The 277,742-nt window shown below is 41.5% G+C and overlaps 5 protein-coding genes and 1 long non-coding RNA gene across 6 annotated transcripts in view; 4 read left to right on the top strand and 2 right to left on the bottom strand.

Annotated features, from left to right (window-relative positions):
- The window catches only part of LOC134285575 (uncharacterized), a 22,038-nt gene extending 3,569 nt beyond the window's left edge, over positions 1–18,469 (top strand). Inside the window, exon 2 of the long non-coding RNA XR_009996479.1 lies at positions 18,274–18,469. This is a non-coding gene — a long non-coding RNA (uncharacterized LOC134285575). The remainder of the gene's footprint in view (positions 1–18,273) is intronic.
- A 17,387-nt stretch (positions 18,470–35,856) lies between these two features.
- Positions 35,857–142,571, top strand: LOC109402212 (obg-like ATPase 1). Its single transcript, XM_019674844.3, has 6 exons — positions 35,857–36,012; positions 36,460–36,650; positions 49,707–49,763; positions 92,668–92,795; positions 113,194–113,369; positions 141,634–142,571. Exons 2-6 carry the CDS (start codon positions 36,466–36,468, stop codon positions 142,282–142,284), a joined length of 1,197 nt encoding a protein of 398 aa, XP_019530389.1. The 5' UTR covers positions 35,857–36,012; positions 36,460–36,465; the 3' UTR covers positions 142,285–142,571.
- A 14,062-nt stretch (positions 142,572–156,633) lies between these two features.
- Positions 156,634–177,493, top strand: LOC115267213 (ras-related protein Rab-10). Its single transcript, XM_029874092.2, has 4 exons — positions 156,634–157,219; positions 175,559–175,758; positions 176,267–176,356; positions 176,463–177,493. Exons 1-4 carry the CDS (start codon positions 157,093–157,095, stop codon positions 176,658–176,660), a joined length of 615 nt encoding a protein of 204 aa, XP_029729952.1. The 5' UTR covers positions 156,634–157,092; the 3' UTR covers positions 176,661–177,493.
- Positions 177,494–188,382: 10,889 nt separating this feature from the next.
- LOC115267191 (zinc finger BED domain-containing protein 5-like) lies at positions 188,383–189,312 on the bottom strand. Its single transcript, XM_029874062.2, has one exon. The coding sequence runs from the start codon at positions 189,218–189,220 to the stop codon at positions 188,579–188,581; it is 642 nt and encodes a 213-aa protein (XP_029729922.2). The 5' UTR covers positions 189,221–189,312; the 3' UTR covers positions 188,383–188,578.
- A 638-nt stretch (positions 189,313–189,950) lies between these two features.
- LOC115267212 (dolichyl-diphosphooligosaccharide--protein glycosyltransferase 48 kDa subunit) lies at positions 189,951–191,649 on the bottom strand. Its single transcript, XM_029874091.2, has 2 exons — positions 191,366–191,649; positions 189,951–191,300 (listed from the first exon to the last, which is right to left on the bottom strand). The coding sequence occupies exons 1-2, from the start codon at positions 191,514–191,516 to the stop codon at positions 190,105–190,107; spliced, it is 1,347 nt and encodes a 448-aa protein (XP_029729951.1). The 5' UTR covers positions 191,517–191,649; the 3' UTR covers positions 189,951–190,104.
- A 7,378-nt stretch (positions 191,650–199,027) lies between these two features.
- The window catches only part of LOC109402218 (leucine-rich repeat flightless-interacting protein 2), a 445,842-nt gene continuing 367,127 nt past the window's right edge, over positions 199,028–277,742 (top strand). Inside the window, exons 1-2 of the mRNA XM_062845229.1 lie at positions 199,028–200,111; positions 251,208–251,940. The gene's annotated coding sequence lies outside the window, so the exon portion shown is untranslated. The remainder of the gene's footprint in view (positions 200,112–251,207; positions 251,941–277,742) is intronic.

The raw sequence follows: 277,742 nt of genomic DNA, 5'->3' as shown, positions 1-277,742 counted from the left end.
TATATAATAACATTTTTACAGTGAAACATTATGAATGCAAAAGCGTACTTGTTACAACTTCGGCTCCCCAAACTAACATAGCATTAAGGCAGTAAATATTGTAAAATGTAAAATATGTTGTAAAAAAAACAACAAATGATTTCGGCTCAGTTATGCCCATAAGGCGCCCGAGCATTCCAAATAAACGAATAAGTAAAAAAAGCCCTTATCAGGCATTTTGGTGCCGAGTTGCACTCGCTGGGGAAGTGGCCTTCTGCTTCGCACTTCCTACAGAAATTGCTCCTGTCGGGGCTTGTCGACTTGTGTCCTTATTCGGAGCAATTGAAGCACGCTTCTGGCGGCTCGTAAGGGCACACTGATAAGCCAACTTTGATTTTGCCGACTGCAGTTGCCTTGTTCACCTCCCTTACCGGGATCTTGATTATGGCGATCTGCGTGCCTGCCGGCCACTTCCGCAGACTCATCGATGCATTTGGTGCATCTACCTCGTGTAGGGTCTGACTCTAAGCATAAGTGTTGGGTTCGGGAGAACATAGTAAGCGTTGAGTTTGATAGGCAGATGTGCTCGGAGAGTGACAGCGAAAAGAGCGATAATAAACATGTGTGTCAAAGATTGGATATTAATCTAAACTGTAAGAACTTGGTATCCCTAAATATTCCGAATACCTCGTATTTTACACCTCGCACTGCTGCTTGAGTGAGGCTGCAAGCTCCTCTACGTCGGTGATCATGCCTCCTCCGTTAGGACTCCCACCTGCACTTTTTTGCACAGTACCTTTTGAGCTAGTGCCTTGTAGGATGTGCCCTTCTTGGTCGCCACCTTCTGCAGCACTAGCATCATCTCTCCAGTCCTGATGAGCCGGATGCATTTTACATCCGCGCCCAGCGGCGAGAGAGGATTTTCACCTCGCATGGCCCTCAGCACCTCGGCGTACGTATCTGCCCCAGTTTTGAAGACCAGCGCGTCGCGTCGGCCTCTTAGGGCCTGGTTTCCCTGCTCGCGCTGACCGTCCCCTTCTTCCGCTGCTTGTCCCCGGGAGACGCGTCTCCTCGGCTGGTTTCGGCCATGCAGCTCGAGTCGTAGAACGGTTTGACCTCTCCGCTACGCCTCTCGTGAGCTGCATGGATTCGTGCGCCATCGTCGCTCTGCCGGCAAAGAAGAAGTTGTTTGTTTGAGTGGACCACTCTTCCCTGCTCGCATTAGCCACACTCCGCTCTTCGACCAGGAGATCGTACTCCTTCTTGGCCAGAGTCAGGAATTTGCGAAGCTTCAGCAGGCACTGTTGTAGGTCCTTGCTGATGTTAGTCCGCTCGCTTGTGAAGCTGATCACTCCTGTTGCAGTTCAGCGCCCACATGAGGTCCGCGCTAGTCATCTGCGCTTCCTCGGCCGGCGCTGCGTCGCCTCGTGCTCCACCTGTTGATCCTCCTGCAGCTTGCTCGCTTATGAGTACATCAGCCCCTCGTATTGGCGATCTCGCCAATCTTCCTCGCACGAACGGATTCACCGTCACTTCCTCTGTCGCTCCGTTTTCGATCACTTGTTTGGTTTGGATTTTGGTACTCATTGCTGTTGGGTCCCCCTTAGAGCCACTATCCCTCACTGACAATGAAGTAGTCGCCAATCCACTTATCCGCGAGCGGTAATGGCGGCGGCGGGCACTACTAGCCGAATCGAAATTTGACGTTTCTTGGGGATCGCAATCGGTTGGCGCCAACCCACTGACAGGCGTTGTTGTCAACATCTCTTTTGTTAAAACGGCCCCAAAATGTGCTGATCAAACGAAATTGGGCCCCTAATGTCACTACTGTCACTCCATGCTATAGGTATGGGCGTGTCAATGGCGTGGTTGGCGCCACTGATCGGTGGGTGAAGGGGTGAGGAGGAGAATGAAATTGTTTTGACTTTCCCCCAAGAAACGTCAAAATCCAAACCAGTTGGTTATGCCCGCCGCCGCCATTACCGCTCGCGGATAAGTGGATAATCCTGGTGGTTATCTATGCAAGCAGGGAGACCACCATAGGATGGCCGTTAAGGGAACTGTACTAGGACCTTCTGCGTACGAACTACAAGCGGTAGCCACTAGACCCCAAGCCAGAAAAATGCAGTAATGAAAACTAAAAAAAAATGCGTCATCATTCCCAGCCTTTTGATACGGGTTAACCGGCCTCAGCGGTGGTGGTGCCTGCCAACATGCGTAATTTAACTGCAGAGCTCTGACATTCCCTCACTCCGTGGGGACATCCATCTCGAAATTGAAAAGTAACAATCGGTTTGTGTAGAGTTATGAACGGCCAGGGCTGCTGTTGCTACTGCTGCTGTAACTTCAACAATGGGAACGGCAAATATCATAATTACAATTTAATTATGACTAGCTTCTCGTTTCGCTATCAACCGGTAATTTTCCGCTGCTGGGTCTCGATCGGGACATGTCAGGTTCTCCGTTTGTCCGCCCGCCCGCCGACTGTCATCTTGTGGATTGTTGGCGTGGTTGACTGTGCCACAGAGAGAGCATCTGGGCGTTTTCGAAAAGTGATGGAAGGGTTAATTTAATTTATATTTACAATGCGACCAACAATATGTTGGAGGTATTTGTCAAATGTGAGGAAACCTGTAATCTCACGACGGACGTTCGGACGGACGGACAGACGGTGAACCGGCGAGGATGTGGTTTGGTTCGGCTTGAGCAGTTCGTTCCGATGGGATTCAGCTACTTAAGTATAGCTGCCGTGTCTATGCACGGGTCGTTTGATCTGGAGCGAAACAATTGCACAACAGTTGGGAGGGATACGGTTGACCGTAAGTTGATGACATTCGTGGCGATGGTGAAATGATAGCATTTGAGGAAACTGATCACCATTATGAGAACCATCAAAATGACAACTGACATTCATTTGTATGGGAGACTGTAGTTAACCTTTTCAAAGAATAGAAAAAGACTATGAGTGATTCAGTAGACCACTGTGTAAGTTATCTAGAACAGTCAGAATTCAGCTATAAGATCTTGTTCAGCATAATCAAATTTCAGTCAGGAAAATTAAAATGCTCTAGGCTAACTTTTCCGGGACCATCTTGTTCAGTTCAGTTACAATACCATCCTTACCAGCTACTGCCTAATTATTATTGTCTGTTGAATGGCATCCTTTTCTTCACTGAGTGCATGGATGTCAAAGCATTTAAACGTTGCAATTTCCACGTGGTTTGATTATTTACCTTACCGGTCAGACTTAGGCCTGAGTGTACTCTGCTATACGTAAGAGTCGTCTCCATTCGACTCGGCTCATGGATGTGCGTCTCCAGTAACAAACTCTGCGGATCGTTCTCCACTTGATCGATCCATCTCGCTTGTTGCGCACCACGTCGTCTTGTACCGGTCGGATTGCCCTCGAAAACTATTTTAATCGAGTAGCGATCCGACATTCTGGTGGCAAGTACCGCCCACCGTAGCCTCCCGATTTTCGCGGTGTGAACGATGGTTGGTTCTCTCAGTATCTGATACAGTTCGTGGTTCATTCGCCTTCTCCACGTTCCTTCTTCCATCTGCACTCCGCCGTTGATGGTACGCAAGTGCAACACCTTCCGTGCGAAAAATTCAAGGGTGCGTTGATCCTCTGCGCGCATAGTCCATGCTTCGTGCCCATAGAGGACTACCGGTTTAATCAGCATTTTGTAGATAGTTAACTTCGTGTGACGGCGAACTTTGTCGGATCGTAGAGTTCTGCGGAGTCCAAAGTAAGCTCGATTTCCTGTCATAATGCGTCTCTGAATTACTCTGCTGATGTCGTTGTCGGCGGTCACCTATGAGCCCAAGTACACGAATTCTTCAACCACCTCGATTTCATCACCATCGATAGATATTCGGGGTGCTGGGAGCGTTAAGTCCTCCCTAGAGCCCTTTGCCATAATGTACTTTGTCTTTAACACATTAATGACTAACCCGATTCGCCTGGCTTCACTCTTTAGTCGGATGTACCTTTCCGCCATCGTCTCAAATTTTGTGACCTGTACTATCAATATCATCGGCGAAACCAAGTAGCTGAACGAATTTCGTGAAAATTGTATCACTGGTATTATTGCCCACTCTCCTTATTACACCTTCTAAGGCCATGTTAAACAGCAAGCACGAAAGACCATCACCTTGCCGTAACCCTCTGCGAGATACGAAGGGACTTGAGAGTGTCCCTGATACTCGATCTACGCACATCACTCGACCCATCGTAGCCTTGGTCAATTGTGTCAGTATATCCGGGAATTCGTATTTGTGCACAATCTGCAATAGCTGTTCTTGATCTATTGTATCACACGCCGATTTGAAATCGATGAACAGGTGATGTGTGGGCACGTTGTATTCGCGGCATTTCTGCAACATCTGACAGATGGCGAACATCTGGTCCGTTGTAGCGCGTTCACCCATGATTCCAGCCTGATATTGCTCCACGAAATCTCTTGAAATTTTTGATAGACGGCGGCATAACATTTGAGAGAGTATCTTGTAGGCAACTTGTCGCCTTTTTGTAGATGGGACATTCCATCCATTCCTCCGATAATACTTCGGAAGAGGCTCTCAAATCTTGATAATGACCCAGTGTAGTGCTCTCACCAGTGCTTCTCCACCGTATTTTAGAAGCTCGCTCGGTAGTTGCAACGCCGCCATTGAGGTGTTCATCGTAATGCTGCCGCGCCATCTCTCGACCACCTCATGCTCGCTCGTGAGAAGATTCCCGTGCTTGTCTCTGCACATGTCGGCTTGTGGCACAAAGCCTCTGCCCGAGCGGTTCAACTTCTCGTGGAACTTTCATCCCAAGCAGCACCTGCAACATCATCCAAAATGTGGTTTTCTATGCTTTGGTCTAAAAGAGTTGCAATAAAAGCGCACGCAACTTTCATCTTGTCAGTTGAGTTGCATTTAAACTCCGAATATCGTTAAGTTGCAGCTTTGTTTCATAGGAATTACAAATAACATCGTATTTAACATCGATTTATGGAGGCGGAGCTTACATATTCCTCACAAGTAGCAATACAGTCAGCTTGCATTAAATGTATTATGTAACACACATGAAACATCTTACTCTGGTTTGTTTGTTCAGATTAGGTTCCAAATGTGTTGCGGAAAACTTGCGCGTCTTTTCATTTTGACAGCTTTCTAAGTTGTGACAAAGACGGTACAATGAAGTAACGCGTAACTTCAGTAGCTTTTATGGTGCATTGAGCAGCAAATCTTTCACAGAGCTTCTGGTGTAGTATGTAAGGTGAGTGGTTAATACTCCTGGTGTCCATGGTTCGAGTCTGAATATATTTTTTTCATTTTGTTTTATCATTCTTCCTGGCTCATGTTGCATAACGTTTTAAAATTTGCGCTTTTTACGTTCCAAAGAAGAAGCAATTGTGTTGTGTTGTCCCTCATTAGAACAGTGAATAAATTGCACTGATGTTGCTGGTACTGGCTTTGAAACAAGTCGTGTTGCTTGGGATGTGTCCTTAGTGCGGTATAGGTCTTCCATCGCTTCGCAATCTCGTTCTTCCTGCTGGTGCTTCATCCTCCGGAAGACTAAGTTCTGCTCGTTTCGCGCCTGCCAGTAACGTGCCTCATTCGCCCTCGTACGGTGTTGCAACATTCTCACCAATGCTGCATTCTTCTTGTTTTTCAACTGTTCACATTCACCGTCGTATTAATCGTTTCTGTGATTCAGAGTCGCGAAGCCTAGTGTTGCGGCCGAGTTACTACAAATGTGATCCGAATCTATTTTCGCACTGCGGTATGTGTGGGTGGACATTGATTATATCCGAGAAGAATTTTCTGTCGATTAGCACGTGGTCGATTTGGTTTTCTATTTGATGGTTGGTTGATCTCCAGGTGGCTTTATACATATCTTTGCGGGGGAAGAAAGTGTTACGGACAACCATACCACCGGAGGCCCACCTCAGCCTGTCATGTTTTATTCGCTTCTGTAAAGGGCTGTGCTTAAACTACGTAGATTTTTGGGACCAAAGTCTACGCTCCATACAAATTTCCAAAGTTTTGCATGGACAAAAGTCTACGGAGGGAGAGGCAACCGATATACTTGATTACGATCCGTCAAGCGTCGCACGAATCAGTCTAATTAGCTTCGCCGGAAAACCATGTTCGATCATTATCGAACTCCAAATTAACTGAAAAGGAACAATTCAAAAGTATCTACAATGTCTCAAAAATACATCAACTTTTATTGCTCTTCGTTATTCATGGTGAATTCATAGTAAGATTACCTTCTGCCAAGTCCAGGACAGTTTAAACGATTCTGAAGGTCCCAAAGGTTCATAATAATATCTAGTAGTCTTCAGGATGTTGCAGTAACCGTGGTTGACTCAGCATAGCAAATGTGGTTTCTATTACGAGTGTAGACCTCAAGTTCTTAACTCCAAAGTAGTTTGACTGCCCTGGAATAACCTTATAATGTCTCTAAATGGCATTTGAGCTGTCAAGAGCTACAGCTGGCATAACAGCTGGCGTCACTGTGATTTGTTCACTGCAGCTTTCTCGAACGCCGGGCACCTTGGACCACCCGTTGGAAGCCTGTTGTTCACGGATTTCCCGGTACAAATCAGACCAATGGGTAGACTCGTGCAGTCTTGTGCCTTTATGGCCTTCAGCGCCGCATCTCTTGCACAGTTTGATCCAGTCAGGGCCTTCGCAGTTCCACGACTTGTGTTGCCAATGCAACTATAGGGTAGGAATCAAAACATCTCTTTTTAGCGTAATTAAGTAGCTTTAAGCTGTACATTTTTATTCATTAGTTTAGTTGCATGTAAATATTAAATTTAGGTACTCACATTTAGTGTTTAAGAAAATTCCAATAGCTTTTTGAAGATACAATTCAATCAATTATGATAATTATTTAATATTATCGAAACACGTTTATAAAAGCTATCAACAACTCTTTTGTTCTTCGATTGACACTTCTCCTGCTTCACTCTTGCTGTTGTGTTGTGATGATAGGGTTATCAGATTATCTCTCGTCTACCCGTTACGAGGTCAAGGGGACTGCGAACAGTCGAGTGCAGTACCAACATCCCCCGACCCGTAAGGTTGAGTCTGTTCTCCTGGTTGGTAGGCTGCTATAGCTTACCGTTTTCAGCTACCTCGATAACGGTGAGCTTCACAGCTTTGTTATTCCGTCCTTTACCCTGATGACTTCAACGACCTGACCTCTAACCCAGGTGTTCCGCTTCTGTTCGTTGGAAATGAGAACCAGATCACCAACCTAAATTGGTTTTGTACCTCTCAACCATTTCGTACGCCTTGTAATTGTTGGCAAATACCCGCGTAGCCACCTCGTCCAGAATCCGTCCAAGAGATGTCTTATCAAGTTCCAGCTGCTGCGTAGACATTCGGATGGCATCGTCGGCTCTGCTGGCGGTTGCTTAACTCCATTCGTACTGCCTAATAAGAAGTGGTTGGGAGTTACACCTTACACATATGGCACCTTGAAGCTACCTTGCGGACCAGACGTCGAAGGCCTGGAACATAGACGACCTGTCGAAGTTCGTTGACAATCGTCTCCTGATTTCAATGATTGAATCGGCGGTGATAAACATCTACGAAAAGAAAGGTTTTGGGATGGTTCTGAGCCAGTATCACAGGATAATTAGCTTCGTTCGGCAGGTTGGGAGCGAGCGGTGCCAATACGACCATCCATACGAACCAATCCTTCCTCATCCACGAATGCAGATAATTTGTGTAACTTGCTCGATACCGGCACCGCTCCCGAAGGCTTTATTGAATTTTGGTTCTGCAACGCTGCTTTCTCTCCAGGAAACGCTTCTGTTTGGATAATCTTCCACAGCTTCACTTCTGCTCTGCGCAGAAGATCCGTATTGACCAATAACTTCGACGACGTCATGTTTTCCGTTGTATGGCATGGTACGCAGCAAACGGTCCCACTTTGAAAAACGGGCCACATCAATCACTGCTTCGTTGACCACACGGTGGTTGACCAGAACGGTATGTAGTTCCTCTGCTGCTTCTTTTCCCCTTCAATTTTATGCAGGCCAGCATTCCTCTGGGTCCCACAAGAACTTCGAACCTCGGAACCAAGGATCTTCAGCATCAAAACATGGGCTGTTGCCCCACTTCGTCGCCTTGTCTGCCACATTCTCCGCCGATGGTACTTTCATCCATTCCACTGGATTTGTAGCCGTCACAATTTCCCCAATTCAGCATGCGACGTACGGCCGATATTTCTGAGAATCAGAGTTAGACACGGACACGTTTAGTACTTCCAGTGAGCTATTCGCTCTTTGAAGAAAGCGCGACACTAGACAACGGACTAGCATGCAACGCCCAGTGGCACAGCCGAAAACATTTCCTGACAGCTGCGGCGGGAATCGAACCCGCGCTCCTAGCACGATGCGACTAAATGCTTGGTGACACTAGCCACACGACCCCGAAGCCACACAAGAGGATCGATAGTGTTTTAATGGGCGCTACCGTAGCTTTCGCTTCCACTAATGCGCACCACGGTTGACCAGCGTGAATTGGCTGGCATTGTTCTGGTATAGCCGATCCGAAATATGCCCTCGGAACTCTAATGCCGTTGAGCCTGGGCAGAAGCGTCACCCATCGCTTCCAGTCATTGAAAGCTTGATCATCTACCTATTCATCCCAGCCACAACTGATTCGCCAAAGTTACTTCCGGGCAATTGGATAGAAAGTTCCTTATTTCAAACCCACCCTGTAGGTGGACGTATCTCACTTCCTCTGCCAGCTGTATATGAAGTATAGCATTTATAGCGAAACCAGATAAAATTATTCTTATAGATTTGAAGACCTTCAGTATAGGTCAGTTTCGAATACCTAGAACATCACAGAATATAGAACACTTTAACATATTCTTGACGTAGGTTATACAGATACCATTGTACGTTACCCATATCTAAGATCAGCATTTAAGACAACTGGTATGTCTATTATTTCGATTGTTCATACTTCATGATGTTCAAGATGTTCTAGATTGTCTAGTCTAGTCTAGTTTACACATAGGGAATCGCGCTACTTGGGCGAAGGCTTCTATATTCGTCTGTTTTCCACTATAACTCAGCCAAATTTGAACCAATTGACACAATTTGGAATGTGGTGAGATAGGTATAGTATCTACCCGTGTACAACATTTCAAGTCAATTTGTTCAAAATTAACTGAGTTATAGTGGAAAACAGACGAATATAGAAGCCACCGCCCAAGTGGCGCGATACCCTACATAGCCATTCGATGAAAATATCCTAGAAAATAATAAAATCGACTACTTCTATCATTTTTATTGTCATTATTGATGATTGCATTACATCGGAGATGCATTAAAGCGGCCAGGCCTATTGTGCAGCGTTTTTAATTTTACAATAAAGATAATGAATGGGGACATCTCATACTAACCACTCTGTTTATGAAAAAGCGAAATACGGAGAAAATCGCGGGGGGTGACGATGCTAAGAAGGTTATTGTCACCCCTTGGCTTGCCTCTTGGACCTTGGTCCTTCCTGGGATGTTCAAGATGTTCTAGATTGTAAAAAAAATCTCAAAAACAATTACTCATATTTTTCGCTATTAACGTTGAACAATTCATCATTAACATCATCGTCATCATCAAACATTTAAAAGCAGTTTTTTAGTTCAAAACAAAAGATTTTCTAATGAAAATGTATTCACTGAATTCCACATTATGAATGGAATACAGTGAATATATTTTCGTGGGCATTGTTTTGGTCTACAGCGAAAAAACTGCTTTTCATTTTTCGAAAAAGTGATGACGGATGCTTGAGCCTTAAAGGACACAATTTGCAATTTGTTGGGATCAGTCAAGTGGACTATATATCTTGAAAATGTTGTATGTCTTGACAGATTATCCTGCAACATGTCTTGCCCATGCCGGCCGGTCAAGGCTAGTTTGTCGTGTGCAGCATAGTTGTCCCATGTTCGATAGGAAACCATATTGACATGAGACAACTATGCTGCACACTGCAGTAGAGGTGCCCGTTTTGCTACGGTTGTGGCGTATCTTGGAAGGATTCCTTTCGATTTTTTTTGCGAAACAAGGAATAAAGTAAAAATGTTGCATTCTACATCCCAAACTATCTCTAACATGCGCACAATGTTGCATGTCCGCACCATATCGTAAAAAGTCGTTAACCGTCACGAAACAATCTGTTAACGGTCATTTCCGTTCCACGCAGATTTTGCCGCTACTCGCTGCATGTGTTTGCAGTTCATCATGTTTTTAGCTGTTAGTCGAAAAAATACCATATAATTAACCCGGGGTAATTTAATTTTCCGCCATTCATCTGCAAAGAACGTCCCCACGGGAAAATGGTTCCCTAGATGGTTCCCTTGTGTGGTACGTGCCACCGCGCGCACCGTGAAAATGACGAGAGGGTGCTCACTGCGCAGCACTAAGCCGCACTCTTTTGCCGTTTGAAACAACAAATAAAATCTCACTCAACACGACAACAGTATATGGCGATTCTAGTCGACGAACATTGTAGCACACGTGCGCTCGTAAATGCGCAACAGGATTGCAAGCTGTTACTCTTGGTACCTAGTTGCCCATGGAGTCACTTGGCCAGCCTCGACGGATTTTTGCGTTGGTAATTTGATTACCGATTTCCTGTTGCGCCTTTGCTAGGCTAGGGGTGGCGTAGTTCGTTCAGCGACTGACTTGAAGCGGCTTGTTTGTCGAGTTGCGTATCATGATAATTTTCGCCGCAGGAATGTTGGCAGCCCTGCTGTGGCGCCCGGGAAGTGTAACCAGCGAGCAAAGGGTGCCCCTCCATTTGCAGCTCAGAGTTTGATCGAAGATTAGAGAGTTGAACGTGATTGAACGGCAGTTTTAAAATGATTAGCATAGATTGAATAAGGATTTTGATATTTAAAGTCTTTGAAAGAATAGTAAGGAATCAAAGCTTGATTTTCTCAGAGATGGCGCCACCACATTAAAAGTAAAATCATTTTTCTTGTATGGACAAATCGCTGGCTTGCACTTGTTTCGCATCGCAGCGATTTGTGCCTTGGGGCAAAAAGTTGCAAATTAGAAACAAAATCATTATCCTTACGCGTTTCTTCTGGATTCATTGCAGTAAAAGAGAATAGGAAGTAAGCAGCTGCGCTTATGCTAAAGTGCCGGTAGTGGCGCTTTTCTGATAAATGCGGTAAACGTGATAACAGTGTAAACAAGCAGAAAAGTTTGCGCTACGGAATCATAGATGGCGCTCGTGTTCCATGTGTTTTTCACATATACAGCGGCGCCGCCTGGCACCTATCCACTCGAAACATCATGCGCGACACGGGTGGAAAATGCCAGTCAGAAAAAAAGAAGTAAACAACTTGAAATTTGTATGGTGATGTAATCAATTCTCTGTTACTGCAATGAATCCAGAAGAAACGCGTAGGGATAATGATTTTGTTTCTAATTTGCAACTTTTTGCCCCAAGGCACAAATCGCTGCGATGCGGAACGAGTGCAAGCCAACGATTTGTCCATACAAGAAAAATGATTTTACTTTTAATGTGGTGGCGCCATCTCTGAGAAAAACAAGCTTTGATTTCTTACTACACGGTCAGAAAATTCACACAAAACTGAGCTAAAGTGGGACAACTCAAAATTGAGTAAATTTTTTGTCCAGCGCTAGCGCTGGCCCAAGTGCGAAAATCTCATCAGTTTAAGCCGTATAATATTCTTGATGATGTGAAGAATATTATACGGCTTACACCAGTTGGATTTTTGCACTTGGTCCAGCGCTATCGCTGGAAATGCAATTTACTCATTTTTTGAGCTGTCCCAGTTTAGCTCAGTTTTGTGTGAATCTTACTCATTTTAGAGTAACATTTTCTTAGCGTGTATTGATTACATCACCATACAAATTTCAAGTTGTTTACTTCTTTTTTTCTGACTGGCATTTTGCACCCGTGTTGCGCATGATGTTTCGAGTGGATAGGTGCCAGGCGGCGCCGCTGTATATGTGAAAAACACATGGAACACGAGCGCCGTCTATGATTCCGTAGCGCAAGCTTCTCTGCTTGTTTACACTGTTATCACGTTTACCGCATTTATCAGAAAAGCGCCACTATCGGCACTTTAGCAAAACCGCAGCTGCTTGCTTCCTATTGCTAAGGAAATCAATGAATAATGTTTTCGAATTTCAGTGCCCCCTATACCGGTACGGTTTCCATGGAACATATTAAGATTTTTTTTCGGGAAAACTCTCCCTGAATTATTTTTTTACGATTTATTTCTGTAATAGGAAGTAAGCAGCTGCGCCTATGCTAAAGTGCCGGTAGTGGCGCTTTTCTGATAAATGCGGTAAACGTGATAACAGTGTAAACAAGCAGAAAAGTTTGCGCTACGGAATCATAGACGGCGCTCGTGTTTTATGTGTTTTTCACATATACAGCGGCGCCGCCTGGCACCTATCCACTCGAAACATCATGCGCAACACGGGTGAAAAATGCCAGTCAGAAAAAAAGAAGTAAACAACTTTAAATTTGTATGGTGATGTAATCAATTCTCTGTTACTGCAATGAATCCAGAAGAAACGCGTAGGGATAACGATTTTGTTTCTAATTTGCAACTTTTTGCCCCAAGGCACAAATCACTGCGATGCGGAACGAGTGCAAGCCAATGATTTGTCCATACAAGAAAAATGATTTTACTTTTAATGTGGTGGCGCCATCTCTGAGAAAAACAAGCTTTGATTTCTTACTATTATCCTGTAATTCTTACAGGAATTCCTTTTATGAGCACTGCATGATTATGAGTTCTTCCTAATAGTCTCCGAGAATTCATTTAGAATGTATTCATTTCCATGTGCTTCTTAAGAATTTTCTGTACGATTACCTCCAGGAACATCGTCAAAAAATAGTTAGGAGATTCTTTCGGGAATTACCAAAAATGTCTGGAATTGCAAAATTTCTTATAATGGTTTTGGCAGGAGTACTAATGATTCCACCACACATGTTCCTTTAGAATGCATTCATGTTCATGTATATCTTTGCTAATTATTCCAGGGATTTTTTAAGATACTTTTTCAGGAATCCATCCAGAAATTTTCTTTCAACCTTCTTCAGGAGTTTCTCAATATTTTTTTAAAAGATTCATCTTGAAGCTAGTCCACAGGTTTGTTCAGAAATTCCTTTCAGGATTCCCTAAGAGATTCATTACAAAATTCCCACAAAGATTCATGCATTCTGAAGTTCATGCATTGTATTCCTTCATGTATTTCTTCAAACATTTCGAAAAGCAATCTTCCAGGAGTTTTTTTTATGTTTCCAGGAATTCTTCTAGAAATTTCTCATGAAAGAATTCTAGGAATTTCTCCAGGTGTTTTTTCTACGAGTTCCCCCAAAGAATTCCCCAAGTAACCACGGTGCTGAAGCCTTATTGCATGCAGATATACGGTGTACTTAGAGCAATCATTACTTTACATGCAAACTTAAAGTTGATTTAAAGTGGAAATGGGCAATTATGCGACTGCTTCAAGATTATACCAGTATAATCTTAATTTGATTCTATAATTGCCCACTTCCACTTTAAATCAACCTTAAGTTTGCATGTAAAGCAATGATTGCACTAAATACACCGTATATCTGCATGCAATAAGGCTTCAGCACTGTGGTTACTTGGGTCATCAAAAGATGCAATTCCAGGAGAATTTTTTCACAGAGATTCTGATATTCTTTCAGAGTTTTTTTAAGAAGTGACTCTAGTGTTTTCCCTTAAACATTCTGAAACTTTTATAGGATTTTTTTTCAGAAATTATTGTTGGAATCGATTTTTTTCCAGAGTTCGAACAAGTATTACTCTATACTTCCAGGAATTCTCATTAATTTACAAATTATAATAGAAAATCTTCAAGAGATTCTTCTGGAAGTTTCTTCAGGAACCTCTCCAGATGTTCTTCCAGGAATTCCTCCAGGGATTGTTTAAAAATTATTCAGACCTTTCTTCTCTGATTCTTTCAGAAATGACACTTGTGGTTCTGCGGAAATTTCTCCAAAGATTCTCTCAGCAATTCCTGCAGAAATAACTCCAGAGTCTATTCCATGTAATTTTTAAATGTTTTTTTTGTTTTTAAGAAATTCTTTTATAAACACCAGGTCTAAGATTCTTTCTGGTATTCTTTCAAAGATACCAGTGAATTTTTTTCACGAATTTCTTTAGTGGTTCTTTAAAGAATTTCGCCAGATCTTTTTATGTTTCTATTGTGCATTATCGCTTTAGAAGAAAAAAAAGTAGAAAAATGTTCTTTAAAATGCTCCAGCGGAATCTGATGGAGTTCTTCCAAGGATTCCCTCAGAAAATCCTCTCAATATCCCTCAGATATTTATTAGGGGTTTCTTCAAGAACTCTACCTGTATCAGAAGCTGCAGACATTTCTGTGGATTTTTTTCAAGACATTGCTCCAGAAATTCCTCTACTGATTTCTCCAGTAATCCTTCCGGAAATTTCTCAAGCAATTTTTTCATAGACCTACTCCCAGAGTTCCTTCAGAAGATTCTCATGATTTTTTTTTTCTAGGAGTCTTCAAGAGTTGCTTCAAGTTTTCTCCCAAGCAATCATCCAAGAATTCCTTCAGCTTATGCAATTTCTGTCCAGGAATCCCTCGAGAAAAATTTTAGGAATTTCTTCTTGGAATCTCTGAACACCAAAAGTTTATTAAGGCATTCCATCAGACAATCCTGCAGCGATTTCTTTAGAAACTCCAACAGGGATGCTTTTAAGGATTATTCCATCAATTCTGAAGAAAAAACTCTGAAGGAATATCTGGAACTGAAACAATTCCTGCAGAAATCTCTGAATTGGATTGGATTTTAAAAGAACTTTTTTAAAAAACCTGAAAACTTCTTGGAAGAAGTTTTGAAGAATTCCCTTACTGAAATTCTTGAATATAACCCTACAATTCTAAAGAAGTTCCTCGAGATATTTTTGAAGAAATTTCAGAAGGAATTTCAAAGAAATATCTAGTAGTATCCCTGTGGAAATGTCAGAAAGTGTGCTTAAATTAATCTCTAGGGAAATATCTCGAGTAATCTCAAGTAAATCCCAGGAGGAACCTTTGGAGAACTTGCCAGAGGAATACCTGGAGAAACTCATCGGGAATTCCTGTGAAATTCTTGGAGGGTTTTCAGAAAGTATTCTTGGAATAATGGGACAAACTCTTGAGATATTTCTGAAGAAATTTCTAGGAAAATATATGAAAAAATATCTGGTGGGCTTCGTGACCGTGTGACTAGAGGCGTCAGTCATCTAATCGTTTCGAAAGCCTCGGAGCGTGGGTTTGATTCCTGCTTCAGTCGGGGAAAACTTTTCGTCAAACGGGAAATTCTCCACTGGGCCACTGGGTGTGGTTCGTGTGATGTCCGTTGTCTAATGTTAGTGCTTGTTCAGACTGTACAACCTCTGGTTGAAGACGGTGTAGTGTCTTTTAAAATCTTGAAGGAATCTCTGTATGAACTCCTGCAGTAAATCTGAAAGAAATCCCGCCTGAATCCCTGAAAGTAATAATGCAAGAATCACCGGAGAAATTCCTGCAGGATTTTCTGGATCAATCCCAAAAGAAAATCTTGGACATATTTCTGTAGGAATTTTCAATAAAATCCTTGGAGCAAATACAGACCAAAGCTCTGGTGAACTTCTACACATTTCTAAAGGAATCACAGAAACATTTTCTGAAGAAAACACTGGAAGAATGTATGAAAGAATCTTTGTAAGAATTTCTGAAGGAATCCCTGTAGAAAGCACTTAGGGGAATTTCTAATGTAATTCCTGGTAAAATCTTAGAAGGAATCCATGGAAATCTACCTAAAACAATTATTGGAAAAATTTCTGGAAAAAGGCTCAAGGGAATAACTGCAGGGAATCCTGGAAAAATTTCTTAAAGAATCCCTAAAAGACCTTCTGGAGAAGTTTCTGAAAAAAAAATCGCTAGATTCTGAGACCATATTCCTGGAGTAATTTCTGAAGGAACCCATATAGCAATTTTCTAAGGAATCCACAGAAGATGTCTTAAAGGAATCCTTCGCCAAATGTGTGGAGAAATCTCATTAAGAATTTCCGAAATAATCTCCAGGAAATCTTCTAAAAAAAATCCCTGGAATAACTTCTGAAGAATACTTTGGAAGAAATTCAAAAGAAATCTATGGCAAACTTTCCAAAAAAAATCCTTGGAGAAATTTCTTAAGGAATTTTGTAATTGTGATTTTCTAAAGGTATCTATGGAGGTGAGGTCTACGAGGAAACCCATGGATGATTTCCCTGAGGAAATTCTCATAGAATTTCGGAAAGAATCACTAAAGGATTCATGAAAAACTTCATGGAGAAATGCCTAAAGCAATCCATGCAAGATTTTCTTAAATATTTGTTTTATTTTGAAATTTTAGAGGAATTCCTAGTGAAATAATTGAATTTGTATCAAACTAAAGATATACACTCCCGTTCAAAAGTTTGGGGTCACCCCCTCAAAAACATGTCATTTTTTTAGGCCCATATCTCCGCCAATTTGCGTCCGATTTCAAAACCCTAGGTTTCATTCAAAAGATAATAAGTCAAAGAAACTTTGAACATGATTTAAAAGAAACTTTTTCAAAAAAAATTGTGTGTAAACTTAACCCAAAGTTGCCAAATTTTCTAAAAAATGAATATAAACTTACGGCAGTGTCGCTGGAAGTTGGGTCGACCAAATTTTAAGATGAGAGCGGTAATATGACCCATTTTCTATTAGCTTTCAACTGATTTTTACAGAAGTTAGCTAAAAAATCTAGAAAAAAAAGTTATTAAGTAAATTAATCCTTGATGTCATCGACCAAAAGCTTGGGGTCACCCCTCAGAATGCTGTATCGGCCAAAAGTTTGGGGTCACTATCGTAAAACATGGAAAAGTGATTTGTTGATATCTTTGTCATCTTTCATTCAATTTTAATTATTCTTGGCTTATTTGAAAGAAAATGAATGATACTTACTGCATAGACATTGAACCACACATATTTGTTGAAATTTACATACTAAAACTTAACGTAAAGTTGCCTCATTTTTTGAAGCGTGGTAAAATGTGCTAACTTTACATAACATTTTTATATACAAAAATCGTTAAATACGTTAAGTTGAAGACATCAAACGTAAATTTAGTTAATTATCTTTGAAATGAGCCAAAAATAATTTAAATTGAACTATAGATGACGAAGATATCACCAAATCACTTTTCCATGTTTTACGAAAGTGACCCCAAACTTTTGACCGATACATCATATTGAGGGGTGACCCCAAACTTTTGGTCGATGACATCATGGATTAATTTACTTAATAACTTTTTTTCTAGATTTTTTAGCTAAGTTCTGTAAAAAGCAGTTGAAAGCTAATAGAAAATGGGTCATATTACCGCTCTCATCTTAAAATTTGGTCGACCCAACTTTCAGCGACACTGCCGTAAGTTTATATTCATTTTTTAGGAAATTTGGCAACTTTGGGTTAAGTTTACACACAAAATTTTTTGAAAAAGTTTCTTTTAAATCATGTTCAAAGTTTCTTTGACTTATTATCTTTTGAATGAAACCTAGGGTTTTGAAATCGGACGCAAATTGGCGGAGATATGGGCCTAAAAAAATGACATGTTTTTGAGGGGGTGACCCCAAACTTTTGAACGGGAGTGTACCTGGAGAAAATTTCACAATGAATCTTGGATAGATTTTTTTTAAAGAACCCACTTCTCACACCTCACAGATTAGCACTCATCGCAACTGACCATTACAATTCTTTTATTTATTGCTCATTTCTCATTCTTTACTTCATCACACTTCTCACTTATCACTCCTCGCTACTTAATTCTCACTGCTGCACACTTTTCATTAGTGAACCCTCACTTCTCAATTTTCTCTCTTCACTGCTCACTCCTCACTCCACACTCCACACTTCTTACTTCCTGCATCTCTCTTGTCACCCCTCATTCTTTCACTGCCTATTACAGTTCACTTTTCATTCTTCAGTTCTCATTTATAACTTCTCACTCTTCACCACTCACTCCTTACTCTTTACTGCTCACTTCTCACTGATCCACACTCCTTACTGTTCATTGCCCACTGCTTACTTTTTATTCCTCACTTTTCACGGCTCATTCCTGTTTACTCACTTCTCATTGCTCACATCTCACTCCCCACTATTCATTGCTCAATACTTAGTAATCATTGCTCACTCCCGTTTATCCCGTAAACTCGATTTGATGACACGATGACAGTGTTCATCGTTAAAACACACTATCAGGTATCAGGTATCAGTAGGTCGGCTCAAGAGGCACGTTCTCCTCCATTTGGGAAATTTGTGCCATCGCCATGAATACGAGCCTATTCATCATTTACCTGAGGGAGAGCGAAGGGAGGAATAAGGGATGGGATAGGGAAAGGGAAGGTAAGGGAATAGGGTCGACATAATCGCATAAGCGTACCACAACGGGTTCAAACAGCGCCCTAAAAAGGGCACTGTAAAAAACGCATAAAGCGTAATGTAAGCCTATAGCTACTTGCCACAACGGGTTCAAAACAACAGAACAACCTGAAGATTCACTGCCGTTCTATGCCCAATTGTCCCATGTTATATGGGAATCCCATATAACATGGGACAATTCTGCGTATAACGGCAGTTCAGGCTTCTTAGGTCAGTTTCACTTAATCAAGTGTTTACCGAGTATTCGGAAACGCAGTTGCGTAAAAACTGGGTAGTTACATATCAAATGATTCAAAGTTCCACAGTCGGATTCTCAGCTAAGATATACAAATGAAGCAGCCTGTTGAGGCTTGTGATGGACAAAATCATAAGTAGGAAAACCACATTTAGTTATCTCAATTGCGTTTCTGCTACGAGATTCCTCAAAAATCATCGGGAGTCTGCATGGGGGCATCCGCAAACACTCACTTTCCTAATCGCTGCTTGACGTAATGCCGAGAAGAGATGTTGGTTTTTGAGCATTTGTAAATCCAATTGAAAATCATTGAAAGATAAATAGGACAATTCATGCGGCTTCCAATATGGAATCGAAAGGTACGTGTTCAAAAGTATCCTGGAAATCCGAGAAAACACCCAAACAAAATTATTTTTGAATGAATGCGTTTCCGATATCGTATACAACATTGTGTCAACAAATCACAGTGGACTTTCCATTTTGGTAAGCATGTTGGTGCCCATGGAGAGGCATGTTTGCTAGAAAAACATTACGGGTGTGATGCTCGACAAAGCGTGCTAATCATTTCAAAAGAAAGAGGTCAAATTGATAGGTTTGATCTTCATACAAAGACATTATCCACTTACGGAATAAACTTGACAGTATAATCCCACCAAGATTTGGGAATGGCAAGGCTGCAAACAAGTAGTTTTATCTAAACATTTTGGGGCTCGAGGCATGACACGCAAGATTGTCATTTCAATTTTACTAGAAGTAGCAAACATCGGGTCAAACGCAAAATGCGGAACCATATTGGGTTAATAGGAAGCAAGCAGCTGCGGTTTTGCTAAAGTGCCGATAGTGGCGCTTTTCTGATAAATGCGGTAAACGTGATAACAGTGTAAACAAGCAGAAAAGCTTGCGCTACGGAATCATAGACGGCGCTCGTGTTCCATGTGTTTTTCACATATACAGCGGCGCCGCCTGGCACCTATCCACTCGAAACATCATGCGTAACACGGGTGCAAAATGCCAGTCAGAAAAAAATAAGTAAACAACTTGAAATTTGTATGGTGATGTAATCAATTCTCTGTTACTGCAATGAATCCAGAAGAAACGCGTAGGGATAATGATTTTGTTTCTAATTTGCAACTTTTCGCCCCAAGGCACAAATCGCTGCGATGCGGAACAAGTGCAAGCCAGCGATTTGTCCATACAAGAAAAAAGATTTTACTTTTAATGTGGTGGCGCCATCTCTGAGAGAAACAAGCTTTGATTCCTTACTATTAAAACATTACATCTATATAGAAATCCTCCCTACGAAAGTAAGGTTCTTGGACCAAAGCTGTTCTTTTATGCTGAAGATTGATCTGAGCTGTCTTAACCATAGCCACTACCCAAACTAGGTACGATCAAACTCTTACAATCACAACACAAGATAAAAGAGCAGCGATAAAAACCAATTCGGTATCGATTGAAGAGCGCCAGAGACGAACATACACAGAGGATACTGTGAAGAACGCATAATGCGAAGAGCCATATAGGTTATAAATAAAGCTAATAAACAACATACTAATAACCCCACCCTTATTGAGCCTCGCAGTTGAGGCTTAAGAAGGATAGCAGATTATCTCGGAGAAACACAAGGTCAACTGCACCATTGCTCCGGTTAGCGCAGTAAGGGCAGAATACTGTGGAGGGCGCCCTAATACTCCACAGGCTCCGTTTGTAGTTAGGTTTTTATTAGACCCCCTAACCATTCATTCTTTGGCACGGTAAGCATAAAGCCGCATAACACCATGAATTAGGGGTCACCTGTTTAGTGGACTCTTACCACTGGATCAGGCGATCCGTAGTGTTATTCTTAGCCAATTGAGACAACCGCTACCGACACTACACAGCTATCTAGGCTGATCGGGAAAAGAAGTTAACATTGATGGTAAACTTCCAAACGAGCCCGAACAGCCTTCTCTTCACTGCTCACTCCTCACTCCACACTCCACACTTCTTACTTCCTGCATCTCTCTTGTCACCCCTCATTCTTTCACTGCCTATTACAGTTCACTTTTCATTCTTCAGTTCTTCACTTCTCACTGATCCACACTCCTTACTGTTCATTTCCCACTGCTTACTTTTTATTCCTCACTTTTCACGGCTCATTCCTGTTTACTCACTTCTCATTGCTCACATCTCACTCCCCACTATTCATTGCTCAATACTTAGTAATCATTGCTCACTCCCGTTTATCCCGTAAACTCGATTTGATGACACGATGACAGTGTTCATCGTTAAAACACACTAGCCCACAAAACGACACGAGCGCTCAAATGCCAAAAACGGCGAACACTGGAAACAAAAATGACAACACGACAGTGTAAGTGATGGGATGCTAGTGCCACGCAGCGGGACAATAACTACATACTTTGTACTTATGACCGTTACAAAGTTTTACACGAGGCAGAGTGCAAAGATAGACGTCTGTTCTCTGTGCTCATACCGAGGCTCATACCAAGATGTGCTTCTGAAGGAATTCCAATATTGGAATAATGAACTTTCGGAGAAGTGTCTGAAGATATTGACCATGAGAAATTCCCGAAAGAATTTGGATAAATTTGTATTAAAAAAAAACTCAGATAAGTCTCTAAAGGAATTTCTGGTACAAGGAGGAACACTCGGTTGAATCACAGAAAAACGTCCAGTAGGCATTCCCTATGGAATCCTGGAAAAAAAATCCTGACAGACTTTCAGGTTCATTTTTTTATGGAATGCCAGGAAGAATTTCTTGTGGAACTCCAGGGTGGATTCCCGATGGAGTTCAAGGATTAATTCTCGGTACATCCCTGGAAGAATTTTCAATTGAATACCAAGATGAATGCAAACTTAAACCCCAGGAAGATTTTCAGGCAAATTCCCAGGTATTCCAGATAGTATTCCAAAAGGAGTTTCCTGGAATTCCAGGAGGTATTTCAAGCGAAATCCAGAGGAAGCTAACGAAGAAGCCAGAGAGAGAATTACCAAAAGAATCCCGGGAGATATTCCTAATTATTGATTGATTTGTCTTTATTAAACAGACTTTCAGCCCTTGGTTGATTCGTCTCTAAGACATTCCTAAATGCATTCCCGAAAAGGCAATTTTGTAAGGAATCTATAGAGGATGTCTTTCGAAAAAAAATGTGGAGAAGCCTCATGAAGAATTGCTGAAGGAATCTCCAGGAAAATGTCTAAATTAATTTCTGGAATAATTTCTGAAGGAAACATTGGAAGAAATTCTAAAGGAGTTTCTGAAAGATTTTCTAAACAAATCCCAGTAAGAATTAAGAAAGTTTCAAGAATTCCAGGAGGAATTTCAAGTGAAAACCAGAGCGAGTTAACGAAGGAGCCCCAGAGAGAACTACCAAGAGAATCCTAGGAGACATTCGTAATTGAATTCCCGAAAAAGAACAATTTTGTAAGGAATCTATAGAAGACGCATTTCGAAAAAAAATGTGTAGAAGCCTCACGAAGAATTGCTGAGAGAATCTCCAGGAAAATGTCTAAAATAATCTCTGGAATAATTTCTGAAGGAAACATTTGAAGAAATTCTAAAGGAGTTTCTGGAAGATTTTCAAAGGAAATCCTTGGAGAAATTTCTGGAGTACGAATTTCTGAAGAAATCTGAACGAATAGACCAGAAGCAATTTTGAGAAATTCTGGCATGATTTTCTAAAAGCATTTTCGGTCGGATTTCTGAAATAATCTATGGAGGTGAGATCTACGAGGAAACCTAAAGGAAGATTTTCCTGAGGAATCTCTCAAAGAATTTCTGAAGGGATCTCTAAAGGCTTCCTGAAGAAATTCATGAAGAAATTTCTAAAGCAAACCATGCAAGATTTTCTTAAATATATTTTTGAGAAATTTTGGAGGAATTCCCCTAAATACCAGGAGGATGCCCAGGTAAAGTTTCCAGTAAGAATTAAGAAAGTTTCAGGAATTCCAGGAGGAATTTCAAGTGAGGGGGTTAGATGCAAAGGGATGTAAGTGACAAAAGCCCACTTTTGAGTAAATTACCAAATTTTCATCCCATACAAAATGTATGGAGCTTCAAAATCAACCTAATTTTCTCTGATTTGTTGTAATTTTTCCAATCACCGTAGAAACAATCTTAAAAAAGTTCCTGAAAGCTTGGAACCTGAAGAATTTGATGATACGCTCAGCTCAAAATCGACAAAATGGTCACTTACACCCCTTTGATTCTGGGCCCCTCAAGTGAAATCCAGAGGGAGTTAACGAAGGAGCCCCAGAGATAATTATCAAAAGAATCCCAGGAGATATTCCTAAATGAATTCCCAATAGAATCGTAGTAGGAATTCCCGAAAAAAACAAAAGGAGCAAATCCTGAAGAGTTTTCGAAAGATTTTTTCAGGATTCCTACTAAGATTTTTTCGGGAGCTACTCCGGGAATATTTTCGGGAATTATTTTATTATAAGCTATCTTTCCCTGATTGGCGAGTCCGACATGCTCCTATTTGAAAAACCGAAATTCGTTAAAGGCGTTTAAGCTCGTCACCTGCTGGTGATATCGAAGCGTAAACTATCTTGTAACAGACAAAAGACCCAAACTAGAAGTCCAAGGCCAGTTGTAGAGCAACCAGCCGATAGATACCTAGAACTAGACAAATAAATCATAAAACCCAAAAACCGAAGAGGAAACAATAGCCATAAAGCGTGGAAGGCACACAAAAAACCGGCAGTAATTTATGGAAAATACAGGAAAAGAAACCGATGCGATGATCGTTCATCACACATGGACCGGGAAAAGGGCCGCTGCATGTGCTAGCTAGGTCCGGACTGTGTGTAGTTGCGACGTCGCCCCTTTCGGACGGTCACCCGATGATGGGACTCGGCCGGGACCGGTCGATTATTCGGTTCCGGTCAATTAAAATTAAGGCTCAATTTCCAATTGTTTTCGTTCCGCGGTGGCGACGGCGGCGGTCGGCGATGGTGTTCTTTTCTTCGCTTTTTTGCCTAGTTCGATTGATACAATATTTGAGATGGCGCCACTTTCTTGTCTCAGCGTAGACTGATTTATTAGGTTCGAGGATGGGCATTGAGGGTAGGTGAATCCCTTTTGAAGTGCGGTTCCTGACCAGGGCATGTGTATGAACTAGTTTTCAGTTTGGGTGAAGTGTGCAAAAGGACACCACTTTTATGTTACGTAGGCTGCACGTGGTGACGCCTTTTTCATTTCCATTACAAAAAAGATTAATCCAAGACACACTTGTGAAGGCGTAGGTATTCAGCATGATCATGTTGGGGATAACTGGTTCGATTCCCGGGAGGTCCAGGAACTTTTCGTAATGAAAATTGTGCGCTTTCGATTTACTGCGAGCAAACGGGAGCTGTGGATTGTTCTCTGGCTTTGCACTTTGACGTTACTCGACGAGTGTCGACGACGCGGGTGACTATGATTCGCCATGGCTACTGGGATCACAAGGTGTGCCGTGCGTCTTTGCCAACTGCTCAATATCCGTGATCTATCACACAAAAAAATCCTTGACTTCCTTGAGCATATAGCAGCTTTCAGTTGTTAATAACTGTGAAAGTACTCATAGAGGATGAGAATTGGGTTTTGTCCCAGTGATAACGCTATGCCAAAAAGAGGAGAGTTTCATCGTCCGACGCTCGTATGGATCCTCACTGATGGCCCAAAAGTCCAGAAGTACCGATCATAATCCATTCCTCGTGCTGTGTGCTTCCGACAAACAAGGCTCGCCCTAATAACAGTGTTTTAGCAGTAGGAGAAGCTGGTCCATCAGCCGTACCCTCCGCCTCGGCTGCAACTCCGGTGCTGAGAATAAAATCTATAAATTAGTTAATCTTTTTGACAACAGTAATGATCGTAAATAATTAGTGCCAGCGTGCGCGCGCAAAAGGCTCGTGTTGGACGACGATGGGAATTCTCTTTTTTTTTTCTCCTGCAGATACATGAACTGCTATGAAAACCCAAGCTGGATCTTTGTATGCAGTTGTGGTGGGCTGACCTTTCTGCCACTCCCCGGAATCGCATTTTTTGTTCGTCGCTCTCGGCATCAATGCATTCATTGACACCGCCGCCGGTTCGTCCATCAGGACGACCGAAACCTATTGGCACCCTCTCGGAAGGACAGTTCCACACGAATTCTCTGTAGTGTTTGCATTCATACACATTTTTCTGTAACACATCATAGAGGTATATTAATGCATCTGTCGCTTAATTATATGGTTTCACGGTTTCAGGCTGTTGTGATGTTTTTCGACCTTGCGCTAGCTGGCGGCGGGCTCTTTTCCCTCTGATCTAGTTTTTCAGCTGACTCTCTGCTGCTGCCAAAGCTGCATGTATCAATATGGGACTGGTGTGGGATGAGGCGTGTGCTTTCTGATGGCGTACCTACCATTATCAACCGCGTGGCATGCGTCTTAATATCACTGACAAATGGTGATGAATCAATGGAGGGACCATGCTCCAGAATAAAAGTTTTGTAGCAATTTTTCTGCTCTGCTCTGCTCTGCTCTGCTCTGCTCTGCTCTGCTCTGCTCTGCTCTGCTCTGCTCTGCTCTGCTCTGCTCTGCTCTGCTCTGCTCTGCTCTGCTCTGCTCTGCTCTGCTCTGCTCTGCTCTGCTCTGCTCTGCTCTGCTCTGCTCTGCTCTGCTCTGCTCTGCTCTGCTCTGCTCTGCTCTGCTCTGCTCTGCTCTGCTCTGCTCTGCTCTGCTCTGCTCTGCTCTGCTCTGCTCTGCTCTGCTCTGCTCTGCTCTGCTCTGCTCTGCTCTGCTCTGCTCTGCTCTGCTCTGCTCTGCTCTGCTCTGCTCTGCTCTGCTCTGCTCTGCTCTGCTCTGCTCTGCTCTGCTCTGCTCTGCTCTGCTCTGCTCTGCTCTGCTCTGCTCTGCTCTGCTCTGCTCTGCTCTGCTCTGCTCTGCTCTGCTCTGCTCTGCTCTGCTCTGCTCTGCTCTGCTCTGCTCTGCTCTGCTCTGCTCTGCTCTGCTCTGCTCTGCTCTGCTCTGCTCTGCTCTGCTCTGCTCTGCTCTGCTCTGCTCTGCTCTGCTCTGCTCTGCTCTGCTCTGCTCTGCTCTGCTCTGCTCTGCTCTGCTCTGCTCTGCTCTGCTCTGCTCTGCTCTGCTCTGCTCTGCTCTGCTCTGCTCTGCTCTGCTCTGCTCTGCTCTGCTCTGCTCTGCTCTGCTCTGCTCTGCTCTGCTCTGCTCTGCTCTGCTCTGCTCTGCTCTGCTCTGCTCTGCTCTGCTCTGCTCTGCTCTGCTCTGCTCTGCTCTGCTCTGCTCTGCTCTGCTCTGCTCTGCTCTGCTCTGCTCTGCTCTGCTCTGCTCTGCTCTGCTCTGCTCTGCTCTGCTCTGCTCTGCTCTGCTCTGCTCTGCTCTGCTCTGCTCTGCTCTGCTCTGCTCTGCTCTGCTCTGCTCTGCTCTGCTCTGCTCTGCTCTGCTCTGCTCTGCTCTGCTCTGCTCTGCTCTGCTCTGCTCTGCTCTGCTCTGCTCTGCTCTGCTCTGCTCTGCTCTGCTCTGCTCTGCTCTGCTCTGCTCTGCTCTGCTCTGCTCTGCTCTGCTCTGCTCTGCTCTGCTCTGCTCTGCTCTGCTCTGCTCTGCTCTGCTCTGCTCTGCTCTGCTCTGCTCTGCTCTGCTCTGCTCTGCTCTGCTCTGCTCTGCTCTGCTCTGCTCTGCTCTGCTCTGCTCTGCTCTGCTCTGCTCTGCTCTGCTCTGCTCTGCTCTGCTCTGCTCTGCTCTGCTCTGCTCTGCTCTGCTCTGCTCTGCTCTGCTCTGCTCTGCTCTGCTCTGCTCTGCTCTGCTCTGCTCTGCTCTGCTCTGCTCTGCTCTGCTCTGCTCTGCTCTGCTCTGCTCTGCTCTGCTCTGCTCTGCTCTGCTCTGCTCTGCTCTGCTCTGCTCTGCTCTGCTCTGCTCTGCTCTGCTCTGCTCTGCTCTGCTCTGCTCTGCTCTGCTCTGCTCTGCTCTGCTCTGCTCTGCTCTGCTCTGCTCTGCTCTGCTCTGCTCTGCTCTGCTCTGCTCTGCTCTGCTCTGCTCTGCTCTGCTCTGCTCTGCTCTGCTCTGCTCTGCTCTGCTCTGCTCTGCTCTGCTCTGCTCTGCTCTGCTCTGCTCTGCTCTGCTCTGCTCTGCTCTGCTCTGCTCTGCTCTGCTCTGCTCTGCTCTGCTCTGCTCTGCTCTGCTCTGCTCTGCTCTGCTCTGCTCTGCTCTGCTCTGCTCTGCTCTGCTCTGCTCTGCTCTGCTCTGCTCTGCTCTGCTCTGCTCTGCTCTGCTCTGCTCTGCTCTGCTCTGCTCTGCTCTGCTCTGCTCTGCTCTGCTCTGCTCTGCTCTGCTCTGCTCTGCTCTGCTCTGCTCTGCTCTGCTCTGCTCTGCTCTGCTCTGCTCTGCTCTGCTCTGCTCTGCTCTGCTCTGCTCTGCTCTGCTCTGCTCTGCTCTGCTCTGCTCTGCTCTGCTCTGCTCTGCTCTACATAATTTGGCGTAGATTTGAAGACAAACTGGTCAACATGAAATCAATGCGGATGCCACTGCAACTCCTGTTAGGCATTACCTTTCATAAAATTGCACATTTCCGCAATCAAATGATCATTACTACACCGACAGAAACATGGAGTAACAGTTCGTGATTCATCGATTGTTAAAAATTCAAAATATCCTCCCGGTTAACTATCATTCCGTATTGCAATCAGTAACTGCTTATCATCTGGTGATTATCGCCACGATCTCGATCTCTCTGTAGGTAGTAGGTACCTCTCTAAACCTTCACGGAACGCCCGGTCAGAACGACTCCCATTAGAAAAATAAAAATAATCACTCCCTTCCAATATACCTAGCAGCCTCGCAGTGTATACCAAATGAGCCCGGTGGGCACGATCCAGCCGTAGGCCTCATTAGGCATTCATGGCCGGCCAGTCGGCAGCAGTAGCTCCGTTGCACACCGAGAGAAAACATTATTTTTAATGAGCCTTCGAGCAAATCCAATCGCGCGTGCGATTTCAGTAGGCACGCATGCAACTCCCTCCCTCCTACACGCGAACGGCAACTACCTACCGGGGACCGATCGGCTGCTACTGCCATCGTTACCAGTTGCATGCATGCATTGTATGCCGCCTTGTAGGCATTCGTTTCTCGATTTTTATTTCGAAAGTGCAACTCCCACCGGAACCGCCCATCATTCTATGGCATGTAGCACGGTTCCAAAATGGGATAAAGGACACGGGCGAAATGGGAGTGTGTATAGTTCGTTTGCAAGAATAGGTAATTTAACACCTATTATAATGTATTCATTGGATTGTTTAGGCTCAAGGTGCTGTTTTCGGATATAACGGTTAACATATTCTATTTCAGGAAATTTATAGTGATAAGATATTCCATTATATTCCAAAATTAAAGGTTTGGTAAAAAATGCAGAAAAAAACGTTAAGCGAAAAGCAGAACAGTTTTGTTTGATCTTTGTTTGATCTTCTCCTAAGGTATACAAGTGATAGTTTCATCTTAGACAAACAAACTTCTCACTCTACTCATTTCTCATAGTTCCACTTTTTAACCGTTGGTTACTCAGTTACTCCGTTATTACTCTGTAGTTAGGAAATCGTCATCAGCGTGCGCTTGCTTCGTTTTTGCTGCTGTTGGACGTTTGCTCACTACCGCCATCTACTTGGCAGTTTGCGAGACATTACGCGATTAGTATTGGGCGATTGTGTATAGTGACGATGGTTTTAATAGTAGTTGCACAGACAAGCAGACATAATACTATAATCGTTCTCATCGTACACTGATTTAACGGCCTATTTAAAAATTTCATAGTTGGCCGACGGGCCACCCGTGGCGCTAACATCGGTTTTGTTGGAGTTGACGTTTGCTCACTACCACCACCTACACGGAAAAATATTAAAACCCAAAGAATAAGTTTTAAAAACTCAAATTTGGCTAAATTGCTTTTAGTTTTAACTCAAAGTTGGGTTGTTTTCTCCCTCGTCCCACCGCAATGTTGTCGAAAACAAAGAGAGAAGCACCGACGCATCCGCTGCTCTTCCGTGGAAGAAGCCAAATTTGGGTTTTCTTGAGTTAACCCAAATTTGTGTCATTTGAGGCATCCGTTGGGTGAAAATAACTTACCAGTGGGTTAATTTTTTTTGCCGCTCTCAAACGAGAACTACTCACTAACCACTTTCGCTGTTTGACGCAAATTTGAGTTATTCCACGGAAGACCGGGATTGCGTCAAAACAACTTAAATTTGGGTTGATTTGTAGTTCCGTGTAGTTAATGGTTGGCCAAACTAAGCCTTTTTAGCATTGGGCGATCGCGTATCCGTGACTACACGTTAAGATCAGTTTACCTTTTTTCCAAAAAGTGCACAACCGCAAATATGCGTAAATGATACTCAAATATAGGTGAACAAAACTCAAGTATGGGTAATGTGTACCCAAATATGAGTACAGTCGACTCTCCACATGTCGATGTTCTACATCTCGATATCTCTCCCTATCTCGATGGTTTGGTCGGTCCCTTCAATCTGCATACACTTTACCTTTCTACATATCGATATTTCTCTATCTCGATGCGATCTCGTTCGTTTTTGTTCGAGATTTTCTCTCCATATGTGCCCCTTTTTACAGGTTGCTAGATCGCGTTTCTTAGGTGCAAAACATTCTCTGAAGGCGAAGTGACTGACATCTGTTTTTTGACGGTTTTTCCTAGTTACGAACGATTTTTCAATCTAGTGAGCATTACAAATTGCTACTTGAATCCAATCTCTCCCTATCTCGATGGTCCCTTCAACATCGAGATGTAGAGAGTCAACTGTAATTGTAACCCAAATATGGGTAACTATTACCAATAAATGCGAATGTGCACTTTTACACAATATGAGTGTTATTTACCCATATTTGCGTGAAGTTTACGCAAATTTGAGTAAAATTTACCCATATTTCAGTAAAATAGGTAAACTGATCTAAGCGTGTATGTTTTGAATCGAAAAGTGTTTGAAGTGTTACGTCTGTTTGTCTGTGGTAGTTGCACAGACAAACAGACTGACACTTGCGAAATTTCTATCGACCACGCTTTTAACGATCATTTTACATCTTCATAGTTATGGCACAGACAAGCAGACGTCTCACTCTACCCATTTCCCATCGTTTCCCTTTTTAACGGACTATTCAAATATTATGTAGTTCGCAAATCTTTCGCTTATGGCGCTCGCATAATTTCTTCTCCTGTTTGACGTTTGGTGATATTATTCGCACTTTGTTCCAAGTGATGCATCTGTTTGTCTGGGGTTATGGCTTTCACAACTAGAGGCGCGCGCATCGTTTTTCTTTGCGTTTGACGTTTATCACTAGCGCCTTCTGTTGACGATATTGCACAACGCAGATACGTCCGTGGATACCAGTGGGGTGACACAACTGTCAAACTCGGTACATCGCCGCTCTACCCATCATCGGCGCGTTTGGTACCCACTTTCTGGTCGGTTTACCCTAACTTGCTCCTGATTTTCGGGTGTGTGGTTCGTGTGTTGCTAGTGCTCATTACGGAAATTACACATTTCAAACGAAATCGCTGTTTTTGATGATTGTTTCTCTTTCTTTATCACTTTGCACGATATTATATGTAGCAGTGAAGCAGTGAATATTCGTTGGTCAGTCGGTTTCCACGGTAGGGCGATGGAAGTGCGAGTGAAAAATCCGGGTTCAGAATCGCGCTACAATATTCGTTGGTCAGTCGGTTTTCTCGGTAGAGCCATGCAAGCGATAGTGTGGAATGCGGAATCAGATTAGCTTGAGAATTTTCGAATGGCTGACAATTTTCAGGTAAGAGTGATGGGGGTGCGAGTGAAAAATCCGGGATCAGAATCGCGCTACAATATTCGTTGGTCAGTCGGTTTCCACGGTAGGGCGATGGAAACGCGAGCACGAAATCCGGGATCAGTGGTCATCGTGATCAAATAAATCATAATCGTGATGAAGACCGTGACGTGTATTTCCATTTAACTAGTAGATCATATCACCTAACAGAGGTGGCTCCTAGATCCACACCTTACCCTACCCTACTAACCACCTCCTTCCCGTGACAACTGTGGGGATGCTGTGGATTCCACGGATTCTAGTATCAACGGTTGTCGAACTAACATTCCTTCCCTTTCCTGATGACCGTAAGGACGTGGCCAGCGCCGTTATTGACTTTAAATAGCTGAACTATCGAATTGTGCACATTGAGAATGGTTAGCTAGTCCCAAGCTTTCACATTCATTGGCTCTCTGTGCAACTTCGATTGTTCTGGTCAATCACGGAGTAGCAACTACGATGTGTACGGTTATCTTTGCTTTGCTTTGCTATTATATGTAGCAGTGAAGCAGTGTCGATGTTTCCAGCGCATTTTTTCCATGAATTAAGCAATCAAAACAAATACATTGGACGCCATGTTGAATCGAATGTTGGGTTGATGATTCTGGCCCTTCGTCATCCCCCTGGTGGATACGTCTGTTTGTCTGTGGTAGAGATTTCAACACACGAACACTAGCTTGAATTTTTCCATACACAAAAGTGCACGCTAATTCAAACGCTATTCAGATTGCATATGCAAATATTACCTAATTGATTTGGGTACAACGGCTAAATAATGATAAAACTAATAACCGGGGTAAGAGTGCACATATTTCCCCCAAGTTTCACAACTACATCTACAAAAGATACACCCACACATTTGAACGTGATTACCACTAGTGACATCCTTTCGTTCTGGTAGTGGACGTTCTGACATCACGAACGCTAATGCAGATCCACTGGTTGAAAATATGCCCATTTGATTTTGCCGGGAGCAGCTGATTTTTGTTTACTATTTTCCATCAGTAACTCAGGTAGTGTTCGTGTAATAAGCAATTTTACGAAGTGACAACAATGTTGATGATGATACCGTCTACACCTCATGCAAACCAACGGGGTTCATTTTTTAATTTGAACTTCTAGTAACCCTGTGGGCATTAAAAAACACACTGATGGTAACCCTTGTTGCTGTTTTGTTTTGATTCTGCGTTCCGTTTCACCCCGTTCCATGAGCAGAATGACGTTTGAACAATTTTTAGTTTGAACGGGGGTCAAATTAAAAAGTGTTCAGATTAGATGCGGTCAAACCAACGGGGGTAGACGGTATTGATTTTCACGGGTTATTGGACGCTACCTCCTGTCAAAATTCATTCATAAAATCGGCTCGTAAAATGGACTATGCGACGTGTACGTACACGCAACACCTCTAAAAGCAGAAATCACTATGAAAAGATTCCGGTACCGTCTACCCCCGTTGGTTTGAACGACACCTCATGCAAACCAACGGGGTTAATTTTTTAATTTGAACTTCTTGTAACCCTGTGGGCATCAAAAACACGCTGATGGTAACCTTTTTTTGCTGTTTTGTTTTGATTCTGCGTTCCGTTTCACCCCGTTCCATGAGTAGAATGACATTTGAACCATTTTTGGTTTGAACGATGTGCAGATTAGAGGGGGTCAAATTAAAAAGTGTTCATATTAGATGAGGTCAAACCAACGGGGGTAGACGGTATTCACAAATGCGGTAGATGTGTGAATCAACAGGGTTTCCTGGATTAATTCCGTAGACCAGGGATTCTCACACTTGTTGCCGTTGTGATATAAAATTCTATGTTTACTGTGTACTTGTTGTTCAAAATAACACAATGTATAAAACTAATTAAAAAATTAAATAGATTATATGAATATCCTATAAATGAAAAGTTATTTAAAAGCATGCAAATTAAAAAATAGTACTAAATTAACCCGGGAGCGATCGCGTCGTGTACTGAGTACACGCACCATGAAAAATACACGCTTGTGGTACACAGCGTGAGCGTGGCGCCGTTGCAGGTAGTCAAAGGTCCTCACCACGTGGCGCTAGTGTACATAGTGACTTCCGGTACGACTTTGGTGGGATATAGCACGAGATTGAAGCCAGATATTAAAGTACGATCTTCGGCAAACTTGTTCAGAACTATAAGTACTTCTAGGTGATGAAGAGAATAGTTCGAAATATCAGCACCACATGGCGCTAGTGTACATAGTGACTTCCGGTACGACTTTAGTGAGATATATCACGAAGTTGAAGCCAGATAGAAAGGTACGATCTTCGGCAAAATTGTTCAGGACTACGAGTACTACTAGGCTATGAAGAGCACCAGTTCCGAATTTCACCACCACGTGACACTAGTGTAAATAGTGTATTCCGGTATGACTTTGGTGGGATATAGCACACGAGATTGAAGCCAGATAGGAAGGTACGATCTTCGGCACAGTTGTTCACAACTATGAGTACTTCTAGGTGACGAAGAACATAGTTCGGTATTTAACCACCACGTGGCGCTAGTGTACATAGCTACTTCCGGTGCGACTTTAGTGTGTAATAGCACGAGATTGAAGCCAGATAGGAAGGTACGATCTCTGGCCAAGTTGTTCCTCTAGGTCATGGAGAGCATAGTTCCAAATTTCATCACCATGTGGCGTTAGTGTACATAGTTACTTCATGTACGACTTTGGTGGGATATAGCACGAAATTGAAGCCAGACAGTAAGGTGCGATCTGCGGCAGTCATTTAACACTATGAGTACTTCCAGGTCATGAAGAGCATAGTTCCGAATTCCACCACCACGTGACGCTAGTGTACGTTTTTAGTGAGATATTTTTTAGTGAGATATATCACGAGATTGAAGCCAGATAGAAAGGTACGAGTCTAGCTCCAACGTTCAAGGCTCAAGGATCATTTCAGGAACACTAGAGAGTATTCCCCAAGAACACAGATAACAGACGTTTATGCTTATATTGGCAATGTGTGTAAAAATGCTCAACAGTCATTTTGTATGTAACGAGCAGCTGAAACTCATGTGGCAATCATTTAGAGATGGCGCAGTGATCGATAGTCAGTGATCGCTTTCAAGATTGCATGCACTACGCAATTTTACATTCAAGATTGTATTCGATCTTGAATGAAAGTGGAACTTTGAACTATTTTTGCATTCAAGTTAGATGTAATGTCGCAATCAGTTGAGTAGATGGCGGTAGTGAGCCAACGTATATCGTTTTGAACATTTACACAGGATTCTGCGAAAAATTTGTACTAGCATAAACATCTGTTATCTGTGCCAAGAATATCTACAGAAATACTTTCCGCGGATATCCAAAGGGTTTCTCTAAGAGATTCAATTCTAGTAGAATGAATGTTTCAGCGTAATTATTGCAAAAGCTTAAGCTTAAAAATTTGATCTCATGGCAGATTTCTGTTTTCGTGGAAAATGTAAACTTCAGAAAGATATTCTCATAAGGCGATGTCCATAAACTACGTAGACTTTTTTTCGGCCATCTCAGACCACCACCCCCCTCCCCCCTCGTAGACTTTTGTTCATACAAAATTTTCGAAATTTGTATGGAGCGTAGACTTTGGTCGAACCCCTCGTCCCCCCCCCCCTAAGAGTCTACGTAGTTTATGGACAGGCCCTAATGATGATTCACACAAGTTTTTAGCAAAGATGTTCAAAGAAATGTCTGGCTCCAACTTCATATTTATTATCAGGAATAATAAATCCGAGCAAAACATATTCCGGAAGCATCACTCAAAAACTTTCTTAAATAATCAATGGAAGAGTTTCATAATGAATCTCTGAAAGAATCAATGAAATTAATCGTAAATGAATCGCAGAAAGAGGCTCTGGGGTGATTTGAAATTACGTAATTCGCTGAAATTTTCCAGCTCCGGAGGAATTTCTGAAAAAATCCTTGGGAAAAGAAAACGCTAGAGGATGGGTCCATGAAGGAAAATACAAAGGGGCATCTGGAGGAGCTCCAGAATCCCTGTTAAAAATTACCTGTAGAAAATATTGAAGGTTTGCCTGGATGAATTTTTGAAGAGATCCCTGGAAAATCTCCTGAATTCCGGGTAAGATTTGCAAAAAACTTCTTAAGTGTCCCAAATGGAATCACCCAGATAATTTCCCGAAAGGTATCTTGGAAAAAATCCAAAATGGGCTGCTAAAGGAATTCCCAAAAATCACTAGAGGAATTCCCGATAGAATCCCTGAAAGAACTTGGCAAAGAAATAGCTGGAGAATGGATATTCGAAGGAATCTTTGGAGACATTTCCGAAGCAATCTCTAAAAAAATCCCAAAGAATTCTCGGTGGAATTTTGAAGAACTTTTCGAATATGTGGGAAAATCTTTGTATGAATTCTTTAACTATTTCTTGAAGAATTCCTGGAAGAATATTTCAAAACATCTCCCGAGGAAATTCCCGAATAGATAACTAGAGAAAATTCCAAAAAAAATGCCTGAAGAAGTAAGCGAAGGATACCCTGGAGAATTTCCAAAAGCAATTCCCTCACTGGAAGAGATTCATCTGGAACCTCTGGGGAGATCCCTGAAGGGTGTCCGTGAGGAATTATAGTAATAACGACTGCATAAATTCCTTTGAAAATTCCACTAATGAATATTCAAAGGAATCCTTGGAGGAGGAATTTCTTGAACAATATTTTGAGGAAATCCTGGAGTTGGTAAGATGCAGCACCCAAAGCAAATCATAATCTTCCCATGACTTAATGATGATCACTCCTGAACTTGTGTTCAGCAGTGGTAAATTAGCACAGCACATGGTAATCAACTGAACAACGCCTACTTCAACAGTTATTCAGCCCAAAACATTATCAATCCAGTTGAAAATCGGAGTTTTCCACTATCGATGTTGGATTTTTCTTCAAATCCGTGCGTCGGACCTAATTTCGGAAGTGGTGCACTGTATAGTGTATAGTACACCAGCTCCGCTATACAACGCACCACTTCCAAAGTTAGGTCCGACGCATGGATTTGGAGAAAATCCAATTTCGGTAGTCGAAAATACCGGGTTCCAACTGGATTGATAATAAAAAATAAGCTTATTTCAGACCTCGTAGATTTAAATAGTATTTAAGTTAATGATGAGCATTTTCGATTTCAATTTTCTCCGATCGCATGAAATGTCATTTAGGACTACATATTTGAAATGTTCGGCCTGGACTTTATTTCCTTTTTTATTCCACTCGGTTGCGAACGGTGCGGTTAGACTTTTTCCGCATGTTATGCTAGAATCAACATCGATGCGCCCCTTGCGGCACTGTGAACGCGCTCGCGTCCGCGAACGAAACGAACGAAGCAAGAGAGAAACGTCAAACACGCAACCAAAACAACCGACCGCCGTCGTTCGCTCCACGTTTGTTTCGATTCCTTCTTTGCGGCTACGCAAGTTTCGCGAATTATACCGAACGCGTAAAAGTTTTGCTTTTTCGAGTGATTTTTCTGGTGAAATCTAGCATTTTTATCAGGTAATTTGGGTGGACTTGAAGGAGGTGCACTAATGCTGCAAGTGTATTGTGAAAAAGTGGACGAAATCGAGGAAATTACGGGGTAATTTTGGATTGTTTTGTTTGCGCTCGATGTAAGGTTAGACGTGTTTATTGCAGCCATCCGGGCTGTTCCGGCACCGGTAGAATGGCAATTCCATTTATGGTATCAATAGACACCGTGGGCGCAATGTGACTTTGACCGTGGAATTTTTCAGTGTATTGAATGAAAAACGTAGAAATTAAACACTGTTGATTGACCTGTACCTATAGGTATACATTAAAATTCCGTGTAGCAACTATTCTGTAATACCTACATAATTTGATTGACAAATGCGAGAAAAGGCCTCCCAAAAATTACTATACATATAAATTCGTCAAAAATGCATGACTGACACTAATCTACATTTCTCCTCTCCCCATCCGCAGCCAATCATGCCTCCCAAGAAGATCCTGGAACCGGAAGTGAAACCCCTGATTGGCCGTATCGGTACCAATCTGCGCATCGGTATCGTGGGTGTACCGAACGTGGGAAAGTCAACCTTTTTCAACGTGTTGACCAAGAGTGCTGCCCCGGCGGAAAATTTCCCCTTCTGCACGATCGACCCCAACGAGAACCGGTACGTATTTGGTTCATCATTCTCTTTCTGTGATTAGCTTATTGATTGGCACCACGGTGGTGCTGGTTGGACGACCTCAATTAAACCACCAACTACAATCCCATTGAAAGTACATACCTTTTGAAAATTTGGCGCGAAATGGTTCATTTGCATATCAAAGGAGTAACGTATTAGTTAGTTTCGGGTCCTTTTACCTTCAAATGACGATTGATTGCAGGTTGCGTTCTTTGAAGGTTGATTGGAACAGAGTTTCGATGATTTTGTTTGATTTAACGGCAACCGAAAAACGGCAATAATTAAGCGCTGCTCTATCTGTAATTAGTGGACGCACTGGGGCACACATAAAATGCCAAAGGCTGCCTGGTGATGGCATTCGTTCTATTTGTGGAGTATTGCAATGTTTCCAGTTGATATGTAAATGCAAATCCTATTTAACCATTAACCTGGGTCTCAAAATGTTGTATTTTAGGAAGGAGATTGTCCATGTTTCTAAATGGGGTTTTAGGAATCCTTTCAGGGATACCTTCGGCAGTTCTTTCAGGGATTGCTTTTGCTTCAGAGCTTTACTAGGGGTACTTCGGAGGATTTAATCCTTCCCACATTTAATTTGAATTCTTTGTGAATCTATCAATCAAATCTCAAAATTATTCAGCCTGAATCTCCAAAAAATGTCTATCACAAATCCTGAACAATTCACGTAAAATTTGAAAAAAAAACCTTTTGAAAAATCTATAGCAGGAAGTTTCCATAGTAGTGTAAAGGGTTGTTTGTTGTTAAGAAGGAGTTTCTTGTTGCCAGATTCCCTCAAGAAATCATTTTGTCGCAGTACGCATATGCGAAGAAATAAAAATTCAAATGGCAGTCACTGTGAAAAGCTCCTGTCCGGAATCAGTCAAGAAATAGCTTGAGCTATTCCGTTCAAAACTGAATTTAAGGAGAAATTTGCAGAAAAATTCTAGATGAATTTCCAAATGAATCCTTGGGGATACGCTAAATGTTTTCCGAAAGAATCCCAGACAGGATGCATGAAGAAATAATTCTCGAAGGAATATATGGAGAAATCCTCAGAAGAAGTTTCTAATGAATTTCTGTAGAAAATCTACTCAAATTATTATCCAGTCTCAATTATTCTCAAATAAATTCATGATAAAATATCCGGTGAATTTACCGAAGGAATCGCAGGAAGAAGTGACAATGATTCCCTGAAGGGATTCTCCAAGTAACTACATGCGAAATTCGGTAGATATTCCCCATAGAATTTATGAAAAAAATCGTGTTCAAAATACCTGTTCCCAAATGGAGCCATGGATGAATTTTTGGTAGGAACTCATGAGAAATTCCCCACGAATCATTGATTTAATTCTCAATGAAATTCCTGTTGGAATTTCCCAAAGAATCACTAAAAAAAATTTCGTTGGAATAGGTACATTGAAAAGGTGCCGATAGAATCCGTGGATGAATATCTGAAAGTAACTCTGGAAGAATCCCTTGAGAAATTGCTCAATGAATCTAAAACTTATTTCTGGATGGAATCTATGCAAGAATTCTGCTAGACATTCTTGAGAAATTTATCAAGGAACCCCTGCAGAAATTCCCAAAAGATACGCCGAAGAAATTCTCACAGAAATAACTGAGCAATTTTCCGACTGATGATTTCCCGAAGATAACTTAAAAAACCCTTGACGAATGACTCAACAATACCGGGAAAATGACTTAATGAATAGCTTAAGGTCTGAGGTCAAGCTCGTCCGTTAAAAATTTGAAATTACCACGTGTTGCCGTTGGAAAAGCACGTTTTAGCTCTCTCGGAGAGGCAATTTGTCCCGCCCGTTCGAGGTTGGCAGTGTGGCCAGGAAGTTTTTTTTTTGGAATGAGTTTATGGTTAGTTTTGTGTAATATTCTTAACATTTCAATGTTTTACCATAACATTTTTACAAGCTTTATACTCATGAAGAATCAAATTAGAAAGAATATTATTAGAATAAATATACTATTGAAAGATGCAACCTAACTAAATCGGTAAAAGCACGAGTATTCATCAAGACCATGCTGAGGTTTGGAATGAGTGTATGGTCCAATCCCACATTCCCACCTTCCCCAATCTCACCTGAGCTGTGGATTTTTTCCTAATTTAACCAATAATTTACCCATCTGTACATACACTGTGGTGCATAATTGATCGGACAAACGCCGATTTTCATACAAAATGGCCAAGTTTAAGTTGCTGTAACTATGGTTTGCTTTGTTGGATTGAGCTCAATTTTTGACACGGAACTACAAATATGCTGAATTTTGTGTATATTAATTAATTAATATATATTAATTAATTAATACAAAGTATAAAATGTTTTCGTTCACAGGTCTGGGCGTGGCAAGGCGTTGAAAATATTGCAAAAGTGATCGGACAGCGGTACCCCTTTGATTTACACGCGTGCCGCTGTCCGATCACTTTTGCAATTTTTTCAACGCCTTGCCACGCCCAGACCTGTGAACGAAAACATTTTATACTTTGTATACACAAAATTCAGCATATTTGTAGTTCCGTGTCAAAAATTGAGCTCAATCCATCAAAGCAAACCATAGTTACAGCATCTCAAATTTGGCCATTTTGTATGAAAATCGGTGTTTGTCCGATCAATTATGCACCACAGTGTATGTACGTTGAGTTATTTGAAATTCATAATTGATCACACGGAAGGGCTCATATAGCCGAGGCGGTAAACGCACGGGTATTCAGCATGACCATGCTGAGGGTGACGGGTTCGATTCCCGGTCGGTCCAGGATCTTTTCGTAAAGGAAATTTCATTGACTTCCTTGGGCATAGAGTATCTTCGTGCCTGCCACACGATTTACGCATGCAAAATGGTCATTGGCAGAGGAAGCTCTCAGTTAATAACTGTGGAAGTGCTCATAGAACACTAAGCCGAGAAGCAGGCTTTGTCCCAATGAGGACGTTACGCCAAGAAGAGAGAGAGAATTGATCACACGGAACTTTACCATAAAGTAACAAATAATCAATTTTCTTGCGCCAATTAGAAGCTTAGAATCTTGCATTATCGAGAAAAATATCATACATAGGCGTAGCCAGTGATATGGGCTCGCAAGGGGCAGAGAAAATGAGTTCTCAAATCAGTACACATAATCAATATTCTATACTAAATTCTCAGTCATCAAATCTAAATTAATTCTTTCTTTTTTATTACTGTAAGCCACCAGAACCCACTTTGAAAGGATTAGGCATAGTCGTAGTTAGGAAATAATAAAGGGGGGAGGGAGAAAGGTGACTTTAAATATTAAGTTGCCGCTTTGCAGGTAAATAATGTCTTTCTTCCACGATAAGCGTCTTGAGACGATGAACTTTATAAGAAAAATAATACAATACATAGGCGGAGCTAGGGAAATAGTAATGAGGGGCAGCCTCTAGAAAAATATACACAAATTTGAGAAAGCAATAGCTCAACAAATTCTCATTTTCCTTCACAAATAAAATGTTGGGAATCTTTCTTTATTGGAAAAAAAATATCACACATAGTCGTAGCCAGTAGGATGGGTTTATATGGAACATTTAATTTCAAAATCAGTTTACTAAAATGCACTATTTATTTTTCTATTACCAAATGATCTTCTAAAAATTGGATGGGAAGCTAGTTTTAGGTGTTCCCCAAACCTTCTCATTTCTCTCACAAATCCTTATGCCCATTTTCGTGTTCAACTGCGTACTGCGATCCAAGAAAAACGGTTTCTTGGAAAATACAGGAAATGAATTTCCTATGCATCAAGATAGGCCCATATATTCCTACTGAACTGCAAATAGCCTTTTGGTAAAAAAGCATTAAAATAACACAAAAAATAGACGAAGTTTAGAAACTAGTAATAAGGGGCATTTACTCCTACGGAAGACATAAATGAAATGAATGAAAAAAAAAAGTTCAAAATTTAAAAAAAGAACTCTTAAAAAAATCTTTAAAACTCTTCCAGCATTTCCTACTACGATTTCTCTAGAAACACCTTCTATGAAATCTCCTGAAGTTCTAGGAATTCCTCCAGAAATTTATTCAAGAACTTTTTGTGGGATAATTCAATGCAATATTCCATGGATTATTCCAGAAGTTCCTCCAGTGATTTCTCCAGGGACATCTTCAGAGATTTTGTCCAGAAATTTCAGCTGTGATCCGTCAAGCAATAGGACAGATCGGTGAAGTACTAGATTTGTAGTAATGAGCTGAATTTTAGTATGGTGAGAAGGTCAATTCTCCGTTTTTGCAGTGAAATGGTGCAAAAAGCGTGGGTATTATGATTCCTTGCCTAATTTGATGCTGTTTGAGCAAAACTTTGGAAAACAGTGTTGTTGTTTTCTCCATTTCTTGCAACATAAACAACATAGTTATCCAAAGTTTTGCTCAAACAGCATCAAATTAGACAAGGAATCATAATACCCACGCTTTTTGCACCATTTCATTGCAGAAACGGAGAATTGACCTTCTCACCATACTAAAATACAGCTCATTACTACAATTCTAGTACTACACCGAACGTGCCCCATTGTTTGCAACTGTGATTCTACCAGCAATTCCTTCTAGGACTCCTCCAGAAATTCTTTCTGTAATACCTCCAGGAGTTCTCCAAGAGTTTTCTCGTGGGTTTCTTCAGGATTTTTTTTCTAGGATTAAGCATGACAATATTCCGGACATTCTTATAGAAGTTCCTTCGGTGAATTGTCTAGAAATTTCTTTAAATCTCTGAAGGAATTTCTAGATAATTCACCAGAGGAACTTCTATAAGAACGTCCGGAATATTGCCATGCTTAATCCTAGAAAAAAATCCTGAAGAAACCCACGAGAAAACTCTTGGAGAACTCCTGGAGGTATTACAGTAAGAATTTCTGGAGGAGTCCTAGAAGGAATTGCTGGTAGAATCACAGTTGCAAGCAATTGCTTGACGGATCACAGCTGAAATTTCTGGACATCCAGGGATTCCTCCAGTTATTTATCATGGTATTTCGCCCGGAGCTCCCCGTGGCCTTCCTCCAGAAATTCCAGCATGGATTCCTCACGTACTATTCCTGTGGTTCTTCCAACTATTCTAGCTTAGACTCCTCCAGAAATTCTAACTGTGGTTCTTCAGAAATTCTGCTAGGGGTTTTTCTAGAGCTTTCTTGTTGTGATTCTTCCGGGCAATCTTCCTGGAATTCTTCTAAAAATTGCTTCGGTTGTTCTGCCAGGGATTTCTTTAAGGACTCATCCAGGAAATCGTCCAGAGATTTTATGAAAGAATAGGAGGCAATCAGTGAAGTACTAGATTGAAAGTAGTGAGCTGAATTTTTGTATGGTGAGATGTTCAATTCTCCATTTTTGCAATGAATTGGTGCAAACAGCGTGGGTTATATGATTTCTTGACTAATTTGATGCTGTTTGAGCAAAAGTTTGGGTAACTGTGTTGTTGAACTTGCATTAAATAAATAATACAACAACAAAGTTACCCAAACTTTTGCTCAAACAGCATCAAATTAGCCAAGAAATCATATAACCCACGCTGTTTGCATCAATTCATTGCAAAAATGGAGATTTGAACATCTCACCATACAAAAATCCAGCTCACTACTTTCAATCTAGTACTTCACTGATTGCCTCCTATTCCTTCAGTTATTCTAACTACCGTACCTCTAAGAATGATTTTAGTGATTGCTTCAGGCATTTATCCTGGCATTCTTGCTGGAATTTTTCCGGAAAATCTTCCTGAGATTTTTTTAGAAACTTCTCCTGTGATTCCATCAGGGCCTTGAGTCTGCTCTGTGGATTCCTTCAGAATACCTCTACCAGTTCTTTCAGGGACTTCTCGAGATATTTCTGCAGGTATTTCTTCAAGAAATTTTTCTTTCGATTTTCCAGACATTCCTGATCTTCAGAAATTTCAGAATGGTTTCCTCCAGTAATCTCTAGGATTTCGGTTGAAATTTCTACAATGGCACATTCCAGAATCCTTCTAAGATTTCCTACAGTGATTTCTCAAAAGATTCTTCCAGAAGTTCATCCGGTGATTCATCCAGAAATTTTTTCCAAGAGATTTTATCCAAAGATTTTCCCATAAATTTATCATGGTATTCCTCCAGGAACTCCTCTTGGCCTTTCTCAAGCAGTTCCAGCTGGATTTCATAAGCAATTTCTGCTGTGGTTCTTCCAGCAATTCTTCCCATGACTCATCCAGAAATTCTTACTTTAATACCTCGCGGCATTATTCTAGGGATTCTCCTAAGAATTTCTCCTGGGATTTATCCCAAAAATCTCTTGCTGGGATGATTTAATGCATTACACAATCATTATAGGATTCAGAAATCTCTAAAAGAAGCATTTCGGGAGATAATAAGCCTCTGAAATCCCATCCGAAGTGGCTGGTGGAATGCTAAAAGAAGTTCCTTGAATATATGCCAAGAGGATTGTCCTACTGGAGGAATCGGTGGAGGTGTTCTGGAGAAATCCATGGAGGAGTCCCTGAAGGAATCGTTGAAGAATTTTTTGGAGGAATTGTAGGAAGATTGCTCGAAATAATCCAGCAAGAATCCTCGCATTCTATTCCAGGATGGGAATTCCATAAACCAGTATAGTGTAAATCGAAAGCCGATGTATGAAGTGTCGCATGACAGCATTGAATCATTTTCAAAACATGGCCCTGGAAACATGATTCCGGAAAATCGGTAAACGGATTCCAAAGTACCCAAATATATTCATATGCTACAAGTTTCAAAATCATGAAGCTTGATATGTGTTTATTCATCTTCGAAAAATAGACCGCGGAACCACCGGCACCGATTTCCGTGAAATCCGCAAATTGATTCCAAAATGGACAAATTATTTCGAATATCACAAAAATAGCTCGAAATGATATATCATAAAAAATCAAGAAATTTGAGGTGTCGTATGAGGTACTGAATTATATTCAAAAATTGACCCCGGAAGCGGTTCCTCGAAACATCCGTAAACCTTGTTCCAAGGCACTTAAGTGACCGGGATGAAATTTCAGACATATTTTTCTATCATTCTAGTTCAATTACGTCTGAAAACTAAACTTTTCTCATATCGAAATTCACTTTTCCCAACATGGACAATTCCAATGACCCATTTTTATTCCGGAATAACTCCGGAACCAAGTGTTCAATCCAAAAATCCATATCAAATCCCTAAATTTGAAGGATATGCACTTGTTGTGTTAAAATTTGGATGAAAAATATTGAAAAACAAAAGGCTATCGCGAAAAGAGTGTTTTTACGAACTCTTCTTAGGGGGTTTTTAATAAAATCGAACGATAATTTGACAATCCATTTCAGAGATTTCATAAGAATTTTTCCAGGGATGTTTAATGGAAATCCATTCCGTCGGAAATTATTGTAAGCAATCCTGTGAGAATTCCTCAAACGACTCAATCAGGTCTTCCATCCAGGTTTCCTTATGAAATTCCTCCATGCATTCCTTTTGTGGGCTTCGTGGCCGAGCGGTTAGCGGCGTCAGTCGTTTAGGTGTCTCGTAAGCCTCGGAGTGTGGGTTCGATTCCCGCTCCAGTCGGGGAAAAACTTTTCGTCAAACGGAAAATTCTCCACCGGGCCACTGGGTGTTATATGTGTTGTCCGTTGTCGAATGTTTGTGCTGTTCAGTCTGTAGAGGCCGCAAGGTCGAAGACGGTGTAATTGTGTAAAAAGAAATACTAAACATTATTCCTGGAATTCCTGCAGAATTATTGAGATTTTCTTCAGAACGATTATTTAAGGTATTCTTTGGGGAAATTTTACAACTTTGTTTTGGGGAATTGCTATCAGGATTCTTTATTTTTTTTAAGGGATTCATTAAAATTATTTTTCCGAAGTTGCTTAAGGACTTCGTCACATAATTTCTTTCGGAAATTTCCCAAGGTAGGGTCTTGTACCATTTGAATAGGACTTTTTTTTATGAATTCGTTCACGAATTTCTTTGATGAATTCTTTCAGGAATCCTTGTAAAACTATTGCAGGAATTTATAATAGAATTCTTGTAGACGTTATTTCAGGAGCTCATCTTGGTTTCTCAAACTACCCACTGAAATTTCTCCAAAGACTTTATTTAGGGATTTTTGATTTTTTTTTGCAGGGAATCTAAAAAAATCTCCAGATATTCTCATGGGAATTCTTCTAAGGATTCTTACGGGAGTTTCCTCCAAGCATTGTTTTGTAAATCCTTTCAGAAAATCATACACGCTAACGCCGCTCAGCACTAAAGTGCATAATTTCCAGACTACACCAAATATGTGTAATCCTTGCACATTCACAAAATCAGCTCCTGTTTTCGCAAAATCGTTAAATTCGCAAATATTTTTGTACAGCAATCTAGCTAGGTTTACAAGTGACCTTGGAAAACAAAAAAATATCGACATTTCGCGAGTGTACGAGATGTTTTTGAGAATGTGTAACTGTAACACATTGTTGTGTGGTCTGGGAATTATGCACTTATGAGTAGGGCTTACTCATTTTAGTGCTGAACGGTTTTACTGTGTAGTAAAATTCTCCAGGGATTTCATTGGAAGTTTCTCAACAAGTTGCTCAAACAAGTGGGATTCCATAGTGATTTCGGCTCTGTTGTGCCCATACAGTGAAGAGAATTGTCAGACAAAAGATGCACAAAACAAGCAACAAGCAAAGCGTGGGGATTACCCTTTATCCCAACTGGTTACAGATAATGACATGACTTTATTTTTTTGTTGCAGACAAAACGGAAAATGTATTTGTTGCGTACTTTTCAACTTGTGAATAATAAATTATTACTAATCCAAAATCGAAACTGTTTAACCCTTCAGCGCGCGCGCTGTTGTAAAAAGTACAACAGCACCAGAAAACCTCGCTCGTTGTATACAACGTGCGCACGGTGCAGTTTCGGTTGCTTGATGGCGCGCGTCCTGGAAGGTTAATGGTAGATCTTCAACAGCGTTGCAGTGTTTATCGACTCGTAGTTACCACCCGAAAAATCGCAATGCAAGGCTTAAAATCTCTAAACTCGTGATGCACGATCTTTATCTATTCTGTCCAAGTTGGGATAAACTTATGTCGCATTCATGGGCGTAGCCAATGATTCTATCATATTCCGAACATATTCCGAAGAATAAGCATCAGTTAAAATTTACGAACAAAAAGAAATAAAAAAATAAAATTTTCTAGAAATTATTTTGGTATTTTTGAATTCTACCTCCAGGAAATTCTAGAAGAATTTCTCAAGGGTGTCAGTATGAATTCTTACAGAATTTCTATAGGTAGTTTTTTTTCAAAGCTTTACAACAACAAGTTCTGCAGGGATTTGTTGAAGCATTTTTAGATAATCTTTCCTGGAACTTGAGGAATCTTAGGAGAATTTCCTCTGAGATTCAACGGGTTCGTTGCAGAATTGCAGCAGATTCCTTGATGATCTTTTTTTATGAAGTCTATCGGGAGTTCCCCGAGTAATTTCATCGTGAATTTCTTCAGAGATTTTTCAATGAATTTCTCCATACGTCCTTAGGAATTGTACAAAGGATTTTTTCCTTTGGAATGCACCTTCAGAAATGCACCTGATAATTGAATCGGTTACATATCTATTTATCTCATTGCATGTTTCTGTAGGCATTGCATAGGCCATTTCCCCTGGAATACCTCAGTGACTTTCTCCCAGGCAGTATTTGGGAAATCTCTCCATTAAGTCATGGGACATTTCTCAAAAAAGTCCATCTTAAATTGTTCGAGAGGTTCTTGAGAGATTCTTCTTACCGAATTTCTCCGAAAATTCTTTTAAGATTATTTGAGCCATTTCTCCAGGGATTCCTAGTGGAATTTTGTAAGGGATTTCTTGGAGAAATCTTTTAGTGATTCCTTCAGGATTTCATCCACGGATTTCATTAGCATTTTATTCCTGCAAGAGTTTCTTTAAGAGTTTCTCTGAGAACACCATTCAAGAATAGTTTTGGGAATGCTTCGAGGATTCCATTAGAATTTTATTCTGAAATTCTCTCAAAGGATGAATTTAAATAATAAATTCATTCAATTGTGTATTATCTTAACCTCGAAAGGAAAAAAAAACTAATTCATTTTTTTCAGGTATCGTGGCTACAATAACTATTATTCCTAGCTCCGCCTATGTATTGTATTATATTTCTTTTAAAGTTCTTCGTCTTAAGATGCTTATCGTGGAAGAAAGACATTATTTACCTTCAAAGCGGTAACTTTTGAAAAATATTTAAATTCACTTTTCTCTCTCCCCCTTTTATTATTTTCTTACTACGACTATGCCTAATCCTTTGGCGCTGTCCTTAAACTACGTAGACTTTTTTTCGGCCATCTCAGACCCCCCTTCCCCCCTCGTAGACTTTTTTTCATACAAAATTTTCGAAATTTGTATGGAGCGTAGACTTTGGCCAGACCCCCCCGTCCCCCCCTAAGAGTCTACGTAGTTTATGGACAGACCCTTTCAAAGGGGTTCTGGTGGCTTACAGTAATAAAAAAGAAAGAATTAATTTAGATTTGATGACTGAGAATTTAGTATAGAATATTGATTATGTGTACTGATATGAGAACTCATTTTCTCTACCCCTTGCGAGCCCATATCACTGGCTACGCCTATGTGTGATATTTTTCTCGATAATGCAAGATTCTAAGCTTCTAATTGGCGCAAGAAAATTGATTATTTGTTACTTTATGGTCAAGTTATGATTTTTTGAAATCTTTAGACGATTTTGAAAGAATTGCCCCTTATTACTGTTTTTCCTAGCTCCGTCCATGATTTGCATTTTTTCTTGGAAGTACCTCACCTGAAGATTCTGACCGTGAAAGAAAATCATGATTTGCTTGCAAAACGGGGCTGATATAATTTTTTATATGTTTGGCGAACACATAAATGGGGTGCCCCCCCCATTTGCCCTTATCCTTGCTACGACTATGTTCGATATTTTTTCTAGCAAGGTGAGTGTTGGCGGTTTCCAATGATGGAAGAAAATTGTAATTACATGGATGAACAGCAAAGATATAAGCATTTGAATTAGTGTGGTCAGGAAAATATGCACAAATGAGTGATCATTACACATTTCTGAGTGGACCGATTTGAGCGTGTGTGCGCCTATCTTTTCTGATCCAACAGAGATAGAAGTGAAACAATCGACAGTGAATATAGTCCAATCGGAATGCGCAATAAAAAAAGTCCTCGTCGTCGTCAGTGTTGAATGCAACGCTGTTTGTAGATGTGTTGTTTTCGACCCCGGTGGAGCTGCTTTGTAAAGAGCACCACACCGATTACAGTGCACAGTGGCACAGAATGTCTTTTTTATAATGTGATCTTCGCCCTAAGCGAGTACTGCTCTGAAGAAATGCCTCGAAACATGCGTGAAAATGTAATCTTCTTCGTCTTCTTTATGGCTCTACACTACATCCTCACTGGGACTTGGTCTGCCTCACTTCAACTTAGTGTTCTTTGAGCACTTCCACAGTTATTAATTGAAGGGCTTTCTTAGCCTGCCATTGCATGAATTTGTATATTGTGATGCAAGTACAATTATACACTATGTCTAGGGAGTCGAGAAATTTTTCCCGACTAGAACGGGAATCGAACCCGCCGTCTCCGGATTGGCGATGCATAGCCTTAACCACTAGGCTAACAGGAGACCCCATAATGTCATAATCCTCAAGGGGGCTTTTCCCTCATTAAAAATTTTTAGTTAAATAAATAAATGTCAGAAAAAAGCAAAAAATTGTCGGACACATAACGGTTAATAAGAGAACCAATACCCTAATATTTTAGTGTCTAAACGTCTGACCACGTAAATCATAGATAGTTCCTTTGTAGTTACATATAACTAAACTGTGAAACATTCAAAGACCAACCATGACAAATGGATGCAAGTAATGTCAGCCTCTAAAATCCATTGCTTTCAACACACGTATTCCTAAAACTCATAAAAAAACACTGACGCATTGACCAATGGCGACCATGACGTGCTAAAAGATAATAAAATGCGAGACGATGCAGAAAGTATACACCGAAAATTACCTTGCGTTCCACCGTACTGCCTCGCGTCCCATCGCCGTCGTCATCCCTATGGCTACCGGGTATCGACTGCCGCCATTAGCGAACGGCCCCTTAAAACAAAATAAGGCCCCATTTTTTTCGCTATCCCATGCCCTTGCATATCTGTGGTGGGCAAGCGGCCCGGAATGGCCGACACGTAATGATGTCTCAAGGAAATGCATGCGCGCCGCATATAAGTATTTATGCATATGTTAACATATGGAGCGAGAAGGGACTCCTGCATGTATCTACAACACCAATTGTCACCCGGCAGCTTTCCGCATGCTTGCATATGTCGTCCGGCCCCAGAGGCCCTGTATGCAGGGCTGGTAAACGAGTCACTCTGGCCACTATTTTCTAGAAAGTGCATCCTCTTCAAGACATGATAAATAAAGTTACCTCTATTGAATTATATTCTATTTTCGAACAAAAATCGGTCACAAAATGTAATGTAATGTACTTAAAAAATCATTACCATCGACTGAGTGTTGACGGAGCTGTTATTCGCTACCAGCCCTGCCTGTGACCCGAGTCAGTGCTACTGGAATACGCAAATTACTACCCTTTCGCCAAAATACCGATGAACCGTTTCGGCCGGACAATGTGCAAGGATGCACTTTTAGCCAAAAATTAAACCTCAATTAGGGAAGACATTTTCCAGCGATGCATCCCCGCAGTGAAACTTTGATGAAAGTGATGAGTCCGTCGTCGCCGTGGTCTCCGATAAAAAAGAAAATCGACGGAACTCCGTATTTAATAGATTGGAACGATGGTCAACCCTGGAGCAATCTAGTAGTGGGCCTCCGGCGTTTAATATTGTCCCGCGTTCAATGATCTTTCCCCTGCGCACCAGGGAGAACCAGTTTCAGGTGCAAGTGCGGTTGTCTTTCTTTATTTTTTTCTTTTCTTCTGGTGCCAACTTAATGATACTTAATTTGAATTTCAGATATGGATAAATTATTTTTAATTTTTTAAACATTGTTCTCCTGTTTGCTTCGTCTTTACTTTCAGGGTTCCAGTGCCCGATGCCAGGTTCGATTACCTGTGCGAGTACCACAAACCGGCAAGGTAAGTACACACAAGTTAATATCTGTTTGATGAGAAAAGAATCAGGAGAAAGCATAACAAAGTTGAAATCAGTTCTTGATCATTTGAAATACAATGTCGTGCCTGGTGTGCTTGGAAAATAAGTTTCGATTGAAGTATATTATATATTACCTCTCGGCAGAGTTTAAAATTTTCATTTTCAATGAGTGAAATTCAACATGAATTTTGAAAATTCTCAACTGAGGAATCAAAATATGTAAAATTCATGTTGGTGAATGAATTAGGTATGTATTTCACTTATTCATTCATTTTTCTGTCACTAACAATTTTCACTGAGGAATATAACTAGACCGTAACTCCCGATTACACTTCCAATCACCTCAAAATTTGTGTATAGTAGTTAATTAGAATACTATTTATCTACTATATTTGTCCGTTAAGTCGGATTTTGCGTCTGTTAACAGAAATTGGACATTATATGACGTGCGAAAAAATATTCGTGACAGAGAATTGAATGAAAAAAGAGAGGCGTTCAGCTGACAATGAACGAAGCCAAAAACGAATGAAAAAATGAGAGTGTCAATCTTCACTTTCAATCTTCGAATTTTTTACTCTCTGCCTCTCGGTATATGTAGTTCTTCCACAGCTTTTGGATAAGAAGGTCACGTGGAAGACACAAAAAGACTTTGTCACCGCAGCTCAAGAAAATTTCCATTACGAAACAACCTTTTGAACCGGGCTGAAGCTCGTTATACCCCACTTTCCCACAAAAGAGAATTTCTTGTTGATTCAATTTTGAAATCAGAAATAGAAGATAAGAACTATTCAGATGCATGTAAAGTTGTTTTATGCTAGAATGGACAAGAGGGACGCCAATCGTTTTTAATTCGTGCTCCAAATAATAGGTAGCTCATTTTCGTCATATATGATATATCAGAAGGATAATAATCACGGATATTTCAACTTATCTTCGTCATTGAAACAATAGATGGAAGCAAGTATTTCTCAGGAATTCCTCAAAGGATCCCTTCGAGAATTTTTCGTGGATTCATCTAAAAATTTCTTCAATTATTTGCTGAAAAAAACCTTAAAATAATAACTTTGAACTTTGCTTCATACATTCCTTTAAAAATTTCTACAAAGATTCCATCAGAGATTCCTCCAGGGATTCGTCCAATGATTTGGAAATTCCTCCAAGGACTCTCTTAGGAATTTCGTGTGTCGTCGGCAATTGCTCTAGCATTTCTTCCAGAATTTCTGCGAAAATGTCTCCATGATTTTTTCAAGGATTCCTTTTGTAACACTTCTAAAAATCCTCTTGCGATTTATCCAAAGTTTCTTACAACATGTTTTCTGGAAGCTTTGTACAAATTACTCCAAGGATTACATTGAGTATTTCTGTAGCTATTATTTTAACCATTCTACAGTCGATTTATTTTCAGTTTACTTTCCAGGAAGTTCCTGATAGAAGTTATTCTAAAATTCCATCAAGGTTTCCTATAGGAATTTCGTTTAAGATTTTCCAAGAAACCAATTCGAGATTGCCATCATGAAATACTAAAGAATGTTTTTAAAAACTTCTCCAAGATCACTGTACAAAATTTCTTCAAAAAGCCCTGCAAGGGTTTCTACAGATACTCTTTCAATGAATTCGATGGAAATTTCTTCACTTATTGCTTTAGAAATTCTTCCCAAAAACCCTTTTTCGATTTCTGGGAGGATATCTGTATCCTTCCAGAATCCTTTTAGCTTTTCTCAATTATTTTTCCAAATTTTCCATACCACACTGTTCATGGTTCTTTCGGCAATTTCTTCAAGAAATCCTTTAAGAGTTTCTCCAAGAACTATCTGCAGACATTTGTTCGATATAGTCCACAAGAAAGTCCTTTTAAAAGCTTCTTCAAAAATGTCCACAATGATTCAGCAACTTCTGTATTCCTTTGCAATTTCAAGTATTCCTTTGCGGTTTTTTGATAATATTTATCTAGGTGTTCCTTAAAAATATCTTAAGAAAAATTTTCAAGAATTCATCCTAAATTTCTTCAAGGATTTGTTTTAGATTCCTTCAATGATTCTTCCATGATCTTTTCCAAGCAATGCTTTCCTTGCTAAATATCTTTATGTGTTCATTTGGGAATTCTTCCTAGAATTACTTCTATAATTTAATCGAAATCCCTATAGGCAAAGATTGCTTACGAATTTCTTCTGTGGCATTCAAAATATCCATCAAATTTTTATTAAAGAAATTTCTTAAAGTTTTTTTTTTTCAATTCCTGTCAAGAATTCTCTAGAACTTTCATTAAATATTCCATTCGGCATTGCTACAAGGTTTCCTTCTGGAATTTCTCCAAGTAAAAGTTATTCCTCTAATTTTTTTTATAGAAATTCCTCTAGTGATTGCCCAAATTTCAGGCAACATGGCCCACCAAAACCCCCCATGACGAAGAGAACAAACCCGCCTATAATACTCTTTGTCACACTGCTATACATTGTGAACTTTACTGAAATATTTTTTTAGCTTATAGCTTACACGCACCTGAAAATAGAGTTTGCGGTTTGCTCGAAGAGTTCAAACATAAGCCTGTTGTTCACGTGTAGCACGGATGTTACTAAAAACTGGATGTTGGATTTCTCGGCTATGGAGTCATCAAACTCCTTGGAACGACAACAGTCCCTACGTTTCGACAATGTTTATTGCCATCTTCAGGGGAACCTGGGGGATTTTATTATAAATTGTAAGCTCTTAATTTTTGTTTTTCGTCATTGTGTAAACTTTGCAATCATTTGGTTCGTTCTGCTTCTGTAGTCTTTGCTGTGGGCGCACATTGTGATAAAACGGAACATAGTTAATTCTTTGAAATTGGATGAAAACTTAAGTATCTGTTTATAAGTTATTCCTCCCAAGACTTTAAGTCATGACCTCCGAACATTTAAGAATTCATTCGAGGATTTCCTTAATTTTTCCAAGAATTTCTTTAATTATTCCAGCACGGAATTCAGCCAAGCCGATTTTGACAGCCTTTTTTGAAGTAGAAAAATAAAAGTGTTTTTAACTCATCATTGCCATTTTATAATCAATATTAATTCAGTTGATGTCTTTTGGCGTCATATAAAAATTACACAATGAACAAATCTCGTGTAACTTTTGAAAACGGCCAAACTTTTTTGCAAACTAACACATTTATCCCGTTTTAACGTCCAACCCTAGCCAATGTTTTAATCCAATGTCGTTTTAAATTGCGGAAAGATTCTCGCTCTCTCTCCTTGGCGTAATGTTCCATCTGATTCACAGCCTGCTTCATGGTTGTTGTGATTGTTTTCTCTAAGGATTTCTCCAGTAATGCCTCCTAGAATTGCTGCGTTGATTTATCCAGGGATTTTCCTAGGGATACTTTCAAGACATCCTGCTGGGATTTCTCCACATATAGGGGTACTTACGTATTCTCGGCAGTTTAGTTCTCTTCGTCATGGGTTTTTTTTTTTGAAACCTGTTAATCTCAGAGTTGGCCTCATATCCTTCCCAACCAAGCTGAGTTATATGCCCAAATTTCAGGCAATTCGGCCCACAAAAACTCCCATGACGAATCTGCTCCCTATCTGCAGGGGCTGACAAAATCTGGTCCTTACTGTATATCCTGGTACAAAGGCTCCTTCTTAACGTAGTGCTCTATGAGCTCTTCCATAGTTATTATAACCTTCGCTGCCAATGACCAGGCTCGAAGATGCTCTATGCCCAAGTTAGTAACGGAAATTTTTATTACGTTCTATTAATTTCTGGACCGATCGGGAATCGAACCTGTCACCCTTAGCATGTTTTTTCTGAATATTGGCTCGTTTACTGCATCGGCTATATGATAGATTTCCTCTAAGGTATTTCTGTAAGAAGCTTGAGCTTGATGGACTGCCCGATGCTACTCCAGTATCGCCAGAACCAATGAGACTTCTATCGGAACTAAGCAGGCATCTTCAGTGTGTGAGTATTGGTGATCTTCTATTTTTAGCCGACAATGACGTCTGCCACGCCAGGTTGCTGGTCAATGTGGGGAAGGGGAAGGAAGTGATGACTGCAATCGTTTGTATCCACAGCAGACAGAATATACCTCTGCGTATGCACACATTCATGCGAATGTCAGAATGTTGGTGGGATATGGTTGGCAGTTAGCAATGGGTTCACACATTGGTGCGTGGATGCCAGGCGTATAAGTTATAAGGCTTATAAGGTGATAGATTAGTGTATTTATTACTCTAAAGATAATCCGGCACAGCTCGCTTGATTGCATTACTCGTACGTAGGCGTTATGTGATACATTGATACAGTGCTGTGAAAGTTGGAAGGAAGGGAAACGGCTTTTTCAACCCGTTTCTGTTATAGCGATGGCTATGAACATGTGAATATACATGAGTTGTAGAGAGGAGGGAGAAAGTATATAGAAAGATACAATGTAGGAGGAAAGGGACGGGCCAGGAATTGAACCCAGGACCTTCTGCATAGGAATCAAAAGCGGAAGCCAATAGACCACGAAACCCGTCTTTTTTCCCCAAAGGAATTTCTGTAAAAAAAATGATTAATTCCCAAATTTTAACCCTAGTAAGATGTTGAGGTTCATATGACCCAGACAAGCATACTGAACGTGCATTACGCCATCGTGGTGCGTCAATCCTAACATCCTAGGAGGGTTAAAGGAATTTCTGAAGGAATCCCTGAAAAAAAGTTTTAAAGTAATTCTTAGAGATTTTTTCAGGAAACTACTGAAGAAAAAATCCTTAACCCTCTGAAACCCAAGTTTTTCATTGTCATCTAAATATTATTTTTCGTCGTCTAAAATCGATTTAAACTTGTTTTGGAAGATGATTCTTTTTAATTCTCGAATTTGTGAATTTTGGTTTTGATGTTTCTAATTTTTATTTTTGAACATCCCTACACTATTATATTTTTCCTGGAAGCCTATTTGGTATAGGCTACCGGTACATTTTTGAATTTTATGATTATTGTTAAAATATTTTTATTTCAATTAATTTTATTTTCCGTGTAACTTTTAGAAAAATTTTTTTAGTGCGTATTCAACTCCCTTAAATTCTTTTACTATAATAGAATGATTGAGGAAAAAAAAATAAATATGCGTTAATGGTTGCGATTCAATACAAACAAAAAAAAACAATGACATCTAAACGGTGACAAGAATATCAACTTTTTAATGATTAAAAAAATGTTAATACGCTTCAAAACAGTCCTAAGTATCAGCTAAAAATATATAAGTTTTGATTGCCTAGGCAAAAAAAATACAAAAATGCTCAAACTATACAACGTCTAAAGGCGGGGTTGGGTATTAGAGGGTTAATGCTTGATACTTAAATACTTGTTAAATTTCTGAATGAATTATTATACAAATATTTGAAACAAAAAATCTGTAAGACACCTTGAAAATCCCAATAAATAAGTAAATGGATGGATGCTTTAAAGCCTAATTAAACCAAATTCTTGAAAGAGCTTTAAATTCTCTAAAAATGCTTTCTCGACAGAATTCTAGAAGAATTCTGAGTGCAATCACAAGAGGATTTTTTAGGCATCCCAATTTATGAAAGAATTATTGGAGGAATTTCTAAGACATCCCTCGGAGGAACTCCTTGAAGAATTCTTGAAGAAGTTTTCTTTCTGCAGTTTTTGACCCTTAAAGAAATTCAACAGAATCTTTAGACAAATTTCTACAGGTAATAAGAGTAGAGGACGAGTTAATTTTTTATCAATTTTGCTTAAATTTGCCAATTTCTCACTCACGTCATTATTTGTTAAGTTTAGGCACGAGGAAATAGATTTCTACCCTACTATGTAAAAGAAGGAAAAGTAACACGACCAGCGACTCCAATAACACAGCGAGCACATTGTAAAGGGCCCATTATTTTGCAACATTGTAGTTCGCAACGATAGGACAAACGGGCTCGTCCACTATGATTGGATGTAACCTAGAACATCCACTACCTCGCCGTACGTTCTTTAACAGTCCAATCAATCGTATGAACCAAGACGATCGACGTCCGATTCATATCACGTGGCCATGGTACACCTTGCAGCGTGTCATTATTGCTCATTATGGTACATCAACGCTGCTGAAACTTCCTTGCCTTATAAAATCGTCATTTTCGTCCATCCTCGTCGCCGCAGTCTGGGTCTCGACGGAACAAGCGCGAATACGGCGAATACAAATATCAGACTGCACAATAAGTTCCTTCAAAGTGAGTACCTTTTGAAAAGGGCTTTCCTTAACTCAGTTGGTAAGGGCGCAGTTTAGGTTCGAACCCCGATAAAATGCAAGACCTTCTTGGCTCTCTTGAACGTAGCGTATAAAAGGCTGCAAAATCTTCACAAGATTATCTAATGCATGGTAATTGTGATATATTTTAGCAGACTATATATATATATATATAAATCTGACACTCTTAAACAGATATACCATTGCCAGCCGCGGAGGTTCTTTAACCCTCCTAAGATATTAGGCTAAATGGGTGCACCACGATAGCGTAATGTACGTTCATCGAGCCTGTCTGGGTCATACTGACCCCAACATCCTACTAGGGTTAAATTTTTCAAAAAACAGGCTTGATCGCAGATGGTATGAAAATCCTAAGAGAAGCAGCAAAGGAGTATACTTCCTGTAAGGTGAGAGATAAACAGCACCACCCGAGATCGTATAATGACGATCATTTGCATAGGATTGGAATGCGTTCCGGAAGGGATCGTTCTACCGATGATCTTATCGTAGTGGACAGCTGGAACTGAAATCGCGTTGATCTTTTAGCCATTGCCTATCGTTGCTGTCACTGTGGAGGACCAAGGACGACCTCGTGAACTTTCCTCGCATAAGCCCAGCCCAGCTGTTGTTGCGGTGAAAGAGTCAAGTGTGGCTGGCAAGTTGCTCCGCAAGTCGCAAATTTATTATTATCATTATCGTGGTAAGGAAAACCGTAATTCTATATAATATGGATTCAATTATGGTTGGCTTTCGCTTCTTTCGGGTAGCTGCGGTTGCAGCAGCGACTCAAACGTGGTCGCTGTTTTTTTTTTCTTTTTGTAAGAAGGTGGAGGGGTTGGAACTTGTTTTTCGCAAGGATTCCTGCAGTCTTTTGAAGATGATTCAGGCGGGGGATGGGACATCGCGAAAATGATTGTCGTGGTGGCGTAATTGCGGGGCGTGAAAATTTCTGCAGCTTCTGGACTTGTTTGGTGCTTCGTCCGGGGTAGCAATTTTCCAGTTCTGTGATGAATACTCGCTTGATTTGGTGGTTTACATACGTTGTCGTTAGAATGGTGGGAAAGTTTGTTGAAACATAAGGAATGTCGGTAATTACGGCAGATATTTTCTTGAGACGCAAAATCAGGGATTCATCATCTAAGTTTATCATGTATCCGAAGGTAGGCTCCAGCGGAACGTTGTCCTGTATTTGGGACTTGGACGTTTGTGCCATCACAATGAAATCATCTTCTATCTGCACAAGAAGAAAGCAAATCGGGGATTAGATATGGATAAGGACAGTAACGAAAAGTTACCCTCGAAGTAGGGAACTAACGCATCTTGGAGAGGGCCTAGTATCGTAAAACGGGGTATCATTGATCAGCGGGATAACATTGATCGACTTGACCCACCTCATGGATTGTTCAAACAAACAATTTTCATTGCATCTGTTTTTTCGTGAATGGCATTTCATAATCTACTATTGTTTAGCTACCGAATGATATGAAATTCATGAAAATTGAGTTTCATAAACTTTAGGTATCAGAAAGCCGGCTCCAGAGACACCTTCTCCTCTATTATGGACACCGCCATAATAAAGGCCTATTTCATCACCTACTTGAGGGAAAGGGAAAAAAATAAGGATTAGGAAGGGGTAGGGACAGCTAGCAAAATAGGAAAAAATACCCTGGAAGAGGGTACTAACGCATAAGCGTACCAAAATGGGTTCAAACAGCGCCCTGAATGGGGCACTGTAATAATGCATAAAACGTAAAGAGAGCCTATAGCTCTTTACCACAGCCGGTTAAGAACAACAATACATCCAGAAGATTCAGGTTCAGAAGTCAATTTTACTTAATAAGTATATATCTATTTTATTGATATTTATCGGTGAACGAGTAAGGACTACTCTACTCGTTCACCGATAAATATCAATAAAATAGATATATACTAGTTAACGGTGATTAAACCCAACAAGTTACTTAATAAGTGTTTACCAAATACTCGGAAACGCAGTTACGCAAAAACTGGACAGTTACATATCAAATGATACAAAGGTCCATAACACAAGTTTACAAAATAAAACGAAAGTCGTGAACTTCTGTCAACGACCAAAATTTTTGAAGCACAATTTAGTGCTGATTTCGAAACCGACCTTCAAAAAAATTAAAGTAGAACAGTTTTTGAGTTTTACCTCAATATCGAGTTTTGTAACTTTTCAAAATATGTAATTTACTAAAATTCATATATATTGCGTTTTGTTCAACCAATTTTAAATCTTTTTCCAAAAATTAAAAGCTGAATACAATACCATTCGATCATCTGAATACAGGTTTTGCGTCAGATTGATGAAATTCAAGACATTGGTGAGTTTTGGGGACGATCTTCTTAAATTTTAGCAAAATTCCCAAAATTTTTTGAAGAAATGTATTTTTTTCAATAAGAAAAAACCAACTTTAAAAATCTTTCTCGACGTTTATTTGACATATCATATGTAGGCGAGTTACAGTAAAAATTTCAACTCAATCGGAGCATTGATTACGAAGAATGAGATGTTTGAAGTGAGCGACTTTGCTTAAAAATAGAACAAAAATCGATTTCAAATCATCAACGTTGTATGGGAAGTCGAAAAATTTTTCGCTCTACTGTAATTTTTTTCCTTCGCGTTTTCGAATTCAGGGCATGATTCTACACCAAAATTGATCATCAGCTTACCGAGTTCAAAAATGCTGTAAACTAGTGTAGTGTAGTAGTAAAATTATAATCGGATTCACAGCTATCACATCACATAAATGAATCAGCTTGCTGAATATTCGCCATGTGATAGCTGAGTCGGCAGTGGCCAGTCAATGCTTCGACCAGAATGCTGCAATTCTGCTTTGACAGATTTGTAAGATACTTCACCACCCTTGGAGATGGCTCAGTACAATACAATTTGGTTTGACGACATGATTCCAAACTATTCCAGTATTGTCTGTGTTGAGTAGCAGCCCAGGTGTGAATCTGAAGCTTTGCCCAACACTTCGATATCGGAATAGCTGGCTCAGCCTGCTCAGGGCCAATGAAGTCATGTGATGCTCCAGTGCGAGCCAACTCATCATGGAATAATGGCCAGACACCCATACAAGGTGAACAGCGTTTGCTGAATTCAGCTCCTTGAGCGATTTGAGTTTGTGCTTTAATAGCAGCCTGGCTATCTGAACAGAAGTATATTACTTTGCCCATTACGTGCTGCTGAAGTGCTGATTGCACTCCGCACATAAGAGCAAAGCTTTCGGCCTGAAAACGGTGCAGTGTCTACCAAGTGAGTAAGACTGATACTGCCTTAGCTCACGAGAATAAATACCAGCACCTGCTCGACCTTCGAGAAGGGAGCCATCAGTGTAACATACGATGCCGTTTGAAATGCTTCTTTCCAGATATCCAGATGTCCACTCTTCCCGATAAGGGAAGGGAAGAAGAACGCTCCAGACATCGCCTAAGCACATCCTTTGGAGATGGCCTAACTTTGATTGGACCGTTCTCATTTCGCCCTTTTGCCACCACATCCATAGGCCAATATTGGCCGAACAACAGTTGTGTAGATCCATTTGATATACTTGGGTTTTAGACCCCAAGTTGTACCAAAGGTTCGCCGGCATTGCCCGAAGGCCATACAAGCTTTCTTGATTCTGAACTCAATGTGAGGTGTCCAGGAAAGCTTGGAATCAAGAATGACTCCAACGTACTTTACCTGTTCAGTGACATCGATTTCAGAATCAAAGAGATGCAAAGGTCGAACGCCATTACGGTTTCGCCTTTCCGTAAAAAGAACAATAGATGTTTTACTCGGATTAACCGAAAGGCCATATTGGCGACACCAACCCTCAACTACCTGAAGGGCGCTTTGCATCAGGTCGAAAAGGGTGGTGATACACATACCAACTAAAATGCTAGGTAGTCGTCGGCAAAACCATAAGTAGGAAAACCGCTATTATTGAGTTGCCTCAATAGCGTATCTGCTACGAGATTTCACATAAGCGGTGATAAGACTCCCCCTTGGGGGCATCCACAAACACTCAATTTCCTAATCGCCGCTTGACGTAATGTCGAGAAGAGATGTCGGTTTTTGAGCCTTTGGTGAATCCAACTGGAAATCATTGGAGATATACCATGACTCCGTGCGGCTTCCAACATGACATCGAAAGGCACATTGTCAAAGGCACCTCCGATATCTAAGAAAACACCTAAACAAGATTGCTTTTGAGTAAATGCTTTCTCGATATCGTAAACAACCTTTTGTAAAAGAGTCACAGTGGACTTACCAGATTGGCAGGCATGTAGGTTCACATGAAGAGGCACGTTGGCCAGATGAACATCACGGATGCGTTCTAAGCATTTCAGAAGAAAAGAGGTCAAACTGATAAGTCTGAAACTCTTTGCTTCTTCATACGACGCACGACCTACTTTCGGAATAAACTTGACAGTAATATCCCGCCAGGATTCGGGAATATACCCTGTAGCAAAACTGCAAACAAGTATTTTTTTTTTTTCAAAACATGTTTGAAATGATCAAATCCCTTCTGAAGCAAAATAGGATAAATCTCATCTGCCCCAGGAGATTTGAAAGGAGCAAAGTTATTAAGTGCCCTCTCAATCGATTCTATAGTTACAATACTCCGAGCCGAAGCTAGGCAATCGTAACTACAAGAAAAGACATCAGGTTCATCCAAAGATGTAATATCCACACATCCGGGGAAGTGTGTGCTGAATAAGCATTCCAAAACTTCCTCATCAGAGGAAGTGAAATCGCCATTTGGCAACCGAAATTCGTTCACTTGGAAATCCTCAAATTTCGCAAGGATTTTGTTTAACCGACTGACTTCACACAAACTGGAAGCTTTTGTACAATAGTTTTTCCAGCCGGATCGTTCAGCAGAGCTTCCCTGTGTAGACCTTGTGAGACAACCTGAAAGCATCCGAACCAGCTGAACGTCGTCTGTTCCAACTCTTTCTACATTGCTTCCTGAGCTTGGCCAGATCAGAGTTCTACCCACGGTTCTTCACAAACCGTAGAGGGCAAACTTCCAGGTCGTTGTAGTATCAATGCCATCATCTACATAAATCACTTGGAGTGTCAATGGATGGTAAGTATACATGAAACTTGGCAGCAACCAAATCAAAAAAAGAGATCCTAGTTGGTTGACAGGAATTCCTGAAACGCAAAGCTTGCGTAGTTACATTTCAGTGTTCAAAAGAGATGAATCGATTCTTCATCTGACATCGGCCAACTGCTCAGTTCGTAACAAATTCTACTAGAGCAATGCGTTATGTCTAACACTTTCTCTCTAGCAGACACCATGAAGGTTTGGCGGTAGGCTATGTTAACGTTAAGTAATCCATGATCTGTACTACTCAAGTACTCTTTCAAACTTTCTAGTTATTGTCTGAGCTGCCCCAGATGTTATGGTGAGCATTAGCATCACTGCCAACAGTAAGCGGAAGGTCTTTTGAAGCACAGTATAGGGGCTTACATCAAAAACATAACCTCATCGAATTCTCATACGATTTGTAAACATTGCCCTCAAATTTTTTTTGAGGGCAAGGACGGCTTTATGGACCGACGCCGAAGGAAAGAAAGAGAAGGAGACAGTGATGACGTCAGCGTGCAAGCGCTCATGCGATAACTTGTTTGAAAGCATCCGTTAGGGAATGATTCATCATGCGGTCAATAAACCGAACAATAGACGCATTTCCTGCTGAAGTTTCAAACAGATACATCAATATACAGCACAAACATCTCTGGTGGTTAATTCAGAGACGAGTGTAGCAACCAGGGGCCTACATCGTCGAAACCAAAACATGACGCTGAAAGCGAGCGTCCATCAGCATCGGACGGACGCCGACGACGGGAACATTCAAAACAACATGCATGCGCTTCGCTTCATCCGCCCTTCTTGTCACTTTCTTCGACGCAACGACGGGTGGCGGCTCATTTTCACACCGACTGGGATTCAATTGAAATTTTCAAATTGTCTAAAATGTATGTTTGCTTAATATTCTTATGGGTAATAAACTATTTCAGTAAAATATGCATAGTATACATTAACATTACACAGATTTGGCGGTTGTTACACTCATTAATTGAGTTATAACAGAGAAATTCATTCGAAGTCGAACGAGTGTGCGTGAGCTTGTGAGTGCGAAACAAAGTGGCATCTGCGACGACGCAGCAGCGTCGGTTCATCGGTGACGATGACAGTCGGGCTGAGCGACGACGACGGCGCCTTGTTTCCATTGACGATTGAAAACATTGTTTACAAACTTCGCCTGAAAATTTCAATTGAAATTGAAAATGTAGGGCCCTGGTAGCAACGATTGCGTTCTTGACCAGCACACAAGCTCGAGACATGGCACGCAAGTTTGCCATTTCATTTTAACTGAAAGTAGCAAACACAGTGTTCACAAGGTTTCCTAGATAGAAATTTCTCTTACGAAAGTAAGGTTCTTGGACTAGGCCACTTGGGCTGTACCATTTTCTATTGATCTGCAAAGATTGATTGTTGCTGTTCTTTCATGCTTAAGAACGGTAGGCACTTCCCAAACTGGGCAAGACTAAACTCTTTACAATCAAAGCACAATAAAGACCAGCAGCAATAAAACCAGATCGGTATCCATTGGAAAACGCCAAAGGTGAGGATACACAGAATACATTGCGCGAATCGCATAATGCGAAATCATATAAGTGAAAATTTAAACTATTCAACAAAATCTTCATAATCCCGCCCTTATTTAGCCTCAGGTTTGAAACTAAAGAAGGGCAGCTGATTATCTTGGACAAACACAAGGTCCACTGTACCATTTGCTCCGGCTAGCGCTGAAAGGACAAAATTCTGCGGAGTGTGCCCTAGTACGTACCTAGTACGTACCTGCTATTAAGGGTTTAACGTTACGATAGCAAGAGTACTGTCAACTCACTAGCCGTTCCATTCCAAGTTGAAACAAGCGGCACAGACTCACTTCGACATAAGCTTTCGGATCCTTTTCGGATCCGTAGCTTTTTAATAGAAGTTCGGCAGAGCTCGCTGGCAAACCCCAGCACTTCCAAGTGGTCCGGAGATAAAGAGGGGTGGGTGTTAAGTCCCTGGACTCCTGATCTTGATAGCCGCAATATTATGTAACGACACTGCGCTAACAATCCAAACGTGCTTAATAAATCCATTGTACAGATCCTCAGACTCATAAACTGCACCGAATGCAAATCCAACCACAAAACTCACCATGTTCAGGCTGCAAACGGCGCTCCAGTCAAAAGGCCAACAATTAATGTCGATTCCGGCTACCGTGTTTGGTGCGCACATCAAGCCCAGATCACCGGTTAATGACTCGGTCGGTCAATCGTCGTCGTCGGTCAGTTGCAGGCTTTTGAGCTCGGAATCATGATCATCACGTTCCACAGATTGCGACCATGGGTTGTTATTCCCGTGTGGTGGTGGCTGGCTGCCGTTGATCCCGCCAAAGTGTATACTTTAAAGGTAGCCCCTCGTCAGTACGCGCCCTACAATTGCGCACTTGATCCGCGCACTTTCTTCTTCTGCTCTATGCATGCGAGGAGGAAGCAAGAATCCAACTCGCGCTGCCTCCAGTCAGTGGAAGACGCTCTCCGTAATAATGATCATTACCGGGACGGATCACGCAGAATGTATTAAAACGTTAAGTGGTCTCCGGCTCATCGGGCAAACTGAAACTGTGGCTGGCCCGTACGCATCTCGAAGAAGGTGGATAATGCTGCGCCATCCATTCTGAGTGGCGGCGGTGATCCTTGCGGTAACAATCCCTGCTGGCAGTGCAGACTATCATTATCATTATTGGGAATTATTACGATATAATCAAAGTTATTAAGTATTTAAATTCGCCATTAATATCTGGTCTATAAACGCGGTGAGTCGTAGCACTGCCACCAGCCGCAAGCAGCATCGATTTGCAAATCCGTTCTGCATTTCGACGTTATAGGGTAACGGTCGAATTTTGGACCCCTAGAGGACATTAGTTTGAATTTAAGTCAAAATCAAATAGATTCAGAAGCTGTTACACATAATGATGATGTTAGTGTGATCCTTAAAGCCTCAACTGCCCGTTAAAAATACTCACAAGGTCATTTCTGGATGAAAATTTGATGAAAATAACTGATTTTTGAAGCATCAGTTTTCACTGTTTTGAACACCCCAATGTATTTTGGACCCTTTTAAGTATATATTTTGGACACCCGGTGTTTAAACCCGTTTGAAACTATTTTCGGAGCATCTGCCACTTGAATATGCTGGATCACATCCTTATTACTTGATTGACAAAGGCTGATTAGACGAACTTTGCGAATTCAGTGCACTAGAATGATAAACGTTTTTGTTTACATCTGCAAGTTTCCTCGGCACCAGATTCTCTTTTCGTAAACATGATGCGACACTCGCACGGATGACGAAATTGCCAAAAAATAATTTCATGGCAAATAATGATATTTCCAGTGAGGAAATGATTGTTGCTCGTGCAGAGCAATCTAATTTAGCGAATGATTCTAAAAAATTTCATCATCTCTCCATTAAATCTGTAAAAATTGTGATAATACGACCCAGGGGGTCCAAAATATATAGGGGTCCAAATTATATTGGTTACCCTACTGCACTCCTTAACCCTTTGCGATCTTGTGCTTAAAAATGTCGATATAGGGCACTGCATGAAATTCTCTCCTTCTCTTTCACTCTTACAGAAACTTTGTAAACAACAAGGCCAAGAAACGTCAAAATCCCATGCAAAATCAAAACAGTGCAGTGCCCTATGGGACAGTTAGATAAACTTTGGGGATGCTTACATTAAGGCTGAAACTCGAAAGTCTGAATGCACCAAAGCTTCAACACTGAAGGCTTAACCTAATAGAACTGGTTTTATCGCTTCGAACTCCGATCCAGCTATAGTGATTACCAAGCTGCAAGCAGCCCAAAACGCAATCGAAAGGTATCAAAAGAAATGGAAGATTAAATCAAATGCTGACAAGTCTCAAGCAATCTTCTTTACCCGGAAACGAAGTCCTCGAAAACTCCCGAGAAACGAGATTATAGTTTGGGGTTGCCAAGTTCCTTGGTTAGACGACGTAGGATATCTGGGCTTAACCCTAGACCGGAAACTAACTTTTGCCACACACATAAAAAATGTTTTAAGCAAGTGTGACAAACTTATTAGGATGCTCTACCCGCTGATAAATCGCCGTTCGCACCTGGACATAAACTCTAAGCTGTTGCTGTATAAGACGGTGTTCAAACCAGCGATGACCTACGGTTTTCCAGCATGGCATAATTGTGCAGCTACTCACAAGAAGAAGCTTCAGATAAAGCAGAATAGAATTTTAAAAATGATGCTGAACTTGAATGCGTTCCACTCAACTGATGACGTTCATAGGGCTGCCAAAATAGAACGAATCGACGATTGGTTCCGGCGTGTGCTCCCAAGGTTTTGGATGGGATGCGCCTCTTCAGCAAATCCGCTGCTACAACAGCTAGCTACATAAACAAACTGTGATATTAGGTTAAGAATAATACTTTCCTCCAACTATACCAACACTTTTTGCTACTTCAAAGGATTTTTTGTATTTTTTCCTTTATTTGATAATATTTTTGAAGTTGTTTGTTAAGCGCTAGATTGCAGAAATTGAATTATATAGCTGTTGAAAGGTAGTCCATATCTCAGCTCGGGAACATTATTTGCACTTATGTACTACGGAATAAATACTGCATAAATAAATTAAAAAAAAAATAATATAAGGCTGACATTTAAAAACATATTCATTCAAAAAAAAATCTGAAACCAGTTTTAGTTGAGCTTGCTTCTGGATTGCAATAGGTTAACGACTTTAGGGGTTAGTATGTTTCTCGCTACCTCACGAGAAGGATGCATCCATCCATCCTTCTGCTGCAAATCGTTGCGGTGTTGGAAAACGGTCTTCGTCGAATTCGAAGGAAACAAACCCTTCACCATTATTATGGCTGGTGGAGCTCCGTTTGAAACACGGCCGGTAGTGGTGCGGTGGTATGCAAATTTGCCAACCACTTTGGGTGAAGACGCCAATAGCTTCCCGAAATGACTCTTTCATTACCGATGAGTTTGGTGCAGGGTCTGTGCGCAAAATTATCACTACATCGAAACCTCTATTACAGGGGTTCCAGGGGGTCAAGGGGAGTTCTAGAAGGTTTTCAGAACGAGGGGAAGTTGAATAAAAAGGGCGAGGGCAAAGAAGAAACTACAGTCTTCAAATGTTTTTAGGAGAACTTCAAGGAGAGTAGGGAAAAGTGAAGTTCAAGAGAAGGCCATGTGGGATTTCAGGAGGGCCAGATAAGGTTTCTGAAGGGCTTAAAGAGGACCATGAAGTATAGCATTAATGCGTACCAGAGGGTTCCACGAGAGATTCGGGGATTTGTATCGGAAATTTAAGGAGTGTGTTATGTTGCTTTCAGTGGGTTTCAGAATCTCAGAGTACTCAACAGGGAGGGCGAGGGATTGGTTTGAGGTAAGGACTGTATCGGAAATTAACTATAAACGTTCAAAATGCTCTCTCTCGAAGCATGGTTGGTCTTTTTATTTCGGTTCTTCTATGAAATCTTCACAATAAAGTTAAGTTTAGAACAGCTTGAAGAAATTTGGAAAATGTTTAGTATTATTGAAAATATGGTTCTATGAGTTCACCACTCAAAATAACAATCTGTACAAAAGGCAATTTTCTAAAATCTTTTTAACGTTTCAATAATTTGTAGCAAAAAAATTTGTCCGCGGAAAAATCTGGAAAATAATGATTATTACTAGCAGTTATGTACACATAACATATCACTCAATACCGACTTTAAAAATTCTTATTTTGGATAGAAAACCCTCCATCATGTAGAAAATGGTCTAACCCAAAAAACACCTACTTTTTGATCGAACTTTGACGCTCTGTTTTAAATATGTTCAGAGGTTATAAAATTCCATTCTCTGGTAAAACTACCTCTTCAATAAATTAAAATACATGCACAATCGAAAAAAAAAGAAATTTTCAATTTTATGTATTTTTTATTTGCGTAATTGTTTTTTTAAAGTCGCATAAAAAAGAGTTCCTCGAAAAATGGCCATTTTTTATTTTTAAGAATTGCGCTAAACCACGGAGGAAATTTTTCTTGATAAAAATAATTTTCCTATATCATGAGCATTTTGGAAAAGAATATATTTGCGAAAAAATAAGAGAAAAAAATGAATATTTTTCCACGGTTTTCGAAATTTTAAAATTTTTAGGGGGTGTCCAAAATTTTAAAAACATGTGTGCAATCTTTAAGATAAAAGTCCAAGTTAAACGATTATTTTTTGAAAATCAGAACTGCCTTCCTTTTTTTTAAAGATTCATGTAGTATCTCCAAAAATAAAATTATGTTTATTTCGAATAGATTATTTTTTAGGCAGTGATGAACGTTTATAGTTAATTTCCGATACAGTCCTTATTCTAAAGAGTCGTAGGGTAGCCACATCTATCCAAAGCGGTAAGCGTGCGGATATTCCGAAAGACCATGCGAGTATGGCGGATTCAATTCCTGGTCCGTCCAGTAAATTATACACGATACACACATGTCAAAGGTTCATTGGCAGAGGAAGCTCTCAAATAATAACTGTGGAAGTGCTCATAAATAGAACACTTGAACATCAGGCTTTCTCTCACTTGGGACGTTACGCCAAAAAGAATGTTTCCTGACGTTTTGGAAGTGTATAGTGAGAATTACAAGAAGGCTTCAGCGGGTTTCAGAGGAGTGTCACGGGAGCTCCAGAAGTGGGATCTATAGGAGAGTTTTGGGAGGTTTCAACTTGCCGGAGAACGTTGATTGGACATTATGATCTAACGGTACATCGATGTCGTAAGGGCTACTCTTTTGTCGTAAACCACAATGTCAAGCCCATTAATGAATGAGGAGGTCCGTAATCATCTCGCGATCCAGTACAGCTTTATGCAACTTTTTTCCTGAATCGGGTCTGGCTGGTGTGTGATAGTGGATTTATGTTAACATATTGAGCAGTCACCAATGACGTATGGCTCTTCAAGTGATGCAGTAGGCATGTCGAATCTCAGTCACCCACGTCGTTGTCACTTATCTAGCAATGTCACAGTGTGCTATAAGATTGCATTCTGGCAGCTCCCGCTTGTTCGCAATAAATCTTAAGCGCACAGCTGACACTTGTAGTAAAGCGCAGTTTCGTGTTCAAAAGGAATTGCTCAAGAAACTTCTTGAGTGATTCCTGGCAGAAACTTTCTACGGTGACTGCCATTTGAACTGTCATTTCTTCGCAACTGCGTACTGCAATCGAAGAAAAAGCGGTTTCTTGAGAAATTCAGGCAAGGATCTAGCGAACTTAAAATATAACGCCTTGATGCTAAAAGTTCTGGACCGCATCACCGCTGTTCCGTCGGTAATTTTTAGGGATGTGCTCCAAATCGCCATCACGTGTTGAATTAGCCTTATGACGTTCACGTCTACCTTGTTCAACTGCAGTATCTTATAAAAAGATACGAATGCGGTAGAAAGTCGTACGCCTTCTTGTAGTCGATGTACGCCATGCACATGGTTTCTCTGCTTTTCGGTGCTTAGACTCACAATGAATGCATCTATCAGGACCTGACTTTGCAGCCTTGCGTGTTTTGTAACACTCTTTTAGCTCTTCGTTGATCACGTTTTTGGCATCGCAGCGCGTTTGTTTCCTACTCGGTATTAGGCCGGAACAAATCTCATTTTCTTCTTATGTCACAATACTCGTTGGCTCGCTAAGGGGGAGGACAATAAATAATAAATGTATGTGACGAAGAAATACCCAAACAATTTGGCAAAATCTATAAACTCATCGGATTTGTTAAGAAATTTTCTGTGCAACTCTAATTTCACCTTGAAATTTTAGAATTTCTTGAATAATTTATTGTTGTCCCCCCTCAAAATGTTGAATATCGACCAAAATTTTCCGAGGGGGCGGTGACATAAGAGAAAATCGAAATTTGTGTCAGCCTTACTGATGACAACACCTTGTACAAACTCGAAAGGCACGTTATTGGTCTGTTCTTTACTGGATCAACTGTGTTTTGGTCCTTCGGCAGGATAATGAGCTCTGGTAGCTGCGTGGGGTCTACTAGCACCATGTTGAAGCATTCCGCCATCCGTCATCGTTATGAGTTGTTTACAGGGTGCGGCAGGAAAAAATGCGAAAAGTTCAAGGCACTATTACACGCTAAATATGGGATATATATGACTATTTTTTCTTGACAGTGTATCAGTCAATGTCTATATTCTAGCACTGAAAAATAAAAATGAACATATTTGATGTTTAACATGTGATAATGTAGGCCTAATAAGCGGATATCAATAAACTGCGCGCCCAATGGTCATTAAACAAAAGGACTATAACAGTAACAAAATTAGCTCAAATTCGATGAACAACCAGACCACACTGATCCAGAGCCATGTAGTTTCACATACCAGATGGAATAAGTACATATATTTGATGATATTGTAGAGAAAATCAAAAGTTTTGTTTTATCAGATGCGAAATTTAGCGACCTGTGTGATTTTCTGCGGTTTGAAAATTCTGGTTGTCTTCATCTTCAGGCGCCGCCCTGTAAAGGTTAGTGACCAAAATGGGAAATTTTTTAATTTACTTTTCAGAAAACTAGCCTATTATAGACCATGGAACGTTGAAACATAGATTGGTTAATGTCAAATGGACGAAAATGAGGTTTGAAGTTGAAAAACACTTTCGCATTTTTTCCTGCCGCATACTGTATACCAAAAATTTCTCACACTATATCGGGGCCTGCCCAGATTCTGGTATGCCGGGTAGCATTATGTGAATCTTGAGCGGTTAATACGGCCCCGGTTATGGTCTCGAACTCCATTACACTGTCGCTCTTCTTTTGCCAACCACAGCGCATGGTCGCTGTTCCAGACATGGTTTTCCCATAGATTTGTCCAAAACTGTGTGACGTCGCCAATCTCCGGAAGGTCATCTTCATAATCAAGCTTGTCGTTTCGGATGCAGTTGTAGAACTCCCTTTCGTTAATGTTTGGTGTCGATCTTAGTAAGGTTGACTTCTGTGAGATCTCGAAGTTCTGCTTGGTACACAATTTCAGCAGCCAACGAGCAACCTCGTTGCTCGCTTCCTCTTTTTATACTCGACCAATCTTGAGCCGCAATGTAGCGTTCCGGATCTCCGAACGTCGCATCCACGCGGGTTTATGTATGCTGGAGAGTGTGCGTCCTTCATCGTCTCCTTGCGTGTGCGTCTGCAATCATAGCATCTTGACACCAGACCCTGTTCGTTAATCAAAGGCCAGCTTTGAATAAGCATATGCAGCGTCTCGGAGCAGCAACAGAGGCAGTGGCAACATGATCAGCAGAAACACCTAGAGCAGCCCGAGGAACAGTAAGAAATGCTTGAGCGGCGGCAAGAACAATCACTGCAGCAGCAAAAACAGAAGCAGTTATATCAGTTGCACACAGGGCGACTGCAATTGCAACATGAGAGTAAGCAGTTGGAGGCAGCTACATTCGCATTCAACGTGCCACGGCAATCGTCTGTCGGTTTCCTTTGTCAAAATAAGAAATTAGGGATCGCAGAAGGTGTCGTTAAGGAAGGATAAGCAATAAATGGAGCGATCAATTACAATCGCTTGGAGAGTTTCACCGCTAATTATGTTAGATTATCCAGTAGAAGCAACAAGACGTTTTCGACGTCATAAAGGCGTTCTGAAAAACTCTGAGAACTGTGAACGAAGGCTTTGGAAGCAAGACAGGTGCTGCAGAAGAAGCAGTTGGAACAGCGATTACTGTTCGAGCGCGAAATGTTGAAGGTGAGTGATTCCGAGGAGGAATGAGTTACGAGTCAAGGAGAACATTAACAGGTGGCTGGAGAAATCTGAGTACGCAGGAAAAGATTCGATGGGCTCATCACCTCTGCCTATCTCAATCGTGTCTCCCTCAAGTGTACCGATTATGTCAGCAAGTGTCCAGCAGCATACTGCGTACTCTGATTTGTTTTTTTTTACAGCGTGCGAGCGCATCTCTCGCATGTGTGGCTTCAGGAACGATAAACTACTTGATCATCTGGAGAGAAGCCTCTACGATAAGCTCTTAACGCTATTAAAAATCTGCTGCTATACACGAACAATGTTCCGGTGATCGTGAATCAGTTTGGGAACCCGGAGTTCAGGTTAGATACAATGATTCGAAAGATACGTATGATGCCACTTCCGAAAGCATGAAACGAAGGTTGACTTAGGCGTCGCAGTACAGAATCTGCGATGATTCAAGCCAGTCAAATAGACGGACCACAGATGGAGAAATGCTCGGAATGTTGTTAGGATCGATAATGAAGCTGTTCCAGAAGTAAAGATTGCTCGGTTTTTGGGAGTGTCAATGGGTCAGAAAAGAAATTTTATTATTTTTTTTTGTTTGTATTTATGTGTATTTTAACTTATGCTAATTCTACACTTGAAATTTTATTGTACACGGAGCAAAAACCAAAAAAAAAAAAATCAATCAGCAGTCACATCAACTACTTAAAAGCATTGTCCTCCAGAGCTGTCCGAAACACCCTATGGAAAATAGTCAATGCTGTGTGTATCTCCAAGCTTACTTCCGGAATCGACCATTCGGTCTCGAACTCACCAGTACTTTCCAAACAATCTACAACGAAATATTAAGAATATCATCTGGAGTCCTAATATCATTACCTACAATCAGCTTGGCTATCGATGCCGGACAGCTTCCACTGGATCTAAGATTGGTCCAATCTTTCACCCGAAGCTATGTCAGACTTGCTGAGAAACCCAATCGTGACCATCAACACCTCCGCAATAAAGTAACAGAACTATTCAACGATGAAACCGGTCTTCAAATCCCAGCTATCGCCAAACTCCTATGGGCAGGTAAAGCTCCATGGGATTTACATCCAGTCAAAATCGATTGGTCTATCAAATCGGCCTTTAAAAAAGTTCACAACAAGAATATTGCTAGAGCCATTACAAAAGACCTCCAATGTCAAAAGTATAACGAATACAGTCAAATATTCACTGACGGTTCGAAATCCGGCTACGCGTTAAACTCGCTGTGATCAGTTAAGATTTTCTAATAGGAGGGAGTATACCATCTCAATGCAGCGTTTATTCCGCAGAAGCAACAGCCAGTCGAGCAGTCGAAAGCGCTGACGGTAATCGCACCGTGATTTTCAGCAACTCAGCTACCTGTATATCCGCTATAGAAAAAGAGACACAGAGCACCCGTTCATACAATCTGTACTAGTATCTGCAAGCCACAAGAACATTACCATCTGCTGGGTTCCAGGGCACTCAGGGATACTCGGGAACGAAGCAGCAGATCAAGCCGCTGAAAGGGGCCGAACTGCCCCATTTACTAAACAAATATGTACCGACCGACGATGTCATCAAGTGGATCTCCCAACGAGTGTACGAGAAATTCTAACAAATTTGGAACGACCACCGAGCGACATTTCTTCAGAAAATAAAGCAAGCGATTGATCAGTGGAAAGATCGTCGAGACCGTCAAGCATAGCATAGCATGAATACTTGCACAAATCTTGGATGGAGTTGCAAAGTTGAATATATACATTGACATTGCTGATGTCGCTACTATCTTCAATGTCATAGGCCCACTCAGCTCCACACACCTGGCCAAGTCCTTGCAGGCATTTATAAAACCTTTCATCAACTTAGAAAGAGCCCAGAACTGAAGCAGCTTCCAATAGATGAAAGGATGTTGAAAATAGCGAATTTTCAACTTATAACAAACTTATAACAAATATTGGAAAGATCTCATCAATTGTTGTGTGGTTTTTGTGGTCCAATACCGATCATCTTGGAAGCAATATTTTCTGATTTAAAAAAGAGAGACACGGACACGTTTAGTACTTCCAGTGAGCTATCCGCTCTTTGAAGGAAGCACGACACTAGACAACGGACTAGCATGCAACGCCCAGTGGCACAGCCGAAAACTTTTCCTGACAGCTGCGGCGGGAATCGAACCCGCGCTCCGAGTGAGAAACAATCCATTTGACACATGAACAGCAACACACATAATGTTCACTGATTTTCTTCATTCGAGCATGAAACGAATTCACCAAAGGCGGTGCAAATAATAATTATTATTATTATTGGCTCTTTATTATGGGGATTTTCAGCCCGAGGCTGGTTAAGAGCAGAAAGTGCTAACACGATGCAGGATCGGACATACCAAACACACCAAGCAGTACCTATTTGATCGACATCAATCCAAAACGTGTGAAGTTTGTCAAGTCGAACTATCTATTGAACACTTAATCACTAGTTGTAAGAAATACGATGACCTTCGTAACAAAATCGGCATCAACACTTAGCAATTTAAAATCTGAGGAAACCAAACTGTTAAAGTTCTTAAGGAAAAGTAGTTTATTTGAACTATTGTAATAGCTGTAATATTTATTTACTAAGAGGCGAATGAACCCTTCTGGTTTAGAACCTCTATAATAAACGCAAAAAAAGACGAACGTTAGTTGGGCTATTTCTTAAGTCTGAGTTCATTGTCGTAGATGTTTTACATTACCTAGTATTGTTTTACCCAGTACATTTAGAAATGTAGGAAGAACACACATTTTGTGAATATGACCGGACTGGGATTCGATCCCAGGTCCCCGGCGTGATAGTCACTGACTTTGACCACTATAGCACCACAATTCTGCTTCCCGCAAAATCGTCATTGAGTTATCTTACAGATTTTCTGATTACAAATTTAACAAAATTGTTATTCTACATCATCCTGAACCAACTTTTTGAAAACCATCAACAAAAAATCGTATTTCTTGAGCATCATTCTGCCAAGAACATTTTTTCCCATCGCCACACACCATTTTGCATATCAAATTTTGGACACTCATTAAATCGAATTATGATTCCCGTCGACCGAGGAGAAAAGTCCTCGCAAAAACCAACCTCGCCGTATCCCATTCCAGGTTGTTTACGTTGTTCGTTGGAACTTTTACTCATTGTTTCAACAGCAGACTATACTCTGTCGACTGATTTGCGCACCTCGCTGACGACGATGGGAAAGATCTCCCATCGTATCACGTAGCAGGTCTTTTCCGCACTTGCAGCAGCCATGCAACTGCTGGCTGGCTGTGTTTTGGTTCTGTTGTCCTTTTTTCCACCCTTCAGAACGCGGCGGACTTGGTCTCTCAGAAAAATTTGAAGCAATTTGACGTAATTTTGACCAATTTTCTATAATTATGCTTCCCCGTTTTCCACCCGAAGGGAGCTCACAAGAGGTGGAGGTCGCACATCACGTATAGCCGAAAAATGGCATGGCGGGTTCCTTCGCGTAGCTCCTCCAGCTCCCAACCTGGGTTTTGCTGATTTCGACTTTTGACGCAACACAGAGGGCAGAAATGCGCTATTGCTGATTGTAGGTTACAATCACCCGCTTTTTGCGGTGGTATGTTATACATTTTTCAATGTACGCCCGAAAAAAAACACGAGACCAGAACCACAAGAACGCTCTCCTCTAACTACACAATCGGGCAGCAATTTTCTTAGAATTTTTGCGATTTGAATAAAAATGCCATTGAATATGCCGCGAGCTGTGTGTCAGGAATACGAAACAGGGTTGCACGACTGCTGCAAGTATAGAGATGGTTGGTGTGACGATGAAGTCATATTGCTCCCTGCATTGTCGAGTAGGTACTGCCAACATGCAAAGATTGTTATCTTGAGTCGTGCAGAAACATGTTACTTCAACGTCCGTGGATGCATACAATAAAAGTCTTTGGGTTTTTTTTTTCTCTTGGTTGGCAGCAAAATTTCTAATTTACTAAACAAAAGAAAATAATAAAATAATCTAGAATAATAACTGTAATGGCACCACTGCAGAGGGACAAGTAAAATCGAAATGCTTGACATTATGAAAACATCTGTCACATCCCATTTGATGAGATGACAAAATGTTGAAAATTAATCCAGGGTTGAAGTGATTAATGTTATCTTACATTTTTTAATATCGTCATTTAAAAAGTTATAATTAAGGCTAAATTTTCCTTAAAAGTAGTTGAAGAAGAAAATAAAACTACGGAGACTACAAAAACTTAAACTGATATCTGTGACGTGCAGAAAACATTATATCATAAACTACTAAACTCTGTATCTAGCGGTTTGGAAAATGTTCATTGAAAAAAAGAGCACCCAAATTTGAGTATTTTCATATTCACTTTTGAGTTCATTTTACAGTCTCTTTCATTCGCTCTCTTTATTGTTGCCAAAGAGTGAATTGCAAAACAACCCAACTTTGAGGATTCGATGCGGGAAGCCAAAATTGAGTAAGTGACATATTGCCCATAACCGCATAACAGTAACATTCGACAAAAGTAGGCATTGGAGAAAATGAAACCCAAAGTTGGAACTTTACATAGTATAGGAATGAATCGAAATTTTAAAAATGTCCTATAAATTTGTTATCAGTCGTACAGGAATATTTTTTTACAGCACTTCCTGTATGCTGGGGGAATTGTCAAAAAATAAATCGGACCTCAGTATGATTGATGTCACGCTTCAAATCCAGTCTATTTTCCTTGTGTGACTGTTATGCGGTCACATTGGTCAATGAGACAAAATGACTTGGTATTTTTTTCATGAATCGTAGAACAAACTTGATTTTTTTATTCAGGTGGTCGAAAGCACTTGTGATTTGATGATGATCCCCAATATTAACTCAATACCAGCAAAATATGCAAATGTTACAAATATGCAGTTATGGGCAGCATAGTACTGAAAGTTAAGCAATTTTAACTGACGGTTGAGTAAAAAGAACTTTGACTCTAGGTACTTTGGTCGTATACGCCTAAACGCAAACTACATACCTTAACATCGACTCCATCAACTCAAAATTGGCTTCCGCACACAACCTCGAAGATGGGTAGAATGAACTCACTTTTGGGTACTTTTGTTTCTCCGTGTGGCTCTTTTTCGTGCAGCATCTGCTCTTCCCCCGAGAGCGCCTGTCATCAGCGAACAGAAACTCAAAATCGACTCGTTAACCGGACTGGAGAATAGAATAACAGCCACACATCAACATTGTTGTACACGTATTCTATAGTGCCCTCGGCTACGTTGCTGATTAATGCTTTACTACTTTGCTCCAGCAATCCTCTAGAGGGGTCACTTCAAGTTCAGCCTCGTTCGGAAAAGCTACCTCTAGATTCGGTGCCTATGCAGTGGCGACATCCTGATGCTTCTATCACTAAAGATCGCATCGAGGCAGTCGTCGGTACCGTACATTGCTGATGACGGATAATTTTGGGTGCAGTTTGACCATCACCAGGTAGCTTACGGTAGGAGACGTGTGTCCAACAATTAGAATTTGGTCGAATGCCAGTTCTGTCTGATGTGGTGATCTTAAGAAAGCAGCTACGAATGGAATTGTTCTTAGAAGCAGCGAAATCAAACGAAAAACATGTAGCAAACTAATTATAAATCTTGTTGATTCTTCATTCAATAACTCTTAAGTTAGATGGTGGTAATTTTCCACATCTTATTTTAAGTAATAACCCAGGTAACAATTTGATGCTGAATAATCGTTTTTCCAACCATTTTAAAGCAGCCTTCATTTGAACGAAAGCTGAGCACAAGATGTAAAATACTTTATTCAGCCCCTAAACATCTAATTTTGGCGATTTTATCCAACCTTAAGCTGGTTTGAGGTTCATAGAAAGGCTGTTTTTAGGCTTAATATGTACTTAGTCAGCAATCAATTGAATTTATTAAAATTGATTAAAAATTTAAAAAAACACATTTTTTAAACTTATGTTCACCATTTACGGCTTTCCATTTCCAGAAGAGATGCTTCGGAATGTATAAATTAATCAATGGGAAACTGGGAATTGAACTCGGAACTCCTGATTTATTGTCACTCACCATATCACCTACACCACACACAAATGTATACATATCCTCGAAAACGAGAGCAATGCTTGTTGTATCTGAATAATTAAGAATTTAAGTTGAGCTAAATCTGTATTGAGGCTGAAGAAGCTATGTGGACTCTGTGAAAACATTGCTTGGGTCTACTATCAAACAATTATTTACTAAAGGTTGAACAACAAATGATTAATTCTGCATATTGGTGTACGTTTCAAAGTTGGTTACAAAGATGAATAGTATTCTATTCAACTTGTTATTCAGCTATCATCTATGTATTTCTGATTAAAGAGGTTGAACAAGCAATACTTCAGACCAATATCCAGCAGTCATTGTATTTAGCCACTGCCACCATTAACCTGCCAATGTTCAGCTAATACTCTCACTATTCAGCATTCATTGCTACTTGGGAATGAAAGCATAATGATTTATTGTTGACAAATTAAAATGAATCTCACGTTGATCAATTTCACCCGAAATCACGATACTGTAATTACAACTTTTCCAAGTCCCACCCTGCCCTTAAAAAATAAGAAGCCATTTAGATCTACCATGTTTTCAAAATTCTAAACCCGTTGTTTAGTTTTAAGCGCTCGAATTACACAAGGAGAATATGCTCGTAAAAGGAAGTCTTTTAAAAGCAAAAACACAAAAAAACTGCATTCATACATTGCCATGTAGCGCCATTTTCCAACATCGCGTGTTTTGGCAAACCCCGACCCGGGTCTGCGGGGATCTTCTCCTGTTGCACCACCTCGCGTCTTTGCAGAAGAACACGACCCGCAGCATAATTTCGTGCCGAACATCATGTTTCTGCTGCAATAAAATAAAGTAGCGAATAAAGAAGCTAAAAACAAAACAAGCCACTAACAAAGCTGCACCAGCAACGCGACGCGGCCGGTCTTTAATTTATGTATAAATGTGCGCATATAAAACGAGCGCAAGCCGTCGTAAGAACGCGAAGAACATGGTTACTTCCACCAGCAGCGCAGCACTAGATTGACCGCGGAACCGGACTTCGTTTGGTTGGCCGCCGTCCTTCACGCTAACGCCGCTCAGCACTAAAGTGCATAATTTCCAGACTACACCAAAAATGTGTAACCCTTGCACATTTACAAAATCAGCGCCAGTGTCCGCAAAATCGTTAAATTCGCAAAAATTTGTGTACGCCAATCTAGCTAGGTTTACTAGTGACCTTGGAAAACAAAAAAAAATCAACATTTCGCATCTAGACGAGTTTACGAGCTGTTTTTTTGAGAATGTGTAACTGTCACACATTTTTGTGTGGTCTGGAAATTATGCACTTATGAGTAGGTCTTACACATTTTAGTGCTGAACAGTTTTAGCGTGTTGCGATTTGCCAACAGATGATGAGCCCTCCGGCAGTAGTGTGAGCAAATATGGACGGCGTGGCATTGCATGCGGGATGGAAAGATGGCGGATGTCTTGGATAAGCCGAAATTGCTTGAGAATCTAGAAATGATGATGGTTGATGGTTTGTTTTTAGTGTTCAACCTGTTGTCCTTTGGACGGTTTAGCAATTGGACATTTTACCATTCGTTTCAACAATTGTTACATTTTTTCTTGATTTCTATAATTTGAGCAAATATTTTTTTTGTTTTTAAATATAATCATGTGAGAATTAAAATACACTTCTTTCAAGTCACAATTCACAGTGTTTCTCTAAAACTTTCGTATCCATGCTCAATTCCAAGCGTGACATTTGCACCTGCATGCCCGTGAAGGCTACATTCGATGATAAAAAAAAACCTGCAGCTTTTCTGCATCTTGTTTCTTTTTCAACACCATCGCTGAAATAACACCTTAATTGGAAAATTACGAATGTACATATTGCATTCCTGGCGTAGAGACCTCAAATATATTTATATGTGCACCTAATTATAATAACATCATGCACGTGGAGGCACGATAACAACCTACCGGCGCGGCGTCGGCTGTTGCCTGACGACCGTACTGTTAGCATACTCCTGTACCTGTCTACACCAACCTCCTCCAGCCCCCCCCCCCCCCCCCCCCCCCCCAATAACCATCAACTTTGTGTAGATAAATTGGCTAATATGAAGGGAGAGCAATGCACCAGAGGCCAATCAGAGAATGTAATTAAGGCAACACCTTCAGCCTTCATGTGTTTTATGATAATCACCTCAACACCACTACTACATGATATTTAGTTGGGCTTGTTGATAGATGCCGTGGAAAAAAATGGTTTGTATGGGCAATAAGGAAAAAGTAAGATCTCCATTGGGCAGTCGGTTGCGTTTTAATTAGGACTGGTTTTTCTACCGAGTTGACCATAGACTGGATGTTTAAAAATAGAACAGAATAATTGTTACTGCAATAATTAACAATACACCGATCTTCGATTTGCACGAATTTCTTTTCTTTTTACTTTTTTCTGGAGATTCGTACAGAATCCAGGAATCCCGCCTGTCGATTATGTACTCAAAAAATCCATTTTGGATTCCTTCAGGAATGGGTAGGATTTCTCCAGACACTCCAACTGTGAATTCTGGGAATTATTGCTCAGTTTTACAAAAAAAAAACGCACTTCATATTATCATTGAGCATCTAAAACATAAAAGACATTGTCTTAAGTTTTCATGAATAAAAAATAAATAAATTCCTCCAAGTGGTGCGATTTTTTGACAGTTCTAAGCAGAAAGGCATGTTTATTCATAGCAGCACTCATGGGTGCCGCTATCATCAAACATTAAACGTCAAGCGTTTAGCAGCAATTTCAGCAAATAAACTTCAACCGAGATTCGCACAGCCTACCTCGGCATTCTGTTTTAAGTGTACAGGAATGCCATTTGGAGATTCCTACAGAAATTCCTTCTTAAACTCCATTACCTCTTTTAACTTCTGGAGATTCCTATAGAAATTTTATCTGGTGGTTTCGTCCAAGATTTCCATCTGTCAGAAGACTTCTAAAAAGTGCACCTGCATGATTCTCAGTTGAAATTTGTAAAATAATTCTCACAATTTCAAAACAAACTTCTAGAACATTCACAAAAATAATTCCTGGGAAATTTTAGTAAAAACTCCTGGAAGAATTCAAGTTTGATGTTCCAGATGGAACTGTTGCACGAATACTAATAGGGCTGCTGAAGAAGTTTTCCCAAAAAAGTCCCAGATGGATGTTCTGGAAGAATGCCAGAAAGCGCTCTTTGAAAAATCCTAGAAAGAATTCAAGAGAAACTTCCAAATTTGAATTTGAAAATCTCTGGAAAACATCTTAGGGAGAATTTCTGGAGAAACCCTGCCCATGATCGCATAGTCGACGTGACCACCAATGACAAAACGAAGTGTAGAATTAGCTATAAGTTAAAATACACATTAATAAAAACAAAAAAAAAAACCAATGACAATGTCAGCATTCACAAGCTAATATCTATCACATGTGCATAATTGTGACCAGCTTTATTCAATAGAGCACAAGATCTACTAAAAAATCTTAACTTTCTGTTTTACATTGTTAAAATTTCAGAATTGTGTTGAAAACTACAGTGGTGCTTACGTCAACTATGCGAATATGAGCAGAACCCTCGAAAGAACTCCTGTAGAAACATCAAAACGAATTTAAGAAGGGATTACAAAAAATAGACTTGGAAGAATTCCTATAAAAAATTCTGAAGACTCTTGGTTAGGAGCTCCAGGAGAAATCCATGGGGTCAGAAACACCTTGGGGAAAGCTAAACGTATAATGGGATGGGGCTAATACGGACCGGTGACTAGTTCTGGCACTTAATAGCTGAAATTTGACTTTCTTTTACGATTAACCCTATCTTCTTATCGGCTTTGGGACAGAAGGTCGAAGGACAAATGGTCGAAGGACAAAAGGTCGAAGAACAAAAGGTCGAATGGACAAAAGGTCGAATGAACAAAAGGTCGAATGGTCAAAAGGTCGAATGGACAAAAGGTCGAATGGACAAAAGGTCGAATGGACAAAAGGTCGAATGGACAAAAGGTCGAATGGACAAAAGGTCGAATGGACAAAAGGTCGAAGGGACATAAGGTCGAAGGGACAAAAGGTCGAATGGGACAAAAGGTCGAATTTTAGTAGACCAATTTACCAGCTGGTATTTCTCGCTTATAAGACAAACATTTTTGAGAAGTCTTTGTTGCCGCTCAATGAAAGAAACATTGTAGTGCTGTTATAGAAAATATATGCATTTCAGTCACTAACATTTCCATAGGAAATTTTTCCTTCTTTTGTTTGTAGGCTGTTCTTTCAAGTTCTGTTAACCTTCCGTAACTCGCGCGGTTGTCTACCTGCGTCAGCACCACGCTATGCTGTGTATAAAAAGCGAGATTTTTTCAACGTGTTGTACAAAATACAACAGCGCGATCGCTCGTGGGTTAATGTAGTATTTATTTAATGGCAATTTAGTTTAGTTTTTTTTTCAGGAATTTTTCCTTCTTAAATTTATAGGCTGTTCTTTTAACTTTTGTTAGTGAAATAATTATTGACTCCTTAGGGACTTATTTTTCAATCAGAAATTTTGCCTTCTTCTTTTCAATATCTGTTCTTTCTAACTGTACTGCAGAAACATTCATTAACTACTTGTGCTTAGTGATCATCCCCTCTTGGATTGATAGGTAGATCCTAATAATTATACTGTAAAAGTAAACAATTTCATTTTGTTTGCTCATACAGGCGTTACGCCAAAAATTGAGAATTTTCGATCCCCCTCTCCCTGTCCTATACTAACTATATTGCTTGTTACACTTTTGCAAACCACCCTCCCCCTATAATCGTGACGTACTTCATGGATCACCCCTATAATACCCAGAGATTTGTCCTTTTCTAATTTATAGACTGCTTGACTTTATTTAATCGCATTAATGATTGGAATTTCAAATGAGAATATTCCGATCTATGATTTATCCTTCTTCAACCCATAGGCTGTTCTTTCAAGGAATCAGAGATGGCATGCTCCTCAGTGCGAAACGTGTGAAGAGAAAACATACACTCTACACACGACTTTCAACGAGAGCGAGGGTAAACTACGCAACTTTTTTCACACACAAACCACCCCCTCATCCTCAAAATGAGTGCTCAAACAAATGTTACCACAAACATGTTTTTTCAGTTTCTGCGTGCACATTTTGTGCGCGTAGAAAATGTGCACACAAAAATTCGTGTTGAGAGCGCACTCTGTCGTGTTTCCAGTGCAATACTGTGTGTACCACAGGAGTATAAAAGTACATGCTTGTCTAAGATATCACATAAATCACAGACAAATAGATGTGACTCTAACGAAATTTCAATCTCATATATCTCATGATCCTGATTACTTAGAAAGTTGGTGTCTTCGGCAAAGTTGTTTGACTGGTCAAGGATTAACCGATAATAAGATTTAAAATTAAAAATTCCACCGCTAGGCAGTGCTAGTAAGCTAAAAAATTTTGTTTTTCATAAATATCAGGAAAATTTGCCAAAAAATGCAACTAGCGCCACGTAGCTGTTGAAACTTGAACCAAACGGTAATTATTCTGAAAGCCCTTGATCTACCAAACCATATTGCCGAAGACACCATCTTTCTTCAAAATGAGGATGCTGAGATATGCGAAATTTAAAATTTGTTTGCTCTCTAGCGCCGCCTAGTGGTAGAATTTTAAATCCTAAGTCTTATTATCGGTTAGCCCTTGACCAGCCAAACAACTTTGCCGAAGACACCAACTCTCAAAGTAATCAGGATCATGAGATATATGAGATTGAAATTTCGCTAGTGGCACATCTACTTGTCTGTGATTTATGTGATATCTTAGACAAGTAGATGCAATACTGACAAAATTTCCATCCCATATATCTCAGGAACCTGATTACTTAGAGAGTTGGTTTCTTCGGCAAAGCTGTTCAGCTGGTTAAGGGCTTTCAGAATATGGGCCGTGTGATATGTGATTTCACCGCTAGGCGGCGCTAAATAGCGTACAAATTTTACATTTCACATATCTCAGCATTCTGCTTCTTTAGAAAAATGGTGCCTTCGGTAAAATTGTTTGGTAGATCAAGGGCTTTCAGGATAATTATCGTTTGGTTCAAGTTTCTGCAGCTAGGTGGCGCTAGTTGCAATTTTTGGCAAATTTTCCTGATATATATGAAAAACAAAATTTGTTAGCTCACTAGCACCACCTGTTGGTGGAATTTGGAACCAAAATATTCATCAACTGTAAGTCCTTGACCAGCTTAAGACGTCTGCTTGTCTCTGATATCACAGGATTTGATACCCCTTAGCGGGTTTTGGACTTACTGGCATGCTTTCGGTTCACCAAATTCTCAAACAACACTGACCCCTTTAAACACACTGCGTGTGCACTGAGTTCTGTTTTTTCTGCAGAAATTGCGCACTGGGATTATGATCTGCGGGCTCTCATTGCTCTCACGCAGCACTCTAATCACCCGCACAAAAACTCTGCGTGAGAGATATTATGTACATTTTATTGTGCGTTTTTTCTCTTTCTCTTTTGTAAGGTAAATGAAACTGAGAAGTTCAGTGAAATATGAGCGTAAATGGGCACAATTTCTGCGTGACATGCCATGCAAGGAATATTATTTTCCATATTTAACCTTAACTTAACATTACTTTTCATCATTTATGGGCATCTTTTTCGAATTGCAATGCGGAAAAAATTGCTGCATATAAGCTATTGCAAGTTTTAGAAGACACTTTCCTATTTTCCAATAATGATTGTTTTGAAGTTGTTGAATAATTTTGCTATCACTCGTTCTATTTTTTAATCGTCGTTTTTCTGTCAAATTCTGATCACTTTTTCATGTCTTCCAATTTGTCTTTAGTCTATTTAACCTCTTTACCCTTTTAGACCTTTTGTACATTCGACCTTTTGTCCCATTCGACCTTTTGTCCCATTCGACCTTTTGTCCCATTCGACCATTTGTCCATTCGACCTTTTTTCCATTCGACCTTTTGTCCATTCGACCTTTTGTCCATTCGACCTTTTGTCCATTCGACCTTTTGTCCATTCGACCTTTTGTCCATTCGACCTTTTGTCCATTCGACCTTTTGTCCATTCGACCTTTTGTCCTTCGACCTTTTGTCCTTCGACCTTATGTCTTTCGACCTTTTGTCATAGATTCGTTTCAATTTTAGCATTTTGGATCATTAAAATTGAATGAAAATGACACTTTGTTTAGCTTTTGTAGACGCCATGATTCTTCGGCTTAGTGGGTAGTCTATACACATGATCATAAATGGCCTGATTCTGGAACATTTCGAATTGACTTCTCGATAACTGAACATTTTATGCGACGGTCAAAGACGCTATTTTGATCTTGTATATTTGTTTTCAACGAAAAATAACTATTTTACAAATTAAATGTGGGCCGAATATTGAGGACATTTTTTTCACTATGTACCCAAATCTTGGCCCATCAATAAAGTGACGTCAACAATACCGAAAAAGTGACGTCAACCACATTGCTTGCGAATGAACCAGAAAGAACGAACGGGAAGAAAGATTTTGTGTGCGGTGACTGTAAAAATATAACACAATAATGGGGTTGCATTGTTATCGTTACTGAATTAAGAAAGCACTTTAGATTAAGAGATTTATCTATAGTTATGTGAAAATTTGGCTCCGAAAATGTAATTTGAAAGCAAGATTTTTGAACAAACAGTGATAATACTTCAGCAGAAATATTTAAAAATTATAGAATAAGGTGTTCTAGCGTTTGGACAGCAATAGGCCAACGTTGTATCCACTAGTAGGCCAATTTTTGTACCGTAGACCAACGTTGCATACCATCGCATCGAATCTTTTCAACGTAAATAAGCAAGTTCTTGAATATTTAGCCCAATTTGCTTCCAATTGCAGAAACATGCACTGCCTAGAGTGCGTGATAGAGTGAACACATCATTTATACTGCTATTAATTCACGAGTTATGGTCAAAATTGTCAAAGCGGCTGGCATATTAGGCCAAGGAACGGTACACATACCCTACATAGGATCTAACTTAAAAGCTGCAGTAAGTAATTAAGTTGCTCAGTTTTCGCATTTCATTTGGTATTTCCCACTTGTTTTAAACTGTTCTGTTTGGTACCTTAAATCAATTTCAAAAAGATTTCTTGAAATCACCTTTGTCAGCTGCGCTACTGCTTGACAGCTCTGCCCAGTACAAGATGCGACGAGGGGTGATTCGACAAATTGCTCCCATACAAATTTCAAATTGATTTTTAAACAGGTTTCCGGGCACCAAAATTCATGAAAATTTGGATTTCGGATATGGAGGAATTATCTCAACATCGCTAAACAAGCTATTTTTTCTCATAAGCCCGGTATCCGCAAAAAACGGGACACAGAAATACAGCTGTAAGATACATAAAAATTGCTCTAATGTGGCCTAATAACATCTTAAGATGTGTTCATTTAACCTACATAATTTCATGTGAATCGGTGCCATACTTTTTGTTGTAGCAATCAAAGAGTAGAATGTGCGCCATTGAATTTTGTACAACCCCTAGTAAGGTGGCCCACACTTATATGAAAAATAAAAATTTCGAAAAATGTCAAGTCCTGAATCAGTTGTTTTGGACTCCCATAATCTACGTTCAAAATTTAAGCAAAATCGATTAAGCCTAAGGGGGCGCTCAAAACACTTGAAGTTTGTGTGGGAAAACTCGACCAAAGTTTTCGAATTTTGCCGCTAGGTAGCGCTGTAAGCGTTCAATAAATAAACCATTTGGTATTATTGTAGGTGACAGTGTGCCAAACAACTTCGTCGAAGACCGCAAAGTGATCCGACGTCTGTGAAAAAAGTTATACCCTAGGCAAAGTGAGGCGAAGTATTGAGATTTTATTATTGATATTATTCCTTTACGTGTACTGGAAAATCAACAATAATGCTTTGCTCAATTTTGAACGTAGATTCTGGGAGTCCAAAACAACTGATTCAGGAGGTTTGGCATATTTCGAAATTTTTGTTTTTCATATAAGTGTGGGCCACTCTAGCCCCTAGTTTTGCTTGTCAGCGCTGTAACTTTTGAATTTGGCAAAGGAAGTGGCTGAAATTTTAAACACAAACCTCTCAATCTACATTGTTGCAAAGGCAAAATTTCAAAAAAATCGATGCACTATCAACAATTTTATAGTCGAAACATGTATTGGGACTGAACGTGATTTTAGCCCCTCAGACAGCAATAAGTCAGCACCCTTTATTGTTTCAATTGTACTATTGAAAGTACTATATCAATAATCGTCAAATTTTGTAGGCATAATATACACATAATCAACTACCTTCTGTGAAAATTTCATGAAAATTGGCAGATAAATTAAAAAGTTATGAGTAGGCAAACGTCGCACATGAAAAACACGAAAAATGTTCACTAACACTCCCCCCTATCAACACCAGTAGCTTTCAAACCAATGAATTACCTACATCGGCTGTTTTCCTACTCTCCGCATCGACCAATGTGGCGCTCGCTTCTATGCGCGAAAAATCGCTAAAAGTAAATCGCAAAAATATTGTATGGCGAATAGCATCTAAAGGCAAATTTATCGAAGTGGAATACATTATTCGACATTGGTCGGGCTCCATACAAAGGGGCAACCAAAACTCTCAAAAAACGAAATTGATATTTTTAAACTTTATTTCACCTTATAACAAGGTAATGTATTGTACCTTTATGATTCTTAATTAAAAGCATACCAGCTTTTGTATTTCAATGACATTTTCACTGCCAAAGTGGCCTAAGTCATAAAATTAAAAAATGAATTATTCGAAAAAGTAAAATAATAATACTTTGAGAATGGAATATATGTTTTAAGTTATCCAGCATATGAAAGCTTGTTATTGGACTGTTTGAATGCATGTATGGTGCAAAATTAATATGTCACAAAACTTTTCAAATTTTCATATATTGTACCTTAAAAATTTTGGTAATTTTTAAGTTAAAAAACGGTTCGTGTCGTCACGTGTCGCCGCAATTTCGAATAGTACATCTTAAACATCATGCTTAGAGCTGCCTAAAAACGTTTAAATATTTTGCAGAAATTTGCAGTTTTTCAAATTAGAGCTATTTAAAAAAGTCATGTTTTTTTCATATATTTTACGTTTTTTTTCATTTTTTACTGAAATAAAATTTATCTTTCCACATTTTTCACACGTTTTGAACAAACTTGATTGGATTTGATCGAAAGATGATCATTTATTTAAATTCGAATTGATTTTTTAACAAAAATCGCAAAAAATATGGGGTTTACTGATTTTAACCGTTTTTGAAATTATTGAAATTACGTAATTTTTGAATACCCCTTTTTAAACACTAAAAATACTATATAACATATCTAGGCAACCTATAACTTCGATTAAACACATAAAAAGAGTTTTGGCCGAACTTTATCTTTTTCCGACCATTGTGTGCCGGAGCAAATGTATTTCAGAAAATGGAAGTGTATTGCTAGGCTTGTAAAAACAAATAGAAAATAATGTTATTCTAAACTGCATGCTTTATTTAATCAGTATTATGTGGCCCTTCAATACATGCATTGATTTTAAAAATACGAATTACAGATGTGAAATAAAATTTTATATTCTGAATTTGTATTTTGTATGAGAACTTATTGGACACGGTGTACATATATCAAAGTCATTTTGAGGGAATATAACTGAACTATAAGGGGCTGTTCATAAACCACGTAGATCAAAATTTGGCCATCTCAGACCCCCCCTCCCCCCTCGTAGACTTTTGTCCATACAAAAAATTTAAAATTTGTATGGAGCGTAGACTTTTGCTAGACCCCCCCTCCCCCCAAAAAGTCTACGTGGTTTATGAACGGCCCCTAATTACCATCTTGAATATTGAAGCGATTATAATAATATTCTTTCGTGCTAAAAATTTTAAGTTTAGTTTTTTTGAAGTTCATTATATAAGTTATAAACGCTCAAAATTTCATTACGTTCGTTTCATTGAATCCGGAGATATAACAGTTCAAAGTTGGCTATCGAATAATTATGCCTTTTACCAGAATCGTTCTTACCTAATGTAGAATTGCCCGATCTTTCTCAAATTTAGACCATTGATAGACAACTAGTTGATCAACTTTCAGTAGAAATTTGAAATTGTTTTATGCACTTTTCGAAAAGTCACAGCTAGTTGACCATTTTTTGAAAACCTAATAATTTGCCTGTCCCGATCATGATGTCTATACCTTGTATGTATATAGAGATTTTTTTCGGCAGCTTTTTTTCGTCATGTGGTGTTTTTTTTTAAAACTGTTCAACTCAAAGTGGGCTTCAAAACTTTCTCAACCAAACTGAAGTATGAATTTTTCAGGCAATTTGGCCGACAGAAACGCGTCATGGCGAAGAAAACAAAACTGCCGAAAAGTGAAGAATAGGGTATCGCGCCACTTGAGCGGTGGCTTCTATATTCGTCTGTTTTCCACTATAACTCAGTCAATTTTGAATCAATTGACTTGAAATGTTGTACACGGGTAGATACTATACCTATCTCATCACATTCCAAAAGTTGTGTCAATTGGTTCAAATTTGACTGAGTTATAGCGGAAAACAGACGAATATAGAAGCCACCCAAGTGGCGCGATTCCCTATTTTAATTTTCATTTTCGAACAATCATAGCTCAACAAATTAAAAACAAACATTGCTAAATTGTTCATAGGCCACAAATCATATGAAAAATATAAACAGGTTACTCCTCTAGTCCCAAGACTATAAAAGTAAAAAAACCAATATATATACAAACTTGTTGTACCTTAGCTCACTTAACCCCTTCAACGTAATTTTACAAAAATTCAATAGCTTACAATCGATAAAAAGAAATTGAAAATCGGTCAACTGGTTCAAAAGTTATGATTATTGAATACAGTTGACTCTCTTGGTTGGAAAATGCCATACAACTGTCATTTGGTTGTGTTAGTTTTACTGCCCCTTGCAAGAAATGTTGCCGGTATTTTACAATAATTAATAATAATATTGAAGGTTTATTTTCACGGACGGAGCTTGTACTGGGGAAATGAAAAAAAAAATCTGGGAAATGACATGTCATTTTTTTTTCATGACATTTCCGTGGCGGTCTACAATCCTGCTCTCTACATCATTACTGCTTATGCATACATTTTTTTTATTCTTCAATCACTTAACCTAATTTACAGCTCTTTTGTCCACTAGGGCACTGCGTGAGCGATTCCAATTGGCACTTACACTTTGTACAGCGCCTAAATGTATTCTATTCTTAGTCTGCTATATCGAACTAGTTGCCTTTGCGCTGCTGTCACTTTTCTACCCTGTCCATGGTAGAATGATGAGCACGAGAATGTTGATGTGTGGCTCCTGTTCCTTTACCAGTCCATTATGAGTTGCCATTAGCCGATATCCAGGTTTCTGGGTCGGTTGGAGCATATGCTCTGAAGAGGGTCAAGTGCCAGCCGCTCTCGGAGGGAAGAGCAACTGACGAAAAATTGCAAGTGCTGAGGCTGAAGTGAACGTGTTGTTGCCACTTCGTTACGGGCCCCGGCAAGTCTGCATACATTAGAAACAAATCGTTTGCTTCTCATAAGTGGTTGATTGAGTTCAAAATGTGCGGTTCGCTGATTTATGATTTGCTGATGGCATCCCTCTAGGAGCTTCTGGGATTTTCTCACAAATTCATTCTGCAGCTATGAAATTTCTCCAAGAATTCCTGTATTCCTCCAGAAATTTCTTCCGAGTCGTCTCTAGCAATTCGTTCCGGACTTCCTGCAGGAGTTTCCTTTAGGATTTCTCCAAAAAAAATTAGGATTTCTTCAGGCGCTCCCTCCGTGGTGTTTCCAAAAAAATATTCTTGGATTCCTCTAGGAGGAGTTCCTTCTGTGATTTTTCGGGAAGCTCCATCTGATATTTTTCTTGGCGTTTCTTCAGAAGTACCATCTGAGGTTCTGCCAGGATTCTTTGTAAGATGTCTACTGTGACTTAAACAGATTTCCTCCGGGATTTACCCAGAAGTTTTGAGAATCCTTCATGATTTTTTTTTCCGAGATTCCTTCCGAATGTTTTGCCAATAATGTTCCAGGAATTCCTTCCGAGATTCACCTAATAGTTTCTTTTGGAATGTCTTTTCGGAAGTTTATTTCGGGATTTCCAGAAGGAATTCCTGGAAATTGGAATCCCGGAAGGAGCTATTGGTGGAAACGTAGAAGAAATTCGAGGAAGAATTCCTTACAAAGGCTCTGTCTGTAATTACCTCTCCCCGCGTAGACTTTCGTCTATACAAAATTTTGGAAATTTATATGGAGCATACACTTTGGTCAAACCAACCTCCCGTTTCCCTTTAAGAGTATGGAATTTATGAACGGGTCCAACGCTAAGCCCGATAAAGAATTTTTTCATAGATCTCCGGTCGAAACCTCATAAGAACTCTTAGAGTAATTCCATAAACTCATGAAAGATTTCCATTTGAGGAATATCTGGAAGAGTTCCAGAATTTACTTCCGGAGGAATATCTAAAGGATCTGCGGAAAATCCAAGGGGAACTCCAGGAAAAATCTAGAAAACATCCTAGGACAATCCTGGATGGCGTTCCTGAAATACAAAAACCGGAAACCAAAACTGAAAGAATCCCGAAAAAAGTTCCCGAAGGAATTCTGGAAGAAGCATGTGGAGGATTCCCGGAAACCAGAAGGAGTTTCTAACGGAATCCCAGAAGGGATTCACGAAAAAGGTTCCTGGAGAAATCCCGGAAAAGATTCTTGCCGTAATCTCGGAAGGATTTCCTGGAAGAATCCCAGGAAGAATTCCAGGATGAATCCCGGAAAGAGATCCTGAATTTAGTTCCTGAACGAATTGCGGAAGAAATTTTTAGGAAAATATCGGAAAAAGTTTTTGGAGGATTTCCGGAAGGAGCTCCAAGAGGGATCCCAGAAGAAGTTCCCAAAGAATTCCCGGCCTCTGGTGAGAGGACGTTTTTGACATCCATATCCCTTTCGTAACGAACCAGCACAATTGTGCTGTTGAGTGATAACAGTTTTGCGTATATTTCAACTGTTCAGTCTTTGTTTTATGTGATGTAAACTGTTTCAATAATTCAGCCATTACTTATACTCGTATGTGTATAAGCAAACTTTTGTTTACGTTGTCTCTAAGATTTACCACAACAAATTAAACAAAAAGTGGACAAAAGCCGTAAAACGTGGAAAAGTTTTATCAGTCGCATATTTTTCATTGAGGTTAGGTTGTCAAAGCTAGAAATCGAAAGACAAAGAGTAGTTCTTTAAAATGAGGACAAATAATTGTTGTTTTGTTGGGAAATCTAAGAGTTCTGGAGAGCCAAAGTTAAGCCATTTGTATGAAGATTTCATTTTATTTTTGCGCTGTGCCCTGAAAGGGATATGCTTGGCGTTATATTTTCAAAGGTTTATAAATTGAATCATTCAATGCTCCTATGCCATCGTTAGATTAGGGTCTCGACTATTTTTTTTTTTTTTTTTTGAGGCTTTAAATTTATTAATTTTAATTCATTCGCCTCCAACTCGACTAATTTATCTAGTGGATAAATGCGAGGTTTATCGGTTAGAAGAATGTCTTTGAAAACTTTTGCATTTTTTTTATGTGCCATACTGTATTTCGCATGGAAATCCTAAAAGAGTCCTGTAGAATTCCTTAAGAAAATTTGCAGGAATTTTGGAAGGAGTTCCTGAAGGAATCCGGAATGAATTTCTGAAGCAATCTGGGAAAGAGTTTAGCCTGGAAGCATAGGCGCCAACTAAGGGAGGGGGGAGGGGGGGAGGGTTGGCAAGCATAGTTTTGCAAGTTTTTCTAATTTTCCAAAATCAATTTACATACATACATACAGTAGTATACATAATCAATCTTCTACATGATTCATTTCCAATAGTAATAGTAACATTGAATTCAAACTTAAGCCGACCCTGCAGAATACAATGCAACAACGATCCAATCGTACTAATCACACCGCAAAGTTTTAGTCACGAACCTGATCAACCTGTGCTACCGCTGCAGCACACATTCGTGCGCCATCATCCACCCATCCACTCCACCACCAGTCCGTTGTTGCCATTTCGCGAAACAGAGAACCTAACCACGCCCCTTAGTGGCACGTCGAGGGCAAAAATTAAAATAAACTGCCCTGCTGCATGCTGCTGACTGCAGGAGAGTAACGACAAAATAACCAATCGGGCTTCACGATTACTAACTATAAACCAGCTACCGACCTGCTGAATGAGAACTGCATACATTTTCTCGTTGTTCTTGTCAGCTACTCTGCTGCACGGACGCCATGAACGGCAGCAACGGCAGTCAACGACGATGAGATGCCTCAGGAGTGTTGAAACGTTTCTCCCGGGCAAAGGTGGGCCCGAGTGGTTTAAGTAATTATAATAATTGCTAAATTGTCAGATTTGTTTCTTGGAAAGCAATTATTTTCTTCTTTCCTATATTCCGCTCTTCGGTTCGGTTGGGTCATGTTGATATCATTTGCATCGTGTCCTTCTAAAATCAATCCAACGAAATTATACGGAACTTGTTATTTGCATACAAGGCACGTTTAGTCCGGAAAATTTTCAATAACTGAGCCGTCGCGTCGATAGTTGCCCCGTCGACTACGAAGGGCGTATAGGGGACGTTTATTCAAATTTTTGCTACCGCACTTGACAATCTTCCTGATGGACCGTCATTTCCTATTGCTATTAACCGCGTGATTCTTCTCTCTACTTACAGCAAAGTGCCTGCCTATCTGAATGTGGTGGACATTGCCGGTCTGGTCAAGGGTGCCGCCGAAGGACAGGGTCTGGGCAATGCATTCCTCTCACACATTAACGCGTGCGATGCCATCTTCCATCTGTGTCGTAAGTATCTATTAGACAGTGCATAATTGGGATCATTTATAAAAATATTTTTTGAAATTAAGCTGAAACTCTTAGAGAATTGTTGGTTAACAGTAGATCTTGAGAAATAAGAGCATCTCTAGTGATTTCTAGAAAGAATTTCCAGATTTTTAGGGAAAAAAATCATGTATTTTCTGAATGTTGTGTTATGAAAATCCTTCAGAGAATATCAGACTTGAGTTTGAGCTTCCCAAGTAACACAATTTGTTATAATGTATAATAGTTTAAAATTCACGTTTCAGACTCAATCAGATGTATTTTGCTTGTATTTTTAACTTGATATCAAGCACTTATAATCTCAAAACAGCGCAAAAAATGGCGGCTTATAAAACATCTTTATAGTTTTATAAGATGTATCCTAATACATATATAATAGTGTGGGTCATCGGAACCGTTTTCTCAGATCAAAGCTTTTTTGATTCCATTTCGGGTCCTGAGTATCTGTGCAAAATTTGAGCACGATCGGTTGCTTCTACACTTTGAGCATTGCAATTAAAATTTGTATGGGATTTTGTATGGGAAAACATACTTTTTTGCATTTTTGTCATAAGTTGAAAACATTTGTCTGAAACTTTTTAACCGATACTGTAAAATGAAAGCCTAGGATGTTCTTAAAAACTTTGTTGAAGACCGCAAAGCGATCTGATGCGTGTGAAAATAGTTATAACCAACGAACCGCATGCATGTGTTTATGGTTTAAATAACATGTAAAGGATTAACAATAGCAACAAAATCATGCTGTTTCGGCAAGCAATGCCAACGCTATAACATTTTTCATAAGCATCAGATCACTTCGCGGTCCTCGACAAAGTTTTACAGGACACCCGAGGCTACGTTTTTACTTTATCGGTTACATGGTTTTAGAAAAATATGAGCTTGTTATGAGGGAAATGGAAAAAAGTGTGTTTTCCCATGCAAAACCTCATACAAACTTCAAACGCGATGCACAAAACGTAGACATAACCGATGGTGCCCAAATTTTGCACACTTATTTGGGTCCTAAAATAGGCTCAAAAAACTTCGATCTGATGGGATACCATTGAATTTTTCATTTTTCCATATAACGATGACTCACTAATATATAACACTAATAATGACGTTCCAACTTAAGGCGAAACTGGAAGCATTTCCTCACTTTTTGGTTTTTGATTTTTTATTAAATAACGAAGCAATATTTTCAAAATCGGTTTTCGTGCACATGTAGAGTATGGATCAAGGTATCTCCTGATTTTTTTTGTAGTGGAAAATGTTTTTCGTTTTTGCAGAAACCATTTTTGAGCAAAATTTTACGAAAAAATGATTTCTGCAAAAATGGAAAACATTTTCCACCTCAAAAAAATTCAGAAGATACCTTGATCCATACTCTACATGTGCACGAAAACCGATTTTGAAAATATTGCTTCGTTATTTAATAAAAAATCAAAAACCGAAAAAATGAGAAAATGCTTCCAGTTTCGCCTATATATTGACAAGGTATTATCACGTCAACTTTTAGTAACAGATGCTTGCAAAACGCATATATAGTAGGGTATTGGTTCCCTTATTAAGCATGTAGCTCCCATTTTCATCCTACGAAAAACAAAGAATTTAAGCACTGTTTGTTTTGTTTCTCATTTTTGTATTTTTTGTTAGAAGTGAGCACCCATGAAAACATAAAGAACGGAACCAATCGGAGCCGTAATCGCTTGTTTTCGAATAGGATGAATATGGGAGCGTGAGATTACTGATGGAACACATACCCTACAATCAAATTTTACATTGCAATATAATTATTTTAATGACATCCCTGCCCTTCGGTTCAGAAAGGGGTATGGGCGCGTTCTGCCAACTTGGTCGAGGCAGATTTCATGTGAGAACAAGTTGCATACGGACATTCAAAAGTGCCTGAACGAAAGATGCTGCTTGTGAGGATCACTTGAAGATCGGATGGAAGATCATTCTTTTTTTTTTTAGAATATTCGCGTTCGTCTATGTGTTGCTCTTCGTGTTCGTATATTTTAAGTTTCATCTTCAACTGAGTTTCATGAACGCTGCTAGTCAGCAGGGATGATCTTCGCATCTGCATCCGTTGAACCATTCTGAATGGCCGTCGTGAAAGTATCACCAAAAGCGCTACTAACATTTCTTTTATATTTTCATGTATCTGAGTATCATGAGTGATAGCAGTAAGCAGGGATAGCAGTGAAAAATGGAAGTAATGCAGTACAACGGTGGTGCGATGCTGGTTAAAAATTTCGCTGGAGATGAGCATTAGGGTGCCAATGAAAATCGAATTTTCGAATTTCAAAAACGGGTAGTGCTCAAAAGTTTCGTCTCATCAAAAAAAGTCACCATGCAAAATTTCAGCTCAATCGGACTTCGCTAAGGGGTGGCCCAAAGCGGTCAAAGTTTGGCTGTTTTGAAACACGAAAAATATCCCAAGGTAGGGGTACATGAAAATTTCGAAATCGAAAATTTTTTTTTGATGCCAAATGCCTTAAAAGTGCATGAAACGTCGAGATCTGGTGTTATCTCAAAAATTTTTTTTTGGAAAAAAATTGACTTTTTGGACTTAGAAAATTTTTGAGTTGGGGGAGTGAAATGAATTTGAAATGGAGGATTTGAATTTAGTTGCTGAAATATTCAAAGCAATAGTACTGGAACATGTCTTATATCATCGTTGGCAACTACTAGCATATTATATATCATATATCGTTAGGGTGGTTCACTTATTTTGCATTAGGGTGGTCCTTTTTGTAGAAAAATTAAAAAAAAAAGATAATAGTAATAAAAAATCTCATATAACTGTAAGTCATTTTCAATGTTGAATATATATAATATTTCATTAGGGTGGCTCATTTATTTTTATTTAGGGTGGTTCTTTGAGATGTAAATTAAGAACAAAAAAATATTTCCAGAAAACTTACCAGTCATATTTTTGTATAGTTTAAAACCATGATCCTTTATTGGCATGTAACACTTTGTTAAGATATTCCTAGACCAACATGTGAAAAGGGCGTAACAACCATTGCGAATTTCGGCTTCTCCTGTCCCTCCCGGGCATATCCCCAATTATTCAAGAAATCTTTTATTTTCTTTTTAAAATTTTGAATCTTTTTTTTTGAGTGCTTCACTTATTTTGCATAAGGGTGGTCCCTTTTGTAGAGGAACAAATAAAAAAAACCATAATAGTATTTGTATTGTATTTTCCGTTAGGGTTGTTTTTTTTGGAAATTAAGATCAAAAAATACTTCCCGAAAATTCAACCAGGTAATCTTTTTCGTATAGCTTCAAGCCATGATTTTCTATAAATCTTTCGGTGACTTATCAATAATGAGATATTCTCTAATTATTATCTCTCCTCTCGTTCTATTTCATTAATCACGGCATCAATATAGTGATTAAAACCGATTTCTATCTACAGAATTAAATATTGTGGTACGGACTACCAAAGGGATTTATTTACTAGAGAGGTTCATCTCATTGTAAGATTTTAAAAAGTTTTGTGAGACCAAATTCAAATACTCGGGTAAATATTTATTCAGCTGTTTCTATGAGGAAGAAGAGTTAAGTTTGAAGAGTAGAACTGTTTCTTGAACCCCTAAGATGGGGAAGTTTTTCATTAATGCGGTATTGGCAGATATAATTTACTTTTGCAATGGTCAAGGCCAAGCATGTCCGTACTGAGCGGATGAAATTTATGCTCTTTTGATTTACACCACCAAAATTATCGTATTCATGCAATCTTCCTACACTGAGCGAAAAATTCACTTCAATTTCACGGGAAATCATAAGTAGATTTTTTCCATCTAACTAAACATTTGAAACTTACATGATTGGTTAGTGAAAATATTCCACTGGAAAAATCCAATAGCATTTAAGTGCAATTTTTCACTACAAAATTTAATAATATTTTAGTAAATTTTCAGTATATTTGGAACAACTTTTGGCCATTTTTGTTTTCGTTTTGTCTATTTCGAGATTATTAAAAAAAATTGGTTTGTCTCGTTTTATCGGAGACCCCCAAACGGTTCCCTAGTAAGGATGGAAACATAAAAATCACAGAACATATTGCCATCATCACACTCATGCTTGGTTCGTTAGTGATGGCTGACAATAATTCGCTTCATTTTTCATACATTAGACTTCAGTAAAACCCACTAGAAAATCATATACATTTTACAATACAATACAGTACCAAATTTTCAATAGCTTTTCTTTGGAGTTTCACTTAGTTTTCAAGCGAATTTTACTTAATTCATTTGAACTCACTGAAAACATCATTTTTGAACGGTTACTTGAGTTTTTCCAGTGAAACTAAAATGTATTTTCCTCTCAGTGTATCTTAACTGATAGAAGGATGTTGAAATAATTTAAATGTCTTTTCGAACTGTCAAAAAACCGCACCGCAGTACCACACTGAGCACACGGAGAGAATTTCACTCGGGTGAATTTTAACGCTCCGTGCGGAACTGCGTTGAGGTTTTTTGACAGTTCGAAAAGACATTTAAATTATTTCAACATCCTTCTATCAGTTAAGATAGGAAGATTGATTGAATACGATAATTTTGGTGGTGTAAATCAATAGAGCATTAATTTCATCCGCTCAGTACGGACACGCTTGGCCATGACCATTGCAAAAGTAAATTATATCTGCAAATACCGCATTAATGAAAAACTTCCCCATCTTAGGGGTTCAAGAAACAGTTCTACTCTTCAAACTAAACTCTTCTTCCTCAAAGAAACAGCTGAATAAATGTTTACTCGAGTTTTTGAATTTAGTCTCACAAAACTTTTCAAAATCTTACAATGAGACGAACCTCTCTAGTAAATAAATCTCTTTGGTAGTCCGTACCACAATATTTAATTCTGTAAATCGGTTTTAATCACTATATTGATGCCGTGATTAATGAAATAGAACGAGAGGAAAGATAATAATTAGAGAATAACTCATTATAGATAAGTCACCGAAAGATGTGTAGGAAATCATGGCTTGAAGCTATACGAAAAAGATTACCTAGTTGAATTTTCTCGAAGTATTTTTTGATCTTAATTTCCAAAAAAAAACAACCCTAACGGAAAATACAATACAAATACTATTATCGTTTTTTTATTTAATTTTCTACAAAAAGGACCACCCTTTTGCAAAATAAGTGAAGCACCAAAAAAAAAAAAGATTCAAAATTAAAAAAAGAAAATAAAAGATTTTATGAATAGTTGGGGATATGCCCGGGAGGGACAGGAGAAGCAGAAAATCGCAATGGTTGTTACGCCCTTTCCACATGTTGGTCTAGGAATATCTTAATAAAGTGTTACATGCCAATAAAGGATCATGGTTTTAAACTATACAAAAATATGACTGGTAAGTTTTCTGGAAATATTTTCTTGTTCTTAATTTCCATCTCAAAGAACCACCCTAATTAAAAATAAATGAGCCACCCTAATGAAATATTATATATATTCAACATTGAAAATGACTTACAGTTATATGAGATTTTTTATTACTATTATCTTTTTTTTAATTTTTCTACAAAAAGGACCACCCTAATGCAAAATAAGTGAACCACCCTAACGATATATGATATATAATATGCTAGCAGTTGCCAACGATGATATAAGACATGTTCCAGTACTATTGCTTTGAATATTTCAGCAACTAAATTCAAATCCTCCATTTCAAATTCATTTCACTCCCCCAACTCAAAAATTTTCTAAGTCCAAAAAGTCAATTTTTTTCCAAAAAAAATTTTTTGAGATAACACCAGATCTCGACGTTTCATGCACTTTTAAGGCATTTGGCATCAAAAAAAATTTTTCGATTTCGAAATTTTCATGTACCCCTACCTTGGGATATTTTTCGTGTTTCAAAACAGCCAAACTTTGACCGCTTTGGGCCACCCCTTAGCGAAGTCCGATTGAGCTGAAATTTTGCATGGGGACTTTTTTTGAGGAGACGAAACTTTTGAGCACTACCCGTTTTTGAAATTCGATGGTCAAATTTTTCCCATACATTCCATTGGCACCCTAAATGAGCATTGTTTGTACTCAGCCATGTCTAAGACGTGCTCCGAAGTCTCAGGAAAGGAAGCATGCATAAAGCACTAATCTACAAAATCCCGGGAAAAAGTTGAAACACCTTCTTTCACGTGGAAATCCAGCGGTAGACAAGAGGTAGATATGGACGGATGTTCGTTGGAATTGGAAGGACATTGGTAATGACAGCCGAATTTAAGAAAGCGACGAAGCGATTGTAGCAGGAGATGGTGAAGTTGGACTACGAAGACGATTTGCTAGAAACCGCAGGCAGCAAATGACATAGGCTTATCGTATTTCGATGGAGATGGCGATGAGGACGAAGTAGCATTCCAAGAACATAACCAAAATTTAATCACAACTACCTACCACAAAAAAACAACACGATCGAACGAAAATAGGAAAGAGCAACCCAGCAAAACCAGTATGTATGTTCAAAACGCTTACCCCAAACAAGCGACCCCAAGGTAAATTACGTTGACCATTTAACTAACAACACATTCTCTTACAGCTCAATACACCACATCGATTTCCCACCTTTCCCAATCCTTAAGGCCACGCAAAACTTAAAAGCCGCAGAGCTAAAGAGGTTGCTATGCCTACTCCCAAATTCAAAGGTGTATTATGGACAATGCAAGTTCTCGGACTTGCATTGGAGACTTGGCCCTATGACCCCCTTGTGCATCAATAAAATTAAAAAAAAAAAAAATAAAATAAAATAAAATTATTTTAATGACATCCAGCTAGCAGAAAACATTTGGCCGGGGTTCTGCTAAACCGAACTAAAGACCATTTTTTGAAAAATTAAGTTTTCCTTACCATTAGACGAAGAAAATGATGATCTTCCTGCCATGTAAAAATCCAGTAATTCTGACAGCTCTTCATAGAGTAAATTCAAAATTTCAGTTTGGCAGAAGATAGAAAAAATAAAATTGCATCCAACCAGAGTGAACTGTTAACCATTCCATAGAATCAGCGCATCATTTTATTTCTGGTCCAGATGATGAATTACTTCTGGTTCTCCTCATCCCCGTCAGATTTCTAACTTCTTACCAACTCATAGTAACAATCTGTGAGGGATTTGAACACGTTATCAGAAATACGGAAGTAGGAGGATCCAATCATATTTCGATGGCGCTGATCGCCATTTTTTCAAATCACATTCTGCCAGACCGAACCAAATCCACTTCATCTTAGAATCGATTTGTTCTCAACAATACAAACACGAACTGGTTTTGAATACCTGCGTTATGTTGATACACTTCATACTGATAATTTAACACAAGAGCCGTCATTGAACAACAAGGCTAATAATAGGGTAGGTAATCAAAATTTGAACCAAATTGAGGCTTTCTGAAGCAGTGCTAATTTTAAGTGATTTTTTCTCCCACATGGAAATAATTTACTACGGCAAAATCGTATGTACATGAAAGCCACGGGTATAAGCTTTCTGTTAAATGGTAAAAAGTTTGTATTTGCAACGAATTTCATTGAAATATTTGATTTTTCATCAACAATGATTTTAATCTTAATTTGAACCATCGTAATCATAATTTGGCGGCAGCAGCTCGAGCAACTCACAAAACAGCCAATTCCATGCTAAGCAATGAAAAATCACATGAATCTGCTAATTCTCATACCTCTTTTTCATTAGGCAGTGGAATCTCAACTCAGAATGTTCGAAATTCTTTAGGAATTTGGAAACTAAATTTGGATTTTTTTCATCCCCCAAGAGTAAACAAAGCAACCACTAGCGCAATCTACAGGCCAACACTAGAAGCTCACCCCCGTTTACTAGTTCAAATTTAGATTACAAATAGTTCAACTTAAGATAACATTCTCCAAGTAAGAATCACTTAAATTTGATAATTTTATGACATATAATGCGGAATATTATTCGGTTGGTCGATTCTACGATAAATAAGCTTGCATTTGACGTGTTCACATATTGCGTGTGATACAATGCATGAGCTGTACGAGTGCACCGAAAATGTGCTTTCTCTGGGGGGAAATGGGTGAAATCACAGTGATTTTTCAATTGCCTGTTTTCCATGACAAAAACGATTTTTTCAATGCTTTTAAAGTCCATGTTATCAGGTTATATTACGGAAAGCTGTTTAACATATTTTTCGGAACAATATTTGCCTAAAAAGTACGTCGTTTTAATGAATTTCGAAATGGTTCAAATTAAGATTACAATTTGACTAGTTCAAAGTTTGATTTCTTACCCTACTTATAAAGCTTGAACAAACATCAAGCACTTGGTTCGCTTTAGCTGATCGAAAAATGGCGTTTTCACAAAAACCACCTTCGAGAAGAATGTTCAGAACTTGATTAAGACTTAACAACCCAGCTTCAACTAGGTAAAATGACCTAGAGGGAACGCACTCGGCTATCACTCAAATGATCCAAGTTCGGATATCATTCATATATTTGAAAACTTTTTTCTACTTGGTGCACTTTGACAGAACATTTTCATGGTTTTCTTCGACCAGCATAAATTTGAAGTACACAAATTACTGCACTGTCGCATCTCAGGACAAGCAACGACTTCATTTGACATAATCACTCTTGCTCTGTGCCTGCACAAAAAAAAAAAAAAAAAAAAAGCATGGGTGGAAAAGGCTGAGATGGGAAAGCTTCCGCCTTTCATAGTTTAAACTACAGTCGAACCTCCATGAGTCGATGTTCCTTGACTCGATATCGACTCATGGAGGTAAACTATTCCATACTCTGTTCCACTACTCGATATTTTCTTGAGTCGATGGTCCCTTCAATATCGACTCATGGAGGTTTTACTGTATTTTGAAACCTACGTGCTACCATACTACACGCGTCCTCTCTGATTCATGTAAAGGATTGTGAGTGATATCGATTTCAACTTGATAGACGATAAAAAATCTAGATTTTTTTCATAATCCGTCTATAAAACTCCGCACTAAATGTTTGGCGTAGCAGACATAAAAGCGGAATATACAAAAAAAATAATTTACTTTACCACATTATTCATTCCGATGAAGGGTTTGCTGGTGATGAAGTCAATCCTGTATGATAATTTGCGAATAACAAATAATAGAATGACTGACACTAAGTTATGATGATGCTCACCTGCGGTTCAAGATTTGTGCTGACTGTTATGATTTTACTTGCCCATTTTTCATGCGCCATTGACCTAGATGAAATAGTATATCATGATCAATCCAATTTACGAGATTATTTTTAGATCCACATGAATATCAATATGGCTGACAATTAATTGTTTGAACACCCGTTACAGGCTTGTGCACCATCACCATCTTGACACAAAAAAGCCGCAACAATAACAATTCCCTGCTTCCACCATCAACGCTACAGCCGACCTTCTTTATGTTGCTAACAAACACATTCGAGACGAACTCCTTGATGCGGTGGCAGCTCCCACCTCCCCCTGCTTTCTTTGCAAATCTCCTGAGCAGCCGAACGCATATTAACAGTCGTTCGGACGCAGAGCTATGTTACTCACTGCTGGATGACTGTCATCTGAAAAAGCCAGGATGAAGGTCAATTGGTTAAGTAGTATTGCATGATACAACAAACACAGCACGCCATATGTATGCGAAGCGTAGCACAAAAAATCGCTTGGTGTTTGATCGTGTGGTTCGAAAAGGAGAGACGGTTGCTGCTGTTGGATGTGGCTGCCTCTCCTTTGAACGAGGGTTGGCTTGAGTGGATTTGGCGTGATTCGATTCTGTTTTGATGGACTGCGTTTGTCTTATGAAGTGATGGTTAAAGCGGGTGGCCATCCTGAAACTGCACAAGCCTGCCAGTAGTTACTTCTCCAGTATCGCCAGATCAGCTACACTCACACAAGGAACCAATGAGATAGCTGCTTGGAACTAATAGGCATCTTCAGTGTGTGAGTGTTGGTGATCTTCTATTTTTAGGCGAGAATGGTGCCTGCTACGATAGGTTGCAGGTCAATGTGGGGTAGGGGAAGGAAGTGATGATTACAATCGCTTGCCCACTTCAGTTGCCATTGGGTCCACTGCGCCTGCAGAAGGTCTTGCGGATATCAGAGTGATGTTGGCGTTGTCCATTTTTGTCTCAGGGTTCACGCATTGTTGCGGGGATGCCAGTGATTCTGAAAATTCTACTGCGTTTTATTGATGAATTGTAACTCCTAACGCAGGGTGGCCACCGAACCGGGAAAAACGGGAAAACCGGGAAAAAGACGGGAATTCGGAACGACCGGGAAAAAAGCGGGAAAATGCCGGGAATTTGGAATGATTACCGGGAAAATTGTTGTTAAGAGTAACTTGATGTGCATATTTGAATGCTGCACCTCATCGAAAATCTGCAAAATCAAAGCCAAACCAAAATACTCCTGGGATACTTCTACGAAATCTCAAGGAATTCGCCTGTGCAATCACTTGGAATTTCCTTGAAACAGAACTTGGGATTCTTCAAGAAGTTTCTTCTAGAATTCTTCTAGGTCAAGCGGTACATAGCTTGATTATCTCTTGGAATTCGATGAGATTTTTTCGAGGAAAGAGTTTCTTACATCTGAAATTTTTTCAAAAGTTTCTTTTTGGAAAAACCCGTGTCCTTTCTCAAATTGATTCTAGTTTTTTTTTCAGGGAATCTTTCCGAAATTTCATCAGGAATCTTAATAGATAAGAAAATCATAACCACTAAACTGGGTTATTATCAAGACAACCTATTGCAATTTATTCAAGAGTTTCTTTTAAGATTCATCAAGATTTTCCTTCCGCAATTATAACAGGCGTTGCTGCAATCTTCAAAATTTCCTACGGGAAGTCTTCCCAGATTATTTTTTTTTATCAGAAAATTTTTCCTTTTCTTCCTGGAGCTTCCTGTGGAGTTTCCCTAGTATTTTCTTCTGGAATGCCTCCGAAAGCTTTTTTTAGAAATCAATCGGGAGCTCTTTCTGGAATTCTTTACAGAGTTTCTTCTGGTATTTCTCCAGGATATCATTCTGTTACTCATCCATCTCCACGAGTTCTTTGCACGATTTCTGCAGGAGTGCCTTCTGAAACTTGGATTTTGAAAACTTCCAAGAGATTTTGCTGAATTTTATCTTTATTTTATATTTGCTTTTGGAATTTCTCCAGTGTTTCTTACTGCGTTTCCATCAAGAGTTCTTCTTGGGCACCCTCCAGGAGTTTGTTAAAAGAAACCTGCAGGAGTTGCTTATGAAAGTTACTTTTGGAGTTGCTCCAGGAGTTGCTTTTGGGCATCCTTCAGAAGCTCCCTCTGCAAATCACCAAGGAGTTTCTTCTGGATGATCTCCCAAAATTTCTTACAAAAACTTTACGATAGCTATTTCTGGAAATACTCCAGAATCCTGAAAATCAAACTACTGCGGGAGTTTTTTAATCGAGAACTCTTCCAAGAGTTCCTTGGGAAACCTTCTAGACATGTGGGAGATTCTTTTGGGAATTCTTCAGGAGTTTCAGGAGAAATCCTTAGATCGAATTCATGATCCCAGACCAAAAGTTCTATTCCCTAATTGTCAACAGACTAAAATCCTAAATTCCCTAAAGGAACCTCTTCCAGAATACATCCATTAACCCTCGAGCGATCGCGCTGTTGTGTTTTCTACAACACGTTGAAAAAATCTCGCTTTTTGTGTTCAGTATTAGCGTGATGCTGGCGGTGGTGGCCAACCGCGCTAGTTATGGACGGTTAAGGAATCTAGAGGAATCCACAAAAGATATACAAGGTGTAATCGCTAACAGAATTTACTGAAGAAATCCAAGATAGTATTTTTTGAGTAATCGAAAGATGAAATCTCGGACAAAACTTTGTAAGAATCTCCAGATGTAAGTTTTTGGGGGAATACTCAGTTGGACATCCTGGAGGAATCCCCGGAAACAACACCAATGAAGTTGCGTTAGGGCACCTACGCTAACGAATAAAATAAAAAAAAATAGTTCGAATATCCTCCATGTCCCGGATAATCGAGTGCGACCTTTGCTGATTTTATATGCACATCTTACCTATTATAGATCTGTCATAGTTAGCTACCACTTCTACACTTGTTTTTTTTTTAAGTACAAGAAAATAAGTAAAATAATGAGTGAGTGAAAGCTTGAATTATGCACTATTTGGAGCTGAATGAAAATATGTTGTAAGTAATTGTGTAGCATACGCCTTTTATGTCATCATTGGTAGTTACTTCCATTTTTTCCTTAGATGCATTACGTCAAGAATAATATTGAACTATAAATATCTAGTACATAGTATTCACAGGATTGCAAGTGCATTTTACATGGTACTTATCATCCATATGATACGAAAATTGGGCGTTACGTACTAAAAATGTGTATTTTAAAAACCGGGAAAATTTCAAAAATCGTACCGGGAAAACCGGGAAAAAGACGGGAATTTCAAAACTGATATTTAGTGGCCACCCTGCTAACGGTATGTTCTAATGAAATTAACCCTTTAAGACGCGCGCTGTTGTAAAGTACAACACTACCAAAAAACCTCGCTCGTCGTATACAGCGCGAGCGCGGTGCCATATCTGATATATTTTTTAAGCAATTCCTAAATAATTTGATATTATGGTGGGGGCTGGCTCACCGAATCTTCCGGTCCGCTTTAGTGCTTTATGCATCATTGTGGCCAGGCGTTGTTCTAGTTTTTCCAACTGTATTGTAAAGCATGAGCGGTGATCCTTGGCATTCTTGTGTAAATTGGGGTACTCGAAATGTTGATCGATCACCGATTATTGCTGGCAGATGCAGTGGAAAGTTTGTCTTAATACGTATCAATCGTCTCTGACAAACGAGAAAAACTGACCTCACTGATTACCTGTCTCTGAGCCAAATTTGGTATAGAGTCTTCAGTCTCCGATTAATCGCTTCATATTTGATGGAGGTTTTTAATCCAATGGGTTACATAGCCGCTATCAGAATGAAGAGAGTAATGTTCCGCGAAATATATCACAAATCAAAAGAGGTACGGTACATTACGTGGAGCGGATATACTGAATTGGGTACCAGACCAAGTCCCTGCTGGGTGGCGCTAAATAGGTGAGCCATAGACAATAGAATCGTCAATGTCGTAGGGCATAGTATGTGACTATTGTCGAAACAACACTATTTTTGGTCATTGTCCAACCAAAATCATAACCGGCGTTCACTTACACTAAGCGCTAACTATGTTAGGGTCAAGATTAGGATGAAATCATTGGTAAAATATAATAAAACTTTTTAGTTTGTGTAGTTAGTTGAACTAGAGTTAACTTTTCATTGAGACTTTTTCTGTAGGTTTATTCTGGATTACAATACATTAGCTGTCCTTTAACTGAATTATTTTATAACAGTAAACAACATTATTCCTTCTTGATAAAGATGTATGAACAAAAGCATTTCAATGTGGACATAGAATTGCCAAACTATACATCTGATCAGATATTTTTCCGGTATTAAATTTGGGGTGGAGAGTTAAACGCTTACGGTTTTTCAATGTCAGACAAACATCACATGAACACAGCTACCAATGAACCAAACCTCTCTACTGTTTTCTCATTTTGCCGCTTCCTATCCTCAATTGAACTAATCTGACACTAGTTAGGACTGTCTGTGAAAGATCCGGGTTTCTAATTCTGTGTAGGACTTGTTAAAACGGGATGCCTGATATGTACTGCGGACAAATGGGCTGGAAGTACTGAGCAATCACAATTACTGTCGTACTAATCATATTAAATGCATGCTTTTCTACTTACATCCCGAACGTCGCCAACCGGCAAAGAGGACATGACGAAAAAACGCGAGATGGCCCCAACAAAAACTAGAAAGGCGATGAAAATGGTCACCGATGCAACGATATGGAAACAAAATAGATGAGAAATTATCGACCAAATCAAAATCTATGAACATATCGCTAATGTTCTTTATCATTCTTTCTTTTTCTCGTTTCAGCAACAAAATCGAAACCTCTCTACTATCTCTTCATTTCTGCCTCTTCCCATCCTTTTCCCACATCTTCGTATATCCTCTACCCCATCTATTTAATGTATCTGACACTTGTTGGGACTGGTAACGCCAGCGCCTGCCTGTGGAAGATCCCGGTGTGCTAATTCGGTGTAGGACATGTTAACGGGGGAGGCTTTGTAGGTCCACATCTGCCTACAAGCAGATGGGCTGACAGTTGTCGGCCTGGGTGTGGACTGAGCAATTACAATTACAATTACAATCCTAAATAATTTGATATTATGTCTGAAAGAATATTCAACCCTCTCTTTTTTCATAGCTGCTTATATGTGCTTCACATGTTTTTCACTCGAGAGAAATCGTTTTCGGTTGATATGATTTTTTTTTCTTTTTTATTTAGGAATTTTCTGCCGTATGCAGGCTCATCCCGATCGGTGGATATGATGCAATAGATTTTATAATGTGATTGACAACTTCTTATTATATTCCAATTGTCAATTACTAGTTTCAAGAGTTGTCAAGAGTTGTCAACAACCAATTAAAAACTATTGATTTACAATATATTGTCTTTTGATCGCGTAAATAGTTCATCTGTAACAATATTTGTTCAAATATTCAAGTAAAATCATTGTTTTGACGTAAAGTATTCGTTAACAAATATTGGGATAAAAAATACGGATTTCCGGAATACTTTTGGAACACGGTGAGATACGTACAGTATCTAGCCATGTAAAAAATTTCAAGTCAATTGGTTTGGAATTGACTGAGTCATAGCGAAGAATGCCCAAAATATCGACCACTGCCCAAGTGGCTCGCTACCCTATTCAAGAAAGCGTGCTCAGGAACTGCTCGGGAGATTTTGCTTCCGCTAGAATTGAATTGAAAGTTTTTTTTATGAGAACATAGTGAAATTTCCCTGGTTGTATGACTTTTGCCAGAAAGCCACATGCCAGAATTAACCGTTTCCCAGAAAACCATTTCCTAGAAAGGACATTTCCCAGAAAATGATGTATTTATCAATATAAATTAAATTTATTATTTTTTATTAGCCTTGGTATTGACACAACCGAATTGTGTTGAAAGATTGTTAGTACAGTTTCTAATGCACGTTGGTTTCAAAAATAGTCATGACAATGACTGAAAATCATTATTATATTTTTATTTTCAACCAGCAGTGACCTCACGTGCAAAATTGGTTAAAGCTTTGTTTTTCATTTTTATTTAGTCTTTGACAGTACCAGCTTCGAAGTACAAAAAATTGCTGGGGTAAAACAGCTAACAAAATAATCAGAGAATTCACCTTCTTTTAAGCAGAGGTTATTGTTTAGGAGATCGCTAAGCGTTAGAAACAACTTTTTGATATTTCCCGAGCAGAAGAGAATAACAACCGCATAACAAAATGCGTGATTTTGGAAAAATAACTGAACAATGAAAACAGTTATTTTGATGTTATTACCATAACATATTAAGTTATAAACCTGCCTGTCATAAGCGGCAAAATAACAAATATCATAACAAAAATATGATCCTGAAAGATCAATTTAATAACATATTTTGTTAGTTCAACAACAACTTGATAACAACGAATTTGGAAATTTTTTTTAATAGCAAACTGTGATATTGAAATGTAATGACATTTTTAAACAAATATTTGTTCAGTCTCAATAATACAATAATAACTATATTTGCTCCATAACACAACATATTATTGAAATGTGGTTTAATGGGTGTATATCAATAGCTTGATCATAACAAAATAAGATTGACCAACAAAACATGTTATGGCAAAGTAATGCCTCGATAAGTTTATAATAACAAAACGAGATATAAAAACAGGTTATGTGATTTTGTAGTTATTAATTTGATATTCTCCTCTGCTCGGGTTTGGTGTCAGTAGATACGAAGGCCAAATCTAGGGCCAAATAATCATCAAACCTCTATTACACAGCTTGTAATGTCAACTACATTTGAGATTTTATTTTTCTTTTTAAGGTTGTTCTGTCCAGTAACATTGTTGTTTAGCGATCGAACAGCTAAAACCTCCATTGGACATATTTGCTTCTAGAGATGAACCAGCCTAGGGCTGAAAATCTCTTTAATAAAGACAAAAAAAAAATATTTGCTTCTTTTCTGCTGTTCTTTCTGGATTTTGGTGGGACGAACAAACTGTAGGTAGGGGATTTGCCCTTCTTTTCATTTTCGAGTAGACAGCCTGATTCCGGTGAGACGATTGGCTGCCACCGCCGCTGGGAAATAGTAGTTTACGCAACAAGGTGCAGAATGAAGATTTTTACAGCACGAGTCGTACATTTATCCAACGAGGCTTGCCGAGTTGGATAATTACGACGAGTGCTGTAAAAATCGAGTTCTGCACCGAGTTGCGTACAACGTTTTTTTGCAATTTCATAAATTACCGCTTGAGGATAGTTTTTAACAAAACTTTTCCATCTAACTGCACACTGATGTTCATAGCCTTGTTTAAGAAAATCATAGCAGGTTTTACTGTGTAGTTGTCACAATTTTTCAAAACTGCGTCCAGAAAGCATCAAGAAGTTGATCAAAACTGAAACCAGTGCTGTAATGGTTCATTACGCAACACAAATCAGTGCTTTAAGGTGAAACGGGACGCCGTGTTATTTTTCCTATCTTGCCTCTCTTTCTAACAATTTGCCTCGCGATTTTGTAGATGGTAATCTCGAGTTCTATCGCACTGAAGATGCTGAAAAACAATCAGCATATGCGCTGCAAGTGAGCATACACAGTGATAGGTATTTGTTGCAAAATATGAAGTAGAATCTGAGATTACCATCTTAGTAGCAACAGAGCAATGGCGGATATTTCCCCGACCGTCCCGTCCGCCCTTAATGAACCATTACAACACTGTTTATTTGGTGTGGGAAAGTAGGCCTTTTCCTGTCAGATTTGCGTAAGGTAAAACAGCCTATTACGATGAGAAATTGCAAAAAATATATAACAACGCGTATTGCTCCACTAACTGCTTTGGTAAGTACAGTAGATAATGTAACACTACTTAACGTAGTGGCAAAATCTATTATCACAAATGTAGACCTGAAGCTATGGTCTCCGGAGTAGTGTTGTTGATCTGGAACATCTCAAAACTGTCATAAAATGACTCATGATATGCCAGGAGGATTACAGATTACAGTCTAAAGTTCATTGTGAGACTAACTACTGTTACTATCAAGAGCTTTTTCAGGATAGTTTGGACGACTCGCAATGTCCCAAAGGTTCATAATAATATATAGTAGATTTCAGATTGGTCCAATCCCCGTGATTGATTATAAAACGTTACTCAGCATATCAGATATAGCTGAGGTTACGAGTGTAGACCTGAAGTTCTGAACTCATAGATAGTTTGGCTGACCTGGAACATTCCCTTAGTGTTTCTAAATGACATTTGAAATTTCAAGATCTTAACGGATCTTTGCAGATTTTGTTTTGCTATTATTTATGGTGAAAATACATAAAGTTTTTCTTGTACATTTGAAGGACTTCATTGTAGAACAGTTTGGACGAACCTGAATGTCCCAAAGGTGTATAATAAAGAAGTAGACTTCAGATTGGTTCAATAACCACGGATAAATATGCAACGTTACTCAGTATAGCAGGTATAGCTGTTGTTACGAGTGTTGACCTGAAGTCCTTAACTTTAAGGTAGTTTGGCTGACCTCTGGAATACCCTTGTAGTGTCTCTAAATTAGATTTCAGATTTCAATAGCTTCGCGGACCCCATCAGATTATACAATACTATTATCTATGGTGAAAACACATAAAGTTATTCTTTTAGACTTCATTATAGAACAGTTTGGATGACCTAGATGTCCCAAAGGCACCACAATGTTTGATTTGCACGGCGAACAAGAGCCACACGACGGGCGGGCCTAAATGCCCAGGCACGCGAGGAGATCGAAGTGCTGCAAAACGATAATGCAGGTTACACAACTAAACCTGAACCACTGTTAAGCTGCACAGCAATTGGTGTGGCAGTCAGTCTCGGAATCAAGTACAGACATTGCCCTGTTAGCTGACCCCTACCGCATCCCACCCGATACCGGGAATCGGGTAGCGGATAAGGCTAAGCTAGCGGCGATTTGTACAACCGACCGTTTCCCGATCCAGGAAATAATTTCCAGGTCGCACGAGGGCTTAGCAATAGCGAAGACCAATGGGATGTATTACTGTAGTTGTTATACTCCACCCATGTGGCCGATGGACCAGTTTTCAGCAATGCTGGATGCGTTAACAAACACGCTATTAGGGTTGAGTCCCGGCACACCGCTTCGGATCGTGCTTAACACGCGTCACTCGAAAACTCCGAATGCTTGCAAGTCCTTCTCGAGCATGGTCCATGTCTCGTATCCGTAGGAGACCACCGGTCTTATCAGCGTCTTGTACATGGTGCACTTGATGCGTGGGTGAATCTTTTTAGACCAGCTTCTTCTGGAGCCCATACTTAGTAGACACGACATCCACTGATGGAACGGTATCTCACGGCTAGCATTGTTGTCAGCCGTCAGTAAGGATCTAAGGTAGACGACTTCCTCAACCACCTCGAAGGTATCCCCGTCTTTCGTCGCATTACTACCTAGACGAACCCGGTCGTTTTGGGTTCCGCCTACCAGCATGTACTTTGTTTTGGATGCATTCACCAACAGTCCGACCTTTGCTGCTTCGCGTTTCAGGCGGGTGTACCTACAGTTCTGCTACCGTTCAAAATGTTCTGGCGATAATGTCCATGTCATCCGCAAAGCACAACAAATTGGCCGGATTTTTTGAAAATCCTTCCCCGACTGTTGAACCCGGTTCGTCGCATCACACCACCAAGAGCGATGTTGAAGAGTAGGCATGAGAGTCCTGTCCTTGTCGCAGTCCCCGGCGAGATTTGAATGAATTGGATAGTTCACCCGAAACCCTTACGCAGTTTTGCATACCGTCCATCGTTGCTTGAAATAGTCTAGTCAACTTCCCAGAAAAGCCGTTTTCGTCCATTATTCTCCATAGCTCTGCGCGGTCGATACTGTCGTATGCCACTTTGAAGTCGATGAACAGGTGATGCGTTGGGACCTGATTGTCACAACATTTCTGGAGGATTTGCCGTAGGGTGAAGATCTGGTCCGTTGTCTACCGGCCGTCGACGAAGCTGGCTTGATAACTTCCCACGAACTCATTCGTTTTAGATGACAGACGTCGGAAGATGATCTGGGATAGCACTTTGTAGCCAGCATTCAAAATAGTGAACGCTCTGATGTTCTCCAGAAGGCTGTGTAGGGGTGTAAGAAAAAAAAATCATATTTTAAAGTACTATTCACTTCAAAACCACCTCTCTCCATCCTTTCCCTTACTCACTGCTATTTTAACGAACCTCAACCAATGTTTTATTGATTCATTAGAAAACAAATCAAATTAGAAAATGTTCCGATTTTGTTCAAATGATACCACAGACTGACAAAATCGGGTAATCACTTCACATTAGATTTTCTATTTGCCACTATGTTTTCTTAAGCGTGAACTGATTCAATGAAAAATGAGGAGGATCACACCAATCGATGATCACACTAGTCAATGATACCCCAATTTATGTTGTTTGAGATTCCACCTGAAAAGACAGTCCAAAAGAAAGCCCTTTTACTCATCTGATTTGCCATTGTGAAGTATTCCTTTTCAGTCTCAGTCAGTGATGTAATCTTCTCCGCCTTCAATCATCAATTGGCCATCGCTCATCTCAATCGAATAAAATTTCAATTTTCAACGCTTTTACTCCTATACAATGGAGATCGACAAACCACCAACGCCGCCCCAGGAGAGGGCGGCCCGGCAGAACTCAGACCTTGTTTGATTTGCAGATTTCGCATCGGTCGGGAAAACCGCAATCTTGCCAGTCAGTGATGGACCGTAAAAACGGCACGTTCCCACAGCCATTATCGGTTCTGGCCGGGCCATGCGCCGCTTCGCGGTTGGATCAAGACCGCGTGCGCGCGCGCGCCAATAGTGACCCTATCTACAACACTGTCTGCGGCTCTGTGGCATGTGATGTGAATTCGTTGTGGGTTTCTTTCTACTTAGGCAAAAGTCGCACCGCCGCCGGGGCTGCCATTGGTCACTGATGATAGTAATTTTAGTGAGAGAAAAAGCAACATTTTTACATCGTTTCAAATTGATTACGTTTCTGGGTTCGCGGTGGGTCAGCCAGCAGTACGAAGGAGAAATGGTGCATTTCGTACTCTTTGGCGGCTCGGTTGGTCTTTGATCTCCCGAGCGTGGGTTCCGACCGAACCTTTTGCGTTTATTTAAATTTGATCCGATTTTTCGCTTATTTATTGCCGCTGTGGTTGATTTGGAGTAGATTTCAACTCTTATTTTCCATTTTCTGTGTGTTTGCTTCCCAGGTGCATTCGACGATCCGGATGTGACGCACGTCGAGGGTGAGGTAGACCCAGTTCGCGATCTGTCCATCATTGCCGAGGAGCTGCGTTTGAAGGATGAGGAGAAGTTGTTGATCAACTTGGATAAGGTGGAGAAGCTGGTGACCCGCGGCGGAGACAAGAAAATCAAGCCCGAATATGTGAGTAGTAATTTCCATTCAAATGATTTAAAAAGCCATACAACGGTGGTGACTCAACCATTTGTATTGTTACCACCAGCATGCCCAAAAAATCAATTAGAAAATGAAAGTGCCCTTCCCTTGTTGGCGCGAAGCTCGTTCTATTAGGTCAATTAAACGCCTCTTATGTCGGTTGTCATAACCAGCAAGCAGCAAAAGAAAGGTAAAACTCATTCAATAAATCACGCGGACCGCGTGGTGCTGCTGATGCAGCAAACAATCCTTTGATAATGCTCAAGAAGCGGCATGAATGGAAACAGATAGATATCGATGTAGGAACACCTAGCTCGTGTCTGTCTAACACGTTGCTGTTGGTTCCTTTCGTTTCGTTTCCGAACAACAACAAAAACGGCGTGCGGAAGGGATGCCAAATCTGACTTCAGATCATAATTTTGAAAACATGTATTCTTGTGAATTTTAAGTTACATGAGCCATAGATTGGAACGATATGCGGAGGTTTTGTGCAACTGTCCGTGATTCACGACACAAAACTGCGCCAGTGTTCGCCATGACGCCATGTACAATAGGCCTGTCCACCTTTTCAAAAATGTCCTCTGATTCTCAAGTCCACCCTCATATTTTGATTGGCATCCTAAAAGAAGTAACTGGTCAAAATTTCAGCCAAATCCATTGAAATTAAGAGGTGCATCAAATCGATTTTGTGTTTTTCGACTATTTTTGAACTTCAAAAAATCATAACTACACTAAAACTTGTCAAAATTTCTTTCTTTCGGTACAAATTGAAAGCTATACTTGTTTGCTACAAGTTCTCCAAACAACGTTTGCCAATAAAATTGTAGGAAAAATGTGTAATTCACATTTGTAATCAGAAAAACCTTAAAAAGTTGATTTTTGATAGATTTCGTTCTGGAACACCCTAATATACGTAATAAGTTGAATTTTTCAAAACGGCATCATATTCTCCAATGTTTTTTGGTTATTTTCTTCTTTGACACCAATGCTGTAGGAGTTGAGCAAAAATTGCTAAAATTCGTGGAAGCCAAATGTGGCCTAAAAACTAGCTTTTCGGGTGCAATCATGCTTTGGCGCGCAAAAAGTGGCATCGCGTCAGCACACAGTGTTCGAAATCGATGATTTTGCGATCAAAATTAAATAACTTTTTTTAGGTTGGTTCTAGAGAATTGGCGTGTTCTACAAAGTTTTTCTGCATGCTAAAAGGCGTCTTTTGATAAAATGTAATAAATGATTAATCCCCCTAGAAGTGAGATAAAAATTTTATTTTCTTCGAAAAATTTTTTTAGAGGTTTGACGTCTTCGGCAAAGTTGTAGCCCATGATAAGAGAACAAAAATTGTAGAACATGTCAAAGCTCCATCTCTTACGGTTTTCGAGATATGGAGCGTTTTGTGCGAAGTACCCCTAAAACTAGTTTTTTCAGTGTAGCTTCAACAGATAAAATCCTACAGTTTTGTGACCTTCTACAAACTTGTTCAGGACGTCAAAATACACATTTCTTCCAAAGATATCAAGTCATTATATCTTAAAACAAACAAGTTATAGGCAAATTTATCATATTTTAAGGTGTACTTTCACCTTAAGTAACTATTTCCGGCGCAAAATGGCGCAGATGGCTCAGTCGGTAGTTGAAAGATTAGACTTTTTACTACCACTTGGGGGTGGAAACCCTCGTGGGCAATAGTGGGAAAGGTGGTTTAAGTACATGACAAAAACTAATTATTTTGCCTGTAATACAAGATAAATAAATTAAAAAAAAAAATAAGAAGCCCACAGTAATTTTTACTGCACTGTGTTTCTTCCGGCAATATTTTACAACTTTTTTACAAAAACCAGTGAGTATTTGTCACTAAATATTAAAACATAAGGACAAAATATTGTTCCCGAGAGTTATAACTAAAGCTAGTTCTAAATAAAAGTATTGAATTTCTTCAAACTTATGACAACGTATCTATGCCCAAACGAATGACTACCTACCCTCTACCCATTAGTCATACAATTGAATGGCTACGGTGGTTAGAATATCAAATGCGTTTTGATAAATACCTTTGCAGTTCTTATTAAGGTAGTTGTGATTTTACATTCTTCAATAAATATTTTGACGATTTTCTGGTGAAAATAAAGTAGATCTTTTTATATCAAATGATCAATTTGATAAAAAAAAATATTTTCAACTCGATTTTTGTGAAAAGTGCTGTAAAAATATGAAAAATACTTCAATCAACTCATGATGCAGACGATGGGACATCAAAACATGTAATTGGTTAACGTCAAGAGATTTAAAATAATATTTGAAATAAAAAAACCATCGCATTATTTCTCACACCCTGTATTTTATTGACTTATATCTGATATATTTCAATTGCTTCCCAGGTGTAAGTCAAACTCGTGGATTACCGAAAAAGCATAAATACAAATATAAATATAAATAGATGAAAAAAAATCTACTCTGTGTTTTGTTGCACATCTTGAACTGTTTAATATTTCCTTCTTCCTATTTCTAGCGCTACATAACTTGAATATTGCCCCAAAAAAACTTCAAATAGGTAATTTTAAAGTAACTTTATCAGAAATTGCCTGATCATCAGATAGTAAACAAAATGAATTCAAAAGCATGAATAAAATATTCTGTTAGGTAAAAACAATGCTAAAAAACGACACGAATGCACCTTTGGCGTAAAGTGTCGCTAATTTAAGTACATAAATAAATAAATCATGCTCAAAAATGTTGTAAAATATTGCTGGAAAGTACGCAATGCAGTAAAAATTACTGCGGGATCCTAAATTATTAATTTTTTATTTATTTTTCTTGTATTACAGGCAAAATAATAAGTTTTTGTCATGTATTTAAACCACCTTTCCCACTATTGCCCACGAGGGTTTCCACCCCCAAGTGGTAGTAAAAAGTCTAATCTTTCAACTACCGACTGAGCCATCTGCGCCATTTTGCGCCGGAAATAGTTACTTAAGGTGAAAGTACACCTTAAAATATGATGAATTTGCCTATAACTTGTTTGTTTTAAGATATAATGACTTGATATCTTTGGAAGAAATGTGTATTTTGACGTCCTGAACAAGTTTGCAGAAGGTCACAAAACTGTAGGATTTTATCTGTTGAAGCTACACTGAAAAAACTAGTTTTAGGGGTACTTCGCACAAAACGCTCCATATCTCGAAAACCGTAAGAGATGGAGCTTTGACATGTTCTACGATTTTTGTTCTCTTATCATGGGCTACAACTTTGCCGAAAACGTCAAACCTCTAAAAAAATATTTCGAAAAAATAAAATTTTTATCTCACTTCTAGGGGGATTAATCATTTATTACATTTTATCAAAAGACGCCTTTTAACATGCAGAAAAACTTTGTAGAACACGCCAAACCTCTAGAACTAACCTTAAAAAAGTTATTTAATTTTGATCCTAAAATCATCGATTTCGAACACTGTGGCAGCACTGATATGATAGCCAACACCTGTGACCACGCTTGTTTGTTATCACTCGTGGTAGGAGGTAGTCAAGGCAAACTACAAGGAAGCAAAGCTACTAAATACGCTCAGTACAATTTCGCGCCACAGCGTGATTGCCTCCAAAAAGCTAGTAACTAACCCTCTAGGGCACTTGGAGAAATACTACGGGCAATTGAATTAAAAACATCGTTTTCCCATAGTAATTCCCATACAAACTTTGAAGGGCTTGTGCAGTCTCAATTTTCAACCAAATGAGCTCAAATTTTGGGAGAAGGCATAGAATCTGGTCACGAATCGAATAAGCGGTGTGGAGCAAAAACGATTTCTTGAACCACGCTACTGACCACCATAGGCGAAACTACCGTGGGTGCCGGGGTTGCCAGGCACCCCCTAGAATTTTTATACATTGCTGTCAAATATGGGGCGATGAATGATGAATGCACAGAGAAACAGACGTTACACTTAGAACAAATTTAATGAAAAAACATCGTCACCAAAACGTAATCGCCCAATGCTAAATGTAGGGGAGACTGGGGAGACTTGATCCCTTTTTCTTAATTTACCTGAACTTTAAGAAAAAACACAAAACTAGATCCGATTTCCGTACAAAATGGCAGGTAAACATCTATTGCAAGTTAATGCACAACAGAAGGCCTTTAAATTATTGTTAAAGTTTTCAAAACTGTGTTTTTATGGAGGCATGTCTTATGATGTATTTTTCAAAAATGGGCGACACTTGATCCCCCTTTGAGCACATGGTTTATTTAAAGGGAAAATAATTCCAGAGTCTATTCATTTTCTTTTCGAGTTTTCTTGTGTTTTCGATGAATATGGAGTGTTTGAAATTTTAAGATTTCCTTAAATTTTTAAGGATATGCCGTATTTTTAAAATGGGGAGACTTGATCCCCCTTTTCTTGGTTTGAAATAAAGTTATAATTATCTGACATATTTTATCGTTGAATAGACCAGAATTCCAAGTAAATAGAGGCTTCCGAATAGAATTTAATTTTTTTTTTCTTGTATAATGTGTGTGTAATCCTCGAGGGATCAAGTCTCCCCATGTCACTGTTGTGTATACTAAGCTGAATTAATTCAAATATGTTAACAACAGCCTGATTTGGATAAATAAGTTTGAAAGTATTTTATTTAAACTATGTGCTGTGAAATTTTGACACGATTTGGTTTAATTTTCACAAAGTTATTGAGATTTTTCGGAATCGCCTAAAAGATTTCTGAAGGACTGAAAACAAACAATCAGCCGTTAAAAAATAATGCAATGTATGTACTTGTAGTCAAAACATAGTCGTTTGTCCAGGAGTAGTTTTGGAAAAATTATGCTAGAAGAAAAATGTTATTGATTCCGAGCAAATATGGGGGGAACAAGTCTCCCCAGGGATCAAGTCTCCTCAGTCTCCCCTACTGTGCTTGGCCGGGCCGCCACTAGATGGCGGTAGTAAGCAAACGTCAAACAGGAGCAAAAACGATACCAGCGCTGCGAGTGGCCAATCGACCTACTACTGAATATTTGAATCAACCGTTAAAAAGGTGATCGATGTGAGTGTGACGTCTGTTTCTCTGTAATGAATGGATGAACTAATGCATATTTGTTTGTAGTGCAACCCCTAGCAAAAACCCATAGTTTCGCCCATGCTGACCCCCCCCCTATGTTTTGGTTAGCCATCTGCAATTTCAGTTCACTCATCTACGCCTCGATGAAACCAATCGTCTCCGCCATCAGCAGCTCTACTTCTTCCAGGGTCTCAACGGTTATCTAAAAGTCGACGTCATCCGCGAAACCGACGATCTTGACTACCCGGATAGTTCGAGTCTTAACACTACGTCGTACATAATGTTCCACAACGTTGGGCCGAGTATGAAGCCCTATGGCACACCTGCCGTGACTCTTACCGATCTCTGTCTCGTAGACCAAGACTCGATTCTGGAAGTAGCTTTTCAGAACCTTGCACAGATACTCAGGGATCCTCATGTTGTGCAGTGCTGTGGTTCCACAGCGGTCATAGCGGGAGTGTCGCTGTCTGTCCGAAGTGCCTCGACAAAAAGCTCCTTGTCGAACTGCTTCGTTTTCCACTTCCTTTCGCAGGTCCTCCGGGTGCTCGGCAGAGCGGAGATCCGCCGACCGACGCTGTAGTGGATGGGCTGATGGTCACTGTGCGTGTATTCTTCGCTTACTCTCCAGTTCATGTTGTTCATCAGCGACGGGCTGCAGAACGTCACATCAATAATAGATTCTCGTCCGTCCTTACGGAATGTACTCACAGAGCCTTCATTGCACACTTTTACATGCAGCTTCGCTAAGGCTTCCAGCAGACAATAACCCCTTGCGTTGGTCAGCCTACTTCCCCACTCCACCGCCCAAGCGTTGAAGTCCGCGCCGATAACAACCGGCGCACGTCCTATCAACTTATCAGTTAGTAGATCCAACATCCGATTGTATTGCTCAGGGGTCCACCTTGGGGGTGCATAGCAGCTGCACACAAAGACACCGTTGATCTTGGCGATAACAAAACCTTCATGATCGTTATCCACTACTTCTTGAATGGGTAACCCGCCTGTAACTTGGATTGCCGCTATCCTTGCTTTATCTGCCACCCAGTTACCGTTATTGATAGGAACTCGGTACGGCTCTGCAATTATTGCGACGTCGCACTTGGCTTCCGTTGTCGACTGCCACAACAGTTGCTGTGCTGCATCGCAATGATTGAGATTCGCTTGCGTTATCTCCATCATTGTCATTGTTGACCTGCCTTCGCCTTCTTGTACATCGGGCATTTGAAGCCACCCGTCGAATGATCGTTTCCGTCCTCCGGTTTGCAGAACATACACCTCGGTTGCTTCGTGCAGTCTCGAGCAACGTGACCACTTCCGCCGCATCTCCAGCACAATGTGGACCTGTCAGGGCCCTTGCAACTTCTCGCCTGGTGACCGAACTCTATACACCGGAAGCATCTCTCCATCTGCTTAGCAACTCGAGGAGTGGCTCTCAGAGTGCCCACCGCCCAACCAACTTTTATCTTGCCGATCTCCACCAGCTTGTTTGCAGCGTCAACCGATAAGCGAATCGCCGCCGTCTGGGTGCCTCCAAACGCTTTCCTTAACCGAATTTGCACCGGAACATCCAGCTTACACTGCTCGGTTAGGGCAAATCTCAGTTCCTCTCCTGTCGTGACCGCATCCAGATCCCTGCACTCGATCACCACCTCCTGTGAAAGAGCCCTGACATTTGCATCGCTGCCCAGGGATTTCGCGACGAGTTCCCGGTAATCCAGGCTCTTAACAGCTGGATCTTTCTTTAGCTCGAAGATCATCTCGCCTTTCTGCGTGCGCCGTGTCTTAACCACGTTCTCGCCCAACTCCTTAAGGTTCGGATCCTCCCTCACCTTCCTGAGAAGCGCAGCGTACGTTGTCTTGTCGCTCGCTTCGACAATGAGGGCATCACCTCTGATTTTCCTCCTAGATGGCCGAAGTTTCTCTTTCTTTTCCGGTTCCGTCTTCCTTTCTATTTTTTTCCTTTCGCTTTTTCTTCTTAACTCGTTGGCTTTCAACGGTGCGCCATCCACTGTCTCTTCCATCGTTTCTCTGATTGTCGACGCGCGACTGATCGTTCTTCTGCTTCTTCGGGGCTTCCTCGTCTCCAGGCGTGTCCCTACCTCTTTTCTCCGAGCGGTGACTCTTAGGCGTCTCCCAAGTTTCCGCCGTAGCTCTTCCTGCAGCTTCCGTTGCAGTCTTTTCGGCTGTTTTAGCTCTCAATCTGAGTGCCTTTTGCTCTCGTTCGGCAGCTATAACAGCAGATTTGATGTTCATCACCATCTGCTTAATTTTCAGGTGCACGTTGTGTCTGTCCTTCACAAACTCGTACAGTTACCTTCTTCCTCACCTCACCCAGACCCGACTCTTGAGCAGCACTGCTCTTCGGCGTCGGTGTGAACACTCGCTGGTTCGAAGACCCTAGCTCCTGTTGGTTTCCTTGGAGCTCGCTTCGGATTGTGCTACTGGTAGCGATCGCTGCGGTTTCCAGCGGTGTCACTGGTGATCTCTGCATCCTCTCGCTTCTTCGGAACGTGTTCGCGTCCTCCTCGACTTCGATATTCGTTAGATTCTCCATTTTGTTGGGTCCCCACTCCGGGCCACTATCTCCACTCGTTGTAGTAGTCGCTTATGATCCCTTGGTTATCTTTGCAAAGCAGGGAGGCCAAGCGAGGGTTGAACGCGTACCTTCATGGGGTACGTGTCCAGAGCCGGATTAGCGTAGGTCAGGAATGTTCCATCTGAGCCTACTAGACACCTTTGTAGGTGCGAGTATTGAACGTACCTGGAGGCCTGCCAAGGTTTTAACGGGACGGAGGCAAACGTACTGTTAGCCCGCTCGCCGTTTCAAGTAGGTGTCACCATTCCTTACTCAGGGAGCAGAACAGCACGAATGTCAGCCCATCGTCGCCATCCGATCCATAATCCGTAGTCCGTTGTCGTTTGCGTTTACCAGTATGCCATAATCAGGTTACTGGCATCGATCCTGATGTGCCGGTTGGCACTCCAGGTGTTTGGGCTAAGGTACTTTGGAAGCGGTTCCAGGTCGCTTGTACGAGGTTGCATGCAGATGTGTGGCTTTTTTATGGGGAACCAACAGAGCTCACTGTTGAGACCCCGCCACATCCTAGGCATCCTCTGCTTAAGCTGTCTGGAACCAGAAGCTCGGTCACTCCCCGAAGGAAGACCCAAAGGTGGTAATCCACACGGATGTGTGAACGGTTTTCGCTTAGGAAAGATTCCCAAGCTTCCACCCGACTCGCAGAAGGGGGGGTTCGTCAAGCCCCTGGACTCCTGTCCCTGCTGCCCCTTGTCTGTCTGTCTGTCTGTCTGTCTGTCTGTCTGTCTGTCTGTCTGTCTGTCTGTCTGTCTGTCTGTCTGTCTGTCTGTCTGTCTGTCTGTCTGTCTGTCTGTCTGTCTGTCTGTCTGTCTGTCTGTCTGTCTGTCTGTCTGTCTGTCTGTCTGTCTGTCTGTCTGTCTGTCTGTCTGTCTGTCTGTCTGTCTGTCTGTCTGTCTGTCTGTCTGTCTGTCTGTCTGTCTGTCTGTCTGACTGTCTGTCTGTCTGTCTGTCTGTCTGTCTGTCTGTCTGTCTGTCTGTCTGTCTGTCTGTCTGTCTGTCTGTCTGTCTGTCTGTCTGTCTGTTTTTTTTTTTTTTTTTTATTCTAGGAGTCCAAAAATCTTCTAAAGACGCTGTGTGGGATTCGAATGTGCGCCTACCCACTAAAAACACTCTCCTAGTTCACCTCCACCTTAAATTCCCCTCCGGTACCACCATGCAGTATTTCTTCGGAGGGGAGGCGTTTTGTGCCTTGTGCACCATCACCAATTTGTTATTCTTCGCTTTTGTTGTTATAGTTTCCTAAGCTCTTTCGCTACCTTCATGCTGAGCCATTTAGCTCTTGCTATTAATTTGTTTAATTTCTAGCGTTTCACCGATCAGCGTGCAACATGCGTCGTGCTGAGCCATTTAGCTCATGTTAGTGAATTTGTTATTTTCCTATTTTTGTCGCCATTCAGCGACACTTCAACTCCAGTCAGTGCACATTACAATTTGTTAATTTGTTAATTTGCAATTTGTTAATCTTCTACGTGTTTTCGCCATTAAGCGAATTACTTCGGCTCCTGTTAGTCCAAAACTATCAGTTCACCACGGTCGCTCGCTACTCGGATAGCCCCCGGCGGTGGACCCATCCTACTCCGACGAAGAGTTCCCCGGCGATGGAAGTTCTTCCGAACCGATCTTCCCGGGTCGGCGTCAAGGTCAGTCCTGAGATTCCGGTTGGAGACTGGCTTCCGGTTCAAAGGCGCCCCAACGACCGTTCTCCGGTGCTTTTCACGGCCTACTCTGTCTAGTCCCCGGCGGTGGACCTAGCCTACTCCGACGGAGAAAATCCCCGGCGACGGAAGTTCTCCCGAACGCACAATTCAATCACGACCGGCCAGGTGCCGAGGTCGACCCAGCGATTCCGGTTGGAGGTTGGCTTCCGGTTCACTGGCGCCCCGACGACCACAAACCAGTACTACGTCACGGTCTACTCGGTCTTGTCCCCGACGGTGGATCAAGCCTACTCCGATCGCGGTCAGAGATCCTCTGGTCTTCACGCCATTTCCTTTGCAGCTCGGACAGTATTCGCCTTACTACGCGGTCGACAGCGTTCCATTTCTCTTCTTCGCGGCACATTTCACGGACGACATTGTCAGCTGTCATACCAGGCAAATCCCTGCGCGCTTCGTCGAATCTGGGACATTCGAAGACGACGTGTTCTGGTGTCTCTTCTTCGTTTCCGCACTCTGGACAGAGAGGCGAAGGTGCGTGACCAAACCGATGCAGATATTTCCGAAAGCAGCCGTGCCCGGACAGGAACTGCGTCAGATGAAAGTTCACCTCTCCATGCTTCCTGTTCACCCACTCAGAGACATTCGGGATGAGCCGATGGGTCCACCTTCCATTTCCCGCATTGTCCCACTCTTGCTGCCACTTAGACAACGAATCCGTTCTAACGATGCTCCGCACGTTCCTTGTATTCCTTCGCTGATAGCATTCCACGTCCTCGGCCAGGGTAATGCAAATGGGCATCATCCCAGCGATAACGCATACTGCCTCCGATGAAATCGTACGATAGGCGCTTGCGACCCGCATGGCCATTAGTCGGAACACTCTGTTCAGCTTCCCTCGGTTACACTGTGTTTTCAGCGCTGCGGCCCAGGCCGGAACTGCATATCTCAAGGTTGAGGTTGCAACGCTAGCCAGAAGGCGTCTCTTGCTGCTCCTCAGTCCGCCGACGTTTGGCATAATCGTAGCAATCGCGTTGACAGCCTTCGACGCCCTTTCGCAGGCGTAATCGACGTGTGCGTTAAAATTTAAACGGTCGTCGACCATCACCCCCAGGTGCTTCAGCGCACGCTTCGACGCAATTTCGTATTCTCCGACGTTGATGTTTACTGATTGAACGGCTTTCCGGTTGCTCACTAGCACTACTTCCGTTTTATGATGAGCCAACTGTAGTTTAGCTCCCGTCATCCACGCTTCAACGGTGTCCAACGTTTCCGCCGTCAACATCTCGACCTCTTCTAGCGTCTCGCCGGTTACCGTAAGAACGACATCGTCCGCGAATCCAACGATTTCAACTCCACTGGGCAGCTGCAATGTTAGTACTCCATCGTACATCGCGTTCCAGAGCGTAGGACCTAGAATGGAACCTTGTGGCACCCCTGCCGTAATCGTGGTTGATTTTTGGCCCAACTCCGTTTCGTACACCAGCACTCTGTTCTGGAAGTAACTTTTCAGTATTCTGCACAAGTAACTAGGAACACGCATCCTGTGTAGTGCTACGGCGATAGCCTCCCAGCTAGCACTATTGAAAGCGTTTTTCACGTCGATTGTTACTACCGCGCAAAACCGTTTTCCTCTCCTCTTTTGCCTGGCTGCCTTCTCTGCACTATGCACGACTGTCCGGATTGCATCCACCGTTGAGATACCCTTTCGGAACCCGAATTGCTTCCTCGATAGACCATTCTCGCTCTCCGTTCAATGTGTGAGCCTGTTAAGGATTATCCTTTCCAATAGCTTCCCGAGGGTATCCAACAAACATATGGGTCTGTACGATGCTGGGTCCCCTGGCTGTTTCCCCGGTTTCGGCAGTAAGACCAACTTCTGGATCTTCCATCTATCTGGAAAATAGCCTTCATCAAAGCATTTTTGCAATACTATCCTGAACATGTCAGGGAACGCCTGTATCGCCGTTTTCAGCACTACATTGGGTATTCCATCCGGGCCAGGAGCTTTCTTCACCTTCAGACCCTTCGCAACTATTATTAGCTCTTCGTTGGAGATCCGTGAACCTCTGGATTCATCTTCTTCGTCCTCATATGGCGTAGGCGGCCACAGCGTTGGATCATGGTGCGGAAAAAGGCCTTCCACGATCGTCTTCAACTTTTCCGGGCACATTTCAGCGGGGGTCGCCGGGCCCTTCAACTTTGCCACCACGATTCGATAGGCGTTACCCCATGGGTTGGCATCAGCTTCTTGGCACAGTTCTTTGAAGCAGTTCAACTTGCTCAGCCTAATCTCCCGTTTGAAAGCCGCGCGAGCTTCGCGAAACACGAGTCTCCGTTCTTCTCTCTCGACATCAGTTCTTGCCCTCTGAACACTTCTTCTGGCTCTGAGACATGTAGCACGTAGGATACTGAGTGATCCATTCCACCAGTAAGCTGGGCGCCGTCGGAATCTGGGCTCCAACTTCCTTGGCATTGATGCGTCACAGGCTGTTGCTACCGCTTCTGTCAGCTCCTCTGCGTCGAGATTTGCACCGCTGTGTGTCCGAAGCGCCTCGATGAAGAGACCCTTGTCGAAGTCCTGTATCTTCCACTTCCGCTCTCGGGTCCTCGTTCGTCTCGTTGCCGAATAGGCTCGCCAGCCGACGGTGTAAGTTATCGCTTGGTGATCGCTGTGGGAGTACTTCTCGCTGACTCTCCAGTTCATGTCCTCCGTAAGCGAAGGACTGCAGAACGTGACATCGATTATTGATTCACGTCCGTCTCTGCGGAATGTGCTGACCGTACCGTCATTACAAAGCTTTACGTCCAGCTTCGCCAGGGCTTCCAGTAAGCTGTATCCTCTTGAATTGGTAAGTCTGCTACCCCACTCCACGGCCCAGGCGTTGAAGTCACCTCCGATGATAACCGGCTTTCGTCCGACCAGCGCGTCGGTGAGTGCATCCAACATCCTGTTGTACTCTTCGTCCGTCCACCTTGGAGGTGCATAACAACTGCACACAAAGATTCCGTTGATTTTAGCAATTACGAAACCGTCATGTGAGCATTCGATCACTTCTTGGATAGGGAATCTACCCATGACTTGAATTGCTGCTATCTTAGCTCTATCGGCCACCCAGTTGCCGTTCTCGGGGGGAACCCGATACGGCTCCGCAATAATCGCAACATCACACTTTGACTCTGTTGTCGACTGCCACAACAGTTGCTGTGCGGTGTCGCAATGATTCAGATTTATTTGAATTATCTGCATCATTGTTGGCCTGTCCTCGCCTTTTTGTAGGCCGGGCACCTAAAGCCTCCAGTCGGATGATCATTGCCGTCCTCCGGCTTGCACAGCATGCACCTGGGTTGCTTCGTGCAGTCCCGAGCAACGTGTCCGTTTCCACCGCATCTCCAGCACCGTTCGGACCTGTCCGGACCCTTGCAGTTCCTCGAGTGGTGACCAAACTCCGTGCACCTGTAACATCTCTCCATTTGCTTGGTCAAACGGGGAGCCAGTCGCAGCGAGCACACCGCCCATCCAACTTTGACCTTGTCATTCACCACCAGCTTGTTAGCAGCATCCGCCGGCAATCGGATTGTCGCCGTCTGGGTGCCTCCATACGACTTCCTTATCCGAATCACCATCGGCCCTTCGACGTTGCACTGCGCAGTCAGTGCGCGCTTCAGGTCTTCTTCGGTAGTGACCTCGTCCAGATCCTTGATTTCAACCACCGTCTCCTGTGATAAGGCTCTCACGTTGGCCTCGCTGCCCAGGGATTTGGCAACAAGCTCCCTGAACGCCGAGCTCTTAATCATCGGATCTTTCTTGAGCTCGAACAGCATCTCTCCTTTTTGGGTGCGTCTGGTCTTCACCACGTTTTCGCCCAGCTCCTTCAACTCCGGGTCCTCCTTCAATTTACTAAGGAGAGCAGCGTACGTCGTCTTGTCGTTCGCCTCGACGATCAATGCGTCGCCCTTTTTCCTCTCCCTTGGGCGCCGGTGCTTTTCTTTCTTCTTCTGTTCCTTCTTCTTTTCTTCTTTCTCCTTTCGCTTCTTCTTCTTCTTCGCCTGCTGGTTCTCGACAGTGCGCCATCCATCATCACTCCGATTGCTGGCACGCTCCTGTTCGCTTCTCTGTTTCTTCGGGACTTCCTCCTCGCCTGGCGTGTCCCGGCCCCTTTTCTCTGAGCGAGTATTCCGGTGGCTCTTCGGCGTCTCCATGCTTTCAACCGTTGCTCGTTCCGTTGCTTCCATCAGAGACTTCTCGGCTGTTTCCACTCTCATCTTGAGCGCCTTTTGCTCGCGTTCGGCGGCTATAACAGCAGATTTGATGTTTACCACCAGCTGCTTAATTTTCAGGTGCACGTTGTGTTTGTCCTTCACAAACTCGTACAGTTCGTTCACCTTCTTCCTCACCTCACCCAGACCCGACTCCTGTACAACACTGCTCTTCGAGGTCGGTGTGAACACTCGTTGGTTCGGAATCCCGAGCTCCCGTTGGCTCCCTTGGGGCTCGCTCCGTATCGCGCTGCTACTCGTTCTTGCAGCTGTTTCCAGCGGCGTCACTGGTGATCGCTGCACCACTCCACTTCTTCTGAACGCGTCCGCGTTCTCTCCAACTACTTCGGTATAGTTTGATGTCTCCATTCTATTGGGTCCCCCCTCCGCACCGCTATCACCATCCGTTGTATCTAGTCGCTTTCGTGATCTCTTGGTTGTCTATGAAACAGGGAGGCCAAGCGAGGGTTGAACACGTTCCTTCATGGGGTCCGTGTCCAGAGCCAGATCAGCGTAAGTCGGGAATGTTCCATCCGAGCCTAGTACCCATCAACGTGATGGACAGATGATGAACGTATCCGGAGGCCTGCCAAGGTTTTACCGGGACGGAGGCAAACGTGCCATTAGCCCACTCGCCGTTTCAAGTTGGTGTCACCCTACTTTACTCAGGGAGCAGAATAGCCCGAATGTCAGCCCATCGTCGCCATCCAATCCATAATCCGTAGTCCGGTGTCGTTAGCGTTTACCAGTATGCCATAATCAGGATCTTACTGGCATCGATCCTGATGTGCCGGTTGGCACTCCAGGTGTTTGGGCTAAGGCACTTTGGAAGCGGTACCAGGTCGCTTGCACGGAGTTGCTTGCGGATGTGTGGCTTTTTATAGGGAACCAACAGAGCCCACTGTTGGAACCCCACCACATCCTAGGCATCCTCTGCTTGAGCTGTCTGGGAACCAGAAGCCCAGTCACTCCCCGAAGGAAGAGCCAAAGGTGGTAATCCACACGGGTGTGTGAACGGTTTTCGCTTAGGAAATATTCCCAAGCTTCCACCCGACTCGCAGAAGGGGGGGTTCGTCAAGCCCCTGGACTCCTGTCCCTGCTGCCCCTTGTCTGTCTGTCTGTCTGTCTGTCTGTCTGTCTGTCTGTCTGTCTGTCTGTCTTCACACCCAAAGGTTTTTTTTTTAATCCTTAATGTTTTGGTTGATCTAGAATACCTCAAAAGTGTGTTCGAACGGTTCCGGAATTCATCAAAAAGATTTTACCAGTATTGGTACAGAAACTGTACAATTGACTTCTTAATGAATCCCAACAAAAATTCCTCCCGAAAGCTTTAATGATTTTTATCTAAAACTTAAAGACTTCAAAGGCAATGTCTTCATGAAGTCATTCAAAACAAATCTTCTGGCATTCCTGACGATGATGACGCGTGGAGTCCATGACACCACACGGACAACGAGACTCGTGTGCTGGTGGCCAGCCTTGTAGCTAATAATAAGCTCATTGTTGCGCGTCATTTTACGGAGGACATGGATCTTCTCGCCTAGCCAATCGGTCCGATTGTGAATCACTCACCACAATCACTTTGTATAGCGCTGCTAAAGCTCTAGCTGCATACCTAGCTACACACATTAAATACTGGTCGCGCACGCGGCCACAATGAAGAGCTATGATTAGCCGGGGATGACTGGTCGGAAAACGGTCAGGTGGGTGGTCTAATTCAATAAACACCTCTAATCAAAGGCTGAATATCTACGTCGCCGCCGTATCGATTGAAATTCAATTTTGTTCCCTCGTTCGAGAGAGAAATCATCGTTTTCGATTTTTAACAATCATGGTGACATTTGACCTCTGTTCTGATGTAGCGTGTGTATAGCTATAGCTGTGCAGCAAGCAATAAAAGGAGTGTTTTTCGGAGGAACTGTTGATCATACCTATAGGAAGAGGAATGATATTTTATCCTGTGGCGCAAGCCATCATTATAGGTGATGAATGATAAATGAGAGAAATTTCCAGCTGACGAAGCGTAGGCGACCTTTCTCCTAAACGTTTGGGGTGCGTGAAGAATTGAGTCATTTGAAGAGATTTTGTAAATTTAACAAAATGATGATCACGCAATGGTAATATAATAATAACTTTAGAGAGTAAAATATCCCAATAAGTGCTTTGTTTTATACGTGCATATTCACCACCAGCTCGACCCTTGCTAAAACGCGAATTAGGGGTACTATTTTGGCAGTGTTACAAGAAAGAACGACCTATGTTCAAAAGGGTGACGGCTTCAATTCCCGGTCGGTCCAGGAATTTATCGAAAAGGAAATTTCCTTGACTTCCTTGGTTATAATGTATCTTCGTGCCTTCACGCCTTCACGCCACATGAAACATGTTCATTTGCAGCGTAAGTTCTTAGGGGCTGTTCATAAACCACGTAGACTTCCCTTCCCTTCGTAGACTTTTGTCCACACAAAAATTTTGAAATTTGTATGGAGCGTAGACTTTGGCAATCTCAGACCAAACAAACCCCCTCCCCCCCCCCTTCCGACCCCCCTCGTAGACTTTCGTTGAAACAAAATTTTCGTAATTTGTATGGATCGTAGGCTTTGGTCAAACACCCCTCCCCTCAGAGTCTACGTAGTTTATGGACTGGCCCTAATACAGCGTTCAGTTTTTCGTTTCATACGCGGCTTGCACACTACGGAGCTTGCACACCTTCCCATTCGCTTGACCGAATTCTACCGGTTGAACCATGTACAATTCCTCATCGCAAAGTTTGCTTACCAGTTACCAGGCAGTTAACACGTCCATTTGGTCCACATCAAGGTCAAACTTCAGCGCCAACGCCATGAGATACTTATCGTACATACCATCGAAAAAACACCTCTTCGTAGCCAACGCTGGGTTTCTGCGAACAGACTTTGACCACCAGTCTTGTATTGTGTCGCTGTACGCTTCCATCGCACAGTGTTTTATTTTGCCGAATTCGTGCGCTTTTTTAATAACGTTTCAACCGATGATTTTAGCGATATAGTTTCTTCGGAGAAGTTTCTACATTAGACAAGGCGCTTCTTTTGACATAAAGAGTTGAATGATCAATCCACCTATAAGTGAGATGAAAAAAATATTTTTTCGAAAAATACAGATAGCCGTTTGATGTCTTCGGCAAAGTTGTGCAAAATGCAATTTTGAACAACTGTCAAAGACGCCATAATGATGAATCTCATACTTTACGAGATATATTGCGTTGTATGTGCATGACCCCTAGAAATCATATATTTCATCATAACTTTTTAACGGGATTTTTTAGATTTTTTGCGTCTTCTACAAAGTTGTTTGGAATGTAAAAATACATGTTTTTGCTGAACATCGAAAAACGCTAGCTTTTGAAATAAGAAAGTAATTTACAAATTACTGATTTATATATGGTAACTTTGAACTCGTCTAACTGCTTTCGGCGCAAAATGGCGCAGAGACCCGTTTCGAATAATGAAACAACTATATTTCTACTATATTAAAATGGCTTAAACTTTTGTATACAAGTGTATTCTTTATGTGTTATGGTAAATAAACAAACAATTATCAAATATTGAAATTATTCAATAACTTCTTCATTCAACGAGATAGAATGTCGCAATGTTCAGCAAAATTGTGTATTTTTATATGCTGAACAACTTTGCAGAACATGCAAATAATGTAAAAATTATGGATTAAAAGTTATAATAAAAATCAATTTCTGAGTGATTTTTTAATATGTTTTTTTTTTATAATTCGTTAAAATAATCATAGCTTTTTACCAAGATTTTCTACAATTTTTTTCTGTTCTAGAAAGTTGTTGAGCATACAAGAATACACAATTTTGCTGAACATTGCGACATTCTATCTCTTTAAATTAAGAAGTTATTGAATAATTTCAATATTTGATAATTGTTTGTATACTTACCATTACACATAAAGAATACACTTGCATACAAAAGTTTAAGCCATTTTCATATAGTAGAAATATAGTTGTTTCATTATTCGAAACGGTTCTCTGCGCCATTTTGCGCCGAAAGCAGTTAGACGATTTCAAAGTTACCATATAAAAATCAGTAATTTGTAAATTACTTTCTTATTTCAAAAGCTAGCGTTTTTCGATGTTCAGCAAAAACATGTATTTTTACATTCCAAACAACTTTGTAGAAGACGCAAAAAATCTAAAAAATCCCGTTAAAAAGTTATGATGAAATATATGATTTCTAGGGGTCATGCACATACAACGCAATATATCTCGTAAAGTATGAGATTCATCATTATGGCGTCTTTGACAAAGTTGTTCAAAATTGCATTTTGCACAACTTTGCCGAAGACATCAAACGTCTATCTGCATTTCTCGAAAAAATATTTTTTTCATCCCACTTATAGGTGGATTGATCATTCAACTCTTTATGTCAAAAGAAGCGCCTTGTCTAATATAGAAACTTCTCCGAAAAAACTATATCGCTAAAATCATCGGTTGAAACGTTATTAAAAAAGCGCACGAAATCGGCAAAATAAAACACTGTGCATCGGAACCTCGCGTGATCGAGAATACCCATTTGTTACGAATTGCCTTATCTCCTTCGGGAAGTTCGGTCCAACGGCCATGTTCGATTCTGATCCAACGAAGCCAATACTTACATCATCGCTTCCTGATCAGGGCGCCGCATGACCTCGTAATGGGTTTATGGGTTGTCCTCCATAGAATCATTGACGATCGATGAGCGTGAAAAGATTACACGAAATACACGACGACACGTTTGCTCGCCTCATCCACAAATGTCCACAGGTCGGAGTGCTAGAGCTCCAGTACTTCCAACGCCCTAGTTTCACTTAACTAGAAAGGTAGACGAGCTTGAACACGTCACGCATTCCGCCAACCGCTCGTTTGTGAACTCGGCACCTTCGGAAAATTTCCTCAGTTGCTTCAAACTCGCCTCGTTCAGGTGACTCAACCGACGATGCTACAGCTTGATTCCGGCTGGACCAGACGATATAAGACACCTTCCTCAACTTCAGAAACCAAGGATGGAAGAAAATCACTTCAAGCGATAAAAGATACAGGATACGAATAATCCAAGATAGCCTTGTTCTTGCAGTAGCATGATGCCGACGCCTCACACCGTACTCGTATCACAGAGCATTAAAAGCATCTGATGCACGCTTTATCGCGTGATGACCCGTTATCGGATCATGTTACAAGTCCTGAAAAACTTTGTCGAAGACCGCGAAGTGATCTGATGGTTATGAAAAATGTTCTAGCGTTGGCATTGCTTGGCGAGACAGCATGATTTTGTTGCTATTGTAATTCCTTTACATGTTAAAACATAAACACATGCATGTGGTTCGTGGATTATAACTATTTTCACAAGCATCGGATCGCTTTGCGGTCTTCAACAAAGTTTTTCAGAACATCCTAGGCTATCATTTTACAGTATCGGTTAAAAAGTTTCAGACAAACTTTTTCAACTTATGACAAAAATGCAAAAAAAAGTATGTTTTCCCATTAAAATCCCATACAAATTTCAATTGCAATGCGCAATGATTAGACGCAACCGTTCGTGCTCAAATTTTGCACAGATACTCAGGACCCGAAACGGAACCAAAAAAGCTTTGATCTGAGAAAACGGTTCCGATGACCCACACTAATCTTCACTACGCAAGCCGACGGTACCTCTCGCCACAGGCATCATGCTACCGTTGTTGGCTGTTAGTACGTTGGACTCCAAAGTCTTCTCGTCCGCGTCCTTAATTTGCTCGCGCCATGTGGCACATAGCTCCCAAGTCGACATACCACGCGTCTCCCACCGCAAAGATGCTGCACAGACCTTTCTTCTTCGATTTGGTTTCGACTTGACCGGGAATTTGGCATCGAAATGACCTTGCTTTCCGCAGTTGAAACACGCCTTCGGATTTTTCTATGACTTTTCGACTTACCCGGATAGGGGCTGTCCATTAATTACGTAAGGGTTTATGGGGGGAGGGGGGGGGTGCTTTGAGAAATCTTACGCGCCATACAATAAAATTTGGCTTGTCATACAAAAAATCTTACAAGGGGGGGGGGGGGGAGGTGGTGTCGAAAAATCGTAAAAATTCCCTTACGTAATTAATGGACAGCCCCATACGTGTTTTGCTCCGTCCCGCGAGCGAACAGAGCGCCGTCATCGCTACATCTCTTCGGGCCTCTTTCCACCTTGACATCCTGTAGGATCTTCGCTTTGACCGCATCCGATGTTAGTTCCGCTCATCAGTGATGGCATTTCACTAGAGTTCGGCACTGACGAGCGAGAGAACCGGCCTCTCTGAGGATGCATGTACCGTATCACCAGGGAGACAAAGAGAATGTTTTCACTGGTAGTTGAAACTATTCAGTGCGCGAGAGTGCCGATGAAGCAAAGCCATAGAGCGAAACTGAACTCACCACCCAAGTGAAATATACTTTCTGCGCACCTCTGTTCTCTCACACCAACCTACTTGTGGGATCACCACACGCGCGTGTACACTGTAGTGAGCCCACTCCAGAGCATCACTCTGAAGAAATTTTCTCTGGTTGGTAAAAGCAAAGCAGCGAGAGCAGTTTGTTTGCAAGCATCCGCGGCATTGTGGATTCCTGTTGCATGCAAAACGAAAAATGGCGGAATAAAAGAAGCGCGAGGATGATGTGGGAATGTTTTGCAGCAGGTAGAAAATTGTTGATGATGCTGAGAAAGAAATCAGTGTTTCACTATGCATCCTCTGTGGATACGCAGGGAAACCGTTCAAAAGCGAAACCTCGTATAATTTGTTGGCACACAAAAACGAAGCCACTAAACGTGGGAGTTGATAGGGAACGTGCGCACCGCAGTACGACGTTGGTCGGGACATTGTTTTTATTTTCATTTTAAATGTATTTAGGTGTATTTTAACTCGGGCTAATTCTACACTTTTTACCGGTATACTATCAACTCAATCGAAATCCGGAATATGATGCGAACAAAAATAGTTTTTTTTTCATATCGCGCTATTTAGCGGTCCTGATGAATTATACGGCGCACCACTTCCAAAGTTAAGTCCCAGGATTATGAAAAACAATCGATTTTCGCTCGCATCAAATACCGAATTTCGACTGTATTGATAATACCAGTTCAAAATGGCAGGCATATTACTAGAATCACTTTACGTAAAATAGTCCAATCTTGCCCAAATATGCACTGAGCAAACAATAAAAAATCGGGTGTTGGTTATTCGTTTATTCGTTATCAAACGCCTTCAACCCACCGCAAAATCATTAGCGTGCAACGATCGACGCGCTAACATTTTTCGAATGATGGAGGGCATAAGGTACATTCTTCGCTTCATTGATGCTAATTTAAATTCGATTGAGTCAAACCAGATGTTTAAGCATTGGTTTGTTTTTAGTAAAATGTTTGATCCTGTGTAGTATTTACAAGCGGCATTACTTTCGGGAAACCGCAATCAAAAGCATCAAATTGGTTGTCGCGAATTTTTGGCACGACGACGACGACGTAAATGTCGGCACCCTGCCGAAGTGATGGTTCGTAGAGAAGAAAACTACAATGTTTTCACCACGAAACCATGCTTCCCGATTCTCGTCAGTGCGCACTGCAGATCGCTCTCTCCAGTGTTCTTTGCCAGAGTTACCCGACGTCTCCACTAGACAGAAATGTCTTGCCATTTTGCTGGACAGATGTGTCATGACAGAAATGTTCTCTCGCTGTTTGCATGGATTGCAGCGGTGTTGATCATTTCTGTTACGTTTACTCTTTCTGGCAGCAAAATGGCAAGACATTTCTGTCTAGTGGAGACGTAGGGTTAACTAGGGTGAACGAACACTTGTCCACTCTAGAGAATCTTGGTGCACTCATTTCTCTCTGAAGATTGTAGTCGGCTGTGGTGAGTTATTTCTTTTCTCGCATCACCGATCGCCACAGCTCTCTGCGAGCACGTATGGTGAACGCAAGCCAGTGTGTGGCGCTCTGGCTGGGAGAAAAAAATGTGTGTAGCATAACACTTGCTCTTTTTTACACAGAGGAAAATGCCATCACTGCCGCTCATAATATTCCAGCAGTCCCATCAGCAATAGCGCCACCAACCAGCTGCCTTCGCGGATCAGTATCATCCGTATCGCGAAGGCCCAGGTCGAGTAATTTTAACGCCTCTTAAGCTTCTCAATGGCCGGCATGGCAATGGATTCCTTCGTAAGGCTCCAGTCCGACTTCATTAGACGTACTCGTACGGGTGAAACGATCCTGGAGATCAAGCGCGACAAGGGGCGCAAGGGCGCCGGGTACAAGTGTCTCTTGGAAGAGTTTCTTGGTAAGGTTGTCGAGGTGAGGACTCTCTCAGCGGATGCGATTACATACATACATACATTTATTTGTTCAACATCACATTTAAGACAATACATAATCAACAATAGTACGCCACAATACTCGGTTTGTGGCTGCCGCTCTCCATCCTCGGTCGCGCCCGATGCTCGCCAGGTCACGCTCCACCTGATCCGCCCATCGTGCTCTTTGCGCTCCACGCCTTCTTGTGCCAACCGGATCAGTTGCAAACACCAGCTTTGCAGGGTTGTGCTCGTGCTTCATCCTACTCCGCCACACACCATTCTCCTGCACACTGTCGAAGATCATCCTTAGCACGCGTCGCTCGAAAACTCCGAGTGCTTGCAGGTCCTCCTCGAGCATGGTCCATGTCTCGTGTCCGTAGAGGACCACCGGTCTTATTAGCTTTTTGTACATGGTGCATTTGGTGCGTGGGTGAAGCTTTTTCAATCGCAGTTTCTTTTGGAGCCCGTAGTAGGCACAACTTCCGCTGATGATGTGCCTCCAAATTTCACGGCTCGCGTTGTTGTCAGCCGTCAGTTAGGATCCGAGGTAGACGAATTCCTCCAACACCTCGAAAGTATCCTCGTCTATCGTAACATTACTACCCAGACGGATCCGGTCGTGTTCGGTTCCGCCTACCAGCATGTACTTTGTTTTTGAGGCATTCACCACCAGACCCCTTTGCGAGTCAGCCGCGTAGTCGCCGGCTAAGAATAGGACTACTAACCCCAATTCAAGGTGTAAAGCGACCCGTGCTGAGGAATGATTGATCGAGGGCTGCAGCAGCGGAGCCTGCAAAGGAGAAAGTGCCGAAGTTTACTCAAACAGAGGCCTTCTCCTTCGCAGGAAGTCCTAAACAGGTGGAAGCGACTGCTCGTGACAAACGGGGCAAGCACTCGCAGAAGCGGGCGAGGCAGCCGTCAGACGAGGAGCTGTCTGGCGGTGTTTACAAAGCCAGGCTAATAATTACTCCGAAAGTCGGTAATAATGCCGGAAGGTCGGACCCCAGCCAGGGTTCCCGGAAAGCTGGGATGGGTGGGCCTGAAAAGGCTGGCCCGTCCCGGAACGATGGGAACAAGGGGTTGCGACCGCTGGTAGGCCCTCAGCAGCCACAGAGCAGGGCGATCCAAGGGGAGGACTCCCCTTCCACAAAGGTAGAGCGGAAGAAGAAGAAGACGAATCCGCCGGTAGTAGTGCAGAAAGCCAAGCAAAGGCATAGGAGGGCACATGCCAAGCGTGAGAAAGGCGACGCGCTCCTCATCAAGACGGAACAGTCCAAGTACTCGGACGTCTTGAAGACGATGCGAAGCGACGCCAAGCTTGAGGGTCTTGGAGCCGACGTACGCAGTATTAGACGTACTCGTACGGGCGAGATGATCCTGGAGCTGAAGCGCCAGAAGGAACACAAGGGCGCCGCCTACAAGAGGCTGGCAGAAGAGGTCCTTGGTGAGGGTGTGCAGGTGAGGGCTCTGACACATGAGGCGACTCTGAAGGTCAGAGTCACCGAAGTGGAAGAGCTCGTCACGGCACTGCGGCAACAGTGCGATGTGCAGGTGGCCGCCGCAGCCGTTAAGCTACGGAGAGGGCCAGCAGGGACACAGATAGCTTTGGTTCAGCTACCTGTGGCGGATGTTAAAAAGTCCGTTAAAGTAGGGAGTATAAAGGTGGGCTGGTGTGTATGTCACCTGACATTCCACGAGCCACCAGAGGTTTGCTTCAGGTGTCTGGAACCAGGACACAAGTCGTGGGACTGCAAAGGCCCCGACAAGCGCAAACTGTGTAAGCGATGCGGCGCTGAAGGTCATAAGGCCCAAAGCTGCACGAGTCCGCCCATCTGCATGATCTGTACCGGGAAAACCTCGAAAAACAGACATCCGATGGGTGGTCCAGGGTGCCCGGCCTTTAAGAAAGCCGCAGTGAACAGCAAATCACAGTGCAGGTAACGCAGCTGAACCTGAACCACTGTGATGCGGCTCAGCAACTGCTTTGTCAGGCGGTTTCTGAGTGGAAGACGGATATCGCCATCATTTCGGACCCATACCGAGTACCAGCCGGCAACGGCAACTGGGTCTCGGATGGGACCAGGAAAATGGCGGCGATATGGACGACGGGTAAATACCTTGTGCAGGAGTTGGTGTCTACTACCTATGAGGGCTTCGTGGTCGCCAAAGTAAACGGGGTCTTCTTCTGTAGCTGTTATGCGCCCCCAAGGTGGCCGATCGAGCGGTTCACGCAAATGCTGGACCGCCTAACGACCGTGCTAACAGGGCGAAGGCCGGTGGTAATAGCGGGTGACTTTAATGTCTGGGCTGTGGAATGGGGAAGCCGTTTCACGAACCAGCGGGGTCAGATCCTGCTAGAAACACTGGCCATCTTAGATGTCGACTTGGCTAACGTCGGTACCAAGAGTATCTATAGTCGAAACGGAGCGGAGTCAATTATTGACGTGACCTTTTGTAGTCCTGGCCTAACAAGTAGTTCGAACTGGAGAGTAGATGATGGCTACACTCACAGCGACCATCTGGCGGTTCGCTACAGTATCGACTACAACAACAGCAGACAGCGAATAGAAGAAAAGGCGGCTAGGCCATGGCCAAGCCCTCGTAGGTGGAAGACATCATACTTCGACGAAGAGGTATTTAGGGAAGCGCTCCGCCGTGAGCGAAACTTAATCGGTTTAGACGGCGACGAGCTGGTAGCGGTGCTCTCACGTGCGTGTGATGCGACCATGCCTAGGCGAGTCCACCCTAGAAATGGGAGGCCACCGGCTTACTGGTGGACCGACGCGATTGCGGACCTGCGCCGCGCCTGCCTACGGGCTAGGCGGCGGATGCAGCGATCACGATCAGAGGAAGAGCGAAACGAACGGCGGCCTGCTTCGAGGGTCTCTGTCAGAGTGCCAATACGAACCCGTGGGGTGACGCCTACAGGATTGTTATGGCCAAGACGAGAGGTGTGATGGCTCCTACAGAGCAATCTCCAGAGATGTTGGAGGAGATCATTGGAGGACTTTTTCCGCGTCATGATCCTAGTCCTTGGCCTCCTTTCGTAGGACAGCCGGGGACTGGGGCTGGCGATGAGGAGAGGGTCACCGATGTGGAACTTGCGGGGATAGCTAAGTCCCTTAGCGTAGGTAAGGCCCCAGGTCCGGACGGAGTTCCGAATCTGGCCTTAAAAGTAGCTATTGCAGTGGCTCCCGAGATGTTCAGGTCTGCTATGCAGAAATGCCTGGACGAGGGAGTTTTCCCAGAAGCTTGGAAGAGGCAGAGCCTGGTACTATTGCCAAAGGCGGGGAAACCACCCAGAGACCCGTCGGCATATAGACCAATATGCTTGATTGACACGGCGGGGAAGGTGCTCGAAAAGATCATCCTCAATAAAATGTTGAGGTTCACTGAGGGCGAAAATGGTCTTTCGAGCAACCAGTACGCCTTCCGGAAGGGGAGGTCCACCGTAGGCGCTATCTTGTCGGTTACAAAAACCGCCGAGAAAGCACTCGAGCCTAAGAGGAGGGGAATTCGCTTCTGCGGGGTAGTGACTCTGGATGTAAGGAATGCATTTAATAGCGCCAGTTGGGCTGCTATTGCCGATGCGCTCCTGCGTCTGGGGATACCGGAGTACTTGTACAAGATTCTCGGAAGCTACTTCCAGAATCGCGTACTGGTCTACGACACGGAGGTGGGTCGGAAGTGCTTTCACATAACCTCAGGAGTCCCGCAAGGTTCCATCCTGGGTCCGGTGTTATGGAATGTCATGTACGACGAGGTGTTGAGGTTAGAGTACCCAGTGGGAGTGGTGATTGTCGGATTTGCCGACGATATTACGCTCGAAGTCTACGGTGAAACGATCGAGGAGGTGAAGTTGACTACCGACCACTCGATCAAGGTTGTGGAGGCATGGATGCGGTCCAGAAAACTGGAGCTGGCTCACCACAAGACAGAGGTGACGGTTGTTAACAACATGCAGTCGGCGCAGCAGACGGAGATCAGTGTAGGAGAGTGCACTATCCTGTCGAAGCGCTCTGTCAAGCACTTGGGCGTGATGATCGACGATAAGCTTACCTTCGGTAGCCACGTCGATTATGCCTGTAAAAGAGCCTCCACAGCTATTGCGGCACTGTCCCGGATGATGTCCAATAGCTCAGCGGTGTACGCCAGTAAGCGCAAGCTTCTGGCTAGTGTTGCTACGTCCATACTTAGGTATGGCGGCCCGGCGTGGGGTACCGCGCTAAGTACTAAATGCTACCGACGGAAGCTGGAAAGTACTTACAGGCTTATGTGTCTGAGGGTTGCGAGCGCGTACCGTACCGTGTCACACGACGCTCTCTGCGTCATTACTGGTATGGTGCCTATCAGCATTCTTATCAGTGAGGACATGGAGTGCTTCGAAATGCGCGGCACAAGAGGCATACGCAGGACTGTCAGGATGGCCTCTATGGTCAAATGGCAGCGCGCGTGGGACAGTTCCACCAAAGGAAGGTGGACCCATAGGTTGATACCGAGGGTAGATAGTTGGATTAATAGGCGCCATGGGGAAGTCACATTCCACCTGACACAGGTCCTTACAGGTCATGGTTGCTTCCGACAGTATCTACACGGTTTCGGGCATGAGGGTTCTCCCAAATGTCCTGTTTGTGCTGGTTTAGAAGAAACGGCGGAACACGTTTTGTTCGTGTGCCCACGTCTTCGCACAAGGCGTGACCGCATGCTTGCTACATGCGGGGAGGACACAACTCCGGACAATCTTGTCCAGAGAATGTGTAGGGATGAGTTTGGCTGCAATGCCGTTTCAACAGCTATCACCCTCGTCGTCTTGGAGCTACAGAGGAGGTGGTGCGTGGACTCGGCGAATGGCTAGTTCAGATGCGGTACAAGAAGTGGTCCAAGGGTTCGGAGTCGGCCTTCTGGTAGGTCATACTGATGTCCTGTGGTCAAAATTGACCCTTACAGCGATTAAGTGGCCGCGGGGAGAGCATCCTGGTAGCGTTGCTGCCGTGGCGTGTCGGTCTACTGAGTAGGATCCGAGCCCTCGGTTGGGAAAGGATCTCCGGCAACCTCGGGCAGGTGCGTTAAGGTCAAATGGCTATGCACGCAGTATCAGTTATTGATTCTTGCTGTGCACTTGAGCAGTTGGAAGCAGTCGTGGTGTCGACCCTGCTCGCTTTCCGAAGGCAAAGTGAGTGGTGAGAATTTCTCGGGAAACTGGCTAAGCGCCAGCATACCACCTTGGTAGATTCTTCAAAGCGAGTCATCGATGTTCGTTGCTGCAGGCTACGGAGCTAACCTTGAGGGTGCGTCTGACCCTTATCGATTCGGAAACTACTGAACCGATCGATGTGAAATTCTGTATGTGGATGTTTTGGGGTGGGGAAGGTTTTTAGCATAGTTTGAGATACCTCCCATTTCTAAAAAGCGATACTCTCATAGAAATGAATTCGCGAGAACTTCTCTATAAAACTGTATGTCAAAAAACAACCAAATCAACCTTCATTCAAAAATCTAAATCTGGTCCAAGTTCAAACATACAGACTTGCATCAGGAAGTAGGAATCCCCGACTGATGTCTGTCGATCTTTCCACCCTGAGGCTTGATGGGGCTGGACTGAATGTCTCTAGTTTATTATAATGATCACGTGTAGGTACAAACGATACTGCACCGGTTAATAGCGGTGTTGGTGGAGTCGATGATCGACAAGAAGCATGCTCACTTTATGAAACGTTTAATAACAATAATAACACTGTGGCCACGCAATTTGGCCCACGGGTTTGCAGCACCACTTTGCCAGCCAAGATCGCAATCACAATAGCGGAGGAAGTACCCAAGGGAAGAGAAGCGCTCTGTTCATATCTATAAAAAGATGCAAATTTCACCACCATCGCTTATACTAAGGCACTAAACAGTTGGTCGACCATCAGCAGAGCAGCAGTGCCAGCGCCCCCATAACGATAACGACGTGTCGTGAACCCGGCGCGCAGGGAGGCAATGTGACGATAAAATTTACCCCCGGGGATGTTATGGCTGTGGATTCAAGTGCAACGGGTAAAAGCACAGGATGCAATATGCTTCGCTCATAGTTTCTGTGATAGGCCGGCGCTGGTATGGCGTCCCGGACTGGAAAGATAAGCGAGCATCTCGTTATTCAGATTGGCCTATCTAGTTTCATTCCATCAGATGAATTTGAATTGCGATCAACGCTTGACTTGATGATGTTCATGAACCAGAATTCATATCAATCAAAATCAGTTCCCAAGGGGAGAGCGAAATTAGGTTCTCATTGTAATCGAACGATAAGGAGCATGCTCTGTAGATACATTCAAATTTTGAAACAACTAATCCAATCTCTATCAACCTTCTCATTTCCAGGAAACGCTACTCAAAGTCAAGGAAGTACTGATCGACGAGAAGAAACATCTTCGGTTCGCCGACTGGAGTGCCCATGACATCGAAGTCCTCAACAAATATCTCTTCCTGACGTCCAAGCCTTGCATCTATCTGGCCAATCTCTCCGAGAAGGACTTCATCCGCAAGAAGAACAAATGGCTGCCGAAGATCAAGGAGTGGATCGATAAGAATGATCCCGGCGCGTCGCTGATCCCCTTCTCCGGCCTGTTCGAGCACAAACTGGCCGAGATGGAGTCCGATACGGAGCGCAAGGCCTACGAAGAGGAAACCAAATGCACCACCATGCTGGACCGGATCATCACCACCGGGTACAAAGCGCTGCAGTTGGAGTACTTCTTCACCGCTGGTCCGGACGAGGTCAAGGCCTGGACTATCCAGAAGGGCACCAAGGCCCCGCAGGCGGCCGGCCGCATTCATACCGACTTCGAAAAAGGTTTCATCATGGCCGAAGTCATGCACTACAAGGACTTCAAGGAGGAGGGTAGCGAAGCGGCTGCCAAGGCCGCTGGCAAGTACCGGCAACAGGGACGAAACTACGTGGTGGAAGATGGCGATATCATCTTCTTCAAGTTCAACGCCGGCGCGGGCCTCAAGGATGCCAAGAAAAAGTGATACGATAAAATAGCCACGGTGATTGCTATTCTGCTCTACTTGAATATGATATTCTACTCGCAATTGTTTCTACCCCAGTCGCCTTGAGGGGCGTGCAGCAGCAACTCGAAGGTAAGCGAAGGGATTATCTAAAACAAACAAATGAAAAGGCAGGCATCGATCGTTACATTCAATGGCACTTCTGCAATGCATTACACATAAACAACATCTTTGCCGGTAGCGGACAACATTGTGAAGTGTTTAAAACTAAGATTATAAATAAATTATTCGTTTTGTGTATCTGCTTATATACATTAAGTATTCATTGCTTCGAAATCTACTATTTTTCCATAATGTTACCTGAAGGCTGATAATTCGTTTAACATCACTGCTCTATTTTCATCTCTTCTAACCAATTTTTAACGCCGTTTGGCATGATCAAAAAGACAGCCAAGTTTTTTTTACTTTATCGTTCATTTCAGGCCCATGTGCCCACAGCATAAAGGAGTCGAACTCATTTTTTTACTTATTCGTTTATTTGGAAGGCTCGGGCGCCACATGGGCATAACTGAGCCGAAATCTTTTGTTTTTACAATGATTTTACATTTTACAATTTATTACTGCCTTAAAACTATGTTAGTTTGGGAAGCCGAAGTACTCGCGGCTGTCACGAGGTAAGTCGAACTCATGTAGCCAAAGTACTAAACTTACCTACAGGCATTTATCAATGGTATGCTGGTTATCTGGGACCAAACCAAGATCTTTTCCTAGTTCGCTGCGCCATTTTTCTGCTCTTAAGGCTTTTTACGGCATCATCAGCATTGGCAACCATGTTGGATATGTAGCTCTAAATTTCAAAGTGATAATTCTCTGCCACCAAAGCTAATATTCGTCTGAAAAAGTATCATCCTATTTGCTCACTCGCAGTGAATGCGATGATACTTTTTCTGCAGCGTTCCTGCAGAATTGACAGTTTTTTATCACTTCAAAAACGCGAGGCAAGCAATCATTGAAAAGCAAAAAGTCAATGATTCGTGTGAAAGCTTAGTGACGCATTATGACACCTTAAGCTCTGTGCGAAGAGTATACAGTATTGAGAAGAAGAAGAATCAACATCGAAAATCTCTTACTGGCTCTCAATTGTTAATTTTTATTTCATTCACTAAATTTTACCTGCTAATATATTAGGTATACTTACCTGCTATAATAGGACGTCATTTTACTTGAAAAAGTTGCTATTTCCGGTTTTTGGTTTTCTCGGATTTTCATTTTACTCTCATCTCCCCCATGCGATACCTACCGGTGACTAGCTCAAGCTCATTTTACCTAATTTACGATCCTAAGCGACGTTTGGCCGATACGGCCAACTGATTTTCTGCACCGTGAAAAAAATCTACTCAGTAACTGAGTTGGTCCTAACCGGTCCTACTCAGAAATCGAAAAATCTTTTTTGTTTTCCTACACTGCAAAAACTGCAAATATTTATTCTATGTGAAAATTCACATCGATCCGATTGACCTTCCCACACTGCAAAAACTGCAAATATTTATTCCATATTTCGTACACATATATTTTTGCAATTTGTCTAGACAAATATTGTTTATGTGTGACACACATAACGAATTTTTTTTGGTATTTATCGTTCTGATGTGTGATTACACATAAAAAAAATACAGAATAACAAATATAATCAATAGATGTGCTCAAATGTTTTTTTATATTAGAGAATAGAAGTTTTACCGGGGATTAATGTTACAAGTTTGATTCATTAAACTGTAGAATTGATTTTAAAACAAAACCAAGATCTCACTTGAAAAGAGCCAGACACCGTAATGCACGAAAATGTTGGTTGATTGTTAACCACCAGTGAGTACAATCGATCAACTTTGCAGCTCCGAGTGATGTTTCGAACTGTGCAAACTCTTGAAAATTCTCGAGTTTCCAATGATTTTTGGATTTCCAGCGATTGAGGAAGACTTTTGGGACTTTTTCATGCTCAAGTGCACATAGCCGCTAGTAAAATAACTTCACCGGGAGCTGCAACTCCTGCAGTACTTTTATGTAAACGCGTTTCAGACGCCATTGTTTTCACTTTGCACATCGCGGACGGCTGACACAGATGCTATGCATTGTTATTATGTGTGTGCACACATATTTTTTTGCTATGGGTGTTAACACATACCAACTATTTGTGAAACTAATCTAAAGCATAGTCAACAAATATGTTGATCATATTTGAGGTTTCAAAATGTATGTGTGGGAAGGTCAATCGGATCGATGTGAATTTTCACATAGAATAAATATTTGCAGTTTTTGCAGTGCACACATACATTTTGAAACCTCAAATATGATCAACATATTTGTTGACTATGCTTTAGATTAGTTTCACAAATAGTTGGTATGTGTTAACACCCATAGCAAAAAAATATGTGTGCACACACATAATAACAATGCATAGCATCTGTGTCAGCCGTCCGCGATGTGCAAAGTGAAAACAATGGCGTCTGAAACGCGTTTACATAAAAGTACTGCAGGAGTTGCAGCTCCCGGTGAAGTTATTTTACTAGCGGCTATGTGCACTTGAGCATGAAAAAGTCCCAAAAGTCTTCCTCAATCGCTGGAAATCCAAAAATCATTGGAAACTCGAGAATTTTCAAGAGTTTGCACAGTTCGAAACATCACTCGGAGCTGCAAAGTTGATCGATTGTACTCACTGGTGGTTAACAATCAACCAACATTTTCGTGCATTACGGTGTCTGGCTCTTTTCAAGTGAGATCTTGGTTTTGTTTTAAAATCAATTCTACAGTTTAATGAATCAAACTTGTAACATTAATCCCCGGTAAAACTTCTATTCTCTAATATAAAAAAACATTTGAGCACATCTATTGATTATATTTGTTATTCTGTATTTTTTTTATGTGTAATCACACATCAGAACGATAAATACCAAAAAAAAATCGTTATGTGTGTCACACATAAACAATATTTGTCTAGACAAATTGCAAAAATATATGTGTACGAAATATGGAATAAATATTTGCAGTTTTTGCAGTGACATTGAAAGAACAGACACGGGCTCGGTGATCCCGACGTTCCTGGATCGAATCCAGTCTGCATCATTTTAAGATTTTTTTTGTTCTTTTCATAAGTCTATCTTATGAAATTTGTCATAGCAAGCACGATTAATTTTCATAAGGTATTCTTATGTCATCCATAAGAATTAGTTATAGCAAATTTTCATAAGGTATTTCGATGAATTTCGCTAGTTTTTTTCGCTGAGTGTAGGCTTAAACTGGTGGGAACATATTGTGGTGGTACAAATCAATCTCAAAGATATTTTTCAAAATCACCCTTTGACAGCTGGGCAACTGCTGGACAGCTCTGCCCAGTACAAAATCCAACGAGGGGTGATTCATTAAATCACTCCCATATAAATTTCAAAATTCATTTTCAAATAGGTTCCCGGGCATAAACATTTATGAAAATTTGAATTTTGGTTCAGTTTTGGGTTCGTTCAAATATCACGTAACGCTAAGAGGGAGGGAGGGTGTCTAGCGTTGTGTTATCTTCATACAAAATTGCAAAATTTCCCATACAAAAGTTGTTACGTGAGAGAGAGAGAGAGGGGGTCTAAAATTGTCAAATTTTGCGTTATGTAATATTTGAATGAACCCTCGTCGTGCAGATTCAGATGGATCGCAGCAGTCCACGTGCGCTTGTAGACGTGTATTTTTTTCGCTGTCATTTTTTTTCGTGTTTCGTGAATGTTTATTATCAAGCTTTTCTCACAAGTGAAAGAAGAAAATGTAAGTCTTGTTTGTGCCGTGGTTGAAGGGCCCTTCTCCGCGGATTTCCCGACTGTAGAAACATTGTAGCAGCGTGATGGTTTGACTCTAGATTTGACTGGTATTCGGATTCCATTTACAAACATTTGAAATGAAACTGCTCGGGAATGTGAAACAGTTGAAATTGATGCGACAAAACTGTGAACAGTCGCTCGTAACGTCTGTCTCTAGCAGTGCTGAAAAATTCATTTCGTCATATCTTAATCCAATCACCTACAGCTCATTTTAGAAGCTGAACCTAAGAATATGCCACTGCAAAAACTGCAAATATTTATTCCATATTTCGTACACATATATTTTTGCAATTTGTCTAGACAAATATTGTTTATGTGTGACACACATAACGAATTTTTTTTGGTATTTATCGTTCTGATGTGTGATTACACATAAAAAAAATACAGAATAACAAATATAATCAATAGATGTGCTCAAATGTTTTTTTATATTAGAGAATAGAAGTTTTACCGGGGATTAATGTTACAAGTTTGATTCATTAAACTGTAGAATTGATTTTAAAACAAAACCAAGATCTCACTTGAAAAGAGCCAGACACCGTAATGCACGAAAATGTTGGTTGATTGTTAACCACCAGTGAGTACAATCGATCAACTTTGCAGCTCCGAGTGATGTTTCGAACTGTGCAAACTCTTGAAAATTCTCGAGTTTCCAATGATTTTTGGATTTCCAGCGATTGAGGAAGACTTTTGGGACTTTTTCATGCTCAAGTGCACATAGCCGCTAGTAAAATAACTTCACCGGGAGCTGCAACTCCTGCAGTACTTTTATGTAAACGCGTTTCAGACGCCATTGTTTTCACTTTGCACATCGCGGACGGCTGACACAGATGCTATGCATTGTTATTATGTGTGTGCACACATATTTTTTTGCTATGGGTGTTAACACATACCAACTATTTGTGAAACTAATCTAAAGCATAGTCAACAAATATGTTGATCATATTTGAGGTTTCAAAATGTATGTGTGGGAAGGTCAATCGGATCGATGTGAATTTTCACATAGAATAAATATTTGCAGTTTTTGCAGTGTGGTATATGAAAAACTTGTGCGGCTAGACCAGTTCTGCAAGAAAGTCACGGAAAAACCGCTATTTTTCTAATATTTAAGGTAAATGTCACGGGCTACCTTCGAAAAAATGCCAATGATATTCACGGTGAATATCATTTGGCATTTTTCAAAGGTAGTCCGTGACATTTACCTTAAATATTAGAAAAATTGCGAGTTTTCCGTGACTTTCTTGCAGAACTGGTGAGATCTTTCTAATTTTTTATTGTAGTTAATATGCCATTTTCCACATGTAACTTGACCATGCGAATGGGAGAATTTAGCTGCCCTAGTTTTTTTTTTCGTTTCAGAGAGCGAGTATAGCCGCTTAAGGACAGACTTGTTAGAATCCCAAAATGGCCGCCACAATGGCCGACTTTGGCACCTACTCACGATTTCGAGGGCACAAATCTCTTCGTAAACAAAACCAGCGCACCTGAGCTTCTCATTTTAAGCTTATTACAAGTGAGCAAGAACAGAATAATAAAATGCACTGTTGTTTGAAGCTTCCTTCTTGAGATTTGTGCGTCTGAAGTTCTCGTGCAGTGTTGAAGCGGGATTTCAAGACGTTTGTCCTTAAGCCTTAGGCATTAGTATCAGGGCATACGATGTAAATGTCATTGTCCCATCCCTGGATATCATAATACCATGGAGTGTGCATTAACCTTCTTAGCCACTCCCAACGATTATACTTACATACCCAATCCCCCTGAAAATGAAACGGTTATACAGAAATTCCATGGAAAAACGATATAGTGCATCACCGATTGTCGTGAAACTTGGTGGGCTTGTAGTTCTTCGGAAATAATTGGACCTGTATTTTTTATTTCGTCATTAGGGTGACCAATTTTCATATAGGGTGGTCCAAAAAATCAAGGTTTTTCAAAACTAAAAATTTAAAAAAAATCGTAACTTTTAAACCATTTGACCGATTTTAAACTTCTTTTTTTGTTTGAAAGCTATTGAATTGTACACTGCAAAAACTGCAAATATTTATTCTATGTGAAAATTCACATCGATCCGATTGACCTTCCCACACATACATTTTGAAACCTCAAATATGATCAACATATTTGTTGACTATGCTTTAGATTAGTTTCACAAATAGTTGGTATGTGTTAACACCCATAGCAAAAAAATATGTGTGCACACACATAATAACAATGCATAGCATCTGTGTCAGCCGTCCGCGATGTGCAAAGTGAAAACAATGGCGTCTGAAACGCGTTTACATAAAAGTACTGCAGGAGTTGCAGCTCCCGGTGAAGTTATTTTACTAGCGGCTATGTGCACTTGAGCATGAAAAAGTCCCAAAAGTCTTCCTCAATCGCTGGAAATCCAAAAATCATTGGAAACTCGAGAATTTTCAAGAGTTTGCACAGTTCGAAACATCACTCGGAGCTGCAAAGTTGATCGATTGTACTCACTGGTGGTTAACAATCAACCAACATTTTCGTGCATTACGGTGTCTGGCTCTTTTCAAGTGAGATCTTGGTTTTGTTTTAAAATCAATTCTACAGTTTAATGAATCAAACTTGTAACATTAATCCCCGGTAAAACTTCTATTCTCTAATATAAAAAAACATTTGAGCACATCTATTGATTATATTTGTTATTCTGTATTTTTTTTATGTGTAATCACACATCAGAACGATAAATACCAAAAAAAAATCGTTATGTGTGTCACACATAAACAATATTTGTCTAGACAAATTGCAAAAATATATGTGTACGAAATATGGAATAAATATTTGCAGTTTTTGCAGTGACATTGAAAGAACAGACACGGGCTCGGTGATCCCGACGTTCCTGGATCGAATCCAGTCTGCATCATTTTAAGATTTTTTTTGTTCTTTTCATAAGTCTATCTTATGAAATTTGTCATAGCAAGCACGATTAATTTTCATAAGGTATTCTTATGTCATCCATAAGAATTAGTTATAGCAAATTTTCATAAGGTATTTCGATGAATTTCGCTAGTTTTTTTCGCTGAGTGTAGGCTTAAACTGGTGGGAACATATTGTGGTGGTACAAATCAATCTCAAAGATATTTTTCAAAATCACCCTTTGACAGCTGGGCAACTGCTGGACAGCTCTGCCCAGTACAAAATCCAACGAGGGGTGATTCATTAAATCACTCCCATATAAATTTCAAAATTCATTTTCAAATAGGTTCCCGGGCATAAACATTTATGAAAATTTGAATTTTGGTTCAGTTTTGGGTTCGTTCAAATATCACGTAACGCTAAGAGGGAGGGAGGGTGTCTAGCGTTGTGTTATCTTCATACAAAATTGCAAAATTTCCCATACAAAAGTTGTTACGTGAGAGAGAGAGAGAGGGGGTCTAAAATTGTCAAATTTTGCGTTATGTAATATTTGAATGAACCCTCGTCGTGCAGATTCAGATGGATCGCAGCAGTCCACGTGCGCTTGTAGACGTGTATTTTTTTCGCTGTCATTTTTTTTCGTGTTTCGTGAATGTTTATTATCAAGCTTTTCTCACAAGTGAAAGAAGAAAATGTAAGTCTTGTTTGTGCCGTGGTTGAAGGGCCCTTCTCCGCGGATTTCCCGACTGTAGAAACATTGTAGCAGCGTGATGGTTTGACTCTAGATTTGACTGGTATTCGGATTCCATTTACAAACATTTGAAATGAAACTGCTCGGGAATGTGAAACAGTTGAAATTGATGCGACAAAACTGTGAACAGTCGCTCGTAACGTCTGTCTCTAGCAGTGCTGAAAAATTCATTTCGTCATATCTTAATCCAATCACCTACAGCTCATTTTAGAAGCTGAACCTAAGAATATGGTATATGAAAAACTTGTGCGGCTAGACCAGTTCTGCAAGAAAGTCACGGAAAAACCGCTATTTTTCTAATATTTAAGGTAAATGTCACGGGCTACCTTCGAAAAAATGCCAATGATATTCACGGTGAATATCATTTGGCATTTTTCAAAGGTAGTCCGTGACATTTACCTTAAATATTAGAAAAATTGCGAGTTTTCCGTGACTTTCTTGCAGAACTGGTGAGATCTTTCTAATTTTTTATTGTAGTTAATATGCCATTTTCCACATGTAACTTGACCATGCGAATGGGAGAATTTAGCTGCCCTAGTTTTTTTTTTCGTTTCAGAGAGCGAGTATAGCCGCTTAAGGACAGACTTGTTAGAATCCCAAAATGGCCGCCACAATGGCCGACTTTGGCACCTACTCACGATTTCGAGGGCACAAATCTCTTCGTAAACAAAACCAGCGCACCTGAGCTTCTCATTTTAAGCTTATTACAAGTGAGCAAGAACAGAATAATAAAATGCACTGTTGTTTGAAGCTTCCTTCTTGAGATTTGTGCGTCTGAAGTTCTCGTGCAGTGTTGAAGCGGGATTTCAAGACGTTTGTCCTTAAGCCTTAGGCATTAGTATCAGGGCATACGATGTAAATGTCATTGTCCCATCCCTGGATATCATAATACCATGGAGTGTGCATTAACCTTCTTAGCCACTCCCAACGATTATACTTACATACCCAATCCCCCTGAAAATGAAACGGTTATACAGAAATTCCATGGAAAAACGATATAGTGCATCACCGATTGTCGTGAAACTTGGTGGGCTTGTAGTTCTTCGGAAATAATTGGACCTGTATTTTTTATTTCGTCATTAGGGTGACCAATTTTCATATAGGGTGGTCCAAAAAATCAAGGTTTTTCAAAACTAAAAATTTAAAAAAAATCGTAACTTTTAAACCATTTGACCGATTTTAAACTTCTTTTTTTGTTTGAAAGCTATTGAATTGTACACTGCAAAAACTGCAAATATTTATTCTATGTGAAAATTCACATCGATCCGATTGACCTTCCCACACATACATTTTGAAACCTCAAATATGATCAACATATTTGTTGACTATGCTTTAGATTAGTTTCACAAATAGTTGGTATGTGTTAACACCCATAGCAAAAAAATATGTGTGCACACACATAATAACAATGCATAGCATCTGTGTCAGCCGTCCGCGATGTGCAAAGTGAAAACAATGGCGTCTGAAACGCGTTTACATAAAAGTACTGCAGGAGTTGCAGCTCCCGGTGAAGTTATTTTACTAGCGGCTATGTGCACTTGAGCATGAAAAAGTCCCAAAAGTCTTCCTCAATCGCTGGAAATCCAAAAATCATTGGAAACTCGAGAATTTTCAAGAGTTTGCACAGTTCGAAACATCACTCGGAGCTGCAAAGTTGATCGATTGTACTCACTGGTGGTTAACAATCAACCAACATTTTCGTGCATTACGGTGTCTGGCTCTTTTCAAGTGAGATCTTGGTTTTGTTTTAAAATCAATTCTACAGTTTAATGAATCAAACTTGTAACATTAATCCCCGGTAAAACTTCTATTCTCTAATATAAAAAAACATTTGAGCACATCTATTGATTATATTTGTTATTCTGTATTTTTTTTATGTGTAATCACACATCAGAACGATAAATACCAAAAAAAATTCGTTATGTGTGTCACACATAAACAATATTTGTCTAGACAAATTGCAAAAATATATGTGTACGAAATATAGAATAAATATTTGCAGTTTTTGCAGTGTAGTTTTCAGGAAAAATACGTTAAAGGGGCTAAAGTGTAAAGAGTACTATAATAGTTATTTATGTAACGAGTTGCAAATAGTTGATTTTTTCAGCACGAGTCGTACATTTATCCAACGAGGCTTGCCGAGTTGGATAAATACGAAGAGTGCTGAAAAAATCGAGTTTTGCAACGAGTTCCATACAAAATTTTATGCAATGATTTTTTTCATAATGCAACCGATTTGAGTTGCATAATGTTCATAATACAACCACAGAGAACAGACGTCTATCTTCGCTTTCTGCCTTGTGTAAAACTTTGTAACGGTCATATTAGAGTATGTGGTTATGCTCCCGTTGCGCGGCGCTAGCGTCCCATCACTTACATTGTTGTGTTGTCAAATTTGTTTCCAGTGCTCGCCGTTTTTGGCCGTTTGGCGCTCGTGTCGCTTTGTGGGCTAGTGTATTTTAACGATGAACACTGCCATCGTGAGGTCAAATCGACTTTATAAGTGGGGCAGTCTCCGTTGGTGGCGTTGAGGTACACTTAAATCATTTACACACGATTTCGACGTATTTTTGTTCGAGCTTAAATGTCTGTTCTCTGTGATACAACTCAAATGAGTTGCATTATGAACATTATACAACTTTTTTCATTATGCAACTCATTTCAGTTGCATAATGAGCCAGTTCGGAAAAATTGGCCATTATGATATCAAAATGAGTTATATAAAATGTAAACTATGATACTGAATTGCATAAAATATATTCATCTTTTACTGAGTTTTCAACAGCAAATTTATTTCAGTACACTCGGTAATCGTATTTATCGTTCACCAGTCACGATAAACATCGTGATAAACCTGCCTACGGCAGAAAATCCCTAAATAAAAAGAAAAAAAAAATAAAGTTTATTAGCTGAACTCGGTAACTCATTTACAGAATATCCGCAAAATTAACAACCGAGCGTATCGAGTTAAATCTGCTGTTGAGAGTTCAGTAAAAAGATGGGGAAAATACCGAGCTGATCTTTGTGTGTATCTCTTTTTTCAATTTTTTTTCCAAAATTCAAACCAAATTTAAATCACAGACAAACAGACGTAACACTTGCGAAATTTCCATCGACCACGCTTTTAACGATCATTTTAAAGTTTCTATAGTTGTGGCCTTCACAACCAGAGGCGCGCGCATCGTTTTTCTATGTGTTTCACGGTTCACACTAGCGCCTTCTGTTGACGATATTGCACAACACAGTGATTCGTGCAACTTTTCCACCAGGTGATGGTAGTGTGAACTGGGCGATGGATTTCCATGAAAATTGTTCAAGGTGTTACGTCTGTTTGTCTGTGTTTAAATATTGCGCGCAAACCCCAAAATTTTATTCCCACCTTTGCACAGTGGTTCCGCCATAGGTCAATAATCCAAAAATTTTACCTCAATGAAACTGTGATATCATTACCGGAACATCAACTTTAATGCTTTAATAACTAGGATCAATCGTTACTTTTGTCAAATATATGCCGAAATTTTTCCGCAGAGCTCATGAAAGTGGATATTCTTGAGTAGACATTTTATTTGATTTTTTTTAAATTCAGTCCTGTGCATTCATCACTCTATTAAAAAGTTTCATCGATTTGACATGTATTTGGTTGATTGTGTTCGATTCTTCCATAGTTGTTTATCATAAATTAAGATACCATTCTTTATCATTTTATTTGAATAAGTGTGACCGAATTAGATTTTTTTGTCTGTATTAACGAAATTTTTAACCCTAGGCTAGTTCATCTCGGGACCCACGCTTTACTTCCCTTCCGAAGGAAGAACCCACATATTGTGAGTATGTCGGGAGTGGGATTCGATCCCAGGTCCTCGGCGTGATAGTCTTGTGCTCTAACCACCACACCAGATCCACTCCACACCGAATTAGATATGTGTGTGTATTTGATTTTTAGAGGGACTTTAACCTTAATTAAATTAATTAAACTTTAATATATATATATATATATATATATATATATATATATATATATATATATATATATATATATATATATATATATATATATATATATATATATATATATATATATATATAATATATACCGAATTAGATGCTTTTTCCACAAAGTACATAAAACTAGAAATTTTCAACGAGCTGGAAAAAAATGTCTCCCCTTCTGACCCCTTCGGAAGTTTTTCTATAAAACTTCCCTATAATCATAAGCAATGATTTACTGGCAAATTTAGCTGCGACCGTTTGCGACCAGATTAGTGGTAGTCACTTATGTGTCGTACCTTCAATATACTCAAAAACTAACAAATATAGGGCTCCCATCAACACAGCTTAAAAAATCAGGACATTTCATATATTTTCTCGAAAATGAGTAAAGCTCATCGGATTCGTTAAGAAATTTTGTCCAAAAATAGTCGAAAATCAGGACATGTCCTGCTAAATCAGGACGGATGGTAACCCTAAACAAATACCTCCCAAATTGCTTTTCAGGGATCACTTTTTCTCAACTTTTACAATCTCTATCGATCACATTATGTGTGTTTCCCTATTCTTGAGCAGTTTTAACTACCGTGGACCACCTAAACTAATTTTAGTTTATCCAAATGAGCTGGTAACCCATACTGCAAAATAATGATTTTCGGCTCCGTAAAGCCAAAAACTCGATTGAGCCCATTTTCAATAAACAATAGAAAAACGCATTTGGAATGCTAATATGCATCAAATTTAGCGGTTTCATCATAAAACTCGAGAATATCATATTTTTACCGCCCTTATATGGGGCTGGAACCAGTGTGCTTTGGGTTTCACGAAGACCCAGCGCCAGATTCGGCGACAAAGAGAGCTGACAGCAGTCGCCGGGCAGTTGGCAATCCTGATATTTGACGGCGGTCGCCCGTTAGTCATGGGAGTGGATTGTTGTCACGCAAATAGAGCTTTTCGCTGAAAATGCATGTGTATAAAGGTAATCACGTTCAAATGTATGTGTACCTTTTTTGTAGATGTAGTTGTGAAACTGCGAGGAAAATATTTGCACTCTTGCCCCGGATGTTAGTTTTATCATTATTTACCCGTTTTACCCAATTCGATTGGGTAATATTTGCATGTGCAATCTGAATAGCCTTTCAATAGGTGAATTCAGATGACCCCCAATTGGGTTTTTAAATTAAGAAAAAAGTATTATTTTTTTGATTTTATACGAAAGAGCACCTTTTTCTGAACCACCATGATTTTTTTCAGATTTTTAGAACTTTATTTTGGTACCTAAAATCGATTTCGAAGAGATTTTTCAAAATCACCTTTTGACAGCTAGCCAACTGCTTGACAGTTCCGCCCAGTACAAAATGCGACGAGGGGTGATTCGACAAATCGCACCCATACAAACTTCAAATTGATTTTTAAATAGGTTCCCGGACACCAAAATTCATGAAAATTTGGATTTCGGCTCAGTTTTGCATGCAGATTCCGAATATGGAATTATCTCAACACCGCTAAAAAGCCAATTGTAGAGGCGCTAAGTGAGATAAGGTGAAAATCGTTTGTTTACATCAAAAATTCAATTTTTCGTTTTCAAAATTAACTCATATTTTGCCTTGGTGGTTGCTATTTTCCATTGGTAATGGCTTCTATTATCATCAATCTCGATGCCCACGGCGACAGATACCGGATTGACCAGCTAACAAAAAATCCGGAAGATTGCCCGCCGGAGGCATAGCAAGAGCTCCTCAAATTAATCACATAAGTTGTTCGTAAGTACCTACCGGATCTAAGCGCATCTGAAAGAGAATTAGATTTTCTTTTCAAAAAGTGCTCGTTTGTTTCTCTACGATGCGGAATTCGATATGAAAAAATGAAAAAAGTGCAGTTTGCCTATGCTGCGCAATTGGCTTCTTTAGGGGTGTTAAGATAATTCCATATTCTGAATCTGCATGTCAAATTGAGCCGAAATCCAAATTTTCATGAATTTTGGTGCCCGGGAACCTATTTAAAAATCAATTCGAAGTTTGTATGGGAGCGATTTGATGAATCACCCCTCGTCGGATTTTGTACTGGGCGGAGCTGTCAAACAGTTGCGTAGCTGTCAAAAGGTGATTTGAAAAAATCTCTTTGAAATTGATTTTAGGTATCAAAATAAAGTTCTAAAAATCTGAAAAAAATCACAGGGGCTCAGAAAAAAAATGCTCTTTTGTTTAAAAATATAAAATCATTAATTTTTTCTTAATTTAAAAACCCAATTGCAAATTTTGGCGGAGCCCCTCTTTTCATAGGTTTCTCATTCCTGCCACCAGATGCGGAGGGATCGTTAGCTTCCGTTGGAGTTGCCTATCGGTGTGCACTTTTGTGTGAGGAAAAACTTGCGCTAGTGTTCGTGTGTTGAAATGTCACTTATCTCTATTGAGTTGTCCAAAAAAAGTCTCACGAAACCTACTGCAAGCCTATCCATATACGTGAGAACAAAAGATGTTTACAAAGTTCTTACAGATAGATTAACACGGGAAATCTGAACACAAACCACTACCACACAGGAATTTGGATTGGAGGTCTTGTTGACAGATTTTCTGCTGTGTTAGTGCACTAACACATGTGAAATTCGGTGATTTTCTGTATCGCGTAAGCCTCGCTGGAAGGAAACGCCATGTTGCACAGCGAAGCAAGGAAAAATTTCAGTGAAAAAAGCAATATTGAACATCGTCTAGCAATATTCAAGCGTGCACCAACGTTTGGTCGATGCGGCTAACCGATGCACTTTTATTGTTTTCTTTCCTTCACACACTGGTTCGCCTTGCACCGACAGATGATTCACCCTTTTTCTCGTTTTGACAGTTTGTTTGCAGTCGCCAAAGGTGTGTGCGTGTGAGGACGAGCTGCCCAAAAAGGAAAAACGACGAGCGAGCGAGTGACTGACTGACTTGCGAACCCAAGAGCAAGATTCGTAATAATTTTAATCATTGCACTTTGGTGGAGTTTTTCTTTCCTGAAGTGATAAAATTTTGCCGACCAGAAACGATTCAGTGGCTTTATTTTTAGTGAAAAGTGTGCCGCCCGAATCCAGGAAGCGGAACAATTTGGAGGATATTGGATTTTCGGCCGCAGAAACCAGACACGGGTCAGGAAAATTCCAGTGCAAGAAGCAGAAACCGAGATCCTCCCTTTTGCTGCTGCCACAGGCAGAAAGGAGCGTAATCGACCTGAACCGAACGTGTAGGAGTGAGAGGGAAAGAAAACAATCCACCAACACCCAAAGAAGGGAAGACAAGTGCGTTTGGTGACACAAAGGACGTTTCCTGGGATTTCTCTGACGACGTCCTTGTTGAGACACCGAGTTCAGGTTCCGGGCACAAAATGGCAAAGAAGACGTACGATTTGCTGTTCAAGCTGCTGCTGATCGGAGATTCCGGCGTTGGCAAGACGTGCATTCTGTTTCGTTTTTCCGACGATGCATTCACTTCCACCTTTATCTCCACAATCGGTAAGTACTGGTGCCTACCTACTGCCTGGTGGCCGTTATCAACGTCATATTATAGGAGCCCGGATTCGAAGAAGTGGTTATGCTGGCACGGCCTATTCCACTGGTTTTCGGTTTGTGTGTCTGTTACATGCTTTATTTACTTTTGTGTTGTGCTGTGCGTGTGTCCAACAGCTGGGTGTTGCATCGGTCGATGAGCCTCTGAATGAACGAATATTACTTCTCTTGTTTATGTCTCTTTGCGCTTCTGTTTCTGTCTACATTGACTTCGATTCCCTCTAGAGCAACGGGTTGCTTCAGTTCATCTCTGTCCCAAAGTAATTTTGCGACGGGCATATCGTTCAAAAGGGGAGTGCCCCGCAACTACAGAAGGGTTGAAGTCTGTGGTTAAAGGCTTAGTCATTCTTCATTTCTGTTTGCTCTATATGTTTATCTATACTCTATACGAACTCATCGTTGCCATTCTTCATTGGTACGCTCGATGTGTTTACTCAGTAACGCGAAACGTATTCAAATTGTCGTTTATTAATCGATTGATTCAGAAGGTCTTGAACGTTTCTTGTAACAAACCTACTTAAAACATAGCTACATCAGCTATGCCTATACTGATTATGATCGCATATTAGTCCCATATTTGCTGGGTTTCCTATTCATATGGGACAGTTATGTCGTAGCAAGCATCATAGGCAGTATATACACCCTCATTCTTGTTTACGATCGAATCTACTGTGGAACGTAAACCGTTCGCATTCCCGTTTATGCCAGCAAAATCAAATTGACAAATCCAAATTCCTGTATAGTAGTGGTTTGTGTTCAGATTTCCCGTGTTAATCTATCTGTAAGAACTTTTTTGTAAACATATTTTGTTCTCACGTATATGCATTAGGTTTCGTGAGACATTTTTTGGACAACTCAATGGGCTGTGGATTCGAAAGAACCAAATACGTTCAAAGGTCCATACGTTCCGATGGTGCAGAGGGCCGAATTGAAAGATCTCCATCCTGGGCGATTGCCCGCCATCGCCTTGACCTGTGGCAAGGTCAAATTACTGTCGATTTGCTTTATTTCGTAGTTGAGGCTGCGCCGCCATGAGCCTCTGGGTCTGCCTCTGCTGCGATGGGTTCCGATCTACCTTTGCTTGCAGGTTTCGTTTCCGCTCCTGCGTAGAGTAGAGTGTGGCCGACCCACCTCCACTGTCACTCCCGAATTTCTGTCGTTATCGGCTTTTGATATCATCAACGATGGAGATCCAATTGTGAGGCCACCATGCACGAATTATATACCGCAGGCATCTATTGATGAAAACCTGCAGCCGTTGAGTGTTCTCCACTGATTCACACCAGGTTTCACTGGCGTATAGCAGCACAGATTTCACGTTCGAGTTGCTAATTCGGATTTTGGTGCGTCGACTAATCTGGTTGTTTTTCCATACATTGCTTAAATTTGCTAAGGCAGCCCTTGCCTTCTTGATTCAAACACCTACCTATGTCGATCTTGGTTCCACCATTGGCCGCCATTTGGCTACCAAGATATTGAAAGCTTTCAACATTCTTCACTGCTTGCTCAGTTACGAGGTTGATGGTAAGAGCTGCCGCCGAGCAGCGATTGGCAAGATCATCGAGCTGGCTCTGCATATCAGAACGCCGTCGAGCTAAGAGAGTCGTTGCGCTCAGCCAATTCGAAGTCATTTAGGTACTCCATGGTAATGGGATACCACAGCAAACCCACAATGGTTCACGATCAATCGCACCTACCGGGATCTCGTCGATTACGATGGAGATCATTAGCGGTGATAGGATACATTCTTATCTCACTCGATCAACGACCCGGATGGGATCGGACAAGGGACAAGACACAATTGTGCAGAACTTTGCACGAAAATGCCCTGCGCTGTGCTTCAATGAAGCCGATGATTTTCTCAGGGACACCCTTGCGTCTGAGGGCTTCCCACATGTTTCCGTGATTGAAACGGTCGAAAGCTTTTTTTGTAATTGATGAACACCAGGTAGAGAGACTCTTGGAATTTATTGATTTGCTCCAGAATGAGCGTGACAATATGGTCCACACAGGATCGTCCGTCACGGAATCCTGCTTGCTGCCTTCGTAGAGTTGCGTTAATCTTTTCCTGTATACGGTTAAGGATCACTTTGCAGAGGACTTTGAGAACGATACGCCGTAACATGATGCCGCGTCAATTATCGCATACAGTCAGGTCACCCATTTTGGGTACCTTTACTAAGTCCCCTTGCATCCAGCTGGCCGGAAATTTTGCGGTTTCCCATATATTACAGAATAATTGATGCAGTAGTTGTGCGGATACTACGGAGTCAGCTTTGAGCATCTCAGCTGATATGCGATCGACCCCTGGGGCCCTCTTCGATTTCATGCTACGAATGGCTGTTTCTATTTCCTGCACTGATGGAGCTTCGGTGTTGACACGGGTAAAGGGCTGTTCGGGCTCGTTTGGAAGTTGACCATCAATGTTTACTTCTTTTCCCGATCAGCTGTGTAGTGTCGGTAGCGGTTGTCTCCATTGGCTAAGAATAACACTATGGACCGCCTGATTAAGTGGTAAGAGTCCACTAAACAGGTGACCCCTAATTCATGGCGTTATGCGGCGATATGCTTACCGTGCCAAGAAATGAATGGTTAGGAGGGTCTAACAAAAACCCAACCACAAACGGAACGGAGCCTGTGGAGAATTAGGGCGTCCTTCACAGTAATTACGCTCTTTACTGCCCTAACCGGAGCAATGGAGCAGTGGACCTTACGTTTCTCCAAGATAATCGCTCGCGCTTCTTAAGTCTCAAATTTGAGGATAAATAAGGGCGGGATTATTCAAATGTTGTAAATTAGCTTACATTACCACCTATATGGTTTCGGTTAATGCGTTTTCGCCATTGGCGTTTTTCAATAGGAAGCAATCAGTGAAGTACTAGATTGAAAGTAGTGAGCTGGATTTTTGTATGGTGAGATGATCAGTTCTCCATTTCTGCAATGAAATGTTGCAAACAACGTGGGTTATATGGTTTCTTGCCTAATTTGATGCTATTTGAGCAAAAGTTTGGGTAACTGTGTTGTTGAAGTTGCAAGAAATAAATAATACAACAACACAGTTACCCAAACTTTTGCTCAAACAGCATCAAATTAGGCAAGAAACGATATAACCCACGTTGTTTGCACCATTTCATTGCAGAAATGGAGAACTGATCATCTCACCATACAAAAATTCAGCTCACTACTTTCAATCTAGTACTTCACTGATTGCGTCCTATTGGCACCGATTTGGCTTGTCGTTGATAATTCCTTTTTGTGCTGTGATTGTGAAGAGTGTAATCCTGTCTGGTTTGGGTAGTGGCTATGGCTACCCGAGCAGGGAATGAGAACTAATTGAAAACAAATTGAGTTATTTAGATATCACGAATTTTGATAACAAAGTGAGTTTTCATTTTGTATGACTTAAGTGTTAACATAACAAAAATAATAACAAAATAATGTACTGGAATATCTAATTGAAATCAGAAAGAGTTCTCATTGATAACAAATTGATATGTCATTTTGTTATCTACATTTTACGACTTGATATCATACGCAGTTCTCAGGGAGTTATCAAATTTAAAGGGTAGTAACTAAAAATTAATAACAAATTCAGTATTCATTTTGATATTTTATTAGGCATTAATTTACATGAATAAGTAAAAATTTAAATTAGATTTTATTTAATTCAGAAGAATCTCGTGATTGAAAACTTGTTTTGTTTGATACGATATCATCAGAATATGCAGGGCCGGATCTAAGAGGGGCCGGGGCCCCAACATTTTAGGGGCTCCCACAAAAACCTTTTTTGGTTGCCAACATTAACTTAATTTTTCAAATTGCTCAAGTACTGTTCGAAAATAAGGAAAAACATTTTTGGTCATCTCTCAGAAGGGCCTTCACATCCGCTCGGGCCCCGGGCCCCCACAATCCTTAATCCGGGCCTGAGAATATGGCACCTATTAATGCCGTAGTATTATCGATTGTAACATTAACATTTCATCAACAGTCATTTCTAACTTGGAGCCTAAACAAAGAAAAATTGTATGGAAATCGGATATGATATCCTCATAGATATGCAGCATAACTATACCATGATTCAACTAAAAGATTAATGATAGACATTGAAGTGACAAAGAAAAGTAAATTTGGAGTCAAAGGACAACTGCCCTTAACTTTCCGTAACTCGCGCGGTTGACTACCTGCGTCAGCATCACGCTAATGCTGAGTACAAAAAGCGAGATTTTTTCAACGTGTTGTACAAAATACAACAGCGCGATCGCCCGAGGGTTAATATTTTTGTATAGGTAATTATATTTCAGCTTTTCCTTCTGATTATATGCACTGCAGCAAAACACCCTGGCCAAGATCGCAGGGTTCGACGGTATTAAAGTGAAGGATGTTAATTTAAATTCTTGTAATGAAAATATCACCTTTAACACTTTAATGCGCCTCCAACGGTTCATTGCGAACCGGCTGCTACAGATGGAGTATGGCTGATTTATCAGAAATGCTCGATAAACAGGAGGAACCTGCTAGGGCCCAGTAGTTTCTATACCCAGGAAACAGTTCCGGTCGATTGAGTCTGGGAAGGTTTCAAGAGTCGTTGTGAATCATAATGAAAATATTTGTGTTTTGTGACGAGTCTCGGAATCTTTTTTGAGTCGGTAGACTTTAACCCTTTGAAGCCGGAATTTTTCCAAGCGTTATTATGGAGTTTTTTCTACGTTTTTCTGTAGCTTTGGTAGTCAATAGCATAGAAACGGTTGTATATTATACAGAATATTTTTTTCTGGATATTCTAGGCCATCCAAACTATGCTTGAGTTTGGATCCTAAAGTCTGCGGATGTAACGGTAATTTATTTAATTATACAAAGCTACGATTTGTAATCTACCATGTCCAGTAAGTCTAGTGGAAGTTCAATAGCCAGTATCAGATCAGTCGGGATAGGTCATCCAAAATGTTCTTGAGCTTAGATCCTAAAGTCTACGGGTGTAACGGTAACTTCTTTAATTATACAAAGCTACGATTTGTAATCTATCATGTCCAGTAAATATTCTGAAAGATAAACAGACAATATCAGATCAGTTGGGATATTCTAGGTCATCCAAACTATTCTTAAGTTTAGATCTTAAAGTCTACGCGTGTAACGGTTACTTCTTTCATTATAAAAAGCAACGATTTGAAATCTATTTTGTCCAGTAAGTCTTTTAAAAGTTCAATAGACAGTATCAGATCAGTCGGGATATCCTTGTTCATCCAAAATGTTCTTAAGCTTAGATCCTAAAGGCTACGGGTGTAACGGTAACTTTTTTCATTATACAAAGCTACGATTTCTAATCTATTGTGTCCAGTAAATCTTCTGAAAGATACAATATCAGATTAGTCTGGATATTCTAGGTCATCCAACCTGTTGTTGAGTTTTAATCCTAAAGTCTACGGGTGTACCGGTAGCTTCTTTCGACGCTAATTGTTCCTCTAACTACTTTAGTAAGTACAGGGGATTATTTAACACTACTTCACGCAGTGGCAAAAGCTATAATCACAAGTGTAGACCTGAAGCTATGGTCTCCGGAGTAGTGTTGTTGATTTTAAATATCTCAAAACTATCTTGAAATGACTCATGATATGCCAGGGGAATTACATAATACAATTCAAAGTTCATTGTGAGAATAAATACACTGTTACTATCAAGAGCTGAGTTTCAGGATAGTTTGGACGACCCTCAGTATCCTAAAGGGTCATAATAATATATAGTAAACTTCAGGTTGGTCCAATCACCACGATTTATTATGAAACATTACTCAGTATGTCATATACAGCTGCAGCCGTAATTCTGCAAAGTGACGTAAGCGCCATTCAAAATGCCGGATTTTTTTGGTATATTATACATAATATCCGGTGTAAAAATAACACTGTGGTATGGCTGCTGTACTAGAATGCAAGATCTAGTCGTAATCTCTCATTTATGGAAAGAACCTTAGATGACGAGCAAGAGTTTTACGCAAAATATCCAAAAAATGGGCCAAAACTATCAATGTCGCTTACGTCACTTTGCAGAATTACGGCAGAGCTGATGTTACAAGAGTAGACCTAGAGTTCTGAACTCAAAGATAGTTTGGCTAACCTGGAACATTCCTATAGTGTCTCAAAAATTACATTTGAGACTTTAAGAGCTTCACGGATCTCAGCAGATTATGCTATGCTATTATTTATGGTGAAAATACATAATTTTTCTTGTAGATTTGAAAGACTTCATTATAGAACAGTTTGAACAATCCTGAATGTCCCAAAGGTTTATAATTAAAAAAGTAGACAGTAACCACGGATGAATATGCGAAGTCCTGAGTTCTAAAGTAGTTTGGCTGACCTAGAATATCCTTGTATTGTCTATAAATGACATTTGACATTTCAAAAGCTTCGCGTATCCCAGCAGATAATACAATGCTATTATTTAAGGCGAAAACACATAAAGTTATTCTTCTAGATTTGAAAGACTACATTATAGAATAGTTTGGTCAACCCTGAATGTCCCAAAGGTTTACAATGAGCTAGTAGACTCCAGATTTCTCCAATAACTGCGGTTGATTATGCAGCGTTACTCAGTATAACATATATGGATGCTGTTACGAGTGTAGACCTGATGTCCTGAACTCCAAAGTAGTTCGGCTGACCTGGAATATCCCTGTAGTGCTTCTAAATGACATATTTAGACAGCAGATCCCAGCAGATTATGCAATACTATTATTTATGGCGAAAACATATAAAGTTATTCTTGTAGATTTGAAGGACTTCATTATAGAACAGTTTGGATAAACCTGAATGTCCCAAAGGTTTATAATAAGCTAGTAGACTTTAGATTGCTCCAGTAACTGAGGTTGATTATGCAGCGTTACTCAGTATAACATATATGTATACTGTTACGAGTGTAGACCTGAAGTTCTAAACTCCAAGGTAGTTTGGCTGACCTGGAATATCCCTATAGTGTCTGTAAATGACATTGTAGATGGCAAGAGCCTCACGGATCCCAGTAGGTTATATAATGATATTATTTGAGGCGAAAATGCATAAAATTATTCTTATAGATTTGAAGGACTTCACTACAGGACAGTTTGGAACTCCTGGAACTCCGAGAATATGAAACATCTTTTGATATTCTTCACGAAGGCTAAATGAATACATATAAACGTAACCCACATCCAAGTTCAGCTTTTAGAACAACTGGTATGTCAATTGTTTCATTTTTCCAAATTTCATGGTGTTCAGGATGTTCTAGCTTATCAATGAAGTCTCAAATACAAATATTCCCATTTTTCCCCAATAGAGGACTCAATTTGCAGCAACTTTTCCGAAGACAGTATTCTGTTTTGTCAAATGGTTGAATTTATACAGCCGTTTCTATGTTGGGGTCATATATGACCCCTCCGGCTCCAAAGGGTTAAGATCTAAACTTAAGAATAGTTTGGATGACCTAGAATATCCCAACTGATCTGATATTGTCTGTTTATCTTTCAGAATATTTACTGGACATGATAGATTACAAATCGTAGCTTTGTATAATTAAAGAAGTTACCGTTACACCCGTAGACTTTAGGATCTAAGCTCAAGAACATTTTGGATGACCTATCCCGACTGATCTGATACTGGCTATTGAACTTCCACTAGACTTACTGGACATGGTAGATTACAAATCGTAGCTTTGTATAATTAAATAAATTACCGTTACATCCGCAGACTTTAGGATCCAAACTCAAGCATAGTTTGGATGGCCTAGAATATCCAGAAAAAAATATTCTGTATAATATACAACCGTTTCTATGCTATTGACTACCAAAGCTACAGAAAAACGTAGAAAAAACTCCATAATAACGCTTGGAAAAATTCCGGCTTCAAAGGGTTAAAGTCTACGCGTGTAACGGTTACTTCTTTCATTATAAAAAGCAACGATTTGAAATCTATTTTGTCCAGTAAGTCTTTTAAAAGTTCAATAGACAGTATCAGATCAGTCGGGATATCCTTGTTCATCCAAAATGTTCTTAAGCTTAGATCCTAAAGGCTACGGGTGTAACGGTAACTTTTTTCATTATACAAAGCTACGATTTCTAATCTATTGTGTCCAGTAAATCTTCTGAAAGATACAATATCAGATTAGTCTGGATATTCTAGGTCATCCAACCTGTTGTTGAGTTTTAATCCTAAAGTCTACGGGTGTACCGGTAGCTTCTTTCGACGCTAATTGTTCCTCTAACTACTTTAGTAAGTACAGGGGATTATTTAACACTACTTCACGCAGTGGCAAAAGCTATAATCACAAGTGTAGACCTGAAGCTATGGTCTCCGGAGTAGTGTTGTTGATTTTAAATATCTCAAAACTATCTTGAAATGACTCATGATATGCCAGGGGAATTACATAATACAATTCAAAGTTCATTGTGAGAATAAATACACTGTTACTATCAAGAGCTGAGTTTCAGGATAGTTTGGACGACCCTCAGTATCCTAAAGGGTCATAATAATATATAGTAAACTTCAGGTTGGTCCAATCACCACGATTTATTATGAAACATTACTCAGTATGTCATATACAGCTGCAGCCGTAATTCTGCAAAGTGACGTAAGCGCCATTCAAAATGCCGGATTTTTTTGGTATATTATACATAATATCCGGTGTAAAAATAACACTGTGGTATGGCTGCTGTACTAGAATGCAAGATCTAGTCGTAATCTCTCATTTATGGAAAGAACCTTAGATGACGAGCAAGAGTTTTACGCAAAATATCCAAAAAATGGGCCAAAACTATCAATGTCGCTTACGTCACTTTGCAGAATTACGGCAGAGCTGATGTTACAAGAGTAGACCTAGAGTTCTGAACTCAAAGATAGTTTGGCTAACCTGGAACATTCCTATAGTGTCTCAAAAATTACATTTGAGACTTTAAGAGCTTCACGGATCTCAGCAGATTATGCTATGCTATTATTTATGGTGAAAATACATAATTTTTCTTGTAGATTTGAAAGACTTCATTATAGAACAGTTTGAACAATCCTGAATGTCCCAAAGGTTTATAATTAAAAAAGTAGACAGTAACCACGGATGAATATGCGAAGTCCTGAGTTCTAAAGTAGTTTGGCTGACCTAGAATATCCTTGTATTGTCTATAAATGACATTTGACATTTCAAAAGCTTCGCGTATCCCAGCAGATAATACAATGCTATTATTTAAGGCGAAAACACATAAAGTTATTCTTCTAGATTTGAAAGACTACATTATAGAATAGTTTGGTCAACCCTGAATGTCCCAAAGGTTTACAATGAGCTAGTAGACTCCAGATTTCTCCAATAACTGCGGTTGATTATGCAGCGTTACTCAGTATAACATATATGGATGCTGTTACGAGTGTAGACCTGATGTCCTGAACTCCAAAGTAGTTCGGCTGACCTGGAATATCCCTGTAGTGCTTCTAAATGACATATTTAGACAGCAGATCCCAGCAGATTATGCAATACTATTATTTATGGCGAAAACATATAAAGTTATTCTTGTAGATTTGAAGGACTTCATTATAGAACAGTTTGGATAAACCTGAATGTCCCAAAGGTTTATAATAAGCTAGTAGACTTTAGATTGCTCCAGTAACTGAGGTTGATTATGCAGCGTTACTCAGTATAACATATATGTATACTGTTACGAGTGTAGACCTGAAGTTCTAAACTCCAAGGTAGTTTGGCTGACCTGGAATATCCCTATAGTGTCTGTAAATGACATTGTAGATGGCAAGAGCCTCACGGATCCCAGTAGGTTATATAATGATATTATTTGAGGCGAAAATGCATAAAATTATTCTTATAGATTTGAAGGACTTCACTACAGGACAGTTTGGAACTCCTGGAACTCCGAGAATATGAAACATCTTTTGATATTCTTCACGAAGGCTAAATGAATACATATAAACGTAACCCACATCCAAGTTCAGCTTTTAGAACAACTGGTATGTCAATTGTTTCATTTTTCCAAATTTCATGGTGTTCAGGATGTTCTAGCTTATCAATGAAGTCTCAAATACAAATATTCCCATTTTTCCCCAATAGAGGACTCAATTTGCAGCAACTTTTCCGAAGACAGTATTCTGTTTTGTCAAATGGTTGAATTTATACAGCCGTTTCTATGTTGGGGTCATATATGACCCCTCCGGCTCCAAAGGGTTAAACTGTTGCCTGGGCTTCCCACTATTCGGTTAATTTTAACAAATACAAATTCAATTCAAATATGAAATAATTACTAGTATCCATTTGCTAATACATAGTTCTCAACATTTGATGTGCTTTCGTGATTTAATTTTCTCTATCATTATTTTTATATCTGATAGTTTTGTGAGTAAACCCTAATATGTTTCGAATGCCTAATGCTTAATAATATTTTCTTGCAATATCAATTTAAAATAACTAAGAAACTAATAGTGGGAAGTGCAGCATTTAATAGTGCTTGCTTATAGATTAGAAGCTAACGTGTGATCAAGACGAAATCGACAAAAACTGACTACTTCGACTTTGACTAACGCATACTATTTATGACAAATTAGATATGTTCACGTTTTTCAACTGAGCATATTAGGCAGGAACAAATCTCATTTTCTTCTTTTGTCACAGCGCTCGTTGACTCGTTAAGGGGGAGGATGATAAATAATAAATGTATTCGATGGAAAAATATCCAAACAATTAGGCAACATAGATAAACTCATCGGATTTATTAAGAAAGTTTCTGTGGAACTCGAATTACACCTTAAATTTGTTGATTTTCTTGAACATTTTATTTGTGCCCCCCTCAAAATGTTGAATTCCGACCAAAATTTTCCGAGGGGGCGGTGACATAAGAGAAAATCGAAATTTGTATTAGCCTTAAAGGTTTTTTTTTTATTTGGACTTATTTGGACACATGCTGATAGTGCTAGGGATGTGGACGAAAAACAACTTTCAAAGATAATAAAAACAGTACTAAAATAAGGATCAACAAAAATGGACATAACGAACACATCGACCATCTAACAGATCATAGGCACACCAAAGATTACTGAATTATAGGGCACAACATAAATTTGAACAATAACATTCTTTAAGCCTTGTCATGACAAAAAAAAAACAAATACGAAATGGACCATATGACAAAACCGAAACTTTCACACCTTCTACCGTAACCTTCTGAGTCAGTACGCAACAGTGTCTTACTGGACGACATGTTCCGTGCACGGCTGGTGAACTGCTTCTGAAGGATTACGTTCTCTGTCCTATCCAAAGGCCTAGTGAACTGTCGTTGTCCGCGCAAACGCGAGACGATTGTGCGCACATTGATGGGAGAGGTTTCTACGTCCGTCGGCGTGCCGCTAGGAACCGTTCAAAAAAAAAAAGATTATATGCACTGCAGCAAAACAAATGTCGGAGATGTTCCTTCCCAGAGCCACAGGCATAAAATTGAATGACATCGAGCAACGAATTGAGTCGCATTCGGCTTCTCAGCTTTTTCCCTCGTTACCCGGAGAAAATGATGACATGGAAAATATAGGATAAAATATTTTACTACAATAATTCTATCGGGTATGGCATAATGTCGTTTGGCATAGTCTTTTGGCATAATCTGGCATAATAGTCGATTGGTAAAATGGCCGTTTGGCATAACAATAAGTGAAATGGCATTTTCATGTATGATAAATATCTGTGTTATTTTCAAAACTTCAAACATCACGAGATTCATCATTTTGGTACGGAGCGACAATGGATCCTTTTTCGCGCGAGAATACTTTATAAAGGTAAAATATGTTACTTTCAACAGTAGAATGACCGTGAATTACTTCGGTTGGCCATATCTAACTTAATTTGCCTTTAATATAGAATTTTAAAATTTTAAAATATTTGGCAATATGTTTAGATTGAAATAACTGATATCTGGGAACTTTTGTATTCTGGGTAGTTTTGTTCTCTTCGTCATGGAAAGCTTTTTGAAATCCGTTGAATTGAAAGTTGGCCTCAAATCTTTCCCAACCAAGCTGCATACTAAGATCAGCTCGGTATTTTTCCCATCTTTTTACTGAGTTCTCAACAGCAGATTAAACTCGGTACGCTCGGTTATTTCTTTTGCGGATATTCCGTTAATGAGTTTCCGAGCTCAGCTAATGAACTGTCAAAAGTCACTGATGCACGGTAAATATCGTTACTGGTGAACGGTAAATACGATTACCGAGTGTACCGAGATAAATCTGCAGTTGAAAACTCAGTAAAAAGATGAAAAAAATGCTGAACTCAGTGAAAAATTTACTGAGCTGGAACATCTGAATCTTAGTGTGTGTACTGATTTTCTTAGCCTCCCGCTGAACTCGAAGTGGTTGTTGTTTGGGAACAGCTTTAGCTATAAATTTTATTAGAGATTTAAGCAATATTTATACAATTTTATACTGTAGTTACTCACAATTTTATCAGTTTTCTTCGCTGAATCTCCTTTAGGTTTATCAAATTAAGGTTAAGTAGGTAGCTATAATAACGAATTCAATTAAGCAGAGAGATTTTATAGTTAAGCATATTCTACTTACTATGGGTGTTTTAGGAATTCACGAAATATAATATTGTATGTAGAAATTAGAAAGGTTTGACCAATAATACTCGATTTTACAATAAAGCACAAAGTTATCCGCATGTGATCTGTCGCAATCTTGATCTACCAATGTTTTCCTATGCATTTGTTTGACATTTCTCCTACTCTTCTTCACACAGACGCAGACATGCACCTGGTTCCCTATTGTAAATTTAGAAGTTGTCGCACCGAGGGGTCTCGTCGTCACACAAGCTATACAACCAAGTTTCAGGCAACTTGGCCGATGAATACCCCCTCATAACGAAGAGAACAAACCTGTCGATAATATCCAGTCACCCTAAAAAGACTTACTAAAGTTCAAGCCAATTTAAATCAATAGCATGACCATTACCCAGAATCAGCAAATTATAAATTTTGTGTCAATATGTAAGTAAAATACTCTTGTAGATTTAACAAATATTCTGTAAATATAATTAATATTAATAAAGCATATAAAACCTTTTTTGGATTTTTGAAATCAAATCTTGTTATCATTGAGTTTTTGAAAAGATAACAAAATGATATCTCAATTTGATATTAAATAAAAACAATTCGGAAAGAAAACTTATTTTGATTTCATTTTGTTATCAATAACAAAATGAGTTATCAATTTGTTATAGGTTTGTTCTCATTTCCTGCTCGGGTTGTAAACCCAGTTTTGTTTTTTTTTCATTATAAATGAAGTGTTGTGCCTCGACCTGCTATATCTTAGAATAACGTTAAAAGTATGTTTCAACCTTTTCAGGGATGCCTTCAAGCTACACACTTAAAACAGAATGCCGAGATCGGCTGTGCGAATCTCGGTTTAAGTTCATTTGCTGAAATCTCGGCAAAATGCTTGACGTTTAGTGTTTGAAGACAGCGGTACCCATGGGTGCTGCTATGAATAAACTTGACTTTTTGCTGACATTTCAGTTAAATTGCCATTGCCGATCGCTCGGCTGTGCGAATCTCGGCAAAAGAATGCAAATTAGCCGAGTGTGTAGCTCTTGTATTCAGCATCTTTCGCTGATATTTGGCAGTATTGCTACGATGATTACATCATCTGAAGTAGCTCAAACATCAATTTGAGATGCTTCAGTTTGATGGATTACTTAGGTAGTACAGTTACTTAACATAGAATTGCATCTAACCTAACTCTGCATCAGCAGAATTTGTCTTGAGTTGACTGATTGGCATGTGTCAGATGAGGAGTCTCCATTCGACCTTCTTTGCACTTTTTGAATGTTCATTCGCAAACTTTGCGTATTCAGGCGTCCCTGCTCAACAAACTAGGGAACCTGCACTAATTGACGATTTAAAGTACCGTCAAGGCGCCATTCCCCGTGGGGGCTCCATTCACCGTGTGCCTTCGAATATTTTTTCATTATTTCCATATTATGATTGAATGATATGACAATTTCTCTTCAATTGCACCAATGCAACACTAATGTATTGTTACCATGTCAAAACGCTCATTAAAAACATTTAAAAGTATCATTTTGACACTAAACTGTGTTTACATGAAGTGGGTTTCTGCTCGTTCATTGCATTTATAGTGAAAAATCGAAAACTGCGCTAAGGTGATTTAAGCGATAAACTAAATGTAGTAACGTTTTTATTCCACCAAGAAGCAATTAAATTCACATATCAGGTATGTATTTTGCATTACCGAAGTAAGTTTAACAAGAAAGTACGATTACTCGTACTTTTTATTTGAAACAAAAAGACACGGTAAATGGGTACCCTAAAAATCAATGGTCTCCATTCACCGTGCCCCATATTGTCCCATATATCTAGAAAAAATCGAAAATTTAAACATTCGTTTTTCTAATAAAATTTTGCAAGTTATTACTTGAAATGAATTTAAACGAAGAAAATTCCCTTGGCTGGGTTGTTTTGATCATTTTTAAACAAAGTAGAATATTGACGATTGCATGAATTTTTAGACTCTAGTGCAGTTCCTGTTTCAGTGAGATACAATTTGCACACTCACTAATATCAGTAGGCGTGTGCAAAATATTTGACAACACAAAAGTAGCGAGCTCACAGACGACAAACTTCAGCGACACTTGTTTTTAGGAAATATTTCGTTTATTGGGTTTGGTCTGGCTACGTCCGGGTAAAACCAGAAGTGAAACGAGAGTCAAAGAGTAGTTTTTTGCCGGGTGATATGCGCTGGCAATTTACTCTAAACCGGGCCGTGTGATGCAGCTAATACGGTGCCGTTTTTTACCCATAATCGTATCCCTCCCGAATCCATGAGCCTTCTTGCAAAACAAAAATAACAGTTTCTACCCGACGTATCCTTGCATACCTTTACGGACTGAATACATCCTCAACTTCACTAAGAATGTAGTAGCTTTCGATCTAAAATCCACCCTTCCCAAGAACTTGCCCTCGGCTGTTTCCGGCTCTTGGAACCCCCACATTGTTTCTAGAGGCCACAGATTCATCCAGCTGGTTCCCCAAAACTATGCAGTGGCCCAGATTTATTTCAATTTACTCCGACACTCCTAAATACATGAGCTCTATTTCGATTTTTTTTCTCTGACTGCGGATACGACGGTAATCAAAACAATTGAACTCATCAAACGTTGGGTGAAAAAATCCTAACAGTGAGGAAAAAAAAGTTGTTGTCGGGGTAACCGTGAGGAAACGAAGGTGTTCAGTGAGGTGTGCAAATAATCACTGTGCAAAAAATATTTGCACAGTAGTCTAATAAATTATGAGAAACTCAATAAATTTATCATACACGGTGAATGGGTCCCTACTACCACGGTGAATGGTGACCTACCACGAAATTAGGCGACCCTACTACCCTTTACTAATTGTACTATATCACCAAATTTTGTGAAAAATTTTCTACTTCTGTGGATATTGCTTTAATTTTAACTTATAATGAAGGCAATTAAAAGCGGCACCAACAATGTTTATGAGACTGGTGTCAAATGACAGCCCTTATTTGCCCCGAATCCTCTTAGATCCACGGTGAATGGTGCCTTGACGGTAGAGGTTATGTCGTGAAAGTTCGTTTTTTTAGAAGTTTGAAATGGAAATACCAGTTCCCCATCAGATTAATAATCAATTTTTTGGTAAATTTATCGATAAAATGAATTTTTCTACCCTGTTCCCACATTAAATTTTATCTGGAACGACTCAATCACTAAAATACGAAATAGGATTTCACAAAATTTAACCTCACCTTAAGAGGCCAATTGGTTGCGACCACATTTTATGGATCACTTGAAAAAGGTTTCCAAAGTGCTCGAACCAGCGTTTCAAAGGGTCAGCCGGGTCGACCAGTAACTGTCCTGACGTGTCTTTCACGGGCATCGTAGCATCGGCTATAGGGAGTCCGCCCAAGCTCTTTTGTCCCGTCTACATGAGCGTTTCACTTCCTTTTTAGAGAGCCGAATTCCGCATGTCAAGAAGGCTACGTCTCCATTTTCGGCTGATGCAAATGTGGTCGATTTGATTTTCCGTGACGCCATCACGGGAAACCCATGTCACTTTGTGCACTGGTCGATGAGGAAAGAGCGATCCCCCAATCAAATAGAGTTACTATAGAGGACGAATGTCGCTGTTGTTCCCTTTGTTCTCGTTCCGAAACATGTCGGGTATGTATCTTCTCCAGCAAGAGATGTTGCGGTGGCGACGCCAGCGACATTCGTCCTCTATATTTTATTAACTCTATTCCCAATCATCATGTCATTGAGACCATGGCGTCCCATGGCCATGCCCAAGTAACAATTCCATTGCTGATTGGTTTTCTTTGATTTTTATTAGGGTTTTATTACAGCAGTAATGAAAACTCACAGTTTTATGACTGCTTTTATGAAAACCATTGATAAAATGTTTTATAGTATACTTGCAGATATCCATAAAGACAGATTTTAAGAGTAAACAAAACTTTCCGATATGTAAACCTTCTGGCAATCATTATTACCACAATAAAACTGTTAAAACTCTCAACAGATGGCGATCCGTTCGATTAGTACCGCCATCTGTTGGTGGAATAGCAGAACTACGACACTGCTAGGTTTATTGCGGTCATCATAAAAGTAAACTTGCTTTCGTTTTATTTTCGCTGATTATGGTTGTCGCCATATTGAAGAATTAGCTAGCGTGAATGGAAAATTGTTAATTTTGCTCAAATTAGCAATGAATTGATAGTTTGTCACCATTTCCATAACATGCTGACATAAATAAACTCTCTCTGCTAAGTTTTCTTGTAATTCGAGATAGCTTTACTAAATAAACAAATTGATTTATTTCATTCCAAGATGATAATATTCACTATTTTTGAAGCGCAATAATTTTATGATTCTGCAACCCCAATATTCACGGTAAAATTGAATGCGCATAAGCCTATCAACACAATAACAACTAAAATATTACTTTGAAATGACTATGACTTCTACTTACGAATGATGTATCCTCCTGAACTTTACGTGCCATCGAAGAAGCTTCTCTGCATCTTGAGCTGTCAAAGTTTTTGTTGAAAAAAAAACAACAACAATCGAGAATGAGAAATTTTTTAACTAGGTTTTAAAACGGTTTTATTGCTACTCTCAATGCGGTTTGCAAAAGCTCTCCGAGAGTGGTCCACTTAGCCGGAAGATGCTCTTAAAAAGGTTATCAAGAGGTTTTGATGTATGAATCAGTTTTATTGCAAGTTTTATAAAATTGGTCATGGAGATCTCTTGTAGAGCCGAACAAAACTTAAAATGTTACTTGGGTGACGTGCTCATAGTCCGAGTTGTCGGAACCAACCCTCGCGCTGAAGTCATGTGGATCTTGATATCACCTTTCGGAATCTTGTCCACTACAGCATTCAGTTGACTGTAAAAGTTCTCTTTGTCTTGTGTTCACCTCGTAGGCCAGAGTATAGCCCGACACCAATCTGTGTTCGCTAAAGTTCGATCAACGGACTTCGCTTAGTCCTAAGGATCTCAAGCTTCATACAGCATGCCTCATTGGCTAGTCGTTGCCATTGAATCAGTTCGTAATCTTTTATTTTCGGTTTCTGTAATGGCTCAGTAGGTTGTTGGCCTAAGGTCCCCTATCCACCGTGATGGGGCTGCCACCTTAGATATAGCTTCCGGTGGAGGAGCATTTCATACTCAGTCGGTGGATGTCAGAACAGACGCTGTTTGAGCCACACCTCCTTTGTGAACAGACGCTCGAGACGTACCTCCTCAATCTAGCTGAAGTCAGAAGGACAACAGTGCCCAGGCTGCACTGCCAACTGAGCACAAAACTCCAAGCTTGCAGTCTTTGTCATCGCTTGACCCGTCGAAGCATGAGGTTGGAACTTGTGAGGATCAGAGCTATGTTGGACGCTCTCCTTTTCGACTCACCGTTTTGCAGCCTCAGCACTTTCTATGCGGCATTCAAAATGATGATCTCTCTAAAGTTTTCACGTTCCAAATGGTCGCCTTTCTTGTGAAAGGGGCAGATAATTTTCTCTTTCCAATCCACCGGTAGCTGTTCGGTTTCCCTGATACTATCAACCGAATCTTGAGAGTCAGAGAGTCTTAGAATATTATTACTTGTTCCAAAATGATCTACAAACTGGCAATATGTTCCGATCGTGATATTCGTATTCTGATTCATTATTCCTTTGTATCCTTCTAAGAATTACTTTGCCGAACATCTAGATAACTCACTAGAATATAACATTTTTTCCTCCATCCATACAGGCATCGACTTCAAGATCAAAACCATCGAACTGCGCGGCAAAAAGATTAAGCTACAAATCTGGGACACGGCCGGCCAGGAACGGTTCCACACGATCACCACCTCCTACTACCGGGGTGCCATGGGGATAATGTTGGTGTACGATATCACCAATGAGAAAAGTTTCGACAACATAGTCAAGTGGTTGCGGAATATAGACGAGGTAATAGGGTCCTAAAATGAAAAATATTTCCCCGGTTTTGCTGCATAACACGAAAGAGTATGCTTTTCTGATCTCAATGGTAATTTTTCCGAACTTAAACAATAACAGAATAGTTAATAAACTTGAAAATAAAATAATGATGAGCAGGTCTTGTTTGACATTCGAGGTCAACCTTGACGTAACGAAAGTGAAACGGCGGGTTGCAAAAGACACCACATTGGCTCACTTTTGACAATAAATGTTCCTGTTTGACATACACGGTAAACAAAATTTACCCAAAATTTAGTGCTAAACAAGGAGTGTTGCAAAAATTATTAAAATTTTTGAAAATATATTTTATGGGCTTTACCTAATAGGAGTACTTAAAAAATGAGTAAACATGTCGTTTTACTCAATGCTTGATCGAATTATGCAGAAATTGAGATAGGCCTTTAGGAGCCTATTGTAGATTTTGTGTATAGGTTGGTAAGTAAATAACTGATGTTTTTTGTTTTGTTCTAATCCATAGCATGCCAACGAAGACGTGGAAAAGATGATTCTGGGGAACAAATGCGACATGACAGATAAACGCGTGGTCAGCAAAGAACGAGGAGAGAGCGTAAGTCGTAACATAGTAGATAACAGTATTTTTCACACTTAACCTATGGTCTTATTCTAAAGCTATGTCTAAAAATGTTTCTCACAATTCAACGTTTCTCCTGCAGATCGCCCGCGAGCACGACATCCGCTTCATGGAGACGTCCGCCAAGGCAAACGTCAACATCGAGAAAGCATTCCGCGAGCTGGCCGAAGCGATCCTGGACAAAACCTCCGGCAAGGAGACGACCGACAATCCGGACCGGGTGGTGGTCAACCGTGGCACCGGCGATAAACCACCTGCCTACAAAGCCTGCTGTGCGTAGATCGGTGGAAGAAGAGTGACCGATGTGGAACCTTCTTCATCTTTTTCTTTGCTGCTGGCTGCAATTTGCTTATGATGATATACCCTACTACAACAATCCATACAACTAGGTACCGCTCTGGCACGCTTTCATCATCTGTGTGTTTGTGGGTATAATGTAGAGAAGATTATTTACCTTACGTTTTTATAAACTCTAAATTTTTACTTACTCAGCAATTGCGTGGGAAAAAATTGAACAAATTCGTAAGAATTTCGCAACATTTTTTCGAAATTCTTCGAGATGATACAACTTCTTCCGCACGGAATTGCTGTATTGCGAGTCAGGGGGTTCGGGGACAAATACTTACACAAAAACGAAGTAGAGGGCATAAATTTAGTCTAGAAATGGGAAAGTCATAAGGCAAAATCAGTGTGAAGCATTCGGAGGTAGAACGTAAGCCCTTGAACCATTAGTGTTACGTTTACTCTGAAGAGAAAGTTGAGTTTTTTTTGTCTGCGGTTACATGCTGATACGACACGTGAGATTCTGTTCTTATAAATGAAGCGCAAGCAAAGGGGGGAGTGTACATGATGTTTTCTTTTAGGTTCGCAGTCAAATTCTAATTATTTTTTCCAATGTAGGAAAGCTTCTGTGTAGTATTTTAGTTTGTACGCCGCTGATGTATGTGCACGATCGCCAATAATGTAAACGATGTTTTTTTTTTCTAACAGTCACCGGATACTTCCATTTTAGGGAAGCTTATACTAACTGTAAACAATTTATCAGCGTTTGTTGTATTTGTCGGATTAGGAAAGCAAGAACGAATTAAATCTATCATTGGTCAGATGCTAAAAGTGTCTGGTTTTTACTGAAGAGAAATCCCTTGCATTTGCTCTAGTACCTATTTTCAACAAGTTTAAATTTTAACTTTTATAAGCAACGCATAGACGCTGATAACCCACAAATCATTCGGTTTCTCAAATTCTGATTACTAACCGGTGCAAACAGGTCAACTGTTTCGGATCAATTTTGATGAGTTCAATTACGATACCATTGTGGTGGACGGAAGCGGTACGAAATAAAATGATCGGGAATATTAAATATCAACTACTTTATTTCTCTACTCGTCAGAACATGTTTACTATTCGCAATGCGCAACTCGAATGGCGCTGTCAATCTACACTTCTTATTCTCCACTTCTCTCTCCAATTCGAGCGAAGCGTTGCGATAGGGATGGTCACAAATCACCCCCCCCCCTTTATAAACTAGCTTCTGCGTGGTCGTCCCAGTGTTGGTTGGGGACGTTAAACAGAACTGGCATGATGGCACTCCGGCGAGACAGGAGTGTTGGCGTAGGCCCAATAAGCCACCCGTAAAAATCCCCATTGCGAATAACCTACGAGAAAATACTACTCGATACAATCGGCAAAGACTCACGCGACGAAATAAGGACTACGATTGGAAACTTGGAACATGGAATTGCAAGTCTCCTGATTTCGCAGGATGTGACAGGAACTTCGACATCGTGGCGTTGCAGGAACTTTATTGAACTGGACAGAAAGTGTGGAAAAGCGGGCATCGAGCGGCTACCTTCTACCAAAGCTGTTGCACCACCAATGTACTGGGAACACGATTTATAGTGTTGGGTAAGATGCGGCAACGTGTGATCGGGTGGCAGCCGATCAACGCAAGGATGTGCACGTTGAGAGTTAAGGGCCGTTCCTTCAACTACAGCATCGTCAACGTCCACTGCCCACACGAAGAGAGACCTGATGACGAGGAAGAAGCATTCTACGCGCAGTAAGAGCAAACATACGATGATTGCTCGCCGCGCGACATGAAAATCGTTGTCGGCAACATGAACGCGCAGGTAGGAAGGGAGGAAATGTATAGACTGGTAATCAGGCAAAACAGCCTGCACGCCGTATCGAATGATAACGGCCAGCGATGCGTATACTTTGCAGCCTCCCGTGGTATGGTAGTCCGAAGCACCTTCTTCCCCCGCAAGGATATCCACAAAGTCACCTAGAGATCACCCGACCATCAAACAGAAAACCAAATCGACCACGTTCTCATCGACCGTAAATTCTTCTCGGATATAACCAATGCCCGCACATACCGCAGTGCGAATATAGATTCGGATCACTACTTAGTCGCTGTATGCATGCGCTCAAAACTTTCGACAGTTATCACCACGCGTCGAAGTCGAACGCCGCGACTCAACATCGAGCAGCTGCGTAACGTAGAAGTGGCTCAAGACTACGCGCAGCAGTTAGCAGTGGCCCTACCAACGGAAGAGCAGCTTGGCGCAGCTACACTTGAAGATGGCTGGAGGGCCATCCGATCCGCCATAGGTAGTACCTCGGCTACAGCACTAGGCTTCGCGACTCCGAATCACAGAAACGACTGGTACGACGGCGAGTGTGAACAGTTGAAAAACGAGAAGAATGCAGCATGGGCGAGAATGCTGCAACACCGTACGAGAGCGAATGAGACACGTTACAGGCAGACGCGGAACAGGCAGAACTCAGTCTTCCGGATAAAAAAGCGCCAGCAGGAAGAACGAGATCGCGAAGCGATGGAAGAACTGTACCGCGCTAAGGACACACGAAAGTTCTACGATGATATATCCTTAAATAAGGACTGTTCATTTTATAAAGAGGACACTTTATTTGTGTGATATCTTTTTTATTTTTCAATAAAATCATTATCGGTTTTTTGCATAAATTTTCATAGCTATTCTACAGTGTAGGAAAAATATAACATTATACAAATTGTCCTTAGTTATGGAACTGAAGCGGTTTTCGTTAAAACTCAATAAAACTCCATTTCTCAAAATTCTACACAACTTTCCACATACATAACTTTAAAATTTTCATGAACTTTTCAATGTGTTGGGATCTAATACTATTCTTCTAAAGGTAGAGTGAAATAGTTGGTCAGTAATAATGCACCAAGCATTATACAGCTTGATATAGTGAGTTGCCTTGTTATCAATGAAATTGATAAAAAATACTTATTTAAGTCCAGTGATGCAATAACACTACGGAATCAGTTCAAAATTTGTCCAGTATAGAAGAGAATCGCATTCTAAATGATACCGAAGAAAAATATGCTTTAAAGTACATTCATCATCATAAATTTAATACTAAATGATGGCCATAATGAAAAATTGCATACTTTTTGCTCCATAAATGCAAGTTTTTGATTCTAGAGAAGCTTATTATTATTTATTTTCAGCAAGGTCTTTCCCTATGTGATTATAAACCTTATTTGAAAATAACTACATGTTAATTTTTATTTTCGACATCATTGTTAAGTTGTATTTGTAATAGAGTACATCGTTATTTAGAAGAACCTTCAAAGAACGAAGCGGTTTTATCTCCGGTAACTGCCATGAAGCACAGTAACCAAGCCAACAATACTATCAAGAAGCGGTTTTCTGCATTTGAAATTGCATTATTAGTACTTTCGACTAGATCTATTGAAAACATTCAAAATTTAATATTTTTATACTTTTTGTTTAACAAATAAATTTTATTCTGAAAATCGAGTCCAACTTGTAACTTTAATATCTCAACAACCATTATTCCGATTAGGTTTATATTTTGCCAGAATATGTATCACTCAAACTGCTGCAGCATGGCAACCACTTTTATGCAATTAAAAACAATACACCGATGTTTTACAGAAATTTTGTGTTTATCTTTAGTTTTTGGGAATTGAAAAATTGATCTCTCGAAACACTTTGCCACATTTCTATGAAGTTCAATAATTTTAACCCAATTTATTTATGATTATTATCTGCTAATATAATGTACTGAACAACTAATCAAGGCTGCTCAAATTTGAACTACGCGTTTTCTTTTTATAGCCTTGCAAAGTTGTCCTCTTTATAAAATGAACAGTCCTTACTGGTAAGTCTTTCGATATAAATCATTTGAAAAAGAACACCTTTAGTTTGGCTCCGTTACCGAGTACGGCTCAACTTCGAATCAATATTTATTCTTTTCATCATGCATACAGAGCTTCTGAGTGAAGGTAGATAAGTATGGGTAAGTATATAATGCCGGCTGTTCGGGTCCATATGAAGTTAACCATCAATGTTAACTTCTTTTCCCGATCAGCCTAGATAGCTGTGTAGTGTCGGTAGCGGTTGTTTCAATTGGCTAAGAATAACACTACACGGACCACCTGTTCCGGGGGTAAAAGTCCACTAAACAGGGAACCCCAATCCAAGGTGTCAGGCGACCCGTGCTGATGGATGAATGGTTGAGGGGGTTTAAAATATGCTCGACGTTTAACGGAGCCCGTAACGTAGGTAGATCGCCTTCATGTGTTGCGTTACGGTTCAAGATCTACCAAACCGAACCCTAGTGATATCCGGTTTGTCAAGTTGGGGTAATGTGTTTTGGTAATAAGGATTCATGGTACAAAGTTCTTGTTACTGGTGACAGTTTCTAAAATTGCATTTATTCTGCCTTGCTGATAGTTAAAGAACCGGACTTTACCCACCCGAGACTACACTTGATGTTAGGAAAAAAACATGCTTTACATATCAGATTGCGTACTAACCTATCAAGGACTGAAGTTCTGGTAATTCAAGGACTCACGTGCATTCTTATTGCAGAAAACATTCTCTAATTTGACAGAGTTTTGCAACTAGCCTAACGTCCCGGGTTTTTCTTTGTTGTCCTGGGACTAAACTAGAAGCAAGACATGGATGGGCCTAGAGTTCCGATGCATGGATAAATATCAGTACCACAGTTTTGTTTTTCTCAGAATGCGAATGGATTGTGTTTGATTAGGGGCGCTCTTTCACTGAGATTTAAATCTCTATGATAACGGGACCTTTTCATCGCAATCGATTTCTTACACCTCTGGGATAACAAAACAGGAACTGTACAGAAATCGATGCTTCATTGCCTCTCAATGACAATGGAGTAGTTGTTACGTTTGTTAAGTAGTTGTTGCGTATTTAAAATAGTTTTAAGAATTATCCATGAATTGGAGAATGGAATTCATGGAAAATTCTTCAATTGTTGCATGGAGTGTGTTACGTTTGTAAATAGCTGTGGACATTTTATCAATTATTTTCTACATTATACTGTGGTCCCTGAAATTTAATGTGCATTTGTAGTGCTCCAATCATTTCGGGTAGCAATCCAGTACAAAATACACAAGCCGTCTCCTAACACGGACATCAAACGGCAAACGGTCTTGTGCTGTTGCCCGAATCTAGATGCCCGATTGGGATTAGTTTTCCTAGACAAAACCAAGCTATGAATACAGCATCAAATTCTGTGAACTAAAAGGCATACTGCCAACTAAAATACAAATCCAGGATGACTGATGGACCCAAATCAATAAATGAAACCTCGTCATCCTGTGATCGTAAAGAGTTATCCATCTGGATAACAGGGCACATTTATGTTATGTGTTGTGCTGCGTCAATTTGTGATGTTCCTAATTTGTGCATTTGTAAGGTTCTATGTGTATCGTGATGTGTTAATACTTTGTAGTAATTAATATCTTTTATTTTTGTAACATGACGCCCAACGTGGGGCCCTTTCATTTGTAGGGTTCCATGTTGTGTTTTGTAACATAGTACGACATGCACTAAATACTAAGGATACGGGTAATGCCACAAAAGATCTAAATATTGATCGCAGTGGCTCACCCGAACAGAAAAAAAAGTATATAATTTTATAATTGGAACTTATAAAGTGACCAGTTTATAACATATTCAGATATAACAATTCTTCCCTGTTTAGTTAATTCTTACAGGAATATATTTTACTAAGCTATATTCAGAAAGCAACACATGCTATTACAATGTATTAGTCTTAGCTGCACTTAAATGTCGATCGAAAATACAATAATCAACATTAACTATGCTCAGAACGCCAAAATTTAATCTTGACTGATTCGTCTTAACTTAGACCTATAGGGCTTCTTGCGATGTTTTCTTTTCCTAGATTGACGATAAGCCTCGCTCTTGGGTGGCCAAAGAAAATACCAAATGGTTTTAAGAACTTTTTTGCCCAAAAAGACATTTTAGAAATAGTAGACGGAGTTTTGCTTGTAGAAAATAAAGTAATTATTCCGGAGACACTAAAAATGAAAATTTTAAAACTTTTACATGCTAATCATGGTGGCATGGTAAAAATGAAAAAAACTGGCACGAACAGTAGTTTTTTGGCATGGTATTAATGCAGACATAGAAGCTTATGTTAACCATTGCGATACTTGTACTAAGATGGAAGTTGTGCCTAAACCAAAACAAACAGGAACTTGGTTACCTACTACACGATCGTTTAGTCGACTACATGCTGATTTTTTTTTCATTTCGCAGTTAAGACCCACGGTGTGTCTGGTAGAACAAATTTATTACAAAAAAATGGGCATCGCTAATTTTTACGGTACGTGAAAGTTGGCGCTACCAGCTTTCATTCAAGCCCAACATCGAAATATTCCATCGGGGGAACTTTTTCATACAAAAATTGGGTATGTTTGTTAAGTAGAAATAGGGATTAATTTGGAACCGTGCATTTTGTATGGGGAAAAACAGTATTCTGAAAAAGTTGTTCGGCATCCCTCGGTGGATTTTTTTGGGGAACACGTTAAATGAAAGCTAGAAGTCCATATTTTCGAAAAACGGCGGATTTGGCGATGCCTAATTTTTTGTGATAAACCTTCACCATATGCACGCCGTGGACCATCCTGCTTATTGTGGATAGTAATTCAAAATGGTTAGAAGTGGAATGGATGCGTTTTGGAACTACAGCAAAACTAGTAAACAGAAAATTTGCATCATTTTTTGCAAGGTTTGGCCTTCCAGATATAGTGGTTACAAATGGAGGACCACCGTTTAATTCGCAAGAATTTATGCATTTTTTGAGGCACCAAGGAGTCAAAGTACTTAAAAGCCCTCCATATAATCCGGCCAGTAACGGCCAGGCCGAAAGGATGGTGCGAGTAGTTAAGGACGTTTTAAAGAAATTTTTAATAGACAATCAAACGAAATCTTTGGACATAGAGGATAAGTTAAATCTCTTTCTCATTAACTATAGAAATAGTTGTCTTGGTGAGGAAGAGGCTTTTCCTTCTGAAAAAGTGTTAAATTTCAAACCTAAAATGCTTTTAGATTTGATAAATCCAAAGAAAACATATAAAAACTTTATTGAAAGAAGTACTAAAACCGATGAAAACTTTCAATTTATAGAAAAAAGCATTCCAAATGAACTTGATAACTTGAAGGCAGGGGATAAGCTGTTATATAAAAAAATATTTTGAACACAGCAGCGCGCCAATATTTTTTGGACACTTAAAAAAACACGGACAAGTTTAGTACTTCCAGTGAGCTGTTCGCTCTTTGAAGGAAGCACGACACTAGACAACGGACTAGCATGCAACGCCCAGTGGCACAGCCGAAAACTTTTCCTGACAGCTGCGGCGGGAATCGAACCCGCGCTGCTTAGCACGATGCGACTAAGTGCTTGGTGACACTAGCCGCACGACCACGGAGCCACACAAACACTTACTGCAAAAACAAATGGAAGTGTCCAAAATATATTGGCGTAACGCTGTGTCCAAAATACGTTGGTTTCCCTACTACATGCCTGCCTCCTCCTGTTTACGCTCTTCTTAACCTTTCAGCGCGCGCGCTGTTATAAAAAGTACAACACCACCAAAAAACCTCGCACGTTGTATACAACGCGAGCGCGGTGCAGTTTCGGTTGCTTGATGGCGCGCGTCCTGAAAGGTTAAACGAGACCTAGTGCTAACCTGAGTGTCGCGGACTGACTCAATATGCTCTCTCAGCGGGAGCCAAACATTGAAGATAGAGGTTATGTTAAACCTTGTTGTACCTGTGTGCTTGATTGAAGAGTATTGTTATCTAGGTGCTGCGGATAAAATCAAAACTGTTGTCACGATATCTCCATTTTCCGCTATCAATCCGTTGGAAAGCGAGTAGAAGAATAAACATTGTTTTGAGCCCATTTTAGCTAATTTTGTAACAACTATCCTTCCAAATTTCCATTGCGAATGGAAAATAATAAACTTTGAACACGACAACAAAATTGGAATAATGGTGGATTGATCATGTTTACCATTTCCGAACAGCGTCGCGACGGCATGTTTGACAACTGCGCTCAGAGAGGTGTTTGCAAGAAAATTGAACGCTCGTGCGTGTTTACAAGATGTGTGACGGGAGTGTGTTGGTGTGTGTTGGCTAGCTTGAGAAATAAAACCGTTTCTATCCGCAGCACCTAGGTGCTAACCTATTTCTTGCGAAGGGGTTTTTTTTTCTTGTTGGGTACATTTCCACTGCGACCAATTGTTGATCTATTGTGCGAAGGGGTTAACCTCTCCACTATCACTACTATCACCGCTGCTACGCTGTTTTCTGATTTATATGTGTTGTGTTTTTATTTGATCCCACGAATTGCACGGGAGAAGAGATCCACTACGCCAGAGCCTTGCATTAACACTGTGAGGGGAGCCCGGGTGCCCCAGAGGCTCCGTTAACGATCGAGCATCTTTTTCACCCCCTCGTTCACTCAGTTCTCGGCACAGGTCGCTTGACGCCTTCTTGAATTGGGGTTACCCTGATTGATGGACTCTTAGCACCGGAAAAAGTCATCCGTAGTGCTATTCTAAGCCAGTAACTAAACAACTCGCTGATTTGTTTTAAATTCATTGTAGATACTACAGTCCTTGGTCCTCGGCGATGGTTTTCATGTCGTAGTCTAGTTGGTAAACTTCCTACGCCATATGCAGGGCGCTGTACTCGTAGTCAGTTTCACATACAGTACATTTGTAGACGGTTCTGGTTTTCTAGGAAATATTCTCGCAGCTGTTGGATCTTGGAGAACTTGACCTGGATATCGATAACGCCTCTTCATCCTACTGCACATGGCAGGGTACCCGATGGGTGAGTTGGTGTGGGGCATTCAGTGCTTACCTAGGTACTGAAGCTGTAGCGCATTCGTACTGCTCGTTCTAACGCCTCAAAGTCAGTCTTCTTGGTCCACATTACCACCTCGAAGCTGTAGATCAACAGAGGTACAGCAAACGTGTTGATCGTCTTCATCTTGTTGTCTACTGATAGAAAGCACTGCAGAACACAGTTGACAAGAACTTATCATGCAGCTTCTTCTTGATCGTTGTTTGCATAATTTGCTCAACAATCGTGAGCGCTGGAGCGACCAGTTGCAGCGCACAGTGGTTCCGCCATAGGTCATTAATCCAAAAAATTGACCTCAATGAAACTGTGATATCATTAGGGAAACATCAAGTTTAATGCTTCAATAACTAGGGACAATCATTACTTTTATCAAATGCATTCCGAAACTTTTCCGCAAAACTCATGAAAGTAGATGTTCCTGAGTAGATATTTTTTTTTAAATTTTTCTAATTTCAGTCCTATGCATTTGTCACTCTATTAAAAATGTCATCCATTCGACATGTATGTGGTTGATTGTGTTCGATTCTTACAAAATTGAAATCGATGTTTATCACAAATTTAGATGCCATTCTTCATCATTTTATTTGAATAAGTGTGACTAAATTAGATGATTTTCCCACAAAATGTAAAAATCTGAAAATTTTCAACAATTCGGAAAAAATGTTTCCTTTTCCGACCCCTTCGGACGTTCTTCTATAAAACTTCCCTATAATCTGAAACAATGATTTACTGGCGAAATTAGCTGCGACCGTTTGCGACCAGATTGGTGGTAGTCACTTAAGTGACGTACTTTCAATTTACTGAAAAAAACTAACAAATACCTCACGCATTGTATTGCAAGGAACACTTTTTTCCAACTTTCACTCTCTTTATCCATTACTTTATGTATGTTTCACTATTCTTGAGCAGTTTTGACTACCGTGGACCACCTAAACTAATATTAGTATATCCAAACCAGTTGGTAACCAAAACTGCAAAATAATGGATTTTGGCTCCGTAAAACCAAAAACTCGATTGAGCCCATTTATAATAAACAATACAAAAACGCATTTGGAATGCAAATATGCATCAAATTTAGCGGTTTCATCATAAACCTTGATAAAATTATATTTATGGCCGCCCTCATATGGGGCTGGAACCACTGTGCAGCGCTGCGATTCCGAACCGGTAAAACAGCGAGTATGCTGCTGCTCCAATTTTAACACTCTGTCCTTCTATAATTTCAAGTTTTTCTCGCAAACCTGCTGCCTATGATCGCATAAACTGTCCCATATGAAAAGGAAACCCAGCGAATATGGGACTGATATGCGATCATGGGCAGCTCATATATCAGCGGTTCCCAAACTTTTTATAATCACGGCGCCCTTCGAAACTTTTTGATAAATCCGCGGCGCCCCAGTATTCAAAGCCTGGGAATTCGATATTTTTCGAAGAAAAACAAATGTATTTTGTTGTATTTCAAACCTGTTTACTCTTTATTCATAGAAAAACCAATGTTGACAATAAACATGAAATAACATATTAATGTGACGGATGAGCCTGCTTTTCTGCACATAGTGTATTGAATCTCGGAGTTATTTTGGAAATAGCAACACGAATCTCTCTTTCAATATCAAGCTTAGAACGATATTTGGTTTTAATAGCGGCCACTGCCGAGAACCCCGTTTCACATAAATATAAAGTTGCGAATGGAATCAAAACACGCAACGCTTAAATGCCGATCAGTGGATATGCTGTGTGTGCATGAGTCCAAAATTCAATTAGCGATAAAGCTTGGAATTTCAGTTTCATGCTGGAGTCGGTTGCTAAATCAAAGAACTGTTCTGCTTCATTTATTAATAAGTTCTCTGGAACTTCGTCAATAAATGGATTTCTCACCCAAACTACGGATTCGATCTCACTTATTGGAAAATATTTATCCAATTCCAGAGATAATTTGGCTAAGAAATCTGCAAAAGCCGATTTCAGGTAGTGTGGCAACAAAAGCTGATTTTCTTGCAGAAAAGAGTTGAGTTGCGGAAAGCAAGCCAAATCTTCATTGTTCGTGCAATTTTTCCACAGTTCAAGTTTTTTCTTGAACGCAGCAATCTTGTCAGATAGCTGCAAGATGTGCGTTTCTTTGCCTTGCAAAGACCTGTTAAGAACATTTAGTTTTTCAAACAAATCAGTAAGAAATCCTATTTTAACCAGAAAATCTGTATCGGCAAACTGTGTGGTACACGGGTGGTTTTCATCAACCAAAAACGAATGAATTTCGTTTTTAAGCTGGAACACACGCAACATTGAATTACCAAATGAGAGCCATCGAGCACTGCTGTAATAGAGCAGACTAGAATGGTCTGCTCCCATATCCTCACAAAGTTTTGCAAAAAATCTTGCTTTCATCGGCCGCGTCCTAACAAAATTCACCACTTTTACAACTGTCTCTACTACGTCGCTGATGTCTTTGCTCAGACATTGTGCTGCCAATGCCTCTCGATGAATAATGCAATGGGTCCACGTAGCATTGGGAGCCTTACTGCGAACCCTTGCTTGCAATCCCTGGAATCGTCCTGACATAGCACGCGCTCCGTCTGTACAGATTCCTACACAGTTTTGCCAAAGAATTCCATGTTCAACCATGTAGGAATCGATTATTTCGAACAACTCTTGTCCCGACGTTCCTCCCGAAATAGGCTTGCAGAACAGCAGATCTTCCGAAAAGTCGCCTTTATTGATGAACCGGACGTAGCAAATTAGATGTGCATCCTTGTTATTGCCCGTTGTGAAGATTTATAGATTCCGACGCAAATAAATGATAAGCCTTATTTTCAGCGTAGGTGCGTTATAAATGTTTGTTTACAATGCAAAACTATCACTAAATGTGTACCCAACAACACAGCGTAAAATATTCACCAGGACGCGGTCTGGTTTTATATCTGTGGGCCCACGCAAGAAAAATCCACGCAACTAATTTTCGCGCAGTAGTCTAAACAGGTGGAATCTCCGCAATATTATCCGTAGCTTCATCCAACTGCAATGCGTACTCTCGGTTTTTCAAAAAATCAACGAGCTGACAGTTGATGTCGTTGGCCATGTCGTCAATCCTACGTGCAATGGTATTGTTGGAAAGGGGCACTTTCGACAGCTGTTGACTTGCATGCTCTCCAATCATAGTCGAAACCAGATCCACGGCGGCTGGCAAGATCAATTCTTCTGCGATGGTATGCGATTTTTTACACTGCGCCACACGATAGGCCACTTTATATGATGCCAGCAACGCGTTGCTGTTGATGTGCGTTTGTCGTGAAAAAGAAACATGCTGCTGCTTGTTTTCACCCAATTTCCGTTGAAAAAAATCCCTGTCCTTTTTTGCCAAGTTCGGGTGTTGGGTTTCCAAATGCCGCTTAAGCTTGCTGGGAAGCATAGATTCCACCGAAATAATCTTAAGGCACACTACACATTGTGGATAATCTTCACTATTTACCACCTTATACGTAAATCCAAACTCGAGATAGCTGTCATCATATTTGCGCATTTTAGCTTTTCTTTTCTCATTCTGTTTCTGCGATTCCTCCTCCTGTTCGGCATTCTTAGCAACAACATGATTCGAAATCAAAAATCGCTTCATTATCAAGCTGGAGAAATGCAAACGTAATATTGATTACGTAACAAATTTTTCTTAAAACCATCGATTTTCATTTAATTTAATCTAGCAAAATACCTACCCACGTCGAAAAGCAGAAACGAAAACCCGAGCGAAAACCACAAACAGACCGAACGGTAACAAATTTGGCGCGCAAATGCTAACTATTATTCAGACACAGCATGAATGATGGCATTACGGCTCTCTCCTTCTCTCATTCACTAACGCAGCGAGAGAAAAATAGGTAATCAATCATCCGAGCCGCACACAACGTCCATTCATATGACCGTCGGTGCACAGTGTTCGCTGAGATATTTTCTCTCGCGATCTGTTGACGAAAAGCACATTATAGTGCATTCATTCTTTCGTGAAAGCCGATTGAATCTAAAAAGGTTTTTAAGGATATTATCTTAGCGTTGAAGATAGATTCCTGTATATTTAGTATCTTCTGATTTTAAATCACTAGATCAAAAATTTAAAACGGAACTTTCAATATTCTTAGACTGTGTTCTAAGCTAGTTGAGGACCATTTTTTCAATTTGCTCGCGGCGCCCCTGCGAAAGCTTCGCGGCGCACAGTTTGGGAAGCACTGTCATATATGATTATGCTTCCGTATTGAAAGTTCCGCCGATTAAAAATCTTCAAAATATTCAAGTTGATGATTCAATCTATCATGAAATTTCTTTTCATTCTACTCATAAACCTACAAGTTCACTTGAATGTACGAGTTTTATTATGTCTTTCAGCATTGAATCATTCAGCATGATCTGATTCGATTACGAGTCGTTCACTTAGCGAATCTACTACATTAGGAAATGTGACTGTAAAGTGGGCTACATGGTGCCCATCATACGTACCTCCGCCACTCTCTACTGAGACTTCTTCTCAGCGGCCACTTTGCCGCTTGCGCCATCATCCTTGTAGTGCAGGAAAATGATTGAGAACAGGAACATTCCGACCATCATCGAGAAGGCGCTCACGTAGTACGGATAGGCACTGGGAATGAATCGCTCGTACTGAGTGTGCGTAAGGGGTCGAACCGAGACCTGCGTTGTCGAGTACAGATGAGTATATCCAATCCGATCGTAATCGACCTTGAACTGGTACACGCCGTAAACATCCGGGATTTTGAATTTGGCCTGGTAGCGACCGCCGCCGATGTGTTTCAGGGTGGTTCGCACGAACGGATCGATCCGGACGAATTCCAGCTGGACGTCGTTCGCTTGGAACGGCTGCCAGCGGCCATCGGCCGCGAGGGTCTCAATTTCAATGGTGTAAACGACCGGCTCGGTGATGGTGTAAGCGGCCGGAGGCTGGTTTTCGCCTTCCTTGAAGTGCTTGACCGATCGGACGCGGATCACTCCGTTTTCTCCGAAAACCCACTTGCTGATGGAAGTGGCCACATCCTGGTTTCCGGATTTGTTGTGCAATTTTCCATCCTGGGCGCGCTGCACTGAAGAGAGGAACGCTTCGTCGGAGAAGAAATACAGAGATCCAGAGAACACAACCCGGGCGTTATTTCTGGCCTGGAGGGCTGCGATCAGAAGCGTGCCCTTTCCAACGGCATGAGGGTACTCCTTGATCGGGGCATCCGGAATGTAACTGTAAGCGGTGCTGTCCGCAGTCAACAGCTGCAATACCAGTGGGTTTTCCTTATCGGCCAGCAGACCGGTTCCTCGGTACAACAGGGGTCCCACGGATTTCTTTCCAACGACGATTTCCGAATCGATTAGATTCTCCGGCGAAGCCACCACCAGCGTATGATCGCCTCCGTCGGAAATGTCGTAGTTCAAGTGATCGATGACCGCCGCATTTTCCTCGTCCACCTCGAAACCGCACTCGGACGCCAATTCCCGCAGGGCATCACCAGAGCTGGAACTTCCAGCAACCAGCACATTGCCACCGTTATCAACGAAATCCGTAATGGCTTCGACGCTCAACGATCCGCCAAATTCCTCCACCGAGGGGGCGAACAAAATAAGGTGCTTGTACAAGAATTCGCCGTACTTGGAGAGAACCAGGCTGGCATCATCCGCCAGCTTGAAGGTAAGTTTGTAGCCGCGTTCTGAAAATCATCAAAATAGGAGTTGTAGGGTGGGACACGTCACAAGCACGGCTTCTTCCTCTTACCTTGCAAACTTTTGAAGAAAATGGAGTGCGTCTCGCGGATGGCCAAATTATCAAGCAGAACCAGAGTTTCACCAGCTTCTGCGCGGGCCGGAACGGTGGCCAATGCAAATACGGCGAGCCCGGCTACGAGCCAGCACAAAACACGGGACATTTTCACTTCTTTTTTCCCAGACAGAAATCTTTGGAACTGCTGGAGCCGCGACTGAATCGATTTTTTGGATTTTTCTTCTGAGCTGACAACCGGCGAACGAACTTGGATTAGTTACAATGCGTTACATGGCGTTTCAGAGGCTGGACGCGTTGGAGGACAGAGTCGAACTCAGTTTAAAAAAATTATAAGTGAACTGGTATAAATCTGGAGTATGTTCTGATTAGGTTGTGTGACGCACTTTGCCCCAAGTTCAAATTATTTGTTTTGATGTCATTCAGGGACAAGTTACACCACCCGAATAAAAAATACAGTAGAAAAACCGAATGTTGTATTGTAACAGTACTATTTAAAACCTTATTGTTACAATAAACACCACTGTAAAAATTAAAAATACAAAAACAATAAGATGTAATGTTAGACACCATACAGTGAATTGTAAATGAGATTTTTACAATATACTATACGGGTTGTTAAGGACATTATATGACGGAGCCATACCCCAAATTTTCAAGAGCACGAGCTGAATGAACCAAACGACCGATTGGGCTGAAAAGTTGATCGATTGGTCACACCCCGGTGGTGACCAATCGATCAACTTTTCAGCGCAATCCGACCTTTGGTTCATTCAGCTCGTGGTCTTGAAAATTTGAGGTGTGGCTTCTTCATATATTCACCTTAAGTATCGTAACAATATAAAAAAAATATTTTTCCCCATATATTTTTTTTTACAAAACCATACATTTTATTGTAAATGAATTGTTCGAAATACTGATACGTGGGCTTTAATATACCGTACATTGTATGGTACACGTATGGTGTCAAACAATAAAATGTACCGTAAACATATTGTTTTTTATTGTAATTTCACTACTAGTTATAAATTTAATCATGGTTTTGGAATGGTTCTCTTTTGTTATGTTGTATTGTTTTACATTAGATAAACCATATAATGTTATATTACCTCGTCATGTTCCTTCGATAATGGCAGTTCTAGCCAAACTAACCTAAACTCGTCTAAGTCTGAGTAGCCTCTGATTGCATTAACAGTTGAAGCTTAAGCTCCCATGTCCCACCAGCCAGATAACCGGGTTTTGCAAACTAAGCATTATTTGTGGCAACACTTTAAGCGGCATGATGGAACTATGCCTAGCGCGCTAAGTGTTATTAGACCACTAATGTAGTTGCATGAAGTGGGTGACGAGGTACATAAGTATCATTACAGCGTGCTTAACCATTATTGCAATATTGAGGCTCAAATTTGACTGAACTATGAAATGTGTACATAACAACTCATAAGAAAACTGTCAAGTTCGATTCAACTATAAGTTAGGTTTAAAAGCGAAGACGAACTTATTTCAGAAGTCGTTTCAGTGTCCAGTCCAGTCCTTATGTTAAAAATGTCAAAGATAAATCGCATTTAATTCGGTTGTTGTACAAGGCAATTTCACATGAGAGAAGAAGAGAAAGAATAGTGTTGAACTCATCCACTGATTTACGGTAATCTGGCCTGCGTCTTTCCGGGTTGACCTACATTCGTATTCCTCTCATCGCACTCTACATACCTAGCCCACCATATCTCTTGGATATGCAGTCCTTAGGACACCTGGTTTACCACTTTATTTAAACATTTTATTGACTTTAAATAGATGTTTCAACTTATTCACTTTTTTCTCTTTCATTTCCTTTGCAACAAAAATGTCACGGACATCAACAAAACAAAGCACGGAAAAAATCATAAACTGAATAAAAAATTAAAAATGCACGGAAAAAGATTGTTTCGGAATAGTCAATGGTTCAAACGTAAGAAAAACAGTATAATATATTGTTACATAAAGATCGGATGTAAATGTATAATAGCTACCAATGTGCAAAGCTTTTAGCGAACCATTCCATTACAATACATTATGTTGTAGCTGGTACACTGTATGGTACAGGAATGGTTTTCACCAAATACCCTATGGTTAGTTTTTATCCGGGCAGCTCAGTGCACGCATTCGTTGTGACCTTACCTCACCTACCGGTCAGACTAAGGGCTGAGTATCCTCTACTGTACGTAGGAGTCGTATCCAGTCTACTTGATCCATGGATGTGTGTCTTCAGTTTCGCACTCTGCGAAGGGTCCGCAAATCCTCGCGCAAATCATCCTCCACTTGATCGACCTAAAGACCCTATATGCTAAAGATCATGCATCATGCATATAGCGTCTTTAGATCGACCCATCTAGGTCGCTGCGCACCACGTCTTCTTGTATCGGTAGGACGACTCTCAAGAACCATTTTAGTCGAGTTGCTATCCGACATCCTGATGACGTGACCCGGCCCACAGTAGCCTCCCGATTTTCGCGTGTTCATTCGCCTTTTCCAAGTCCCGTCTTCCATCTGCACTCCGCCGTAGATGGTATGCAACACCTTCCGTCCAAAAACTCCTAGGGCGCGTTGGTCCTCTGCACGTAGTGTCCATGTTTCGTGCCTATCCACTTATCCGCGAGTGGTAATGGCGGTGGCGGACATGTCCAACCGGTTCGAATTTTGACGTTTCTTGGGAGAAAGTCAAAACAGTTTCATTCTCCTCCTCACCCCTTCACCCACCGTTTGTTGGCGCCAACCGATTGCGATCCCCACGAAACGTCAAAATTCGAATCGGTTATTTGAGCCCGCCGCCGCCATTACCACTCGCGTATAAGTGGATAGAGGACTACTGGTCAAATCAGTGCACAATGGGAAAAAATAGGTATAAAACGCGAATAAATTCAATATCTCTGCTCGGAGTGGATGGATTTGAATGAAATTTTGACACAAACTGCAAAAAACTCTACAGTTTCAGATAAGGAGGGGGTCATTCACCGCACGATGCTGGAAATCAGTGTATCGGGCCCGTTTCACCCCACTCTCTCTCTTTTTCACCTTTTTGGAAAAATCCTAGAGTGCAAAATAAATGATTTATTATTATTATCTTTATTAACGAGATTTTCAGCCCAGGGCTGGTTCATCTCGGCCAAAAATGATTTATTTGATTCGTGTTTGTGTTAAAACTTCCGTAGTATCGAACGGAGCTGGTTTGGCTCACCGCACGGCCTTAAAAATTGAAATATCTTCAAATAACCCCGATATCCCCTATTTCTTTAAATTTTCACATGCATCTCCACCCGGAGGGGAATGCAATCGGCAAGAGAAGGTGCAATCTTATGTCAAATTTCCGATACAATGGAAGTTTCTACACAAATACGAGTTAAATAAGGCATTAATTTTGCACGCCATTCGGTAATAGATGTAGATTTTCTCAAAAAGGTGTGAAACAGAAAGCGCGGGGTAAAACAAGCTCAATTGGGTTTTTAAATTTAAAAAAATGTATTATTTTTTTGATTTCATACGAAAGATCACCTTTTTCTGAGCCACTATGATTTTTTTTTCAGATTTTTAGAACTTTGTTTTGATACCTAAAATCAATTTCAAAGAGATTTTTTGAAATCACCTTTTGACAGCTGGACAACTGCTTGACAGCTGCGCCCAGTACAAAATGCGACAAGGGGTGATTCGACAAATCGCTCCCATACAAACTTCAATTTGATTTTTAAATAGGTTCCCAGGCACCAAAATTCATGAAAATTTGGATTTCGGCTCAGTTTTGCATGCAGATTCAGAATATGGAATTATCTCAACACCGTTTAAGAAGCCAATACACTGATTTCCAGCATCGTGCGGTGAATGACACCCTCTTTATCTGAAACCAAGGGGAATGACATATCCTTTTCTAACCGGAATATCCGCATCTATCCGTTTCTAACCGTCGCTAACCGTTACTAAGCGAGCTGCTAAGTGAGCAGAAGTTAGACGCGGTTAGCGACGGTTAGAAACGGATAGATGCGGATATTCCGGTTAGAAAAGGATATGTCATTCCCCTTGTCTGAAACTATAAAGGTTTTTGCAGTTTGTGTCAAAAAATCATTCGAATCCATCCACTCCGAGCAGAGATATTGAATTTATTCGCGTTTTATACCTATTTTTTCCCACTGTGCAGTGTTTTAGGAATTTTTTCACTAGATGCATTTCTTGACCATTTCTTGTCCTATGCTAATGCACAGTTCTCAGGAACTGCGTACTAGCCTTAAGGCTAGCGGGTTAAATAACTTCGTGTGACGGCGAACTTTATTCGATCGTAGAGTTCTGCGGAGTCCAAATCGAGCTCTCCTGTCACAATGCGAATTTCTTCGCAGGTGTCGTTTTCGGCGGTCACCACCCGCATAAACGAGGAATTCCCGGGGGAACTTCCGGAGGAATTCCCGGGGGAACTTCCGGAGGAATTCCCGGGGGAACTTCCGGAGGAATTCCCGGGGGAACTTCCGGAGGGATTCCCGGGCGAACTTCCGGAGGAATTCCCGGAGGAACTTCCGGAGGAATTCCCGGGGGAACTTCCGGAGGAATTCCCGGGGGAACTTCCGGAGGAATTCCCGGGGGAACTTCCGGAGGAATTCCCGGGGGAACTTCCGGAGGAATTCCCGGGGGAACTTCCGGAGGAATTCCCGGGGGAACTTCCGGAGGAATTCCCGGGGGAACTTCCGGAGGAATTCCCGGGGGAACTTCCGGAGGAATTCCCGGGGGAACTTCCGGAGGAATTCCCGGGGGAACTTCCGGAGGAATTCCCGGGGGAACTTCCGGAGGAATTCCCGGGGGAACTTCCGGAGGAATTCCCGGGGGAACTTCCGGAGGAATTCCCGGGGGAACTTCCGGAGGAATTCCCGGGGGAACTTCCGGAGGAATTCCCGGGGGAACTTCCGGAGGAATTCCCGGGGGAACTTCCGGAGGAATTCCCGGGGGAACTTCCGGAGGAATTCCCGGGGGAACTTCCGGAGGAATTCCCGGGGGAACTTCCGGAGGAATTCCCGGGGGAACTTCCGGAGGAATTCCCGGGGGAACTTCCGGAGGAATTCCCGGGGGAACTTCCGGAGGAATTCCCGGGGGAACTTCCGGAGGAATTCCCGGGGGAACTTCCGGAGGAATTCCCGGGGGAACTTCCGGAGGAATTCCCGGGGGAACTTCCGGAGGAATTCCCGGGGGAACTTCCGGAGGAATTCCCGGGGGAACTTCCGGAGGAATTCCCGGGGGAACTTCCGGAGGAATTCCCGGGGGAACTTCCGGAGGAATTCCCGGGGGAACTTCCGGAGGAATTCCCGGGGGAACTTCCGGAGGAATTCCCGGGGAACTTCCGGAGGAATTCCCGGGGAACTTCCGGAGGAATTCCCGGGGAACTTCCGGAGGAATTCCCGGGGAACTTCCGGAGGAATTCCCGGGGAACTTCCGGAGGAGTTCCCGGGGGAACTTCCGGAGGAATTCCCGGGGGAACTTCCGGAGGAATTCCCGGGGGAACTTCCGGAGGAATTCCCGGGGGAACTTCCGGAGGAATTCCCGGGGGAACTTCCGGAGGAATTCCCGGGGGAACTTCCGGAGGAATTCCCGGGGGAACTTCCGGAGGAATTCCCGGGGGAACTTCCGGAGGAATTCCCGGGGGAACTTCCGGAGGAATTCCCGGGGGAACTTCCGGAGGAATTCCCGGGGGAACTTCCGGAGGAATTCCCGGGGGAACTTCCGGAGGAATTCCCGGGGGAACTTCCGGAGGAATTCCCGGGGGAACTTCCGGAGGAATTCCCGGGGGAACTTCCGGAGGAATTCCCGGGGGAACTTCCGGAGGAATTCCCGGGGGAACTTCCGGAGGAATTCCCGGGGGAACTTCCGGAGGAATTCCCGGGGGAACTTCCGGAGGAATTCCCGGGGGAACTTCCGGAGGAATTCCCGGGGGAACTTCCGGAGGAATTCCCGGGGGAACTTCCGGAGGAATTCCCGGGGGAACTTCCGGAGGAATTCCCGGGGGAACTTCCGGAGGAATTCCCGGGGGAACTTCCGGAGGAATTCCCGGGGAACTTCCGGAGGAATTCCCGGGGAACTTCCGGAGGAATTCCCGGGGAACTTCCGGAGGAATTCCCGGGGAACTTCCGGAGGAATTCCCGGGGAACTTCCGGAGGAATTCCCGGGGAACTTCCGGAGGAATTCCCGGGGAACTTCCGGAGGAATTCCCGGGGAACTTCCGGAGGAATTCCCGGGGAACTTCCGGAGGAATTCCCGGGGAACTTCCGGAGGAATTCCCGGGGAACTTCCGGAGGAATTCCCGGGGAACTTCCGGAGGAATTCCCGGGGAACTTCCGGAGGAATTCCCGGGGAACTTCCGGAGGAATTCCCGGGGGAACTTCCGGAGGAATTCCCGGGGGAACTTCCGGAGGGATTCCCGGGCGAACTTCCGGAGGAATTCCCGGAGGAACTTCCGGAGGAATTCCCGGGGGAACTTCCGGAGGAATTCCCGGGGGAACTTCCGGAGGAATTCCCGGGGGAACTTCCGGAGGAATTCCCGGAGGAACTTCCGGAGGAATTCCCGGGGGAACTTCCGGAGGAATTCCCGGGGGAACTTCCGGAGGAATTCCCGGGGGAACTTCCGGAGGAATTCCCGGGGGAACTTCCGGAGGAATTCCCGGGGGAACTTCCGGAGGAATTCCCGGGGGAACTTCCGGAGGAATTCCCGGGGGAACTTCCGGAGGAATTCCCGGGGGAACTTCCGGAGGAATTCCCGGAGGAACTTCCGGAGGAATTGGGTTTTTAAATTAAAAATAATGTATTGTTTTTTTGATTTTATACGAAAGAGCACCTTTTTCTAAGCCAGTATGATTTTTTTCAGATTTTAGAACTTTATTTTGATACCTAAATTCAATTACAAAGAGATTTTTTGAAATACCCTTTTGACAGCTGGGCAACTACTTGACAGCTCCGCCCAGTACAAAATGCGTCGAGGGGTGATTCGACAAATCGCTCCCATACAAACTTTGAATGGTTCCCGGGCACCAAAATTCATGAAAATATGGATTTCGGCTCAGTTTGGCATGTAGATTCGGAATATGGAATTATCTCAACACCACTAAAGAAGCCAATTGGGTTGTTCAATGAATAAAATATTGCTATTTTCTATAGCCTGATCGAAAGAGTTCATTTTTCTGAGTAGAATGTGATTTTATTGGATTCCAATGCCTTGGTTTTGATGGTTAAATTAACAAAACAGTTTTAATTTTCGTGGATAGAATGACAGTTCAATCGCTAAAGTGACAGTTCGACCCGAACAAAAAAATTTTCCCATAGAAACTTTAAATGCATTTTAAAAATAGTTCCCGGATCCCAAAAATTATGAAATTTTGGATTTCGAATGATTTTTGGGCGGAGAATCTGATTATGAAATAATCCGAATACCCCTAAAGAACCCAATTCCCGGAGGAACTTCCGAAGCAATCGTGGTGCAATCGAGCGAATCCAAGTCGAGATCCAAGTTGTGTGCTGTTTTCAAATGTTGCTCCAAATTTTATACCAGTTTAATTTTTCCCCTGAACTCCCTTTTCCAATGCGCCTCTGCATTCTGACGTCAAACGCTCAAACTGTCAAAATCCTCCCCTTCAAAAAGCATCAGCATCCTTGAATCGCTCACCAACACACTCGCACGCCTTCGCAACTTCGCTCGCTGCTGCTGTCTTGTCTTTTCTTCTGCACAGTCTTCGGTGGTGCGAGATTTTTTGGTTTTGGTTACTCTCAAAAATGGCATCAATTCCTTCGACGACGGACCGAACAAGACGGGGATTATTATTGTGGTGAGCGAAAATAGCGGACCTCCTAGTGACTGGTGTCGCCGCGAGTGGACAATTACAATTTTCCTTCGGATCGGAGGAGAGTAGTTTGTGCAAATCGGTGTCGCGATCGGGCATCAGAAAGAAGCAGGGGATTGGAATTTGCGTAATTTCGAGTTCCGGATTTTACTCAGATTGCTGTGAAGTTTTGTTGAAGCGAACGGAGGTGGAGGAGGAAAAAATCCCGTCCCGACGACGGTCCCGGCCGTGTGTGTGAAAGTTGTGTGCGCACGAGAGAGGCGAGGCAGAGGCAAAAAACGGGCACCAACCAGCAGCAGCAGCAGTGAATTGATCCGGGAGTGCTAAGAAGAAACCACCGAAAAAGCAGGAAGAAAACGGAGGATTTTTTATCGATCGTTCGTGTTTTGTTGTTTTTTTCTTCCTGCATTTCTGGGTGCTGCACCTGCCAGAGCAGTTCGGAACTGAAGTGTTTTCGGTGGTCGTCAGTGTGTGGGGGCCGAAGCGTGCAAGTGACCGCATCAGGAAACTCGGGATTTGGCCGCGGGAAGTGTCGCCAAGTGTCAAAAAATACCGTGAATCTTGTGCCGTCGTGGGAAGAAAAACCTCTCAGAAAGAAGGAGTGTGTGCAAGAAGTGCCAAAGGGAATCGCTCTCCTCGGTTTCGATGGTGGCGTAGCATGTGCTCGGAAAAATCGACCAAATTTCGCTTTGCCAGGTTGGGTGCTTGAAGAAGAACCACCGGAAGAGGAAAACGGGCTGAAAATTTTTGATTGCACCGAACGGAAAGGTGATTTTCTAGATCTATTGGAGCATTGGATTGGAGTGTACGGACACGGCGAGTGGCGAGAACCCGCACCCGTAGCGATTGGCTCTGCCTCACACGCACACCCGCCGAGCGGCGACCAAGAAAGCACGTAAACAGAGGTAAGTTGTTTCGTTGATTCGACCCCATCGTCTTCGTCGTCATCGTCTTGCGGTTGTTACTCCTCCGCAGTTTCTGGTTCTGGTCGGTTTTTGGCTGGTCAAAGTTTGATGATGCGGGGTCAACTTTTACTTAAAGAATTGTAGTCTAAGAATCTGAGTTGTATCATAGTTAATGTTAAAATGATTGTATTATTATCTTAATATTTTTATGATTCTGTAACATTCTCTCGAGACTTATTTCCCAGAAAACCATTCCCCCGGAAATTTTCATTGATATATATAGAAGGATGCATAAAATTCCTGAGGAACATTGTTCTGAGAATGGCTTTCGGGAAAAAGCTTTGGAACTACATATCATAATATGGTAAAAGATCTATTAAGGACTGTTTCCTCATTAAATTCCATTAAAATTCCTTCAGAATCGCCAGCTGGGAGACCCTTCTGGAAATTCCTCCTGGTACTTCAGAAGATTCCCCCAGAAATTTTATCTGCGGATACCATCAGGAATTCCATCTTGGATGTTTCCGTAGATTGCTCCTGATATCCTCATGAATTTCATCTGGGAATCCATCAGAAGTCTTTCATGGATGCTTACAGGACTTTAGTCTGAGCTCCGGGAATTCTAGATCTAAAGATTCCTCCAAGAACTCCAGATGACATTATTCGTGTGTCAACTGGCACTTGGCATGATGACACGTAGTGAACGCTAAGCAACATGCCTGTCTGGGTTATAACTCACAATCACTCGGGGGATTCTTAACTCTATGCACGGCTAGGGTTATGGATTCCCTGGAGAACTCCTTAGTAGAAGTCCTGGATGATTGCCATACAGAACATCTTGCACATTTCTAGAAAAAAAAACTCCTACAAGATTCCCACATCGAAATTCTTGAGGAAAATAACTCCAAGAAGATTTCTATAATACACTCCTGGAGGATTCACAGAAAGAATACTTTTGGACGAAACGCAGTAATAAATTCTGCAGCGATTCCAAAGACGATTTATGACTTGCGGAATTCCTTCCGCGGTTTACTCACATCTGTTTCCAAGATTCTATCCAGGAGTTTGTTCTGGGAGATTATTTAGGATTTTTTCAGAAGCTCCCTCTGGGATTCTTCTGGATTTTTGTCTGAGATTCCTAAATAGGCTCCAGCTGAGATTCCTTCATGAAGTCCTCCCGGGATTCTTCCTGAGATTCCTTCCGGGATTTCATAAAGAATTCTTTCTGAAGATCATTCAAAAGTTCTTCCTAAGATTCCCCAGGTGTTCCCTTATGGATTTGTTCCTTTGTTCTATCTTCTTCCTTTCTTATGGCTCGACGTTCGCATTGGAACTTGGCCTGCTTCTCGTCAACTTAATGTTCTTAGAGCACTTCCACAGTTATTGATTGAAGGGCTTTCTTTGCCTGCCATTGCATGAAGTTGTACATTGTGGGACAAGTACGATGAAACGCTATGCCCAGGGAGCCGTTCTATCTGGCATTCCTTAAGAATTGTATTCTGAGATTACATTAGACGTTCTTTCTGGGATTCTTTCAAAAATTTCACCAGTCATTTCTTCCAGAATTTCTTCAAATTTCCTGCAGAAATTGCTTCTGGAGTTTCTTCAGGAACTACTTCCGAGATTTCTCGAAAAGTTCCTTCTGAGATCTCTTCAGGAATTACTTTACCTTAGAAATCCTTCTGGAAATCCTTCAAAAACTTCTTCCGGGATTCCTACGCTAACTTCTTCTGCGACTAACAACTACTTTTGGGATTGCTTTAAAAATTCCTTCTGGGATTTCTCCGGGAATGCCAACTGGAATTCTTTCCGGAATGTTTCTTGGGAACTTTTTCCGAAATTCCTCTAAATACTTCTACCGCAAATTGTCATGGAGCTTTTAACGAGATTCTTTCGAGAACTCCATCTGGGGAAAATGTTACCCCTTTTCGAAATTAATTGCTTCCAGATTTTTTTCAGGAGCACCATCCAGGAGCTCTTTTCTGGAGTTCCTTCTGAAATTCCTGAAAATCCTTTTGGAACTCCTCCGGAAGTCCATTCTGGAATTCTCTCAGATTTTTTGGCTGATCATATGCATCAGACATGCTCGATAAACACGGAGGAACCGCCGGGGCTCAGTAGAGTCTATTCCCAAGTAATAGTTCCAAGTCGGTTGGATTTGAGAAGGTTTTGATGATCGTTGCAAATCCTAATAACGGTATTATAGGATTTGTGACAGGTTTTGGATCATTTAAAGCCAGCTGACTTCAAAATGTTGTTTGGGCTTTCTTTTCCACGTTTCTCGGTTGATTTTGGTTACTAATTTATTATTGTCATATTCGCTTTTTTGAATGTTGACTATGTTGGTCATATTTTCTCTCAATAAAGCAATTAAAATCAACCGACGAATTAATAGTTGGATCGTGGGAGATTTGCAGCACTTAATTGTGCTGATAGATTTGTGCGCTCAAAAACGCCGAAAAATTTCGGTCTACCTCCCTTAACGTGGGTTTGAAAGTTACGGGAACTGGGCTGGTTACGCAATCCATAAAATGCCCTAATCGCAATCGCAATACACCTTTTCACTTCACGGGAAACGTCATTGTCACATGTCACAAGTGTTCCAAGATAAACAAATTCTTCAACAACTTCTAACACAACCCCTTTAATCACTACCTCAGCATTAACCACTAGACCGACCTGCCTCTGTCTCTATCCGCCGTCATATACTTCGTCTTGGTAGAGTTAATCGTCAAGCCTATCCCCGCTGTCTTTTGGAGCATAAGCTTCATTTTCTGCCCGACGATCGATGCCGATGAGATTAATATCGTTCGCAAAGCCGAGGACCATGTACGACCGTGTGATAATAGTGTTATTTCTTTGCACGCAAGACCTCCTAATCGCTCCTTCGAGTGCAGTGTTGAACAGCAAATTACACGAAAAACATTTGTCCTTTAGACTATCATGAAATTCTTGCGCATTTCATTTCTCAATCTCCAAAGCAGCTGGAATGTCCACATCCATATCCACATACACGCCTCTCATACCGGTCAGCAAATGGTCAAGTCCTAATCCCGCTGGAAACTTCTCGGATCATCCGTCCAACTTTTTCTGAAACTGCTGAGAGTAGTCGATATATCTATGTCTGGCATCTCCGGCGGGAGATCGAACGTTTGTAACATTACGTATGCAATATTACTCCCAGCAATGGACACATGAACATCAACTGAATTACCGTTCGAGTAGTGGAACATACATGATCTCACGATCTCCTTCAATAACTGGTGTATCGTATTCGCATATTTGATGCAGATAGTTCTTGTTTGTGGTAATGTGTAAACTATGCAACGGATCAGACTTAGCTGTTTTACAAATCCCGCAATTTCACTCCACGACGGTGGCACCGTCCGTCTTGGGAATTGAAATTAGAGAGTCCATCACAGTCGCAATTATTTGCGAATTCTCGCGTAACATTTGAAAGGACCTATCTGCTTTGCGTAAACAAACATGTTTTTGTCTGTTGGGCCTATCTGTACGTCAGCACTTTTATCAGAAAGAGCCATCTTCAAGCTATCTGTTAAGGAAGTTGATGTGCGTGGGTGGAAGCAGATAGGCCCTACAGAGACTGAATCATGTTTGTTTACAAAAAAAGAGGCCCTTTTTCAAAAGACGGGCTTGGTATTCTATTAACTACCGCTTCTGATTCGTATGCAGAAGGTTCTGGGTTCAATCCCCGGCCCGTCCATTTCTTCCTACTTTGACTATTTCTATATACTTTCTCTGTATGGGTCTCCCGTTAGCCTAGTAGGGGTGAAGGCTATGGATCGGCAATCCGGAGACGGCGGGTTCGATTCCCGTTCCGGTCAGGAAAATTTTCTCGACTCCCTGGGCATAGTGTATCATTGTGCTTGCCTCACAATATACAAATTCATGCAATGGCAGGCAAAGAAAGTCCTTCAATTAATAACTGTGGAAGTGCTCAAAGAACACTAAGTTGAAGTGAGGCAGGCCAAGTCCCAGTAGGGACGTAGCGCCATAAAGAAGAAGAAGAAGATATACTTTCTCTCTCCTATCTACATATACAACTAATGTATAGTCATATGTTTATAGCCATCGCTAGAATCAGAAACGGTTGAAAAGCCGTTTCTCCTCCTTCCAATTACGAGTTATGTAATCAAGCGAACTGTACCGCGAGCTGCATACGCCTGGCATCCGCGCACCAATGTGTGTACCCATTGCCAACCATATCCCACCAACACTCCGACGTCCACATGAATTTGTGCAGATGCAGAGGTATATTCACAATTCAGTCTATTGTGGATACTCAAGCTCAAGTCCGTTGGCGCATAGATGCTGATCAGGCTGTAGGCGCTTATCGATTTTCACCGAATAACTCGCTTCATCTGCTCCCCGATCACTATGAAGCCAACTCCACGCTATGCCTTACCGCCGCCGCTGTAGTAGATATGGTACACCGTTCTGATAAACTTGAACAAACAAACGCAAATATGAGAACAGGCAAATATACACCGTGAACTGGAACTAGTTCCATATGGGCGTTCTAGAAACCTCACACCGTAACATCTAGTTCACGGTGTACATTTCTTATTGTTGTTATCGTTGCTATGCATAGTTCCTGTTTGTTCCCGTTGCTGTGACTGAGAGTGCACGTATATCGGAGCGGATTTTTTTGCGTGTACTTGAAAAATCTTCCCCGACTGAAGCGCGAATCGAACCCGCACTCCGAGGCTTACGAGACACCTAAACGACTGACGCCGCTATCCGAGTAGAAGTAAAAATCAAAACAATATCATCATTTCCTTTTCCTCAGTGAAGTACTCAAGATCATAATTAGAGCTATTGGATTGTTTGACATAAGAGATAAAAGATAAAAAAAGAACAAAAATTAGTATGGAGAAGAACATAATAATATCTCATTTTGATATTATAAGATCTAACTAACATCTGGGGAGATCTGGGCTGTAGCACATCAAACCAATATCATAAAATGATCTGACAGATGCATTAGAGTAAAGAAAAAATAAATATGGCCGCGATCAGAATCGAACGTATGACCTTGTGATTTATGGGCAGTGACATTACCGCTGCACTACGACTCATATCTGAAAATAGATGTTAACAAGAACATCACGTTCTACGTTTTCCAAGGTGTTTGCGGCTCATGGTAGTTGTGTTGATTTCGTCGCGCCATGTTGTAGATGAGTGTGTGAAAGAACTAATTTTGATCTTGAATAGTAGTTTTCAGATCTTACAATTTTCGGATGTTACAGATGAATTTGTGAAAGAACTGATTTTGATCTTGAGCAGTAATTTTCAGATCTTTTGATTTCTGGATGCTGCAGATGGAAATGTGTAGAGCTAATTTTGATCTTTAGTTGTTATTTTCAGATTTCCCAAAGAATAAATGCTCTATTGCAGAATGTTAATACAGTTTGCACCCAAAATTTGCAAACTGAAGCGAAATTTCCCATGTTTTGAATGAATGAATGAAATGAATTAAGGCTCAATAGGACAGATAGGTGAAGTACTAGATTTGTAGTAATGAGCTATGGTAAGTAATGGTAGTATGGTGAGAAGGTCAATTCTCCGTTTCTGCAATGAAATGGTGCAAAAAGCGTGACTATCATGATTTCTTGCCTAATTTAATGCTGTTTGAGCAAAATTTTGGGTAACTGTGTAATGGTTTTCTCCATTTCTCCATTTCTTGCAACAAAGTTTTCCAAAGTTTTGTTCTAACAGCATTAAATAAGACAAGGAATCATAATTCCCACGGTTTTTGCATAATTTCGTTGCAGAAACGGAGAATTTACCTTCTCACCATACAAAAATTCAGCTCATTACTTCAATTCTAGTACTTCACCGATTGTGTCCTATTGTGAACTGTCGCCCAGAAGAGCTTTGGAAACATTCAGATGATCGTAGTTGTCACGACTGTCGTCTGTTCGTATAGCCGAGGCAGAAGCACTACGCAATTTGCTGGTTGAAACTCAAAAAGCTGGTTGTCTGCAGCGGTATGTTTTGTTGAATCTAGAATCAAATGGTCCGTTTTTCGAAATGGTCGTATTTTGCTTACAAAAAGCTCTTACAAATGCAAGCTCGACATCGAGGTCCAGCTCATGTTGTCATCGGACTCAATCCAGCCTCTGCTGGATTACTCACAGTGAAATGAAATAATGATGTGTTACGTAATTTGGGGACGGCGCATAATGAAAGTTGAAAACTTAAAATAGGTTTCATGCGCAATGTTGGAAAATTTCGACATTTATAAGGCGTGTTGCCCAAGGCTTTCCAAAGATCAAATCAAGTACTAATTTTGAAATCATATCACGATGAGATATTGAGCAGATATTTGGCAATTTTTTGAATATCTCATCAATATCATATTAAGACATGACATCAAAATTTGATCGTTTTAAGAATATGATATGATATTCACGTCTACCCGGGTAACCGCTCGGCCACGAAGCGTTTAAAGGTTTTCAGCAGGCTACACAGCGTAACAAAAATTAACTTTTGGTCTGTCTCAAGAGCAAACTTATGTGTCTCTGAAGGATTTTGGGCCGCTGAATCCAAATCCGGGCTCAGATTTGCTCCAACACGTCACAATTTTGAGCTATACCTCAATTTATAGGGCAAAATATGCGATTTTTGGCTTTTTTGACTGCAACCCATTAAGCATGGAAATATATTTTTTAGGCAATCAAAAGGTTAATTGGTCAATTAACATCTAAATTAACGACTCATGCAAAATATTTCGTTTTACCAAATCGAATTTGGTAGTTTCAAGATGTTTATGTTAGATACGATATTTCCCATACAAGTCACCCTCCAAAAGTTGCATGCAAGTTTTCATACTAACATAAAATGCTTAAATCTATCCAATTTGATTAAGTAAAACGAAATATTTTGCATGAGACGTTAATTTAGATGTTAATTAACCAATCAACCTTTTGATTGCTTTAAAAAAAATATTTCCATGCTTAATGGCTTTCAGTCAAAAAAGTCCAAAATCGCATATTTTGCCCTATAAATTGAGGTATAGCTCAAAATTGTGACGTGTTGGAGCAAATCTGAGCCCGGATTCAGATTCAGCGGACAAAATCCTTCGGAGACACATAAGTTTGCTCTTGAGACAAAAAAATGTTGCGCTGTGCTACCTTCCGAGGCCGCGCTGCCTACATCCCATTGAAAGGGCTGCCTCCTTATAGGTATCAGGTGTCAGTAGGTCGGCTCCAGAGGCACGTTTTCCTCCCCTTGGGAAATATTTGCCTCCTTATATGTATAGCTGACGCGGTACAGCATTTCATACTCAGCCGCTGGATGCCAGAACAGACACTGTTTGAGCCGCACCTGCTTGGTGAACAGACGCTCGGGTCGTACCTCCTCAATCTAGCTGAAATCAGAAGGGCAACAGTGCCCAGGCTGCCCTGTCAGCTATGTACACAATTCTTAGCTAGCAATCTTTATCTTCCATTGACCCGTGGAAGCATAACCCGAGCAAAAGAAAATTGCTACTGAACAACATATCATGGTATTCATGTTAAATATTATCATACCTTGATATGCCCTTCATTAGGTGGACATAAGAGGCAAAATAACAAAAACGAATACCATAATTTTGTATTAATAACACCTAGAAAAAAAAAACAAGTATTATTATTTTAATAATGATTGCTTACCTAAAACTTTAAGTTCTGTATTTGTTATCCAAAACGTATTGAATAACAAAGTAATAACATTTTGTGTTATTAAATTGTTCATTTTTTATTCAAAAGTTTCTTGATAAAATAACAAAACTTGTTATTAAGTTATTTTCACTGCTAAAACAAAAAGACCACATCAATACCAAAATCTGCTCAAATAACTACAATTGTTATTGTGATGTTCACATAACATTTTGTAGAATAATATATTAATAACAATTATAGGTATTAGAGCACGGGCTGTTCTGTGCATGGTATTTGTAAGGTATTCCCTTCTGCTCGGGATGGTAGGAACTTGTGTGGAACAGACTTATGTTGGACGCTCTCTTTCTCGACTTACCATTTTGCAGCCCTTGATACCATGGACTATTTTTCTAATTGTAATTTGTTTTTTTTTCTACCCGCGGTTGGGGCAATTATCCACTGCGTCCAATTAACTGAACTTTTGTGGCAAGTCCCTTTTTGTTATTCGTATCTTGCAAGCTAATCACCATTTGTCAAGTGATCAACTACTGCTATGACGCATCTTCTTGCAGTCATGTACAATGGAATTGATAAACCCCAAAACCTTTCCAGGATCTGCAGACCAGATTTCACTGGGTTGCAAGCAACCACTATTTAAAAATCTTTGCCTGCGCGTGTATAAAGCACCACAACTGCAAAGCAGATGTCCCGAGGTTTCGCGTTCCATGTCACAGAAACGACAGGTATCACTCTGAATCTGACTAATATTTTTCAAGTGATACGGACTCGGGCAGTGTCCAATTACTAGGCCAGTGTATGTACGAAGAACTCTCTTATTGAGTCCTAAAACCTTTTTGATTTTGAAAGCATTTGGTTTAACGTGATGAAAAAGGAAGGTTAATAAATCGTTTTGATTGATAACATTTTTTACGTTCATCCAATTGGACATCACTCTTTGTTCAGCCCAGCATGTCAGCTCCATTTTGATTGTACAGTTAGATATACCACAAGATGGTTCTAATTTGGATTGGTAGTTTAGTTCCTACGTCCTACCACTTCGGATTTGTATGCAGATGGTCCTTCATTCAATCCCTGGCCTATTCCTTTCATCTACTTTATGTCTGTCTATCTAATTTTTCTCCCTGCAGACATAAACTACTCATGTATGGTCATAGCCACTGCTAAAACCATAAACGGATTGAAAAGGCATTACTTGATCTTTATACACTACACACAATCAACATAACTTTACGTCTATCAAAAGGCAATCCACTCATCAGGGTGAACCTCTGCGAAACAGCCAATTTCCAAAACACTCCGGCATCTGCATGAACTTGCGCATACGCAGTAGTATATATCGATTGCTTTTGGCGAGCGATTGCATCCTCACTACTACCCCTTTCCCAGCATTGACCTGTATGTATCTGACGTGGCCGTATATTAATTTCGCCTCAATCAAGAAGAGTACCAAAACTCACACGCTGATAAGTTCAAGCAAAGCAATTATAGTTATCTCATGTATGCCTTGTATAAATGAAGTCGTAAGTGAATTCTACTGAACTCTTGATATGGGCCGGTATAATAAAAATAACAGGTAACTATCTTTATCTGTAATCAATCTTCAATCATCCATGAATGCTGTACTGTTTCAAATTATCGAGCACAACTTTTTGAAAATGTTCACTCGGCAGTTGGGCAATTTTGATGAAAACTATTTTGACTTTTAACCAGAGTCATCAATTGCGTTTACCTATTGGCACAAACACTGCGATCGATGCATGCACACGTCATCCAAACAAAGAAGTGCTCGCGAAGGCCAAGGTGCCAACATCTGTGCGGAAAAGTAGAAACAATTTTCTTTCCTCGTATTTTTTGGCCGCATCATCTACTCCACGGGCTTCATTGATGGGGGCAGCTAAATTTTACTGTTTTTTTTCCTCTGTATATATGATGAAACAATCGCGAGGCAACAATTGGGTTCTTCTTTTTTGTTTCATCTGGTGCCACCCCGGTCAGCGATGATTTACCTTCAAATCAAACACATCGGGTTGCTCCCGGTAAACGTTACATGTTGCACATGCACATCAGTAACCAGTATCTTTTCTAAGTTATTTACAAGAAGGTCATGTTTATCTGCTGTTGGCTATTTTTATATAGTAAATTTATATCTTATATCATGATTTAAAAACATTAAATGGTATATCAAGTAAACATATTCTGTAGGTATTTCATTAAAGTTTACACATTGTAAAACTTATATAACATCAATAAACTTTCCATTACATGCGATGTTAGTGGTATGTTTTGTGTACATTGTAAACTGATACAATTTATTATATACGAACGAATAAGTTACGTAAAAGTGGAAACAAAGTGATCAATTTGCTGTCAATTTACGGCAATCAATTCCCCTTCAGCTGATCATTTTTTTTCCACTGATGGGTAGCACTCGAAATAAGTAAATTAAAATACGAATATGAGGGAGATACAATTGCTGAATGCAATCAATGCAATGTCACAAACAAGCTATTAAGATTGACTGTAATGTAATAATGTAATTATTTCTCCCACAGTTTTTCAAGATGTATCGCTCAGCAAACCAAGAGCTTTCTTCGAAGTCTTATGAGTCGATTTGAAGGCCTTTGAATCAACTAAAGGACGTCTGTTAGCGGCTTTTCGGTCCCGTGTGAAGTTGATCACCAATATTAACTCTTAGATAGCTGTGTAGTGTCGGAAGCGGTTAGTTCAACTGGCTAAGAATAGCACTACGGACCGCCTGTTCCAGTGGCAGGAGTCCTCTAATCAGGTGACCCTTAATTCAAGGTGTTATGAGGCTTTACGCTTACCGTGCCTAGGAATGAATGGTTAGGGAGGTCTTAAAAAACCTAGTCGCAAACGGAGCCTATGGAGTACCAGGGCACCCTCCACAGTATTTGCCCTTACTACTGTGCTAACCGGAGGAATAGCGCGATGGACCTTGTGTTTCCCCGAGACAATCAGCTGCCCTTCTTCAATCTCATACTTGAGGCTAAATAAGGGCGGGATTATGAAGATGTTATTAATTAGTTTAAATTTTCACCTATATGTATTCTGTGCACACTCGCCTTTGGCGCACTCAAATCGATACCGATCTGGCTTTATTGTTGCTGTTATTTTTTGTGCTGTGATTGTTAAGAGTTTAATCTTGCCTTGTTTGGGTAGTGGCTACGGTTAGGATAGCTCAGATCAATCTTCAGCACAAAAGAACAGCAACGATCAGATCAATCTTTGTAGACTTATGCAAAATGGTACAGTCCAAGTGGCGTTAGTCCAAGAACCTTTCATTCGTAAGGAGAATTTCTATCTAGGAAACCTTGTGAATCCGGTGTTTGCTACTTTCAGTAAAAATGAAATGGCAAACTCACGTGTCATACCTCGAGCATGTGTGCTTGTCAACAACGCAATCGTTGCTACGCTCATCTCTGAACTAACTACTAGAGATGTATGTGCTATCACAATCGATGTATCTGTTGGAAACCTCAACAGGAAATACGTTTATTGTTCGGTTTATTTACCGCATGATGAACCATCCCCTACGGATGCGTTTAAACAAGTGATCGCATACTGCACTTCAAAAGGGGTTCCGCTAATTGTTGGCAGTGATGGTAATGCTCACCATATCATCTGAGGCAATTCAGACATTAACTTGGAAAGTCTTAGTTTGATGGAATACTTAAGCAGTACAGATCTTGGATTACTTAACATAGGCAACCGCCCAACCTTCATGATATCTGCTAGAGGGGAAGTGCTAGGCATATCGCTTTGCTCTAGCAGAATCAGTCATGAGTTGAGTAATTGGAATGTGTCAGATGATAAATCTTTATCTGATTATCGCTACATCTTTTTTGAACACTGGAATGTTACTTCGCAAACTTTGCGTTTCAGGAACCCCCGGTCAACCAACTGGTTGCAACCAAATTTCATGGATACTCACCATCCATTGGCACTCCAAGTGATTTAGATGATGCCGTTGATGCTACAACGGCCTTCATCATGGAAGCTTTTGAAGAAGCATGTCCTCTACGGATGGAACTCTGATTTGGCGAAGCTCAGGAAGCAATGCAGAAAGAATTGGAACAGATAACGTTCTGCTGGATCGAAGGCTTTCTGGTCGGCTCGCAAGGCCTTTAAGAAAACTATCCGATCTGCTGATCGATCCATCTGGAAAAACCTTTGTTCAAATGTTTCCAGTTTGAGTGAAGTCAGTCGGTTGAACAAAATCCTAGCAAAATCTAAGGATTTCCGAGTCAACGAACTTCGTTTGTCAAATGGCGATTTCACATCCTTTGATGAGGAAGTTCTGGAATGTTTATTCAGTACACACCTCCCTGGTTGTGTGGATATTGCATATTCGAATAAACCTGATGTCTTTTCTTGTAGTTGATTCTTTAGCTTCGGCTCGGAGTTTCATTACTATAGAATTGTTTGAGAGGGCACTAAATAGCTTTGCTCCTTCAAATCTCCTGGGGCAGATGGGATTTATACTGTTTTGCTTCAGAAGGGATTTGATTATTTCAAACATGTTTTGAAAAAACTACTTGTTGGCAGTTTTGCTACAGGGTATATTCCCAAACACTGGCGGAATATTACTGTAATGTTTATTCCGAAAGTGGGTCGAGCGTCGTATGAAGAAGCAAAGAGCCTATCAGTTTGACCTCTTTTCCTCTGAAATGCTTAGAACGCATTGTCGATCATCACATCCATGATGTTCATCTGGCCAATATGCCTCTTCATGTGAAGCAACATGCTTACCAATCTGGAAAGTCCACTGTGACTCTTTTACACAAAGTTGTTTACGATATCGTGAAGGCATTCGCTCAAAAGCAATCTTGTTTGGGTGTTTTCTTAGATATCGAGGATGCATTTGACAACGTGCCTTTCGATGCCATATTGGAAGCCGCACGGGGTCATGGTATATCTCCAATGATTTCCAATTGGATTCACCAAAGGCTCGAAAATCGACATCTTTTCTCGACACTGCGTCAAGCGGCGATTAGGAAATTGAGTGTTTGCGGATGCCCCCAAGGGGGAGTCTTGTCGCCACTTTTGTGGAATCTCGTAGCAGATACGCTATTGAGGTAGCTCAATAATAGCGGTTTTCCTACTTATGGTTTTGCCGACGACTACCTAACATTGTTAGTTGGTATGTGCATCAGCACCCTTTTCGACCTGATGCATAACGCTCTTCAGGTAGTTGAGGGTTGGTGTCGCCAATATGGCCTTTCGGTAAATCCGAGTAAAACATCTATTGTTCTTTTCACGGAAAAGCGAAACCGTAATGGTGTTCGACCTTTACGTCTCTTTGATTCTGATATCAATGTGACTGAACAGGTAAAGTACGTTGGAGTCATTCTTGATTCCCAGCTTTCCTGGACACCTCATGTTGAGTTCAGAATCAAGAAAGCTTGTATGGCCTTCGGGCAATGCCGGCGAACCTTTGGTACAACTTGGGGTCTTAAACCCAAGTATATCAAATGGATTTACACAACTGTTGTTCGTCCAATATTGGCGTATGGATGTCTTGTGTGGTGGCAAAAGGGCGAAGTGAGAACGGTCCAATCAAAATTAGGCCATCTCCGAAGGATGTGCCTAATGGCGATGTCTGGAGCGTTCTCTTCAACTCCCACGGCAGCGCTTGAAGTTCTCTTTGACGTTGCTCCACTACACATTCATCTCAAACAAGAAGCACTTTCTTGCACTTACCGTCTACGGGTACTCAGTCTACTAGAGGAAACTCCTGTAAACCGCACATCAACACACATCTCGTTGTTTCCACTTTTGGTGAATTGGGACAAAGTTGTCCTTGCTCCAAGTGAGCTTGCAATTGCTTGTAATTTTCCATATAGGACATTTTCCACGAAATTCCTTCGGTAAGAGTGGATATCTGGATATCTGGAAAGAAGTATTTCAGACGGCATCGTATGTAACACTGATGGCTCCCTTCTCGAAGGTCGAGCAGGTGCTGGTGTGCACTCTCATGAACTAAGACTACATCAGTCTTACTCACTTGGTAGACACTGCAACGTTTTTCAAGCTGAAATCTTAGCTATTATGTGCAGAGTGCAATCAGCACTTCAGGAGCACGTAATGGACAAAGTAATATACTTCTGTTCAGATAGCCAGGCTGCTATTAAAGCACTTGCTTCGGCCAACTCCAGGTCGAAGATAGTTATGGCTTGTCGAACTCAAATCGAGGAGCTAACGCTGTTCACCTTCTATGGGTATCTGGCCATTATTCCATCGCTGGAAATGAATTGACTGATGAGTTAGTTCGCACTGGAGCATCACTCGACTTCATTGGCCCTAAGCCAGCTATTCCGGTATCGAAGTATTGGATTAAGATTCAGATTAATACCTGGGTTGCCACTCAACACAAACAGAATTGTATTGTATTGAGCCATCTCCAAAGGTGGCGAAGTATCTAACAAATCTGTCTATGGAGAATTGCGGCATGCAAGTTAAAAACATTGACATTGCCGACTCAGCTATCGCATGGCGAATATTCAGCAAGCTGATTCATTTGTTTGTGATAGCTGTGAATCCTATTATGGTACTTCGTATCATTTGATATGTAACTGTCCAGTTTTTGTGCAACTGCGTTTCCGAGTATTCGGTTAACACGGTTAACATAAGTGAAACTGACTTCAGATACCTGAATCTTCAGGACGTTCTGTTGTTCTTGGCCCGCGCGCGGTAAAGAGTTATAGGCTCTCTTTACGCTTTATGCGTTATTACAGTGCCCTTTTCAGGGCGCTGTTTGAACCCATTGTGGTACGATGATAGAATAGGCTCGTGTTCATGGCGATGGCTCAAATTTCCCAAATGGAGGAGAACGTGCCTCTGGGCTGACCTACAGATAACTGATAAGCGCGAACAGTCAAGTGTCTCATGCCTCGAGCATGTGTGCTTGTCAAAAGCAGAATCGTCACGACCTTCGTCTTTGAATTAACTACGAGACTACGAGAGATGCAAGAGCGGTAACAATTGGTGTATTTTCTGTTTTCTGCATTTCATGAGAAGGATTAACCCGATCAGTGCAACCCCATTTTACGGTCGCAAATCACAAAATCGATTAGATTGCTACACATCGAAAAAAGTTTTTCTAGCATCTCAAGTTTTTCTGTTCCTGTTGGTAAACTACCAGCTAGGGCAGAAACTCAAAACAGTCATCTGTATTATTACTGCATCCGACTGTATTGTAATCTGAACATTATGACAAAATCACATGGTTGGTCTCTATACGCCATCGGAAATGTCGAAAAAATCGCGTCATTCTGCCTGAACGATAGCTACTTAAAAATCGCGATGGGTGGTAGCAGAGTGATGAAGGAAGTATTGCTCTGTGTACGAAATTTGACACCATTTCTCGCAGTAGAATCTCCGCGTGCTGTCGCCACACATTGTATGACTAAAACGAAATCCCAAATATTCAAGAAACAGCCAAAAAGAAAGGAAATAAATAAAAATAAAACGCACTTGGCAGCGCACTTAAACCCGAATACAGCGCGAATCCCACCATCAGAGATTGGTGAATTCCTGAAAAGATAGTTGGTCGTTTTATGCAAGCGACAAGACGACCTCTTCTGCGTTGAATGCTGATCCCAAGTGGTGACAATATTGTATGTATAGCTCACAGTCAAACTACCGCAGTCGTAACGGCATGCGTAGTTTGCGACGAGTGTCGGCCCGTGTGTTCAATATCGTCTGATGATGGTGAACGCTGCGTCGCGACGCCGACTGTTACGAGAACGGTGTTGTCACAGTTTTAGGTGGGTGCACCGTACTGTGCAGTGGTTTTGAAACTCAAAAATGTGACTCTCGGTTGCAGATGTTTTATCCTGCACTTTCAACAAATTCAACTGACATTTACGGTGTTTGACTTCTATATCTGGAAGAAGTCCCTCGGGATTCTTCAATATCCTGTATTCGTTCTCTTTTAAAATTATTACGACGTTGTGGTGAAGTTTACGACTTTTGTAGTGTATGTAGATCAAATGACGACTATGTCAACTATCTTTAGTCTCTGTATTGTAAATATCATTCATGCATTAAACATCAATCCAAGAACTTTACATTTCTTCAGGATTTTATGGAAGACTTCCCCGAATTAGTTTTTCTAGATATATATCCTAGACATATATATCCGGATTACATTTATTCATACAAGGTTCATCCAAAAATTCCTTATTATTTCTTCCAAATTCACTTCTAGCGAGTGTTCCCCCTGATCTAATGTAGCCGAGGTGACAAAAGTACGGCTAAATATTCAACATGACTATGCTAGTTGGTCTTTTTCTATTTTTTTTACTCTCAGCTTATTATTCTATGGTTTTATCTTCATAGTTTATTGAGAGTCTTCTTTGTCAATGTGCTATTTTTACAGTCGTGTATCATATTGTATGTCAGGTACGATAATACTCTATGCTCAAAAAAGTTAAGAACATTTACATTGTGAAAAGATCCTGGACCGACCGGGAATCAAACTCACACATTCTCACGATGGCTTGCTGAATACCTATTACATTGGATTCAAGCATAGTTCACATCAGTGGCGTCGCGTAACCTCACTTTTTACCTGTGCACCAAGTATAAATTCTTAAATTTTTTGAACAAATTTGCTTGTAATAATTAGAAAATGACGAGAATAGCTGCTTCCACCCATTTCTATTTCGATGTTTATCGTAAATTCGCTGCAATTACAAGTTTTAGGGTCGGTGCACAGGTAAAAAGTGAGGTTACGCGACGCCACTGGTTCACATAACGGTAGAGACGCAAACAGCGAATTCGCATCACTGAAACAACAAATTGTCGTCGCTGCCAATGTTCGATCCACCTAGGCATATACAAACAACGTAACTGCTGGGTGACGACGACGATAGTGCCAAACTGTTGTTGTTGTCGTTGTCGTCGACGTCGACAGTTCGCGCGTATCGCCTCCTCAACTCGGTCAACTGCGGCCAACACACTTCCGTAAATTTTGCTGCTGGTTTCTATACAACGCACCCAAACTCCAGTCAGCTCAGGCTGGTCTGGTAAGGTAACATTCGAGATAGGCATAGAGGTGTGCGCTCTTTGCCCGCCGAATTCGAGTGAGCGTATGTTCCTCCTACCTACCTGCTGTCTGTGGTCCGCTGGCTGGCTGGCTGGTTGCCTGACTGAGACTCCAAGGGGCTGCTAATAAAACACTCGTTCGATCCGAAACGGGTTATCTGATTTTGCTCACACACGATTGGCATTGGCGTAGATTGGATTTTTAGTAGGGGGTGCCAAAGAGTGAGCCATAATCGAGCTTCATTAGCTTATTCTGTTAGAGCCAATGAAGGCCATTGGTGTTCTTTCTGGGGTTTCTTCAGAATGGCCATCTGAACATTCGTTCAGGAACTTCCGTCTGTAAATTTTACAGAATTTTTACCCGGGATTTCCATCCAGGAATTTTATCTTTCGATTACTACAAACATTCACTCTTGGATTTCTTCTGAGAATTTTTCCAGAAAATCCTTCAGATATTCCTTTTGTGAATTGAGGAGTTTAGTCTGTTAGGAGTTAGTACCTTTAAAGGAACAGGAATTTGTACTGGGGTCCAGGAAATCGTCCTTGCGATTTTTCCAGGCACTCCTGAACGATTCCCAGAAGAAACGATAGACTCCCATAGGAAACTCATAAAATAATCTCATCAATTCTGAAAAATTTCCACGAGGAATTCTTGGAGAATTTCAAGGAATTTCTGGGAGATTACCAGAAAGAACTTCGACAGGAAAATCCTGAAAAATGTCTAGAAGGAACACTAGGAGGAAGCCCAGAAGGAACTTCTGGAGGATTTGCAGATGAAACTCTTGGAGAATTCCCATAAGTTCGTCTTTGAAAACATACAAACAATCCAGCAATATCTTTTGGAAGTATTCAAAATCGAAGCTCCAGAAGGAACTCCTGCTGCATAAATATCAAAAAGAAATCCTGTAGGGTGTAGGAGTCCAACAATGAACATTTGAGGTTATTTTTGGATGAATCCTAGAAGCATGTCTGCAAAAATACCAGAAGAAACTCTTTGAAGAATCCAACTTCTAATGCAATCCTAGAAAGACTTGAATGAATATCGCAAAAAAAATCTGTAGAATCCCTAGAAGGGACTCCTGGAGAAATATATTTAAGGATTTCTAGAGGGATTCCAGAAAATAAACTTGGAAGAATTTCCGTAGGAAATTTCAATGGATCGGAGGTACTCTTGTAAGAATTTCGGAAGGAACATCTTGAGATTTTCTCAAGCAACTTTAGGGGAATATTAAGAGGATGCGTCGGTTAAACCCAGAATTAATTCCGATTCTTGGTGGTATTCCTGACAGATTCCCCGAAGAAACTCCAGAAGGAATTCAAAAAGTGACATCTGGGTTAAACCGATAATGAACTCCTGAAGAACTACGAGGGATTAGAAACTCTTCCTTAATATCATCGAATTCAAAGAGATAACTTAGCGGAATTATACAAGACCTAGACTGGAGAAATCTCAGAAAGAACTTCTTGGAGAAACCTGATAGTAGAACTGAAGAAATTTTAAGTGGTTTCACAGAAAAAAATCCCTGTTTTCATGGGTGCTCACTTCTAACAAAAAATACAAATAACAAATTAAACAAACAGCGCTTCAATCCTTTGTTTTTCGTAGGATGAAAATGGGAGCCACATGCTTAATAAGGGAACCGATACCCTAGTTAGAAACAACTTTTTAACTTTGGGATAGTTACGAAACAGAGCGTAATGAGCTCTATGTTCTATGAGTTCTATGAGTCAACAATAATAGAAACCGAACTGTCAGATGACATTACGGCTACTACAGAAATGTCACTCCAAAATATCACTTATTTTTCTCTTACGCTTCCACTCTTATTTGATCTAATTCAAACTTTTTTATTCAGTAAGACCATGCTTAGAATGTTTGAGTTTGATTTCCGGTAGGCCCAGGATATTTTTGTAAGGAAGAGTCCTTAAACTATGATGCATTTTTTCATCAATTTTTGACTTTTTCCTTTCCCTGGTAGCTTATTTTTGCATACTTACATTTTCGAAAAATCTCTTGTGGTATCTCTAAACAAATATCGGAAGGTATACCTGAGACAGTGGCAGCAGCAATTCTCAAAAAAAAATATAAAAAGGAACCCCTATTGAAGAACCCCTGATAGAAATTATTAAAAGAATTAATGATAGAATTCCGTAAAAAAGAAACCCAATTCTGAAAATTCATAAAAAATCTGAGAGTAATGCTTGTAAGAAACTCGAAAGCAGTCCTTTTGAATACCTTAGAGGAATTCCTGATCGAATCCTGGAAGAAATCTCTGAAAGAATCCTAGAGGAACCCCTGTAGGAACTCCTGAAGGAATTCTAGGAGAAATTCATGAAGGAATTTCTGGAGGGGTCACAAGGAAAATTAATGTAGCAATTTCGGGAGAAATTCCTGGAGGGATCCCTAAATGTGTGGCTTCGTTGTCGTGCGGTTAGTGTCACCAAGCATTCAGACGCATCGTGCTCCGGAACACGTGGATTCGATTCCCGCCGTAGCTATCAGCAAAAGTTTTCGACTGTGCGCTGGGTGTAGCATGCTAGTCCGTTGTCTGGTGTCATGCTTTCCTCTAAGAGCAAATAGCTCACTGGAAGCATTGAACGTCTTAAAAAATCCCAAAAGGATTCCCGAGTGGGATCCCTGAAGAAATCCCAGAGGAGCCTCTGAAGAAATCTTTCAAAGATTTCTGGAAGGAATCCCTGCAAGTATCCCTGATAGAATAATTGAAAGAATTTATGAGAAATCCCGAAGGAATTCTGTGTTAAATTCCTGAAGGCAACCAAGAAAGAATCAATGATTAGTCTTGGGAGAAAATTTTTAAGAAATCCTTGAAAGAATTCAAGAGGTATCTCCACATTTTTAAATACATTTTGAAATGAATGAATTCCTGAAAGAATTCCAGGTAAAAATCCACGTAGAAATCAATGAAGAAATCTCACAAGGTATTATGGTAGAAATCCTCAAAGGAATTCCTGGAAGAACTATGGAAAGAATCTCTGAATGATTCTCGGGAGGAAACCTTGAGAAAAATCACTGGAGGAGTTCGTGAAGGAATCACGGGAGAAACCCCAGGAAGAATCCTGGAGGAATTCCTGATGATGATCCCTGATACAGTCTCGGGAATAATCCGTGATAAAATCGAGGAAAGACTGGAAGGAAGAAATCCCCAAAGTAATCCGGGAAGGGTTCAATGATTGAGTGCCGAAAGGATTCCCTAATTGAATGCCGAGTAGTATTCCTGAAGAAATCCCGGAAGAATTGTCTGAAGGAATCTCGGAAGAATTCTCTGAAGGAATCAATGATTGAATCACGGAAAAATCCTTCAGAGGAAACCTGGGAGTAATCAAAGAAGAAATCCGTAGAGGCATCTCTAAAGGAAGCCCGGGTGAAATACCTAATGGAATTCCGTGCGAAAACACAGAAAGAACTCTGCTGGAATTGTAGTCTTGAGAATAATCCGTAAAATAATCCCGGAAGAAATTCCTAAATGAATCCCGGTAAGAATCGTTGAAGGATTTCCAGGAAGGAAACCCTGATGGAGTGGCAAAACTATCCATGAATGAATCAAAAAAGGAACTAATGACAGAATCTCCGAAGGTGTTCTCCCGAAAAATTCTAAAAGAATCACAGAAGAAACTCCTAACGAAAGTCTGGGAACGACCAATGGAAGAATCCCGAAAGAAATTCTTGGGAAATCGTTGAAGGAATCCCGGAAAATGCCAAAACGGATTCCCTGAAAATCCCTGGAGCAATCAATGAAGGAATCCCTAAAGGAGACATTTTCAAAGAAATTTTTAAAACTTGTTTTGTGGACTGCGTGGCTGTGCGGTTAGTGGTGCCAGCTGTTTAGACTTATTGAAAACCAAGGACTTGGGGATTCAATTCCCACTACAATCGGAGAAAACTTTTCGTCGAACAGTAAATTCTTCATTGGTCCACAGGGTGTCGCATATGTTGTCCGTTATCTGGTGTAAGTTACGCTAGCGACTAGCTAAGGACAGTGTGTTGGGGCAGCAGGGACGGATGTCCTGGGGCCTGACGCACCCCCCCGCTTGCGAGTCAGCCGCGTAGTTGCCGGTTAAGAATAGGACTACTAACCCCAATTCAAGGTGTCAAGCGACTAGTGCCGAGGAATGAGTGATCGAGGGGGTGAAAAAGATGCTCGATCTTTAACGGAGCCTGTGGGGTACCTGGGCACCCCCCACAGTAAGCTGTCCCTTACCGCGTTAATGCAGAGCTCTGGCGTGGTGGACATTCTTTCTCGTGCAACTCGTGGGAATAAGTATGAGCAAAAATTCGAAAAACAACATAGGTGGAATTAGTGGTGCGGTCAACCCCTTCGCAAGAAGCGGGTTGATGAGGTCTCCTACAAGGAGAAGCGAGGAGTCAGGTGCTGGAAGCTGCTTACGCAGCTCAAGCGTGGGAGCTCCTGTCCACTCCACGGCAAGCCAGCCGGCGGAGGTCATGGACGGAGCATGGTTGCTGAGGGCCATCAGCCAAGTGGCAGAAAAAGGACGGCCCGCATTAGAGGTAGCTGAGCAGCAGCTTGGCAAAATTATCGACTTCGCGACAACTAAGTCGAACATAAGCAAGGACCTGAAAACGGCCTTGCTTCGGCTTAGAGCGTCTGTCGATAATGCCAAGCAGGAGCACGCGGTTGCGTTGTTGGCTGCAGCAGCGGCGGAACCCGCAAAGGAGAAAGCGTCTAAGTTTACACAAACGGAGGCCTTCTCCTTCGCGGGTAGTCCGAAGAGAGTGGAAGCGAATGCTCGCGACAAACGCGACAAGCATTCGCAGAAGCGGGCGAGGCAGCCGTCAGGTGAGGAGCTGTCTGGCGGCGCCCGCAAGGCCAGGCGTATAATAACCCCGAAAGCCGGTGGTAACGCCGGAAAGTCGGACCCCAGCCAGGATTCCCGGAAAGCTGGGAAGGGTGGGCCTGAAAAGGCTGGCCCGTCCCGGAATGATGGGAACAAGGGGTTGCGACCAATGGTGGGCCCTCAGCAGCCACAGAGCAGGGCGATCCAAGGAGAAGACCCTCCTTGGACAAAGGTAGAGCGGAAGAAGAAAAAGAAGAAGGTGAATCCGCAGGTAGAAGTGCAGGACGCCAAGCCAAGGCGTAGGAAGGCAGGTGCCAGGCGTGAGAAAGGCGACGCTATCGTCATCAAGACGGAACAGTCCAAGTACTCGGACGTCTTGAAGACGATGCGAAGCGACGCCAAGCTTGAGGGTCTTGGAGCCGACGTACGCAGTATTAGACGTACTCGTACGGGCGAGATGATCCTGGAGCTGAAGCGCCAGAAGGAGCACAAGGGCGCCGCCTACAAAAGGCTGGCAGAAGAGGTCCTTGGTGAAGGTGTGCAGGTGAGGGCTCTGACACATGAGGCGACTCTGAAGGTCAAAGACATTGACGAGATCACCGAAGTGGAAGAGCTTGTCACGGCACTGCGGCAACAGTGCGAGGTGCAGGTGGCCGCCGCAGCCGTTAAGCTACGGAGAGGGCCAGCAGGGACACAGATAGCTTTGGTTCAGCTACCTGTGGCGGATGTTAAAAAGTCCGTTAAAGTAGGGAGTATTAAGGTGGGCTGGTGTGTATGTCACCTGACATTCCACGAGCCACCTGAGGTTTGCTTCAGGTGTCTGGAACCAGGACACAAGTCGTGGGACTGCAAAGGCCCCGACAGGCGCAAACTGTGTAGGCGATGCGGCGCTGAAGGTCATAAGGCCCAAAGCTGCACGAGTCCGCCCATCTGCATGATCTGTACCGGGAAAACCTCGAAACACAGACATCCGATGGGTGGTCCAGGGTGCCCGGCCTTTAAGGACAAGGTATTTGGAGTACATTGCTCAAAATTTCTAGAGCACCGTTTTTTAGAACCGTTGAACGGATTTGGATTAAAATGCATCACGCTGTTGACAATCACTGAACAATTAGCGTGATGCATTTTCAATCCAATCCGTTCAACAGTTCTAAAAAACGGTGCTCTAGAAATTTTGAGCTATGTACTCCAAATACCTTGTCCTTAAGAAAGCCGCAGTGAACAACAAATCACAGTGCAGGTAACGCAGCTGAACCTGAACCACTGTGATGCGGCTCAGCAACTGCTTTGTCAGACGGTTTCTGAGTGGGAGACGGATATCGCCATCATTTCGGACCCATACCGAGTACCCGCCGGCAACGGCAACTGGGCCTCGGATGGGACCAGGAAAATGGCGGCGATATGGACGACGGGTAAATACCCCGTGCAGGAGTTGGTGTCTACTACCTACGAGGGCTTCGTGGTCGCCAAAGTAAACGGGGTCTTCTTCTGTAGCTGTTATGCGCCTCCGCGGTGGCCGATCGAGCGGTTCACGCAAATGCTGGACCGCTTAACGACCGTGCTAACAGGGCGAAGGCCGGTGGTAATAGCGGGTGACTTTAATGCCTGGGCTGTGGAATGGGGAAGCCGTTTCACGAACCAGCGGGGTCAGATCCTGCTAGAAACACTGGCCATCTTAGATATCGACTTGGCTAACGTCGGTACCAAGAGTACCTATAGTCGAAACGGAGCGGAGTCAATTATTGACGTGACCTTTTGTAGTCCTGGCCTAACAAGTAGTTCGAACTGGAGAGTAGATGATGGCTACACTCACAGCGACCACCTGGCGGTTCGCTACAGTGTCGACTACAACAACAGCAGACAGCGGATAGAAGAAGAGGCGGCTAGGCCAAGGCCAAGCCCTCGTAGGTGGAAGACATCATACTTCGACGAAGAGGTATTTAGGGAAACGCTCCGCCGTGAGCGAAACTTACTCGGTTTAGACGGCGACGAGCTGGTAGCGGTGCTCTCACGTGCGTGTGATGCGACCATGCCTAGGAGAGTCCACCCTAGAAATGGGAGGCCACCGGCTTACTGGTGGACCGACGCGATTGCGGACCTGCGCCGCGCCTGCCTACGGGCTAGGCGGCGGATGCAGCGAGCACGATCAGAGGAAGAGCGAAACGAACGGCGGGTGGTGTTCGCCGCTGCAAAAGCCGCGCTCAAGACCGAGATAAGAGCAAGCAAGAAGGCCTGCTTTGAGGGTCTCTGTCAGAGTGCCAATACGAACCCGTGGGGTGATGCCTACAGGATCGTTATGGCCAAGACGAGAGGTGTGATGGCTCCTACAGAGCAATCTCCAGAGATGTTGGAGGGGATCATTGGAGGACTTTTTCCGCGTCATGATCCTAGTCCTTGGCCTCCTTTCGTAGGACAGCCGGGGACTGGGGCTGGCGATGAGGAAAGGGTCACCGATGTGGAACTTGCGGGGATAGCTAAGTCCCTTAGCGTAGGTAAGGCCCCAGGTCCGGACGGAGTTCCGAACCTGGCCTTAAAAGTAGCTATTGCAGAAGCTCCCGAGATGTTCAGGTCTGCTATGCAGAAATGCCTGGACGAGGGAGTTTTCCCAGAAGCTTGGAAGAGGCAGAGCCTGGTACTATTGCCAAAGGCGGGGAAACCACCCGGAGACCCGTCGGCATATAGACCAATATGCTTGATTGACACGGCGGGGAAGGTGCTCGAAAAGATCATCCTCAATAGAATGTTGAAGTTCACTGAGGGCGTAAATGGTCTCTCGAGCAACCAGTATGGCTTCCGGAAGGGGAGGTCCACCGTAGACGCTATCTTGTCGGTTACAAAAACCGCCGAGAAAGCACTCGAGCCTAAGAGGAGGGGAATTCGCTTCTGCGGGGTAGTGACTCTGGATGTAAGGAATGCATTTAATAGCGCCAGTTGGGCTGCTATTGCCGATGCGCTCCTGCGTCTGGGGATACCGGAGTACTTGTACAAGATTCTCGGAAGCTACTTCCAGAATCGCGTACTAGTTTACGACACGGAGGTGGGTCGGAAGTGCTTTCACATAACCTCAGGAGTCCCGCAAGGTTCCATCCTGGGTCCGGTGTTATGGAATGTCATGTACGACGAGGTGTTGAGGTTAGAGTACCCAGTGGGAGTGGTGATTGTTGGATTTGCCGACGATATTACGCTCGAAGTCTACGGTGAAACGATCGAGGAGGTGAAGTTGACTACCGACCACTCGATCAAAGTTGTGGAGGCGTGGATGCGGTCCAGAAAACTGGAGCTGGCTCACCACAAGACAGAGGTGACGGTTGTGAACAACATGCAGTCGGCGCAGCAGACGGAAATCAGTGTAGGAGAGTGCACTATCCTGTCGAAGCGCTCTGTCAAGCACTTGGGCGTGATGATCGACGATAAGCTTACCTTCGGTAGCCACGTCGATTATGCCTGTAAAAGAGCCTCCACAGCTATTGCGGCACTGTCCCGGATGATGTCCAATAGCTCAGCGGTGTATGCCAGTAAGCGCAAGCTTCTGGCTAGTGTTGCTACGTCCATACTTAGGTATGGCGGCCCGGCGTGGGGTACCGCGCTAAGTACTGAATGCTACCGACGGAAGCTGGAAAGTACTTACAGGCTTATGTGTCTGAGGGTTGCAAGCGCGTACCGTACCGTGTCACACGACGCTCTCTGTGTCATTACTGGTATGGTGCCCATCAGCATTCTTATCAGTGAGGATATGGAGTGCTTCGAAATGCGCGGCACAAGAGGCATACGCAAGACTGTCAGGATGGCCTCTATGGTCAAATGGCAGCGCGCGTGGGACAGTTCCACCAAAGGAAGGTGGACCCATAGGTTGATACACACTTATTTCTGAATTGCCTGTTCGGTACTTTTTTGACGAGATTATAACAGCAGTACGATCTCGGTAGTTTCGGTAATCGATTTTACTGAGGCTCAGTAAAACAACTGTCAAAATCGTATGGAAAAGGTAAACAATGCATTTTTGCTGAACGAGTTCGGTGCTCAGCAGTTTTAATCTCGTCAAAAAATTACCGAACTCGGTAATCAAAATTAAGTGTGTACGGAGGGTAGATAGTTGGATTAATAGGCGCCATGGGGAAGTTTTATTCCACCTGACACAGGTCCTTACAGGTCATGGTTGCTTCCGACAGTATCTACACCGTTTCGGGCATGCGGATTCTCCCGAATGCCCAGTGTGCAATGGTTTAGAGGAAACGGCGGATCACGTTTTGTTCGTGTGCCCGCGTTTTCGCACAATGCGTGACCGCATGCTTGCCACATGCGGGGAGGACACAACTCCGGACAACTTGGTCCAGAGAATGTGTAGGGATGAGATTAGCTGGAATGCCGTTTCAACGGCTATCACCCATATCGTCTGGGAGCTACAGAGGAGGTGGCGCGTGGACTCGGAGAATGGCTAGTCCAGATGCAGTACAAGAGGTGGTCCAGGGGTTCGAAGTCGGCTTCGTAGGTCATACCGGTGCCCTGCGGTCGAGATCGACCCTTACAGCGATTAAGTGGCCGCGGAGAGGAAGTCCCGGTAGCGGTGCTGTCGTGGCGTCAGTTTACTGGGTTGGATCTGAGCCCGCGGTTGGAAAGGGGTCCCCGGCAAGGGTCGGGGTAGGTGAGACCCTGCTGTCTGCAACCTACGGGTGCATCTGATAGGGCCTGAAGGGTAGTGATACCCTTCCTTACGGGCAGGTCAGATCGGGTTGCACGTGGGCATCAGTTCTTGATGTCCGCTCAGCAGTAGGGCGCGGGCGGGGTTGACCCTGCCCGCCTTCCGAGGACAAAGGGAGTGGCGATGACCACTCGGGAAACTGGCTAAGCGCCAGCATGCTATCGTGATGGACTCTCCAGAGCGAGTCATCGATGTTCGTTGCTGCTAGGCTACGGCAGCTAACCTTGAGGGTGCGATATGCACTAGCCCCTCTCTGAAGCAATACCTTCTTGGTGGTTCCGGAGAGACGTAGGGTTTGGCGACCATAGGAATGTGTTTTAGTGGGTCGAGGAGAGAGTAGTCCTGGCTTCTACCGGCATTGTAGAAGACGGCCTTAACCCCACACTACCCTAACCTTCCTGTTAGGGTGTCTGATGAGCAGATTTATCCCCCTATGGTTTAGAAGGAAAAAAAAAGACAGTGTGTAGTGTCCTTTTTTATTAAAATGATCCTGTGAGAAATCTATTAAAGAACACCAGGTAGAATCCTTGGAAGAATCTCGGAAGAAATCCCTTGAGGAATCATTGAAAGAATACCGGAAGAAATTCCTAGAGGAATCCTCAGAAGAATACTTGAACTTATCCCATGAAGAATCTTGAGTGGAAGACTATGAGGAATTCTAGAAAAAGGAAGAATCCCTAGAGAACTCTCTGGAGGAAATTCAAGATGGAAGCTAATGAATTCCTAGGAGAAATCCATTGAGAACTATTGGGAGGAATTGGTCAATATTTTCAAGGATAAATCCCTGTCGGTGGCCTTGTATGCAGACCAAGATATTCGTGATTCTGTTGGTTTCAGAGATTTTCAACGGGGGTTTCATAGGCCTTACAAGGACGTTTAAGGAGGTTTCAAGAACATTTCAGGGAGCTCAGGGTTTTGCAAAGGAGTTTCAGGGTCATGGTCATTGGCAGTGGATGCTGTCAGTTAACACCTGTGGAAGTGCTTGTAAAACGCTGAGAAGCAGGCTTTGTCCTAGTGGGGGCGTTAAGCCAAGAAGAAGATAGGTGTTTTAGAAGCATTCCTAAAATGCTTTTACAGGAAAATTTCAGGAAGCCTTGGGATGTTTCTAGGATGTTTCAGAAGACATTTCAAAGGGTTTCAGGGCATTTTAAGGGGTTTCATGGGGTCTCTGGGTTTTTAGGGTCATTTGAGAAGACATCAAGGATTCAAGGGGCTCCGGGAGGTTTTCAGAAGAATTTCATGGGGAACAAGAGCATTTCCAGGGAATGCTCACGTTTTAAGGAGTTTCGCAGACGTTAAGGGGGTTCTAGGAAGTTCATGGGCATTTGCGAGGTCTCAGAAGGTTCCAGAGGATTTCTAAATGCGGATTCTAGAGTGAAACATTCGCTTTTTTTTAGCATTGCTTGTGGTTTAAATTTTGAGTTTTTCCCATTTATCCTTTGGCATACCTGGTACCCCCAGACCTATACGCCCATGCCCCGATGTTCAGTTGGTCGGTCGATCGATCGATTCGGTTGGCGTCGTTGTTGTGTGTATAGACAGACAGCCAGTGTGTGATTATAGACGCAATTCAAATTAATTTCGCTTTTTTTACCCGTTTCTTTTCCTTTCTTTTCCATTTCATTCATTGGCCTCTCGCTTGACTCGTGTGTGGATTTCAATCTTTCGTCAGGTACTTAAAAGCCGAAAAACACCTCTTCAACCCTCAACCAACCTCCTCATCATCCGCGTGCACTCCAACAACGCCTCCTCGCACTTCCACGCCACCGACCGGGCGGTCGGTCGGCCTCTCTAGCGCTCTTACATCCCCATAAGCCATCGCCGCTCTACGCTCTACTCGACCACCGAGCTTACCTTGAGTGGGCTTTCATTCAAGAAAATCTGTTTTCATTCGTTCATTCAGAGAGCTTGGCTACGCGCGGGTTGCAGCGACCGGGGCGTGTGTGAATTCACAACTATGCCTGAACAGGTGACTTGACTACTAAAAAATCCCGAGTCGATTGTGAACCAAAACTAGGTGAAACGAAGAGAACGAAATCTCCTATGCAGTAATAATAAACCGAATAGAACGACGACGCATATACGAGGTACGAGACTCTCTCTAGAGGAGACGGTACGGAACGCACTTGCAGGCGGCAGCAGGTTAGACAAAGCGACGACGCGACAGTATACCGGTGTATGCCCGTTTCAACGACGACAGGTGTCATCCGCTGCGACAACGGATTGTCTTAAGAAACCATCGATCATAAGACAGGCTTTCAATGGGACACCGTAAGAATTTCAGACGACAGAAGAAAAATGTACGTAGATGTGTGTATTGCGTGGAACACTTGTAGCTAACTTTTTGTAGTTTTGCTTAGTAGTGATAAGCAAACAATCGTCTCACAGTTATTATGAAGCATTGCAAGGTGGTCAATTGGAAAAAAAAACAAGTTCTTAGTTATTATAACTGTACAAGGGATTCATGAGCTGAGAAATAGGCTATGTCCCAGTTGGGAACTGACGCCAGACGAAATAAGAAGATGATTCAACATTTGCTACTTAGCCTTTCAGGCAAGTGTACAACTTTGTACTTTTGGTCAACTTTGCAAAGCAGACAGATTGACCGAATTTCTTGAAAATCCTACTCGGACTGTTAAGGTTGAAGAAGTTGTCATTATTGTTACCATTGAAGTAGTTTTTTTTCATTCAAAACTTAAGTTTTTGTTTTGAAAATATATTTACCGTTCTGGAGCATGGACTGCTATGAATACATTTTCATTTCAAACATTTATGTTCTAAACAAGAAAACCACTTAAGAAATTTCGATGATGATTATGATGTCAATGACTTCTTCAACCTTAAGTCCAGTTAGTCGCACTAGACCTTACAGCAGATATGAAAGTACATGAAAGTCATCCCTAACGAGCGTACCGCGAAGGTAAGGAAGAGAGAAAATGAGTTTTCAGTGGGTCGATCCCCCCCCCCCCCCCCCCCACACATAACCCGAGGGACCACCTCTTGGGTATCTGATCAACAGATGTTTTTATTCTATATAAAAAAACATGGAAGTACATCACCTTATCGTAGTTACTGTCCACTTGCAACTTTTACGTAATATGGTATGTTTGCCAAGTAAGGATTTCCCATAGAGTGAAAATTTGATCCGTTTCCAACCGGCCGTCGATGCAACCGTTTTGATAACTTTCCCTTATCATTATAGTAGCCATTCGGAATAGCTGTTCGGTTCACCAGATCCTGACTATTAACAGGTGGAGACAGTCTCCCATTCCTACGTTCTCTAGTGCTTATCAAACTGCGGCTTCCACCTTTCAATCACATTATGTCCGTATATTAAGAGCTTATCCCGTCCTTCGCATTTTGGCTCGCAACACGAAGTCCTTGAGGGTTGTGTTGAACTTCTAGTGGAATTTCCGTTTTTTTTTCTCTCTCTTAAAAGAGATGGATCTGCTGTCGAACTAATTGTTCTTTCGACTCGCTTTCAATGAAATATGGTATCCAAAACTAGACTTACAAAGTACACATTACAAAGTACAAATTGAATATCATAAGGTGTTCCTTTACAGATTCCTCTAGAAGTTTCTTCTGGGATACCTTTAGGAAATCTCAAGCATTTTTTGCTATGCAATGTCTTTGAACTCATCTATTACAACTTTGAGGTTTCCACAAGGGATTTCTTCAGAGATTCCTCAAAGGTTTGCGGGATTCCTTTAAATAGGTTATCTCATACCATTCCGCTTGGTTATCTCTTAAAATCCGATGAAAAGCTGTCGAAGAAAGAGTTTCAAAACCCTGGGGTTTCTTCGAGAGTTCCTTCTGGGATTAATCCAGATGTCCCTTTTTAAATTTCGAAGAAACACCTCAATTCTACGGGGATATCCATGAATTTATTAAAGTACGTCTGCGTTTTAACCAAGATTACCTCCTTAAATTCCTTTTTTTTTAATTCACTAAGGTAATCTTCCTAGAATTCCTCCAAGATTTTCTTTTAGAGTTTTCTATGGGGATTCATCCAATATTAATTTCATTTAGTTCCTTCTGGGAATTTCCCAGCTGTTTTTTTCTTTCTTCAAAAGCATTTCTGGGATTTCAACAGGAGATCTGAGATTCTTCCAGCAAATCCTTCCGTGACTCGGCTAAGAATTTTTCCAGAAGTTCTTTGTGGGATTTTTGCAACAGTTCTTTTTGGTATTTATCTTGAATTCTTCCAAAAGCTTTAACTAGATTCTCTATATAATTGTCTTTGGAATTTCTCCAGGATTTCTTACTGTGTTTCCTTCAAGTGGTTCTTGTGAGAATCCTCCAAATGTTTTTTTTTTGTATAAGAATCCTTCAGGAGTGGCTTCTTGGAATCCCTCAGGAGCCCCTTCTGTGAATTTTCCAGGAATTCCTTGTGGGAATTTTCCCTGACTTCCTTCTGGGCATGCTTGAAGGTCCTTCTGGGAATCGTCCAGGAGTTCCTTCTGTAAATCCGTGGCTTTTCCCTGTTCCAAATTATAAAATTCGAATTCAAATCCTTTAGTGATTTCTTCTTAAATTTTCAGAACTTCCTTTTGGGAGCCCTCCTGCTGTTCCTTATAGAAATCTTCCGGGAAGAGTTTCTGGGTATCCTTTAAAAGTTCCATCATGAGTTCCTTGTAGAAATTCTTCAAAATTTCCTTCGTAGAAGATTGTAGGAGTTCTTTCAAAAAAATCCCCAGGCGTTGCTTGTAGGATTCCTCTAAGACTTCATGTTAGGATCACTTCAGGATTTTTTTCTGAGAATTCTCCAGGAGTTTCTGCTGGGAATCCTTCAGAGGTTACTTGTGAAAGCCCTTAATCATATGTATTCACCCCATACTTAACGCTTGTAGGAATCCTCCCTAAGGGAGCGTTTGAATCTACAGAAGGAGTTCCTGTGGGATTGTCTAGATTGTAATTCACAGTTATAGCTTCTAGAGAAATCTCCAGTAGAAGCTTTTGGAGGAATCATCAGAAGAATTTATGGGAGTAATCTCCATAAAGAATTTCTAAAGAAAACTTCGGTTGGAGCTTCAGGAGGAATTCCTACCAGAAATTCCTGAAAGATTCCAAAATCGACAGATAAAATTCCTAGAGGGAATTAAAAAAAAACTGTTGCAATCTCCTGATGAACGTTCTTGGAGGAATGACCAAAAGAAGCACAAAAAATATGCTGTTATCGATAAAGTTTTCGGTTGATCAAGAGATTCTATTTTGTACAGTCAGACCCCCCATAATTCGTTTTTTTTTCATTATTTTCGTTTTTTACTTTAAGACAATACATTTTGAAAAAAAATATCCTAAAAATCTTTATTCCTATATTATGGGAATGTCAATGATTTTCGGTATCCAGTCAATTGTCATGAGGTCATTTTTCCAAAGGCCTTTTCTTTCGTCTTAGAGTTTTGCTTCTTCTAATATACTGGAACATCAAATTAGTTAAAATCCATCTCGGTAAATTCTATTTGGATATTTTGAAGTAGCATTACTTAAATTTAAAGCTTTATTTATTTATAGCCGTTTACAGATTAGGAGGTGAGGTTATACTTACTTACCGGTCAGGCTAAGGCCGGGGTGGCCTCTGCTGTACATAGGAGCCGCCTCCATTCCACTCGGTCCATGGATGTTTGTCTCCAGTTCCGCACTCTGCGTAGGGTCCGCAGATCGTCCTCCACTTGGTCGACCCACCTAGCTCGCTGCGCTCCACGTCTTCTTGTACCGGTCGGATGACTCTCGAGAACCATTTTAGTCGGGTTGCTATCCGACATCCTGATGACGTGACCCGCCCACCGTAGCCTCCCGATTTTCGCGGTATGGACGATGGTTGGTTCTCCCAGCAGCTGATGCAGCTCGTGGTTCATTCGCCTTCTCCAAGTCCCGTCTTCCATCTGCACTCCGCCGTAGATGGTACGCAACACCTTCCGTTCGAAAACTCCAAGGGCGCGTTGGTCCTCTGCACGTACACGAATTCTTCAACCGCCTCGATTTCATCACCGTCGATATGAATTCGGGGTGGCGGGCGCGGTGATTCCTCCCTGGAGCCCTTCGCCATCATGTACTTTGTCTTCGACACATTAATGACTAATCCGATTCGCCTGGCTTCACTCTTTAGTCGAATGTACGTTTCCGCCATCGTCTCAAATTTACGAGCAATAATATCAATATCGTCGGCGAAACCAAGCAGCTGAACGGACTTCGCGAAAATCGTCCCACTCGTGTTTATCCCCGCTCTTCTTATTACACCCTCCAAAGCAATGTTGAACAGCAAGCACGAAAGACCATCACCTTGCCGTAGCCCTCTGCGAGATTCGAAGGGACTCGAGAGTGTCCCTGATACTCGAACTACGCACATCACTCGATCCATCGTCGCCTTGATCAACCGTATCAGTTTATCCGGGAATCCGTATTCGTGCATAATCTGCCATAGCTGTTCTCGATCGATTGTATCATACGCCGATTTGAAATCGATGAACAAGTGATGTGTGGGCACGTTGTATTCGCGGCATTTCTGCAACACCTGGCGGATGGCGAACATCTGGTCCGTTGTAGCGCGTTCACCCATAAATCCAGCCTGATATTGCCCCACGAACTCTCTTGCAATCGGTGATAGACGGCGGCATAAAATTTGAGAGAGTATTTTGTAGGCAGCGCTCAGTAGTGTGATCGCGCGGTAGTTCCCGCAATCCAACTTGTCGCCCTTTTTGTAGATGGGACACACGATACCTTCCATCCATTCCTCCGGTAATACTTCCTCCTCCCAAATCTTGGTAATGACCCAGTGTAGTGCTCTCACCAGTGCTTCTCCACCGTATTTTAGAAGCTCGCTTGGTAGTTGATCTGCTCCAGCGGCTTTGTTGTTTTTCAACCGGCCAACCTCCTCCTCAATCTCTTGAAGGTCAGGGGCCGGAAGTCTTTCGTCCTGTGCACGTACTCCTAGATCTGTTACCACGCCACCTTCGGTACTTGCAACGTCGCCATTGAGGTGCTCATCGTAATGCTGCCGCCACCTCTCGACCACCTCACGCTCGCTCGTGAGAATGTTCCCGTGATTATCTCGGCACATGTCGGCTTGTGGCACAAAGCCTCTGCGCGAGCGGTTCAGCTTCTCGTAGAACTTTCGTGTTTCCTTAGCGCGGTACAGCTCTTCCATCGCTTCGCGATCTCGTTCTTCCTGCTGGCGCTTCTTCATCCGGAAGACTGAGTTCTGCCTGTTCCGCGCCTGTTTGTAACGTGCCTCATTCGCTCTCGTACGGTGTTGCAGCATTCTCGCCCATGCTGCATTCTTCTCTTTTTTCAACTGTTCACATTCGCCGTCGTACCAGTCGTTTCTGTGATTCGGAGTCGCGAAACCTAGTGCTGTAGCCGAGGTACTACCTATGGCGGATCGGATGTCCCTCCAGCCATCTTCAAGTGTAGCTGCGCCAAGCTGCTCTTCCGTTGGTAGGGCCACTGCTAACTGCTGCGCGTAGTCTTGAGCCACTTCTACGTTACGAAGTTGCTCGATGTTGAGCCGCGGCGTTCGACTTCGACGCGTGGTGATAACTGTCGAAAGTTTTGAGCGCATGCATACAGCGACTAAGTAGTGATCCGAATCTATATTCGCACTGCGGTATGTGCGGACGTTGGTTATATCTGAGAAGAATTTACCGTCGATTAGAACGTGGTCGATTTGGTTTTCTGTTTGATGGTCGGGTGATCTCCAGGTGGCTTTGTGGATATCTTTGCGGGGGAAGAAGGTGCTTCGGACTACCATACCACGGGAGGCTGCAAAGTTTACGCATCGCTGGCCGTTATCATTCGATACGGCGTGCAGGCTGTTTCGCCCGATTACCGGTCTGTACATTTCCTCCCTTCCTACCTGCGCGTTCATGTCGCCGACAACGATTTTCACGTCACGCGGCGAGCAACCATCGTATGTTTGCTCTAACTGCGCGTAGAACGCTTCTTTCTCGTCATCGGGTCTCCCTTCGTGTGGGCAGTGGACGTTGATGATGCTGTAGTTGAAGAAACGGCCCTTAACTCTCAACATGCACATCCTTGCGTTGATCGGCTGCCACCCGATCACACGTTGTCGCATCTTGCCCAACACTATAAATCCTGTTCCCAGTTCATTGGTGGTGCCACAGCTTTGGTAGAAGGTAGCCGCTCGATGCCCGCTTTTCCACACTTTCTGTCCAGTCCAACAAAGTTCCTGCAACGCCACGATGTCGAAGTTGCGGGGATGTAGTTCGTCGTAGATTATCCTGTCACATCCTGCGAAACCTAGTGACTTGCAATTCCATGTTCCAAGTTTCCAATCGTAGTCCTTATTTCGTCGCGTGGGTCTTTGCCGATTGTATCGAGTCGTATTTTCTCCTATGTTATTCGCAATGGGGATTTTTACGGGTGGCTTATTTGGCCTACGCCAACACTCCTGTCTCGCCGGAGGGCCATCGTGCCAGTTCTGTTTAACGTCCCAACCAACACTGGGACGACCACGCTGATGGGGCTACCACCTTGGATCTAGCTGGGCGTAGTGCAGCGTTTCTTACTCAGCCGCTGGATGCCAGAACAGACGCTGTTTGAGCCGCACCTCCTTGGTGAACAGACACTCGGATCGTACCTCCTCAATCTAGCTGAAGTCAGAAGGACAACAGTGCCCAGGCTGCACTACCAGCTAAATTTTCTCGACTCCCTGGGCATAGTGTATCATTGTACTTCTCGCACAATATACAAATTCATGCAATGGCAGGTAATTCTATTAATAACTGTAGAAGTGCTCAAAGATTACTAAGTTGAAGGAAGGCAGGTCAAGTCCCAGTGAAGACGTAGAGAAGTAGAAGTCCTCCTATAAGGCCCCCGGATGTTCCCGCAAACCTACTGAAACGTTTTGATACCATTCTTTAATCCCGTAAGGCCCCGTAACTTTATCTTCTCTGAAGCCCCCCTAAACGCCCTAAAACACTTTGAAGACCCTTATACCCTACCTGAAACCTCTGGAAGACTGAGGGGGTTCTGAAGGTCCTCTAAGACTCATCTACTCTTGAACTCTCCTGACGCCTCCTTAAACTTACCGAAACTCCATGAAGCGCCTTGAAGCCCCTCTAAACCACCAGAAACTTCTAAAAATTCTGGGGTTTAGGGTTCTGGGCTTGCCCTTGAAACACTTTCAAACCTGTCGGAAACTTACGTCAACTTTTCTTAAACTCTCCTGAAGCCCTCTGAAACCCCCTGGAACCAATCCTTCTTAAAATCCATTAAAAACCGCTGTAAACTTTTCACAAAATGTTTCAAAGCCCAATGAAACCTCCTGGAATTCACACACTGACCTTGAAACGCTGTGAAACCATTCAGAAACCCCCTAATAACTCTGTATTTTCCTCTTAAAATATCCTGAAGCTCCCAAAGACCCGAAAAAACCCCGTTGAATTCTCATAAAATGCCTTAAACTCCATCTGAAAGTCTTCTTAAACCCCTCAATAGCCCATGTAAATTCTCCTGAAGTCTCCTGAAACCCAACATTTGCTGTGGAACGTCTTGAAGCGCCTTAAACCTCACCAGACTCCCAGAAACTTATCTTAAATCCCGGTGAAACCCCGTGAAGCCCCAAGGAGTCCGTTTAAGTCCCAAAAAAATCCCCCTGAAGCTTCCTGAACCGCCTCTGAAATCCTCCAGAAGCTATGTGCAGGGTTCATAATTTCCCTTGAAATACGCAGAAATATTTCTAAAACTCTTCAGAATACTCCAGAACTAGCCTCAGAATAATTCTCGGTCACGCCCAACGCTCCACCTGGTTCGCCCATCTTGCTCTCTGCGTCCCACGCCTTCTTGTGCCATCCGGATCAGTAGCGACCATCAACTTTGCAGGCAGTTCTCCGGCATTCTTACAACATACCCTGCCCATCGTGTCCTTCCACCACCATTACCGCTTCGTGTTTTAGGCTCTGCCACGGTTGAAAATGTCCGCAAAGCACACAGTTTGAATGGATTTCGTGAAAAATCGTACCCCGGCTGTTGAGCTTGGCTTGTCGCATTGGACCTTCCAGAACGATGTTGAGAGTCCGTCACCTTGTCGCCGTCGCCGGTGAGATTCGAATGAACTGGATAGTTCACCCAAAATCCTTGCGCAGTTTTGCACACCGTTCATTCTTGCTTTAATAAGTCTAATCAGTTTTCCAGGGGGGGGGGGGGGGGGTTTAATGGGTGACAAAACGTCGAAAGACAAAACGTCGAATGCCAAAACGTTGAAAGGACAAAACGTCGAATGGACAAAACGTCGAAAGGACAAAACGTCGAAAAGTGTGTAACTGTTCGCAGTTCAGTGTGGATTTTTTTTTAGATTTTGTGTGGATCGATTTAATCCTGTTGATAGCCTGAGAGGGTTGGCGATACGGTAGATCCACCAAGATGGCAGGATGACGAACTAATTAACACTGCGAGTGGCACAATGTCAGAGGCACCTTCCACAAATTTTCATCATTACACCATAACTTCCTTCAGGGTGGCTACGATGGCGGCCTCTAGCTATCGTCAGCCGGATCTCTGGCACCTTTAGGGTGGCGATGGCGATCATCGGGCGCATTATTCCTTCAAGGGCGTCTGGTTTTGTTACGGCTGTCTTCTTCTTCTTCTTGGCGTAACATCCTCACTGGGACAAAGCCTGCTTCTCAGCTTAGTGTTCTATGAGCACTTCCACAGTTTTTAACTGAGAGCTTCCTCTGCCAATGACCATTCTGCATGTGTATATCGTGTGGCAGGCACGAAGATACTCTATGCCCAAGGAAGTCAAGGAAATTTCCTTTACGAAAAGATCCTGGACCGACCGGGAATCGAACCCGTCACCCTCAGCATGGTCATGCTGAATACCCGTGCGTTTACCGCCTCGGCTATATGGGCCCTACGGCTGTCCTTCTCCGTAATTCACTTAACGTGACTAATGTGAGTTTTTATATACGACAGTGCGAAAATCCCTACCCGCGACGAACTGGTCAAGAAACATGCCGACTCTGAGGTCTTGTTTCAGGGAGCCTCAGGAAGGCTCCCCTCTGAACTAGTTGTCAGATACAAGTGAAAGAATGAGTATGCTTTAAAAGAATGAAGAACTCACTATTTGCTGAGATTGCTCGTTTTCGACGTTTTGTCCTTTCGACGTTTTGTCCCTTTCGACGTTTTGGCATTCGACCTTTTGGCATTCGACGTTTTGTCCTGTTACGTTTTAGTTATTTTGGTTGCGAATTGGCATACGTCTAGATAAGTTGAAAGCATAAGATCCCACAAACAATGCCCACTCAATCGCGCACGCCAACTGCCGAATTGAATCGAACCAATTACACCGACAAATGCTTATGCCGACAACGAATGTTGCTGCTGTCAGTCAAACCAACGCGTTGCTGCACCGCGTCGCCGCATAAATCACCGTCACAAACACAAAAGCGCCAGATCGCCATCGAGAAGTTTCTGCCAGGTCATCACACGGCACCATTTCTCACGTGCAGTTCGCGGGCGTTTGTCGCGGGAGGCATCCGGAAATAATTCCTCGTGGACGCCAATTGAACCGCAGTAGAGGAACTTCAGAATCCCAAAGGTAACTTTTTTGAAACAGTGATTAATGGTTTCCACGGATCGTACACCGATTAGGGAACGTGCGGAAGAGCGGCCAAACGTAGAGCAGCTAACCGGCAACAAAACAGCAGGCGAAACACCGAGAAGCAGCTAGAGGTAATGACAGTATTTCTGGCAGGGCAGACACCACCAACTGTAAACCCACCTAACCTATAAACTTCTCCCAACCCAGCGTGTTCTCAATCCCCACGATCGGCTGGCAAAAAGCGAAGGCTCGGCACACATCCGAAGCGGAGAGGAAACGCAACAACGGAAGACCCATCGAACCCCAACTGGGTAAGTTATCAGTGGAAGGAAATAGTGATGATCCGGCTAATCATAAGTGCCTCCACAGGGTTTTGATGTTGAACGGATTTTGCCATTAGCGAAGCTATCAGCGAGGCCACCGGAATCCGGCAGTGGCCATCGTCCGGAGCGTGCGCGTCGCCAGAAAGCTGCAGCGGACCCAAGGCCGCGCGCGTACCATCCGTCTGGATAACTTCGTCTGTCATCGGAAACGGAATCCACGGGTCGGTGGGTATTCACCTCCGGATCCATTGAAGTCAGCGGGCATTGGAAGGAGCCTGTCGGCCTAGCGCACCACCGGTGGGCGATTTCAAGTGGAGCGACGTGAGCATACGAAGAACGGCCCAATCCGGACTGGTTGAATGGTGTAGCACTGTGACGTCAGAAAAGCCGACCCGGAGCGCACCCCATGGCTCAACCGACTTGGGTGTACCGTGACGTAAGTCGAAGGGATTGTTTCCAACTGGCTGGCAAAAGGACGAGAAGACCCACACGGCTCCGGCACAGTGGACGGTGTGGTACGGCAGGAAGAAGCACGAACCGCCGGATAGTGTTCGACCGGCGAGCCGCCAGCTGGCAATATGTGTGACGATGGAGAGTGTGGCCATGGTACCGTGAGTACCCCTAATCTTAAGCAAATCGATGTATCCAGTAAGACACAGTTAGGTCAATAGTAGGGAGAAGTGTAGGATACCATGAAACATTCCTCAATACATGTATATTAAATGAGACTATGCCTTTTGTATTTGTTGGTGCAATAGCCATCCAGTGTCTGTGCCCTTCCGCTTTTGCTGCTCGCTCTACCGAGTCGGGAATCTCACAACAGTCCCTAAGCCGGGGGGGGGGGGGGGGGGGGGGTGTGGAGCGGACTTGGTATGATGGTTAGAACACTTGACTATCACGCCGAGGACCTGGGATCGAATCCCATTCTCGACAAACTCGCAAAATGTGAGTTCTTCCTTCGGAAGGGAAGTAAAGCGTGGGTTCCAAGATGTACTAGCCTAGGGCTAAAAATCTCGTTAATACAGATAAAAAAAAGTTCTCCAGGAAAGCCATTTCCGTCCATGATTTTCCATAGCTCGGTGCGGTCGATACTGCTATATGACGCCTTGAAGTCGATGAACAGGTGATGCGTTGGGACCTGGTGTTCACGGCTTTTCTCGATAATTTGCCGTACGGTGTAGGTCTGGTTCGTTGTCGACCGGCTGTCGATGAAGCCGGCTTGATAACTTGCCACGAGCTAATTCGGTCTTGGTGACAGACTGCGTATGGTGATCTGGAATAGAATTATGTAGGCGGTGAAATGGTGATAGCTCGGAAGCTCTCACATGGTCGACTTTCTTGTGGATGGGGCAGATGCCTCTTTTCTTCCATTCCTCCGGTAGCTATTTGGCTTCCCAAATTCTGACCAAGGTTATTATATAGTGTAAGGTAGCACTAACTAAATGTCATGCTCAACCTTACAATATATAATAACCTTGATCCTGACAATGAATCGGTGCAACCAGGTTGGATGATCATCAGGCTGAATGAACATTAGTCCGAAAGGATATTGGGAATCAAACCATGCCCTCTCTGTCACACAGGTATAACTTTCTAGCTAACCATACATTTACATAATTGGTTGGCGATCATATTGCCATCACCATCTTAATTGTTTGTTTCTTAGTATGCAATTGTCAGTTCTTTCTAGTAGTAGTGTTTATGAGTTGTCTAGTGGTCAATGTTCTTAATCTTCAATCTGTGATTCATCCTTCTTTTAATAATTGGCTGTTTTTCAAGGACTGTTATCTGATCGGTTATCTGATTCTTTTCTATATGTATCTTCTACTGCTTACATGTTTGTAATCAAGTGTAGAAACTTACGAAGTTTCCTACAGCACGCAACTGTTTTGAAAGCATCCGTTTAAGGTGTCATTGCCTTGAAATCAATTTGAATACCCCTCGCAAGTGTGTTATCCCCACGGTAGGTAATAACCAGTTGCATAACAACATCCCCCCAGTCCCAAAATAGTGGCGTACCTCCAAATCACTTCGTCAGCGCCCGCGTCTCCCACCACACCGAATCTCATCAATCGCTGATAAAAGTAAAAAAAAAAAATCCCATCTCGAATTCCTTCCCATTTATGGTTTCGTGGAAATCATTGGCCGCACACGAACAACTTCTGCACTGCCCGTGATGCCGGCTGACTGACTGGCTGGCATTCGGGCACTTTCTGTGTGTCACTCGCGCTACTGTGCTTGGATGCAATTTTTGCCTGCATTCGAATCCGCGTCGTCGCTAGCAGATTGGAACGACGTGCAGTGCCCGGCTAGGGAGTGAGTGAGTGGTGCAAGTATCTTGCCCATTGCCATTATTACTACTCCTGCTCGCTGGCCTAGTGCGCGGTTTGAGGCGGTCAGTGATGGCGATATGTGATTTGCATACCGTATTCGCACTTTTCTAGTCGTCGTCGGCGGCGGCGTCGTCACGGCGACTGCTACTTGTTGTGATTAAATCGGGTTGTGCGCAGAAATAGTAGGTCTCTTGCTGGTTTGAGCAAAATTTCGATAGAAGAAGATGTCTTCTTATGGTGGCAGGGGTTCTCAAACATGGTAGGCCGTGCGACCCTCATGTTTTTTTCAGATACAGTCGACTCTCTATGTCTCGATGTTCTATATCTCGATATTTCGATCCCTATATCGATGGTTTAATCGGTCCCTTCAATCTGCATACATTTTTCTTCAACAGCTCTCTATCTCGATGCGATCCCGTTCATTTTTGTTCCAATTTGCCTCTCTATATGTCGATATGCCTATTTTCACAGGCTAGACCTTGTTTCCTAGGTGCAAAACACGCCTGTTTGTTGTCAATTTTTCCTAGTTACGGACTTTTTTCCAATCTAGTGTTCTTTACAAGTTGACTCTTCAATTCAATATCTCCATACCTCGTTGGTCCATTCAATATCGAGACATTGAGAGTCGACTGTATTACTTCAAGATAGAAGTCCATCATACACTACTGGTTTTATAAGCAGGTCAAAGCAGCCATCAACAACGCAGCCGAGAGCACTATCGGGTACGTAGAACGGAGTTGACGAAACGATTGGTTCGACGAGGAGTGCAGAGCGGTTCTGGAGGAGAAGGACGCAGCGCGGGCGGTAATGCTGCAGCATGGAACCCGACAGAATGTGGAGCGATACAGAGAGAAGCGGAAGCTGCAGATCCGTCTCTTCCGGGAGAAAAAGCGCCACCTGGAAGAAGCGGAGTGCGAGGAAATGGAACTACGTGCCGCATGCCGAAGTCTGCAGGGATAAGGACGGGAGCCACCTGACAGACAAACGTGAGGTAATCGAAAGGTGGAAGCAGCACTTCGACGAGCGCCCGAATGGCGAAAATAATGTAGGCACGGAGGATCAAGGCAGCGGAGGATATGACTATGTTGGCGCATCAGAGGACGGGAACGATCCAATTCCCATGCTGAGGGAAGTTAAGGATGCCATCCACCAGCTCAAAAACAACATAGCGGCTGGTATTGCAGCAGAACTTATCAAGATGAGCCCGAAAAACTTGGGCACCTGTCAGCACCAGTTAGTAGTCAAGATCTGAGAAACCGAACAGCTACCGGAGGAGTGGAAGGAAGAGATAATCTGTCCCATCCACAAGAAAGACGACAAGTTAATGTGTAAGAACTTTTGAGCGATCATCATTTTAAATGCCGCCTACAAAGTGCTATCCTAGATCATCGTCCGTCGTCTTCCACCTAAAGTAAATGAGTTCGTGGGAAGTTACCAAGCCGGTTTCATCGACGGCCGATCGACAACGGACCACATCTTCACCGTACGGCTAATCCTCCAGAAATGCCGTGAATACCAGGTCCCAACGCACCACCTGTTCATCGACTTCAAAGCGACATACGACAGTATTGACCGCACAGAGCTATGGACAATCATGAACGAGAACAGCTTTTCCGGGAAACTTACCAGACTGATAAGAGCAACGATGGACGGTGTGCAGATCAGCGTAAGGATTTCGGGTGAACTATCCAGTTCATTCGAATCTCGCCCGGGACTGCGACAAGGTGATGGACTTTCCTGCCTACTATTCAACATCGCCATGGAAGGTGTTATGCGACGAGCCGGGCTAAACAGCCGGGGTACGATCTTCACGAAATCCGGCCAATTTGTCTGATTTGCGGATGATATGGATATTATTGCTAGAACATTTGAAACGGTGGCAGAACTGTACACCCGCCTGAAACGTGAAGCAGCAAATGTCGAACTGGTGGTGAATGCGGCTAAGACGAAGCACGGTGTGTCTGGTAGAACAAATTTATTACAAAAAAATGGGCATCGCTAATTTTTACGCTACGTGAAAGTTGACGCTACCAGCTTTCATTCAAGCCCAACATCGAAATATTCCATCGGGGGAACTTTTTCATACAAAAATTGGGTATGTTTGTTAAGTAGAAATAGGGATTAATTTCGAACCGTGCATTTTGTATGGGGAAAACCAGTATTCTGAAAAAGTTGTTCGGGATCCCTCGGTGGATTTTTTTGAGGGACCCTGCAAATGAAAGCTGAAAGCCTCTATTTTTGAATAGCGAAAAATTTGACGATGCCTATTTTTTTGTTATAAACTTTTCCCATATACACGCCGTGCGAAGTACATGCTGGTAGGGGGACTGAACGATACAGGACAAGCCTTGGCAGCAATGCTACGATAGACGGGGATACTTTCGAGGTGGTAGAAGAATTCGTCTACCTCGGTTCCTTGCTGACGGCTGACAATAACGTGAACCGCGAAATACGAATGCGCATCATCAGTGGTAGTCGTGCCTACTACGGGCTCCAGAAGAATTGCGGTCAAAAAAGACTCACCAAATGTACTATGACAAAACGCTAATAAGACCGGTGGTTCTCTAAGGACACGAGACATGCACGATGCTCGAGGAGGACCTACAAGCACTTTTTTGAGCGACGCGTGTTAAGGACTATCTTCGGCGGCGTGCAGGAGAACGGTGTGTGGCGGAGAAGGATGAACCACGAGCTCGCTGTACTCTACGGTGAACTCAACATTCTGAAAGTGACTGAAGCTGGAAGAATACGATGGGCAGGGCGTGTTGCATGAATGCCGGATAACAACCCTGCAAAGTTGGTGTTTGCTAACCATCCGGTTGGTACAAGAAGGCGTGGAGCGCAGAGAGCACGATGGGCGGACCAGGTGGAGCGTGATGTGGCGAGCGTTGGACGTGACCGACGTTGAAGCGCTGCAGCTGCAAATCGAGTGTTATGGCAGCAAATTGTTTTATCATGAATGACCATGAATAGTATATTATGTGTAGCTAATACCATAAAATTTTCATTGAAATCGATTGAGTATTGGCGGAGATATCGTTGAAACACTGATTTCACATAATTTTCAGAAAATATTGTTCAGGTATTTTTCGGAAACGCTTTTTTTTGCATAAAAATAGTTGTTCAAAGTTGTAAGAAAGATAGGATCGAAACTTCATATATTACAGGAGGCAAGCACGTGATTACGTAATTACGTAAAAAGCATATAATTCGAAAAACGCCACCTAGACTTGGCATTTTTCGAATTTTATGTTTTTTTATATAAGCTTGGGCCACCCTTGTATTATAGATTCAGCCTTTTATAATTACATACAGCTGTGTTCATAAAAATAGCAGTGAAAGCCGTTTTCCATACAAAATGGTCAACTTTGGCATGCTGTAACTTTTTTCTCCTATGAGGGATTGAGCTGAAAATTTGACAGCGAACTACAAATATGGTGAATATTGTTATAGCAAAATCTGAGAATTTTCTAAGCATGTGGAAAAAAGTTAAACACTATGTGAAATTGTTCAAAATAATAGCAGTGTAAATAAATTAAAAGGTAGCTTTACCTTGAAGAAGCAAGAAATATTTTCGCACGCTATTCGAACAGTTTCCGCCTTGATTACAAGCTAATGTACAAATTTAAAATTTTTAAAATTGTTTGTCAAATTAAAAAAAAATCAGAACAAACACAGCTCAATGACTCATAGGAGAACAAAGTTGCAGCATGTCAAAGTTGGCCATTTTGTATGGAAAACGGCTCTCACTGCTATTTTTTATGAACACAGCTGTATATGTAAATACACCATTCAATAAATATACTGAAACGACAACGTCTGGCTTCAACCCTGATCCTCGGTTTACATCAAGGAAGGCATTTACTCTCTCTCACGATGAGATGGAATCGACGGAGACCGATAGCGACCTAAACGATCCAGATGGGACTGCAGAGCAATCAGTGTTAAATGATTATGATGTTGGATGATAGCAAATGATAGATAGTTGTTAATCGTGAATTTGTAAATAAAGTTTTCGTTGTTATACGGACTGTTACAATACTTCTTCATTGCCGTCTAAAAAAACAAGCTACAAGTTAGAATTGACAAAAACGAAAAGCTTAAAAAATCTTTAATCTCATGATTACTTATAATTTAATAACTTTCAGCTTAAATCGTACTAAAGTATGAATTGTTGAGCAAATGTGCTAGTATTTATTAGTTAATTGCATTTTTTAAAGTGATTTTGTACTTATTTTTTATGTAAAACGAGGGTTGAGTGTTACATACTCCGAGAAAAGGTTCATTTTGAAAAACTGGGAAAAGTTGAAAAATCGTACCGGAAAAAAGACGGGAATTCCAAAACTGAAATTGAGTGGTCACCCTAATTCTAAATTTCATAGGAGTTTCAGAGAGACTTTTGTGATGGTGGAAGCTCCAGAGGGCTTTTAAGATACTTTCAGAAATTTTCCCGAATGAGTTCCTGGAGCTTAAGAGTGCTTAGGGAGCTTTAAAGCGAGTTTCAAAGGAGATTCAGAGAGGTTTTAAGACGTTTTCGGGGTTTCAGTGGGCATTAGAAACAGCTTTCTGAGCTTTCAGGAAGTTTTCAGAAAGAATACAGGCATGTTTCTGGGATATGCTACGATGAAGCTTTCTGTGGATCGAAACCATGCTAAATACAGCTACCCTACCCAAGTAACAATTTAAATTCCTTTTAGATTTGTTTATTTTTATGGAAGCTTTATCATAGCATGAAGAATTCATGAAACATTTATAGTTGTTTTTACCAAGAGAAAAAATCTCCGTTCATATGCGGTTTTTAAGTTTTCTTCAAGTTGATTATGAAAATCGCGCATAAAACAACTTGATTCACTAAGGCATTTAATCTTATAATAAGTTTTAAGATGTATTTGAAGTTATTTTCAACACATAACATCAACAAGTTTTATTAAAAGTTTATGCTTCGTTTATTAAAGTACAATTCATCTGAGTTGTTCTCCTTTAAAAACTTCTTAAAGCTTTCAATTCTTGAGCTAGAGCCTCTACCCTGGAACAAGAACTAAGCGGAATAAAAAAACAACGAACTATCTTATTATTTCAAATAATAAATTATGCAACAAATTGGCTTTCTTATGCTAATATAAACCTCAAACATTTTTGCTCACTGTTAATTTAGCCGTTTTGGTGCTCAAAAGTAATCATATCGACGAAATATTCATTTTATAGCCAAACAAAAATGCGAGTAGCTTGCTGCTGTCGTCCAACCTTCAGCCAGTTAAGGCCACAGCAACTTGAATCAAAAATGAAATGGATACTTACTGTGACCCTTCGCATGCTTATGCTAAATAGTGTAATACTAGTAAATTTTAGTAATGCACTAATTAAATACACGAAACTATAACATAATTGGCACTTCCTGACGCAAAATGTACAGAAACAACTTTTTTAGCTCCAAAAAGGTAAACAAACAATTGTCAAAGGCTGTTACTCTTGAATAAAACGAATAAGTTTCATTTAAGACGAACAAATCTGCCTTAAGATTATCACTAGTAAAAACAATCTTCAATAAATGTTGTAGATTTCATGCAAGGCGACTTGGTTCTATCATTGTTTTGAGGTGGTTTGGATTAAAGGTAATAAAAATTGATGGCGGCTGCATGAGTTTTGTTCGCTTGGAACGGCAGCCATGCTTAGAAAGAATTGAAAAAGTGTCGTAGACTTTTGTTTTTATAGGAAATTTATGTCTTCGTATATTGATGAATGATATTATTTTCGAGGCGCTTTGTTATTTTCGTATGTTTTGGGTGTCATATCAACGACAAAGTGAGTACGGCACGGAAAATTTTGATTCCCTGTCATCAATGATCTGTCAGGCAATTTTAATGTTTTAGCCATTTCAATTAGATGAAAATTAATTCGCAGTTCATTTAACATTTCATCCATGACACAAAACTAGTTCGCATCTGCATAGTGCTTAGGTAAAAGATTTCATTTATTATGCACTATTAGCACTTTTGAGAAAGACAGCTAAAAGATCAACATGCCTCAAGCTAGTCTTGTTAAAGTTTTATGAAGTTCTTATAATCAATCATCAGTGTAAGTACATAAATACAACTAGTTTCAAAGCAGTCTTCAAAAGCAGCCTTGGAGATCTCCTGAGGAGTGGGCCAGATTAGTCTTATGGATATTTTATGCCTATTTAATCTCGGATTTGCAGAACAAAAAGCTTTATTGCTAAGTTTTATTAATCAATCTTAGAAATTACTTCAGGATTGCCACAAAAGTATAATTGTTACTTGGGTAGTCTAGTTTGTTGAAATTCATTGGATTTATTTTAGATTATTCGGGTGATATCACATTTCCCGGAGTGACAGCTTGCGGAATAATATTCCTAATTCGGAAGACATAAAGGCTCTATCTTGGATGCTTTTTGAGTTATTATTGTTTCCACTTGTTGGTCCTTGAACCATTGTGCAGTGATTTCAAGACGTTTCAGAAGATTTCAGGAGGTTTTACGGGAGCTTCAGAGGCGTTTTTCTAGTTAGTCTAGTGGTAAGGCTTTGGATTGCCACTGGAGATGGTGGGTTCGATTCCCGTTCCGGCCGGGGAAAAAATCTGGACTTCCTGGGCATAGTGAGTCATTGTGCTTGCCTCAAAATTCACCAACTCATGCAATAGCAGGCAAAGAAAGCCCTTCAATTAACCTTCGAGCAGTCGCATCTTTGACTACCTGCAGCGACGCCGTGCTCACGCTGTGTACCACATGCGTGCATTTTTCATAGTGCGTGTACTCAGTACACGACGCGACCGCTCCCGGGTTAATAACTGTGGAAGTGCTCAAATAACACTAAGTTAAGAGAGGCTGGCCATGGTCCAGTTGAAACGTCGAGTCAGAAAAAGAAAGAAGAGGTGTTTCAAAACGTTTCATTGGGTTATGGGGAGCTTTTAAGACATTTTTAAGACATTTTCAGAGGGGTTTCCGAAGAAAAGTTTAAGGTTGTTTCAGAGAAGTTTCAAGATTTTTCAAATCGGTTCAGGGGCTAGAATGGGATTTCTGATAAATTATTAGGGGGGATTTTAGGTGACTTTTCAAGGCAGTTTCATGGGGAGTCAAAGGGGTTTCAAGGGGTTTTCAGCACTGGTTTTCAGAGGGGTATAAAATCGTTTCAAGGGACTTTAAGTCGATTCAATACGTTTCAGGAGCTTTTAGGGGATTTGAAGAAGGTTCTGATGGTTTTCAGAGTATTTTTGAGGTCTTTCAAAGACGTTTTTAGTCGTTTCAAGACGTTTCAGTGGCTTGAGGGGGTTTAAGGAGGCTTTCAGGGGGTCCAACGAAAGCTTTCAGGGGGTTTAAGGAGGCTTCCAAAGGCGTTTCGAGAAGCTTTCTTTCAAACGGGTTTCGAGGTGCTCCAAGACTTTTCAGGGGAGACGGCCTTCAACGAAGTTTCAAGGAGTTTTCAGAGTGGCTTCAATGTGCTTCAAGAGAGGTTTCAAGGCACTTCGAGTCGTCTCACTTCAGGGGTTTGTAGGAAGTTTCAGGGGGTTACTAAAAGTTTCCAGGTGTTATTGGGCCTTCAAGAAAATTTCAAGAAGCTTAGAGGTGTTTCAGGGGCCTTTTGAGATTTTTTGAAAATTTTCAGAGCTTTAGGGTGCTTTTATAAAAGTTTCAGTGGGTTTTCAGAGGGAATTTACAGCGTTTCAAGACCTTTCACAATTTTTTTGAGGGAGTTTCAGGAAATTTTCGAAGGATTTTAATGGGTTTTCAAGCTATTTACGGAGAGGTTTCAAGGTTTTCAAGACGTTTCGCGCGGTATCAGGTAGTTGTAGGGAGTTTCAGGCGGCTTTCATGGGAGCCTCAAAGGGGTTTCAAAAGTTTCAGGTGATTTGAGGAGGAAATTGGAGAGCCTATTCAACCCTTATTAGTAATACAGCGATAGACCCCTAGTTACGCTTGTAGATCCGATAACATATTCTCACGGAAATTTTTATATATCCTTCGATAGATAAATAAGATCCCCATGCTGCGCCACTCTCCAATTTTCAACAGCACAATTTTCCAATGTATTGCTCAAACAGCTATTGTAAAACCTGGAACACATAGCGTCCGTTCCGTCGAGGTTTGCGTTTTTTGACAGTTTTCCCATAGGAAATCTGTCAAACTACTGTCACGCACACGCAAACGTATGCATTGTGAGGGGCACATAACGGTTGGTATTGTTGATTGTTGATTATCGACATTGGAGCACGGTTCAATAAGACGAGTTCTGCTGTTGCGAGTTCGAAAAGTGTTTCAAAAAGCATGATTATGATGGTGAACCTGGGCGTATTAATTGAATACCAAGGGTTTTCAAGGGGTTTCCAGTGCGTTCCAGGGGTGTTCCATGGAGTTAAGGAGGTCCCACTTGCATTACAGCGGCTTTCACAGGTTTTCCAGGGGATTTCAGGAGCCTTCAAAGAGTTGTCAATAGGCTTTCTTGGAGTCCCAGGAGTGTTCCAGGGGTGTTTCAGTGGCGTTCCTTGGGCTTCATGGGGTTTCAGAAGCGTTCCAGAGGTGTTCCATGGGGTTTTAGAGACCTTCTATAGGGCTTTATGGTGTTTCAGAGGCGTTTCAGGGGTGTTCCAGCTTTCAGGAGGTTGGGGGCGCATTCATGGGGTGTTACAGGGAGTCTTTGTGGGTGTTCCATGGTGTTTCAGAAGTTTTCAGCGGCATTCTAGGGGTTTTTCAAGGGATTTAAGGAGTTTTAGGAGCGTTCTACGTGTTTTCAATGGGTTTCAGGACTATTCCAGGGAATTTTGAGTGATTTTAGGTGTGTTCCACGATGTTTCAGAGGCGTTTCAAGGGGATCCCAAGTGGTTTGAGGGTCGTTCTAGGAGTGTTCGGTTTTAAACAGTTTCAGGGGCGTTCCAGGGGGAGTACTCCTGATGTCATCTGAAACCCTGAAATAGCTTGAAATCCCAATTAATGAATAAAATAATTAATTTATTAAATTTTAAGAATGATACAGTTTTTCGTGTGCAAGACTGTCATTTTTTTATTGAAAAGCCTTTATAATTTTGTAACAAAATCGATTCCACGATACTGGCAGTCAGGTATACGCATCTATATGAGCCGTTTACATTGAGCGAAAACTACTTAAGATCCAATCTTTTAAACTACTTGAGCATCCGCGTCAATTTCCGACACCTCACTGCCAAATAAATCAAAATATCACTTGCCGCATATTTTCCAAACGCACTTCCGTAGATAATCATCTCCCGCAACATTTTCGCACCGAAAGCCATAGTCAATGAGCTATACGTTCACTCTGAAGCCGCACAAGTGCTGAAAACAACTATTACACGCAGATGAATGTACTTCGTCGGCACAAAGATGGGTGCCGAAGTGATGTCCCATTTAATTTTGCCGGAAGCTCGGCACTGATGCCGGGAATTGGCGCTGGACTGGGTGCAGTAAACTCGTTCAAAATCAGCTTTCCGGCAGAAAATCTTCACAACAGTCACTGTTAACAACAAGTTCACGCAATAAGGTATCTGATTCAGATGGAAAAAGTGAACGAAAACGGTCGTTTCGTTGTGAATTTAGGTACCGTAAACCGGGGTCAAATTGATCTCCGGGTCGAAATTGATCAGACATTTTTCTGTTAGATAAAACATATCTGAAATAGAATCCTTAGAAATATTGTTTAGTATCAGATTCGAACAGCACGATACTTGCAAGGAAACCATTAAAAGTATGCTTTATCGAACAGAAAAACGTCTAATCAATTTCGACCCGGAGATCAATTTGACCCCGGTTTACGGTAATGTACAATTTTGTTTACCTGTAGTGCCGGGAATGGGGTCAAAACCCCGATAAAAAGCTTTTCAGAAACTGTTGATCATTTCGGTAGTGTTCAACAAGAGGCGAATTACCCTAGCACTACTTGTAGCTTGAGATGTTACCTACTTCAATGCTGGAGGAACACAATAAGCTCATAGGTATGTTTGTTATTTATCGGAAGATGAGTATGAGTATGATTTGATGTACTTACGAGAACAATTAGCGATTCAGTTCATCTGCCGGGCATCTTATTCAACAACCTTTTTTTCGGATATTTGCCTCCACAATCTTCATATGCTACCTATAGGAGTTAGAATATTTACTCTTGATTGCTGTTTTTTGTGTGCAAAACATTTAAGTCGTTTGTTATTCCAATGTTTTGTGTATGTCAATATATCACCATCATCACATATATGCCAATCTTTATTTCCCGTTCAACAGTTCTTGAAATCTACTATCAATACATCGTGACCCTTCGTTTGAGAAACTCTAATCTTACCTTACCATAAATGAAGTGCCATATGGATACGACCTCCCCCTACCACGATGGTGGCGTTTGCTACGACTGTACTGTATTACCCAAACCGTTGAATGTTTAATGTGTGTATTTTCTTTCTTCTCTGATTTTTTCCATATATGTCCTGGAACTCCATCTCGCGTTGTGGCCCCACACCACCAACAACAACAACAACACCTCCAACCGTCCCCAACATCATCAACAACAATACCGAAACGCCAACAATCACGACCACCACTCTGACACATCACGACCATCATCATCATCGTCGTCATCGACCGTGGCAGTCAGTGAGCAGTGCACTACCAGTAGGCTACACCACCACCGCAGTGGCACCTTTGGTCCAACGGGCTGCTCACCACCGACCAAATTGTTTCGAATCTCAAGCTAGCTAATTAAATTACCACGTGAGAATGATCGCGCAATGAGCCTCTACCACGAATCTCAATCTCCGGAGCATCACTCAAACCACTCAACCCAGCTGGGCTCGATAGTTTGAACACACTTCTTCTGTGATTTAATCCGTGCGATATTGCATTTCATTTGTATTTATTCAAAGAAAAAAAAATCGAATGTTGATACGTTGTTGCATTTTAAGTTTATATGTGTAAGTGATTGTGAATTGGTTTTCCCGAAAGGAAAATAAGTGCGTTCCAAAGGAAGCGCCTTCAGTGAGAGAATTGAGGAAACTCCGAAGGTCAAGCTGTGTACATAGTGTGAACCGAAGGAAGAAAAAAAAAACGAAAAGTTTCAGTACGTGTCAGAATCGCCGGTTCGATCTGACCGACTGATCACGAACGGCGGTTGGGTGACTGATCGAGGATCGGAGTGGACAACGGTACGGAGGAGGAGGAGGAGGCGGAGTAGCAGTCCTATTAGGTGTAGTACGCGTGGTTGTTGCTGTTCGACAAGTTGACGACCGGAAGCGATACGATGGACAGTCCCGGCGCTGTGGGAAGGCGTCGTGGAAACTCGCGAATCAATGCCGAAGATCAAGCGCTCGACCAAATCGCCAAGGAGGTAAGTGGTGTTTCGATTTCTCTTTTTTTGAGGCTCTTTTTTTCTGCGACAATATGTGTTACTTTAGGTTTGTTGAAGGTGGCTCAATCTAATTGATTGAGGTAAATATTTCAAAACATGTTCAATGAAACAATAAGGATTGAACGAACCTGCAGACCTGCTAGGGTATTTGCAAGATACTTCAAAGAAATGATTTCATTATATTTAGAAATCATTGGAAAGTTCTGGCATGTTTCCAGAATATTTCCCTTCTAAGATGCAAAGTTCATGTAGATTTGTGACATAATCCTAAAAATCCTGTAGGAATCTCTGTAGATACTCTGGAGGAGTCTCGGAATAAATCCCTGTAGGAATTCCTGGAGTAATGTCGGAAAGCATTCCTGGAGGAATCCTACAAAAAATCCTGGATGAATGCTGAAAGTTATTCCTGCAGGAATCCTGGAAAAAAATATGAAGGAATCTCGGAAATAATTCCTAGTGGATCAGAGTTAAAAAAAATGCCGGAATGATGCTTCTAGGTTCTTTTTGAATTGTGACATAATCTCAAAATCTCTGAAGAAATTCTTAGTGGATTCTCGAAATATAATCGTGGTGAAATGCCGAAAACAAGGATCGGTATATTCGCCTCACTCCATTCATATTCACTCCTCTTTGCTGAAGCGAATCGAGAAAGAAGCAGCAAACGGATCGGCGTGATCAAACACGCAACCCCATCACCAGTGGGAAGCGATGAGCCAGCTGCTTGACATGAATATTCGTTGCCATTCGTCGCAGTCTGGATCGCACGCGAATGAATGAATGGCGAATGGTGAAGAATGCTGGTGAGCGATCGAAGCGGCTATTATCATAAGTAGAAGAGATTTTTTGCATGTAATGCACACATTTTTACTGTATTGTTGCTGAAATGCTAGATTAGCAAAGAAAATAATTCGAAAACATCGAAAATTCGTATGCACAATATCAATCGCATCACTCACGAATCGTATTCGCTTGCGATGCGAATGTGGACGAATGAGTAATTTCCAAGTGTGGCTTCCCACCGTTCGCTGGAGTTTGCTGTCGTCGCTGACAAACATACACACGAACTAAAGCGACAACCGTTCGCTGCTGACTGTCTTCGAATGTGGAAGAAGATGAAAAGTGGAAATCAGGAACCCTGGCCGAAAATCACTCCTGAAGTAATCCTAAAAAATCCTGGAAAAATCGTGAAAGGAATTCCTGCAGGAATCCCAGATAGAATTGCTGGGCGAATCCTGAAATTAATTCCTGGAGGAATCTTGGCAAAAAACAGAAGAGAATCCTGGAAGAGTCCCTGAAAAAAATTTCTGAAACTCATAAGGAATTTCACATAAAAGCCGGAAAAATTACTTTCAAATGGAGAAAAATGCCGGAGAGGTGCTTCAAAGTTCTTTTAGAGTTGTGGACATAATTTTAAACATGCTGGAAGAAACCAAGAAGGAACTCCTGTAGGAATCTGTAAAATTTCCTCGAGGAATCTCGGAATAGATTCCTGTAGGAATCCTGGAAGGAATTCCTGAACCATTCAACCTTTCAAAAAAAAAAAAAAAAATTGGAGAAATCCCGAAAGCAATTTCTTAAGGAATCTCTGAATGAACTCCGGAAGAAATTAATGGAAGAATGTTAAAAGGAACCCCTGGGGATATTCCGAAAGGAGTTCTTGGAAAATTCTCGGAAGCAATTCATGCAGTAAGCTTTGTTTAAATTTCTGGGAAAATCACAGGAAGAACTCCTGTAGGAATCTCAGAAGCAATCCCGAAAAGATCCCGGAAAAGAAACCTGAAAGAATCCTAAATTAAATTTGTGGTAGAGTCCCGGAAGGAATTCCTGTACAAATATCGGTTGAAATTCCCTTTTGAATTCATTTAGGTGAAAACTACAGGAGAAATCCCGGAAGAAATCGCGGAAAAATCCTAGAAGCATCCCGAAAAAGAAACCTGGATGATTTCAGTTAGAAATTTCTGCGGAATTCCAGATGAACCCTTGTGGGAATTTTGTAAGGGAACACTTGGAGAAATACGTGAAGGAATTTCGAAAATAGCTCCGGAAGAAATTCAAAAAAATAACCTTGAAAGAATCGCTGAAGGAATCTCTGGAAAAATACCGTCAAGGCGCCATTCACCGTGTGCCTTCGAATATTTTTTCATTACTTCCATATTATTATTGAATGATATGACAATTTCCCTTCAATTTCACCAATACAACACTAATGTATTGTTACCATGTCAAAACGCTCATTGGAAACATTTAAAAGTATTATTTTGACACTAAAGTGTGTTTACATGAAGCGGGTTTCTGCTCGTTCACTGCATTCATAGTGAAAAAACGAAAACTGCGCTAAGGTGATTTAACCGATAAACTAAATGTTGTAACGATTTTATTTCACCAGAAATTTCCGTAGGAATAATGCTGCGATATTATTCCGAGAGAACATCTAAGAGAAATTCTTGGAGGAATCACAAAAAGCAATCTCTAAAGGTTTCACGAAAGAAATTCATGGAGGAATCCCAGCCGGCATTCATTGGAGGATTCCATTGATTTAGTCAGAAGTAAAATTTCTAAAGAAATTACAGCAGGCTTACTTAGAAGAATTTAGAGAAGAATTCCTGAAGAAATCATTGGTGTAATCCCTGAAGGAGCTGTAACGACGAATTTCTGGTGGAAGCATAGCTCTGGAAGCATTTCTAAACAAATGCATTAGGAAATCCTTCATGAGGATTTCCTGGCAAAATCCTCTTGGAACTGCTCAGGATTCCTTCAAAAAATCTACTTGGATTCCTCCAGATATTTTCTGACGATTTATCCAGGAATTTCTCTTGGGATTCTTCCTGAGATTCTTAAAAAAAATCTTCCTGTGATTCCTTTATGGAGTTCTTCAAGGATTTCTCTAGTAATCACAGAAAAAAATCTCTTGAAGTATTTCTGGAGAAATCATTGCTGGAATTTCTGAATGAACTTTGGGAGATTTTACCGGAGACCTACTAGCAGGAATTTCTGGACGAATTCATAGAGAAAAAAAAACGACTTTTTTTTTACGTGATTTTATTTTGCACGACTTTTTTACACGATTTTCTCGAAGTTACATGACTCTTTTTTACGTGATTTTGGTCATTTGCGAAAGGACAAATCGTGTAAAAATAATGACCTTTGGACGCATCAATCGCGTAAAAACAGAATTGAGTGTATACCTTCAGAAAATTTTGAAGTAATCTGTGGAGAAATCACAGTGGAAATTTATGGACGAATCCTCCCGGATTTCCTCCAGAAACTCCTCCTGTGGTTTCTAAAAGAGTTTTCTCGAACATTCTTTCAGAAAATTATTTTAATTTATTTGATTGAGAAACAGGCTCTGCTTCAGTTGGGGCGTTATGCCAAGAAAAAAGTAAAGATTTAACAGATCAATTTAAATATACAGAACAATAGTTACTTATGTAACGAGTCGCAAAAAGTTGATTTTTTCAGCGCGAGTCGTACAGAGTGCTGAAAAAATCGAGTTTTGCAATGAGTTCCATACAAAATTTTATGCAATGATTTTTTTTATTATACAACTCATTCGAGTTGCATAATGTTCATAATGCAACTGAAATGAGTTGCGTTATGAACATTAGGCAACTCATTTAAGTTGCATAATGAGCCAGTTCGGAAAAAATGCTATTATGATACCAAAATGAGTCATATAAAATAGAAATTATGACACTGAATTGCATAAACTCTCTTTTGCAACTTGGCACTGTAATATTGTAATTTATACTTGCCGTTTTAATTTCACTACGGCCTACTTTTCCTCACTATAAAAAGCAGTTGCATTATGATTCATAATGCAACTTATATGGGTTACATTATGAATCATAATGCGATTGTTTGGCCAACAACCTGTGTTCCCACGTCAAGAGCTTGAAAAACTGTGACGGTTATAGCACAGCTTACTTGATTCAAGTTTTTCGTCTAGCTTTATGGAACACGTGGGTGATCCCGTTCAACCACCAGGAAGCATGATGATTCTGATGTAAATGATCATATTATAGTGATTGCTTTTCTCATTGCAAAAATGTTGTATGCAACTCGTTGCAAAACTCGATTTTTACAGCACTCGTCATATTTATCCAACTCGGCAAGCCTCGTTGGATAAATGTACGATTCGTGCTGTAAAAATCATCATTTTGCAACTCGTTACATAAATAACTAATCCTTCTTGATCTTTTTTTTTCCATCACATTAATGTAAACAACAAATAATGGACATAAATGCCGGCTTCCTATCATAAGACATGCAGCTATCGGACGCAACAACTGTATCTGAGAAAATGGTTTTGAAATCCTGCGTAAAGAATAATCTATAATGAAAGAATAATGTGTATGAAAATTAATTCCGCTCAAATGCTTTCAACGATCAATAGTTCGCTGCTTTGCTATAGGGCACTGCACGCTGCTGAAAGGTTGCAAAGGAAAACATTTCTAAATTGTTGGCATACAATGAGAGTCTAATAGAGGTGGGGAAGAAGATACTTCGTGTGCGTGAGATCCGTGTCTGGTGCAAAACATGTCACTACTACAAGCAAAGCGAGCTCCCATAAGAACGCGCGTCAAATAGTGACGTCACTATTTGTGTTTACATTTTTCTTTCCTTACTAATACATAGCCATCTCTTCTTCTTCCTCACCTGTAATATACTCTCATTGGTTGGCATAGGTTTCCCCAACAGTAGAAGGATAACATTTTTACTGGAATTCCTACTGCGAATCCCAGAAAAAGCTTCTGAAAACATCCCAAAAGTATTTGGAAGAATCTCAAAAGGAATGCCTCAAGAAACTTCCAGCAGAATTTCAAAAGAAACTCCTGGAGGAATCTTCAAAGGAAATCATGCAGAAATTCCAAAAGAAATCCCGTGAGGAGTTCCTGGAGCAATTCAAGATAAAACTTTTAAAGAAATCTTGAATAAACTTCTGGAAGAATCTCAGAAGGAGCTCTTTGTAGAGTTTCAGAAGAAACTCGTGGTTCAATTTCTAAAGAAATCACGGAAGAAATTATTGAAGGAATCTCGGAAAAAATTTCTGAAGGAATCCCGGAAAATATCCAGATAGAACTCCTGGTGAAACCTTAGAAAGAAAATCCTGAAGGAATCCCAAAAAGAGTAAATAGAGGGATGCCAGAAAAAGTTCCTGGAGGAGTCCTGGGAAAATTCATTTCATTCATTTAGTTAACATCAAATTCATGATAATACTGAATCAACAATTTGCCGCCATAATTCTCGATTTGCAGCTGCAGTTATCCAGCGTCGGTCAAGCCCAACACTCGCCAGATCACGCTCCACCTGGTCCGCCCATCGTGCTCTCTGCGCTCCACGCCTTCTTGTACCAACCGGATGGTTAGCAAACACCAACTTTACAGGGTTGTTTTCCGGCATTCTTGCAACATGCTCTGCCCACCGTATCCTTCCGGCTTTGGCCACTTTCTGGATGCTGGGTTCGCCGTAAAGTGCAGCGAGCTCGTGGTTCATCCTTCTCCGCCACACACCGTTCTCCTGCACGCCGCCGAAGCGATATTAGCGCCACGATAGGTCCTGACATCGATAATGTCGGAGAAGTGCCGGCCATCAATCAGAACGTGGTCGATTTGCGATTCCGTTTGTTGTGGTGATCTCCAGGTGTAACGATACGGGAGGCTGTGCTGGAAGAAGGTGCTACGAATGGCCATGTTCTTGGAGGTGGCGAAATCGATGAAGCGTAAGCCATTTTCGTTCGTCAGCTGGTGGGCGCTGAACTTTCCAATCGTCAGTCTGTATTCCTCCTCCTGGCCTACCTGAGCGTTTAGATCCCCTATGATGATCTTGACGTCGTTGTTTTTTGCAGCGGTCGTACTCGCGTTCGAGCTGCGCGTAAAATGCGTCTTTGTCATCATCACTGCTTCCGGAGTGAGGGCTGTGCATGTTTATCATGCTAATGTTGAAGAATCGGCCCTTGATCCTCAACCTGCACATTCTTTCGTCGATCGGCCACCAACCGATCACGCGCCTCTGCATATCACCCATCACTATAAAAGCTGTTCCCAGCTCACGTGTGTTGCCGCAACTCTGGTAGATGGTATGATTACCTCTAAACGTTCTCACCATAGATTCTGTCCAACACACCTCCTGCAGCGCTACGATTCCGAACCCGCGGTCCTTCAGTATATCGGCGAGTATGCGGGTGCTCCCGATGAAGTTGAGAGATCTGCAGTTCCACGTACCGAGCTTCCAATCGCAAGTTCCTTTTCGTCGCTGTGGTCGTCGCCATTGGTATCGGTTCGCATTCTTCTCTTGTTGATTTTCCGGTGCTAGTCTTTTTTACGGCTGGCTCGCAGGGCCTGACACCAACCCACTAACCCAGGGAGCTGGGCTTACCTTCCCGGAAGCTACGGGTTCTGCATTGGCATACAAATGGCTTACGGATGCAAGTTCCACATCCAGTAGTTCCCCAATTGGTAGTTCCCAAATGGTCCATCTTTTGTATGATGTCGCATCATTGTGCTGCGTAGACCCCATTATATACCGCACATCTATTGATGAAGACCTGCAGCCGTTGAGTGTTCTCCACTGATACACATCCAGTTTCACTGGCGTACAGCAGCACAGATTTCACATTTGAATTGAAAATTCGGATTTTGATGCGCTAAGGACATGAGCGAGTCCAAAGATGGCCGTTAAAATGGCTGGCTACTTGCAAATACCGAAAGCACGGATCACGTCTTCAATGAGTTGCCTTTCTCACTCGTGGTAAACATCGAGTAGAATTTTCGTTTTCGGGAAAATTGTGGATGACGAGATCGGTGCTCTCGAAAATGCGAGTCAAAAATGCAGCTGGACGCGCTCCCATTTGACCTTAACTAATCTGACTGTTTTTCCATACTTTTCTTAACCTTCCGTAACTCGCGCGGTTGACTACCTGCGTCAGCACCACACTAATGCTGAGTACAAAAAGCGAGATTTTTTCAACGTGTTGTACAAAATACAACAGCGCGATCGCTCGAGGGTTAAACTCGCAAAGGCAGCCCTCGCCTTCTTAATCCGTGCACCTGTGCCAATCCTGGTGCCACCATCGGATGCCATGTGGCTACCAAGATATTGGAAGCTTTCAACATTCTGCAGTGCTTGCCCAGCTACCGTAAAGCTGGAAGGGTTGACCGTGTTTACATCCAACGATTTGGTCTTGTTGACGTTGATGGTAAGACTTGCCGTCGAGAAGCGATCAGCAAGATTATCGAGCTTACTCTGCATATCAGAGCGCCGTTGAGCTAGGAGAGTAACGTCATCAGCCAGTTCGAAGTCATGTAGATGCTCCATGGTAATGGGATGCCACAGCAACCCACGATTTTTTTCACGATCAATTGCTCCTACCAGGCAGGATCTCGTCGATTACGATGAGGAACAGTGGCGTAGATAGTATACATCCTTACCTCACTCCAGCAACTTCTCGAATGGAATCAGACAAGATACCGTTGTGCAGTATTCTGCACGAAAATGTCCTGTACTGTGCTTCAATAAGGCTGATGATTTTCTCAGGGACACCCTTGCGCCTGAGGGCTTCCCACATATTTTCATCATTGATTTGCTCCAAGATTATACGGGGCGTGACAATATGGTCTACACAGGTTCGTCCGTCACGGAATCCTGCTTGCTGCCGTCAAAGTGTCATTTTTTTCTGTATCCGGTTAAGGATCATTTGGTAGAGGACTTTGAGTACGATATACTGCAACATGATGTCCCGCCAATTATCGCATACAGTCAGGTCACCCTTTTAGGGACCTTTATTAAGACGCCTTGCATCCCGTTAGCCGGAAATGTCGCGGTTTTCCATATGTTGCAGAATAATTGATGCAGCAGTTGTGCAGATACTACGGGGCCAGCTTTGAGTATTTCGGTTGATACAATCAACTCCCGGGGCCTTGTTCGATTTCATGCTACGGATACTTACTTACTTTCAGTCCTGGGCACCCACGATGGCGCAGAAGGCCGATTTGAAAGATTTCCATCCTGGGCGATTGCCAGCCATCGCCTTGACCTGTGGTCAGGTCAAATTTATGTCGACATGCTTGATTTCGTTATTGAGGCTGCGCCGCCATGAACCTCTGGGTCTGCCTCTGCTGCGATGTCCTGCTGGGTTCCAGTCTAACGCTTGTTTGCAGATTTCGTTTCCGCCCCTGCGTAGAGTGTGGCCGACCCACCTCCACTTTCGCTCCAGAATTTCTGTCGCTATCGGCTTTTGATGACATCGACGATGGAGCTCCACGTTGGAGATCCAATTGTGAGGCCACCATGCACGAATTATACCGCAGGCATCTATTGATGAAGACCTGCAGCCGTTGAGTGTTCCCCACTGATACACACCAGGTTTCACTGGCGTATAGCAGCACAGATTTCACGTTCGAGTTGAAAATTCAGATTTTGGTGCGTCGACTAATCTGGTTGCTTTTCCATACATTTCTTGAACTCGCAAAAGCAGCCCTCGCCTTCTTGATCCGTGCACCTATGTCGATCTTGGTGCTGCCATCGGCCGCCACTTGGCTACCAAGATATTGGAAGCTTTTAACATTCTCCACTGATTGCCCAGCTACCGTAAAGCTGGAAGGGTTGATCGTGTTTACATCAAACGATTTGGTCTTGTTGACGTTGATGGTAAGACCTGCCGTCTGAGGAGCGATTTGGCAAGATCATCGAGCTTGCTCTGCATATCAGATCGCCGTTGAGCTAGGAGAGCAACGTCATCAGTCAGTTCGAAGTCATTTAGGTGCTCCATAGTAATGGGTTGCCACAGCAATCCACGATTTGGTTCACGGTCAATCGCACCTAGCAGGATCTCGTCGATTACGATGAGGAACAGTAGCGGTGATAGTATACATCTTTGCCTCACTCCAGCAACGACCCGGATTGGATCGGACAAAACACCGTTGAGCAGTACTCTGCACGAAAATGCTCTGTACTGTGCTTCAATGAGGCCGATGATTTTCTCAGGGACATCCTTGCGCCTGAGGGCTTCCCACATGTTTCCATGATTGAGACCAATGTTGCTGAACACTGATGAAACATGCGAAGGGCGATGAATATTGCTTCGCCATGTACATGTGAACTGCGAGTGAACAGGTTTGCCAATGCTTGAGCTTTGTTCGTCATCATCGAAGCGTCGTCGTCGCTCGTTACGACTGAAAAAAAAAACTTCATCGCCCGAAGACATGATTGCTTCGATGCATCATGCGTGCTCTTCGCGAAGATCAGAAAACCATTCGCACGAGCAGCTTCGTGAACGGCACCCGCTGCACGGCATTCTAGCTAACATGGTACCCTGGTATCTGCTAAATAAAAATGGTCATATTTTTGCCATTTTATCGCCGATTCTAGCAATGTTGGGCTAATTCAATTCAAAAAATCACCTTCTACTGAGAGGGGGTGCCGAAGCGGTCACCGAGGATTGCGGAAAATCCGGATTTCGGCGTAGAATTGTAATGCCTGATGCCAGGTCTTTCCCAACCAGATTAGCCGCAACGCAACTGTCAAAATGCACTCGCAACGAAGAGGACGATTGAAGGAGTGAGCACCATGAACGAATGGAAGTCGCATGTGGTCTGCACAAATGATCAACTTACTTCCTCGTTCACTGCTCCCATTGACTTGCTACAGTGTTCTTCGCGAAGCCTAAATGAAAAAAACGAATGCTTGTGAATAATGGATCGCGGAGATGCAAAAATGAATGCTCGCGAAGAAGATCCAATGCAACATTGATTGAGACGGTCGAAAGCTTTTTCGTAATCAATGAACACCAGGTAGAGAGACTCTTGGAATTCATTGATTTGCTCCAGAATGATACGGAGCGTGACAATATGGTCCACACAGGATCGTCCGGCACGGAATCCTGCTACGGATGGCTGTTTCTATCTCCTGAAATCAAGCTTCGGTGTTGCGTGGAACCCTAAGCGAATCATGCTGAGCTGTTAATAGCACTGTCTAGACGTGTCTTTCACGGGCATCATAGCATTCATCTTAGTCCCACTAAGGCGACGTGAGACATCGTAGAGGAGATGAATGTCTCCGGTATTTGCGGCTTTCTCGCCTTCGTTGGCCAGGGAGTCCGCCCACGCTCTTTTTCCCGCCTACATGAGCGCTTCACTTCCTTCTCGAGTGCTGAAAAGCGCTGACGGGCTACGGCTTTGGCTCCTCGTGTTTTCGCTCGCTCTATCGCGGCTTTGGTGTTCCTTCGGCCCCCTATCTTCCTCCAGGTGTCATCTGTGATCCACTGATTTCTCTGGGTGCGTAGCTCACCCAAATTATTCCCAGCGGTGGCGATGAAGGCGTTCTTGATGGCACTCCATTAATCTTCTACGCTTCCACTTTCCGGAATATCCGCAGCACGGTTGTTCAGCTCCTCGGCAAAGGACCTTTTCACCGCAGCGTCTTCCAGTCGATGTGGCCCGATTTTCTCCTCCTGTCGAAAAATCCATTAGACATTACCTACATATCATACACTTTTAATAACAATAAACTCCAAAATCCAGTATTGTCTAGCAGGCACATAAACATTCCAAGTGAAAGATGCTCCAACATTTGTGGTACACGATAATGAAATTTTATGTGGTTTTCGATCGGAACAAATCTCAAACAAGGGAAATATACGTATTGAGTTGCATGAGCAGAGCACTCTAAACTAATCGTTTGTTGTAGGTAAATTGTTAGTCTTCCCGTTTAAACAGATGGTCACAAATGGTTCTCACACAGAATGGCGATGATTGTATTCTTCAAAAAGATGTAGTAGCGGCAGATGTTACATGTATTTCCACGATTAACCACGCATTATTTTTATCTCTCTTGATTATGCTTGATGCATAACTATTAAGTTATTATATAAAAAATAACAATTATATTCTTGAGACATGTACAAAAACTAATGGCATTCTCGCACCGGAAAACTTTTGAGGCATTTCTCGCCCATACTACATCAAATTGATCTTGCTCTACAATTAAAACCAATCAATCACCATAGTTGTCGTCTTCCCTTCCAGAGGAAGTCATCTCCTTTGGGACACAAACTACCGGCGAGTCGGGACCCCTCTTTTTCTGGGAGAATATTTCCGTCTCTAGGGAAAAACAGCTTCGATCATTATCATCATCATCATCAGCAGGGTTCCCCTCTTGATTGCCGAATGAGTCGTTGACCTTCTCTGTTGAAGGTAAATCTAGTTAAGCTTGCATCTACCTTTCAATTAGTTTGTTTTAAAATAATCGGCCCAAATGTTTAAATTGCTACTTGAGTCAGAGGTAATCAACTTCTCGATACCAACCGCTTGATATCATATAGCGTGCTTGCGTAGGTCGGGAACGCCGCATCCAGTGCCTGTAGTAAAACATTTGTTTTTATAAGTTTCAAATGTCACCATCACGGTGTGCGACGCTTGTTGCCATACGAAAGAACATTTTGTCATTAAGTTCAGGAGAAACTTGTCATAAAACCAAGAGAGAAAGTGCGGCCTCAATTAACTACAGCCAAAAGTATCCTATGTCTAAAATGACGGTACGGCACGACTCCAGGATAGAACAAATAAACACATTTGTTAGCCTCTGTGCGTATGGTGCGGTATCCTACTGCTCCCTCTTCGGTGGCCTTTGCCCGCGGGCCGCGGCGGAACAGTACCGGTACCGGGGCTGTAAAAATGTGTGTTATTAATAATATTTATAGGCAATTTTATGAACTCGGTGCGCGTCCAAGACCGAGTTTAGCGCTTGATTTATAGGTTCACTTTTCGTGGGGGGCAGCCAGACTGGCAGACAGTCTGTTTCGTTTTTTTTTTCGGGAAAAATGCTATGCATAATCTGCGGAACAGTGAGATAGGGTGATTTTATGTTTCCCTGAAAGCCTTCGGAAATGCCGTTCGGCACATTCCAGTATGGGTCGTCAAAGAAGCAATACGACCTGTTTATGCGTTTGTTTCGTTTGATCTGTACTAGGTGGTTATTGCTTTGACGAGAATCACCCTTCCATTTCAGGGGGAGTAGAGGACACATAAGAAATTATTACATTTCCGGAAAGCATTAGCTTGTTGATCAAAGTTTATGCGCTGAACCTATGGTTCATGGGTTTCTTTAACCGCACGCAACAAGTCCCTGACGTCGCCCTGTTGAATGCTGTTTTGTCTGTCAACTAATTTCCTGGCGCATTCCTGGACCGTGCACCATTTATCAGTTGCATAAACTATCCGCATATCGTTCCTTTCCATGCTTTACCGCACTTCAGCAATTACATCTTCTTCGCTTCTGCTATTGACGTAAATGATGGTGATTGGCAGATATCTCCATTACTCCTTATTTGTTTGTGTTGTTCCGAGATGCATACCTCAGTTTTGAGTTTACCCAATTTTTTGTAACTTATTCTCAGCGTGTACAAATGCAAATATTGTCAATTTGGCAAAACAAGAGAGTGAGAAAGCGTGAAAGTGAAAGAAACTGTGATGGTGCTCATTTCTGCTTCCTATGAAGCATTCGCTGTTCCTTATGGGACGTTGTGCCAAAAGGAAGAAGTTTTTCCAAGAACGTTTAACAAAAAAACTTCACTTTTACGCTTGTTGATTCAAATTTCACTTCCGTTTACCACTACAAGTACTTTGACTGACATACCCCATCTGCGGGGCACAATCGCCTTTATCGTCATCAAGCGAGTTGTCACGCAGCGTCGCTGTTCGATGAACTTCTTGAACTCATCACCAACCATCATCCAGTAGAGGTACTGTCGCTTCCGCTCCGGTTGCGGTCTTTTCCTGAGAGCATCTCGTGCCCTTCCCTACGTCATTTAATAAACATGCCTCCAGCAATCGCATCGTATTATGACATTCACCCACGAGAAAACGTGCGTGCGTTGATTGATCGCCGTTTAGCGCGTGTGTAAACACGCACCAAATGTAATAACAAAGCCTTCTCCGCCGGTGGAAAACTGTGGATGCTAACAGCTCTGCTTGGGGGAAAACGGTTATTATAGGGAGAACGCAAGACTTCTAATATTTTGCGGCTCATCCGCGTTTGATATACGGATAGTTTTTGGTAGAGATTTCCTAGCTGGAAATGGAAGAGTTAATCGTTTGTTTTCGTAGGTGTCAAACTCGTGTCTCCGGTATGTCTATGTTTTGTGGCTTGTCGCAGTGCGACGATTCCAATTTAAATTAGTTTTCTTGCTTGACATATTATGGTATTTGTCTTGTTATTTTCAAACTTTAACATATACTCTATTTATCATATTTTGAAATCTTTTAAAGGTGCTGTCCATACACTACGTAGACTCAATTTTGGCAATCTAAGACCCCCTCCTCCCACGTAGACTTTCGCCAATACAAATTATTTGAAATTTGTAACCGTTGACTTTGACTAGAAAAGTTTATGGCAAAATTGTGTAAAGGACTTACCACTCCAGCTTTGGTGAAATCGAAATTGACACGCAATTCTTAAAAAAACACAGAGTCTTATTAGTCAGGTATGGACAGCAGCCTCTTCTTAAGATATGTCAAAGTACTAAGCTTAGCGTGCTTTGTTAAGCAGAATGTGAATTGTGATCCATATTATCGAAAGCAATTTAAAATTGAAACAGATGATCGTTTTTGAATTTTTTGAATTTTCTGAATTAATTTACTTGTAATTAGTAGGAAACGCAAATATTAACTGTTGTCACCCATTTGTAGCTCGATGTGAAATCTCTGTAATTGCAAATTTTGGGTCGTTGAACAGGTGAAAAGTATGGTTACTAGACACCAATGCATTGTCTTTAAGTATTCTGCTAACACCTACTAACAAATTTGTAGCCACCGATCGGCCGAAAATGAAACCCTGCTGGTCTGCATCTTCAATTGTTCAAATTAGCTTGACTTAAGTATGATTTTAAATCAGGGTTGGAAAATGTCAGAAAATATCATTTGGTTATTTGTTAATTTGACTGCTCCTAGTATGAAATAATTATTGATGATCGTTAAAGCTGTGAAAGCTGTGTAAATTTGTGCTACGTTAAATGTTAGACCCATTCAAATGAATTTAGTCACTATGTCCGAATTTTTGTTTAAATATTGCAGTGTAATTTTGTCAGCCGTTCCAAAATCCATGTTCAAAAACCACTTGACATAGAAATAACTGTTTGGTGTAAGTAATTTGTATAATCTGTATGTTATATGTTAATAAGTGACTAAATGTGAAATTTGTAGTTTGCCCTGAGGATGAATGAATAAACATTCGAAACGTCGGCTTTTAACCTAACCGGTTGTTTTTAAAGAAACCCGAAGACCGATATAGCGCCAAAAATCCCATAAATTATCAAGACGGTCGAAAATCAACCAATATTTTCTTGACATTTACAATCCTATTTTAAGCAATTTAAATCATGCCAACTTTGTTGTTCAAGCCCAGTCATTTTTGGCAAAATGACTTTTCATAAAACTTTGTCGAAGATCATAAAGCGATCCAATGCACTTGTGACAATAGTTCCAAGCTACCTATCGTAAAATATTAAAATCAAATACCAAAATATTGTTGTAAATAACAATCAAATAACAACTCTAGCTATTTCCTTTGGTATTGATTCGGCATACTACAAAAATAAAAATCTGGCTCAAATCTCTATTTTCTCTTGCTTGAAGAAATAGCAATAGTTAAAATACACAGCAATAAAAATTAAAAAAAAACTAACAGTTTTTCTCAGCAGGAACATACGAGCGACTTCGATTCTTTTTCTGATCGGTCCATGATCTTTTATAAAGGAGAATCCATAAATGACGACATTTTCATCATACTATCAAATATTTTTAATTATACTACAAAAGTTCATTATACTATCAAAGATTCCCCTTCCCTTCCATTTCGAAAAATCTTTGCAGGTATCATAAATCCAATCTTAGAAAAATTGCAGGGAGAAATCTTAAAAGAAGTACCGGAAGGAATCACGTGATAAATCTCTGAGAGGAAATTCCCTGACGGAATTTCATGAGGGGTCACAGAAAGAATCCAGAAAAGAATCTTTGGAAGAATCCCTGAAAGTAGCTTGAAAGAATTCCTGATGAAATTCAAGGAGATATCCTTCAAGGAATGCTGGATGGAATCCCTGAAGGGATCCTGGAGGTATCTCTGAAGGATCATGAATCCAGTCTTAGGAAAATTACCATAGAAATTCTACAAGAAGAATAACTGAAAATTTCCCAGGAAAATTCCCTGATTGAATTTCATGGGGAGTCGTGGGAAGAAAGGAGTCACTGGAAAAATCCCTGGAGATAGCTTGAAGGAATCTCTGACGAAATTTAAGGGCAAGTCCTTTAGGGTATCCCGGGTGGAATCTCTGAAGAAAGGATCGTAAAGATATCTCTAAAAGCTCATGAATCCAGCCTTAAGAAAAACTACCGGGAAAAATCGGAAGGAATTACGTGATAAATATCTTTAAAAATTCTTGAAAAAAAAACTCAAATAAAAATCCCTCAAAAAATTTAATGAGAAGTCGCAGGAGGTATTCAGAAAAGAATCTCTGGAAGAAGCCTTGAAGGTATCTTGAAGAGGTCCCTAACAAGGAGAAGTCAAGTAGAAGTCCTTCATAAAATGCCGGGTGGAATCCCTGAAATAAATTTGGAATCCTTGACGGATTTCCCAAAGGAATTCATGGATAGTTCTCTTAGGAATCTTAGGAGAAATGCAAGAATTCGTAAAAAATCGCAGAAAAAATCCGTGACCGAAATTTAAGAGAAATCTCTGCAGAATTTCCGGATGGAATATCTGGAAAAATGCTGAAGAAATTATTTAAGAGAAATCTCTGCAGAATTTCCGGATGGAATCTCTGGAAGAATGCTGAAGAAATTATTTAAGGATCCTGTAAGGCATCCAGGAAATCACAGAGGAAGTCTCTGAAGGAATCCCGGGAGAAACCTCTTAAGGAGGCGCATACAACATTTCTGAATGAATCCCTGCACCATCTTGTGCAAAATCCTTGAGAAAATTACGAGAGAAATCATGGGAAAAATCTCAGTAGGAATCCTGGATGAAATTTCAGAAAGAAATCCCTAACAGATCTCTAGAGGAATCCTCAATGGAATCTCTGGAACAACCTCGGGAGGAATCGGGAGACAAATTTCTGAAGGAATTCCAAAAGAAATCCCTAAATAGATGCTGGGAAAATCCCAGTATGAACCCTGGATGTAATATTACGTGGAATCTATGGAAACGACCGAAGAAGAAACCCTGAAGGTACTCAGAGAAATTAAGGGAGGAACCAATGCAGGTATTCCCTGAGCAATCACTGGAGAAAACCCGAAAGATACCCCTGAAGGAATTCACAGAAATAAACCTGGAGGAAGCCATGAAAGAATGTCGGAAGGAATCTCTTAAAAAAATTCGCTTGGAGTCCTGGAAGAAACATCCAGGAGGAAACAAACCAGAAGGAATTCTGGTGGTAATCAATAAAAGAATCCCTGATCTCTGGAAGAATTTCTGACGGAAACAAAGAAGAAATGTTCAAAAAATGGCTGGATAAAACAGGAGAAATCAACGAACACACCAAAAATCGATTGAGGATTTCAGCAAAATTTTGTTAACTTTTGTCGAGCTGAAGGTTTCAGCAAAAAAAAATTTGCAGAAATTCAGCAGAAAATTTGCTGAAATTCAGCGAAATTTTGCTGATTTGTTTAGTAAACTCTGCTGATCACCAATAACGTTTTTATGAAATTCAGCAAACTTTGCTGAAAGTTCAGCAAAAAAAATGCTGAACCCTTCAGCTTGGCAAAATTCAGCAATATATTGCTGAAAGCGTTTGGTGTGTAGGAATTCTGAAGGAATCCCTTTAAGAATCTTGAGAAAAAGAATCCGGCAGATATCCCTAAAAGAAACCCTGGAGAAATCGAAGCACGAAGACAACCATATGAACCTTTAGTTTTAGATACCTACATGATGTCTTTGTGAAAGTTTCTTCTTATTCTTATCGTTATAAAAATGATCCCTTTAGTTAAGCTGATCAACTTATCAAATGTTCTAAAAAGTTATAAAAACATTTATTTTGAGCAAGTTTGCCGAAGAAATCATATATTTTTTTAAACAATTGTATTAGGTTAGAAGGATCCCAAAAAATCAGTTTTTTTTTTAATAATATCAGAATTGCCCCCAAAAAGCTAGTTTTTAGGACGCATGTTGCTTCCACGAATTTTGATAATGTTTGCTCAACTCCTACAGCATTGCACAATGGTCCGAATCCACGTTTTAACAGGAAAAAAAATCCGTATCTCTGTTTTCGTTAATTTTAGGCGTTTGGTGTCTTCAGAGAAGTTGTTTGCTGCATCTTTTTCAAAAAATTTTGATTAGGGTGGTCCTCGTCTTAACTCAAATCTGGAATAGAACTTTTTAATTTTAAGTCATACGCGATCGAGTTCTTCAGCATAGTTGTAGGCAATGCTATTTCGAGCAACTTTGACGAATTCACCTTTTATCTAGCTCTTAGTTTGAACATAGTAGGTCAATTTTAAGTTTTAACTTAGGGTGAGTACGCCAAAAACGTTTTTTTTTTCCAAATAAGTTTTTTTTTATTTTTTTCGAAAATGTGAGCTTCGGAGCATTTGAAGAACAAGTAATGACGCATATTTATTTTGAACATTGCATGTTGCTAGGTCTTGTCATTCAAATGTTATGGGCAATTTTGACTGAAAAACAACGATGTCTTGAAATGCTTATATCGCATGGAGTTGGTAAAATAAAAAAGTTCTTTAAGCGGCATTTGGAAGGTCACATATGAAGCCAAACTTAGAGCAAAAAATACGAGAACAATATTTTTTAAATTGGAATAAATCGACTCCAAAATCCCCTTAAAAAATCGAAAAACTACTTATAACTCATACACACACGACGTTTTTGTGAAACGTAAAACAAAAGCTTGAAATTGATAATTCCCGAAGCTCACATTTTCGAAAAAAATCAAATAAAAAAGTTATTGCAAAAAAAAAACGATTTTGGGGGGGCTCACCCTAAGTCAAAACTTAAAATTGACCTACTATGTTCAAATTAAGAGCTTGATAAACGGTGTATTCGGCAAAGTTACTCGAAATAGCATTGCCCACAACTTTGCTGAAGAACTCGATCGCGTATGACTTAAAATTAAATAAAAAGTTCTATTCCAGGTTTGAGTTAAGACGAGGACCACCCTAATCAAATATTTTTGGAAAAGATGCAGCAAACAAATGCAAACAGAGATACGGATTTTTTCCTGCTAAAACGTGGATTCGGACCATTGTGCATTGATGTCAAAGAAGAAAATAACCACATAACATTAGGAAATGAGCCATTTTACGAATGACAACAATGTTGATGATGATATTGATTTTCACGGGTTATTGGACGCTACCTCCTGTCAAAATTCATTCATAAAATCGGCTCATAAAATGGACTATAGGATGCCGTTTTAAAATATCCAACTTATTTTGTATATTAGGGTGTTCCAAAACAAAATCTATCAAAAAATCGACATTTTAAGTTTTTTTTATTACAAATGTGATAGGGTATCGCGCCACTTGGGCGGTGGATTCTATATTCGTCTGTTTTCCACTAATTCAGTCAATTTTGAACCAATTGACGGGTAGATACTATACCTATCTCACCACATTCCAAAAGTTGTGTCAATTGGTTCAAATTTGACTGTGTTATAGTAGAAAACAGATTAATATAGAAGCCACCGCCCAAGTAGCGCGATTCCCTAATTACAATTGTTTTCTTTAACTTTAGTAGCATACGTTGTTCGGAGAACTTGTAGCAAACAAGTACATCTTTCAATTTGTACTAAAAGAATTATTTAAGTGTAGTTATGATTTTTTGAAGTTTTAGTGTAGTTATGATTTTTTGAAGTTCGAAAATAGTCGAAAAACACAGAATTGGATTGATGCACATCTTAATTTCGATGGATTTGGCTGAAATTTTCACTTCTTTTAGGATGCCTATCAAAATATGTGGGTGGACTTGAAAATCAGGGAACATTTTTGAAAACCTGGACAGGCCTAATCAGCATACTCTGATTGAATTAATTACAAAAAATACCGACTGCTTTGTCTATCCACGTCAAGAAATATTGCACTTCCTTCCGCTTGATTCACATTCCAACCGCCGACATCCGGTGTGGGCAGAGATTTCCACGCTACTCTTTGTTCCGATTTCGAGGCGCCCAAGAGCAGTACTAAAAATAAATGTACATTGTTCAAATTTTGTCTCGCCGCTGGATGCAATATAGTAACACCTCGCAACTTGTGTGCAGTAAATTCGCATCGTAAGATGGTACTACTCTTCTCAGAAGAACCTTGGTTGTACGCAGTACAGCAAGCTGAAAGACACAAAGTTTTATTTGCTTCGTTTTTGGCCTTCATAAATGTATGTTAGTCGCATCAGGATGTCGTACGGAAATGAAAGCACGTGGAATCATCGCTAGGGGTGGTGTACCAAGTGTTACCTAGTAATTCGTAGTTCATCTGAGGATTCTTATGAAGGTTCTTGTTGTTCTACTCTTTGGCGTAACATCCTAATTATGAAAATGCCGATATGTTTAAGGAAGTCCAAAAAATTCCATTACGACCATCCGGTAATCGAACCCGTCACCCTCAGCATGATCTTGTTGAATGATCGCGCGTTTATCACTTCGGATGTATGAATCCCATTGGTCCTTCGGGGTTTTTTAGAAGTTCAAAAGTAATCTCTTGGATTCCTCCGGAAACTCCTCCAAGGATTCCTCCTGCATTTTCTTCTGGAACTTCTCCATCAATTCTTACAGAAATTCATCAAATAATATTTTTAAGAATTATTTCAAAGATTTTTTGGAATAATCAAGTTAATTTGATTTTTTCAGGAATTTCTACAATGTTTTTTCTTTGTAATTTCCAAGGATTTCTTCGGAATTGTTTGAAACAAATCGGAACTTCAAAATTTGCGGACTTCTTGTAATAATTCCTGTAGAAATTCTCAGAAAATTTACAAAGTGACCAAGAATGCTGAAAATGGCCAAAAATGAACTTGTTTCGTAAATACATGAAGTGTTTCGTTTAAAATTGAGCGAACCAGTGCCAATAACTGGCACGCCCCTTCTAACCAGTAATTGAAAGTGGCACCTCAAACCCGGTGACTTTACTGGCCCAGTAATGAGACGAAGGGCTTGTTCGCGTGTGGTACCGACCAAGTCACACAAAATACGTTTCTTTTTTCTCCATTAATTTGCCGCCATTCTCGCCGCTGCCGGTGCCGGTTGTCCATGCATACGACGGTAATGATTCGCGGCGCAAATCACGTGCGGATCCCAAGACGCTGCCTGCGCTGGATGGTGTCGTCCGTCGCTATAGTTCGCTGGATGGTGTAATAATTAGCGGATGATGTCATGGGACGAGAATAGATACTCTCGCTCGTGTGTGTATTATATCCCGGTGATCCCCTCTTTTTAGTGTGGTTGCTGGGCGATGATGATTGGAGTCGTTTTTAGTTCAGTCAGATAGCTAAAAGGATAAAAGCAACACAAGAGGAGCATACGCTTGCGAGACGCTAGCTAAACCAATTCTGGTGCAGACGATGCAGTCGTATATCCACTGATGCACATCGTATAGCGCTTTCAGATTACTTAAAGGTTTGAAGAAGTCAATTTCTATAATATAGTTTTAAATGTAGTGTACAATAATGATTTCGTGGGAACAATTTGAAATTGATTTACTTTTAGGGAAATTTTGAGAATTATGTCATAACAACAAAATGATTTTATCATGGTTATATTCAGAGATGGAAAATGTCATAAAAATGTCATTTCGTTATTTGCTAATTTTACTGCACTTAGTCAGGAATGATAATCGACGACATCATTGATTATCCATAACTAATAAGCGTTATGGATTGGTGATGCGTACGAACAGAAATTTACACCGGAAGTGGTGTAAATAGAAAAATGTCATGGCATTTTTTTTTTCATGAAATTCCGCGACATTTTCATCCCTGGTTTTATCATTGCTCCCAAAACCTCTTCTTATCAATTTGACCTAAAAATGTAACTTGAAAAGTTTTAATTTCTCGTATTGGTAATTGATATTCAATATTCTCCCGACGTTGGCAACAAGGAGAACGTATCTACAGAGACTCTTTGTTTTCGACCTGCTAGAGAACAACATTGACTGTGCCGAGCTCCTAGCAAGACTTCGCATCAATGCTCCAGTGAGAAGAACGCGGCGTATTGTTTTCTTGAGGCGCGGGACAAATCGCACGCTATACGGCCAGCATAACCCGCTCGATGTGTGCTGTCAGTCCTTTAATGTAGTGTATCATTTGTATGATTTTAATTTGTCCAAAAATGTGTTTAAGACCAGAATTAGTAATTAAGTTTTAGTCTGTACGATTCCATAATCGAAGACTGTAAATTAATAAAATGAATATTTTCAATAAAATTTTATGTTGGATCTTCCACCAACGAGTTCGAGGGAGCAGGATTCGAGGCAGGATGCAGCTGCCAATTGGAATCCCTCACGCAATATCCCAGTCGACATCAGAGCTGTAAATTAGGTTCAAGTGGTTGAAGAATAAAAAAAAAAGTTAGTGCTTCGTAATACACAGCAAATTCACTTGATAGTTCAATTTTACATCTGAGTAATTTATTGTAATATACAGGGGATACTCAAAATAACTGGGACAGGTATTTTTTTTACTTTTCTAAAGATGTTCAACTACCTGTAACTTTTCGAAAAGTGCATCAAATTTTCTTTTCTGTAAGTTTATCAACTAGTGGTGTATCAGTGGTCCAAATTTGGAAATGATCGGGCTATTTTGTACGAAGTTATAATCATTCTAGAAAAAGGTAGAATTATTCGATAGCCAACTTTGAGCTGTTATATCTCCAGATTCAATTAACCGAATGCAATAAAATTTTGATCATTCATGACTAATATATTGAAGTTTGAAAAACATTTGACATGAGCTAAAGTTATTATTAAGAAAAAAAAGTTATAGCGATTTCATTTATTTTATGTTATTTTAGTAAATTTGTCTATTTTTCATATGCATCCCATTACTTTTTCAATTTAATGTCGGCCATTTGGTTGCTTTCCTTCGAAAAATAAATAGGGTGACGAAGGGTATTATCGGTTGGTTTGTCCTATTCGTCATTGGGGGTTTTTGTGGGCCGAATTGCCTGAAATTTGGGCATATAACACAGCTTTGTTGGGAAGGATTTGAGGCCAACTCTGAGACCAACAGGTTTAAAAAAAACCCCATGATGAAGAGAACAAATCTGCCGAGAATACGTAAGTTCCCCTATATTCAAGTCAATTAGAGGGAATTTTATTGAACTATGATTACTATCTCGAATTTTGCAACGATGATGAAGTTTTGGATAAATTGGTGTTATATTAGAAAAAAATAATAATCTGGAAATTCTGGAACTCTCTTCCAGACGTTACTCGAGATTTCGCTCAGGAGTTTCTCGAGCTCCAGGAGATTTCCCTAGAAGTTCTCTGGAAGTTTCTAAGGGAGTTCCCCAGATATTCCTCCTGGTGTTTCCCGTGAATTCCTCAATGAGTTTCCCGGTATTTGTTGTATTTTTTCTTATGACTTTCCACGATTTCGTCGGAAATTCTACTAGACGTTCCCCGGCAATTCCTCCGGAGTTTTCCAATAAACTTCTAAGGAATTTCCTCGCAAGTTCGTTCATGATTTCCTTGGAAATTTCGTTAGAAATAATTCACTGAAAATTTCTTCGGAATCTCTTTGTAAAATCCTTGAAAAATTGTTGACGAAATTCTGGAAGAAGTCCCGTGGAACTTCAGCAAAACAAATGCTGAAACAACTCCTGATGGAATTCTCTCGAAATTCTTGGAGAATTCCAGGCCTCTCATAGAAGAACTCTAGGATAATTACTGGAGGAATTTTCGGAGAACTCCTAGAATTATTCCTGTGGAACTCATGAACGAATTCCCGGGGATCTCCTGGAGGTATTCCCGTTGAACTTCTAAGTACATTTCTTGAAAACTGCTTGAGGAAATGCCGGAGATACTTCCGCAGGAATTCTCCAGAAACTTTTGGTGGAATTCCCAGAGAACTACTGAGAAAATTTTCGGGAAACTGTTGGAGGAATACCTGGAGAATTTTTGGACGAATTCCTTGGGAAATCCTGAAGGAATTCTTGAAGAATTCCTGGAGAGTTTTCCAGGGAGCTCATAAAAGAATTTTCGATTAACTGCAAGAATTTCTAGGAAACTCCTGGCGGTATTCATGTGGAACTTCTAAGGAAATTACCGGAGAACTGCTTGAAAAATTTCCGGGGATCTCTTTGAAGTAATTGCCAGAAAACTCCTGGAGAAGTTTTTTGGAAATTTTAAGAGAAATCTAGGTTAACTATTAGAAGAATTCCCAAGGAAGATCTAAAGAAATTGCCGAAGAACTGTTGGTGGAATATCCGGGAAGCTCCTAGATGACTTCCCGCCAACTCCTGGAAGAACTCCCTCAGAATTTCTGAAGAAATTCCCGGTGAATTCCCAGATATCTGCTGAAGGGAACTGCTGGATGAGTTTCAGGGGAACTGCTGTAGGAAGTTCCGAGGATCTCCTGGAGGGATTGAACCTACAGAAGATCTCAGAAATTTCTCCAGTTTCTCGTAAATTCCTCCAGCTTACTTACCTTACCGGTCAGGCTAAGGCCGGGGTGGCCTCTGCTGTACATAGTAGCCGCCTCCATTCCACTCGGTCCATGGCTGTTTGTCTCCAGTTCCGCACTCTGCGTAGGGTCCGCAGATCGTCCTCCACTTGGTCGACCCACCTAGCTCGCTGCGCTCCACGTCTTCTTGTACCGGTCGGATGGCTCTCGAGAACCATTTTAGTCGGGTTGCTATCCGACATCCTGATGACGTGACCCGCCCACCGTAGCCTCCCGATTTTCGCGGTATGGACGATGGTTGGTTCTCCCAGCAGCTGATGCAGCTCGTGGTTCATTCGCCTTCTCCAAGTCCCGTCTTCCATCTGCACTCCGCCGTAGATGGTACGCAACACCTTCCGTTCGAAAACTCCAAGGGCGCGTTGGTCCTCTGCACGTAGGGTCCATGTTTCGTGCCCATAGAGGACGACCGGTCTAATCAACGTTTTGTAGATGGTTAACTTCGTGTTACGGCGAACTTTATTCGATCGTAGAGTTCTGCGGAGTCCAAAGTAAGCACGATTTCCTGCCACAATGCGACTCTGAATTTCTCTGCTGGTGTCGTTGTCGTCGGTCACCAGTGAGCCCAAGTACACGAATTCTTCAACCGCCTCGATTTCATCACCGTCGATATGAATTCGGGGTGGCGGGCGCGGTGATTCCTCCCTGGAGCCCTTTGCCATCATGTACTTTGTCTTCGACACATTAATGACTAATCCGATTCGCCTGGCTTCCCTCTTTAGTCGGATGTACGTTTCCGCCATCGTCTCAAATTTACGAGCAATAATATCAATATCATCGGCGAAACCAAGCAGCTGAACGGACTTCGTGAAAATCGTCCCACTCGTGTTTATCCCCGCTCTTCTTATTACACCCTCCAAAGCAATGTTGAACAGCAAGCACGAAAGTCCATCACCTTGACGTAACCCTCTGCGAGATTCGAAGGGACTCGAGAGTGTCCCTGATACTCGAACTACGCACATCACTCGATCCATCGTCGCCTTGATCAACCGTATCAGTTTATCCGGGAATCCGTATTCGTGCATAATCTGCCATAGCTGTTCTCGATCGATTGTATCATACGCCGATTTGAAATCGATGAACAAGTGATGTGTGGGCACGTTGTATTCGCGGCATTTCTGCAACACCTGGCGGATGGCGAACATCTGGTCCGTTGTAGCGCGTTCACCCATGAATCCAGCCTGATATTGCCCCACGAACTCTCTTGCAATCGGTGATAGACGGCGGCATACAATTTGGGAGAGTATCTTGTAGGCAGCGCTCAGTAGTGTGATCGCGCGGTAGTTTCCGCAATCCAACTTGTCGCCCTTTTTTGTAGATGGGACACACGATACCTTCCATCCATTCCTCCGGTAATACTTCCTCCTCCCAAATCTTGGTAATGACCCAGTGTAGTGCTCTCACCAGTGCTTCTCCACCGTATTTTAGAAGCTCGCTTGGTAGTTGATCTGCTCCAGCGGCTTTGTTGTTTTTCAACCGGCCAACCTCCTCCTCAATCTCTTGAAGGTCAGGGGCCGGAAGTCTTTCGTCCTGTGCACATACTCATAGATCTGTTACCACGCCACCTTCGGTACTTGCAACGTCGCCATTAAGGTGCTCATCGTAATGCTGCCGCCACCTCTCGACCACCTCACGCTCGCTCGTGAGAATATTCCCGTGATTATCTCGGCACATGTCGGCTTGTGGCACAAAGCCTCTGCGCGAGCGGTTCAGCTTCTCGTAGAACTTTCGTGTGTCCTAGCGCGGTACAGCTCTTCCATCGCTTCGCGATCTCGTTCTTCCTGCTGGCGCTTCTTCATCCGGAAGACTGAGTTCTGCCTGTTCCGCGCCTGTTTGTAACGTGCCTCATTCGCTCTCGTACGGTGTTGCAGCATTCTCGCCCATGCTGCATTCTTCTCGTTTTTCAACTGTTCACATTCGCCGTCGTACCAGTCGTTTCTGTGATTCGGAGTCGCGAAGCTTAGTGCTGTAGCCGAGGTACTACCTATGGCGGATCGGATGTCCCTCCAGCCATCTTCAAGTGTGGCTGCGCCAAGCTGCTCTTCCGTTGGTAGGGCCACTGTTAACTGCTGCGCGTAGTCTTGAGCCACTTCTACGTTACGAAGTTGCTCGAT

The sequence above is a fragment of the Aedes albopictus genome, chromosome 1, assembly GCF_035046485.1.
Source record: "Aedes albopictus strain Foshan chromosome 1, AalbF5, whole genome shotgun sequence".
Lineage (NCBI taxonomy): Eukaryota > Metazoa > Arthropoda > Insecta > Diptera > Culicidae > Aedes > Aedes albopictus.
The sequence above is the reverse complement of the archived record's forward strand: the minus strand, read 5'-3'. Positions and strand labels throughout refer to the sequence as shown.

Coding starts and splice junctions, on each gene's coding strand:
- LOC109402212 (XM_019674844.3), top strand. CDS start 36,466: ATGCCTCCCAAGAAGATCCTGGAACCGGAAGTGAAACCCCTGATTGGC. Junction 49,764..92,667: donor GAGTACCACAAACCGGCAAG/GTAAGTACACAC, acceptor CTCTACTTACAG/CAAAGTGCCTGCCTATCTGA. Junction 113,370..141,633: donor AGAAAATCAAGCCCGAATAT/GTGAGTAGTAAT, acceptor TCTCATTTCCAG/GAAACGCTACTCAAAGTCAA.
- LOC115267213 (XM_029874092.2), top strand. CDS start 157,093: ATGGCAAAGAAGACGTACGATTTGCTGTTCAAGCTGCTGCTGATCGGA. Junction 175,759..176,266: donor GGTTGCGGAATATAGACGAG/GTAATAGGGTCC, acceptor TCTAATCCATAG/CATGCCAACGAAGACGTGGA. Junction 176,357..176,462: donor GCAAAGAACGAGGAGAGAGC/GTAAGTCGTAAC, acceptor TTTCTCCTGCAG/ATCGCCCGCGAGCACGACAT.
- LOC115267191 (XM_029874062.2), bottom strand. CDS start 189,220: ATGAAGCGATTTTTGATTTCGAATCATGTTGTTGCTAAGAATGCCGAA.
- LOC115267212 (XM_029874091.2), bottom strand. CDS start 191,516: ATGTCCCGTGTTTTGTGCTGGCTCGTAGCCGGGCTCGCCGTATTTGCA. Junction 191,301..191,365: donor TTTCTTCAAAAGTTTGCAAG/GTAAGAGGAAGA, acceptor GATGATTTTCAG/AACGCGGCTACAAACTTACC.